At 42.0% G+C, this 288358-nt stretch overlaps 5 protein-coding genes and 1 long non-coding RNA gene across 21 annotated transcripts; 4 read left to right on the top strand and 2 right to left on the bottom strand.

Moving 5' to 3' along the window:
• Window positions 1–10855: 10855 nt before the first annotated feature.
• Window positions 10856–89653, bottom strand: LOC124179796 (insulin-like growth factor 2 mRNA-binding protein 1). Of its 9 annotated transcripts, none has more exons than XM_046564542.1 (10): window positions 89518–89653; window positions 88080–88349; window positions 69762–69825; window positions 64526–64582; window positions 17086–17262; window positions 15154–15534; window positions 14721–14973; window positions 13113–13472; window positions 12524–12775; window positions 10856–11797 (listed from the first exon to the last, which is right to left on the bottom strand). In XM_046564542.1, the coding sequence occupies exons 2-10, from the start codon at window positions 88252–88254 to the stop codon at window positions 11483–11485; spliced, it is 2034 nt and encodes a 677-aa protein (XP_046420498.1). In that variant the 5' UTR covers window positions 88255–88349; window positions 89518–89653; the 3' UTR covers window positions 10856–11482. The 9 variants fall into 9 exon arrangements, with proteins under 9 accessions (XP_046420498.1, XP_046420499.1, XP_046420500.1 ...); XM_046564543.1 differs by lacking the exon at window positions 89518–89653 and adding an exon at window positions 88530–88818; XM_046564544.1 differs by lacking the exon at window positions 64526–64582.
• A 27905-nt stretch (window positions 89654–117558) lies between these two features.
• Window positions 117559–124601, top strand: LOC124179711 (venom carboxylesterase-6-like). The gene is made up of 8 exons (XM_046564395.1): window positions 117559–117994; window positions 119421–119728; window positions 120038–120237; window positions 121811–122007; window positions 123213–123378; window positions 123454–123644; window positions 123978–124264; window positions 124340–124601. The coding sequence occupies exons 1-8, from the start codon at window positions 117788–117790 to the stop codon at window positions 124551–124553; spliced, it is 1770 nt and encodes a 589-aa protein (XP_046420351.1). The 5' UTR covers window positions 117559–117787; the 3' UTR covers window positions 124554–124601.
• A 237-nt stretch (window positions 124602–124838) lies between these two features.
• Window positions 124839–127333, top strand: LOC124179712. 2 transcript variants are annotated; one of them, XM_046564397.1, is made up of 3 exons: window positions 124839–125618; window positions 126269–126481; window positions 126569–127333. In XM_046564397.1, the coding sequence occupies exons 2-3, from the start codon at window positions 126293–126295 to the stop codon at window positions 127001–127003; spliced, it is 624 nt and encodes a 207-aa protein (XP_046420353.1). In that variant the 5' UTR covers window positions 124839–125618; window positions 126269–126292; the 3' UTR covers window positions 127004–127333. The 2 variants fall into 2 exon arrangements, with proteins under 2 accessions (XP_046420353.1, XP_046420352.1); XM_046564396.1 differs by having other exon boundaries at window positions 124839–126481.
• A 370-nt stretch (window positions 127334–127703) lies between these two features.
• LOC124179542 (amyloid beta A4 precursor protein-binding family B member 1-interacting protein) lies at window positions 127704–207094 on the top strand. Of its 7 annotated transcripts, XM_046564056.1 has the most exons (10): window positions 127704–128007; window positions 155842–156049; window positions 190097–190196; window positions 198760–198930; window positions 199019–199174; window positions 199244–199477; window positions 199564–199793; window positions 199931–200518; window positions 200607–200981; window positions 202020–207094. In XM_046564056.1, exons 2-10 carry the CDS (start codon window positions 155948–155950, stop codon window positions 203373–203375), a joined length of 3312 nt encoding a protein of 1103 aa, XP_046420012.1. In that variant the 5' UTR covers window positions 127704–128007; window positions 155842–155947; the 3' UTR covers window positions 203376–207094. The 7 variants fall into 7 exon arrangements, 6 of the variants coding, with proteins under 6 accessions (XP_046420012.1, XP_046420011.1, XP_046420014.1 ...); XM_046564055.1 differs by lacking the exons at window positions 127704–128007; window positions 155842–156049 and adding an exon at window positions 172525–172846; XM_046564058.1 differs by lacking the exons at window positions 127704–128007; window positions 155842–156049 and adding an exon at window positions 187949–188058.
• Window positions 186846–189579, bottom strand: LOC124179543. The gene is made up of 3 exons (XR_006870097.1): window positions 189343–189579; window positions 187839–188099; window positions 186846–187493 (listed from the first exon to the last, which is right to left on the bottom strand). It is a non-coding gene; the product is annotated as an uncharacterized LOC124179543 (long non-coding RNA).
• Window positions 207095–229543: 22449 nt separating the features above from the next.
• LOC124180156 lies at window positions 229544–237606 on the top strand. Its single transcript, XM_046565280.1, has 3 exons — window positions 229544–230018; window positions 236237–236559; window positions 236642–237606. Exons 1-3 carry the CDS (start codon window positions 229849–229851, stop codon window positions 237085–237087), a joined length of 939 nt encoding a protein of 312 aa, XP_046421236.1. The 5' UTR covers window positions 229544–229848; the 3' UTR covers window positions 237088–237606.
• Window positions 237607–288358: the final 50752 nt, after the last annotated feature.

The raw sequence follows: 288358 nt of genomic DNA, 5'->3' as shown, positions 1-288358 counted from the left end.
GATGCACTAAATCCAAATAAAAAACCTGTTAACGTGAATCAGTTAGAAATTTACCAAAAATCGTTCAAAAAAGCATAGAAAGATAAGGTAAGGAACGAGCTTTATCGATATCAAGGGAAGTGGAATGTCAACATGATGGCATTCATTGATTTTTGCTGGATGCTGAAGAGAGAAGTAACGAAGGACAATAAAAAACGAAAGAGAAACCCGTTGCGTAGGTCATTTGAAGACAAAAGAGTTCGACGCAAACGAAGAACAGCTTGAAATCGATAAAGCTCGTTCCTTACCTTATCTTTCTATGCTTTTTTGAACGATTTTTGGTAAATTTCTGACTGATTCACGTTAAAAGATTTTTTATTTGGATTTAGTGCATCACAATATGTGAGAAATAAATTTAATCAATGTAAATACAATTTATAGCAATTTTCAGGGAGTTTTTACAATTTATTTATAGTTTTAAGGGCCTACGAGGAAAATAAACTTCAGATTTATACTCAGCGGATCGAATCACAAGTAAAACTTATATGATTAATATTTAAAATTTTTTTTTATCACCAATACTGCAGTATTTTCCATATTTCGCGTTTTTTTTTGCACTTTTCTCAAAATTTTGAGGGTGTACGGACCAAACGGACCTCAGATTCGGATTCAGCGCGTCAAAATACATAAAAGTAGGCGGGTCTGTTCAAATGTACAGAACACTTTCTTTTTTTTTGTCGGCCGGTGTTATCTAACGATATTAAGGCTATTGGAAATTTAACAAAAGAAACTCTCAGTACTTTGGTCACCCTTGTTTAGTAGCGAATTAAATTAAACGTCGCGTTAGACACTAGCTCAAGCGGTTAGATACCAAGTATTTTTTTCATACGGTACGTCAATTTGTAATTTTCGCCAACTAGTATTGGCAAACAGCAGCGTTATAGTTTCTTTATCAGAACAAAATGACGGTGGAAGTACAGGACATAATAATCCAAATGGGTAAATATGTGTCAGTTTTTTTCCCCTTGCACCATTTCTCATCTTACTTTCATTATTCACAAGTTTGTTTCTTGGATCTTATTTGTTTTCTCGTTATTATTACTATTATCATTATTTTTATTATTATTCCATGGAAAAAAGACCTTTCGAATTCACATGTGATACGTTCATTATATGGATAGCACTATTTTTCGAGTGAAAATTCAAGGAAATACGGTGAAAATTACTTATCGGTACGTTAGAGTTAAATTCGCGAATATTCTCTGAATTTGTCACACACCGCAATGTCAGTAATTTTGACTGCGATACAGCGCTGTCCTCATAATTAACGTCGGGTATACGATTCCAACAAATTTTTTCCCCGATATTGTTTTTGCTGTTGGTATTACTATTATTGTTGTTATTATTATTAATATTATCATTATATTACTGTTATTACCATCATTAACGTGATCATTATCATCATCATTATTATTATTGTTGTTGTTGGGTTCTTGTTATTATTATTTGCATATCGTAAAAAATGGTGGTTTTGTGGTAACGGATGCATTTTCAATTCAGTAATGCTTACAACGTTCAACTCAATCGGCTAGAAACCTGTGTTCAATTTTTCTCCGCGACCAAGTTACGCGGAAACTAAAGTTTACCTACCGCTGAATTGAAGCGCAGGGCTCGTCACGACAATGAATCGGGGGGGGGGGGGGGGGGGGGGGGGCGGCGACACGCGTCACAGGGCCAATGTTTCAAGTCAGGTATTAAGAGTTCATAATTAATTAACCCAAGATTCTTCGTAATTTAAACGACGACCCCGCGCTACCAAGCCGAATAAACGAACTGTCATTGTACATGATTTTGCGAATGCATTTTGGCTTTTAGTACCAACAGGGACATCGAGTCACGGACGTACATACGGAGTGGTTTGCTTTGCAAATGTAATTTCAGGAGTCGTCGCTGGATGCGACATATTTGCGATCCCAGCGAATATAATAGGGTGCAATCGACCGACTCATCGTGCACGTGGGTTATTCGAAATTCCGGCAATCCTTTAATTCGCACGCCACTCGCCTGCGTCCCTAATATGTTACCTAAGCACTAATCTTATCACTATTATCCGAAACGAATTATACATTGCGATGTAATCTCTTCGAGGTGATCCATAACTATGAATTTATTACGTTTCATTTTTATACACCTTTATTGGTTTAATGATTATTCGTTTTTTTCTCCTTTGTCGTTTTGTAAATTTTTTTTTTCCTTCATATTTTCCATTTGCTTTTTCTCTCCAGTTTTCAACTGTCTTTTTGTCTAGAATCATTTTACCCCCAGCTCGTTGCTGCCTCTTGTCACGGTTCACAAACGAATCGTGCAGCGGAATCGAGACGCCGAACCCAGTAATACCGCATCGTGTTATGCAATAACTGTTTTTTTTTTTTTTTTTTTTTTTTTTTTTGCCATCAATTCGTAGAATGCGGTATGGACGAAAGGATTTTTAACGTATATATTTTGTCCAAGTATAGGTATAGGTATAGGTATAGGTATAGGTATAGGTATATGTATATTTAACACATGTAATATGTATGTGTGGATGTATGTAAGACAAGTGTAAGAGACCCGCGTAGTTTTCATAATGCCCATGCTGGCAGCAATAGGATAATAGAATATATTAAGGCTTGCATATTATTCACACATATCGATCAACAGATCTTTTCCCCGTTAATATTCTATTTCAATTATATGTATATAGATCAGGTTTCAACAATATTTCTCGTACGTGTGATATTACTATGTACACGTATAGCTATAGTAGTATTTTTAGCGATATCACCCTCTCTCTTCGCTTAACAACAATGCCCAGCAGTGTATTAATATAGGTAATTATAAGGCCTTCGATCTCTGCCAACTATTCACCTCGACATATTATATCATCACCGTTATATTACTTATATAGACGTACTAATGTGTATATGTATAATATCAATATGCATATAGGTATGTATGTATATGCAGTGTATAACATATATTGTAGAGTATAGAGTAATTTACACATACAAGGAACGAAGGAACGAAGGAACGAACGAGGGAACGGATGTTCTATACTGCGGGGTGAATGCCCAAAATTAATAATTATATATTATTATATATTATATATTAACACATGGCGTATGTACGTCCTTTGCAAGAATCTCGTCAAGAATGCCGTCTGTACCGATCGGTGATCTCCCTCTCGTTAATACTAAAATCCAAAATGTCACGTCGTCAATTTTCATACCGGACATTACGCATAAAGTATAGTAAAGTCACAGCATTTTGATTACATATTGTATTATAGGTCGCCATATCCATATCCATATCCATATCCATATCCGTAACGTAGTTCTGGTATGTACGTGTGTACGTGTGTGTGTATGCATAGGTGTAACGAGTCGCACGTTATACGTTGAAGCGGACCATGGGTATGCGTATAACGCGTACGTACAATTATCGGAAACTCGGGACGTAAAGTGTCGAAATGATATGGTTACCTATAAGCAACTGTCTCCTCATTCTCCCCGTGGGTATTTCAATCTGCACAATTGATATCTACGTATATGTATATTAATAAGTATCTACAGAGGTATAGTGTATAATATTATTATATAAATTCTATACGAACAGCGAAGTTCTAAACGATTCTCATGCCCGGTGTGCATACATGTAATCGATTCATGTCTGGTTAATTCCGGATCTTCGCGTATTACGCGCGCTCTTAAGTCAGCGGCAATGATAAAAAGTTGCTGCCTTGCTATCGTTATCATCGTTATTACCATTTGTCGATTGTTTTTTGATTTGAAGAAATTCACTTCAGACTCGTTCGGATAATTCCGATAAATATTTTACGCAATTTGTCGGTAATGGAGCCTCGAACGGCAAAGCGGGCATTTTCCAATCTTAAAGTTATACATTCAGCCTTGTCGCGAAGCATTTGACAATGGCTGGAAGCAAATTCAAAATTCGGCGTGGCTCTGGTGGCGAAGCCAGATAATTCTTGCCAACAGAATGATAATGAGAAAAAGGATATGAAAATAGTACGTATCCGATAGCGCGTATGTGTAATACTCCGTCGTAAGGAATTACTATTTGTCAAAGCAGAGTGTGGCGATGTTTGTCGCGTCGAGAAAGAAAAAAAAAATAAAAAGACAAACAGCACGCATGTGCACGCCGATCTCCGTTGCGGTGCTTCTTGCAGTTCAGCTCTGCGGCGGTAACGGAACAGAGCTCCATTTATTCTGATTCCTATTCGGCGATAATTTCAGCGCGAAATACGTAAGTCTTATTACCCGTCGTCCAGGCGAGTAATTCCACCGGACGATCGTAAGCATGTAATAATGGTAGGCTATTGGACGTGTGGTATATTAATGAGACATGCGAGATCGCGAAGACTGGGCTTACGGTTCGATACCTTTTATGACATTCGCCTCCAACTTGTATGACCTGATAAATTTACGTCCGGTAAATTTTGCGCTAGGATGAATTTTCAGATAAGATTTCCACAAAATTATCTTATTGTTCGTTATATTCTTTTCCACGCACACTTTGCCAACTACATTATAAGTATTCCACGTTGTAAGATTTACAATTATCGCGTTTCATTTACTTTATCGGCTTGCCAAGCTCACTTTTTTTATTTGAATAAGTTAACTAACGATCGTCCTCTAAACAGTTCAACGTCAGACATGCGATTACCAAAATATGACCAACCGTTCGAGAAATATGATTGGAAAAATATAAAAATGTGAGCTAGATAAAAGTTGCACTGATTGCTAGAATCTTGTCACGTTTCGAATGAAATATAATCCGTTAAATCATTTCAAAGCTGTCCTTATCCTTCACGTTTCCAAGCCATGTTTACTTTGCGGACGTATAGGTACGACATGATAAAGTTATACTGTATGTTTCACCTGCTTTCTATACAAGCATGCAGACTTCGGATTATTTGAGTTAAGATATTTACCAGAGAAAGGAAAGCGAAAATCTGATGCAAGCTGGCATCCCCCCCTCCCCCTCGAAACCGTATACCAGCCCGGGTAATTTACCTCACAGAGTGAGCAGCCTATGTGGTATATGGTACGTTAAGATTCTCCTTTTATAGTTACGTATTTAAATATCATAGATACTAACGTTTAAATTTTTAGCAATTAAGTTTGTACATTTTCCTGGTATATATACTCAATACCACATTGTTTATTTTATTCTGTTAACTGTTAGTTTTTATGCTTATTTCTTAAATCCTTATTTGTATTTGTAGTTTATTCTCTTTAAGTATAATTTATAACTTTAAAATGTTTAAAATTATTATATATAATAATTTCTATGCTTCTTTTTCTTTTGTTTTCTTTTCTTTTTTTTTATTTGTACATTTTTATGTATCGAGTGTGTTGTTCGTGTATAAAATGCTGAGGTGAGGAGTTAGTTTTTTTTTTTCCAAGATCTGGTTTCTCCGCTTTATACGGTCTAGTTTTTGTTTCGTTTTCTTGTATTTGTGTTCGAATCGTGGTGTTTTTAATGAAATTTTGATGGTTCCTTGATGTCGCGGGTTTTCTTTCATGCATATCATTTCATTTTTATCCTTTGCTTTATGAGTTTAAGAATTAAGCTAGTAGTATGTACATTCAAAGGATTCGGAGCCTTCCTAATTCAAACGAAAGCATTGTATGGGGCAGATTTTTTTTTTAATTTCTATCACCATCATTTTGCTGTTGCTAGCGATTTTTTTTTCTTATTCTTCGAGAGATATGTCCTGAAAGAGAGTGAAATTTGAATGTAGAGTTATAGCTTTTTTTCCGTTGATTTTTCTCCTCTCATTCTCGAACGCATTACGCCACAGAGCGCAGAGACAATAATTCCACTATACGTTAACAAACCCTAATGTCACTATCCAAAGCCCACACAAGTTGTTCTCCTAGAATGGTGAAACAAAGCGATTCGGTAGTAAACTTTGCCTTGTGACATAGTGCAGAGCTTTGCTTTATAGAATTAGGCGTTGTCACACGGCTCTCGCGATATATCGTTACATCAGCGATAAGGAATTACTAACCCTGCACGTATGCCTAATACATCGTATTATTTTGTGAGTGAATTAGATTTTGCGAAACGAAGCGATCATAATAAACATAGATTTGTCGAATGTAGAATATTAAATAGTTGTAAAGTTTGGACTATAACTTGATGCAGCTAATGGTACTCATATAACTGTCAATGTTTCATTGGGATGTAAATTTTTCAATGACGTGGAAGGAGGGTTAAAAATTGTTTTTCTTCTTTTTGTCTTTTCTTTTTTTGCTTCTTACGAGGCCTAAATGTTTTTTTCATTTCTTCAAATTTAACTGTGAATCAGACCGCAGTCGGCTTGCGGGCTGTGTTTAAGTTGATAACCATACGTGCCGTTGTGTCCGGCTGGATCTTCGATGAATTTGCGAGTTGTTGATGTTATCATGCTTGTTATTTGTTCCTTGGCACTGTATTTATTTTTTAGAATTTATTTAATTATTTATTCATATTTTTTTTCGCTTTTCTCGTTTTTTTCAAACATTTTTTATATTCGCGCTTGATAAATAAACTTGGCGGCCACACCAGCTATTGCGGCGACGGCTTAGAACCGTACCGGATGAGGGGCGTCCACGTTTCCCCAAGCTATCGGATCACATAAAACTGTGAGCCCGGCTAGGTTACCACGCAGGCGCCAGCCATCGTCAATTTTCAAAACCGCCGCTACTAAAAACCGGTTTCATCACCGTATATATTATATTAAATATATTATACAATTTATCCGACTAAAAATCTCCTTTTGTTCCCACATAGTGCAAAAAGCTATGTGCCATTTCTTTCACGAATTTATCAATTCGTTTCTTTTTTTTTTTTTTGTTTTTTAATTTTTTACGTTTAAATTTATATTAAAATTTCTCCTCGCATTTTTATTTTTATTCAATTACTTTTTTCAAATTGCAACGTGTGTTCTTCTTCCATTTTTTTTTTTCTCTTAATATTTTTTAAACTTCATTAAGTTATTTGAAACATCTAGTAAGAGGAAAAAAAAAAAAAAAAAAATTGAAAATAATCAATTAAAAAGAAAAAATAATTTCTTAAATGGAAAAAGGAAAAACCATATCAATAATAGTGAAAAAAAAAAGAAAGATTCACTTGAAGATCTCCCCAACAATGTATCAAAAATAAACTTATATATTTTTTCTCCTTACTACTCTCTCTTAATTTTCATATCTCTTTTCGATAAAATTTCACTTATATTCAAATATCCCTTCCGTCTCAGACATGGTAACCGGAAGTTCCCAGGCGATGCGGAGCATGATGTAATAACTGATTAAAACACATCGCACGTAACGAAAATCAGTCTGCTGCTGCACCCACCCCGATAACCTGGTCAACTCCCGACTTCCGTTCACCCTCGTTATACTCTACCCCAAAACTTGCAGCCGTTTCCTTAAACTCGTATTTTAATCTTTGTACTAAGAGCGTACCACCGAGTCCCTTGGGCGGTTAATCGATACTCGAATAAGCCAGCGCAAAACTCTTTATTCATACATATATATGTATACTGGGGTTAATATATATGTATGTATGTATTATGCGACCGATGTAACCGCTTCTGGTGAAACGATGGATGGTACTTCAGTCCAATTTGGTACGGGAGTTTTCGGAAATCTTGTAAATCGCCAAAAAATCACCCGTTTGTATAATATGAAATCGAATGATTCATCCTCACCAGTCCCCCCTCATCGATATATAATTACGCAAATTTTTCAACATTTTTTTCGCATCCCTAACCGCTACTCTCCCATAAATCTTATACATATAATATAGTCGCTCGGGGCGCGAGGAACACAAGGTAGTTTGTAAACCTTACCCCGAATCCCGGATATCTTGGTTTAATCCGTAAATCCATTCATTTGGTTTTCTCGACTCGACATTGTTGGTAATTTTCCTGCCAATCGTTCCATTCCGACATAATACCAAATTTTTCACCGCGCAGCCGTATAAATAATATGTCGTCCAGAGGAATATTGATATTCTCATTCATCCCTCGCGCCACGCTGTATATATACAATACATTTGGCATGTACATATATTATACGTATACATATTCTTAATCGGTCATTTATTACTTATCATTAATAGTATAATTCGACACATGCTCACTCACACGTTATTACATTCATGATAAAATAAAAATCCCTGAAAGAATTGTAATGGCTGTTTCCTCCTCCCTATTCGCCTCGTGCATTAAACCGCCCATATATACACACACGTATATTATTTATACATATATTATACAGGCATAGTTGCTGATGTTCACATACATTTTTTCACGGCCGTACTTTCATATTGTACAATAGTCCTTAATTCGCATAGTGCCGACGGTACACACGTACATCTATGTGTACTAGTTATAGGCACGAAAATTTATGCCTGTATGCAAAAGGATAAAATGTACATCATTTTCGAAATCTTCCCGATTCCCGAATAACACCGCGCACTCCGAACACCATAACAATTGTGCCTTGACATTTTTGAGTGTTTTCGTCGTTTGTCGTTGATGTTGTTGTTGCCATTTCTTTGTTTCTTCGTTATATTTATTGCTTTCTTACCCATCTTGTCTTTACCCACCAATTTCACTTGATTTTTCTCCGAAAGGCTGTAGGGGCAGCTTTCTTCACGCACCGCGATAACAACATGTGTCAGTAGTGTGTAATGTTAACGGTGCGACATTTTCGTTGATCCATTCTCCGTTGCCCGCCTTGTTGGTCTTGACGATGACGTTGCTTCGGTTACTTTAACGCCAAGGTTCCACTTTGGTCCCCGGCAGCGTCTTCGCATGAGTGGAAAAATGGATATCCCAGCTGCAGCTGTTGCAAGGAACTCTCTTTGTTGGGTGATACATCAAGTCAACTTCCGCAATTTATAGGTAATGCGGTTTCATTTCGTCCTGTGAAGTCGAAGGTTTGTTTGTATAACTCTTCGTCACTTCTTTGGTATGGTGCTCCAGATGCGAAGGGCCCACGCGAAGAGTTTTCATTCTTATTGCTAAATAATCCTCGACGAATCAATCAATTAACCATCCATCCAATCAACCAACCAACCAACCAACCAACCAACCAACCAACCAACCAACCAACCAACTAACCAACCAACCAACCAACCAACCAACCAACCAACCAACCAACCAACCAACCAACCAACCAAACAACCAACCAACCAACTTACTAACCAATCCGTCCGTCCGTCCATCCATCCATCCATCCATCCATCCATTCGTCCGTCCGTCCGTCCGTCCGTCCGTCCGTCCGTCCGTCCGTCCGTCCGTCCGTCCGTCCGTCCGTCCGTCCGTCCGTCCGTCCGTCCGTCCGTCCGTCCGTCCGTCCATCCATCCATCCGTCCATCCATCCATCCATCCATCCATCCATCCATCCATCCATCCATCCATCCATCCGTCTATCCGTCCATCCATTCATCCACCCATTGATTCATTCATTCGTCCAGCCCTCCCACCCTCTCTCTCATCGTCTGTGCATTAAGCCCGGTATTTCTTCAGATCGGCTCGTTTACAGCTTGCACATGATAGATCGGATCTTTCTTAACTCATCCGACAAATTTAGGGTGGTTGGGTAGGAGGAATTAATCTGATTGTTAGAAATAGAACGTCGGTATCGATATCGGCAGACTGCAGCTGTTAGTTGGTTTAGTATATACAACGTGTATCTTTTGACATGTATGTGGGAGGGATTTCCACGGGAAATTAGCCAAATTTTCACAGCCAAGCGTATGTCGAGTACGAAATGGAAAAAAAAAATTGATTTTGAAATGATGCATCTGTTTCGGAGCCGTCCTAATTTTGGGAAGGAACGTCATGACAAAAACAGAAATGATAACAAAAAGAAAATTTCATCATGCTACGTAGTTTTTGCAATACAGAAATTTTTCCATTAACGCGAGCATTAGTAATATTGGTATATCAGCACCAGGGGATGTTTATTTTCGACGATGAAAAAACTTATATTGTGAACCCATCGAACTAACAAGTGAATGTCGTTTCTGAACGTTGCGGCTACATCATGGTAGTTTCGCGTTTCAAAACGATTTCAAAGGTCTTGGAAGAATACTTATTCTGGCATCTTGGTGCACTGTGCCTGGAAAAATAAGCTTCTAAAAACTTCGAGTGGTTGTCATTCAAGTATTTGAAACAATGGACTCACGAAAATACTTAGAGACAAGTAATATTATCAAGAACTTCGTAGAATAGTGAAATGTCATTATTTTCCGCCGTTTTTATCTGTAACGACTATTTAGGGAGATACATGCCAAGGTATGAAAAATTTGACACCCAGAGAACTTCGTATTCGAGTCCCACGTTTACTAAGAATTCTGTGTAGTAGTAACATTGAATTCTGTGGACTATTACTTGAATTAGAAACGTTGTGAAAAACAACGTGGAAACCCCTATATACGCATGTGTACTTCTAGGTATGTATATGTATAGCTTGTACAGCGTTTTTTGGTCACCATTATTATAGCTGGTGTTTCTGCTGCTGCTGTCGTCATCATCGCCGTCGTCGCCGAGTTGTTGTTTTTATTATTATTATTATTATTATTATTATTATTATTATTATTGTTATTATTAATGTTATTATTAATGTTAAAATTATGATTAATGTGAATTCTATTATTAATATTATTATTTTTGTTGTTGTAGTTTATTTTATTATTAAAAATGTAATGTTACTTAAATTTTAGTTTAAAGTTACTTTAACGTTTCTCATTTTATTTGATATTCATTTTGTTTTGTTTCCGATCATTGTGTCATATTATTCATCTTTAATCGTTTGAATGAGGTAATAAGGTTGTGTGTATTTCATCATAAGCATCATCATGATCATCATCATCATAAGCATCATCTTTTTCATCATCATCCATCCATTATCATTCATCATCATGGTCATAATAATCCTCAACGGGGTGAATGCGTTACCAGTTTGAAATTTTTTCCTCCGTGTCTCTTCACCTTCATCAGCCCGCTAGTGCGGCAGAAAGCGACGGAGAGTGGTTGGCAGAAAGGGTAGGTTTCAAGGTCGGGGTCGGGACGGGATGAGTATAAAGGTAGGTGGTAATTTAAGACAGAAAGGTAGACGTGGAAAAACGGAGATAGAATAGTGAGGACAGACACGTGTCACGTTATCCTCGTTATATGCATGTCACCTTTCTATATATTACGTAATATATATAGAGAACTGAGTTTGTAATTTCGCGGATTTTTTGAAATCTTCCAAGATACGAGTCCAACCATTCTTATTGTTAGGATACAGTTACGAAGCGTCCGTGTTGATTGTACGGACATTAAGCGTTTATCCGCGTATGCTTGTCGGGATTTCAAAATGGTAAAGATCACCCCGTGCGGGAAGAATGTTGGATACATAAATTGAGGCATTTGGTTGGCATCGGGTGATTTACTTCAACGTTACTGATTCTGTGGTGGTTGCTGTTGCTGTTGTTGCTGCTGTTGTTGCTGTTGCTGCTGCTGTTGTTGTTGTTGTTGCTGTTGCTGCTGCGGTTGCTGCGTCGGTTGCTGTTGCTGCTGGCTGGTAGGGGAGGACGATCGCTGCTGCGACGACCCACCTTGTGACGTCGCGCTACCATCACGCCGAGAACGTGAACCACCGTCCTGGCTACCGCCACGACCAGCCCGCGGTCCACCTGTGGGACCGATTCCTAGCGTTCCGGTACCTGGTGCTCCGGACTGTAGTACCATGGCGCGAATTCTCCGCTGTGCCGACTGAAATAAATAACCGATAAGTAAACGCGATGACACCTCGGTTGTACAGGTCTTGCCTCCAGATTGCTTTCTTGTTGTCGCTGACGTATTTTACGTTGCACATACTTCGTCGAGTGATCATTGCTGCTGCTAATTCATTTCGTGACTCAAAATATAAAATCAAAGACATAATATACGTCAATTTTCCAACGAACTATCGAGGGAAGTTTCGGTGACCGAGGATACTACGTATAGTTGAAATTTTTCTGCAATTTCAGCATGAAAATAACGCGGGTAAATCGAACCTTTATTTAGGAAAAAGTAATTAGATTTTTTAGTTGCAATTACGAATTATATAAGTCATAATTTTTGTCAATTTTTCAGTACTTGATAATGGGATATAAAAATATGCGGAGCAATTTCGTCGGAATCTATGAGTATAGTATACAACCGATCAGGCATGTACAGAGCTGCATATTAACAGTTTTGCTTCGACTGTAGCCATTTTTGGAAGAGATCTTGATTATTCTTGTGCTAAACAGCAAGTTGGATTGCGGTTGCATGATATGAGTGCTACAGGACATTCAAAAAGAAGCTTGCATTAAGGCACAAGCGATCTTCTTCGGACCGATTTCTTTTTCGAAACATCGACTTTGAATGTTTTTCACCGACGACTAATACACACGATAATTTATGGATTTCATGAACATGAGAATTGAGCGGTCGAAAAACGAAGCGGATCATCACCTGAACAGAGAAGAATGGTCCGATGATGTGAACCGTCGTTTCCTCGTCGGCCTGTGGTGGCGTGGCCTGCTGTTCCGAGAGTTTTATGACACTTCCGGTGACACGTTGCAACTCCCTGACGTTTTGACCACCCTTTCCAATGATTCGACCAACTTGAGCACTCGGTACAAGGATCTCGATGGTAAGCCTGACATCCTCCGTACCGGCCACGAAACCCTCTTCCCTCATCTTCTCAAAGATTAAATACTGAGCCTGGAAGAGTCATTATTTGCGTGTCATATTCATGTGTATTTTCTGTGAATTTGTAAATCAAAAATTCAATTTTAATCCAAAATCTTGTGTAAGTAAAAAAAATGATAAGAATCTAAAATACGTCCAGAAAAAAAGAACGTCACGGCGTTTGGCACCCTCCCCCCCAAAAAAATGAATGACCCCTGCGAAATGCATCGCAACATTTTATTCGACTGACATTGAATTTTTCACTCCTCATCGGCTACCACGTAACACCGTTTCACCCCCAAGACCCCAGACATGTTCGTACATCGATAATTTAGGGATTTGGTCGAATCGTTTCAACTATCGTTCTTACCTTCCACTGTGACTCTGGCGACCCAACGATTGTTACTTTCCTTTCAGTCTGCTGATCCGCGGGCTTGTCCTGTTCAAGCGGTGCAATTTTGACACTAGCACCCGAGAATCTTATGATGTTCCTTATGTGGGAACCCTTTGTTCCGATGATAGCGCCAACGCTGTTGTTGGGAATGTACAAGAAGGTCGTCTCCTGGGTGTCACCGGTCGGAACGCCGCCCTGCTGGGCTGGCATGCTCCCCTGGTATGGATACGGCGCTGGTCCGGAGCCGTAGAGACCCGGACCACGCGAACTGTACCCCATACCCGCGGTCGACATCATCGCCATCGGATGGAGTCCGGGGAACATCATGCTTTGGGGCTGTAACAACGGGTAACGGCGTCGACTGTCGGTTTTTTTCCTCATTTCACGTATCACAACGCTTCGAAAAAGATATATCAATCATATATCAGATCTCGGCAGGTGTTCTCCGAATCAAGCTCGAATTCATCATCTGCCGATGGGATCAAGGTCTCGTTTCACTATCTGTGTACGAACGTGGTTCGCATGGTTTTACAGCCTGGGCTGAGTATTTGGCATATTCTAATTTTGCGATAAGTAATTATGAATTCAATTTATTATTCAAGGAATCCACGAAGACTCTGTCTAACGATAAGAGTCAGAGTCTTTGGACGCTCAACGGTCGTTCATGGGTTGAAACCATCCGCGTCTTGTATCTCTTTTGCTTTGAATAATTGCGAAACATGAACGAAAATACCATAGAGACGAACATTGGATCGAACATAGACAATTTTATTGACTCGCAATTGAAGTGTTACATATAAGTTGCGTACGAGACAATGTGAGGATGTAACAAAAGTACATACATACATGTGAAAGAAACATAATGTGCGTACATAGTGCGCGTATTCGGCGGCTATAAAACGTACAATACGTGAGGTGCTCGTATACGAAGGCCGGTGTGGTCAAGGTGAAAAAACACAGAAAAGAAATATGAAGGACAGAAGTAAAATATAAGGATAGAAAAATTTATGCACACATTTCTTTGCCGGAATCGGATATGCAAATTGCAATGGTACTCCTTCACGTACTATTAAATACAGTGGTAATACATAGCAGTCTACCCCTAGGTAGCGACGCGGAGACGCGAATATTTTCCTAGTATCACACTAACCCCCGATGAGGACGAGGAGTTGCTACTTTTCCGAGACTTCGTACTCGATCCGGGCTGTTGGAAAGAAATGAGGTAACAAATTTCCCTGAGTTAGGTTAAAACATTTGTCTCTTGGTATACTGTTTGCTTGATGCTATTGCTGATTTTGAATTTCTGGATAACGGGCCACCTTGATATTTTTGCCCATAATGAACGATACGCCAGTTTCAACGGCTGTGCTAAGTTACGTAAATCCATGGAGTGAATTAGCGTAGTGCACCCGTTTGAATAAATGATTGAAATTTGGTTTTCGAATTTGTGTACTCGGCAACCCAGCTTTGTTTTCCGCGTACACTTTGAGACAACGCAAGTCCGAAAAATCAAAGGGGTTCAAGGATGCGGATGAGGAGAAAATATTTGAAGAAACAAGAGAGTGACGGTAAGAGTAAACTCACAGCCATAGCTTGAAGATCGTTCTCGTAACTTTGACGGAGCTTGCTGGATATCATGGACTCAGCCTTGCTCATATTCTCAATCGAACCCTTGACGGTGATGATGCGTTCCAGATTAAAGCTGTTGATATCGTTGATGCTGCTCACGGTTATCTTTGAGTCGGTATCCTGCATGATCCGTTTTATGGTGTTACCCCCTTTCCCAATAATGCGTCCGATAAGATTGTTGTGCGCAAGAATCTTCAGGGTTATCTCACTGTTTCAGGAAAATACGTACTTTTTTCAACGAAAACACCTTCAGTCATGATCGAATACAGAATTAACCATCATTAATCACACTATAATACCGAGTTCAATGGAATCGTTGGGCCAAATTCCCAACCGGAGTCTTAAGACCCCAAAAAAATTGTAACATAACGACGTGTAATCAACTTACCCCTTGTTAGTATTATTGGCTTCCTGCTGCATGACCTCGAGAATTTTTTTGCAAGCATTGGTGCAATTTTCAGGGTTTCCGTATATGGTGATGGCCTTCTCGAGGGAGCCAACGTTGTCTTTCCTGTGCACGTCGACGCGAGCGCGAGTCATCTGAGTTATCTGACGTATGGTGGAACCCTGTCGACCGATAATGGCACCTACCATGTCCGACTGAACCAGAATACGTAGAGGAAAGTCGGTCTGCCGTCCGGACCCAGGCAACCCCGAAAACGCGACTCCCCCGCGTTGGCTGCGTCCTCTCCGCCGATTCTCCGGGCTCGACATCTCCACCTTTAGCGGGTTGCCCTCGTACTCGTACCCATTCAACTGATTTACAGCCCTGAGAAGGTGAAAGAAATTCTTAGACCAAGCTTTCGACCGCTAGGTCTCACGTTACGGTGAACATTCATTTTGTCAGGTAATTTCGAAACTTGATTCGAATGCCAGGAGGTAGCTGTTTTTTTAGTCAAATATCTATCGATTCTCCAGCTACACGCTTCCTCACCGTCATTTTTAATTAATAGGCTACATGCGATTTAAAACAAACGTGTGCATATTCCGATTATTAAAGTGTGAAACGCAATATCATAACAATTGAAATCAGTCGCAATTTTGAATTGCCAGACCGTTTCACGACATTTCGATGTAAATAACCGAACAATTTTATGAGCAATGGTAAAGTGGAATATACAAGGGCCATTTCAACAGTAAGTTTTCCATTTTTTTTTCTTTTTTCATCTTCCAATTAACAACATCGCTTGGCCTCGTTGGAGGTAACAGGTAAACTTTATATTTGAGGTCCACTGACAATATTCAGAAAGTTTAGCAGGCAAGCGACCCCGCAAAGCGATGCAGTATGGTCTTTGTAAAGGTGGACGCTCGTATTGTTGCGTTTATGCGTTTTCTTAGTAGAAAAGGCGAAAGTGCGGCGAAGATTCATCGGAAATTAACGTCTTTCCATGACGGACAATGAATGAGCATTCAAATGATTCGTCAGTAGCATTTAACTTTTCAGAAAGGATGCGCAGATATGAATGACGAAAACGAGCACGAAATCCGAGCCGTAACAGGTCTGCAAATCGGATCTTCGTCGTGCACACCCGTGCGTCATTCCGGAGAAGTTGAATGCCGTTGACGAATCGTTTGGATGCTTCTGCATTGTTTGTCATAATCAGAAGTCAATCTGGAATGAATCTACGCCGTTTTTTTACCTTCTGCGGCGAAAGCAAAGATACCGATACAGATTTGTGCAGTCAGACACGCCAAACAGAAGTACATGCGTCTATCTTTACAGGGAGCCAAATTGTAAGAATATCTTTAGTAGACTTCAATATAAATCTGATATGCACACAGAGCCTGATTAAAGTTGTTTGTTGTGAAAAAATAACGAAATTTAGTGTTGAAACGACCCTCGTATCACAAGTTCAAGGGTTTCGACTATTTTCTTCACATCCCATACGATCATTTTGGGCTAATATGTTTTGTAGACTTTCTGAGTCTACGAAAAATTTGTCCAAGAAAGGAAAGGATCCTAACTGCCAGTGTGCCCAAAGAAAAAGAAAAATGTCAAGTTTTAAAAAATATGGCGAAAGACTTGTTTTGAAAGACACATAATTCAAATAAATGAGGTTTAACTTGACAGTAAAAGTTGTTACATTTTTCGGATCATTTTTTGTTGAATCTATTAATACCTCTTTAAAGCCAAAAATATTTTTTGCCACCTTACTACTGCACCAAATTTGTTGTAATCAGGAGATCCTTTATCCGTGTGCAACCGAATGAGTTTAAAGACGTTATAAATATGCAAGCTTGACGTCAGGTAATCATCTCATGCCAATTGTCCTGCAATAAGTAAGTGTTATATCATAAGCCGTAGATCTAGGTTACATACTGTTGTGCTTGTTCTTGCGTCTCATAGCTGACCAGGACTGTTTGGGTGTTTGGATCTCGCGAGGAAAGTTTTTCCACGTTTTGGACCTGCCCGTACGTCGTTAGGAGTGGTTCGATGTCCTCGAACCTTGCGTGGGCTGGTAAGTTGCTCACCACGATCTTACCTCCGGAGCTGGAGCTGGAAGATGTAAGAAGCGTTGTCACTCACACACGTCGCTATAAACAAATGCAGATAATAGATGCACCTGGAGCATGCAAGAACCGAGTTATTTGCGTGGTCAATGCTTCGTTCGTTACAGGGGTGCAGGTGGTCACTCAGAATTGAGAGTTCAACATTCTTTCCGAGCCTCTCGAATGGAGGTTTAGTGTTTTCAATACGCAATCACAGCCACACTTTGCATTGCGAAAGTAAAATTATCACGACTACCGCGTATGAGTAAAAACATAGGTATGCAGATGGAATCAAGCCTTCCTAAGCGAAAGCGAGACTGCGACTGTATTATATACAGGTAGTTGGTGAGTACTGCAGAGAACGGCGAGGGCGCCCAGGTGTATGAAGATACACAATGGATACACACAGGTCTGTACGACCCGCGTATCTACGGTGTTCCCTTTTCATTCATTCCAATCGACGCGGGCGGTGGCGTGCGTATTTACGTGCGTTACCCTCTCCTACCGGATAGGAGACCTTGCACGCGAGGAATCCTTATCGAGTCACATCGATGCACAATGCTCACGTAGGTACATGCTAGAATGCTAGGTGGTATTCAACGCACCGGGTTCAGAAAAAGGTTAGATTCATGGTTTCTCTGTTTCCTTAATTCGGTGCTCTCGTGCGGTTCGCCGATTTTGAACTGGTGTGGGGGGGGATTACAGCATAAATGCCATCCGTGCCAATTATACGTGTACCCTATCCCTGTCGCACTAACGATACAGCTGAAGCTAGCGGCCAGAGTTAACAGCCAAATGTGTCAAACTCTTTGAAAATAGAAAATTGCAGTTCAATTTTATCATAATTCTATAAAAGTATGGAGGATTCAAGGTATTTCAGAAAATTTTAATTTTCGGACTTCACAGCCATCTTCAAATGAACATTGCAACATTCGGCTGCTAATTTTCGCTGCTACTTTCAGCCTCGTGCACGAAGGCAGGGTATAATTCTGTAGACCAGAGATCCATTTTCGGCTCAATTATACTTTGTCTGTATTTTGACCGCCTGAGGCTACACTTGTGCTCGGTTGCCTTTCGGAAAGCCAGGCAGAGGACGACAGGTGGATGACCAGCGAAAAAAGTAGAGGGAGTGGGAGCCATTCTTTGTTTATTATCCGTTGTACGTGTATACAAGTATGTTCATGAAGGGGTGATGCCGTCAGCATGTACCAAAAAGGAGATAAGTTTAGGAGGTGTGAGTCGCAGGTCGGGGTGGATGAAATATTCGACCGATGCAGCCTGACAGCCTGCATGTATATCATACATGATCCCAGGCCTTTGATGCCATGTAGATAGATTTTAGGTATCGCTGACGGTGATTTTGGGTGACCCTTTGCCGGATTTCTTACTATGCAGACTTACTATACCAGTAAGTATTGCATCGGTTATTCTTGCAACCAGTTTCCAGCATCCTGTATGGATGTGCAAGAGACTGCAGGATGAAAAAAAGGCGATAGTTGCGACAGTAATGTTTTTTGCAACTAAATGTCAACTATAGTATCACTTTTTTGATCCACCATTGCTCAAATTTTATGCAGCATAAGAAATAATGCTGGTAATCTCGAGGTTCGACAGACGCGGTTTTGACTCGACGCACTGCTACCAATGGCTTCAAGAGTTTTACTGCTACTAACCTTACATATTTCTAACCGGCCGAAACTTACAGGGGTGTCACTCACAATCGACCGGACTCGCCGGGGATTTCGACGTTTCGTACGTTCGCCTTTAACCATATAGCTGGCATCTGGCTCGGGTCGTTTCACATTGCTATTCTGAAGTATAATGTATACCCATACGCGTTACGCCTACATATCTGCACATTTACCAAAACTAACCAACCTCCATCTAGTCATTATGAGTGCGACAGATAGTAAGATGACGGTGAGGTGAGGTGTGCTGAGGTGAAAATATCTGATCTCAAATTGATATTACTATTCTTAGCGAACAGTGATAAGATAAAATCGAGCGTCGTCAATTCCTCTTGACCAAACTGTAGTACGATAAATAAAAATAAAAAAACCGGGTGGTCGGTACGTTCGGTTTGACAACCAGATGACCCATTGATTATTGTGCAAAGAACAATCTCGGCATACAGACGGCGTTTAATACAATAGCGTAGTTAATGAATTCTTCCTTGCGTGGCCATACGGTAAAAATTTGTAACAGGAGTGTATGAATCGGGATACCGCAACGATTATTGGCCATTGACAGAAATATAACCAGTCTGCGAGATTCCTCTTTAAGTCTCGGCTTATACGAATAAGGTACATTGACGAAAATTTTGTTTGTTACAGTTAGTATAAAATTCAAGTTAGAGGCGTGTCGTTGCAACAACTGTTTAGTCATACGATGGCCACTAAAAATAGTCGAACAAATTTGTTGACATTTCCCTGACTTGCCCTGACCAAATAATAATTTTTCTATTACTAAAATCCGAACTTACGGTACCAATTCAAGGAACTAATTAAATAAAGCTCCGTATCAATCGGTATTTCAAACTACGTTTATGATCTATGTGTTTAATGGTTATGCAGAAACCGAGCACATGGATAAAAATTGTTCTTAGAGTTTTGCTTCTTCATAAGGGAAGCTTTATTCTTTCGCTTTTTTGATATCGCCACACAATTGATCCCTGACTTTTCCGTGCTGCTGGTTTTCCCTGCCCGTTGGCCACTATGTTAAATACGGTTGAAATTACAAGAAAATAAAGTAACACTAACTGTTTGGTTTGATTAAAGTTACCAAAAATATATACATCTTTCGGTCATTGCAACATATTATTAAAGGCAGGAACAACAACCATAATGATTGATAACAGTAACAGACACTAAACTTTCTGGTTACAGCTATGGTAATAATTTTCATTTCGTACATAGAACTATATTTTTCGATTATGGTAAAAAATTAAAACAGTCCAGAACTGTTTAGTAACCGAAATTTAAAATTTCTCTCGTTGTATACAGCTTATTTAACTGATAGGTATGCAACATCTTTGTTTGTAATACTGTCCGCGTATAAGTTTCTTATTTTTCAATATCATGACTGTCGCGTAATGTTTTCTTTCCAATCAATTCGAATCTACCATTACCAGAAGCCAGTAGTTTGGTAAATCGTAGTGCCGGCGAAATAAAAATTTTCTGTCATATCAGAAACTTTGTGCGGGAGTGTCACGTTTCCAAATGCTTTTGAAACGTCATGAAAATAAGAATGATGAGATAGTTATTTTTCTGAGATTCCGGGGTTATGGACGTCAGACACAGTTGATATTCGCCCATTTAGGATTGTGGTAAGCCACGCGGCTCAATAATTCTAAACCTATACGCACATTTGATAAGCTTCTTAATTTATATGAATTGGTCATTAGTTCCGAAGTGGTTTATTTTTCTTATTTTCTTTCTTAGCATGCAGTCAGTCCCCAATAATCGTAATCTAAGCGAGGTCGAGTGGCGGGTCAGACTAATGGAAAAATTCATAACCGATTAAATTCATTCCGCGTGCTGATTCGACTTCCATCCTCATGCCCACAAATGTTTCTGTATACTTTTTATGTTGGGTACATGAAACTGATTGAATCGGGTTTTCAACGTTTTTTCTCATTTCAAATCATAGAAACGACGTACAAGTTTTCGAACGCTTATTTTTCCCAAACTATCGGATGATTTACTTAGTAATAGAAATAGGAGTGAAAAAACAGGTCTTAAATGGATGACTGCATCGGGCAATAAAGCCATTCTGTAGTATTTCAAAATGTCCAACCTTTTTCTCAAAGCGAATAAACATATGCATCGGTTTTCCGTCTAGTGCTCCGGTGCATCGCGTGTTCGGCAACCAAACACATTGCCGTCTCGGTTCTTGCCTCGTACCGGACGTATCCCCGGCCCCTTGTTGTCGGACGAGAAACGCGCAACATCTACAGTTTCAAAAAGTGTGCCGCTGCTTGATGATCAATTGTGTAACTACCGCTGGCCCTTAGGGGATCTTTGGCTTTCAGTGTCTTAAAAAATGGAACTCTCTCCTTATCTGCCATTCCGTCTGTCCTTTCTTACTATCTTCCTTCGCGGTTTGTACAGGCGGCCGGACGCACGCGGTGCAGCTTTGCAGCGATACCGTCAGACGCTCGAACCGCGCCTGTAGCATATCAACAAGTCGATGGATGTTTGACGTTGCCTGCAAAACGTGCAGGACTGCGGTGTAGCCGCGTTACCTTTGTAGCAATGTGCGAAATCAGTCCTATCCGAAGAGCAAGAGAAATGGGTGTAGGTACATAATTAAATAGCCATTGCTTGCGGGAAAGGGTAGGAAAAAAACCTTTACCCATGTCTAATGTTCGTGAAAAATGACAATTACTATATGCATGATAAAGTAATAGAATATATACGTTAGTGAAACGGCGTCGTAGATTAATTGTACTGGCAAGAATTATTATGCAAATCAACGAGTAACTGGTTCAAAGGCTGCACCAGTTCCCTGCCGGAGCATTTCTTGACGGTATCGGTAGCCGCGTTGAATGGAAGGAAGGAAAATAGAGGAAACGGAGGGGGAACAAGTGAGAATCCAGAGGCTAACAACTCTCCTTAACTTCCCCGGCTGTTTTAAGACAGCTAATATTAGACATCGCGGTACTCGAGGCGGTGGTAGTCCGACCATTGCCTTTAATTCTCGACTCTGCGCCTCTCAGCTTCTCATTTCAATCCTTTTCCCTCTCCCGATCAGCTCTGGGGTGTAAGCCCAAGGTCCATCCACGAGAGTGACTATCCACTACCGCAATGGTGCGTAGTCAATTCTTCATTACCATTATCACTATTATTATACCGTGACCGTTATTGTTTTTGCCGTTATTCCGATTGTCGTCATCATTATGATAGTTGACGAACAATTGTCGTCATAGTCGGCAACACGATTGTCGTCATCATCGTCGTTACAACTATTATCACGATTATCAATACTCCATCTCACTGGTAGGTGAATATTTCTGGTCATGACACGTTGCGCTGTACCGCGTTCCAGCTTACTTACACCAGTATGGCGCACGCGTGTATGAGAGAATACCCTGTTCGTGCTTGCAATCAGCGCTACGCGATACTGGAGCGTGGCCGCGAGACACATAAAGTGCACGAATATCATGCTCGTGTCAGTCTTGCAAAGTTGTTCATCGCACATACGACATTGGACTCGACGACGTTGGTTATACATTTCTAAATTCCAGAGGTCTCGGCAAGTATAAGGGAAATGCCGAATTTAAGGCAACTGAGGATTCAACGATGAGCGTTAAATGAGGCTGGAACTCATATCGTCAATTTCGTAAATATACTTACTCCGAGAGCCTTTACTCTGTTTAGCAGAGGAGGTCAAGATTATTGTCCTCTAAGAATTGCGAATCGCGGCAGACACAATGTAATCTGAGCTCAGTATAAACTGAGACACGCGTCAAAATGTAGCTACACATCTTCGTACCTGCAGTACGTGCAAATGCTGAATTAGCATGATGTTTCAGAGTAAACGGAATTCTTCTGCACACTGTTCTGTAGAGTCGTTGTCTTTGATGATTTTTTTTTTCATTTCTCCGGTTTATATGGATCAGCAGGGGAGTGATGAGTTCAGGATAAAATATTGTCTTCCACTGAGTTCTGTTTTAAACTTTCCAGAGAAAGTTGAAAGAACGTTGGGCGTTTTTTGCGTAGATAGATCTATCCGCGAGACATGTGTAATGCCCTTGTTGTTTTTCCGCGAATAGGTAAGAAATTCGTCGATAGAAGGGCAACGATTGAACGAGCGAACAATTAAAAAGGTGAGTACTGTTATTTTGTCAACCGCAGGTGACTGCATGAAGAGTTGAACACGTATTTGACAGATGGCTAACATACAAACACACACCCTCGTACGCGTACGTGAGGCGACGCCGCGAAACGTGTGTATGCCAAAGTAAACATACAAGGATAACGGCTTCACCTCTATCAGGCTTCGTTGCGATTAAATCCGTCTCCCCGGTTACAAACGAGAACTGGGCGAAACGACGCTGGCGAAACGCTCTCTGCATCATATGTAACTACGAGTCGTACGTACGTGACCCATACACCCGCCGTTGCTCCTTGTTTCGCTGCTTGAAAATACTTGGGAGAGAATATTGATCAGGAGTGAGTAGCGATTAAAAGAACATATTGACGTCTAAATGATCGTTTAGATAGCCACAGGAAATATTGATCTGCAGTAACTATACGAATATACTGTACAGGACGCAGGCATAGATTGCACTTCTTGCAACCGTTCACGTATAGGAATAAGATTCTATGCCGTGTGTTGCCGCGTGTCGATTCGGCGCTTTTTAAATTATTGATAAATCGGAATGGATATCGGTTACGTCGCCACAGCGCGACGAATGCCGCACGAATCTTGCCCGATTCACGGTGTGTAATTTTATTCCGCATGCAAGGAGTAAATACCTGAGGTTCGTTGCACTACCGCACCCTACTCAATATTCCCTCGTCCGAATACTATAATGTAATCGTCGCGATGTGTGATTATTAGTTTACAACAATGCGGGCAAATATTATACTCTTTTACAAGATAAAAGGTAGACATGTAGTTCATAGAGAGAAGGAAAGAATAATACAGCGAATTAGCAGCACGTGAGGTAAGATTACACGCGCACTCGCGATATCTAGTACCTAGTATGATGTGCCGTAATCGTTGTACGGTTCTCGCATAGGAATAGAATCCTCCTATGATCATATAAGTATGTACAATGGCATTCAGTTTTTCTCACACTGTTATTGGTATGGACTAGAGAAACTATGAGTATTCATGAAACTAGAACAAAAAAAAAACAAAGACAAAAAAAAAAACACCATAATAGTAATGACAATAATGACAAGAGTGAGAAAACACAAATTGCGGGAATATCGCACGCTGCTCATGTTTGAAAAATAAGTAGTTATGTCTACTAGTCCGGTAGGTAGGCACCAGACGCGACTCGACGTTGCAGATATTTCCGGCATCCGCGTTCATACATTCTGCGGTCCGTTATTATAGTTACCACACACGTCGGCGTATTCTCTTTTATGCCCCCCTCCCCTCCTCCGCCGGCGCCGCCGCCGGTCATCACATCGCTCACACAACGCCGCCTGTGCGGCCGTTCACTCTCAACCCGTTTGGCGCAAGACACAGATCAAGAAACAGAAGGAAGCGTCCTCTTCCCGTCCTCTCTCCCCGCGGTTCCCGTATTCGAATCAACTTGTTACGAACAATTATACACAGACGGATCGCACTATAGGTACGCGAATATGTGAGGGTACGTTGCGAATGCATGTAGCTACGGTGTAGAGTCGAAGAAACGGGCAATTTCGCTTCGGCCGAGGAATCGAAGAATGAAGGCGGTAGTCAACGACTTTCGGGAGGCGTGATGTTCATCATCGCCTCAAGTATCGTGCGGCTAATGATGAGCACGTACGTTGGTGTCGTGTATTTTGATGTTAAAATTGATAGTTCTTACCGTATCCTTTCATTGTCCTTGAACGGTCCGCAGGATAAATCAACTGTGATTGGAATATGGGTATGCATGCGTCAGGGCGCAGGTAAGCGTGCACATGGCAAGACCACGTGTGTGATAACCGACAAAGAGCCGAAAGAACGTATACGATTTGGCAATCGAATGATAACTTAATTACACGAAAAGCTTTGGAAATACATCACTGTACGCGACTGGTCCACTGATACACGAGCGCATAAATTGAGGCGCTTACGAGTGTTGGTGCGAGCATATGCGTGCGCGTATGTCGGTGCGATGCGTGCAGCACGCGTGGGTGAATCTCGAGACGATGCGTGATGTTATGATACCTACGCTCACGTTTTCGCGACGATCAGGCGTTTGAATTTCGATCGGCGAGATAAATTGGCATAGAAAATCGGCGTCAATGAAAATGCAACAACACGTCACGGCACTGCATGGACAGGAAAGAGCCACCTCCCTAACTACATTGCCAAGTTAACGAGGAGTGCATACGTGCGTGTATACCTCTGCGTATACCGACGCCTGGGTGAGTTGGACGGGCACGCGAAATGACGAAGGTTCGCGAATGACTGCGAGTACCGCGAGAGGCACGGCCCACGCGAAGGCTTGCTAAGGCGGCGGCAACGACTCCTCAGTTCGTGGCTTTACGCCGCGCGGCAGCACCGGCAAAAAGCCGCTTCGCGTTGAAAAAATAATACACGCGGCGTCCCTTGCGTCCCTTGCAATGCCGAATGGGGGGAGTTTGAATGTGCGTGCCGTTGGATCACCTCGTTGCCTGCGATGATATACCTACCCAATGTACACGTAACGCGCGGACCTCGGCGACAAATGCGAATTGGCGAAGTACCGGGATTTTTCTAAAGCTATTGCGAAAACGGCCAGTCGGTGTGCAGTAATTCCCGCATCCGTATAGCAAGTAACGGGTGAACCACGACGGGGAAGAGAAACACTTGATGTAGGGACTACCGTACGGCATGGTTGGGTAAACGTCGTTTGTTGTTACGATAGCGTTGTTGCGCGTACATGTGGAAAGGATTCGCAGGATCGTGTAAACGTGAACAGTGAACCTTATGGATGTACGCGTCGGCCAGGTAGACAATCCTTTTTCCCCTGATTTGCATCTATCCAGCAAGGGCACATCCCGGACAGACCGTCTTTGAATCGAATGAATCTGTTGAGGTTCGCAAAGGGGTTCAAAATATGAAACAGATAATATGAGTACTGTATTCGCGAACCAAGATGTACAAACGACGTTTCGGTTTAAAAAATAAAACGATCAGAAAAACTTTCGACAAAAGACATAGATCTGGTATGCTTGACTGGTGAAATTTTACGACCGAAGCGATGAAGAGTGGAAAGGCATGTGTATGCCTTATTGGTAGACTGACTACATCTGTTGAATGGTACACTTTTACAATTAAAACCAATAAATGAAAATCAGCAGGTGTGCGGTGGATACTAAGAGCAGGAGGAAAAATATTATGAACAATTCAATTACGGTTATTAGATATTTTATTTTTATCGTACGGTAGCAGAGGAGAGTGGTAAAATTTAGAGGGAAATTAGGGACCAATGTTTAATGAGGTTTACTTGTTGGGTGCCCGTACGTATCGGGGCAAAACAACTGTTTTTGATCTCCGATTGATCGAAAGACACGCTTTTCTCAGACGTAATGACGGATTTGTCATTAATTAATTTTTGAACCAGGAAATTATATAATATTATTAATACGCGCAAAAGGTCGATCGTTTTCAAAATTCTGTTTACTTCCGACACAGTGTGTGGGCAAGTGCGTTAATTAAAAATATGTAGATTAACTTTAAAAGGTCTGAGATAATTAATGTAACCTACACCACCTGATTCACGTGTTTTCCAGGCGTATAATTTGGGATGTAGTTCGGGTGGTGTGCGTTACTAGCGTGTCTGATGTTGCGGAAGCGTATCTCATCCCAGTCCGTGCTTTGGCTGGTTATGGGTATTGATTAATTAGAAAAAGGGGGCAAATCGTGAAGAAAGAACAAACTGGCGGCGGTGGCAGTAGCTGGCCACCCGGAGTCGTCGACGAAAAATTTTGGGAAACGTTCGAACGAAAGTGAGAATGAGAGACCGAGTTCCATGCGGAAAGAACTGAAAGGTAGGTAAGTGCCGCCAAAATTACGCGATGAACAGATCAATGTTCTGTCTGCATTTTTCATCCGCCCCTCTTTCTTTTCAGAGGACAGTGCTTGGTGCTCTGTTATAGTAAGCTATTTATTCGTTGGTTGAAATTCACAGCCAGAAGGTGTGCGATGAAAACAAGCGCTGTAGGGATGGTGCATCTACATTTTAGTGCGAATAATAATGAAAAAGAAAAACATTAAATCGAAACAATCGGCATTTTACGGATAAAAGTTTCAGACATCAGTTTTGCGGTTACCAGAGGTACAAGATTTGGTCACTTTTAATTCATCATAGATGGCAAGAACGGAGGGAAATCGGGTGAATCATTTGTTTCATACGACGATCGGGAACCGAGTGACAAAACTGCAGTCACCAAAAGATTGCGAATTTCGAAAAATCACCCCATCCATGACGAATTCGTCAACACCAACTTTTGTCTCCCTCGAAATCATGAAATTTGTGTCAGGAACTCTTATTTGTAAAACTTGACTGGTTCGAATAATCTAGGAGACCCCGCAGTACGATTACTATTTAACGAAAGTAGGCAAATCTGAAGATAGCTGATTAACGAGCGAGTCGATGACGACGACATATATCTTGGAAAGACAACCGTATTCTCCTTTTACGATAGGCAACGATACAGTGTCCGAGAATCTAAGGTGCATTCTCATATTATATTTCATTGACATGCTATGAGAAATAACTGTGACCAATGAGTGCGGGTGAAAACTGAGACGACTCACTCTGGCGATGCCTACGGTCGTTCCCATGTAGCTTTTCCCTAGAGAAAACATTCCTCTTTTCAACCGCTGAAAATGCCGGCAGTTGGTCGGAAAAGGTTGGAAAGGTTTACTGTACCATTATTTCGTTCCACCCCTTTCCGGCTGACCCAATTCTCATTTGAAAGTTTTTTTCTTTTTATTTTTATTCGATTTTGTCATAACAGGTAACGTTGTGTAACTTGACACGATCACTTTTACACAACACCTGTTGTACTACAGATTTACGAAAACATACAAACTGCTAGAAAATTCAGCTCTATGTTTCATGTTTTTCCATAATTACGGCATAATGTTTGGATGGACAGAATCACCTAGCGATAAGGTATTGATATTGCCAGATGGTAAAGTCTGCTTGCTCCACTAGAAACGAATGATCGGAAAATTCCGATCTCATTCCATCCAACTTTAATTGGAGTAATGTAGGGACAATAGCGATGTATTGCAATCTTATCAAACTCTCAGGCTTCTATGATTGCCAATAATATATATTGAACATTGAACGTACAATATCCGTGACTATTTAGAACCTCTCAATGTTGAGAACTTCCTGGACACAAGTTCCGTAACTTTTGACATTTTCGTAGTAACGGGCACACCTGCCAGAGCAGCTGCCCGCAGTCGCTATGCTGCAGCTTACGATTAGACGTATACCTGGCTATATTTCGGCCAACTTATAGAGACCGTGACTGCAGCCGTCGTGCACCGCCCTCGTCACGAAATTATCTCTGGCTAGCCAGCCCCCCCCCCCTCCCTTCGCACGACCTTCTTGAAAAACTATTGACAAAAGGCAAGGTGGCCGATTATACTTTCATCGTTGTAATCTTTCTGTTATTTCATAAACGGGGATTGATGCAGGTGTGGGTGAACAAGGGTTACTCCATCGCTCTTCGAAGCGGGTCTCGCGCACCTACAGTGGACGCTAGTTACAGTAATGTTATGTGAGGATTGAGGAAAAATTGAGACCAAATGTTACAATCAGATAACATGCGCATTGATGTGCAAGAAGAAGCGTAGCTTCGAAACTACGGCCGGGCCCATTATGTGGCAAATACAAAAAAGTTTTCATTTAGTCGAAGAAAATTCAAAAAATGTTTCATACTTTTTGAGAGAGTCCTTTTGGAGAATAATCGATGTTTGTGCGATTTTCGTTGAAAACGGTGACTTACGATTTTCAGCAAAGTTTGAAAAAATTATTTTCGACCATTCGGAAGAACAATTTTTTTTTCAACTTTACAACTTATTCCCAAATGCACACTTCTAGAGTTACGGAAGATGAGATCTACAATGCCTACTCATAAACGGCAGGTGGAAAAAATTTGAAAAAATTTGAAAATGTATATTTGGTGGAGTACAAGTAGATGAGTCGGCGAGCAATTCGGTTGGGGTCGGGATCACACCTTGGTCAGATTTATTTGGACTACCCCGTATGTATTTATTTATTTATTCCACGAATAATGATTGTTATTATTTATATGTTCAAGATTTCGTTCTAAAGGAATTTGCAATTTAATGAGAAAAAACTTTGTTGCAAGTCTTTGCAAGCTATGCTTGACGCAACGGGAGTTAGTGGAAAGGACATTCACAGTTTCGATAAAATGTATAGCTTCAGTCATAGAGAACCCGAGAATTTGCGCCAATTTCAGAAAATTTTATACATCAGCCAAAACAACTATCGCGTTCCAAATTCAGTTTTATCCTCTACGCCGGGCAGTATATTAATCTTACACTCTTTTAGCGACTGTAGCAGGCGACGGTACGAAGGGTATGACAGAATGCGCACGTCGTGCTGCGGGGAAAAACCGGATGCGTTAGCCAGGGCAATACAGATATCGTACGAAAACTGCGAGGGCGGGTGAGGAGTTCAGCAGAGTTCTAATTCGCAATTGAAAGTAATAAATGTGGCCAATATAGTGAGATCATGGTTGATCTTTGAAATCTTGGAAGAGCAAAAGAAAAAACAGGAAAAGAGAAAATAAGTTAATGAAACCGGGAGCGGAGGCATGGCATCGACGTATGCATGGTGAAATATGATTTCTCTCGATAGAATTTCGTTTACGAAAGATGCGATTGTGAGATTTGTGTGGTCGAGGGGATGAAATGGAATATGTAGGTGGCTTATTGTTGGTAAAAGTTGGAGAATTTCACCTGCATTTATACATCGTTTACCAACTCGTTTCAGGTAAAATATTTCTAAAAAGTCTGGAGAAGATGTGACGACGATGTTCGCGCTGCAAGTCACAGGACCAACGAGTTTGTTACAAGTCCTTTTTTTATTTTTGTTCCCCTGCCCTTCCTCGGACTTCAACTATTCACTGTCAATTCAGTATTAACGTAGGCACAGATATGTAATTTTGTAGAGCGCGCCTTATCGGGTGTATTCGACCAAGTTTGCGGTTTGAGTGATCTCAAGCGGCCTTGTCCCTCTTTATAGAATCCAACATAATACGTTCCACGCCTTCAAACATCATCACCTGCATCGTGTTAACGCTGAACGTGTTTTTAGTTCCGGCTCTATAATAGAAGAATGCAAGGCATCGTCAAGGGTAGATGAACGGTCTACATGTGAATCGTGAAAGAATATCCGCCGAACGTGGGGATTCATATACGTGTCTCTGTAGTGCCAATTTCAGGGAAAATGGCACGTAACCGTAATGCAGGCTACGGAGGAAGGTGAACCGTGTAAGAAAATTGTACCCGCAGATACCTCACCGGGCGCGTAAACCATCGTATCAGATAACACCGAAGCTCTGACGAGGATGCGAACTTTCGATTTCCAGAGGTGCGTCGTTTTTTCGTGTTAACCGATTGGCGAAGGGCCTTTTAAGACGGTAATCTTTCCGAAGTAGGTAATATATTATTTCTAGCTGTGGCGATTTTCTCGACGATGGATTTTAGGGCCATGTTTTCGTATCAACCATGAGATACGACGCGGCTTGATATCGTCGTAGGGTGATAGTATTTCAGAGCACATCGGTGCACTGGCGGCAAGTGCAAGCGGGTGTGTAACCTTGGTAAAGAATGTAGCGAAGATATTCAAACCTTAGGATCGATGGTGGCTGCAGTTGGGGCGCGGGGTAACTAGAGCCGAGGGTTTTGCGGAGGGATTTACGGAGGGGGTAACCTTGACCCGGGGATGAACGACCCTCTTGGAGCGCGTGGCCTCCTCCTCGCCCTGCGCCGCCACTCCGCCGCGATGGGCGCGCACCCTCCTACAGTGTCGATGCCTACGCCGGGCACCCCCCCCCCCCCCCCCCCTCACCGCGCCCTTCACTTCAATCACGCTTCGTTGACTCGGCTCCTGCACTCTCGCTCTTCGCAACCGGCACTCGCCTCGGATCCCTCTTGCACCCTCTCTCAAATTAGGACAGAGCTATACGAATCCGTGACGGCGCGTTGCGGGGCATACCGGGGGTGAAAAAATCGGAAACAAAAAGCTACCCTTAATTTTACTCATACAAGTTTACACAATAGCAAATTACTAGCGGGTTTACGATTCATTGTAGCACATACGTAAAGAAGCTACGGTACACGTGATGTCTCCTTGCATTGGTGTAGCTTGGACTTGATATCCTCTACAGCGGCTACGTAGTCTTGTAGGTTTAATAAAGACGAGAAGAAGGTGACGAGAGCTATGATCGAACGAGTTTCGTTCTCCCAATCACGTGACTTGCGCTTACAGCGCGGTGTTCAAGCGTGTACATGCGCACCTTCCTTAACCCTTACCTGACACACTTCTCTAGAATTACGTAGATTCCAGCAGGTAAGGGCTAAATTGGAATAGTTTTTTCAAATTAATCGCGAGCTAGAACAATACGACGTTATGAAATAATTGGACTGCAGATGTGCAATGAACGCAAGCGTAGGTATTAGAAGGCCTTGTCGATGCGCGATGCATTTTCGGATTACAATGATGAAAAGGAGTAGATTGTGCATCAAGGAGTACGATTTACGCCAAGCGTGAGTTTACACAATTGGTACGAGACGACAACGAATATTGAAAAATCGCGGGGCGTGAGAATACCCATAGTCTCCATGGTGCACACGATACTTTATGTAACAAAAGTACGGTTTACAAGTTTTTGTTTTAGACTTGCATTCCAAAAACCGATGCGCATGCGCGGCAGGGATAAAAATTTGAGCACTTTCCAATACCAGGACGGTCTTATTGTTAGTGCTCTTTGTATACTGTCGCAGAAACGGGTGTTTTAAACGTGGAAAAACGTGTAAAACTTGCGTCTGTTAGATACACAAGTTAATTTTCTGCCGGTCACTTTGATCAAAGTGAAAATTTACCTGCATATCAGCAGCCCAATCATCTCGAAAATAATTTTCGCAATTCCTGTGCAGTGTCTCGATGAGCTTCGGGGTCCATTTATCGTTAGTCGTTTTCAAGAAAGTAGTTCTATGATTGATATCCTGTACTGCAAAATTCAATTATGGATCTGATGGTAAGTGACCGGTGAAGATATCTTGCGTGTCGCGCTGCAATGCATTTTTTAACTACGATACAGTCTGATTCAATCGCCTCCTTAATACGGTTCAACGTTGCAGAAATTAAATAACTGTTCGAGATGTTTTCGGCTCGAAAGAATCCCTTTTAGGTTCTAGCATTAAAAAGAAATACCTGCTATTGATTGAAGTGGTTGATTTAACCCCTCATTGTAAGTATGCGGCTTTTTTTCCGACATTTGCTCGCCAATTCGCTGTGTAAGCACGTGTCCAGGCTGCAGGGGCCGAACCAGCGAATCCCTATCCTCTACCCGCTTGAAATTCATTGAAACGTGGGTATTTTTCCGGAAAAATGATAAAAAATTCATAGAAAACTACTCATGTGTGCAGTGTGTCTATTTTCTGCGATAAGCAAGATACATAGCGGTCGGACGATCCCGAAACACGATTTCCGTAACGTCTTCCTGCTGCCTACTTGATTATATATGAATTAATTCTCACAAAATCTCCATCAATTATTATTCAAATAGGGCCGATAGCCTTTTAGAAATAAACAACTGATACGAGGTGTATATGTATACGAAGAGGCAAATATAGCAAGCGGGGAACGAAACTGAGACATTGAATATTTAAATAACCCGAGTTTCCCTCCCTCCCTCACCGCGGTTCGCAGATCTCACTCCTATTGTTATGATAACGTGATTCCTAAAGTGTGGGGACTTACTTCTCATCATTATTTAGTCCTACATTTTAGAGCTGCATCATTGCTCAAGCTCGTGAAACTCTCTTACATGCAGCAAAGAGGAAAAAAGAAAACTGAGTAAATAATGGTTGGAAAGTAATACAAGTCACGATATTGGTCAGTCACCGATTGTGTTAGGCAAACAGTTTATACTAACTAGCTTTATATATCTGATTGATACATGCTCTCGGTTGAAAGGATCGTAATTTGTTTTGGAAGGTCGAGTGACGGGTCATTTTTATCAGTTCATGGGATTTTCATGAAACTAATTCTACGCCATCGGATCGGAATTGGCACAAGTGTGGATCACGTGGCAGCCATGTTCCGTGCCCACCAACTATGGAAAAAAGCTCACCGCTTAAATTGATACTAATGCAGTTAACGTTATACTGCCTAATTTTTATTCGCAACACGAATCATTGGTATTCTATGCAAATTCCACTTTGACGCGATAATTTTGCAACATGAATCATTGGTGTTCTACGCAAATTGCACTTTGACGGGCGATAAGTGGGCGCTGAACGTGCATGAGTCTCAATTGAGAATTGATGAGCCAAACACCAAAGTCAATAAAATCGTGCTTTCGATCGTACAAAGAGAGACTTACTCCTTCTGAAACAAGAACTCTGAACAAGGTTGATCTTATTTATCGTAACCTAATTATGACTAATCGTGGAAGGTGAAATTGGGCAAGACTGAAGCTCGCAGCCAGAATTAACGGACAAACGTTCCAACGTTGATTCGAATAAGATGGTGAAGTCCGATAATTAAAATTTAGTAAATTACCCTGGCATTGAACCCCCGATACTCTTATAGAATTATGAGGATACAACTACTGCATTTTTCTATTTGAAAAAAGTTTATCACGTTCGACTGTTAACTCTAGCTGCTCTAGCTTCAGCTTCATGAAATTGGTTGGGGAGGAAGATGAATTAAATTCTCTGAGCATTGTCTGGCAAGCAATACTCTTGAAATAGTTTGGTTACCTCAAAGCTCAACGACGCTAACCGTCAATATTGTTTTTGTCGACTTTCGTATTTAAGTTACACAAGATTGCGAACAGCTCGTTATAAGAAACGAATAAATGTTTTTAAAAAATTACCACAATTTCGTTGCAAGGAAACCCAATTGATTTAAAAAAATTCGAATGTACCTAGTAAATGAGAAGAAAAGGAAAGTGAAATTGAAAAAAAGCAAACAATTATACCGACTGGCCTTTCAACCATGGAGTTGTATTGCGTTGATCGTCATTTATAAATTTCCCTGCATCGTGACCGAATGGCGTTGAAAAATCGCCTCGAATAATAGCTGAGTTAACTTTGTAGCACGTAGAACCGCCAGATCGTTGAAACTTGCATGGGGGCTAAGGGTGTGCGTTTTTACGTGTGAAATATTTACTCACAGCGTGTATATCTATACTTAAGGTAGGTGTAGCGGTTATTGACACATTTAGACCCCATTATTGACCCTTGTATTTGTCATAATTATAAATTGACGGCACAAATTGTGAATTTCTCGATCACAAAAACCAATTGCTAGACGTTTAGACGCAAAAAATGTATTTTTTGATAATTTTAAAACTGTGGATCAAACAAATACAACCAAAAAAGATCAATAATTGGAACAGCGTCAATAACTGGTACACTTACTTTACACGGCGCTACCAATGTTTGTATGACGTCGTGGCATAACGGATGAACTTATGTAAGCTGCAGCACGCATACATGCGTGCAAGCGGTAGAATTGCGCGGCGATTTGGGGGATGCGCGATGCTCAAGCTGTAATCGAGTCCTTTTCCTGTCGCCTTTCGCTCTGCGCTGCTCTTACGTCGTCGTCGTCGTCGTCGTCGTCGTCGTGGGTATACATATACAGCGGGAGTAAGGTAATCAATACTATGGAATGGTGCGTGGGCGTTGGGGATGCCGGGAAACTGCGGGACGAAGTAAGAGGAAACGGAAGAGGAAGACCGAGGCAGAGACGAAAAAGACGGGCGACGAGCGTCTCTGCGTATCGAACGATATACCTACTGTATTAAATATTCACCTGATGCGCGAAAAAGCAACCCGTAGCCCTGCAGTGATTGCTACTCACGATATTGTTATACGTTATTATGTAGGTATGTTACATCGAGAGCTAGATAACGGAAGGTTGTGATCCTAAAAAAATACCAGGTACGCCACTGCCACGAGGGCGTACCAGATGAGCCACTGCGGTGCTTTTGGGGATCAGGATGAAGTTGGTAATGTGATTCTCGCGATGCATGTTTAGCAAAAGTCGTTAATTTGCACACCTTTGGGAATGTCCGAGATTCAGTAAACCGTGATAAAGAAAATATACTCTCATTTTCAACAGCCGACTTCTTCCAAGACATTCTAAAAACGTGCAATAATTATTTATTCCTTAAGTTTCGTTACGTTAACTTTATTAACTTCAGCCTCAGTTTTCGGGCTGGTGCCGCCATAACGGCATAGGTTAAAATATTTGAAAAATTACGTTACGCGGTTGTGGCGGTGATCGTATTCCGCTCCTTCCAGTTACCAAGTTTCACTTTGACCAGAAGGGCTGGATGCAAATCTTTTATTTTTGTCACTTACGCCCTTCTGGCGGCAAGTGCTTACGGCGTATTTTTGTCTTCACAATTTCACTTCGGCCAAAATGATGCAGGTAACATTATTCAGTATTTGGAGCCCGCGCCTATCTGCAGGTACTCGTCGTTTGCAATTTTTTGCAAACCTTGTCCGTTTGCTTTCGTAAAAAAATATCGGGATTGAAAGAACATTTTAAAAACATGTTGGAAATGTGTCTTATTACCTTTTGCGACATGGTTTGCTTCCATTTTGCAAGAACGGATGGCATGTGTATATGTACTTTTTCACTAGTCGAAATAAGTGCGTTTTAAGTCAATAAAAACGGTATCCATTTATTGAAAAATTTCGCCCCATGGATAATTTCGTTTGTTTATATCTTCGTCTTCACATCTTTGCTCGAAAAGAACCTCTTTTATGCAAGGAAGTAGTTTTTTTTTTTTTTTTGCGGAATCGTTCACAGTTGTCAAATTTTCAGGTTTTTTCACTTCTGAGATGCCATATTGTTTATTTATGATAAACAATGAATATGAAATTTGCAACCTGTAAGACATTACCAGACGCATAGACAAACACAATTTTAAGCATAAAACCGTTGATTTATACTGCAGATAAAAATATTGCATTAACAAAACGGTGTCTCCATAGACCCCACCCGCTACCTGGCGCTACCAAAGCTGACGCGCTTAACGAAGGGTTAAGCGATAATCTTGTAATTATGTCAGACCCATTGCAAATCCGATTTCGAAATGGCGAATTTCGGAACTTTCGGCTTCGAGTTTTTGCAGCGGGATGAATAAACTTTTGACTGAATTTTTGGTCTTTAAGTGTATTCTACAGAATGCTCGAAAGCTTGGTGAATCGCTTCTGACTCTTTTAACGAAAATTAACAAACATGATGAAAAAAAAAAAAAAAAATTACCATTTTCTCAACGTAGCAAAGATTCGTGCGGATTAATACACACGTTCAGGTTGAAAAGATATAGTTACGGTCAATGTTTATAGTGTCTCTAACGAAATGCCTAATTACGAATTTGCGTTCTCAGACGCAAAATTTCATGAGAAAGATCCTAAACAGTTGAATATAGTCAGATTATTAATAGTTCTAGATTTTCGGGTATGAGGCATTTATGTGCGCAAAATCTAGAATTATTTATGAATGGGAGGAATCAGCTTACAGATGTGTACCCCAACGATTTGTGGATAGCCGCTTATGAATTTGAGGTGAACACGAGAACATTCTTTCAGCAAATCCTGGGAAACGGGCAAACCTGCTGAGCAGAATCGTTTTTTTAAATATCGACAATGGTGCACGATCATTTTTCAGTTTGGTCGTAAGCAAATCGACCGTTGCACCATTATCTAATATAAATCCCCTAAGAATTTCCAAGAGTCATATTTCGACACGATCGGCGCGGAGCTGTTGCAAAGTTTTTCAAATTTGAAGAAACAAAGATGAATAATAGTTCGAATTTTTACCGTAACTATAATATAACGGTATTACGTCCAGTCCGTAAGACGGTACTCCAGCTTCCTCACGTTCCTTGCTGTAACCCTATAGTTTCCCGCCTGTATTCTTATTTCATCAAGCTTCGCATATGCACATTTAGATCCCGAGTGCACATGGCACATGCAATTGTACTTACTCAGCTTCTCCCTCCTTCATCTGCCTCGAGATAATATATTTCAGAAACAACGTGCTCTTACTTCACTCCTAGAACTATGCGCTAGCTGCGTACTTTCACAGGCAAAAAAATACACTGTCAGCCAAAAGTTTGGGTACACCAGTCGAAATTTCTTGCCGCACTAAAGGTTAGAAAGCGGACTCAAAAATGGAGATAATCGAATTTGCCAAGCAGCTTTTTGAAGAGGATTTTACCTTTATTTTCCTTTTTTGGAAAATTCTCTACGTTTTTTCACGGCTCCGGTATGTATTTTTGAACATGGTCCTTTTTGGCTATTTTTTAGCCGCGGAAATTTAACCCCACAGCTTAGGAAAAAATTTTTCCTTTGTTGTAGGGTCAATTTTCTACGGCTAAAAAAAAGCCGAAAACGGCTATGTAGAAAATTACGTACCGGGGCTCAAAAAGATCGTAGATTGTTTTTTAAAAAAGAAAAATGAGAGCAAATTATTCCTCTTTAAGACGCCGCTTGGGAATTTTGAATATCTTAATTCTTTCCAGCGTATAGACGCGTCGATCTGCTCCTGCAAAGATCTCATTCCTTCCCCAACTCTCCCTTTCGTACTCAATCATTCCCGATTCGACTCAATCGCTGCATCATCTTTGTTACAATAAATATCAAGTGTCATTATCAAACAACCAGCTTGTAATAATATCTTCCTTTCTGTTTATCCTCCTTCGTGCTCCTCGTAGTCGAAGGGTAGTATATCGTATCACACTCTACGTAAGACGAGGAGAACGGACCGAAAACAGTAGCCTCCACATCTATATTGGTCGTGGGGTTCGTTTCGTTCGATAGCGGCTTGTCAAAGTGAAACGTCTACGCCGCAACAACGGCACCAAGGTCCACAACTTTGGTTGTTACATATTTTTCGAGATCATTACCGAATGAAAACACTTTACTTCGAAGTGATTGTAGAATTGCAGATTCATTTATTCTAAGAATGTACACAACGTACAGTCCAGTCAAAGGTCTGTAAAGACAGATATATCATGTATCGAAGATTTGAAAGTACAACTAAGGTTCGTCGAGTGGGATTTAGTTGCATAACGATATTCCCCTGAAACAGAAATTCTTTCAGAGTTCCAAGTTTCAGCTAAAATACGTTTATTGACGACTCTGAAAAGAACTCTCTGAACGACTCTGAACCCAGTATTGAATGATTACCACAAAGTCATATTTTCGATTTGGCTTCTCAATTGATCGAATAAATATGATTAGTGAAATTATTATGGGTGTTGAATAGTCTACGAATGCCTTAATAAAAGATACTACACCGTTATCCAGAATCTGGGTTCGTAGATTCGTAGAGAATTGAGTTACGAAAAAAATGAGCCTTGGTTCGTAGAAATCGATGAAATGGATTCGATAACGGTATCTCTTCAGAGTCATCGCAATAATTGTGCTATTGTAGCTGATATAAATGGGGTTTCCAACTTTTCGTCTGTTTTAATCGTAAGAAAATATTGTTCCAACTCTACTTCAACTCGATCAAATTCAGTTGTACTTTCGAACCTTCGGTACATCATATTTCTCTCTTTACGGCTCTTTGACGGAGCTATACGTTCGATACACACACTGAGAGAAAACTGTCATTGAATCAATCAAATGTGTCGTCATGGGCGGCGGAGTAATTATTTATTTTGTGTCAATCAAAGTTCTATCGGTTTAAAAAAAATCTTCAGTTGGTTAAACTAAATTTTGCCAGACCAACAAAAGTATTTTGTTGAATTAATAATATTGTGTTCGCCGCGTTTAGTTGAATCAAACGAATATCACTTGACTCAAATAATCCGTTCCCTCCGTGCATCCAGCATGCGTGAATCTTTACCATTGTAGGTAGAGAACGGCGATAACAGAAAAAATTTGGCTACGCCCTGCTGGCCGAAATGGAATTGTAAAAATGAAACAGCCGCCAGAAGGACGCACGCGATGACAATTAAAATGAGATGTCACGCTCTTCTGGTCAGAGTGAGGCTGATGATAACGAAAAAAAAAAAAAAAAAAAAAAAAAATAGAAAACGTGTAATGCCAGAAGGGCGTAGCATAGGCTTTAAAATAATTCGTCCTACGCCGTTGCGATCACGTTGGCTTACGCCCGCTTAATTGTGGCGGAACGCTTTTGAATATTTGCCTAATTATAATGGGTATGGAGTTTCAACGTTAAAATTGCCCATACGCTCTTATTATATATAACTACATGCCAGCAGACGCGTCTTTCGTCAAAGGAATTGCTGATTACTCCCTCTAGTCCTCATTGTTAGCCCTCGATATGTTGTTTTTATATGACGTATTCTATGCAATGAATCCGATGTGGGAAAGAACAGAAATACCCAATATTGGAGAAATTATCAGAGCCCAACATGATGCAGCATTAGAAAATGGCTGCAAACGGCAGAAAATACTTTCGAACGTGCAAAAGAACCAACATTATACGAGCTCTTATGCCATATAGGTATGCGAGTACAACTTTTCTCCGTGTGGTAAATTTGACTGTAACTCATGCAGGGCGTTTCTGCAGTCACTTGAACAGAAGACTGTTGTTAGTTCGACAAAAAAAAAAAAAAAAACTACGCCGGGGATATAGTAAGTCCACCAGTAACTTTTTTTTCTCTGATAAACTCACACTAACTACTTGTACGTACTTGCAGTCTGTATATACTTTCATTTCCCCGAGCAGTTGATCGCGTAAACTGCTTCCTCGCAGAAATTTTCGAATCGATTTACGTTAAATAAAAGAAAAGAATAGCAACAATAAGGAATGGATGAATTTATAACGAGACATGGTGGTAAGAGCAATTTAGAGGAAACAATGTTGGAATGATTTTTAAATATCATTACGGTACTTTTGACCAACTTTTAATTGACGACTTGCCACAGCAGACTGCAGATGATCGATTTTTGTAGGTAACTACTCGCAAACTTATAATATATCGACAGCGTATTTGCGTTTTATTCCGAGCGTATGCCTTAATTTGGCATGATTTGACATTTATACACGCCGTACGTGCAGCTAACAATCGTCCTAGCATTGGCGATAAGGTGAATTCACGCGCGGTAGGACGAGTGTTATTTCTCAGCGCTGCCGAGCGTGTCAACCGCGAGTTAATTTATTAATAATTGCAGTTATCACGGCATTTAGTAGGTGTACAGTCTTAGCATTTGGCAATTTACGCAAGAATCAAGAACTAGAAAAGCAGTTGCAAACTTTGACCCTGTTTGTATGCATCAGGTCCTCACGGGATGGGCATACCTTAGGTAGGTACACGCCCGTGATACGGGTATAATTGGATCAATATTACATAGACACGCGTGAACCTGCGTGCGTATTCACTATTTTCAATGATTACTGATACAAGAGTAGAGCGAGGAAACTGGAGCAAGTCGAGGGCTTATACAGGTGATAATTTCAATAACGAGCCTATTTGTAGGCGTGGCTTAGAAATTACACGTATAAGACGAATAATCGCGGACGGTGCATGCTTAGAACGCCACTCTCGAAAACAATTATGTCCATTCTAGATACCAATTGTGAATGAGAGAAGAAAAAGAAACTGTATTATAAACTAAAACATTTCGTCAACATTTTCCCTCTAATCTGAAAAGTTTTCGCTTCCGTAGTACAGACGTGTGCATTGTTTACAGTAGGCATACCTATACCATGTACATCTCTAAATCGCTCGTATGTTGTAAATTTGAGGAACGAAATACAACTTCGCGGCGCGGTGTTTAAACGTGAAGCGTATAATTACAAGAAGTATTCGGAGAACCAATAAATTTGAAAGATTTATTAATTCCTCGTCAAAATTCTTATACAATAGATATTACTTTCCATAATAATATAATACCTACATGTAATAATGTGCATTATACATAGAACTGAAATTAAAACCGTTTATCGATTCTGTATCAATAATGTATCATTTGATAAGATTCTTCAAATTTGTTCTTACTGAGAAATGCGTAGGTGCTTCGATAAAATATATAAATGATCTTAAAGAATTGTCACCGACGTGTAGGTATTAGCGATGTAACGAATATTGGCATCCGCATTTGCGAAAAGCGTACGAATATTTTGCAAATGTGACTGTCACAATTACTTCATAATTTGCGTGTAAAATTTGTGAAAATAATCTCTATATATAAAGGAACAAGTACGATCAACGCACAGCCCAAACCTCTTGACCTAGAAACTTGAAATTTAGAATGCATATTTCCTTCGGAACGTAAGCATCCACTAAAAGCGATTTTTAGAAATTCGAACCCTAAGGGGGTGAAAAGTGGTTAAACGTGATTTTTACGGATTCGACGATATCTCCGCACACAGATGAGACATCGACTTGGTTTTTGATTCAAACACTTCATAATATAAATACCTAAAAAGTACTTTCTGCGTTTTTAGAAATTTAGACAATAAGGGGTTGAAAACATCAAGGATATACTTGAGTTCACTCTGGTATGCGCATAAAAAGAACGGATAAGGATTTTCATATAAGTAGAAGAATACAGATTACTAACACAAATTTAAATAAAGATAAATGATGATTACATAAATAAAACAATCTGTGAGGCGCGAAGCGCGCAGGGGCGGAGCCCCTAGTATTAAATAAGACAAGAAACATTAATTTGGCAATGAACTCTTATTATCAAAGTTTGTCCTTACGTTTGTCTCAAACTCCAACCTCAAAATTAATTTGTTTCCTTTATCAATTTGTCGATAAATAATCAAACAAACAATCGGCTTAGTTCGGATCAGCTCAACAATTTCCAGAATATGAAGTGTACCTGTCAGTCAATCAATCGTCAACTTTTAGCCATAGAGAAATGGCGCTAGGTTTAGAAATGTATATTCGCGAATATCGATGAAAAATATTCGCATTCGCATTTGCATTCACGAATACTTAAAAATTTACATTCATTACAGCACTAGTAGGTATTTATTTGTAAGAATAGTGCATTCGTAGCTATTGAGAAATAACTCAGTTGCAGAGAACAGGCAGTCCACAATATTTAAAAGTATTTAAATTTGTATATTTTGATAGCTGCAAAAAGTTTATATAAATTTATTTCAATGGCCGCGAAGAAGAAAGAGTTGCAAAAAATTGAAATTCCAATCATAACACACTGCGAAATGCTAATGAATGTCTATGTCAGGCCGGTTAGCAAATGGTGGCTGGCGGTGGCCATCCGCCATTTTTACGCGACTCGCACTTCGCCAATTAAATTGGCATACAACCCGAAAAGAGCCCGGTATTTATTCAATTTTTTACATCATTTTGTTGCGTAAAATATTTACAAGAAGGTGGCAATCCTTGACAGTATCTCTCTTCAATTCCAATGCAGTCTGTGGTCGCTACGCAGACCAATAAATATTGCAGAGTCGACATTAGATCAACAAAAAGGATGATTAGTATACATTTGTCGGTTTTTCGATACCTACAACAATTACCAAATAAGAAATTGTGAAAAAATTACGCATGGGACGAAAATGGGTGTGCATTACATATACGTACGAGTATATTAGGGTGATCCTTATTTGGGGGTCTGAAAATTTTTCAATGCGATGCCCTCCAGACCTGTTTCAAATCATAAAAGATGCTGAACATAAAAAAAATATTTGATTGTAAATCATTTATATTTTTAAATCAACAATTGAAGTTTTATGAAAAATATAATATTCCAACAGAAGTTTTTTGACACACGCGAAAATCAACGCCGCGGGTGATTTTTTCGCATGAATGCGAAAATTGAAGCTCGTCGAAGCACGTGTTCCAATTGATGCAGCGGCTTACAACCTTACAGATTTTTTTAAATGTTTTGCAACGGGTCTGGAAGCGTCAGAATGAGGATTTTTCCGATCCCCAAATCAAGATCACCCTAATATATAGATATATGCACGAGAATTTGTTTGTCGGCAAAAAATAAAACGAAATTTGCTGTCCTATAAAATCATCACGGAGGGATGATTTTCCGTTGGGTCTTCGTCGTCGTCCGTGAAATTTGACACATGTTCGAAATAATGGACGTATATTGATAGGGAGGCCATGACAAGCTTTTGAACTTCGTCAATTTTTCACCCCAGTCGCAAAACACGTATGTCTTAGAATTTGTCATTGAATTTAATGTTTGATGTGAAAATACAAATTTTCTTGTGCATTCCGTGTGGTTGCGAAAGAGCACGAGAAAGTAAAACTATCAAAGCTGAATTGGCAATATACTGTTAGGTATTAGTATTAATACAATAGTGATTTGAACAATTTGGTCATAAAATGAATACAAACATGTTACGATTGATTCTCGAAGTTTCTTCTACCTAGTCAGAGTTTCTACCGTATAGGTTAGAAACGAATAGGTATACTTGGTGTACATTCGCATCTGCAATCCATGATACCGATTAAACCTATGATCATTCGCTAGATCCATGCATCATTTTCGCATGGTACAAAAAATTGTGTAGATAGTTTTTTTCCGGCATTGCACGTCAAATTGCGCTGATTGCGACATTTTTGCATCGGTGCCGCGTACGCGGCTTTGGTAGCAGTCGCGATAAGTGACACTTTACGAGGCCGGTAGCCGGTACCGACTAGAGAATCATAAATTACGATCCTCGTCAGAACGGTTGAAAGAATTAACGCTGCAATAGGCGAAGTTGACAAAATGTGAAAGATCCGCGCGGCAGCTAAGATAGCTGTAGCGTAAAGAAATAGTAAAGTGTAATATTGTGAATGTTGATTGTGTAACGAATGACATAAGGTGTTCTCTGCATGTAACGTAGCAAGGAATCGGTTTATGTTGATGATGCGCGAACGCGGTTAACTGGTGAAAAAATTACCGTCTTTGTTTATTTCGTTTAACTTTCTAAAGATGCGTCATTTTTTGAAAATCTTTCAGAACTTAGAGGTTACATTGTGAGTGTAAAATTTTCGGGACATTAAAGTCGAAAAGTCAGTTGAAGAGAATTCGTATTCGGGGAGGAGATCGGTAGATGGATTATAGAAAAAACGGACAGTAAAAGAACTTGCATTGGTCCAGATTTCTCGATATGGGACACAATTCCGGCGCGGGAGAGAAAGAGAGATGAATAGATAGAGATAGATAGAGAGAGGCAGCGAGAATCGAATACTGACGGAGACGAGGTACACTCTGGAAGTTACTTCTAGTGTAGTTACTGAACAGTCCTTGACTATAATAATTGGTTACAATAACCGAAAAATGCGGCAGTATTGCGCATAAAAAAATATGCATGAGTTTTGTTATAGCCGTAACCTGCAGATGATCTAGGATGCGTGCCTTGTGTGCGACGATATTTTTTTATTATAGACTCGTATTATAAATTTTTTTTGTAACTTTTGCAACAATTTGGAGCTGATTCAACAATAGACGTTGAGACCTTGTTATATAGGTATGATATTATATAGGTATATTATAGGTAATTAATTGAACCGAGAGATTCACCGTTACAATAACCAGAAAATATAGTATCTATAACTATAGCCACACCAAATAGTCGTTTCTGCCACATTTTCTTGTAACGATAGTAACATTTCAACCGTTATATTGTAACGATACGGTAGGTATTCGACTAGAATTTCAATCCGGTAACTCGAAACAAGTGAAATTTTTCACTCGGTGTAACGAGTATGCGAAACCCACTACAGGGGATGGGATATTGAAACAATGGGAATTGAAATCACGGTTGACATTATCGATGACTACGCATAAATGCCGATTGTGAGGAAAGTGCGCGGCGAGATTATGTGGATCGGAGGAAGGAGTCGGGCAAAAGCTCGTTCCCGACAAAACCTTTCGATTTCTGGTTTATGGAAAGGGCGACAGCATTACCGACAGTTGCGGGAGGATCTGCCGCGTCAACCGACCAAAAGATAGAGCTACGGACATGCGGCGCCACCGTCTGACGTACGACTCGACGTATGCCGCGGCGGGTCGCCCTCGAACGTCAGCAAGTAGGCTTGCACGCATTTTCCCGCGAGCCAACCTGCCTAATTTCGAAACAAAACACACCCAATAACGACGAGTCGACTAGTCGATGCTACGGCTCTTGCCAGCTTCCGTATCCGAGGCGATCATTTCCGCGTCCCTAACGGTTCGCCAATTATCGGCCGACCTGTTAGACGGACTCCTGAGCTCTTTCCCTGCGGATTGACGCGTTTCTACGCCAAGGTGATGACGCGCGTGTCGCTTTTTCCTGCAAGATGGCCGCATAGATTGTAATGCTAGGTGGAACCCGCGGCGGGCGTCGAGTAAATGGAATTTCAAGTTCCCTGAAGCTAATACCATACGGTGTACCTAGGGCGGGCGGTTATGCGTACATGACGCAGAGGAGGCGAACCTAGTTCGTTTACGCGATGTGCGCATTACATTGCACGCGATGCGATGATCCAGAATTTCTTCAATATTTTCGATCCAGCCGACACCGATGCCGAACCAAGCGATCGACGATGTGAATGATAGTTGTCTTCGTGCCTGGATTTCAAAGCTTTGCAGAGATTTTACCGTATGGGGATTGCATTGCAGATTGAACTGCATTGGATCGTACCTGCTACCCACGAGCTCCTCGAGCTCACTTCAATACGGTTTTAACGCCGCGGCTCCAGCGCAGGCGTAGAGGTGACCTCGCAATCGGTGCAAGTCTACGAACGGTATAATCTACAATCTAGACGAAGCTATCGAAACTTGCAACGTGCGACGGGTGGGAGGAAAGTTTTCGAAAGTAGCCGAAAATTTTTCGAAGCAGAGAGCGGGCAGCGTTTGACTCTGTTCTGTCAGGGAACTGTCGTATGTTTTTTCAAAAGTTAGTAGATTTGGGAAATAGCCGCGCGTCTTTTCATCGTCAGTAGCGTGCCGCATCCGTGCAAGTTTCTAGCTGCTATATGGGGATATCTGTACATACAGGCAGAATATACCTAACATGCGGCGCGTATAGAGTGACTTTACACGAGTTGGTCGGGACCTTGTACCGTTGTGCTCGTCTCTCCGTACGTACAGTGACCCGAAAAACTTCTTGTAGGGTTCGGGGCCTTCTGTGTCTAAGGCTAGGTCTAGTCTGTTGGATAATTCACAGGTACGTAAGTATAATATACCGTTCGCTTCGCTTGGGACACGCATAGGAGTGGAATCCCTCAAGCCCTGCGAGACTTCTTCGAGCCACTGTACATACGTCGGTACCTATGCGTACACGTGCGTGCGTGTGGCCGATATATATATATATATCGGCATATACTCGTCTAGGTACAGGTAAGAGTACAGGTATGGATATACACCGAGAAAAAAGTTTATTCACTGCTAACGAACGTATATTTGGATATGTGCAAAATAAATGTTTCGTTATTATTATAAAATTTTAGCTGAGCCAAATAACGATCGATATAGAAATTTGTTAACAGATAACAAATCATATTTGGCTCAACTAAAATTTATAATAATGACGAAAATTTTATTTCACCATGTTCAAATATACGTTTGTTAACGGTAAATAAATTCTTTTATCAGTGTACTTAGGTGTAGACCTGCGCATGTTTGTGCACCGCAACAACATTATGAATCTTTGTAGACGCCGCCCAAGAGCCAAATTCACGTACAGGTGTAATCACGATGTACTCATCAACTTCGAGATGCTGGAAATTTTCATTCAATCGAACCGAATTCCGACTTGCTTGCATAGTATCGTTCTGAGCTATTTAAGTTTTGTAATGGCGGCCATGTCACGACAGCAAAGTTTCTTTTAATAGTAGATCGACAGGACACAGGTCTACGTATTTTCCTGCAGTTGCGGCTAAAGTTGAATTGTTAATCTGACTGGTTTTACTTCCTTTGCGCTCATGTTTAATAACCTTCAACAGTATAATCCGTATTCAGATTTGAAAAAAACTAACGGGAATCATACGTTACGTGCTGACATTTCTGTGCTTGAAACGAAAGTTTTATATTGTTCACGACGCGAAGTAAAAACAAAGTGTAACCGTCACGCATGATTTTAAACATTATTCTATTCGGCGCAGCGGTTAGAAGAATTTAATAATCTTTTTCGCCGTCCACAAACCAATTCAACCCTTCGTACGCTAACGATAAGTCTACTGCTAGTTTCACAGTGAAAATTCATTTTTACACCGAAGCCTGTGACTTATCAACTTTCCCGGTTATGTGACAGAAAACGGTGATACTACAAATACGGTGTATTTTCTTAACACTATTAATAACGATGTCGACTTCGGCGCTTTATTTTTATACAATCGGAGTTCTATTTGCGCCGCTTTATACACATATGTGACCAGACATTTGTATAGGAAATTCCACGAATTGACTAAGTATGGTCGGTATCTCGGAAAAACTTGTTTCGTTCTTTGTTGCTCAGCGTCAACTTGCGTCCGTGGAGAAAATAAGAACCACAGAAATGGGGATCCCGGTAGCGATTGCCTTCTAAAATATTAACGGACATCAAAGTTTACACTTTTATCTCCAATTTATATTTGTCATTATACTCATTTACTGTTTAATCGTAATGCACACATAGAAATGACGGTTTCGGTGTAGAACTTGCGATCATTTCATATAACTTGCAAAGTTTCAGAACGTTTCGACAAGTATGAATCTAACAATAAGACTACACAACTTATTGTTATTATACATATAAATAATATTAGGTCAGAAAATTATAATGGACAAATGTCGTATATTATTTTGATATTTTAATAAACGTATAATTTCATTTTTTACACTTAGGTACTGGAAAATTCTAGTGGAATGGGTATCGTTACAACAACCATTTCAATATTTACTAAATTGCAAAGTAATGTGGTAGAAGTAAATATTTGGTATAATTGTAGTTAACAATACTACGTTCTCTGGTCATTACAACATTAAGTTTATTCGTTCGGTTCACTAAATTCTTTCAGTATATAAAATGCGGTCTTCACATCAATTTATTCTTGCAACAGCATCAAATTAGATTAATAGTTGCAAAAAAAAAAAAAAAAATATTGATAGCGGGACCAAAATCTACGGGAATAGCTACACATACTAATTTTGCCGGTTACAGTTACAAAACTAATTTTCATTTTGTAGCAAGAACAAAATCTTTCGACCATTGTAGAAAATAAAAATAGTCATGGACTGTATAGTAATCACAGCTCAAAAGGTTTCTTGGCATATACATAACTTATAAAACCGTCATACCAAAAGGCCTAGAACGAAATATGTTCAACAAGACTTGGGTGCGTTTTAAGGAAAATTCTGCTTAATTTATCCAATAACCTGATTGTTCTGCCCGAATTCAAATCTTAGAATTAGTATTCGAGTAGAAGTCGAATAAAAATTCTTCAGTTGCGTACGTACACTAGTATTCGCAAGACTTTAACTTACGATAGAAACTGCAAACTCGAAAACAAGTCATAGGGCTATCAAATTTGATGTTGTTTTGTCACGTTTATAATTAGATCATGCGCTGACGGTTACACAATTTCGATTTTCTGACATTTTTCAGATGGGCAATGACTAACCAGTATGTGATACGGTGTATTACATACGCCTACACATTATTTAGCGACGAAAAATACGTTTTCACGGAATAACAATGAATCCCTTGTAAACGATCTCTTCGTCTACATCACACCCGGGCGATATATCCGCTGCGATATTTGAATAGCGAGTTATAAGACAAGGTTATGGGAAAGAAAGGCGAAAATATATACGGTGAAAATCCAGTCAGAGGAGGAATCGTGCCTACAGCACGAGGTGAGCGTATTCGTTCGTTCGCCATGTTGGTGCGGAAAACGCTTTGCCTGGTATCCGACTCGGCCGCAAGTGCCAGGTCGATCTGGCATCCAGCACTCCTCCCGACATCGGTTCGTCGCGGGGCTCGCGGAATTCGGCGTTGTGGCCGACCCAGTGGTGGAACAACCCGACGCCATTACGGCGGCCCCTGTGACGCCAGGCCTAGGGACGCGATAACGAGAAGCGTTGTGCCACGTGTGACACGAGTGAGCGAGCGAGCGCGGGAGAGAGTCGGGGGGGGGGGGGGGGGGGGGGAGAGAGAGAGAGAGAGAGAGAGAGAGAGAGAGAGAGAGAGAGATATCAACCATACGAAGGGGAAAGAAAACGTTAGGAATATGGGAAATTATTGAGTGCATGTCATGTGGGAAAATACTGTACCTGGGATAATCTTTACTTATGTACGTACCTACATGATATTGCTATTGCAAAATGGCATTATACACAACCGTTCTTTCTGCTGCACAATTCTACATACAGTGTTCGACATTTCGCTCAAAGAACGTGTCCGTGCTTGCCTACTTCTAAGGTATCTAAAATACCTACACTGGGCTATCTGACAACTGTGAACTTCCTCACGGTCTAGTATAAGATATAGAGACCATGCACGTTGGCATACGCACGAGCACAAAAATGAAATCCGACCATATACAGATTTCTATCCTGTACATGCATATGATTCGCATCGCAATTGTAACTATGCTTTTAGCAGGGATGGTGATATCAAGTTATATTATAGGAATACAGCATCAGCATCGGCATCAGCATCACAGAAATTGAAGGTGGGTTCGCTGTTTCGCACGATTCTTGTACATGGTTAAGGAGAAGGAACAAGGATCGACATGTATATACCCGTACTCTTCGGTGACTGCGACAGATGTTTTGTAACGCGGGAACGGTCAGTGAAGCAGGATTGATCTTGGTCAGCAAAATAAACGAGTTGCTATTGTATAATTACAAGATACAAAAAAAAAAAGAAGAAAAAAAAAACAAGTCCAGCATTGAGCGCGGTTGTGGACAATACAAAAAAAATGACGACACTGAAAAATAGGAATGAAAATAGGAAATGAGAATCATTTTCTATTCAAAAGTCATTCTTCTACTTCAAAAAATTTCCAAACCTACTCCATTACGAAAGAATAATTTTTAATTTCCGTTCTTGTTGTTACTTTTTTTCCCTCTCAAATCGTGTATAAAAACGGATTACGATAGCTGCAGTACCCGTATAGAAATTAGTTAGCCACTTGTGAACTTCTGTAGCGTGCGCTGTTGGACGGAACGTACAAGTGGCCAACTTTACTCCAAAACTAGCAGGTAACGCTGACAATGAGCCCCATATGTATACCGCATACATAAGCCGTACGGAAAGAAAAGAAAAGTCATCAAAGGAATGAGAGCTAAAAGGAAAAAAAAAAAAAATTTACGCGGTCCTTCGGCCGGTCGGTCGGTCGTTTGTCGGTGATGTTACGTAAGGTATTGATGACTCTTGCGCCAGACAAGATTTGCGAGTCGCCAACACAGAATCGTGATATGCTGTGCTCCTTGAAATTGGCCGTATCTTTTTCTGTGTCACTGCTTACTGTGTAAAATTATACGTAATATTCGTACCTATAAACCTACGTATCTTCGAATATGCGGATGCGTTTGTACCTTGTAACGGTAATTGGCTTTGCACAAAACTTTATCTGGGTATCATAAGCATAGTTGCAGGAACTGGTAATTGTCTATTCACTTCACTCTCTGTCGTCTGTTTCTCGATCCTCCTAATTTTCGTCAAGAACGCCGATGGTTGATACGCGGTGTCGAACATTCGTTGAATAACACACCATGCGGCGATGTTACGTAAGAAGTAGGTAGGTACCAGTGGCGGGGGGAGGCTCGACTCTCGCGAGAAAGTGGTGCGCTGCATATTGGACAGAGGTTTGTTTTTTGTCGTCAAGAGGATGCTACAGTGAGTCCTTACCGACCGAGTAAGATTTTTACATTTTTTCATCAATATCAAACCAACGCAGCAATGGCGTGAAGATTCTCCAGTTGGCGCAATTCTACTTGCAAAGCTGAACAAAAATATCAAAAAACTCTTTGGATCCATACGAGAATAAGGCCTAAGACTAATTGTAAGAATATTCATACATCAAGTGGTAATTCGATTACAGGTAGTAGTAAAAATGAGCTGCGAGTGTGGAGATTTATACGACGGGGAAGGCCAGCAAAAATCATGCGTGATTGAAAATGACAAAAGTGCGAAATTAGTGGTACGGAGATCGTCAGAGCCAATTAAGAAATCCAACAGTATCAAGCAATATTAACAATTATTGCAAACTATTCTTTCAATGTAGGCGTCAATTATATTCGCAAAGATCCAACGCAAAAAGAGGATCATAAATGTATCGAGAATAATCGATATACCTGTTTGGAAATTTTCGTAAAATTCAACGCTTTGTACACAGAGACACGTCATACACTTGAAGCAACAGGGTGGGGTTATTTCTAAGCTTCGGCTTCAATTTTTAATCTCGCATTAAGAGCCAACCCGTTTTTTTTTCTTTTATTTTGCAATCATATACAGTGGACTGCGTGTACAAGTAATTTCCGCGCAGGATAAATTCTCCGCAATCAACAGGTATTTATCTAATTCTTAATCGGAAAAATCATGCGTTCGATAAAAATTTTTGGCTTGAAATGACATCCGACAATTTAAAATTCGCAACACCGAAATCAGAATTCCATTTTGCGATATTCGTTGGGCGGATTAGAACGTGGCGCAGAATCAAGATGGCGGCTGTCGGACACACTTGTAATTTTCTTTCGGATGCATGCCGCTTTTCGAAACCCGGTGGATATCGAATGTTATTTTAGGTCGAAGCAAATGACAGCTTGAGTAGCTGAAGTTTAATATCACCATTAACTCAACGCTCATAAGCGAGAATCCAGTCCAGAAAACTCACTTATGCGTGTGTACATGCATGTATCGCAAAAATAAACGGATTTGCCTCGCACTTGAAATTTTACTTTGTGTTGAATCTCAAAATCCCTGATTATAATTGCCGTCTATATAGAGATCGCTGTTAATATGGTAACTATCACTGCAATCATTATGATTTACTTTTTAATTCTTCAGCTCCGAATATTGCAATCTTTATGAAAAATAATCGTGATCCGTTAGGGCTTTGTTACAAGTGGTTGGAATTTTAAGGTGGCACCATCACGATCAAGGGGAAAATTCCGCGGGTGCGACGGTATAGGGCCAATGCGTTTTCCAAACTTTGGTCAAGTTTTGAACATGAGAAAAAATGATTCTTGGAAAACTCCTTTATAAACTGTCCGGGGACCTCGAAGCTTGCACTCCGTCAATTTTCATGAATATGTAATGATGTACAAACCCAACTTTATAACTTCGAAACGAAATTCGACAACTTTTTTTGGGAGTTTCGCACACACAGACATGAATATACATTTTTCAATATACATAGACTCCTATTTACTTTATTCTGCTTTTTGTCGAGCTCGTGTTAGCATTAAGTCAATATTATAGGTATATAATCTGGAATATCGCGGGCCTGATTGGGTGGGTGTAATATGGGCGAGAATTTTTTTCTGTCTGTTGTGTTTTTTTTATTTTTTTTGTGGGGGGGGGGGGGGGGGAGGGGTATTTAGTGTTGGTACGATTTTAGTTTACCTTTGGCCATCGCCGTTGCGATCCTCGATATCCAATCGTTCCATATCCTTTTGAAGCATTCCAGAGTCGCCAAATTTATCCATGGACATAGCTCTTTTGCTAATATAAGTTTACACGAAACAATATGTACAGTAATAGTAACCTTTCGATGTATAAATTTATATATATATATACATATAATGTATACACTATGTATATATATATTTGTTATATATATATACGCATATATTTATGTATATGTGTATATATATAATTTATATCTTACGTTCAATTGATTCAAGTTTTCGTTAGCTGTCGCTAACTTTGAGGTAGAATATGCACTGGCACTCACTGGATTTATTAGCAACGAACTGAAAACAAAAACACAACACAGATTTTTTTCCGTAGATAATTACAGGTACCTGAAGTAAAGTATATGTATTTTAATGTTTAACTTGGAATTAATCAGTAAATTCACGAACCAAGTCGTTTTGTATCAATATGAGTGACGTTATTACGGTTTTTTTTTTTTCTAATTATTACGCGATGTATAAAGTAAACGAGCAGTGTTAGGAGTTTTGGAGCCAAGACACTATATACTGCCTCTATTTTTCGGTATTTATATTATTCTTGATTTTCACTTCATTATGTAAAATTTCTTTCATCACTCGATCTTATCCTTTGATCTGCTATTTACTTTTATTCACCGTTCTCCCGTACTCCTTGGATTCTTTATTTCAATCTTCCTACAGTATAATATAATAATAATATTCACCCTGTGCAGTACAGTCTTTTGTTTAAAATCAAATAATACGAGGTCACAAAATCACAGGAGGAAGGAGGTAGTTACCGGTAGTTTTTGAAATCATATGTACACGCGTGTATACACATATGCACAGGCGAATGCGTGTTCCGTTGAAATTGGAATTTCGAGGGAAAGAGCAGTTGGAACACGTGACACTTTTGCGTTGCGGTGGAATCTTTGGAGACGACGACCAACAGAGTTACGTCTGCTTACGATTAGGAGGGAAACACAGAATTGGCGCGGCGACACACACGCGGTGCGTGCGAAGCTAACGTATGTGATTAACCAAGTCCTGCGTCTTGTCGGAGGAACGTGATGGAGAGGGAAGCACAGGTACACCGTTGTACAGGTACCAGCTTCAAGTATCTCTCTTTGAAATCCTTTTCACCTCACCCCTTCCTCGCTCTTTTCACCTTTCTCTCGCTCTCGCGCGTTCCTTTATTCTTCCTTCTCCGTCTCTTCCTCTCTCTCTCTCTCTCTCTCTCTTTCTGTCTGTTTCTCCCTTTATCCCTTTCTCCCCCTTATCTATCTTGCACTCTCGTACCCTCCCTTCGTTTCCCTTTCACTTCGGTAATCACGTCATACGTCCACCTTAACACAGTACTCGCGTTGGTGGCCGCGCGAGTTTCTTGTTGGAAATATCCTCGAATGATATTCGATCGAGCCTCGTCGATGTAGCCTCGTCGTAGTTTGTCAATCGGCTCTATACCTAATATTGCTGACCGTGCGGCGCGGAGCATACAGCGAGCTAAACGCGGCCCGTAGTACAACTGGTAGCGGCGACCGAGCCAAAATGGTGGATTGCCAGCGATATCGCGGGAAAGCGTACTGGTTTAACGACGATAATTTCTTCACTGGGTTCCCTCGCGATCCAGCGATCCGGCGATACACGATCGTATTATCCAAGCACCAAATTACAAATCCAAAACACCTTCGGCCAGCCTCTCTCTGAATGCGAGTGCGTGCGTGCGTGCGTGCGCGCCTCTTTGTGTGTTCGTGTGTATATGTATGCGTACGCCCGTGCGTATACGTGTAGCGTGTGAGCGGGCGCGCGCACGCGTGTGTTTCTCTTGCGTGTGTGTGTATATACGCGTGTGTGCGCGTATGTGCGAGCGCGTGCGACTGTGTGCAAGGGTGGCGTTCTCACTCGCGCGCGCGTACCGTGTCGATTCTCGTTTTGATTTCCGTCCGAAAATATTTATCACGACTCTGTGGGTACCTCTTGTGCTTCCTTTTTCCTCGAATTATCTTCTTTCTTATCCTGTTCAGCTTTTTCTTCGTCTCTTACTGCTGCTGCCGCTGCCGCTGCTGCTGCTGCTGCCGCTGCCGCTGCCGCTGCCGCTGCTGCTGCTGCTTCTACTTCTGTTACTTCTACTTCTTTTTCTTCTACTTCTTCTTCTTCTTTCTTCTTTTACCTTGATTTTTCTTTCGTCTTGTTTCCTTTTTTTCTTCGGAATGGAAGGAAATCGAGTTGAATTTTGAATCCGAATGATTTTTGCGGTAAAACGATTCCGTGGCGCAACACCGTGTGACAACGACAGCGTGTGCCTCCTCTCTCGCAGTGTAGTACTAGGGTATCTAGCGACAAGCGCGGCACACTGATATTATTTTTATAATCGTGTGCGGCAAGCGAACGGGGCGCCGTAGGCCGCGCCCAGCTACCCCCACTTTTCACTTTTCTCATCCCCCCCGTTTTTCCCCTCACTCACTTCCCCCACTCGAGGAGGGAGTCGACCGCCCCGACCGACGTCCTCCCCTGCCCGTCGCGCTCGATTTCCCCCAGCTCCCTGTGGCGCTGCCGTGGTCTGTCTTCTCTGAGGGGCAGCCAAGCGACCTGCTACCTCCCCCCTACGGCGCCGAACCGATTAGAAAATGCTCACGTCATCAGAGAGAGAAGCTGTGGTGCCGCCTAGCGGATGCCGGCAAGCATCGAACATTGCCCCTTCCACCCGAGTGCCAGGGTGAGTACGCGCAGGTTCTCCCTCGCTCGACGCCGATGCTGCTGGGTGACGCGCGCTTGAGCTACCGGAGCGCCATCGACGACGAATCCGCAACTAGCGCCGCGTCATACGACGTGACACGCGCGGCGCTGATCTTGCCGCCAAAACTGCCCGGGCGCCTGAATAAAGATGGAGGAATGAGAAGCAGGTATGGAGGGGGGGGGGGGGGGGGGGAGAAGTGGAGAAAAGTGCTCATCCTTCGTCCTAGAACCGTAAGTTCCCTGAGATGGAATTGAGGTGTACGTGTTGTTATTCGGTGTCCTTTTTCTCTACATATGCGTTACTGAAATAAATAGCTAATCGTCAAGATGTTGATTAGGATTGCGGGACGAGGGGTGGAGATCGACGTGAGTGAGGTTGGGGGGGGGGGGGCATCGAACGCGAGTCACGGCGCGCACGGCGATGCGATGCTGAGGTACGTTTGCACGCGGCGTCGCGTGTGACTACGTTTTCAAGTTCTTAGTCATCAAATGCAGCGATACTGGGCAAACCTTTTCTCACCATATTGCTAAACGACTCATTCTGTGTTGGGAGGCAGTACATCGCGTGCGTATACGTGTAGATCTCGACGCTGAAGCCTTGTAGAACCGTGCCGACGCCTTTTCCCGTTCCTCCAATTTTCCAATAAGCACATAACTAAGCGATGTACCTCTGAGATAATGTGCTTCTACAAAGAACGTAATACGCAGCTCACAATCAGCCATGGCCCAGTAATCCGGGATCGCCCGCGTTGGCCCAAATATTTCATGACTGACGACTCTTCCAAGGCTCATCGTATTTTAGAACTATGCCGGTGTTTGTACTAGAGAAAGTGCAAAGTTCGAATATTTAGGTGAATTGAAAAATTAACGACGGAGCCAAGAATTGAACCTGGTATCTAAAGATGCTTTGCCGGAGACTTACTCCACTAGACCACCTAGTCGTCCCGACTACAATGTCATTAATTTCTCTCATCACCTGTATTCGAATTTGTTTTGGTTTCGTATACCGTTCTAATGGGCTAAGTAAAGTAGTGTACTGAGTTACACTCGTAAACAAGCCACATATACAAGTCTCTAATGTGCCTCTTTCGACGAAATCTGCAACTTAAACTTATATGTGTTGTACAGGCCACCACATTTATGAATACGAACTGAGTATAACTACACTCAAATTTCGCAAGGTGTTTGTTGCAAGGATGATTTGTTACAGCAAAGCCATTGATGCGCATGCTTGGACTTTAGATAATATTCATTATGTCTTCCGCTTCCATTTACAGCAGAGGCCTAAGGCAAATGTGAACGATGGAGGGGGACGCTATAGATCCCACGACTAGAAATCGAAAGTTTTCAACCGCAGTTGAACGACTTACGGTCCAGACCGGGTATACTTGGTAGTTGATACGTGCAATGGTGAGAGAGGCTTCTTGTTCCTTCGATCTCATATAAGGCGCATCTTGAACAATTCAAGCCAAACCGTTGACCTGCATCGCGTTTGAACGGTTTCAATCAATCTTGATATTGACAATATTATTTCAGTACGATTATCGAGATCGGGATGTCGACTGGGAACGAGTAAAAAAAAAAAAATGATTTGCTTGCACTATCGGATAATCTGAGCATTGTTCTCGTTTACGAATACCATGTTGTAACGGTTCAATTTCTTGATTTTCTATAATCAGTTATGAAATAAATGGCCCCGCCGCCGTGGAGTGCAAAGATGGATGATGAGAGATTGTGGTCAACCACGGTAAGTACTTAATTGGCGCCTCGTTCAAATACAACGTACAAGAATAACGTTGTGGTTAACATTCGTCCGGTCTGTTCAACAATAAATACTTCATCAGGAAAAATGGGAAACTTTATTAATCATATTTTATGTTGCGGGCTCATTCTGTAACACATCGTAATATTCTTTTCGTTATAATGGGTGAGTCTAAGGCGTCGGAGCAATATCATTTGCACGTATTATTACATTGACAAGAAGCTTTTAAATTTTTGGCACAAATCACATTGCAGACGCCGTATCCGCTGCGCACCTACAACCCATAATGAATTGAAGTCAAGGAATTTTTTACCGGAGCAAAAATTGACACCATGATTACGTATTTCGTCATTATTTACATTTTATACCTGACAAATGAATTTTACTTTGATTTCGTGATTTCTCATGATTTCTAAGATTTCATATGATTTCTTAAGATCACAAAGAGATTCCTATAATCCTGAATGATTTCTCATTACTAGTAATGATTACTTTAATGATTACCTTAATGTTTACTAATGTAGAATTTTATTTGAATACTACCGATTCCAGTTTGGATTTGGAGATAAGGAAATGATTTCAAATGGTATTGACGCCTCAATCGCTTCAATGAAATACTCCTTGATTGAACTAAGAAATCACTACAAGGTAGTACTGTAACTAAGGTACATAGATCAAGTTTTTCGTTCATTTTTTCCCAAAGCTTAAGCAAAGCTGATGTCGATAATGCCAGTTTGATAATCGCTTTCGCTCGGAAGAATCCTGCAAAGTGGTGCGGTATTGTTATTGAGATACATAATTAATTCTGAGCTCGTATAGTACGGGAGTTTGTTGAAAACGGGCTCCATGGGACATCAAATCTTGAATCGACGTTATAGCTCGAGCAACTAAGCAAGTAGCAAATGTCATGCTTGAGATACTCTACCGAAAAGGTGAACAATATGGCCCCTGGTTATGATGTAGAATGTCCAAAGGGACCGGACTCAAAGTACTATAATTGCCCAATTCTCTGCAGTAACTGACAAAATTTGACGAAGGCCAAATTCAAAGTGCAAGTCTTTTTCTGAGGATTCTTCATCAATCGTATCGTATTTTTATAGCTTCGTGACAACCAATTGATGGTACAGATAAAAATCCACGCGGAAGCTTCGCAGAGCGAACACGTGTTTTGATCCCTGTAGGAAGCATATACCTATATGCCGTGAAAATCTCTTCAGTCAGGCTTTAGGAGCTACTCGAGGTGATTTTTTAGTTCCTGCAAAGGCTCGATTCAAGATACCCTTCCTCAGTATGCATATTTACTTCAGTATTCTGGCCAGCGGTTTTCCCTCGATTGTTGGCAAGCATTGCTGAAGGTATATACAGCGTTTGCGTGCATACGATTCCATGCGTGTATAAACGGAAAAACATTAGTCTTCTCGATCAGCTGCACATTCGATTTTTCAGCTCGACCATAAAAGCTGTAGTCGTTTGTGCAAAGCAAGCATGATGGTGTTCTGTGTTCGAGAATTTTCCTCGAAAACTGACATCTGCTTGCGCTGTTCCAACACACAATGCCCACGCCTACTACCCACCGCTTTTTGACAATATCTTACCAAGGAAAAGAAAGAGGACAGCAGGTACTCCGAATACTCTGGATATACAATGGTGTCGTCAATATCTATGACTCAGAAAAGGAAAAGAGAACAATGCTTCGATGCATGCCCGAATCGTATGGTTGAGGGAGTGGTATACATCTATTATAAATGCCATCCAATCAAAGGCGTATTCTATCGTTTTAAGAACAGGGTGAGTGGCAACAGAATCTTTCGAGTGATAAGTAAGAAAAAGTGAACCGAGAAAAAGGGAAAGAAATGCGTTACTTATACTTCACGGGAAACGGATTACGCCTATCCAGTTATGCAAAGCTGGTCACGATTTTCAACCTCTGTTCCAGGTAGGTATGAAGGTGAGGAACCTAGTCGTGAGGAACCAGGAAGCTCAGAGCTGAACGAAGGGTATATAACGATGCCTGCAGCTGAATTGAGCCCACGGAAATGCCTAGATGCGGAGCACATTTCACGTATACATGCATGCATACGCCTGAACCGTAAAATCATAGACTCTTTGTAAACCCTCGTCGTATACCTGGCTGACCTGAACTTGCCTCGCCTAACCCGGTTTGTACAAGCTTTATACAAGGTGATCAGACATTAGCATCGCCTAGCCCGGTAAATTGTTTCCTCCGAAAGAAGTGGTGAAGTACGGAAACACTTGGTTTAATCTTCTTAATTTGGAGAGTTTTCAAGTTCAAGTGAGGCAAGGCTTTGCAAGAATGATCGTCGAGTCCGCTTAAAGTGGTTCAGAGAACTTATTTTCAGAATTTCTCTTCGGATTGATTGTTGCAAACTGACGGTAAAAACAATGTGTGTGTTTATTTATTTGCATCAACAACCTGTACATGCTTGTGGTAATTTTTTTGCAAGAATATAATTCTTATAATTTTTTTCTATACACGTAGCTGTGAGGAAAATTGACCGAACTTTCGGTTTGCTATTTTTCAAACGCTCTCTAAATATTTCCGTACCCTATAAAAGTGAACGGGTATCTGAACCCAATGGAAAAATTTTCATCTACCTGGTCCAACAAAGAGTCCTAGGATCAACCGAGACAAAATCGTCCCAAAAGAACCGGGTGTCTGCCAAGTAGTGTTCCCGGGATGTTGTATTTTCTAAGATATTGTCCTACCTGAATCGCATTCCCACCACTTTGCATCTGCAAAACCTTCATGTCCTGCAAATTGTAAGCAATCGTGAAATTTTCTTGAGGACTGTAAGAAATTAACATGTCCTCTGGCCGTGGAGGTTGCGTATCTACCATTTTGACACCCGTAGCGTGCACGAAGGTACAAATTGGGCAGGTAAGATGTCGGAGAACTAAATTTTGTACTCTCATTGCGAATTATAATTCAAGTCTTTTTGTTAACAATACTTTGTATTTGTCACCTGCAGTTCGGAACTACCTCACGGTCATTTGAAACTTTTGTAAATGCTTTACGAACATCGAAAATCGCAGGTAATTTTTGGAGTTCGATAAGATCGGGAAGTACTTCTACAGTCCAGGCTTAATACGGTATTACGCACTACTGATTGAATTCATGTTTCTTAAGGTGCAAGTATGATGGAAATCAGATTCAAGAATCAGTTTTCCGTGATACATGTTACTGCTTACAGAAAATGCGAGTAGACACAATTTTTTATATCCTAAAGAAATTAGTAGGGCTAATGAATGAATTTTTCGTGATGTCCAAGGAAGGTGATAATCTTGGTTGAACTCTGAATGCATAATTCCTTCAACGTCATGTGCAAGTTGTATATACACGGCACCCAACTCAAGTATTGACACTAAATTAGAGATTTGTAAAAAACGTAATTGTTGCGGCGACACCGCGTTACGTAGAGGTGTCAGGGGCTTCAAATGTACTTCGGTTTGGAGGAATCCAATGCGGTTGGTTATCTTGATTTTTCACCGTGAAATGTTTAAACCTACCTTATTATATAATACGCTGAACCCCCATCTCTTTGGCACAGGGATTAAAATACAGGTATTTGCCAAGGCGTATGGGTGTCATTTATGCATGGTTGCCGGAAAGAGTTCGTTGTAACCTAGTTTGGCCGTTGGTTTAAACTAAAGTAGACAAGGAATGGAGCGGACGAACAAACGGGACGTCGAAGAGAGAATACGGAAGCCGCTCAAGTTTCAATGGATTCACAGACACACCGTGAACGCGGCCCTGGGATGGGGTCGAAGGGATGACGAGGGCTGATGGGAGAGAGAACAGAGGATAAGGGGAGAAGAGGTGGGAAGCTTTCAACGGGAGCTTAGAATGTGGGCACGTGTAAATAGCACCCATACGACTCCACACGCACGTATGCGTACGCGCGTTTGTACTTGAGAAGACGGGCCAAGGCCATGCTGGGGCAAGAACGAAGTACACGGTAGGCTCATACGAACGCAGGACCTACACGGATCCGCGCTCGTCCAGTTCCGTCGTATACCTATCCGATTATACATAGCGGATTAAAAATATGGTGCAAATATACAATGTCGCAGCAGCCTGCAATATTCGATGACAATTGCTGATGCAGGTCAGTGGAGTGTAACAGGGTTGACCCTTGGTGTCGCGGTCATAGTGTGAATGCTGCTTGCACCTAGTTAACTTGAATGCTACCCGATTTCCGGGATGACCAGGATCGGAATACTCAGCTGCTACCCATTACATGGATAAACGAAACAGCATCGCCGAAACCCTGAAGCGTGATAAGTGGTTATCGATGATATAGTCAATAACGTAGTTGAATCAAGAGGCTCGTGGTCATCTCGAGGGAGAGTGCCCCTTGTCAAGTGAAAGCTAGATTAGAAAACTCGCAGTTTTCTGCAATCAAATGAATTAACGAAAGGCCTGTCTCATCTTAATATTCCATATTATTCAGATGCATTGCCATAGTCTTCTTGTCAGTAACAATACTAGAGCACATTGTCGATTTGAAACGCAATATAAGCTTGCCGTGGTAATAGATCAGCCTGGTTGTAATTGAAACCTGATTTACCGTCAGATAATCGAGCAATGATTGCAGTAAATACAAACGATTGGTAGAGTCGGACGGTATTTGAATTGATATTCTACTTCCAGAAGTTTGGAAACTCGAAGTGGCCGTCGTGTCGAAAGAATTGTTTCAGTGGGCAGGGTATTTATGTCTAGGTCGGTAGGATTACGATTCATCGGGTTGTGGATCGTAATTACATACCCTACCGAAGGAAATTTTTTCTACCCATCTTCGAAGTGATCTGTCACATCCACGAAGAGAAAAGTCGAGAGAAGTTTGGTTAACACAAATAAAGTGTGTTCCAATTGAATAAATTTTGATCCAACTGAAATTGTGTTTATTTGATTGAAACACATTTGATTGGAATTAATCAATCTTTTCCCTGAGTGCAGCCCTACAAGACTTTGAGATCTTAGAAGTGTTAACTTTATGCCGATAATATAATCTGATTGGATTTTCCTCTTACAAATAAATTCATTTAGCTCTAATGAAGGTTTCTGTCTATCATTACGGTATATCTTTCATTACTTTTCCAAATTTATTTTAAATATATCATTTGGAAGTCATTGAAGATATTTACATCCCTTTGGATCCCCTTAGAATTTGCAGACGCTTTGTTAGCACATTTGGGTTTGGATTTTTCAAACTTCAGCTCCATTCGCCGCTGCACGAGGGAAGATTTAAAATTTTTATACACGAGTACGAGAAAGCTTAATGCACATGGCGGTACGCGTCAGCTGTCTCAAACATCGTTGGAACTTTTCGTAACGAAAAGAAATCCAGGAAAGCTAGAAGAACGGTCGCGCGACTTCACACTCGGCCGAGGAGATAATTGATTAATTGCTCAACAAAGTAAGCTGATCAGACAAGGCGGCTACCGGTTAAGGGTTGAGTGAAGACATAGCCGTGAACAAAGGCCGATTATGAAATGGAGTTCGGTGGGAGGCCGTAGAGGTGAAAACTGTGAATAATGCGTTACTTCAATTGCATCAGCCACAACATTTGGCCCGCACAGTTTGAAAATTAGGGTGCGGCACGAAAAAATAATTTGCAGATTTCCATCGCCGCACCCGTTGAAATGTTTGTTTTGGTTAAAAAAAAGATTCTCCCCGAAGATGAGCGTTGTACGTTACGTCTGAGATGGCGCTCATCAACTTCTTCTAAAAAAGTGAAAAATCGAATGAGCGCTCTCTTAAACGCAACGTACAACGCTCATCTTTCGAGAGAATCTTTCTTTCAACCGAAACAGACTTTTCAGAGGGTGCCACGATGGAAACTTGCCAATTATTTTTTCGTGCAACACCCTAATGAACATGTATATTTTCATATATGTATCAACATACAGCATAAACTCGTTATTGTCAACTTACCTTGGTGGACAGGGTTTCTCCGCTCCCGTAACCATTGGCAACGTGTCGTATACGATTCATTTTCAGACTTGAATACGACGTAAGCTCTCTCGTTACTTTAAACACCAGACGGAAGAAGTTGATAACAACAAGTTTCTGCTGTATAATCGTGTATGTCTTCATGTATAATATATTTATGCATGCAGACATGCAGCATATACCGAAGCCGATCATAATACACTCGGAGAAAGGATTTTTTGAATTTACCAAATTAGTTGAAGGGAACGTTTTTTGGAATCAAAGAAATGTCGTTTAATCCAACTAAACAGTGACTAGAACAACAATTTGATTGAGGTAACATTTATTCGAATCAGGAACATATTTCTTTCGCCGTATTTGATCTCTATATTTAGTACATTTTACAAATTTATTTTTGTGCGCGGATTACTAATAGGTATGGCAATAATATGCTCCTATACGAAGTGACGAATAGAAGGAAAAAAGGAAGGGAAAGTGAAAAGAAAACAAGAACGCTAACGATTAACGTTTAGAACGGTTCTGAATATTAGAACACAGCAAGAAGAGACCATTAAGAACAACGAGAGAACGTGCGTAGAGGATGACGAGTGGCGCAAAAAGGTTCGCCCAATCAATATAGTGTCCAAACGTTCTAGCTCTCGCTGGATTTCGCACTCCAAGTTTTTCGCTGGGAAAATACCCCACGTGCGGTAATCATACAAGGATTGCTGTAGAGCGGTGAGAGTAAAGGCGTAAGGCGCTACGCGGAAAGCTGCAGATTCGTTGCAAACAGAAATCATCTTGCCATGCGGTGAAGCACAAAAAGCTATAGGTATTCAGGTCGGTAGAATAATTAATGAGCGGAAACCTGGATAGACCATACATCGGGTACCACCAGTTGCGGAGGAGGTGAATGCTGTGGCGCCGGGGGTTCGCCTAGCTTTGGAAACTAGAGGAACTCACGGACGTGGCCTTGACCTTTTCACTTGGACGGAACTTCTACTTGCAAGATTTCGCGCGACGAAGCGTTTAGCTTTCTATTCCCAAAGAGTCGACGGCAATTACCGGACTCCCACCAGTCCAGTCACGATGATTACCTTTACTAGCGTCGAGACCGGGCGTTTAAGGTAGGACGCAAACGTATTATTAACGTAAGCCGATAATTCAACACCCATGATTTGCACCGGCTATGGTGAATCCGTTCACACTAGGAATGAGAATTATGAACTCTCCGGCGATGTTTGTCAATGGCATTACAGTCTGAGCACTTGTTGATACTTAAAGTTTTCAAATCTGTAGACTTCGCTTATCTTTATGCAATACAGTATATACCTAATTCGATACTAAGGGAATGAAGCAGTAGTGCGTCGGACTCACCTCCATCCATTTCCGACCTGGTCGACAGGAGATTCTGGCAGCGCGGTTCCGCTACCTCTGTAAGCAGGAATATACAATATGTAGGATATGTGAGGATATGGGATTTTATCTATGGGAGTTACAAAGCCACGTCTATATGCTACGTTGCTCATACCGTTCGAATCTTCCAACCCGATTAGTTCTGCGTGATAGTAACGGCCCTTGAAATTCAATTGTGGTCCGAAAATCGGCAGGTGAAAAGAAAAAAGTAGGTATAATAAAATTTAGCTTGTGGTTATGCTAATTCATAACCACATTTACAAATTCAAGCAATTAGTCAAACAAAATGAATCGAACCATTTTCATTTTGTAAATTCAAACATAATAATTAACGTCTCACTGATTATGAATCTGATAGAAAAAAAATGATTAATTACAAAGCGAATAATTAATCTGATTTCAATAAAAATATAACTGTTGCAATTTTCTGTAGTTGCCTTTTATGATTATACCTGCAAGAAGATTCGAAAAAAATTACCAATATCGGTGCACAGTTTAGGTTAGAAAACTGCACAATCATTAATATTGGAACTAGATTTATTATATAATATCTAGGATTCAGGGTGCAGGCTTCAGCAACCCGAAGAATTTAGAGTGTAGAATACTTCCCGCAATATGCACAATTGACCGCACCTGTAGGTGTTAGTTACTTATTTCACATATGTTTGTGTTCAACGGAACTATCAAACCTGCGAATTGTAGATTGTAATCGAGCCGGGTGAGATTCTCACGCATAATTTTGCTTTGCGTCAGGTTTGCAGGCTCTTTTGACAATTATTGTGCCACTGCGCAATACTTTGAGTAAACATTGGGTCTAAAGAAGCTTTTGAGGTTTCAAGGGGCGATCGGTTTTCGAAAGCAGCAACTCGTATCTGGAGGTAAGAAGTTGTTGCCGGTCCAGTTTCTGTTTGCATTTCGCCTTTCATTATGTAGGTACGTTAACGTTGAACCTCTTTGCTCTCGACCTCAGACATATGTATACAAAAAGAGATTTTGTGATCCTAATCTCTGCCAAACGTTTCGTATAAACAAGTACATAAGGGTGTATATTATTTGTCAAAGTAATCGAAAACCTGATCCGAATATCACTACACTTTTGTTAGGTATTATATCACGCGTTGAATGGCTGCAAGATTTGGAAACAGTTTCAGTTCACAGTTCATGAAAAACGTGCTTGAATTGCGTGTTTACGAAAAGATCTGAATTGCCTTCTCAGTTGCATCGAGGGTATAAAATTTGAAATAGATATTTAGTTTTTCATTTGCAGTAGGAAAATACAAGTGTCCGAGTGCTCATAGGTCAGATCCGAAGCGCAGGTGTGAAAAATTAGAAACGCATAGCAATTATTCACCTCTCGATGCGAGCCTCTTCTCAAAACAATCCGGATACCGAATCAAGTCTCGAGACTCAAGCAATAATCTCTGGCAAAGCTGACCGGTATTACGAAATGGCGAAGTCGATGCGGAAGAGACGCAACAAGTGTGGCCGATGCACCTCACCGTCGTACTTTCGCACTGAACAAGTAGGACAGGGCCAGCGGCGAAAGAAAGGGGGGTATAACGGGTGGGGAGGATAAAGGATAAAGCATAGGGAGGGATGGGGGAGTCAGGGGGTGGGGTGCACGCGGCTGGCACGCGCCAAATGCAACGGTAGGCAATTCATACGCCCGGTTACCGGAGAGAGATCCGAGGCTTCGCCGAGTGCGCGAGAGATGAAAGGTCACCACACACGTGAATGCGGTGCAGTTGCACGGCATGCGCTCTGCCGCGACGCGGACTGCATGCATCAGGTACCAGATGCTGCGCTCTGGCCACGGCCGTATTTACCCACGTGCACCGTAGCCACACCTACAGGCACGTACCTGCGTACCTACGTATGCATGCGTGCGCGCAGGACATGGAACGGGCGATGCAGGAGGTCGAACTAGTACAAGGGATGTGCGCGCGTCGTCTTCCGCATGTATGGCTCGCCAAGGTAAGGCAAGGTTCTACCTGTGCTGGTCATTGTGTATCAACCTGCATCTTTGAGCCAACTCATGCGCCGCTGCTTAGGGTTGCACCCTGGTGCACCGCGATGCAATCCGGTGCAGCCTCGTTGTCATTCAAATGAGACATCTACACTTCGGGCTTCATTGTGCAGTCACGACAGAAATCATAATAACCGCTCCTTATATTTCAACTGTACCTTATACGAGTTGCGGATAAATGAGCCTGTTTCTTTGAGCCGAGGTGACCACTCGTTCAGCAGCGCACACGCCCCGAGAATGATCATCGAATAACTCGTGTCACCACCCGGCAATGGGTCCCTTGCAATTCGCCAATTCAACCATCGACGAAGCTACTGATGCACTAAATGGTACCGCGGCGGCCGGTGATGGGAATGAGGCGATGTTTGCTATACGGGGGACAGTTATCGGCCGATAAACATTCCACCACCATCTTCGCTCTCGCTAAGAATACAATTTTTTCCCCATAATCCAAATACTCACTCACCGAGGGAGTATGGATGCAGTTTGCAGTGAACGAATTTGAATAACCACAAGATCTTGGTTTCAACTTGAGTCCCTGGCTAAACCGTAACACAATTCATTTAACTTCGAAACTTTCCTTTCAATAAATAAAATTTTCCTTCGAATGTCTGGGGATTAACGAAAGCACCTCGAAAGAAGGCAAATTTTTTTAATAATTCGGCAAACATCAAACGAATTTTAAATAAATGCAGATCCATTACAACAAACAACTGTGACTTTAAAGGAAAACTGGGCCAATACAAAGCTAACAGTCGTGAAGTACAACCAATGCAAAGCTGTAGAAACAGGAGTACTGCAAGTAATTATTCTTACACGAGCGAATGATTATTTGCTTGGATTTAAAAATGTTCAACATCAAACTACGCAGGTCATAATCAAGCTTGCTAACTGCTACCTGTAAGAAATCTCTATTCTAGAATATTTTTATCGATGGACCGGTAATTGTTTCAAATAAGCGTCGATGAATAGCACTACGTGCAGTTCAATGTTAATGTACTAAAGGGGAAAAAGCGAACATGCCAAAAACAGTTACATACGTTCCGTAGGCGTGCTGAAACAGAGAAATGTGAGAATTTGTTTGATCCGATTTTATTTCTGTGATTTTGCAAACGTTCATGAATCTTTATATCGTTAATTTTACTGAAATCGTCTTGTATGGTTTTGAAGCCTAAAATTCAAACTTTAAAATGATATCACACATTTGCCTTTGTATCTTTCTGATGGGAAATGGTAGGCTAGTTTACATTTTGTATGGTAAACTTCTATGGTTGGATGTAATAATTCAAAAATTTTGTTATTTGGGTCACAGATGAGTAGGATTAAAGGGTTTTTGTTTTTCGTTTGACTGTTCTAAAGAGAAGAGCCGGTACATTTGAAATTTTTTTTATGCAGTTTTTGGTCAGCTTAGATCATATTGTTTTATTTCTCGTACATGTGCGAAATTGAAAATATCTCATTTGTCTGTACGATGCTAAAGTGACAAGATTATTTTACATATAAGTGCAATTGCATACGAGTTTATTACGGTTGAGACAAACAAAAGTCAAGCGAATAATGTTTTGTTAGTATGACTATAAATTTCGGTTGACGGGACTAAATGTTTTGTTAAAATTGCTCGATCTTGGTTGATGGAACAAATGCATAGTTGGAGAAAACCTCGACAATCATTTGGAGTGGTTCTGATAAAAAATAAGATGAACATTTCCAGCTTAATTAAGGAAATTTCTATATATTTCACAGGCACCAAGTACTTATGATTGATCGCAAGTCGAAGAAAAGACATGTTTAATTTCTGATAAAACGGTGCACCCACGTGTTCTAGCTTCAAACCGGACATCGTTTGCCGTTTCCTACACTATTATAGTCTCACATCTGTAAACAATACGCCAAAGTGGCGCACAGATTTTCGAACAACTTTTTCTCACATAGGTTGAAAGCTATACCTGCTCATCTCAATGATACGAAGCGATTGTGAGGTGGCATTAAGAGATTTTGTGAAAAAACGCTGGGATTCGATCAGTATTCCAGCAATCCAGAAGTATTAAATTAGCGCATGAAATATTTCAGTTAGCGAATAAAATACGTCCAATCGAGAAAATGTTTATTCGACATAAATATTTCTTTCATGTTGTTGGGCCAAAACACGGAAAATTTGGACCTCATTAATTTTATGTTTTTCTAGCTGCTTCATGCATTGGACCTTTATGGTTTCTTTCCGCGACCAAAAAAATATTCGAATGTAGCTGAACTTGTTAGCTTATTTGTGATGTTGGCTAAATTCATTGAAACTTTGAAATGAAAACAATTTCGTTGTTATCAACCAAAGTATTCGCAGTTGGTCGAATTTTATTTACTGAGTTTGATCAACGAAACAAGTGGCACCTACAAGATGTAGATCTCTTTATGGTAAGAAACCTAATTTAATTCCCCCAATCATTAAAACTTTCTGACAAAAGGCACGTTTAGTTCGTTCAACAATACGCATTCACCAATGTGTGTAATTGCAATTCAGGGTTGATTCAAGAAGATCAAATTTGAGTCCGCCAATTACTATAACATATTCTTCAATGACATCGAAATATTTGGTGGAAGCGATGGCATGCATTCAACCACGGGTACATCTTTCTTTAACCGGGTCGTTTCAGTTGGCACAACCAGATATTGTTCGGAACTGTCAAATTTTCAATTAAATCAACCGTATAATTTAAATAACTCGTTTGGTTGATCTGAATTGACAGAACTTATTACTTTGACTACAGTATATTAATTTTCACAACATAATGATTGAATCGACAACTTTTCAACCAACTGAATGGATTCGGTTGGCTTAACAACTTTTTTTCTCACTACGTACTTATAACTTCGTTCGTTTCTTTTTCTTCCGTACATAACATTTTGTGAGTGAATATTTTTAGAAACCTCTACCAAATCTTCCGCCAGTGTAAATCCTTGTGCAATTTGCAAGAAACATGATATACCTTCATATATAAACTCTGACATACGTTATAGTTAAGGCGAGACATGCACGGATACTGAAAAACGAAACAAGTAAATTCGAGTACCGCAAAAAAAAAGAAAAAGGAAGAGAGGCATAATCATAATGGACAGTTCTCAAAGAGAAGGTAATCCACCAGAAACATCTTTTGACGGTTACTTTTTTTTCCTTACCGTTTCTTGGCACCGCTGGCTACGGACGGCTCGACGACCAGCGACGATCCGAGATACGTGTATCCTGCAACAGGTGAAGCAAAATATTTAGAATAGCACTTTGGCCGCCTGTGAAATGTTTCGGAAGTAAACTTATGCCACTTCTTACACGCGTGTACATGCACAGAGATGTTGCAGTTACCCAGTACACTCCAGTGACAAAAGCGGTGCGATCAAATGTAACGAACGCAAAGAAATACGTAAATTTCAAGAATACCTTCACGCGTACTTTCTTCAATGATAAGATTTATTCACCCTGAATACGGGGACCGTTAACGGCATGTATTGGTTAATGCGTCGAACGAAAAGGAAAGCATTCCATTTCCGAAGACTAGTCCGACAGGTTTTTATGATCTGCTTGGAATTTTTTCAGGATACGTCCATATTCTGTCGTAGGTACATGTGCACACGGAAAAGCGAAGAGCTAGCTTACGGCGCGGTGGCAGAGCGTTCAAAACGTGCATACATTATCCGCGTACGAAAAACCCACACACAGATAGATGCGTATAAGCAGTCGGGGATGAGAAACGGTATACTAGAAATCAACTTGACAATCGACAAAGTAAATTTTTTTTCATCGGGAGAGGTGAACGGACAAGTACTGTCGTTTCTCAGATAGGTACGCGTTTACGCCGCGCTTATGCCTCGTCTCTACCCAGGTTGATTACGTCCCTTGACGCTGCGTTTCCCAATCTAACCCCGCAGGAAAACTAGACGCCAGTGATGGAATAACTAACCCTCGCTAGGTCTAGCGACCGCATGCACGTACGCCACGACGACCCTTTGTCACAGGGTCTGTGTGCCGGCCTGTATCTCGCCCAGTAGCATTTGGTTTGTACCGTAAAGGATATACTGGATTTATTTCACATGAATCGCGCTCACGCGAGAGATCTCTACTTGGTAATATTCTAATCAGGATCAAGAGGTTGTGTGAACGCACCACGCTGTCGGACTTCACCCTCCATTTTGGGGTTTCCTTTCCTAGCGCCAGGTGTCTCGCCCCGAGAGGAACAGAGTGCCTGCGCCGGGTACTATATCCACTTCTGCTGCTGCTACTGGGTACTATCGCCACAACTACCCTTCTCCTCCGGCTCTTTGTCCCTTATTGTTAGATGCATCGCATTATCCGTTTCTAACAATAAGACAACCAGTTTTCCATCTCATTTTTGCCGTCCGCAGTTTTACCCGAATTCCGCATCACTCTCTGCGTCCATCGCCCCCTCGGTCGACTTCTAGTTCGCCTCTTACTTTTCGACTTTTTCTTTCTCTTCGCTAGGTTATTTACCAAAATATAGAGATTACTTTTGTCATATAATTTCACGATGAATCCTCACGCGCAGGTGGAGAGCAGGTAGGCAGACCGCTAGATATGTTTTCGCAGGTCAGCGTATGAGCGCATCTCTGTCTCATTCTTATTTTCTCTCTTCGACTGCCAAGTGCTTACCTGGCGTCGAGGAATCTGAAATATTCCGCCCTTTCTCTTTACAACTCTCCTATCCTCGCCTGACCTCGCAGCGCCGTTTCCCTTCAAACGGCTGTTTGTTAAGCGGTTGGATGGTCGAGGAGAATCGAATGAAACCGAGCCCGGCCGAACCTGACCCAGGCCAACCTAAAACAACAAGGAGAGGGAGGTGCCGAAGTGACAGCAATTCATTACCTTGGTTCTGAGAATTTTAGACAACTCGATTCGATCGCCAAGTTCCTGTAATACCTTCATTTATGCTGTATCTCTGTATAATTAAAATGCAAAACAGGGCAAGTTTTGTACAATAGTATCTGGCGAGTAGTATAATTGTCTCCGAGGAGTCCATTAAGGGGCGGACAGGGGTTCAGCGTGGCCGGTCTAAAATGATCCCTATTTTAAGGATTTCAAAAGAGAAAAAAAAGTGAGCAATTTTAGTTTGAGGGCTTTATTATTTATAATTTGAAGCACATTTCAGAATTTTTTCATTGAAATTAATAACAAAATCGGGGCATAACGCATATAAGTAGCCGACGACCACGTTTTCAATCCGACGGCGCAGATTCTTAGGTCAATTTTTATCCGATCAACTTAAAATTTTAACAAAATCTTGAAACTTGTTTATGGACTCGAGCTCGTGTCTAGGTTTTGAAATCCAAACCCTCAGCGCCAATACACGCACAACTTTCACGTCAGTCGAGTTAGCGAACAAATGCTCGAAATGAAAACTCGCGCATGTATTGGCGCTGGCGGCATGCGCGCGGCTTGCTGTGGGCGCTTTCACCAGAGACCCCCGGTATATTCCTCTACAGCCCAAACCTCGGGTATTGCGAAAGTAATATTATTAATATTTTTAAAAGAATCAAAAACTTGAAAAACAAGCCAGGAAAACAGTCTTTTCCCGATACTTTTCATCACCATGAAAAAGGTCCGTCGATCTCTCCGACTAATTTTCGCAATGATCACGAAAACGGCCAAATGAAAAATCTGAAACTGACAGGACTTGGCAGCCAAGTTGAAAAAGTATTAACCACTTAACTGCCAACACATCGTAGCGGCTTCAAGCGCGCCGTAACTGCCAAAAGTCGCGAAATGGCGTCATAAAGTAATTCATTGTTTTTGGGTGTCTCAGGTGATTATTTATTGTTGAAGACATGTGTCAAGTATTTTTGAGGTCAAGGAAGCCGATTATGACCATCAACAGTAACTTTTTCAGCGCATTTATACAGTTTTGAGTCTTCGAAGTTGTTAAATTTTTTATCATTTTCTCAAATGGTCTCACAGAACAAACTATCATTTTCATTCTTTCTCAACCTGTTCCTTTTCCGCTGCCTTATTGAGGGGCCCATAAATTTTTCAATTTAAAATTTTTTTACATCAAAATTTTATTTCACGTTCCTGAAACATCAATAAAAGACTAAAAAAATGAATGAGGAAAATATTTTTTTTATATCAAGTTCGAAAAATCGCCCGAAACGAGGTACTTCTACGTTGTTTACGTATTTATCCATTTTCCATTCACAGTGCAAAGTACCGCTCATGTGATTCAGAACCTGAATATATTTATTTCTTTTTCCACCAGCAAATACACACATACCCATCGGAGCGGTGATTCACGATTACTTTCACCGGGTCAATTTGTTATACGAGCAATCAATTACAATAAACAATATGTTGTTCAAAACCAACGAAGTGTAGAATTGCCTCGGAGTGGCGTCCATTATTTTATGGGTGATCTTGTGCCTAAGTAAACGAGCATAAATGTATACCTACATAATATATATCGTTGTAGGTATGTGTAGGAATTATGTATTCTTTGTTTTTTCTTTTTTTTTTTTTTTTCTTGAGTACAGATGTCACGCATAAGAGTTTTGATCGGTGCCGTTAGGATGATCCAAACTTGCCTTCGGGATATCTCGGAGGACATCGAGTCGGCTTCGGCTCCGTCGTCGTTAGACTCTGCCAAAGATCATGTAATATGTCTTCGCGACTGTGTAAATATATGGTATTCGTTGACTAGATATCCATCTGCGGTCCAGGCGTCCATGTACGGCTTTTTATTTTCAAAAAGCACACATTGTGCGTGATGACACTGCCTCATCACGGAGGCATTTGCCGGACTCGTCCTCGGGAGTCCTTGGGTATTGTAAATTAAAGCTTTTCATGGACTTACGGACGTAGCCTTACCCCGCGGGTGTGAAGCCAAAAGACGGAAGGAGAAACGGATTCCCAGCCATCTTGCGGAGCAATACTGATATATGATCTATGCTCGCATATTCCTAGATTCGCTACGCGTACCTAACTCTTTATTAGTGCCGGCTATGGGGAAAAACGGCAGTTTGACCGTAGTTGCAATTGTTATGTAAAATTATAAAACTGGGATAATACATAGATAGAACTCTGAAGCAATTATGAACATCTTATTACGATGAATATCAAGATATGTGACTATTCTCGATTAAAACCACGTGTATGTTTCAAGGAAACATGATATAAAAATCTTTCAGCCAATCGCGGCGCATCGATGAAAATATGATTGTTCGGTGACACTGGTTTGGACGTGGCGCGCAAACATTACTCCTCAACATGGCCGACTTTCCACCTCACGTACTCCCCCCCAGGATTCATACCCCTCGTTGAAAAACCCACTTTGCACTCCATCCATAAGTCTGTAACGCAACTCGACTGAATGGTGTATAGGGAAAGTAGCTTAACGGGTTCAAGAGCGCCACAAAGACGGGGCACGGTAGCAGGTCTAGGTTGCCGCGATATTATGACGGAAAAAGAGAAAGAAAAAAGAGAGAGAGAGAGAGAGAGAGAGAAACAGAGAACGGGAAGAGAGGAAGAGACGGAAGGTAAGAGAAGGAGAGAGAGAGAGAGAGAGAGAGAGAGATGAGGGTCGAGAATGCCTCTACAAGTCTATACTCTGCAGTAGTGGGTCACCACTAGCTATAACTCAACCGAGCGGGTAGGTTCGGTTTTCTGCCGTTCAAGGTCTTCCGTGCTCGCTCCCCTAATATAAGCAAAATCTCTCAGGTAGGTAGCGGGGTGGGTAGGTAGGTAGGTAGGTAGGTAGGTAGGTAGGTAGGTAGGTAGGAATAGGTCAATTGTTCCTACGCTGGATTTTTCGGCCCGGTATTGCAGTCTTCCTGCCTCTTGGTTCAAATTCCTTCCTACAATATTTGCTTTGTCAAGTAGGTCTTTGCGGGGCCGGAAGCTTTTTTGAATAATCGAGACACGTGGTGATTCGTGAACGGGAATCTTGTCGAAACTCCTGCAAGAACCACCGGCCATAAAAAAATCGCTTGTCAGATAGAAAGTACCAAAGTTGAATATTATAACTCATTGTCCGCATAGCCGAAACGTGTGAAAGACCATTGCACGGTTCTGCATATTCATCCGATACATATGGTTTCGACATGCAGTTTTTGGTGCAACTATCCGCAATATTGTTCCAAATCGTTTTTATCTGTGAGCTGAGGGTGTATTTTATAGGTATAAGGCAGCCCACGCGTTTTGTAATTATTGAGATGCAGGAAAAGTAAATGGTACACCCTAATTCACGTTCGCGATCGGTTCAAACATTTTCGTACAGAACTACGGCAAAAAGTAAAAATTGTTTGGCGGTCTGGATTGGCGTTGGCCTTGTGGCATATTTGGGTCTACCACCTCTCAGTCCCAGTGCTTGGCTGGCAGGCGTAGGTAAGGAGGGATTGAGAGACCCGCAGAGCTGAAAAGAAAGAGAACTAACCGCACAATGGATTACTTAGACGGGTAGGTTAGTTTAGCGGCGTTGAGCCGTCCGATTGCCCGACGAGTGCGTTAAGATAGGTCCTGGCTCGGATCTCGGTATGCTGGTAGGTATATACAGTGTAGAGTGAAGCTGAGTATGCCCAGGATGTATACTCCAGATAACGAACTGGAGTTACTACTTGGATATAAAAATTATTTCCGTCAAAACGTGATGAATCTAAATAGCGTACCTTTGTAACTTGGCCGGCTCCATTAAACGGCATAAACTGATACATGTGACGTACCCTTTTTACTCTGCAATTTGTAACAATATATTCTTGTAATTTTAAATTTGTACAGTTTCAAAAACCGTTTAAATAATTTTTTGTTGAAGAAAAATCTTTTTTCAATAATTGAGGTAGGTATATCCTATAAAGTTTCCCATAATCAAATGAGACATTACAAAGAGACATCGATTCACACCATTTTCCTCTCATGACAAAGCTAATCTCGTCAATTCCATGAATTAATCGAACTGGTGGTCGGAGTGGGAGAAAAGAATTTGGAATCGACCGTAAACTGTTTCGTTATTGTGAAGGGACATTAGGACTCTTTTATACAGATAAAATCCAACATTTCAGGTGTACATATGCGTTAACAAATACTTGTCACACGACATGCTTAACAGTTGATATTCAGTGCTAACGCGGTGACACGCTTGGGGAACTTTTGTTTCCAATAAGCCACCAAAGAAAGACTGCTAAAAAATTTCTACCATTCAATACCGGCCTTCACTTTGCCCAGAGGCATAGATCCATATTATACACACAAAGACGTATCACATTGCGTGTTTCTGCGCGCGCACCGTGTAACGGGATTCATCGGCAACTATCTAGCGATGGACTACCTTAACGATTTGCGAGTGCATTTCTCTGGTCAATTTCACAAATGTCATTGATTACATCGCGGATTACATCCTGAAAGAAAGGATAAGCTATAAGAAGAAGGGATATTCGGAAAAAAATGGAGGAAAAAAATGTTATTAATTGGGATGGCGAAAATTCGCGACATTCTTCAAAGTGAAGCTGATCATGTTCAACGATTTATATTTATGCCTAAAACCAAAAATTTGTCTTCTTGTCGATGCGCGCGATCGTTACACGAAGATCCCGACACGTCCTTATAACTTCTCGAAATCGTAAAATTATTGTAACAGGCGTAATAGGTTTCATCCTTCCATATCTACGTGTATATTGTAGATAGAACTGACGGGAGCGGGCGCCATTAATTTTCAAATAAGCCGATATTATTTTAATTCGCAAGTCTCGACGGTCGATTCTTGGAAGGTGATCCTTTGTCCGGACGGTTAGGAAAGGAAGTACATTTGCGTGTGCGTGCGTGCGTGAGCGCGTGCTGTGGGAGGGGTTCGCGAAAACAGTGATCTGGTCCTTAAGTCTGCTTTTGTCTAACAGAATTTGCTTTACGCTTTCCGGAAATGGCGACTGATTTGACTGTTGAAACGATGGGACTGTGGAATATACGATACATCGAATGGGTATCAGAAAATAAGCGAATATTCGCATACGTATCACGCGTCAAATCTACTACGAGAGTTGTTGAATGGAAGAGGATCAGCACCTCGATCGGCACTCTATTCATTCGAGACATCAAGTGAGGTGTAACCAAAGTTTTCAATAACGATTTATGTTTTTGTTTTTTCTTCACGTTATTTTTTCCATCAAGTTTTCTGTCAAAGTTTTCGCATAGATATATGAACATTATTTTGATTAATGGAATTCTCCAAATCAATTGTGAAAAATGCCTACAACTAAAAAAGTACGTCTCGGAGTTCGAAATTTAGATGTGATTGATCATCAGCAAAACTGTGAAGCAAATGAAATTCCTGTAACGCCGAATCTGCTGTCGTTCCGATTTTATACATCGTGAATATGAGACAGCAATGTGAATGATTCCAGGCCTACCAAGCAATTGAACCTCAGCCTGTATGGAGAACAATCTCTTCACCCGTATTGTTTTATCAGTATCAGTAGGTATTCGTATGAATCGCGTATGTTCGTACCGCGCGATATTGTAAGGCGATGTATTCGGGATGAGTCAGCATCTATTACAATATATGAATCAATCTTTATATTCCTGACACGGTAGGAATTATCACAACGAGAGCTTTCCGTGCACCCAGAACCGATAAACGCTGAACCTATAAAGTTCTTTGGACGGAATGCGGGGCATCGGGTACAGTTTGATCACTTTAAAAGCAGCTGCGAGGCTCTCCTTTCCCTCGTATCCGAATCGAACACTCCTCAGTATCGCCTAATTACAACGACAGAGCTCTAGGTTAGCTCGAGTTGTTTGGACGAAAGAGGAAGTCAATGGCCCCGTATCTAAAACAAACAGATGTCGGTGCCAGCACTGGAGACACACATCAGACCATCGCCATGTAAGCCGTAGCAAGCAAGCCCGTCGATGCGATGAAACACTTGAAAACTTCTAGCCAAACGAAAAACTCTGATTGCCAAGTCACCACGCGCCGATATCCACTATACCTACCACGCGGAAGAAATTCTGAACCGTATACGAATCGATGTGTATGTCTGTAACGAATGTCGATGGAACATATACCGTAATCGCAATATCATTACCGCCCGGGGGTCATCGGACGACCTCGATGGATGGTTCCCAAGTGAATTAGCTACGGTCTATGCTGTCATTGGTGGGGAAACCGTCCACAGTGATAAGGTAGGTGCAGGTGTGCGCTGCTGCCTGCCCATCTCCTTGACTATTACATTTCGTGTCAGTTTTCAACCACTTTTTGCACATTAGTTATACCTGCATCGAAACTTTCATATCCACCATTCGAAGACCAATTGACAACGACGGACTTTACGTATAGCTTCGTGATACGGCAGTTAGGATAAAACGCCGAGATAACCACAGAGTTTCAGGCGTTTTCAGAGGTTTTCAACGTTTCTGAAGGTGACCGCGTGACGCAGTAGTCTGTAAAGTTTCTCTTACCCACGCTTCATCCAATTTAGATATGGACGTGAAGTTACGGTCTTATATGCTTGTGTATGCAGATAAGTTTTTAACATCTTTAATTTCGAACAGTCAACTATAATACAAAAACAATGTAATTTTCATCGCAACATATCTCTACAGCCTACACCATGTCTCATTTGAATTCAGGTAAGCCTGCGCAAATTATCCAGTATTTGTCCTCTCTTCTCGGGTCAACTGTATATTGGTTTGGGTAGGTAACGAGGAGCAGTGTGGTAAGTTTTCTGAATTTTCTTGTGTTACGCTGACGATGAGATCGTAGAATATTCAAATTCTGCTAGAGCGTGTATCTTGTACCTGAAGTATGTAAAATCGTGCTTAACATTGAACATCGTTAAAATCAGTAACGCAAAATTTGTTTACAAATTTTTCAGTTCTGTGCTTGAGTTCAGATCAGCTGTGCGGCAGCGCCTCGTGTATTTTATCCTTTAATTGAGTTCTAATTACAACCCGAGGATACGTATCTGGATCACCCTGCATGGGAATCAGGGAACGCTTATGTATATGTATTAGTTTGGCTAGATTTGCACCCACGCCACACATCGACTCCAATTCCCCTCCGATCTAGTCTGTACATACACCATGAATAATTGGAGACGACCCGATGCGGGCGTTTGCCTGCAATTGATGTCATCTAGACTTGACGCATGACGGTCACACGATGGATTCAAAGATCTCTGCCGGAACCTCGTTTGCTTCTCTAGTGTTCAACGCAGGGCTATAGATAGGCACAGACTGGCCAGCAATAAAACATCGCACTCTGCACGTATTAGGGTGACTAGTTAAGATGCATTAAAGAATCGCGCGCCAAATCAATTCATAACGATTGAACCATCTTGACCAACCATCGTTATCATTATGGTTACGATTTTTTGATTTTTCTTTCCTGTTTTCCCGCAATCGATGACTATCTGCCTACGATACAAAGTTAGAACGCATTGTTTGGTATAAAAAGGGTGTACGAAATTGAAAAGGTGAGGAACGACGAATTCATAAAAACAGTAAAAAATGTAGTATCATTGAATGGGCACATACCAATATTAATGCTCCCTTGACATCGATACTTTTAAGATACTGCTGATCCGTATTAAACTCGAGAAACGTGTCCGTAACATTCAGCACGTTTCAAAGAATGCAGTTCGTTTCATAAGTTATGACTTGCAATCGATGACGTACGAGGAGTCCGTGTTACGTACACAGAGCATTCTGTTATCAAATTAACGGCGCGGGTAGCGATGCCTCCGATTACTACAGCGATACCTGCTCGACGACGTCACTGACCAATTCTCTGGTAAAGTCAACGTTCCCTAGTTATGACAACTGCATAATCTGTCTTATGCTTAATGACTAAGGAATCTCGGAAGTTATATTTTATTAATTCTAATTATCTATTTTGGGGTGAAACCAATATTGCATTGATATTTGACGATCGTTACCTGGCGTGTAGACCTAATTGTAAGATTATTGTAATTTCAAGAGCTGTATATTTTTGTAGATAGGACAACTTGCCTCTGAAAGTGAAACGATGACTGGAAAGACAAATATATAGAAGGTAATAAATTTTGAGCTTTGGGTGAAATTTCAAGTCCTACAACATTCGAAAAATTCTGTCAAACGACTCAAAACAAGATTAGTAGCCAATGTACTCACTGTAAATAATAGCCAATTATTTGTAGAGAGAACGGCTAGTTGTGGATAACTATACGATGAAAAAAGTTTTTGATAATACATTTTTATTACAGTAGTCGGCTCGTATTTTGAAATTTGTGTAAAGATGTAAAAATTCGCTTCTGCCTTTCCTGGTTGATGAATGATGAAATCACACGGTGAAAATTTGGCTGTGCCTCAACGAATCAGGTCATAGAAGAGTTCATTTTGAGATATTTTGATCTTTGATTCCTTGGTGAAAATTCTTTTATCGTATCTCACGCAAGTTTTTTCTTTTTATACAAGGCCTTTTTAAAAATGTAAACATGATCAATGCCGACTCGCCGTGGAATACAGCAGATTGAACTGGCAGGTACTGTACCTAAATTGATCTCAAAGAGACAGTTGCACGGAAGTTTAAATTTTTGGTGTCTATGAATGACTACTTCACATTATTCGGGTGTTTTGAACAAACACAACTCGACGGGTAAACGAATGCTACGGAAAGATAAGAAACAGTTAACTTAAGATAACGTTACGATCTCTGGGTATCGCTAGGATAAGCAGTAAAATGAAAACAACACTTATACATATAAATATATACATATAAATACATACATGTATATATATATATAATATAAAGATATCTCACCGCCGCCGCCGTCTCAGAAATTCAGGATTTAACCCTAGACCCTATATATACCCTTACACCCATACAACCCCTATACCCTTATATCTGATTCACCCCTCCCACACACACACTTACACACACACGCACACATATTCACGTACGCTCACGCATGCACGCACACACACACAAACACATCCAAAGGCACCCGAAACCTTCGAACACACACGAACACACCTGAACACATTCAAAGATACCCAAGGACACCCGATCACACCCGAACTCGCACGAATACACTCGAACACACGCGAAGACACACGAACGCACCCGAATGCACACGACGCACACACACGAGCCTGAACACACCAAAACACATCCCAACATAGGCGAATAGACTCGTGTATATATTTATATAATATACGTAATATCGTTCTATCGTATATATATATATATATATATATATATATGTATATATATATATGTTATATGGGGTGATCCACGAATCTTCGGTTAGCTTTAAAAGATAAAAAATTCGATTTGACTAAAATTTGAAATTTTTCTCGACCACGTAATTATACAAATAGTGAAACCTCAGGTTCACAGGAAAATAGCTCGCCACTGCAGAGTGCATATTAAAACGTATGCTGGGCGTTCTTAGGTGGGTAAAATAAATCCCGATATTGAAGTGAAAAATTTCTCATTCATCATTCGTCGACTTTTAACGATAATCACTGTGTATATAATGCGTCTAATCTATGGATACGCATTATGTGTAAGTCATATGTAGACGGCGCGGACTGCGCCGTTCTTTTTAGGGGCAGGTGTTCGGCAATTCAACGAAGGGAGTCGAGCACGCGACAAGATGACCAAACTACCCAAGAAAATTAATTTGGCCATGCAGGCGTGCACGATTCGGCATACGCAGGTACATTGACACCTCAGAGGCGATTACGAGCAACGCATCGATATATTGAAAATCCGTATCCTGTAACCAACTACATTCTCTACGTACCTATTTTACAGGTGGCGATATTTAAGTACCCTACAGTCTTTAATGCACGTCACTTTGTGTACCTACCAAATTTTTCCACCTGTGCATATGAGGTGATCCGTGAATAATTTTATACGATCACTGACAACAGTTATAAACAATTTTCTTACACGTCCGAATGTTCCCACATCTTGTCAGCAGATTTTACATATGTATAATTGTTAAACAATTTTTACATTGTACTGTTCCTCTTCTTCTCTATTCACCTGCAACGGACCTAGTACGTCTTGATGAAAAAATTGCTCTATTGTTTTACCTCCAGCTTTATGCCTGCGGATCCAGTGAGGTGTATTTCTGCACCTGTGTGCTACCTAGTTGTAACCTCTGAGGCCTACTACACTAACGCACACATCTGAACTGCGCATCTGCTAGTCTAGTCGAACGATCGAGCGGAAAGAAAATAAAGATCTCGAATTCATAACCAGCCGTATACGACATTGAACCACGCGAATGCCTGTAGAACAGGCCGCGTGTAGTCGAAAAGTATGCTGCATGGTGTTTTTGATTCTGGAATTGAGCTGCCCGCAAAGATATCACGACATTTTTTGTTTTCCTGCGAGTTTGTAGTCTCGAAATGATGAGCTTACGGTTAGAGCTGCTGCCGTTTCAGGAGCCTTTGTACGCAGATGTAACCAATTGTCGCGCTGAAAAATATTACACTCTGAACGAATAGAAAGAAGATCAGCTAGAAGCCGAAGAAATATCCACCTGTAGAATACTCCCTATTCGGCTACGCCGTTTTTCATTGTCGCGGTAATGAATAAAGACGTAATGAATGCAACATCGTAAGAAAATACGAAATGCAGATCTGACTTGGATCATTCTCTACGAAGACTGCGTCTGGATATCTTTGACAAGCAAAACTAAGCTCCTAACAACAAAGTGTACCTACTACGTGTCTGGAGTTATTTGAGCATCTCGGAGAGGTAGCCACACTGACGCGGCTATTTCTCTGCAACCCGTATACGTACGTGGATAAGGTGTATGTATACGCACTTACAATTCCTAAACACATGTTTGCGTATACAGTTATACATAAATGTCGGGATGTATACGTAAAGGTATGCGGTTTATTCGAGAGGTCGTCGAACGATAGATGTTTTGCCATCCTCTAGCCGCTCTCTCACCTCGCAAACGATAATTTAGGTAGTAGAGAGATTATATCCAAGGGGGAAAATATTGTAGTACGAGGGATGCGACACTTGACGGTAGCGATATACGTGTTTAATTTCATTTTACTTGGCAATTTTACAGACTTCTCCATGAAAATATTCTCTCACGACAACGATTAACTGGGTATTGGGAAACGCTAGCACTGGCTTTTCAGCTCTAACGATAAGCCAAGAGTGAACTTCTGTACTTGGACCTGCAGTGTTAGCTCAGAACATAAGTTTTCGTTTGATTGGAAATTCAATGAACGTGATGTCAGCTTTTCAATTATTTCATTGTGAAATTGATTCGCAATGTGATTTTTGGAAACTAAAACAGGCATATAATCCCTTTTATCGACACCTTTTGGATGGAAATGGTTCACTTTCTCTTTTAACGGGTTTGTAGTGTATAATAACTGCATATTGCAAAGCTATATATTTATCATATAGATGCGCTGACGTTAAGTACAGTGAATTCATGTTTCGTTAAGCTTCGCAAGATCAAATAATGCGACACAAATTGAAAAGGAGACACATTAATTATGTTTTTGAAATTTGTTACGGGAAATTCTGTTACGAGGGATAAAAAGAAAAAGATAGGAGACGTAACTAAAAACCAACGAAACGAAATAAGATGGGACCGAGACAGCCAATTATTACTCCTCCGTGCACAGGTGCAGCATAGACAAGCTTGTACGAGAAAGTGAAAAAAATTTATTATACGTACGTACGTATGCAACTATAACGTGTTTCGCAGAAATATGTATATTTTTGAAAAATTATTGGCCCGAAAAATTACAAGAACCCACGTAAGACGAAACTAGTATGCTAATTATTGTGACGGTCGTACGGCCATGCTAAACATCATCTTACAGCGGGTCAACTGTTTCCTGACGTACGTGAATACAGTATATAAGTTGCCAGGTATGTAAGACATCAACATGTTCTCGCAGCAATGGAATGCCATTCATTTCCGTGCCATGGGTCAACTTCCGTACAGTTACTCTATTATATCTATACGAGAGGAGAGAAGATTTGGCAAGGTTCAATCATTCTCACGAAACGTACATCTTTCTGAGTTAATGACGCGAGCAATTGCTCTTCCGATATCGAAGTGTCAGACGTAGACACCTGTGCAGCAGTTGACGGCGCCTCTCCGTACCCTGGTGGCGCCTTATCGGAAAGTAAATAACATTTATTAGGTCAGGCGAATTGTCTGAGAATGTATAATGACGATGAAACGTTACTCGATTACTCGATTATTATAACGATGTAACATCGAGTGCAGGGATACACATTGGAAAATGAAAATACCGACAAAGTATGATGCAGCAGATAATTAACATACAACGATCTGTACAGGTGAGGTGTAAAATAACGCAGACGCGTAGGCTTCGTAGTCGGCAATATTGCGACAGCCTAAGCAAAATCAGTCGGTAGCTTAACTCTGTGTCTTTGGGTGTTTATACGCGGTGGTAAGGTGTATCTTGCACACACGCATGATACAGATAACCGCATCACGTTCTTGATTTGCGCCTGTTATGTATCGCACGGTACAACCACATTGTTGTTATGGTTAGAGTTGTTGTTGTTGTTGTCTTTGACATCGTACGTCATTCTTCTCGTTGTACTCGGCTGTTAATCCGCGGCGCGGGGGGCTCTAGGCATCGGGCAAGTTTTGCTCAACGGGCGGTAGCGGAGGAGACGGAGCTAAGCTGTAAGCTATGTAGGAATAAGACGGAGGAAAAGACGAGCACGACACCGGAGTCTATATAGAAGAAACGTATATAATGAAAGAATGTAACAGTTTCCTGTTGTCGACTCACGTTGCCGCGGCTGCGCAGGACGGGCGGCTCTAGAGTTTAGAATATGCGGCCAACGGTCGGACGCATTGCTGTCTGCCTGCCTGCCTGCCTGCCTGCCTGCCTCAGTCTTCGAACCTTCCCAAGCCTTCTAGTCAGAGACGGAGACGTGAGTCAGTAATTCAGTGTCCTGCCGTATCGTACCCGGCCTAACCGAATCGCGAGCCACAACTTGCCTGCCTGCCTGCTTGTTTCCTGCATAGCCTCGCCTTCGTCTCCCCTCGCCAATGCAGTTGCGCCGCTCATCGAACTTAGTTCTAAGACCTAACCTACCAAACTAGTTCCATCCACTTCGGAAAACGGACGGCTAGCATTTGCGTATCGTTAACACCGGCCGAGTATATATATGTGTGTGCGTGCGTGTGTATGGGTGTAGGTAACTTTTATATATATATATATATATATATATATATATATATATATATATATATATATATATATATGTAGATATGTACGTATATACATGTGTATATGTATACACGCACACGTACGCATATGCTAGTACGATGATATGCGTGTGTGAGTGTGTGAGTTGCGTGCGCCTGCGTGTACAGATATGCACGCTAATAGAATAATGCTCCTATGTCAAGCTAGGTATAAGAGCTGTACAAGCTACTGAAGAACGAGACTCAATCCAAGACTCTACCCGCCTGGTACATACATGTTATATCGCTCATGTTTACAAACCCTACATTTTTTGCGAAGAATGTACATATATCCATGTGTTATCTGTGTACGACTGTCAGGATATTCGCTATGGGTTTTTCCTATTATCGTACGAATTTTTCCACAGTTACACCACTGCGTTATCTTCGAATGGTGGAAAAGGTAAGGGTAAGCCCCACTCGCCCTTTATTAACCGACCACCTAGCCTCTCCCTACCAGAATTCTATTTCACCCCTTTAGTGCAGGATTCCGGTTTTTTCCTTGTTGCTTAACTACACGATATTCTGCGACCTTTGACCTACTCACGTTATAGTTTCATATTATACATGTATTTTCATGTCGCGACTTTCGAATTCACGGTGAAAATATCAATCGCAAATCTTTTTGAACTACGTGTTGCGTCATATAATTTGTTTGAGGGTATGTCGACGCTACATGTAGACTACTAAAATTTTTCAAATGCAGGTGAAATTATTTCGTGATTTTGCGGGACACACTTATATGCACATAATATGAGCTCGGAAGTGAAGGGAGAGCCCGAACGCATCGAGCAGTTGATTCAAATGCAATATACACGAGTTCAGTCAGAAAATACCAAGGGTAACGTAGGTACAACGAATCATCAACGAGGGGTTTCTGTATTGTTGCAGGGAAGTTTTCATTTCAAGTATGAACCGACAACTTGGTGTTTCAATCCTATTCAAACTGAATACGAGCCCTATACTGCCTGCAATGTTTTACTATTATACATAATATGCACATTGCTGGCGTAGAAGTTCACCCAAGCGAATGGGGTGTAATATGAACAAATTATCCAAAAGGCATGTATGGCGCATATTATAGGGTTACAGATAGTTTCTAGTCAAAATGGAGAATACTTACATCAAGCTCCTTTTTCCAGTCAATATAAGCTGGCTGCAAGCAAAGTATATTGAGCAAAGCGAAGCAATGTACGTACATGGGGAAAAGCCGGATCAGTAATAGCTTTCGAAACGATAGTCACTTGTGCGTTTGCATAATTCTCGATCTTACAGTAAAACAGCATATTGAAGTAAAAGTGTGGCCAGGCCGAAGCAACCGTTGCTGCTTAGCCCTTGCGTGAAAGTCCATTGTATACAAGAGTTGGCATCGTGCAGTTTCATGATCACTAATTTAAGATGTTGATCTTGTGGATGGGAAACATGGGAAAAGATGATATGGATGATTGAAGATTGAAGCAGTAAGCAATGTGTTAGATTAAAAAACCTTTTTTGTGTTCTTAACTGTATTTATTTTTATTATTCAATCAGTTTAAATAAGCAAGGAACAATCGGTGTGTGACAATAAGGTAAGGTAGTGTGGTTTCAAGTAACGATTCTTCACAAGACGGGCTTTCCGGTTTTAATTAGCGAAAGTTACGTATTATCGTTAAGATCCTGAACACACATACATATATAGATTTAACAGATAAAGGTATGGCTTATTATATTTAAAAATGGTCATACTCTTCGAGTTGTATCAGACAAAAGATGAGCTGGGATAATTTTCACAACGGTTTACTTCTATGTCAATTCATTGGGGATTCTGGTAGAATTCTCATGTATAGGACTTGCCGTATCGCCTGCTACCATCTCCTTAAACTGCGTAGCAGATGATGCAGATGGCACGGGTGGCCTTGAATCGGACAGAATCCACCTCCGTAGGTGTACGAACCACACAAATTGAGTTCATTGTAAACGAATTGTCCGCAAAGATAAGGTGTTGATTATTCTCATTGGCTATGCAATCGTTAGGGAATTCCAAAATATTGTTTTTTCAGTGAAAATAGAATGGGGCATAGACCACCCAGATAAATATTACCCCAACCTGTCTGTCTAGGATTTAAGCAGTATTCAGATCGTTTTGATTATGCATATCATGCACAAATTTATAAATTATTAAATGTTCAAGTATAATTTACCAGAAAATATTGGTTTGGCGGTACAGAAAATGTCGTCGATCAAGTTGGTAGCACCGCTGCGATTAAACTCTGAGCCCGTGCAGACCAACTGCTACAGGTTTTTGGTGTTACATTAACCACGGATGATTTCGGCACGAACTTTCCACCCAATTCAGCAATTGCGTATAAAATTGAAACTGATTTTCGGTACGATGAATTTGGAAATAATGGAGCAGCAAAATACAACCGGGCGTGCATCATAGGCGACGAGCAAGAGAGAGAGAGAGACAGAGAAGGAGAGCGTACGCGAGTGACCTTGCTTCCGTAGACAAACGAGTCGCCATCTTGGGCAATCAACCGCGGCTGCTTAGCCGGCCGGCCGGCTCCTGGCAGCGTGCGAGACCGACTTTTTCATGCGAGAGATAGGCTCGAACATAACCTCGCCAATTGTGAGTGGCGAGTAAAACTTCATCCACACCAAGGCAGAGTTACGAGCGGACGCGGATGAAGTCGGTTGCCAGTGTGGACGGAACCTAAATGCTGAAGGCATGCTTGGCACGAAGGCGTGCTTGTATTGTTCAAGTAATAAGTATCGCTAACGACGCAAAATTGTCGAACGGCGGTTGGGCATTTATAATTCGGAGTACCTGAATATGCTGCTTCTCTTGCACTTCGGAAATTAATACAGACTTTGCGGACAATTAATGCACATTTGTCATTGACATCGAACCAATGTTTTCATATTGGCACACATCACATACCCAGGTTACGAAATGATACAACGTAATGCCAAAGTTGCAATTGGAGCGTGTGAAACGAGCAGCCTAAGAGGTACGTTGAGGTCCAACAAGCGAGGTAGTCAGTATAACGTTGACGATGTTTAAAGACTAGGGGTTTTGCTAGTAGGTAAGTACGGTCTGTGTCAAGCAGCGCAGCAGGAGAAAACAAGCGAGGTGAATGGGTATGCGGAGAGAAGGGAGCCGTCGCAGCTGCGTCGTCGTCAATGAACGGACGGGCACGAATTGACGAGTGAGGCGGTGTTGTTATCCAGAGTTTCAAATCAGAACGATTGGTTAGAGGTACTCACCGTTCAATTTGTCGATCGCTCTATCGGCGGTGGACTGGTCGGTGCAGTCGACGAACGCGTAGCCTCCGCGCTTTACGAGGATCGTGGTGCAGGACAGATTGTGGTCCTGAAATAGCTGGCGTAGCGCGTTCTCGTTGCAATCCGACGGTAAATTGCCGACGTAGAGCTTCGACATCGTGCTTTGTTCTCCTTTGGAAGTAATGGTGATGGCTTGGTAATTCAACTTTCGCGATGGCAAAATGTTTCAACGACGAGTCGCTCGCGATATAACTAGAGTGCGGGGGCAAAGGGGGAATAGGAAAAAAGAAATGTTTATACACGTACATGTGTATATATGTATATATATGTATATATGCACATACTTCTTTTATATGTATATATATATATATATATATATATATATATATAAAAATATGTAATGGCAACAATAATATTAGAAACTCCGGGTACGATCAGCCGCGTTGCCTTCGATGCGACGCTGCGGCCGACAGGGAGGCGTGAAATGGATGAGTGGGCGGGAGGGGTGAGCCGAGAACTAATTGTACACGCATACGCACGAACACGCGCACACATTCGCGTAGACACTAGGCACGCAAGGAAGGGCGCGCGCGCGCACAAACGACAAACACACCGTCACGTATACGCTTGTTCCGGAAGTGAGAAAATGGAGTGAAAAAATCAAAATTTGCCAACGCAAGAGAGATGATTTTCTCGATTCTCCCTTCTCGCGATTTCTTACACACACGTCTCTTTCGGATAGGCGGCGCGGCAACGCGGGTGACGCGGTGCTGCTGCGCGATACTACGATTTACCAAATAGTCACGTGTGTCGCCCCCGCCAAGCCAAGCAGCCGAATCCGACAGTCTCGTCTCGCCAGGACGTCGTGTGCTGGTGCGGGTATTCGTCTGGACGCCGATAATATATTCACACGCACAACTGTCGGAATTGAATACGATCCGATGATTATCGGTGATCGCCAAAGGTTTAACTTATTTCACGTATCACGGGTGAACGACGTGTCGTTATCGTTCATGTACGCGTTTCACTGTTTACAAATAATATTTATTTATATCTGTACTATTATTTTTTGTTCCTCTCTTTTTTTCTATTTTCCACGCTCCTGTGTTTTATCGTTCTTCCTCGACCGCTCTCGCTCACCACTTCACCGCTCTTTTTCACCCCCTCACTCTTCTCGCTCTTTCTCACTCGATCTGTCTTTCTCTCTCTCTCTCTCTCTCTCTCTCTCTCTCTCTCTCTCTCTCTCTCTCTCTCTCTCTCTCTCTCTCTCTCTCTCTCTCTCGCTCTCTTTTTCGCTCTCTCTTACTCTCTTTCTCTCTCTCTCTCCCCCCCCTCCCCCGCCCCGCGCTCACGCGCTCACTCTCTCTCTCTCGCTAGCCGACACCGTTTATTCTTGCGATTTCGTGCTCTTTTATGTCACCTCTCTTCTCGCCCTTCGCTGATATTCCTCGCTACGTCGTGTTTCACGGATTCCTTACGTATGGAAAATTAAATATGTAGCACTGCGGAACAGCGTTTCGACGCGGTGGTGGTTCACGGCCTGACTCCTTCTAGCTCGCGGACTCGGCGCACTCGATGCCACGGGCCTCTACTCCTCGCCCGCTTGCGACGCGCGATGCGAACTTGTTTTCTTCGTTTTGGTTTCTTTTTTTTTTCTTTTTTCTTTTCTTTCTTTTTATATTTTTTATTCTCTTCATCTTTTTCCTTCCTCCTCTTTCGCCGACGGCCGACACGCCGGGTACGGTTAAATCGAGCCGGCGCGCGAACCTTACTGGACAAGGCCTCGTCACGTGACTCCGCTGACTCCCGCCTCTGCGCGCGATTGGCGCTGCATACCTCCGATATTCGCTCGTGTATCAACGCTCGTGCTCGGGCCTCCTGTTTGCCAAATCTAACGGGTGTTTACACGCGAATAATATTCCCGCGTATTCAACATTGCCCTGTAACCCCCTTCCCCCTCTTGAAACCTGCGCCTTGTTCCCGCTACCGCATGTAAGTTTATAGGTATAATCCGTTTCGTCCAATGCCATCACAGACCCGGTTGAAACTTTTTTTTTTTTTTTTGTTCAAATTTCTGTTCCTGTTCCGCGGGAGTAATCGCAGCCTATAATTGCTATTAGGCATAATAATTAGGTTTCCGGAGCTTGATTCACTCATTTTCCCTTAGAGTTTGGATACTGCTTAATGTAATCCTGTAGCAGGGTCTTGTTTTCTACCGATAAGTCGTACGCGGCGAACTACAAATGCACGTGTGATATTCACGCGGCTTCCAGGACGTGAAATAATATTTTTTTTGCTCCTCCATACTCTCTGGAACTTCTCAATGTCCCATCATACTGCATGTGAAGCCGTGCAGTGATCATCCATTCATTGCCCAACTAGCTATTCCGTCTTTATTAAGGTCTATCGAATCGTAACGTATTTCTGTATCATCTGTATACAAATCCGTCATCATTAACTGTATAATAGTGGAGATTTCTGTTCGTATATAAGCTTATGCGATCCATCATGCGCGAAATTGATCGAAAGAACATATTTTACCAGCGTCGGTTACGCTGGAACACCATTCATGGACACGAGTGCGATACATGTCTTAATGCTCCAGTTATGTTCGCGGCCTACGATTTTGAGATGTGACGCCTATGCCCCGGTGATGCGCGCGCTTTCGCATGCGCTGACCCGTGTGTATGTAAGCGCGTGTGCATACATAAGTGTATCCTGTATGCCATAAACGAACGTACGCATGCATGTACCTGCTATTAACAGAGGCTCTGAGTTCTTACGGGCGTATTTTAATGTGCATGTATGTACAGCTACGTCGACAGAACCTGATAAACGCATACCTAGGAATGAGGAGAAATGCAGACCATTTCCCTTGAGACTTTCATCCCCGAAAACATCCCGCAAATTCCCCTTGCGATTTTGGCACGAGCAGCTATAAGCATAACACTGCTCGAGGCAACCTACGTTGTCTCAAACCTATATATTATATATTATATACCCGCACATGTACGTCGGAACTGTGTTCCGTGTTTCCTGCTACGCTCTTCGCCGGATGAAATTATTTTCCATGTGACCATCCAAAGGAGAAATGTATGAATCATGCACTTGTGATATGAATGATACAGCAATATCAATAAATGTGTATGTATAGTATGTAGAAGTGATGAAACAGACTTATGGGGGTGCCTTAATCGATTTCGACGTTGTCGTGTACATCTCCAAATATCAAGGTCCGCGAATCTCAAATGCGAAAAAAAACTCAACAGCCCCATTCTATACACAATTTTGAACCAAAACACACCACTCTATTTTCATTTGACGCCGAAATAAAGAAACGGCACGAATTCTACGAAATCGCAATAGCAAATTCGTAGAATTCATGCCACTTGTGAGCTGCGTACCACAAATTTTTCACAGGGCTCTACATGGACTCCCGCTTGGAGGGATGTGAGTAGGTATAGCACATGTATCTTCGGTATTTCAATGCTGCCATCGCCACTTCCGGTTCACTAATCACCGTTAAACTTTTTTTTCATACGGTTTTGGCTCGCAGTAAAGTTTTCCTTCACACATCTATTCGCTATGGATTTGGACCTTACGGCATCCGTGTAACTACAAGTACCTAGGTCCCGACAACTTATACTATAACCTGTGTGTGGTGTTTAACAAGAAGTTATTATCATCATTTCTGTGAGTGCTAAGCTCTTTGGTTCGGCTATCAGGTGCACGGCGTAAAGCTTAAGGGGTTATACCTAGGCAGGAGGCGGAAAGAGGCGATTTTGCCAAGAATTTTCATGACGAAACTCTTCAATTCATTAATATAAAAATTTATATACATATTGGGGTAACTTTGAACTTCATTCTAATACTTTTTATTTGTAGAAATGATGATTTTTAAAGCTGCTGTAGCCGATCTCCGGGAGCACCTCTAAAAAACAGCGTCTTGCGGTGAGCAAGATGTCTTTAAGCTCGATCATCCGCGTTGAAAAAAAAAGATTTTGTTAATATAAGGTATTATTTGGTCTTTAATCGAAGAAGCGAGCAAACTATTAATTCTCAACAAAACGTTCGCTTCTCAAAAACAAAAACTTTCGTTTTTCCATAAACAATGTTCGCCTTAGTTTGTTTATAAAACGGAAAATATTTATCGGCGAGAAAAAACCTTCGATCAAGGGCCGAAAGATATATTCATAAGGCTTGTGTAAAAAATTTGAGACTGATCGATACAGCCGTTTCGGAGTAACATCTTGCTCACCGACTTTGAAAACATAGTTTTGAGAAAAACGCGTGCAAAGTTTTAAAAGCATTGTCAAACGCTCCTGGGCGTCTGTACAAATTTACGCGTAACTTCGAGAATACTTGTCGAATCGACGTGAAATTTTCTGTACATATGCTTAAATATGTGTAAATTACGAAAACGAAATAAAAAAGAATCGATTTTTGACAAATTCTGACCAAGTATAACCCCTGAGGTGAACTCCTGATTATTCACTGGTGCCTCTTGTGTACCTACATAGGTTTTGTTTGCGGGGTGCGCGTGGCGGCCTCACTCGATCAGAAATCTTCTTACAGTACTGCTGTACGTGTGCTAACAATCATTGCATACTGTAAGTATTCAGATTGCTTGAGTATTCTCAGGTATCGTGCGCTAAGATCTTTTCGGTAACATCCGGGTCGGTTGTAGAACAACTTATTGGTAAAATATTTAATTGGGTAAAAGGGAACTTCTTTCGCGGACTGTAAGGCACTTTCTTCCCTTCGATATTTCAAATCATACGGGATTGTTATTGTTATTTCCACTGCTATTGCTATAATTATGTTTACTGTTACAGGTACAAGTACTTCACGGATTCGATGAAACGAGCTCACACTCGTGATAGGGGCCATTTGTCAACCAACGGTTTACACGAGTTGCCGAGTCATTTCGACTAACAGCCCGAGAGGTGGCCTGCCATACTGTAACGTCATCGCGTCACCACGCAAATTCGCTAACTATTGTTTCAATCAAACAGGATGGATAAATGAGAAGTGCGAAATCGTGATTGCAACGAAATGATCTCAGAACCGTTTATCAGCTTGAGTTTTTGTCGCCGCTGCACGACGGTTACTCGCAGAAGCGGTTGAAAAAAAGAAGTTTAGATGGAAGTAAATACAGATGGATGGATTGATAGATACATAAATATCGATTCATTCGACGCTAGAATTCCTGCTACATCAGAGCCGCAAAGTATTATAGAAAAAAAAATGCGCATGATTTTAATACAAGAGTATTCATGTACAAGATATGAATAATGGAAAAGTAAACAAAAGGTACATACTGAGACTCATCGATCGATAAATACAATTCTGCAATATCGCGGCGACTAGAAACGAGTGACAGAAATGGGGAAATTCCTCAAATACAGGGAGAACGAGCGAGACGGGAGACACAGCGAGAGAGAGAGAGAGAGAGTGATGGATATTTTATTGGTGCCCATAACAATATCGGACAATATCACTCATATTACATATAAGTTTATACGCATTACGTCGTCGTCAAGAGGAAAGAAAGCAATAACTAAAAATAATATAAAGCAAGACAAAATCGTAAAACTAACGATATGACTAGCCTAACGAGAGGGTGGTCGAGAAAACTCCGTATTTTATTTATTTCTTATTTTTATTTTCTTTATTAAAACCCAACAGCCCAAAGGGCCAATAAGAGGGTTACTCAATTTACATAGTTATCGACAGAGACAGAGTTAACATGTATTGTTGTTGTATGTGGATTCTATGTAAACTAAAATTTCTAATTTAAATATTTGATATAACATATTGATTACATTAGATTTGGATATTGGTTCAAACAGCTTAATTTGCGTTTATTAGTGTATTAAGTTATTTATTTATTTAACTGTTTTCGCGTAGTGAAATGAGAGTTGACGCAATAGAGTTGGCCGTGAGGGGCTGATTAAAACCAAAAAGATCTATGTTATCATTATTGACAGTGATAGCCGGGTGATAAGGATCTAGTCTGAGCAGAGGTTCATTCACATTCTCAACTGCACATTCCAACGACCCGAAGATTAAATCAAGCAATCTGTTTAATGAATTCAAAATGTTATTGTATTGTGTTACGTTAAGAAAAGACGAGAAAAAGTGTATAAACTCAGCCTTAGCGCATACATACCCATTATTAATGTGTGAGTGATAGTAGGGTGAGTTAAAATCGCCTACAATTCAAAACTCTGCTGCGTCAATAGTGCGGTGAGTTGATAAGGTATCGAACAGTTACTGTCGAAGGGAGTATTTAAAGCTCGAACACAAACGGATTTTACAAACGGTTGGGGGGAAGGTGGGAGACGCTTGAATTATAGGTATACAAGTCGTGTATGGGATAATGCAATTCCAACAATTGTTTACACGGAGCTCTTTTATATCCTATAGATGATCATGATATGGAAATCAAAAAAAAAAAAAAAAAAATTAACGTTCAAGAAAGACTCTGCAATTATACCACGACTTATGCGTTACGCAATTCAGCCTAACTTAAGTTAATAATATAATAATCTTAAAATCGATAAATGCATCGGCTACTATACTATCCTACCCGCTAACTATATAAATTCTTCAGAATTGAAAGTGGAGGAAGGGCGGGAAGAAGGTTTTTACACCACAGCAAAGCGAGTATATTGCAACAACGAGGAATGAAGAAACTGACAAGTTATATTGTTGTGGCTAGACATATTCGTAACCGTCGAGTCGGGAATTTTAACAAAGCTTCGTTGGTAAACGATGGAAAAATTTTTTCATCTCGACGATTGAGCGTGAGCCCCAGCAAATGCTTATACACACCCTGGAGTGGCCCTGAATAGGAGTTTGGATGAATATTAACGGACCGCAATAAAATAATTTCAGACCTTTAAAAGGACAATAATATCAATTCAAAAATATGGAGCAACTGAGTCTTTGAAAGAACGGTTTTCACGGTGCAAGGGGAGCTTGATATTTTATTGCTGTCCATCGTGTCGTCCAGGCAGCTTTCCCGTCACGCGTATATCAACCTTAAGAAACATCGTATAGCACACACCACGGCGGTACTTTGGCAGCAGGGAACTGTCACGTCAATACGTAAATCATTCACGCCCACATAAGACAGGCGGGGATTGCCTTTGAAGTGCAGAGTAAATCTAAGGATTCACCGCCCTTGGCGAATTTCTTTCGAGCGAATCTGCCTGAGAGAAGCATTCACATACCACATTACCATTTCTCGAGATAAGCTTTCGCTCTTACGGCCCCGCGGGTGGCGACATATCGAACTTTCACTTCTGGTGGATTTAATCACCACGACATTGAAGCTGCAGTGAGGACCGCGAAAGTAGGGTAGAGCAAAATTATTGGATAGTTGGATAGGTCTTTGCGAACTTTTATACGGTTTACTGCAAAAATTTTGCGAAGCGGGCTGTTCACATGCACTGATAGTTTTGAGGAGACTTTGATTTGAATGGCACCTAAAATAAATTAATATTCTACTCGGTGTTGTACGAGTTATTTACGAAAATTGCAAAATTTAACTGACTTATTAGCAAACAAATTTTTCAGATAACCGAATATTAAACTTTGCACGGAGAAATTTTTTGATAAGAATTCTTGTCATACTAACTGGTAATTTGTGGACACTGCGTACATTTTGAAAACAATATTACTCACTATGCGAAAATATTAGCTTTTCCTATTCTTGTTAACAAACATCGTCAAAATATACGCAGTGTCCAGAAATTATCAGTTAGTATGGAATTCTCGTTACAAAGAGTTTCTACCTATATCGGCATCGTCACCATTCGCTACACCAAAGTGTTGGAAAAAATAGAAATAGAAAGATGAGATTGGTAAAACAAGTCACGGCTGGACTGTACAATATATCGAAAAATCTGGACACGGGATCTTGGAATCAACATAACGGCTTGTTTTCCGGAAACATTGATGATATATAAAATTATTGATAGCTGTTATCAAATTGGATTTATACAGTCAGTTCGAGAAAAGCTTTTTTTTTCCAGTTCGGCAGCGATTTGAACGCAATCGATACCTACCACTGATTGTGAGCAGCGCTGTCTTAGACGTCGGGCACTTTACATTACGAATCGACGACACTTCCGATTCTTAGTCATGAGTTTTGGAACATTCAGTCGTTTCTTTTTCAAGTGTAAACTAGCCCAAAACTTATACCGTGTAGGTATAGATGTAGCTCTTATCTGTCCAATATTCGATACACGGTCATGTTTAGGACTGTTGAACAGATGATGATCCCATTGCAAATCGGATCGATTTTCTACATCTGAACGTATTGTGTCGAGGGTGGTGACTGGCGGTCTTCCTTGCCTCACTGGGGCACGCACGCACACACGGTAACTATATATGTGCAGGGACGCCAGGCGAAATGCGAGGAAAACCGTATGGGGTTTAGCCCTACGCGTTAGGGAAAATGAAAATCATTCGAGGGTTGAAAGAATTAGGATCCACAGCTGCTAACGCATACGTGGAAGTGCAGCGCTCTTCATTTTCAACACACTCTCTCTTACACGTATACGATTTTCAACTTGCCTCAGTGATCAATAGCTGTAAATCGTACACTTTATTGTTAGATACACCCAATAATTATGTATTGTGCGTCTAAAAATCTTGAGAAAAAAAAATAAAAAAAAAAAAAAAAAATACCACCAAACACCCGCATCTCTCCTCCTTGTTCAAATTACGGAATTCTGCGTCGTGAAAGACTTATATATCATTCTTCAAGGATATGTCAGAGTATTGACGAAGTGAGTCAGTCGCAATGTCCACTTTATGGAAACGAAATCGTTTCAAACTTGGGAAAGTAATAATATCAGCTGTTGTGCTAATGCGATAACTGATAGAAGTTGAGAACATTTAGGTATGTAAAACAAGATAAACACTGGATTCACGAGATATCGTAGCGTATGACCTCGCCTAACTTCTACTCTACACTGTCAGTAGACCAACAACTCTAGAAGTCAAAGTTCAGCCATGCTTGCAATTCAAATAAGGTGTCTAATCAAGATTTTCACACATTTTTGCGTATTTCTAATTGTGAGATCATAAATTTTTGCCATCATTCCATTCTACGCGTCGACTATCGGGCATCGGTAACGTAATCCCTTATATTGGCACGTAGATTCTTAGGCTCCCTTACTTACGTCAACGAAGCAGCTGAGGCTACGCCAAAGTTTCGCTATGCGAATTCTCGCTCGTAACATCTGCCACATGGCTTTGTATACATGTAGAAATGTTAAAATGTTACCTGTAATAGTCGGTAGGTTTAGGTACGCATACCGACAGTATCATGTACCTACGTGCACTCTTGTTACATAGGTAGAAGACGTAGATCGCCATTATTTCCTGTGGTACAATTTACCTTAAGGAGGGAGGGGGGGTACAGCTTGAACGGTCTAAAATCATACCCATTTTTAGGATTTTTTTAAAGAAAATGAAAATACTTGGAACAATTTGAGTTTGAGGGCTATATTATTTATAGTTTCATGAACATTTGAGAATTTTTTCAATGGAATTAATAACAAAATGACGGCATGGCGCATGTAAGTGGCGAACGACTTCGAACTCGAGGGCTTTTGCGGTAGCCCATCTTCTGACATGACTTTATATTACTGTCCAACTCGTAACGTATAGAAAATTTTTTTGAGTTGAAGATGCATTTCCGTGTTGGAGCTCGGAGCCCAAATATCGGGAAATTTTTTCTTTTAAATACGTAGGATTACGAACAAAAAATTTCAGTTTCAACCATAAAATTGCTAAAAAAAAAAATGTAATACAAAATGTTGGAATCGAAATTAAAAAATGTAGCTGCGAGGTTGAATCAATAAACAAGTTCTAAGGATTGTGTCAAAATGTCAAGTCGATGGGATAAAAATTGACCGAGTATTCTGTGCCAACGGATTGAAAGCGGGGTCGTTCGCTACTTGTACGCGCCATGCCGCAATATTCTTATCAAATTCAATGCAATCGCTCTCAAACAGTCTTTAAACTATCAATAACAAAGCCCTCAATCAAATCAAATTTCTCTAAATGTTTTCATGTTCTTAAAAAAAAAAAAAGAAATCCAAAAATGGGTATTATTCTGAACCTTCCAAGCTGTACCCCCACCCTTAACCAAAATATTTCCAAACCTATGATACCGCAGCCGATATTAAAACTCACATAGTTCGAAGCAACTATTAGGTATATCAGAGAATATCTTTCTGAATTATCATTCTACATCTAAATATTATACTTATAGTTTGTCGCCAGTTAGAGTCATTGGACGAACGAACCAACATATGATTCAATCAAATCGGTCCTAGTAATCGTTAACTTACCACCCACCCTATCAAGCTTCATCTATCGAACTCGGCGTTCTAAGGTAATCGGTCGTAAATATTTATCTAATATTTTGAAAACACTAAATAGTTCTGGAAGACGAGAAGTTTGACTGTTCTTGACACGAGTGAATTGGTAGTTTTCTTTATTCAGTCGTGTGACGAACAGTGATGGATGCAGTGTACGCGTACGAATTTTAATGTTGCGGAAACTACAATCACACCATGTATCGCACGTACTTTTTTTGGTTGGAATTTCTTCATCTCGACCGGCTGTAGTGACGGCATTAAAGTCAACGAGTACCGAATCACAAGGTCAAGGATATCGACGTCAAGTTCCATGTATCCGCTTGAGTGTAACAATAGATAGACGTATTCTGCGTAGATCTAGCCGCCGACTTTTTCGCTGGAAAGAAAACTTGAAAGAACCGTAAGCGGTATAGGCGATGCTATAGCGCAGCTGGCATCCACAGACCTCCCCCTCAATTGATCCCTGTCACCGGTTGTGCCATGATGCTTTCCCCGCTGTTTCCAGTCTCTGGCAGGATCTAGTCGAACGGCCTCCAGATCCTTCAGCTTGGAAAAATATCCTGAGGCGCGTATAGTCACTTGCAAAAGTAAGTTGCACTCTTGACTCCTCTCGATTAAGGGGTAACATCTTCTATACGCGAAATCAAGAGTCATTTTCTGCAATTTATCTAAAAAAAACGAATGAATGTTTTTCAATTCTGTTTTTCATACATGTTAATATAAGTCTTGAAGTACAGGAAGACATTTTTTTTAATCGTTTCAAAACGAAGTGGCCGTGGAGAGGCTGATGAAGGGAAACTTTTTCTCTACGGGTGACCAGCTGCGGGTCGCAATTTTTCATCTAGAACAAAAAATGAAAAAGATTTTAAAACAAGATGTCTAAAATCTAGTGAAATACGTGGGACTATGTAGAAATATTAATTTTTACAAAAATGGTCTCGATTTAAAGGAAAAAGTGATGAAAACGTGAGAAAACTTGGACTTCCTCTTATGGGCGTAGCCATTTTATTTTTCTTCTTGGAAACGCTCTACAGAGTGGTGAAACGCATAAACAATTGAATCTAACAACGTTATACTATGAGGATGTCGCACCTCTGAACATCGATTATACAAGTCGTCAATTATAATTATCGGAGTGATTGGAATAAAAATAATAATTTTCCTCGGTTACGCTCTTCTGCAATTAACGTAGTAGATGATGATTTCATTAGCACGACAAGTCGTATCTACCAGCACATACGATCTTTGGCTCTTAATTAATCGGTTATTCAATTTCGTCGTTTCTGACCATATTTTCATGTCTCAGCCTAGCTACGATAAAAAAAAGTGAACATCCCTTTGCCTTTTTGATTTCTAAATAATTCACAGTCGTTTTGTCTCCGCTTCCGCACAATTTTTCAAAGAAACGATTTTTGGGCGGAACGGAATACGGAGGAGACCCTCACCGTATGTCGCCAATTTGGTTTTTCAGACCGGTGGCGTGAATGGCGTATATCTATAATGTGGCCTATAAGACTCATGCGTTTCTATGCGAGTGATACCTACTTCAATTACGTGCAAAGTTTCGATAAGTAGAAACAATTGCTGTTCGACTAGATTCCTACTAGGAAGTGGCACAACTCGCCAAGTTCCGCGAAAAATAACGCGAAGCAGCTTCCAGACGTGTATAATATGCATTATTTAATTTCGTACCAGTCGTGCTGATCTATATTTTTCTCAGCAAAGTTTCAAACGCCAAACAAAGTCTGCTGTGGTAACGATGTATATAACGCATCTCCATTTGCAAATTTTACCGTCCATACGAACCGGTTCTTCTATTTTCATGTTCTTCCAACGTTTTGTCCATTTTAAAAGAAAACGAGAAAAAATGTCGCTGTACGTAAACGGAGAAGTTTTCTTTATGATGTAACATCAATCGCACGAGTGTCATACGTAACCCCGGTATAAAAGTTATACGGAAAATTTCCAACGTATTATTAGCTGTTTTCTTTCACGGTCATGATCAATTACCCGCCTCCGTTAGATAACGACGAACGACGCTCTCAGTTTGACTAGTTACGAGCAAGAGTTGAAACGGGATATTCGTGACTACTCATACACCTATGTATAATGTACATACGAACGATGTACCCCTCTCATATTGCCCAAGCTCCTGGATAGAGGGCATATACATATCTATATCGTAGGCGTACAGCGTCAAGGTGAATCCGGTCGTTGTATAATTGATCGTGAATTGGCAATGGCGTCGTACATCCCATGTATCCCATATTGTACCTATCAGACTCTTCGAATCCACCATATATACTTTCTTCCCACATGCAATACGTCTTTTCTTTTTTCTTTGCTCACGTAGCCGGTGACGCGAATCTCGAGGCTCTCATTTCGATCACAAACAACTTTATGCTTTTTCACCCTCCTCGGGTCCCTTTCTTCCCTATATTGTCTGGCTAAAATTGCTCGGCTCAAGCTTTTGAATCGGTTGTGTTAACTGAAGCCAATTGATCAATCGCCAAATAATTGGAAGTGCTGAGCAATTCAGCGGAATTTCAGGTACAAGCAAACAAACTCAAAAAATAAGCACCGCTCACTCGCGTCGTATTTATACGTATACGATAACGAACATGTTGCAAAAATGTGTATCGTACATTTGGCCACGGGTAAGCCACGAGCAATCCATAGCTGTGCCTGTAAAATTGTTATTAAATACATGCTCGTCGTCTTTTAATTATTTTACTTAACGTATTTGGCTCTTGATATGTACCGTCCCGCCACGCACACACCGTATGCGTTATATGCATATCCTAATATAATACGTTCACCTCAATTGCAATTGCAGATATGCGCTGTGATTCCGAGCATCGCAACGTTACGTCAGTCGCATTTAAAGGAATTTTTACGTTATAGGTGGGCTAATAATTTGCATGACTCGAAGCTTCGGGAACATTTTTCTTTTTCTTTTCGAAAAATTTTTTTTCTTCAGATACAGACATTATATGCATGAATAACACGAAGCAGCTGTAGTCGTTTCAAATAAGGGATAACGAGCGCATCGAAAGGATCACGTGGCCATTATGCTGCTGTGAAATGAAAAAGGGGGTATGGGGGAGTTTTTTTCAATGGAAGAAAAGATGGGCGAAAAAAAAAGATTAAATGAAATATTGAAACGAAAAAAGAAAGTACGGTGAAAGAAGTGGAAAAAAATAGTCGTTTTTGCGTGGCTGTACGGTCAGCCGAAAGAACAGATGTCACGGAAAATTTGAGGGTGACAAAATTCGTAGGGCGCACTCATTGTCAAGGATTTTTGACAGGAATAAGAGATAGCTAGAGACCCTGCACGCCACGGGGAAACAGCCTCCTGACTTCGGTTTATTTTCTTTTCTCCTGCTGTGATCCCGCGTCTACCTGCAGTACTTTCACGGCGACATGACTGACACTCGCGGCCCGGACAGCCAACCTTTTTTTTTCGACTTTCTGATACCGGAACGAAAGGAGAAAATTACCATATTGTCAGAGATAAGGATAAAGTGAAACAATTGTACTGTTCTTCGATTGGAGAACATGGAAAATATCACTCGATCTCAACGATATAGGTACATATACCTACCTAATATGAGCTTCGGAAATATTGTTACAAGAATCGATCGCGCGAGGGATTAATAAGATATTCGAGTAAATGTAAGCACCTGTGAAAAATTTCAATGCTCTTTCCCGATTTTGAAGTTTTTATACTGCGTATTATAATCGTTGAATATTGTCAGCGGCGCAGGTTTGATCATCGAATCAGGCGCTCGTACCTGTACCGTAAACAGCATAATTTAGTCTCGTCATTCCTCGGATATAGCGAAAAAAAATATCTCCCGATCGATGACAATCGCCCTCTTACAGATACCGAGAGAAAAAAAATGCCGCGTCATGTTGCGAATAGAATAAAATTCAAAATTTTTACAGCAAGCGGCCATAGATGCGGCCTCATACGTGCGCGTATGCATCGTGTACGTATGCCTGCATTGGATTGGTACACGGCTTACACCGTGATCACGAGCAGGTTCGAGGCCTGCTGCCGGCAAAAGCACAGCGTACAAATGGCGGCGCAGCAAACTTTGAACAGGAGGGCGCCGCAGCGCCCCGCTCCGAGCAGCCCGAGCTGCACGATGTCGGCTTTCCTACGAGTCGCTTCGAATACCTGGCTGTTCGAAATTTTTCCGCTGAGAGGCTTTCCTTCGTCTTTTCAAATTTCTCTTTCGTTATACGAGCTACGCGATGAACGCTCAAACGGGGCGCACGCAGGCCGTGCGACATATGTAGCGTATAATATTTCTATGTGATTAATGGCGCCATTCGAGTATTAGCTAACGCATGTTTGCAAATTTTTTCATCCCACCCCCTAGCGATAATGATCGGTAACGCTTGCTCGTTTTGCCCACTAAGTACTGTTTTTCACCGTTGGCTAACGCTTTTTGAAAAAGCTGATCGACAAATCGACTCATTACCTCAGAATGGCAGAAATGCCATTTATTGTCACAACCCGATCAGTTTATTCCTACTTTATTGAATATTGATTATTATTAATTATTAATACAAATTAAAATGTTGAGTAAAACGTGAGTATTAAATTATACATTGTATTGTCCGACTTCTTAAATGCATGTAATAAACATTATATTTACTAAGATATTACTATTGAGCAATTCATGCATTATCAACACCTCCTCTTGGAAAATTTTTTTTATCATTCTCAAGCAGGCGGCGTGTTGGTTTTCGGTACGCACTTCGAATTTCCTTTCTTAACTAACGCTTGCCTGGAATGCCTAATACTATAAGGTAACATTTGATAACGTTTCTCTGAAGGGCCTATCCCTGTTTTAGCATTAACTATAATACTTGAGTGACCCGTGTGTGATTTATATGAATCGGTAAATTTTTGGATGAAAAATACCCTGAAATCCATCCTTAATTTGGTAAATGATACGTTTTGAAAACAACGTTTCAACGTTTAAAAGTGCAGATGCAAAAATCTTAAGGGTCGTAATTGAAGAGCAGATTTGACTCTAAACTGCAGGAACGAAGGAACATATTAGGTTTTTTTGGGTATAATATACTTAGTAAAATGTAAAATTTACTCCACAAACAGTGCGAACCACTGTGCGCACTGCAATAAAATCTACCGCACGTGTGGTAAGAATTGTAGTTGACACGGGTATTATTCAATAAAAATCTTGACGTGTCCGTCTTTTCCTGCAGTTTTGAGGAAAATCTGCTCTCCCTCTTCTCCGTGGATATACAGCAAAAGAAAGTGAATTATCGTTTATTCATCAAAAAATGGATCGATCAGCGGAACTCTAGTTTGGCGCGAGTGTAAGCTCAATTGATAGGTTTCAATTTTTACTGAATACTTAACCCTAGCATATAGGTAGGTACATCTGGTATGGCCGGATAAATTATGTTCTTGCATGACTATTGACACGGAAATTGCATTTTGTTTTCCTGCACATTCGGAGTTTAAACTCATTTTTACACGTTCGAGATTATCAGTTCTCACACAAATAACTCTTATACAACCATGAGCTCTACAGTGAAAGTACAATACAGAATGTACGGTTAAAAATGATTGTGAATTTACTACACGTTTTCTGTACAAAAGAGATATCAATTTACGGAATTATGTTGGAAATTTAAAAACTCGGTGCAGCGAAGTAAATTGTTACGTATTTGTCTTTTTACAATAAAAATTTTTGATTTCACTAAAGTTTATATGAAAAATAGAAAACAGTGATTTGAATTCACTAAATTGTGTAGTAAATTTATTGCATTTGCAAATCGAATAAACAGTAACTGTATGACGAATCCACCGATCCGTATCCGAATAAAACTTCCAATACCGTGTAGGAAGTTCTATGCTTATAGCAATTTTTAACAGCGACAGTGAATACGAGCAGTCCGACATTGAACGTAATCGTTATCCCTTCGCGCTTATACGAGTGCATCGCAGCGATCTTTGCGCCGCGCGTTACACGCAATCGAATATCCAGCCCGGTACGGCGGCGGCATTGGGGAGTTCCGTGAAAGCGCATTTATGTCTATACCTAAATATATACAGGTATATATATGTACCCATTATACACGAGGCTAGAGGCAGGGTCCTCTTTGAATTTTCTTTTCTACGCCGACTGTACACAAAGGGCGAGCAGCAACCCCTAGGTTCTATCCTATTTTTGGAGAAGGTTTGCGGACCCGTATATTTCCCAGTGCCGCATGCACCCTCTTCCTTCTTCGCCCTTGCGTCCCGACCCTCCGCCTGTACGCATTCTGCACCGCCACACACACGCGCGCATCCAGCATCGTCGTACGTGTGACTTCGTTGCATCTTACCCCCGTTGCTGATCTCCTATTGGTTGATTCATCGAATGAATCGCTGCAGGAGGGGATAACCACCGGTCGCTGCAATTTCCCCGCCGGCCTCGCGAATGCACACCTTCGTCCCCGGTGCAACGCCGCGCGAATTGCATCGCGACGCCGTGATCTCTGGGGGGGGGGGGGGAGGGGGGGGGGCGTCGTGCGGCCCGGCGCGGCATAGAGGGGAAGGTGGGGAGGAAAGCTCGCATCAATGGAACAACGAACGGCGGAAGGGGGGAGGCAACGCGGTGCAGCGGCGCTGCACTTTAGGACGGCATCGCGTATGCCTGTGTACACCGGCAACTCCCAGCCAGGACTGTATCTCGCGTACGTGGATGTACCGTGCGTGCGTCCGACATTTGTACGCCACGTGGTGGTGCAGCCTCTTCCTAGCTTCGTCGTTGTGTGGGGCCCATCGGTCTACGCGCCACGCTATGCACGCCAGAAATTCATCAAGGAACCTCGACGCCGGCGAGGACAAGGGAGGGAACGGAAGCGGAGAATAAGAGAGAGAGAGAGAGGGAGAGAGAGAAAGAGAGAGAGACAGGAATCGCTTCGGTGACTTATGTGGAAAGTCACGAAAATTTCCACGACATATTTACGTAGATTGCGCGGGTCAAGTTCCCGCAGCACTTACCTTAACAGAAAGTTAAATATTTTTAGGCGGGTGTCAATATTTTCATTTACATATCCGACTTTGTCAAAGAAACAAAATTTTATCTTCACGGCAAAATTAGTCATCATGTTATTGTAGGTACGGTACAATGTCGTCATTACGTTCATTTCTGTAATAGAGAGTAAAAATACGTAAGGTGCATCGAAAAACCCTGATATTATGAGCCCTTGTAGATATTCGTTACAGGTTCTATCTTTTATTATACGGTTCTACCAAACTGATCAATTCTGGAGCCTGTAATACTCGGTAAAAAGTGAATCAAGAGTTCCTGCGTAAGAAATCAGTCGCTGCTTACGTACTGTTTCTAACAATAAGTCTAGGTATATAAGACTCCTACTGACCATCGTTACTGAGAATGTACATTATGATATTGAAGTAATATTCCACGGTTTTATGTAACTTTTCTCGGGATGTTCTCAATGACGCAAAATATCCATCACGAATATAAGCCCGAATCAATGTTCAACTCATTCTCTCCCGAATCATAACTTAATTTTGGAAACAATCTTTTCGAGAAGGAAAGTAATTGCTATGGAATTTAATTGTTTGAAAGACTTATGAGGCAGGTCATGATAACCGATAGGTAAAGAAAATATGCACAAATTCTTGCGTCTTCACAAGTAATGTGAATAAGAACAATTGATCAAATATCCAAAAAGGTGTTCCGTATCCATAATAGGTGTGATTTTACGAAATTGGTAGAGAACAGAAGCATTAATGGGAGAAGTTGGAACTCATGAAGCAACGGCGAGGACCTAATGCGGGAAATGTTTACAGTGTAGCACTGCTTATCGCCCTATGAAAAGCTGGATGTTTCAAGATACTGGATAATGCGAGACCCTCAACGAAACTGAAGAATTACGACACCGTAATACTCTTGATCTCTGGAAAAAAATTTTTTTACCAGCAAGAGAAACATAAAACTAAACGTGATACCTATAACTTATTTGTTAATTAAATATAACGAACAGTGTTTCAACGCACGCTACGTATTTCCGATCATTTAAATATTTAGTGGAAAATTGTACGAATTTTCTCTCATGAACAGAATCAAAAGTAATTCGGTAAAGATACGGTGACGTGATAATATGTGTATGGAAATTGATAGAATTTTAACAACGAGTCCAGTTTATTACATACAGCTAATACAATTAGCACTATTTCGTAAGAGTGGCGTAAGTGAACGACTCCGGTTGCGTAACCGATCGTAAGGTCAGCATAGACCGCCAAACCGTAGGTGGCTGAATTAGTTTTATTTATAGATAGCACTGTTGTCGAAGGTTATTTTTACGTGAACTTAGCTTACGAGGCTCGAAATCGATTTGGTTTGGTTTAAATGGATGCCAATGCACACCAACGTCCATAGATTGTAGGTATTAGGTGATTTTTTTTGCTTGCTCTGTCGTAACACCTATAGTATAGGTTGTATATTAATCCTTGAAATTTATTCGTGATAACACAAATTTAGTTGCAGAGAATAAATATTTTTTTCTGGATGAAAAATGCATCAAATGGTGACCATTAGTTCTCAAGTAGTTTCAGAGTAGTAGCTTTAGGAGTAAATGATTCGATTTTGTTAGTACAGGCAGATACTTTGCTGCTACAATATCCACCGGTATTGAGCTTCGGTGTGGTACGTGAGTGCGGAAGAATTTTTTCGCGCCACTTCCGTCAACAAATCGACTACTTTAATTTGTAGTTTTCGACAGGAGGTAGCCCAGAAAATAGAATTTGTCACATATAGAGATTTTTTGACTCGTGTGAATTTCGCACTCGTCAAACAATCCGTATTTCACGAGCACTTGCCACGAAATAACCATTTCGGCTGATGTTGCACTTGCGAGCCTTACATATTTCGCATTCTGCTTACCAACCATTCCGTTGCTTGGATTTTTATCCAGATGCAACGGGACTTTTACCAAGTTTCCTTTCGAATCCCGATCTTCGAAGATCTTCACGGTTTTAATCCAAAGCCTGCGGAAACTTGCAGCCATTATTCACGGAACGCACCCTGAACGTTGTCCCGCGGGAGCGCGTGAACTCTCATCAAGGGTCTGCCTCCGTTGTTGATCCAGGTACGTGGGTATTTAAAAGCGTAAAATAGCAGAGGAAATTGCGTAATTGTGTGATGAGAGAGAGGAAATGCATTGTTAAAGTGCGAGGAGTCGCTGCTGAAATACTAGCTCATGAGACTTGTGTTACTGTCGCAGTGAAGATTTTCGAGTCAATGGATGATTGGCAATGTCCGCTTAAAAATTTTGGCCCAAGTCTTTTCACAACACTCATAGAAACTACTCGAATTTAGTTTTGGCTGCGATGAGAGTTGACGGTTTGTAGGGTGAACCTTAGAAATAAAAATTTTCTTTCATTCTTTCAGGGATCCACATATTTTGGAAAGTATTTGCAAAGGGGGCCAATTCATATCGTCGTATACCGGATGTTTTATTAGGGATACGTTATTGTCAAATTTGCTGAGTACCTATAATGTGTAATTATGAGCTTTTGGACGAGCGTATTGTGAAAAGATTTGAAAAACCATTTTCCGAATGGCGTGCTTCCATGCCTGCCGTTCCTACCCACCGCTGCCGGGTACAAGGGGAGCTATGGGATTAGGGATCGCAGAGCTTGCGGTCTGAGGGGAGGGCGGTGCCTATATACCTACAAGTATCAGATATACCCGGCACAGGGATCATCTGTATGCTGTGTGCGTAGGACGTCGTTACGTGCGTACGCGTATCGGTACGCACACAACGGCTACGCGAGCGAGTTTCTGGTGTACAGGGTTCGTTTTGGCAGGGGTGAGTCACCCCTTGCATCAACCGGAACACGCCTCTAACAAATATGGCTGCCAGACTGACGGCCAATTGGAGACGCCGACGAAGGGCGCGGGAAAACACGGGGCGATGGCCCTGCACTCCCTTCGTCGTTTCGAGTGAAAATTTCTAAAGGGACGAATTCCCAACCCCGGTCCCTCAGCCAAGGTCCGCATCAGCCCTTGGCTCTTGAATAGTCATATTTCAAGGCGACGAATTAAGTGGATCTATTTAGTTCTTTACACGCGAGGTCCCTCCAAATATCTGTAACTCATCATACCGGAACTGGTATGAGAAAAGTGTGACAAGTTGGCCTGTGCATCAGAAAAATTGATCGAATGTCTGTCATATTTTCCGTAGATCTATGTGAAATATGGGTAGGTAGACCTGCTTATTAGCTCCTATGATTCGTACTGGTCTGTAATAATTCACCAAACTTACAACGATTCCTACAAGACATCCCTTGGTGCCTTGTGCACTGACAATGAGTATATGGTTACTTGAGATTTCACGCAGTTGGGGTCTTAGCAACCGGGTAACGCGGGCACCTCATACGTCTCACCGAAAGGAACTGTAGTATAGGATATTACCAAGATTATAGGTGATTGGAGTCGGTAAAATGTGAGATGAAATTGTTGTTCCAAATGTATTAAAATATTCGATTACGTAGATGAACTGTATCGTCTCCGACCAGTCGTCTTTCCGAAAAATAAACATCGAGCTATTGGTGGAATACTTTCACTTCAACCCCCGCGCGTCAACCCGGCCAAGATACAAAACTATATAGCGGAACAGCAGGCTCCTATCGATCCACGGATAAGGAGGCCGGTCTTCGCTCTCAGTGCCCTTGACCAACCTGCCGTTTTCTAGCAATGCACATCCTCAGACGAGGCAATTACATCATGCTGGTTAATCGGCCGTAGGTCAACGTTTGTACGCCTAGCTGATGAAAAGAGAATCGTACGTTAGGGTAGTCCATTTTTAAACTTTTTTTTTAAGGCGCCACAAGAAAAATTTGCACAAAATACTGAAAAAAATTATCGTCACGCCTCGAGGAAGTAGGAAGATATTTAGAGGTCTTTACCGATTGTTGTGATGTTATTTATTTATTTTTATGTGTACACCTTACGGACTTGTATACATATATATATATATATGTATATATATATATATATATATATATATACACACACACACATATGTATGTATATATTGGTTTATTTTTTCCGTGTCGTGGTCCAATTAATCATTGCTCATAACAATAAGTATTGAAGCGCAATAAGGGCATTAAAGTGATGCGATACTCCTATTTCGGTAACAAAAACTGTTATCCAAATTTCTCCGAACCGATTAATCTTTCGGATGAAAGACGAGAATAGCCAACTGCGGAATTGTTAGGCGCGGTATGGCATTGTTTGCCGGAGGATTGATTGGATCACCATACGAAAAAAATAAACTAATATGTATCATGTATATATGTTCGTAAGGTGTGAACATAAAAATTAATAAAAAATATTAGAATAATTTGTAGCGACCTTTGAATATTTTTCTACCCCCTCCAGGTCTTACAATAGTTTCTTTTTCCACACTTACCACAAATTTTTCGATCGGCACCGCGAAAAAAAAAATAAACAAAAAATAAAAAATGAACCACCTAATTGCAGATGTGTAGAGTGTGCGATTGGAAGTGGTTGACGTCTACCACGTTTTCAAATCCACATACGTATGTGCGCAGGCCGTGGGTGCACGTATACTTCCTACCTTTGCTTAAAGTGCGATCGATTTGACGTAATTAACCGGCGCAGTCGAAAGATGGCATCGATTTAATTCGTCTCCGCTCCGCGGCACGGCAGAGCGGGTCAGGCGTGGTGGCGTCTTCGATTTAGGTATAATGATATTCGGTTAGCGCAAGGTTGAAATTCCGGGCAGTCCGTAGGCCCGGTTCTACGCCCATGGATTCCCAGAATCGAGGCGGCTGGTCGGTCGCAGTACCTACGTCAGAGGGTGATGGGATTTACGCGGTTGTTGGTAGTTGGTCGTAGGCCGTCCGTCCCGGGGCACCCCGACCGCACGGTGCACCCTGAGAGTCCCTGACACTGGCGATACCGAGGCGAGGGCTGGCCGGATATCCTTGGCCTCCCTGGCAAACACCACAAAAATTATCGCTCTGCTCTTTCCAGCTTTCCCTATCTCTCTCCCCTCGCTTCTATCTTATTCTCCGTTGCGCAGACACATACTTACCTACACTCTTACACGGCCGGAAATTCCCGCAGTGAAGTACAGTGGTTCGAGCATCTCGAAATCGTGCTCAGTTTCGTAAACGATGGCGTTACCTGTCTACCTGTATGAGTGTGTCGGGGCAAGCCCTTTATTACCCTCCATATATTCGTGGTTCGATTCGATTTCGCGATATAGTAATCCGCGTATGCACGCAATTGTAACTTGTCGAATCGTTTCCGCAAATAACTGTATAATTGACGGGACGCACCTCTACCGGCAGACGGAATTACAGAGTCTGTACTCACAACCAGTGTACTCTGTTCCGTGCGGCTTGTGTACAGCTGGCTATTTCCAGCCTGGTGGTTAATTAACGACGGCAGTCGATTCAGGAGTTCGATGAATAATAGAGAAATGACATCGTGTCCTTCTGAGAATTTTACTTGACGAATATTGGCTCGGATCTAACTGATATGTATATACTTGGTACATTAGCCGCGCTGTTATCGTCGATTCGACAAACGGCTGTTTTCATCTGACAAACGTTACAATCAATGTAACAATGTAGGTGCTTGTGTCCGACATCGAAAATTCTTCGTCAGTGTGCGTGGTATCGCGTTACTAATGACAACCGGTATTGGTATTGGAAACGTACTGCGAAGATGCTCTACCGTCAGAGCAAAGAAGCAAAGACGGAAATCTATCGGTGACCCATCAAAGTCCGTGCAACGCGGCTGGTACCTTTCCACTTCTACCTAACAATAAGTTGAGTCTCTGCGCGCATTCCTCTTCATCGGCCTATTGCCCGCACGTGGACGTTAAATGCATTGCAGGTAAGCTCGCATACCGATGCTGGCCTAGTTTCGAAGCCATATTGCTCAAGGACTACCGCCATTTGCCAATGAAAATAAAAAACGTTCAACGAAGAAACGAGGATGGTCCCCCCCCATACCCCCTTACACTCTTACTCTCTTTCGTCCGCGATGTTCCCCTTTTAGAATCCTCCCTTTCTGCCCCTGGTCCCCGAAATTTCTCCCTTCTCACATCACAGTATCCACGAGGTCGTTACCCCCTTATGATTCGATAAACCTGTGTATAGGTGCGTTGCATACCAATTCTTAGCGACGGGAGGGTTCACGAACAAAACAAAAAAAAAAAAAAAAAATGCGAAAAATCCAGCGGCAATTAGTCGACACTACTTTTCTCTTTAGTATTCGGTTTTCAACGTTTCTACACTTCTCCATTTTCATCCACCTCGTGGACGTGAAAAGTTTTTAGCAACCGTATAGAACTCGTCGTAAGAATGCTGCTGGTTCTGTGGTGCTTTACCGAAAGAACATACAACAAATTTGACATTTTTTCCCCAGGTATACCGAAGTGGTATACCAGGCTTGCAGCTGCATCTCGAACCCTTTCTCGACGTTATTCAAATTTATCAGTTCTAGGTATTCAGGGAACGAGAACTATGACGCGGATTTATTAGTTCAGGACCTTCGTAGCTGCTTGTCAATCAAGTTTGACAGTACCGCGTCAAATATTTATACTATTTATAGTGACGTCAACGGAAATTATCTACAGATCCTGTGATTTTCGCACAACTGGATTCCTCGGTATTAACTGCAGCCCATGGATTTTAGATCTGCTTGAAATGTGGATCTACATGCAGGCTGGAAGATCTGCAGCTCGTCAGGATTGACAAGGGAAGGTGAGCGAAGAGTGGGGCGAAGGAAGGGCAGTAGGAAGGGAGGAAGGAAGGGTGGGAGGTAGGGGGGAGAGAGGGGTGTCATGCGTTCAACCGAATCTCATTCCCATTCCCCGACCCCAACCCTAATTCCAGCCCCACCCTCGCTCACTCTTTCGAACTTCTCTTTACCAAGCGACCCCGTTTTGGGGTTCCGTCGTTGGGGCGATATCGATCAGGCTGCATTTTCTCATGAGGTGGTCAACGACCTCAGGAAAATGCGACCCTCCACCGACCCTGAGCGACCCTGAACGAAAACTCGGTCGTCATTCGATAATGCAGCGTATGAACGAAATGTTTTGCCGTGACTGTTCGCAAAATTATTATCACGCAATATTCATTTGTAATACAATACGTGGGTTTATATATCCGTTTTTTAACGCAGTATTATCAAAAATTACAAGCGAATTTTCGTTTTGATACACTCTCGCGGAAATCAACCCGAAGAAATGACAATGTATAGCACTCTGCGAAGATTCTCACAGAGTTTTTGAATTTCCTGCACCCAGGCCCGCTGTGCATTGTTGGCTATTTGCTAAGGGCCTACATTCCGCTTTCCTTGGGATATCCCTGAAACCCTTGATTCCTAAAATACCTGTCTCAGGTATACTTCTATGTTGCTATTTAGGCACTTTATAACGCTCTGAAATTAGCCAAGGCGAAGGCTGAGGCGAAGGCGAAGGCGAAGAGGTGAAGTTCAAGTTAAAATTGTTCTTAGAGATATCATAAGCTTTTTTCAGATAAGATAATATAGTTGCTTGGGGAAACCAAGTCTACAGATTCAAAAGAACGATGCTGGTGTTGCGGTGAGCCGTGAATTTTTTCGAGCTATCAAGACCTAATGTGTACGCGTGAGAATTAGACTCTGTTCAACTGCTTTATTTGTGTAGGCATTTTCGAAGTTCGATAATTTTTTTCTTCGTGCAGATGGACATCACATTATATCAGCCGTGATGGATGGCTGTATCTAAAGTATGATGCACATTTTATAGACGCAGCAGGGTAATAAATAATTAGATGTTCATATTCAGTTAAGAAAAACCCTCCCATACATGATATACCCTCGAATGTAATTCAATACCCAGTGTCCTGTTTATTTGTCAATCTATTACGCATCTGTTAAAAAACGACTTCTAACCATGTCTGTTAGCAATACCGGTAACTATTTCAATGAAAACAAACGTTACAAATTGTTTAGAAACAGGAAATAAGGAAAGGCAAAATTTCATTTTGCTTAATACAGAAAGTAATCTTTCCCCAATCACGAAAGTGGGCGTTGAATGCAACGCATTGGAAAGAATTTTACTTTTAATCTGTAATTAATACTTAATGAGCTAACTTATTTGGGCCGCGAGTGTCTGCAGCTTTGTATAATTTGACTTCAACTCGAAGCGGTCACATATTAGTGTAATTGATAAAATGGTACTAAGAACTACTATCGTTTCCAGAATTTGGTGTGATTTCGACAGAACTTGGTTGTTAGTAAAAATATTGACCGACGTTGTTTTCGGCTGCATGATTGTGGTTTCCGAATTTGGAGGTTCGGTGATACAATCATTCAGGGAAAATCTCGATGTTGAAGAAAATAGTGCGCGCTACTAGAGGCAGTTGTGTAAAAATCCGAATCTTGAAGAAAACAAGACTAAAATACCGGCTGGCTAGATTTTTAAACAAAGCAACACACGTTGTGAAACTGCAAAGAAGGCAGTGGCATTGAATCGATTGAACAATTGCTTGCGACGAGAGGAATGTAAACTGAGTGATTGCAAGAACCGCGAAGGTCAAGGAAAACAGGAAGCAATTAAAATTCGACCTAGCATATTTTGCGTCGTGATCGAAAATCTGGTAGTCCACGTTTGTAATACATGTACGTCCATGCGTATACGTAGTATTGTCGATAAGACCGGTCATTAGTACTTTTACTTCTGTTCGGCTATTTCATTGGTAACAAAGCGGGAAGCGGAGGAGGAAGAGGAGAAGGCATAGTCTACAAATACATTCAAGAAACAACGCAGTGAATGCGCCCATAGTTTCTAGATATGCGCTTCATTGTAGGTACCTACTGCAGGGCGTTGTACTGCTTGGGCGAACGAAAAAATCACCCCCTCATCTTGGGCCGCCCCTGCCAAGGTTCAGGGTATAGGCTTAGTTTAATATAATTCTCAGCGGATCTATCCAAATATAACGCAATTGCACATGCTCGCGGGAGAACCGAGGCATTGCTTAATCGGAGCGGGAAATTTCGTTTTTCTCGTGACATTCGGAGGTATGATCCGCCAGACCTCTCGCAAGTCTAGTCTTATGTAATGGAAAGATGAAAGCGTGAACTTTGAATACATGCTTCTTCGTAGGGATGATGTATTGCAACCAAAAGTGAAATAATTGTTACGTAAACTCTGAAAACAAGAAAACGGGGAAATATCATCGTTACGTAATTTTCGTGCTACGGCAAGTATACTATACCATGGATAAAAGATATTTTTTATTATCGATGAAAACGTTTCATACTTTCGTATCAGCGATATGCTCGTTGTGTCTTAGAAGAAGAAAAAAATACTAGTCATGCTCCGAAATGAAAATGGCGGCAAGATACGGGATTATCACGAGTTACGTATTAGGTCCCTGTTCTTACCACAGACGGCGCCACCGATTGGAAACCTTGACTACAATAGTTTAGATCTATTTCTAGAAAGAACGGATATCTTACAGATTTTCTTCTAATTCCAATGAGTCAATTTATTTCTAATCGCGTACTTCCGTAACATTCATAATTGACTTCGGATATGATTTAGTTTCAAGGAAGACGTACGCAGCTGCTAGTGTAATTAGACACGAATATTGTTTTTATTTAACAATCTATTCGTATCTAATAAGAATACAATAACAACAACAACGACAACAACAACAACAACAACAACAATAATGATGCCAACTTAGACACCAAATATTTACTCGTAATTCTAGTAATTCAAGTAATAAACGCTAGACAATTTTGAGAAGCATACCTCGAGTGTAATGCGATAAGCTATTTATTATATAATTCTACGATGTTTCGTCCGTTCTAACACGAGTATTCATGTATGTGTATGGACGTGTACTGCGTATAAAAGTATAATGGCGGAGTGTGGAAGCAGCCGAAATTCACTGCCAGATTAGTATACAGCCTCCTTCACTATCCTTAATTTAAATCATTTCGATACAAAGTAGATGCCGACGTATTCATCGGAAATAAAATATATGCTGACGCAATTTCTTTCGTTCATGCTAGCTGAGATTATGTTGCTATCAATTGTAGGTATTATCACAATGGAAAGGATACTTACGTGCTGATTAATCTTATTATTATCCTCAACTTGTTCAAAATTATTTTCTACAGAACGTCGTGTCTCATTTGAAATTGAGTTTTTACTGGTAGTCTTGTCAGGCCCGAAATGAATTTTCTGACAGTCTTTAGCGTTCTGAACTCCCTTCGTTGTATTGTCGTTACGTGTCGCAGCTGGCGAATTGATCTTTTTCGAAATACATAGAAACGCTGGTATTGCAAACAGTTCAATGAAATAAGTAGTCGAGCACAAAATTCACCAGATAAAAATGTAAATATCCGAATGCAATTGTCCCTAAGTGCCCCAGAAATTGCGACCATTTGCATAAGGAAATATAGGTACACTTTTACTTTGGGTTTCAACTTGATCTTCTCTATTCTACGAATTGTTTAAATGGCAAAGATTTCCAATCACGCTAATTAATAAGATATCGAATTTATTGAGTGATTGCCAAGGGTTGTACATTCTTGTAGTGGAAAGATTCTCATGCTTGCAAAATGGCGGTAGAACATTGATGTTTAGGCTTCTGGCATCGGTTCTCTGAGATGATTCGCCGAGGGTTGATTCGCCCTGATCCAACCCCGGAAATACAGCGCGTCTCCCCTAGTGCCCAGAGCTGCATCCCCCTGACGCAATGAGGGGATTGATCACCGGGGAACCCCTCAGCCGTCGCGATGGTTGGATGCAGATGCATCGTGAGAAAGATTGGTCAGAAACGCAAAATGAGAATTCAAACGAACCGCCGGATAGAAATCGAGTCACATTGTGAATCATATATTACCCTAAGCTGGTAGAGTCGGGGCCGATTTTTTTTTCCAAAGCTACTTCTCTAAGAAAGCTACTTCCGCGACTCGACCGCTGCACCACTAGATCTCTGTTTGACCGGCGGATTCGATTTTCCACGTTTTCTTGCAGTATCCGAAAAGCGCTGAACCATGCATGGCGCAGGAAATTCTCGAGGGATTTTTAAAAATCTGTCACTGTTGCCACATTTTACCCTTCGAAAATAGCTGTGTGCAGCAGTCAATAGGGGTTCAATATACAAAATAGCGGTCGTCAATGGACGCGAGATGCCTAATTTTGAGGTGGCTTATTTTTTCATTGAACACTCGTAGTTGAATCGTCGGCAGTGTCAAAGGAATCAATGCGATCAAAATTTTCAACATAAAATATCTCAAAGTTTTGTTTTAAGGAAATGCTGTAATTGAAAACCATTTACTGGTGTGGGTATAGTAACCTATTGCCCGCAGGCAAACTGGACCATGAAGAATGTAGATGTGGAATTGTATTTATTCTCGAATATGGTTTAGATTTTCTATGTGAGTAGCCCACAGAGGATTGTGTACAAATCTGAGATATTTACCATTTACCTAAAGTGAAAGAGAAGCCGTTGATTAGCGTTACCGGCCACAGAACTACGTACGGTTGAAGGCAAGGCAACCGTTCTAATTTCAACGATCTTAATACGTTAGGTAATATCTGAATAATCTGTAATCCCAGATTAAACAGCATGTGAAATGAAAAGATTCTGAAAATATTAGTTTCTGCTCACTCTATATAGGATTTCACAGAAGAGTGGCTAAGCCTTCGTACTTGTACGACATATCCCCTTGCCGGCTCAAGACTAAATACCAAAAATAAGCAGTCAATTTGGCTTCTCGTATAATTTTTGATTCACCGCTGCTCACATTATCTGTATCATAAAGTTGGGAACTTTATTGGGAAGTTCTCTATGACTGTAACGGCCTGTCCTTCATACAAGTTTATTTAATAAATTCCGTTAGTAGGTTCCCTCTCTCTTTTATCGTGGTCTGGTGTTCCACCACTCCTTACTTCACCGTTCGAGAGGTGGAAAGACATAGTCTTGTATTTATCTTATCATGCGTAGCATATTGTATAAGCAAGTTGTTTGCATTCATTCGCTGAAACGGGCAGCTCACGATCAGTTGGTCGGTGAAAATACGTACTGACAAAATTCTCGATGCTGGTATTAGAATTAAATTGGTTCACGTGGGTTTAATTTTCGTTGAACTGCCGATTTGTGGTTCATAACAGCGTATTTTACCTCTGAGCGTGGGTGGTGGTCAAGGGAAACGAAGAATCAATAGAAGAATTGTAATCAAAATGAGAGGTGCATTTGCAACGTTTGGTGTAATCTGTTGTTTCGTCATCGCAGTACAAGGAAACTCTGTGAATAACGTCGACCCGTCAGTGAAGATAAAAAACGGCACACTCGTGGGTGTTTTGATGAAAACGAGAAAGGGGCGAGAATACGTTGGATTTAAGGGAATCCCTTACGCTCTTCCCCCAATCGGAGAACTTAGATTTCAGGTATATCAGAATTTCATTATATATTCCTACCGCATACGTAGGTTATAAGTGTTCGTCAACCATATAATTTAGAACTCGTCAGTTGAATTCTTCCACGTTAATGAAGTGAGTAAAATCTGTTCACAGTTTAAAGTAGGTTATACCGATTATTACTTAGTGAATAGGAAATGTGAGAACGGTGTTGAAAATTGTAAATTGCCGTGCCTTACCTCGTTGCAAGTTCTCAGGAATGATGTAAGGTATTGCTGCGAAGATATAATTTTTTTCTCGTTCATTTCAATCTCAAGTGTGGCACAAAACCGGTTATGTGAATATTTAGTTTTAGCGCATTATAAATTCACTTAATCAAGCTCTACCTATAACGGGTTGACCGCATCTTCTGAGTTTCAGACTCTACGCGTGATGTGCAGTTTACTTCGGAATAAGTAAGTTATTAAAAAATCTCGCTGGCACCAAGTTCGGATAGTTGCCAAAATTTCCCTGACTGTGATTCTAAGCACTTTTTCATCAGGCTCTGGCTGTATAAGTTAGGCACGCGATTCAAAGTTCTACACGCGGTATACGTAAATATACTATAATTTCCGCGTGCGATTATTAAGATACCTCGAGAGAACTAGTATGCTAATACGAGGAACATGACACGTTTACGTTGAAATATACTATCCGTATGATAACTGGTGAATAATACTCTCGGTTCCGCGATTTGTGTGTCTGAATCTTTTACGAATTCCACAAAATCAAGAGACGCATTTATAAAAACGCACTTCAACCCCCCGAATCGCCTATTATCATTGCCTAAACCTACTGAAAAGACAATGGAACAATAAAGAGTCTAAAACATTTGCAAATTTATTGCCCTATGAAATAAAATTATGAAGTCGAGGACATAAACGGGACATCATTATTGTCATATGACATTTTTTTATTTCAACTTTCCTCGAATGCTCCGAACACAATTCTAAATTACAGATCGACGCTTCTACTTGAAAATTCTAAGCAGTAATTTGACTCTAGTGTTCTATACTAGGATAAAAATACCTACCGATCATCATTAGCATGTGATAGAATGACGGTGGTGAAAGTTCTCAGTAATTTACCGTTACTACGCCGTTGAGCTAAAGATTCGAAGAGGCTCCGAAGCTCTTAAATATTAGCTCCATCTATAAGAACAGAAAAAGTAGTGTAACTAAAACCAAAAGGTCTACTTCGCGTTGAAAAAATGTATACCGCGTATCGTCAAGGGCAGCTGTCAACAATGATACTTGGGCTTACGAAATTTTGATGCGAATGAGTGATTTGCATTTAATTTATTTGATGTGTACGTTATTGATTTTCAGTACTGGTTTGAAAGTAATGAATAATTTATACTCTTAAGGATACAACCTTGCAAGTCCATAATTTGGATAGATCTAATTAATGTTGGTAGGCTCCAAGGTCAACAGTCGGTTGGGACGGTGTTCGGTCAGCCAAAGAAGATGCGGAAATCTGTGTACAGCGAAACATCTATGTTCATCAGGAAGAGATTGTCGGGAACGAGGACTGCCTATATTTGAATGTCTATACTCCGAAGTTACCAATTTCTGGTCCGGGTAACCTCGATAATCCGCATCCAGCTCTGCCGGTTCTTGTGTGGTTCCACGGGGGCGGCTGGATCGCGGGAGCTGGTCACTCCGAGTTTTACAACGCCAAGTTTCTCCTTGATCATGATGTCATTCTCGTCACCATGAACTTCAGGTGAGCCTTGATTCCGAATCGTAATTTCTAATTTTAAATTCAATCCCCATTTGAAAGAATCTCAATAATTCCTCTCTATCGTTGTCTTCGAAAACTTGACATTGTATGCTAGCGTGATGCTTATTATACGTGACTAAGCAGAAAAATGTTTCAAGGATCGACAACGGATGAGTACCTATTAAATCGTTACATCTACAAAATTACTCGCTGACGTACAGATTACTCAATGAATTCTCTGTCAATGCTATGAGTTGCAAAAAACTAAAATGCCTATATTATAGTAATTTGATCATTTTTTTTTTCTTGCAGACTCGGCCCATTAGGGTTCTTGAGCACGGAAGACATGGCGTCCCCTGGCAATAACGGACTGAAAGATCAGAACCAAGCACTGCGATGGATTCAAGAAAATATCGCTGCCTTCGGTGGTGATACCAACAGGGTGACCATTTTTGGTGAGAGCGCTGGCGGTGCTAGCGTAAATTTCCATATGATGAGCCCTCTCTCCAAAGGTACGTTGTATCCCGTGGATGCAAAGTGAGGGATCCCTGTTTCGGATCATTTAACTTGGTTAGAGCCTGACAGAGGTGAAATATTTTTTAAATCCTATTGAGTTTCTGTCGAAGAGATAATCCTCATGACTAACGAACACGCAGCGCAGCTTTTTTGAATATTGCATATGCATATACATATTTCCATTCCCTCCTGCGCCTACCTTCATTTCTCGGCATTCACTTGCATATCCATATACTTCTATTAGAAAATGAAGATGATAAGTGAAGTATACATATAACTGGGCGATGCGATTGACGCTAATGTCAGAAAAAGCTAGTCGGCCCGTACATATTTATTACGATCAGGTCGTTGAATCGCTTATAAGGTCGCTTACATACCCTTGGCGTCCCAAAAACAGGTCGATTTTCAATTTTTCGTTTTTAACTCGGGTGTTGGAATGATAAGGTCGAGCGTTAGCACACAATTAGTATGCATAGTCTTGACATGTTACAGATTTTTATTTATCGAAAAATATACATAAACAATGCAGTTATTGTTATTTAAACAAAGCGATGTAGCCGCCGCATGGCTCGGTCACGTACATGATTTCGCCAACTAGATTCATATGCAATTAGAAATTGAAAAATCCTCTTTTTTTTTAAATCGCCAAGTTGCAATGCTTTGAAAGCAATTTTCATTAAAAATGCGTATATAGCTTTTGCCGCCAGGTTGATGTTTCTAAGAATTGCGTCATAGAGTTTCTGTAAATAGATTTCGGCAAAACTTTTCAATTCCATCCAAACCAATTCCAAGTAATCGAAAAGCAGAAACTACTCGTCGGTTCACTTTGTAGGCTTGCTGAGCTTCGCCGGATTTCGGGCATGCCGTGACTTTTGTAGGCTTACACTTGTCACACGAAATGAATAATTGAAAATCTAGCCCAGCGATATTCATTTCTGTAAATTTCACCTTCCATTAGATCAAATTAATAATCACACTAGATATTTATTTGCGCACAATCAACAGGTACTAAGTGATTTAACGACCTGGTCGTAATTGTGTAGTGCGTATATTCTAGAAGGGGATAAAGATAGGCTATAAAATAGGCAACGAAACACCGCTTGTCTGATTGTGAGTATGAACACACATATTTCAGATGTCAAGCATGCCTGACTGTAATTGCATATAACACTGTCGTATAATTATATTAAATATAATCAGGCTTAGGAAATAGTCGTTCTACTTGACGGTAGATTCACCTCAATAATGTAATAAAATGTTATATTCGCAGCGTCAATTAGATCTACGTACTTTCACATCTCATTCAAGATCTAATCGTACACTGCAATAAGCAATTCAATTTCTTTAAGATCTGGTAAAGATATAATATTCTGCATTAATCTTTTTTTGGTATTTTCTCACCATCTGATTTCGCAAACACTTGTTAATAAGAGATTCGTATACATCGGTATGAAGGCTATGAATGTATACGCCATGCTGGCGTAGAACTCTATGTTTGAGCCTCATAAGATCTCGATAATTGATTGTTACAATTTGGAGGTACGATATAAAGCAAGGTATTCAAATCAGGTTTGTTCCATCGCGGTATCTCTGAGAGCGGTACAGCCATTTGTCCATGGGTATTGACAAGGCCAGGGCTCGCCATCAGACAGACGCGGCGCCTCGGGCAGCTTGTGGACTGCACCCAGGATGATACCGCCCAACTTATCGAATGCCTGCGTACAAAAGATGCTGTCGATATCACAGCTACGGATCGCGATTTTCAGGTAAGCACTGTAAGAGCTAATAGGATGCTATAGTCACTCTTTACCGTCTGAGTAAAATATCATTCTTCTCGACTATCATTAAAGCCTACGCAGCGGTGATGTGAAAATGCCGCCGCAGTTAGCGTAATTTTACATGCAATGCTGAACATGAATGTCCGAAGACTTTTTTTTTGCCGTTAAACGACGGCCAATGTATTCCTGTAATTTAATTACCACTGATTGTGTAAGATTTCCTGGCTTTATTCTTGCATATAACAAAAAAGTTTTTGCATACGTCTTTTCAGAATTGTATGTAGAATTGGGCTGACTGCATCGTTTTCGCTTCAGTGTTGCGTAGGCTGTGATAATGACGAAAAAAAGGAAAATTTTACCCTCTTGGTGAATACTAACTAAAGCATTCTTTTAAGTGGTGGCTGAACGGTATAAAAACAAGAATTTGAAAGGTACGATAATTAGACTGGCAACACAAATCACAAATTATTTAGAAAACAATACCTAGGGACTATAGAGTAGGCACGAAGAATAAGCAAGCATTCCGCAGTTTTATTCGACTTTTTGAATCCAGATAGGCGAAGCGAAGCAGAATGTCCCAGATTATGGTAGCTGTGGTTAAACTCTGGAGCGGATAGCAAATAAAGCAAATATGTCATTAATCTCTTTGCGGATCGATATAATCCTTTGCTAATGACGTAAGTCACAAGTCGCACTGCGTAAAAAGCATACATTTTTTCTTGCCTCATCAATCGATGAAAGGTCCAATCGGATTAAGTATAGCAGGAGAGCAATGAATGCTGGAACGCAAGTCGTCTGTAGTGGGAAAAACGCATGTGCGTTTCTTCACCGATTCTGCATATTAGAATACTTCGTGTCAGACTCACTGAGTAATTCGAAAGTGATCAAGGTATGCAGGTAATTGCTGTATATTGTGAATTAATCTGAAATGGATACATGTTGCGTAAGCTTTTTTTCTACTCCGTCGTAAATGATGCTGAGCTAATACAGTACGAAAAATCTTTACAAAATGCATTCATTTTATTTTCTATTCGTAACACCGTGCCAACGTTGAGAAATAATTTTCAATACTCGTGACTGTAGAAATGAGAGTGAATATCTATTTCTCGCCGCGCGATCTATCCACATAAGTTATGCTACATGGCTGGTGTAATGATATTCGTAACAGGTTTTTTGTTGCACTATGTCATCAGGAATTCGGATACTGTCCGATGATCCCGTTCCGTCCAGTCGTCGAACCTCTTCATCCCGGAGCATTTTTGATCGAAGATCCAGCAACAGCTTTGAAATTTGGCCACCAAGTTGACGTTCCTTGGATGACTGGCATTACGTCCCACGAAGGATCTCTCAAAGTACCCGGTGAGTACACCATTTTGATTGTTGCTAATGCAATACGTTAACGAACAAAACATAAGTTTGAATATATTTATGAAGAAATCTACGGAATAAACGATGGGGAGCAGGCGAAGTTGCTCGATGAAGATTTTGAAAAATGGGCCCCGATAACACTGATGTACCAGCATCATTGCCCAAAAGAGCATCACTCGGAAGTTGCAAAGAGAATAAGAGACTTTTATCTCGGTGATCTGCCAATTGACAACTCGACCAGGTACAACGTAATAGATGTAAGTATACTGAATTAAACAAAGAAATTAATGTTTTTGTAAAGAGCATTCAGCAGTCCTACCATTGCTGATCGAGCAAACTCCCTTTTTTCTTCCTATGTTAAATAAACAAACAAACGGAAAAGGTTTAAATTTCGACGGTGCATTGCTCTTTTATAGCGAAATTTAGGAAAGTTACTTATATCCCGAAATTCGAACCCTTTCCGTTTGTTTATTGATTTCATATATAAAGAAAAAGGGTGAGTTTGGTCGGTCGGTAAAGGTAGGACTGATACATGCTATTAAGGCTGGTGTCTTAGATTGTACCTTTGCTATTGCGAAACTTTGACGCAGCTGTATTCGGACGCGTGGTTCAACGTAGCTGCGGATAATGCAGTGAGAGATTACCTTGACACTATGGCTTCGCCAGTTTTCTACTACTATTTCGCTTATCAAGGCGACGTGTCATTTAGTAGTATATTCGGGGATCCTGATCATGACTATGGTGTTAGTCACGCTGACGAACTCCAGTACTTGTTCCCCGTCGGTGAGCAGCTTTTCAAAGATGTTCCTTTGAGCGAAGAAAGCTTTAAGATCGTCGATATCATGACTACGCTGTGGGCTAATTTCGCCAAGTTCGGGTGAGCATATAGTGGACAAGTATTATAATCAGTTAAATCCAATTGATCAGATAACCTGGTTTTTGATACTTGCAGAAATCCAACACCTGAAGTAACACCAACCGTTCCCGTTAAGTGGCTGCCAGTACGGACACACAATCTTGAGTATCTGCATATTGGAGGATCCCAAGATTTGTATATGGCCTACAATCTTCTAATAGACAGAATGCAGTTCTGGGCAACTTTGCCCCTGCAAGGACTATCTTATGTTGAGCCAAACGATGCTCGTCCTTCGAAAGATGAATTGTAGGGTAAAAATATACTAAATAATACAAGTAATCACAGAGGTGCACAGAAACTTGCGTCAACAATGTTGTTAATTATATTTACATGTATGTACCGAAAGTTCTTCACGAAAAGATCAGCTCGTAGTGTGCGCGATTCAAGTTGTTCAATTTCGATTGTCTGACATCAGTGCTCGCTGTCTGAAGCAAACTTTCGCTGACAAGAACAAATTCCCTAGAATCGACCGGTTGACAAGTTACAGTCAAACTTATCTCCCTCGCTTATTGAGGGTGCGTTCTGATATTAGCTCTCAGTGCTGTCAACAAACTTTTATCTCTTTTGCGCTGCCGAGTTCGTGAGTAGCTCTGCTTATTCCTTAGGGAGCGCTGCAGGTTAATTTCGGAACGCGCACTAAGAATCGCTGGGTCACGCCGCCGCTGAGATCCACTTCGCATGGATTACTCTGAGTACCATGCTGATAACGTTTTTACGAAGTTGGTTATGTTTGAAACCTAGACGAGTGGCAATTATCGAGCAGGTCCTTTCAAGAAGGACTCTTGAGACATCTATATTTACATACATTTCCAAAAGGTTCCAAAATTATTATGTACTCTCAAAGTCTCACTGAGATTCGACTTGCGTCCATTGAATGATCAGCTTTCCCGTTGATGCGATTCCAACCAGCTTTTCACTACCTTCGTGTATTGCACATATGCATCGCATCTCTTTCATCCACACAGCAATTAGGTTAAGATAGGTCCGTACGGACGTAGTATCTCTGTTTAGTATGGTCGCTTTACACATTGGCTCTAAGAGGAAGAACTGTTTCTGGAAGAATATAAGGAAAAATATTTATTTGGTATGTGAACCAATGTCCTCTGATATTGAACTCCATGGCCTGGACAATACTTTTATAAGCCCAAGCGCCTCGTCGAACCTGTTCTTCTTCAGATCCACACATCTAACACCGATACTCATTCGCCCCCAGATGATTGCAGCACTGATATTTTTCGCCTGATGGGAGCTGACAGAAGATTCCTTCCGTTCCATATCGACGAGATAATCTGAAGAGCATTGGAACAATTCCGCGGTAGGGTTATATTTAGTTGTTTTGTCATTTGCTTGCATATTTGGAACGTTCAAATGATTTTCAGTTAGGTTATTGCCCTTTGCATAGTCGAAAAGTCTTCGTGCTTCTGCCAATTATTTGTTATACGTACATACCGTCACTTGTTGTTCAAAGCTTATTCATTTCGATGTATTGGATTGCCTGAAGACTACTTCAGTTTTGTCCCGCGTAAATGTCATGAAAGTCTGCTTCAAAAATAATCGATCCCAAACTTAAGAACTCAATTTCGTACAAAATTATTAGTAATTTTAACAAACGGTAAGGGGCATGCTAGCTAAATTTGAGTAAATTCGATCTATCAAGATGGACGATAACGAACCCTCGCAAAACGAAGCTATGATGTTGGCTCGAGCCAGGATGTTTGCGCCACTAATCTGGGATATGACGCCAGACTTTGAGATTCAGAGTCTGAAAGATACGCGTTACGAAGAAGCCATCAATCTGATAAAAGTTTGTGGTTCTGATATCGTAGCAGCTGACATTACTTGACCTCGAGGTGATTGGTGGCAGCTTTGGAATAGCGAAATCGTTATTTTATGGAACTCTTTCATACGCATTGTCCAGATATCGATACGGGCATAATAAGATTGTTCAATGATTCATACTCACAGCATCATTACATCAAAGAGGACCCAATGTGTGCGTCATGCGAATTTAACAAGGAGGTCAGCTCTGTCACGAGGTTTCTGGAAATGGCGCGTACTTGGATGAAAGATACTTTAAGCATATGCGCTTTAAGCGTACGCACTGGTCGACTAGTCGGAGTTGCCGTCATGAGAATAAACGCTTTGAGTGAGAAGGCGGAGATCTATAATCGAATCCAAGTATGTAGATTCGTGGGTTGGTGTCATTAAAATTTGATGCCGAATGTTCTCTACTCAAAATTACTGTGTTATGTACGTTTTCATCAGGTTCTAAAAGGTGAGGTGCTCCCAAAGATTATGCATTTGAAGAACACCTTGGTAAAGCAAGTCGAGATTTACAAGACACTGAACATCGAGGAGTACTTGATGATCTATATTTTGTCTATTCATCCATCTTTTGAACGAAAGGGAGTTGTAGCGGCGCTGATGCAGGCTACAATTTCCGTTGGCAGATCCTTGAAATCACCTATTATTTTTGGGATATTCACATCCAAGGTGGACCAAGATATCGCAGAGACTCTGAATTTTGAAACGTTCTCGATCGTTCAGTACAGTCGATGGATCGTTGACGATGAGGTTGTATTTGATGATCCTGGAATTGGCAATTACTCGGCGGCTCTGATGGGTTTTGTCGTACCGAAAGAACAACCCGAAGAAACCTCCATAAAGTGGAAAGATGGCTCAAAAAAGGAAAAAATATAAAAGATGTCTTGAATCTCTGCGAGTAGTGGAGAGACAGTGTTATAAATCACATGGCAATTCCCGTTGGCTTTGAAGTTCATCTCTCAGGTAACAAATCCTTCTGCATTCACTACGAAAGATGTGGAAAGCGAATAAACTATACCATGTCTTGAAATCGAAACCAAAGACATGAGATGATACTAAGAAAAGAAAAACGATAATAAATAAATATGAAGTATCAAGTATCCGGTTGAAGTAGCTGTGTAAAGTTGTGACAGTATTGCGATGGATAATTTTTTAAATACAATGAGTAACTAACAATAAGCCGACGTTCAGCTCTTATAGTATAAATGAATTGTGCGAAAGTAAACACTCGTATGTCCCTGCATAAGCCAACCCAGTCACTGTGTGACAAGTACAATTATCTAACATTGCATAAGTATTTCAAGACAAAACGTAGTATTAAGCAAGCCACGTAAATGTTGCTGCTCACCTGACAAGTATGACATGTCAAAGCGACCGTTACTCGGTACCTTACTTCACGACGATAAGCAGCATAAGGGGCCTGCTAGTGGTTGGTAAGAGGACACGATGATCTCTGCAGCCGGTATGGTTCTTCCTGACACGCTTGTCGGTATCGGAGGCCGCCTGTTCCCTCGACGATGGCGGGGCGTCAGAGGTTTCGTGTAACAGTGGCGACCATGCGCTCGATGAAAGCATGCGCGAAGATTCGACGTTGAAGGCGAGTTCACGTTCAGTGCATGGCGGCCCGGGGCCCAACTTCGTGCTCCGCACTTGACTCTTACCATCGAGTATTGAATCGCGGTACCTTCGTCAGAGTACTGGAAAGTGTGTGCTGGTGACAATTTCTTGTTGTTGTTGTTCTTTATTTCCACATTTATTTTTCTCCACTGTTATCAACGAGCTGCATCGGTTTTACTCTGCATCTCGCGTACAGTCTTTGGCTCTTCACTGGAGAGTGCTCCTAGAAAAGTGTACTTTCGGAGGAGTAAGGCGGTATTCACGTGAGTATACTTATACTATGACGTTTCATACTGAACTGGTACTGTGCCATAACTTTTGATATCGGAAAATCACTGTCACTTTGAATCATGTACAGCTCGGTTACTCCGTTATGAGGCAAGGCGTTGCTGCACATAGAATTCATAGCATGTATATCTATAGGCATTGCGCGCACCTTGCAGGTCGGCTACATGATCCATCGATATTTATACTTTTCCTGTTAAATGACGGTACAGTATCTTTGATAAACACGAGGATACACGTAACAACCTGTCAATGACATTCGATGTCGCAGCCCCGTAAGCTATAAGTATGCTAACAATAAGCCGACCAGTATTCGCAATGTAAATTGCAAAATACCTTCCCTAATTTCAGAAATATTTGCTGTGAGTAATTCTTTTTTGCCCAAAGTAGCAATGTTTATGGCCCTCAAGGTTTTCAGCACTCTAAATCATTATAAATTTGTATTTCTTTTTTTTTGTTTCACAAAGTCAAGATTTTCCAAATAATCGGCCACCTCCCACTTATAGGGTGGCGGAGTTTTTACTTATACTACTTCTCCTAATGCCGTACTTTTGTACGGATTAGACGTATCATCGAATGTACGAAATAACGAGTTTCAAATAGGCGTTTGCAAAAAAGTATGAAATATTCCAAGGCTGGCACAGATTCCCAACAATGAAAATTGAAAAAGTTTCAAAATCAGGGTCAGCCGATTTGATACGGCTACTTACAGACATACGTATACCTGTCCATCGACCCAAGGTTGTGGATTAATGTCAAATGAATCAAAATAACAGAGAACAACATCAGATCAGACGAAGGTTTATTTGGTGATTGGTAGTTCGGGTGTAACAGAATGTCACTCGATGGACGAAGAAAGAACAGTGATTCGGTAAGCTGGTTATCAATATTATCACCTACCTATCTACTTGCCTGACAACCAACCGCACAGAATTCGTCGGACTGTTAGAAACTCGCTCGCTCGTTTGCGAAGAGAACACGCAAGTGCAAGTAGTATCGGTGTTCACGATTCTGATCACGGTTGTATCAAGCGCCATTAATCTTACTCACGATCAGCTGCGGTCGGCATTGAATTGCCAAATAAAGAGGAGTAGGGTGAGGGTGATATTTTCAGACAGCTTAATACATAAAATATATTTATTTTTGAGAGTGTAATATCGTCTGGAGAGGGATGAGTACACATGCACCTCCATCCATCCACGTAATAAATGCCTGTGTATGGTATCTTTGTTCACTGGAAACTGATTTTGACCAGAAAATGAAATTATCTGGTTGTCATCCTTATCACTTCCGGTGATGGATTCTCGACTACCAATGAATTGAGAATTTGTGAAAAAAACTAGTCAAATTCGCTTTACCGACAAGCTTGCGTAATATCGTGGTTTTATTAAATATGTATGTAGCGTCATTAAACTTTGGACGAATCGCCACGAGGAAACGCTAATTATGGCTCGGCCATACAAAATCAGCGGTGAAGTCATTCAGCTTGTTAATGACAAGTGACGCGACTGACACGAGTGTCGGGATAGTACAATGTACAAAAATCGCTTGGAAGAAGGGGTAACCATTCTTGCATTAATTGTTCTTTCCTGCAGAAAGTAAGTAAGCGCCTAGAGTGATGGAACGGAATGAGGGATGAAAAATAAATTAATAAAATTAAAAGAAACAAGTATAATTTCCTGCTACCACATTGAAAATGGCCCTCGTAGCGAGAGTCCCAGAAATATCTTGTCGGGTCCTATTAATAACTCCTGGAGGCGGCTGAGACACGCAGGGAAAGGAAGCAGAGCAAAGTGTCGGGGTGCGCCGGAGCGAGATGAGGGTCGTGGGCCGCAAGAGGCAAGACGCGAGGCTTGAACGATGAGACGCGGCAGGCACACCCCTTTTTCACGCTCTTGAGGCTGCGGCGCGCAGACAGAAAAAAATATACCCAATAAAGGTAACCGCCCGAAGTGGTTTCTTTAGGGGGGCAGAACGAGCTGCAATGTGAAAACTTGTTGGAAGCAAACAGAAAATCTCTTGAAGTCACTCCAGTAACAACTGCATATTAGCTCCTCATGTCTCGAGAAAATGTTCATAGTCAGATGTCGATTTAAGGGAAGAGCGAATAAGTAGATAGACACGAATCATATGCGCTTTGGAAAATTTTACACGTAGGTTGTGCTTTCCACCTAATTTGTGGACATACGGCGTGAGGTTAAAATATGTCTTGTAATCAGATGCACGTAAAATGTAAACTTGTGTCATGAAGAACACGATATTCGAGTGCACGCTATGTATACAGTCACGCTTACCTGGCGTCAAGTTGCCTTTTCAATGCGGATCGCACTTGGTTTATAAATTTTTACGATTGTTTGATATGCTAATGTGAGGTACTATATTTTTGCTGGAAGTAGCATGTATATGACGATCTAGTGTAAGAAGGAAAGTTGATTCAACCCTTCCGTTGATGAGTAATTCGAAAACTGTGTACGGAGGGTTTAATCGGTCAATTGGAAGTATACCATCGCCTTAATCGACCACAAACAATTTTGATTTACAGGAGCAGTGGTTTAAAGATCCACTTGACGCGGGATCTTCAAGTTTGAGGGGAGAATTACAGAGCTGGTTGATGAGCGTTTGCCCGAGGTCGCGGTTATAGGGCAAATGTTTATAGCCAGGACATGCCTCTGTGCTCCCCTGCTTCCGTAAGGTGACATGCGTGCGTGCGTGCGTGGCACTGTGCGTTTCAGGCCCGTGTACGGGCATGCAGCTACGATGGATGCCCACCATCGTGACGCCTGCGTTGCCGCGCAGTTGGTATGGCACTTAAAGGGTCGCAGAAAACAATCCATGCCGTGTTATGACAGGGGCACGTGCCTTTTAATGTATCAAGGGTGTGTATCGGAGCACAGCTTTGGTGTATGTACATACCTACAATACGTACTGCTGGCTAAAACCCCTTCATAGACACTTTCCTCAGCTATTTTAATAAGCTGACTTATCCGTACCCAATCTACCCCTCTCGCATTGGTACGTATTCACTACAAACACATTTGCATTATTGTCTCTCTACAAATTCATTGGCACGTAAATATCAATTTAAAAACACTTTTTCACATAAGATTCGCCTGATTTTTTACCGTTGCTGTAACCGGTTACGTGAACTTCGTATTTCGATCCTTGCTGGTGTCGGAAGGTCTCACATCCGGTAGATTTTATCCCAAGTGAGTATCAGAAGCAGAAAAGCCCTGTATTGATGCCAAAGCTACGGAAAACGATTTCTGTCATCTCACCCTCAGCTGTCCATCTTGATACTCTTCAATCTCTGCTGATTATGCGCTCACCGTTTCGGACGTCAACGATGAGGGCAAAATCCCATCTGGCGAGTCGCTGGGGATGAATTTCGAAGGTCTATATTCACCATGTTTCACGCCATTTGGTTCCCTTAGGTACTCGCGGGGACTATGAAAGTTCACTCACTCACTTCGGGCTCTTTTGAGTTGATTATTAGAACGACGAGCCATTTGTAATGCTTAATTGACAGTTCGTTGATCGTAGTGGAGGGTGCTGTTCGATTTCAACCTCACAACTTGACGAAATTCCGTTCCTACTGCACAGCTAGTGGACCTAGCCCGAGTCTTCGTCGCCCAATTTTTCATGCCGGTACGTGAGTACATCTGATCTGATCTGATTAACTCTTGATGATCTCTTGCGGAAGTCAAGGCTATTAAATAATATGAGGGTTTGTAAGAATCGTGAAAGTAATTATTACGACACTGAGGGTTTCATTCTCTCTCTCTCAGAAAGATAGGTGGCGTGGTCGTAAAGACGTTATGTCCTTGGTCACCGACGCCGCGATAGCGTCGGTATCGCGCGCTCGCCCGCCACGATGCCGCAACGGTTCCCGAATACGAACTTCCTCAGCGACCGGAAGTCTGCCCCTTCTCCCCCACGCACCTACCACCCACAGCTTCGAACGGCACGTCTCCGTCCTCGGCGCTCGATTCCAACTCTCGAAATGCGAACGTGGGTATATACCTACTGTTACCCGTATCCACGTGGAAACACTAACCTACGCAGTGCTGTACGTAGGTACGGATTCGAGGACTGCAGCTTACAAAGCCGTTGCGTCGCACGTCGTGTGGTAACGGATAAAGATACGAACCACGGAGTGACCGAACCCAGACAGCTGCATTTACGTATAGGTAGATAGGTAGATGGGTATCCGACCCATGGATCCATGGACGCTCGAGATGACGGATTACGAGAGTCCAATGCAGGGGTGCTCAAATGCACGAGGCTGAAGTCAGTAACGTTAATGTAACCGAACATCAGGGAAAAATCATTATTGCCCAATTTCCTAGACTGACTTTCAAGGATTTGGCTTTGCAGAATATGAGTCCATGTTACCATTTATCCTCATTCGAATATATACCTACCAAAGTTTCCGGGCTCTTAGGTTTGCGGTAAGGAGTACAAACTCCCGCCCTGGAGAAACCTTTGCTGATCATAGTTTTCTCCGGACTTCCACGGTACGCTTCTTCAGGGATATTATTTGCGCAACGTGCTGCTTATCTCGCTTTAAGAACAAGGTCAACCTTTCGAAACCAAAACCCATCCGACGTAGTGTATACTCGTAAGGTCTACGGTTCTTGATATGACTCTGGAGACAAGTTCTTGAAATATTGTACGATGGAAATGTACCTTTAAGGTGGACCTTCTTTTACGTTTTACACTCATGATATAATGGATTACGCACACATTATCATCTCAGGTTGTGTATTTCATGTAATGCTACACAAGGGAAACCTGATATCGCAGCAATGTAAACTAAGCTTTTGTTCGTTTATAATTCTGTATACAGGGTTTCGAGATTCTTACCTACAGTCTGGATAATACATGTTCTGCATAACTTTACCAGTGACTAGCCGGTTGGGCACTATGCAGTGTGCATGCCTTGCGTACTTAATTAAAAATTTATATTTAATAATATAATTATTGCAATGAAAAAAGAATAGGTTATTCTTGAAGAATAGACAAATTTTTTTCATGTATCAATTACAAGTGCAAGCTGAACTATCAGTAGAAAAGTTTTATTCACGATAAATTGTACAAGTACCGAAATGAATGTACAATCAAGTCGCGAGTCCAGGCAAAAATAAACGATTGCTCGTTAGTTCTATTGGCTTCAAGTTTTCAAATTCAAAGGGCATGGATAAACCCGCGGTTGTGCCCGACGCCTTACTCTCTATATTGTAAAAAAATGATGGTTTGAAAATTGATTAATATTACACAATTATAGGCCAATTTTGTGGTCGATTCGGAAATTCAACGTCAGATACTGTTTATAGATCAGTATCAAGTAGTGTTAGTTTTAAGATATCGAATTATCGTCTGTAAGAGTTCACACCGAGTTTTTCTCACAGTGTAAGTGTCTATTTGATTTGTCGCAAACTTTTCCGTGCCTGCCAAGATGATAAGAAGGCTTTGGATTTTGGACTTCCCAGTGACTCCATTTTTTTCTGTTGTTCAGGACCGTTTAAGATGGTTGGTTTCTTAAACATTGACTTTATTGATGCATTAAACTCAACAGCATTTGGGATTCATCGATTTAACGCGGCTGCCTACATCTGACGGTCGATGTAGAAAGCATCCAGAGTCCGGAGACTGTTTTGATCTAGTTCTTCGGTTTCCTTTCCTTAAGTCACAGTGTCTGAGAAGGGTGTATCTATATATAGCCTCTCCAGTCCCCCGAGTGCACCAGCTCCCTCCACCTTTCCTAGTCGGCTACGTACGTCCATTCGTCCAATTCTTTCTCGTCCCATTACTTTTACTGTTTCAGTTTTGTAGAATCAAGCCAGCAGTCTCGTAACTTCAAGGTGAAAAATTGGAATACCTTAAATAAAATTCCAGGCGTTCTGAATTATGAAAATTTTTGGGATCTAATTATGTGAAGCAGTAAAATCGTATGAGATTATGGGTCATTAGATGCGATGCATATCGAGATTATTCCAATTTCTCAGGAATTCTTGTCTTGGTACGCTACGGATAGAATCGATATTATTCATCAGGGGGAGTCGTGCCAATGGGAAAATTTTCTCATCAGCCCAATGTGACACGTGTGCTTTCAAGTAAGCGACACTTTCTATCCGTTGATCGATTAGAAGAAAAGGAAGCAAAGTCGTTCTTCTGATCGGTATTTAGCCAGATCGACCGCCTTATATCTCGTGATTGATGAAGTGGTACTGACGTGTTAATCCGTCACTAATTATACTAACTAGTTTAGTAATGCTCCCGCGGGAGACAAACGATAAAATGAATTAACGTGGAAAGAAAAGAGAGGGTGAACGCGCTTCCAGATATCCTGCGATGCATCCGTGCCAGAGATAATCCCACACGATTAATATCAACACTGTGAATACATCATACGTACCGCAGTTCAAGGAGTAAGACTTTGTTCAAAAGACATTTTCTAATTAAATGTAGCTCAATGGCCATCATTTTGTAAACTCATCACTATATTCATCTGTGGAATAAAATACAATTTGGCTCCGGTGGATTACGGACGATGTTTTCAATCAAGGATTAGCAATGGTTTTGACTTCCTTTCTTCTTCGTAGTGCTGGAGAAAGCCAGAACAGAAAAGAGAAGAACTGACAATGAGACACGTTGGGCATTAGCTACGTTCTTAGGTCGTAGAAAATCCATAAGAAGTCGGAGATCTGTAACCTTTAATTCTGTATCGTAAGCAGAATGCGGGTTTGTACAGCGGGTTTTAAGCTGATAAAACTGTTTTTAAAAGTGTATGTCTGCATTGTTCAGCTCTGTTTGAGATGTCGTTCCGGGGTGAATACTGACTGAAATTAACCCTTTGATGCATATATTTTTTCTGATATGCGATTCACTTGAAATCTTGCATCCATGGGCTTTTGGGGTCGTTGATTACGGATCTGAATTCGACATTCGAAAATTCAAAATGGCCGATTCAATATGGTGAACGTTGATACAAAAAGTTATTTGGTTTTGATGTAACTTTATGTTGCATGGTTTTTGGGGTCACTTATTACGAATCTGAATTCGAAATAAGAAAATTCAAAATGGCGGACAGACAAAAACAACAAAAAGAAAAATTTTGAAAAACTTTGCCGAACTTTTTGGTGTCTATTAAGGTTGTGCAAAAATTGGCATTCGAATTTGTATGATAGATTAGCAGAAAATGCTTTTTTTCGTGACAAGGTACGACTTTTTGTGCTATTATTGCTATAAATGAATAAATTTTGTATTTTCTTAGATTCAGAAATATTTGTGGGACCGAGTGGAACCAAAAAATTCGGCAGTTGTTACCCAAAAAGTAGTTTAATAAATAAAAAGCTGTAAAAAAAGGTAGGACGCTGAGCGTCCCAGCTTGAATTAAAGAGTTAATTAAACTCACGAGCCTTCCTGAATGGGCAACATAGGTGAACCGGGTGCAAATCACGATCAAAATTGGTCGGTCAAACGAATAACCTTGTTCAACTTTATTCACCCTCGCCAATAAATCAAGACTTATTATTTTCACTAGTACGAACAATACGTTTTCAAAATATTTGTTCTGAAAATATATTTAGATTGCTGCCTTGATTATTCGGTCCATAAACTTGAATGGCCGCTGCAATTCAAATTCAATTCAAGAAAAATATTTGAACCTGTGCAGGAAATATGCATTATCCAGGCTCCTACCTGTCGCCTACTGAAATCACAGTTAAACCGATCAGAAGCTACAAGCCACACAGTTTTCGTTATGTTCCAAGATGTATTAACATTTCTCTGGAGACAAAAAGAACGGCCCAGCCGTGAATCTTCGTTATCATAGGAATTGTTAAAAATGGTTTTGATACACATTGGGGCATTGTATAGAACTTTCTCACTAGTCTCCCTTATATAAAGTTATACCTACGCGTCGTCTCGCTGCAGCTAGATAAGATACCCACGCCAAACGAATACAACTATTTTTTTTGTTACATGTATAGGTGAATATGAAGATTACGTTTAAATGTGTCCTCGCACGTGCATGAAATACCGATGGTGTCTGTGTTACTGGCACTGATAATAAAACCAGCCAGCGAGAGGTGTAAAAAAATGTATAAATAAGAATACATTTTCTTTTTTCAAATCAATAGATACATGTGTCACATATCGTACCATGTCGGAACTTCTCTTATCTAAAAAGAAACCCAGATCAAGTGTCTCGTGAAATCGGACGAGTCTGTAAGTTTATTTACGTTACATTGATAACTTTGGAAAGGCGAAGAAAAATCGATGGAAGCAGCAGAAATTTTTTTTTTAAAATACAAGGGCCAAATGAAATCGTAAAAATTCATAAAATTTCATCCTGTTAATCTAGCCCCGTATAGTTCATAAAGTTTTAAGGTTGTGGCGGAGAACCAATTTCTTGCTACCCACACGAGTGTTTTAATTTGCTCCTCGAGTAGCGATTATTTCCCTTGGCAGGATATGGCGAATTACCTTTTATAATCCAGCGCGAAATGCGAAACGTTGTTCAATTTAAGATCATTGCATGCTAGGCTTCGGTGTCATGACCGTTTGGCAGTAAGTTTGAAAGACGATAAAGCAGAGGAGTGAAAATATTCGCTTGATACATTCGCATCAGATGAGATGATGAATAACCAAACATAACGAAGATTATTTAACCATGATTAAAGTGATTGCGAATATTTGCATAAACTGTGTAAAATCTCTAGATTATAACATAAGATGCGATATACGTTAAATTGAGACGTGGAATCAAATTACGTCCTAGATTTTCAGCCGTTCACTGTCGAACTTTTATCGAGTCGCCTCGGTTAACAAGTCGCAAGTGGTGCTTGTCGAAACTGTTGATACGTACGCGAGAATGATTGTAATACTTTTTCATCAAAGGCTCTGGTCAGTTGCCTAATAAGCGAGTCGAAGGTCCTCACACCTAATTATTCAATTAGGCTTTGAATTCTTCGAACTCAGATACTTGCTTGCACGGAAAAATGACCTAAATTGATAGAAGCAACATTCGTGACTACACCCGACGCTTTTTCTTTTCGACAACAGCGTTCGTGTTCTGTTAACTTCGTCGAGACGCGTTGACATTAGCGGATTCGGAGCCCAGCCGTTAATTATTATAGTGCAACGTAGATGAAAAGAAGCAATAAATATAGTTGTGGCTTAATTGAAAGATTGGGAAGCGTGTGTCATTTGTGGTTCGTTGAAACGAACTGTCAATCTATTATGGGAAATATGTCACCAAACTTCAACCTAAACTAGGTTATATATGAATGACTCAATTCTCTCACGTATCTTTTAACGGGAAACTTTCAAAGTAGGATTCTCAGACAACGATTTCCATTTATACATCGTCCAAACCGTGCAGAAGTGGTTATGCAAACGACGTAAGCGCGATTCGTTAAAATAGTGTCTGAAGAAATGTTTATTTATGCAAAACTTGCTAATTTAATTCGTGAACCTGCATTCGATGTTTGCAAGAGATGCATGGAAGACGCCATTTAAATTCCCACTGGTTCGTTGACTCCACTTTGATGGGTTGTATTGGCCTAGATTTATCTTACGCGAAGTGTGTTTGTCGTCAAGTGAGCTCCCGCGTTTCTTATTCCCGGGTTTCAATTGACTAACACTTGGTTCGTGTCTTAGGTGGCCATACACTTAAGTAGTACGTACCACGCTTTGTCGGAATATGAGTAAAAGTAGTCACCGATGTTACTTTCACAAAATTACAGCAAGCATATCCGAAAAAGATCGACTGTAATCAGAGGCTGCAGTTTTTCACGTTGGGGGTTCTTGGTATAAGTGCTGGGAGAACCGAGTATTTATGATGCACACGGTGATTGGAGCGTTTAGAGTCTGGAATCTCGTGCGTTTCGCTTGCAAGCGCCCCGCGTGACTTGATTAGGAGTCGAGGTCGTATACTCGAGCCTATAATATATGTACCTACGTAAGCATACCATATACTTTTTGAGTTAGATTCACCGAACCCTCATAGATATACTTGCTTGGCTACTAATACCATCCGAACATGACATTCCGGGTGGCTTACGATCAGGAAGATATGCAATGCAACGGAGAAATGTATGGATCGGCATGGTGATCCTTCCATGTGGGTGTCCTCGACAAAGTTAAAAAAAATCCTACTACTGTCTTACCGCGAGTAAGAGTAGCAAGAGAATAGAGCGTGCCGAACGTAAGAACCGAGTACCGATCTTTTTCCTGTTAAATATTGAGTTGTGCGACTGCGTTTAGTATTTATATGTACCGTATGAAGAATGGCGATGCGTCGCGACGTAAGTGCAGTTGCATGCGACGAGGGGACATTTGATTGATGTACAAGTGGAAAGGGAAAATGATAAAAGGATGAAGAAAAAAAATATCACGCAATCCCACGCGACAAACGATCCGCTGTTCGTGAAGTAGATATGACTGAACTGCTATCTTCAGCACCCTCTGTTTTGGTACATTTTATTTCAGCAGTTTTGGGTGATTTCGATACCGCGCGTAAGTTATTCAAAAATCGAACTTCGAGTACTTCTACTTCTGTGTGCAGAACCCTCAACTTACTCATAGTAAGTTACGTCAATTTCGGTTTGTTAGCAAAAGAATTGAGCGAGGGCTCATGTGGCATTTTGCATTGAATTTTGACGGTTGAATCGAGATAGACTTCGACTAATTATAAGCAGAGCCGAAAGCTTGAAGTAACTTTCGACGGAAGTAAGTAGAGGATACAGTACATTTCCTTAATTACTCTACTAATGTACACTGTCGAAAATTTGGCGGAAAATTTTACACATTTTGGTGTAAAACCGGCGATTTGCTGTATTCAATTTGAGTCAATAAGCATCTGTGCAAAGTTTCTACCAAACCGTACAAAGTTCGCGCAAATTCTGTTATTCAGACTGAAATTAGTATAAATTTTTGTCAGCTTGAGTACAATTTGCACAAGTTCAAGTGAAATTTGTACGAGTCCGTATGGACTTGAAACTACACGAAATCTACACGAAAAATTTCTACAGTGTGTTGATCATTAATTAACTTTCTAAGTCTAATTGCATCGAGCCTGTCTTTTTTTGGCCGTTGGGAGTTACTTCGCTTTTAACTCCACCGTTCCACGGCAAAGAAATTCCGAGTTGATTATTTTGAAAAGTTGCCAGCCACACGAGTCTGTTTATAAATAAATATTCATCCACGAATTAAGGTATCCTATAAAACATCGAGAAAAGTGAGAAAATAAGCGAGGATAGGCAAAACATTTACTTGCAAATTTTCTCCATCTCATGAGTAAGAATCGAAATGTTGAATCCGTTAACCGTCAGAAAGGCTTTATATACACTTTCCTCGTTTTTCATGGTTCACAAAACCAAGCGAGGAAAAGGCCAACTATAAGCTCGTTCCCCCGCAATTTATAACGCGAACGACGTCCCTTGCGGGGTTTCATTCGATTTTAGGGCAGTCGTAACGTGCTTGATCGTTGAATACCCCCGGAACCTCTTGGGGAAGAAAAACAAAAAATACTCCCGGAATAAAGGTGCGTGACCCATGCAGCGAGGAGGGGGGGGGGGGGGATATTTATTTATCACGGTCTTGTTCGAAGGGCTGCCGCCCAACCTGCGAGAACATCGGGACCGTTTCTCGCGGCTGCGGGAGTTGGGGAAAAGGGCTGTACGACGGCGTATGCATACCTATGTGTGTAGGTACGAGCTTGTAAGGCGATTCGAAAGAGTCGGAGTACACGTGAGTAGGCCAGAAGTGGGTCAACGATCCTGTATACCTACCTCAGAATCGTGGCATCTTGAATGCAGAGGAGAAGATTTTTTGGGGACCTCCCGGGGGCCTCCGGTCGGCCGGCCACGCGCCGCCATCCCGGCGTCCCTGGAAGCGTCGTTGACGCCGCTGCTGTAAGCGTAGCCGAGGAACGTTATACCCTAGCGCTCGTTATAATACAGAGATAGCGGAATTTTACTCCCCACATTTTTTTCACTCATTTTTTTTTTTTTTTTTATATCTGCCGTATCATTCCGTCGCTTATCGGTGATGATTACGGCCGCTGGAATGTCGTCGATTCGCCGCTTGCACAATTGCGCTAATGCTTATCTCTATGCACACATTTAGGTCGGCGGTGCTAGAGTGATTTTTATTTTATTTTTTTTTTTGTTTTTCCATTGTACGAAGAAATTGTCTATTCGAAATGTGAATGAACCGAAAAATCAGAGACGATGCTAAAATACACGTAGGTTCAACGCTGTACTGTGATTGCACGAAAATATTATCGTCACGTGTGCATGGCGGACGAAAGAAGATATCGACCGTAAGACTTTCTCTTGCACTGGAAATCCGATTTGGCCAACACTTCCTATCGATAAGCACATAATTACGGCGTGGTGGGGGGTCGGTTTCAGAAGGTGTCTGGAATTTTGTCAACATTAAGTTGCGTGGGTGAAACCAGTGTCACAGTGTACATGGGGTATTCCGCGTCAAATTAATAGCCCATGTATCTCACCCCCGTCGAATTTAATCATTTTTTAGTATGATGTTCTTACCGACTCAAAAGAGTATCGGAATTTGTATCAGATTTGTTTAGCCACAGCGAGAGTTGAAATAAATCGAAAAACCAATTCCGCAAACGACATTTTTCTCACTCTGAAACAATTCACACAGATTCTATGATTTGAAATGTGATTTTTAAGCACCACACAATAATGGAATCACAATATTGCTATTTTTTCGTAAATTTTTAATTCTTCCATGTTGGAATTGGAGTTTTTTTTTTTCTTGTATTCCCCGTTCTGAATAGATCATGAACTCATGAAAATACTGTGATTGTGGAATCTATTTGAATCAAGGTGTATTAGAAGGAAAAATTCTGATACAGAAAAATTAAAAACTTACGAAAAAGATAGTAAATGTTGAGATCCGATTATCAAGTCGCGTTCAATAATTACATTTCAGATCACTGAATTAGTGTAAATTCTCTCAGATCCGCAAGAATGGCATTTGTGGAATTGGTTTTGCGAGTTTTTAAAAATTCCAACAGTGGCTAAAAAAATGTCGAAAAATTCTCGCGATCCTTTTGGGCCGGTAAGAACTTCGTACTAGAAAATGATCGAAATCGAAGATGTGGTACATGGGCTGCTAATTTGACGTGGAATGCTCCATATACATGCGACTTGCGTAAAATTTTGTTGCTTCGTACGAAAGATTGCGGTGACGATCGAAAGTTGAACGCGTCGAATTGCGTACTTGTCGGTAGTGAAATCCCACCAGTATTTAACTATAAAGAGATAATCTGGTAGGTATCTACATTGTTACTCAGGGTCTATATGAGACTATAGTGTTCTATCATAGTTCGTTAACCCTAGCTAATTACGCTTAAAGTTTTTCTAGGAGGTTAAAATATTATTATGTATGTACTAATTCCTAATTATTTACATAGTATAGTCGTCTAATTGTGAGTCTACTCACGATCACTCGGAGTTGAAATAAATTTCGACGTTGTTCTTTTTAATACAAGCGGTTCATCAGCCACGACGAGCATCTATCAACACGAGTATACTTTCGACAGGGAATTGAATGGGTCAGGATACAGGTTATATGTATTATGTTACAGGCCGAATTGTAATTAAACATTAATGTCACGCCTGATCGAGTGCGGTTCCGTTCGCACGCTCACCACCGAGCTCTCGGAGATGATCCTCGGGTGATATTTCGTTTGTCGTGAGCTATTTAAGCTTCATTTTCAGCTTCCTTCCAAGTTTCTGCTGAGAATCCCTTAATTTATCAGCGACGGATGTTATGCAATGAAGAGTAAAAGACGTACCTTCTTCTCTGCCGAGAGTTTAACGCACCAAACCAATCACCAAGGATAATATTCAGTTCCTGCGGTGCGAGCGTGGAAGAAGAATTACGTACCGTCGGTTCCACCGCGTATACATTGGCGCCTGCAGTATGTACGAGTATCGGAGGAAGACGAGGTTCGGCTTCACAGCGACGAGATCCCAGACCACATGCTCGTCGAGGCCCATATATGGCTCGGAATGCGTTGAATTACGACCGAGGGAAAAAGCCCATTCGTCCGCGTCTGTTTGCCCTTTCGTTATTTGACCGTCAGAGAAACACCCCCGAATCGATCTGCCCAAGTACGCGGCGTACGTAGACTCTGCAGCACGCTTAAGACGGCCTGGGACCTCCGATACCACGTCTAGGTACTATTTCTCCCATCCGACGCTGTATTTTCGTTTGAACCTAGCCAAACATCCCGTTCTTTACATCCGTCGTGTACGGTAAAACGACACGTTTGACGACTCCGACTCCGACTGAGTTTCCGAGCAGCTTATGGGACCAGAAAATTGTGTACGGACACGTAAGCTCGGCGGTCTGTCGCCGAACACTCGAGGGTAACGAATGCGATTCTTATTTTTAGTGCAGGTTTCATCGTACGTGCAAATTAGGTAGTATGGAATAACGTGACATCTCGACTGAGGACAAATTTTTCATTGATACGGTACTGGAATTTTGGGTGCATGAATTATACGAAGAATTTTTGTTATCCCTTTATCTCTGATAGACGGGTGGTGATTTCTGGCTCGAATTCGTAGAAAGCAGAGGGACGTTCACGATGAGCCTTCCATCCTAACCCGCACTTGGTCAACTAGGGCGTCCGACGTGTCGCACGACTGTCTCGTTTGACCGATCTTCGAGCGTAGACGTGGCTTCATCGATTTACTCCGACTAATGAGCCCTGTCACCCTGAACCCCTATGCGATTAATGAAAGTTTGGATGATCCAAGTATTCGAGTAAATTAGCCCTGAGTCTCTCGTCTTTGTATGATAATGTAATCTTTAAGCGCGCTTAATTGGCATAATTCAATTGGCTGAACGGATCTGAAAATAGACATAACATTCTTTGAAAAGGCGATCTACTTTATTTTTTCTCTTCGTTCGTTATATCGTTAGATCTGACAATGCCGGCGTATAAATGATAGAAAGTCGTATATTGTTCCCTTATCTCGTATTGTCGAGATAGGTATTTACGTAAGCAATAATATAATAATCTTACTCGTTATATCCTTCGGAGTTCTGTACTACACTGGAAATGAAAATTGTGTGGTGAGAATAGAAAGTGCGGTGGAGTAGTTCTACGTCCAGTCGACTCAAATTTCATGCATATCTTTGTACGAAATAAATCATAAAAATTAAAGTAAGACTGTAATGTAATGAAACATATTGGGCATTTCTATTGTATGTTGACCAGAACGATACGAGCTTTCAGATATCTGCAGTTACATAGTTTTGTTCTTGTTTTCGGTAGAACAGCAGTATTCGAAAAAAATGCCACAATTTCGAGATAATTGCCACAGCATAATCATTGAACGAGATGAAGAAAAGGTTATGATGCATGAATAAAATGCAATCGAAATAAATATGTAAGGTAGGTCTGCAAAGTATAACTTATAGGTTCGTACCATCCTGTGCGTTGTATGCGGGATTGTTTAATGAGTCGATCCGAAGCATTGCGTGCTACGCGCAGGCCGCAAACTCGACCCGCGTCCGTTCGTTTCATGTATCCAAATGTAGAAAGAAGCCGCCTGACATGTTCCTTGGCAACTTGTCGGGTAGAACTAGGCAAAATACTGCCCTACGTAGGATTTCACATCCATGTTAACTAATCCGTACGAACAAGATCGTGATGCAAAGTTGTACGTGAAACGCTGACACCGAAATTCCGGTCCAATACAATATAGTGTGTGCATTGGTGGGAAGAATTTTCGTTTTTCTATTTTCCATTCCAAAATAGATGGAAAATAATGGACGTAATTTCGATTAATTTTATTTTGACTCGGAGTTGAAAGGTATCTCTTAGTGATTGTTAGGGACAAGATTTTACCACTCACAAAACGTCTCCGATAAAATTATATTATCTAATAAAAGTAAAAAGAACCTTCCAAATCTGTGCTAGATAAAGTTTTTAGGTAAGTTTGTATGCCTGGTCTGAGGAGATATTGCAAGTTTTTCATGACCAATTGAACTTGAGTCAAGGTGCTTAATTGTCGTTTTTTTTTCTAAGAACAGTAAGGGTTTCAAAGAAATTTTCATACATAATTTGTTTAAATTTTCACTTGCCAATGTTAACCAATTACGTGCCCAATGTCTCGCACCAAATACTTCGGTGCATGTTCCATCGAATTAGGCATTAACAACAGTTCAGTCGTAATGAAAATGATGAGCTGAACATGAAAAGCTTTTACTGCTTAGTTCAACCGATTTCAATTACAAGACTCTAAGCTTCAGAGTTTATACATTAGGATGTATTTGTATACGTAAAGGCGAAACTTCATCCTTGAAAAGCATGAGTTGCATGCACGCCAGCTCTTGCGTGACTGTTCGGAGGGGACTGTCAGCTTTCTCAAAGTTATAGTTTTCGATTTATTGCTGTAATAACTTGACAGTATTTTATTGCACCGTCTACTTTTCTACGATAGAAATGCAGCCCTACTAATTAATTACTGCCGAAGAAGTTGTGTTAATCGTTTCAGATGGTAGTTAAAACTCGTCGCCACTCGCCTTATACTCAGAGTACAATATCCAGTTCGATTATGTTATGAATTCACCTTGCGAAAATTGAATTTCGGTTATCAATGATAATATCTTGACCCAAACTTTTGTCTGCCATTATGGAGAACCCATAACAGTGCTTGAGTTCGTGGTAGAAAGTCATATTTACGGTACGGTAATGGAAAAATGGGAGTACAGATTTTCGAACATTACGAATCTCGTGGTTCAATTTTATGTCGCGGAGATGTTACTAACACAAACACGTTTATCACACAATCCGGTTCTAGGAAATCAAAATTTTTCAATCGATCGTTGATTGATCTGCAGGGACAAGTTTGTTTACGTCACGAGTATTTCGGGACCATGCTTATGCAACGCGACATCTTTGCTTTCGCAGGTTCGCTTTTTTCGGCCTCCTGACTAGGTATAACCCCTTAATACAACTTCCTTAGGTGACTTCTGTAATTTGAGGGAAGACAGGCGATGACGAAATCGAGCTCCCGCGTCGAGACGCTTGTGACGTAGATGCAGGCGTAGTAAAAGTTAGTCGCGTGCAGTGATACGCGCGCCTCGCCGGCGGCGTGAAGCTCGCTTACGAAATCGCGTGGGGCTAAACAGTCCCTGGCATTCAGACGCGATATGCGTATAGCGTATGCCTACTCCGATCGGTGATAGAGAAGATTTATTAATAAAAACTCGAGAGCGGGAGATGCGCGTAGGAATGAAGAACCGTCGGCGTTATTGGTGGTGTTATAGCATCGATTCCGTCGCGTCACGTCGACGCGTGAGCCGGATGTAATGCTTGGCTGTAAGATCATTCTAAATTGCTGCACGCTTGCTCATCGGCGCTCCAGCTTCACGCTGAATTCCACAACGGTCTGCGTATGTGTCCAAAAGTAGAACCTGCAGCTCACTTCCGTCCACTCTATGATACGAATAATGTTTCGGCATGTAAAATGCTCCAAGGCAGACGCATTCTACGGACCACACACTGACCGGCAAAACATTGTTATCCATGAATTCCCCCGAATAATGGAACATAATTTGTGTCACTTGTTGTGTACACAGCTAAAACTCGGCAGTTGTCTCGAACACCCCATTTATTTTCAACGTACGTAGCAAATAGATATACTCAAACGTTGTATTATAAGTGCGCATACGTAGGCTCGTACATGTATAGAATTATTGAGTTATCTAAATTTCGTTAGAGGTTCGTACAACTTCGAACGAGCTCTCGGGCAATTAGCAATCAACATTAATTAGCATAATCAAATAGACACCGCGGTCTGTTCTCATACCAAAATCTACACGTCGTGAATATTACTTTGTAACAACTAGGCGGTCGATCAATCGTTAATACGCTCGCTTGTAGTGCACATTGCCAATCCGGCGTCGTAGAGTTCGCTGTCCATTCGGTGGGTGTTTATTTATGTATTCCGCCAGCCGCGCGACTTGGTGCGGTTTGGTGTGCGGAGGAATATTATACGTCCATGTCGGGTGGAGGGAGGCCGATAGTTTTGCGTGGGCTGTGGGCATGCGGTGCCTGGTTGGCCGCCATGCGGTCGGGTCGCTGACTTCAGCCGCTGCGGAGCTTATGAATGAAAATATGGTTTGTCTCCAAACTTAGCGCAGCAGAAACGATTTTGTTTCATCGAGGCGCCCGCAGCTTCGTTCAAGTCACCCGAGATTTCATATCGACAACGAGACGCCCGCATTTGCTCTGTGCGCGTGACGTGCGCGTCCCTTCGGGGATGAACGAATCTTCGAGAGGCCCTGTCCTATTGGTTGTAAAGTCCAGGGTACACGCTGTTTCGATTCATACGAAATTATCACTATGATCTGACGTGGGGGGGATTCCGAAGTAGTTATAATTTTTCCGTATGCAATTCAGAAGGTTGAGAATTCTCAAAAACTTGAAATACTTTCGCTGTGTACAACCATTTCGTCACAAAGTATAATTTGACTATTTCACTTCGATAAGTGCAACTCTAATACACTTGCCGAAACAAGGCGTATGCAGATGTGACATTGCAAGCAGCGGTTTGGTCGAGCTTGAGGTGATATAATGTGTATTAGGGTGGTCCTTAAATAGGTAATTTCTGAATTTCGACCTGTTTTCCCCCGCAAATTAGCTTCAAATAATTCAAAAATAATTTCCTAATTTTTTCAGATTTTTATCTCAACCCTAACCTGGGCCCCAATGAGGGTGGATTTCCCCATTTAACCCTTTCAGGGGCACATGAAATTTATCGAACGGATTCAGATGAAACTTGGTATAGGGGGGTTCCTTGGTTTACTGATTGCGAATCTGAACTCAAAATTTGAAGATTCCAAGTGGTGAATCCCACATGGTAGACCAAAATCCCAAAAGGCACTTGATACTGCCATACTGAATCCATCATTTTGAATTTTGTAATTTCGTGTTCAGATTTGTAATCAGCAACCTCGAAAACCTCCGAGTACTGATTTCTACCGAATTCAAATGACTTTTTGGATTTCACTCCACCATATTGGATCCGCTATTTTGAATTTTCAACTCTCAAGTTCAGATTCATAATCACCGACCCAAGAAACCTCCCCGTACCAAATTTCATCTAAATCCGTTCGGTAGATTTGATGTGCCCCTGAAAACGTTGAATGAAATCCACCCTCTTGGGGGGACGGGTAGAGATGAGATAAGAATGTGAAAAAATTACGGAATCATTTTTAAATTATCTAGAGCTCATTTGGGGGCGTACCGGTCTCGAAATTCAAAAATGACCATTTTAAGGACCACCCTAATGTGTGGAAGTTTCATCGGCATAAGCACGTCGCGTGTGGAGTGTGCGAATTTATCAATGCACGGAAAAAAGGTAAGCCGTCACAAGCTCGGCTCGGAGGGTAGGAACAAAGGCTTTCATTTGCCGGAGACAAAAGGATTCGCTTGGACAAGAATTGTAGACGCATATATTATGTACGTGTGGCGCGACGTCAGGGAGACTTTGGCACCGAGTTTATCGTCCGGCAATAAGTGGCCGCGTTCCCTGAACTCCGAAGATCGAACGCGAAGAAATACGCGGCTTGTACGGGTGCGAATGCATACCCTAACTAACGTCATGTTCAATGATCAAAGTTACTTATTATATCGTCGCTCGGTTCATTCGCGCTAATTATACTATCCCATTCCCCGTTAATAATCAATCTCATTCACGTTATCGTCCGTGAATCCTCAATCTTCGGTCTCCTTTGATCCGCAGTTATATCATATACGTATGTATCATTTAACTGACTCGGGTTAGAAATTCATTTCATAACCTTTTGATGTGACCTTCATTCTATCAGGCGGCAAGAATTTCCACAATAACTTCGTCATCGGTTATATGTTAGTAGTTAGCGACCGCACATGGGAAGTCTCTTGACAGATTTTACTTTGTTTGAAAATAATTCTTGAGTAAATCTAAAACCTCAACTTCCGATCTTGATTGATATCTCGTAGAGAGCCTTATTCGTTTGTAAACCAAAGTAAATTATGTGGTTCTATTGAATTCTAGCGGGTTTATTACCGCCGTTCGCTCTTACACGAGAATTCTCTTTTTGGTGTACAAGATAAAAATGCACGGTGCAGTTAACTTACGTCAACGGGAGCTATTCATTTTAACGATCACCGCCAGCAGGGTTGTGGATCGAAGATTACCGAGGGAAGTTTTGGATGAGTCACGTCGTGGCGACGAGGAGTCAGCCTCCGAGAAACTCTGGAAGATGGGGAGGAAAACCTTTTCCCAGATTACCGTTCTTGAGATTCGAGAATAATCATGATCTAGGTTCCCTCCACCACGCCTCGTCGTTGACCACCAGCGTCTGCATCTATGTATACGTATAATAATATTACAACCCTGCACGATGCCTATCCAATTCAACATTATCGCATCGTTACGACTTCCAGTAAACCGAAAAGAACCCTCCTGAAATATGAAAGAGATTCTGTGACGTCGATTCATCGTCAGACAACCCTGGCAAGGGGCGCGGTGTCGGTCAATGGCCATAGAAAGCTTAACCCCATCAGTACGAAACTTTGTGAGGACGCGATGGTCAATGACTCGCTGTACGATACATGAGAGAGAGGAGTGACCTGTGCGTTTATATCTCAACAGTTTTTGGTATACTTAAAACGATCATAATTAATTATTAGATTTTCGCCTTTATGCGGAGAAAGAGCCGTGGTGTTGGGGGAATTGGTTTGATGGCGAACAAAATCTTCCACGTCGAAATAAGAATAAATTCTTTCATTCTCAGAGCGATGAATTTGTTTCCGCTTGTTATCATGCCCGCTACTAAATACCGAGCTGTATTCGTATCAGAAAATATACACGAAATAAAAACATTAGGGCTTGTGGAGTGATTTTCGACCGAGAAACAGTTAGCAGTAGATGCATTTCTTATCCTTACGCGTATATAACTGTGCAGACGAACAAAATGTATTATTTTACACAATGGGTTCGTTATGTAAAACTCGTTTGATCGTTCGGTAATTCGTCCCAAATGAGCTAAACAGTTTTGCGGCTGTTTTATGGGAGATTTTAGTTCGGGTATTATATTCTTTAAATAAGCAAGACGTTGGCCCGAATGGCCAGGAACTTCTACCTGAACTGTTGGTAAGTGGTAACAAGATACGGGACACGGCCGTTGACTGCTTCCGTACAGAGAGGTCTCGCAGTCTCTCAGGTGTATAACCAAGAAGCCGGTGGCCAAGTAGAGTCAAGACTCGTCTCGGAGTTCCAAGTTCAGAACCGGGTCTCATCACACCATTTGCGTCATATCAAGAATCATGGTGTTGGGGAATTCTTAGAATCGTAGCTAAAGCTATTGTTGCAGGTTTATTTATAATTCGTGGTACTATAAGAACGTCAGGGGAACACATGACGAAGCCGCAGACATGAACAGTGCATATCCTGATTCAGTAATGTATTGTACTGACTTTCGGAATTAACGAAGAAAAGGTAGAGATCTGCATGAAATTCAGATTGCGTTCTAAAATACATTTCAGTTCATTGATCACGTTGTTGTGTTGAAAAGCTTGAAATAATATTAAGCTAGCTGTATTAAAGATGGTTTGAATTAATTCTATATGGTCCTGTAGGACGAATAGCACCGGAACAAAGGTTAGAGGTAGTACAGTGTATCATGCAGCATTGTTGTACGTGTAAATGGTACGTACTTTACATATACTTGCTTGGTACACGGTATTCCTTTAGGTGTATTAACGGAGCTACTATTACATCGATTTTTTACCCTGCCACTTATCTCATGGTTGGTTTGAACTGTTGCTGCTGTTCTATCAACGCATTTGCAAATCTAAATTATTTGTCGTGGGCAAGGCCACCGTGTCTCAGACTATTTTTGGCCCGTATTTCCCAGAAAATCGCCGAGCAAAGCGCACTTTTGATTTTCAATCGATGGGGCCACTCAGTCTGGCTGGATGAATTCAAGGTTGAGTATTCTCTGTAACACAGCAAAGAGCGTGGCATCGACGTGAATATATAGCTATACTGTTGTTAATATGTGAAATTAAAATCAGATAGTCAAACACAGACTCATAGTGCAGCTCGTTGTTTCCTGATAGAATGCGGGTACCAAAGGTCATGTGAATGATTCGGTCCCGACCGGTTTCTCGAATTTATATCTAATTTCTAGATCTCTCACGTAACAATGCTTAATCCGTTTGACAGTCCAGCTATACGGACTTGCACAATACGTGTCATCTCATCTGAAACGAAAAGCACTCGGATATATCTCTGTCCTATTGATATGCTAAAGATGGAGGATGATTGTACTATCGACTCCAACTAACACGAATCACGTCGGTTCACCGTTTAAAATGCTCATTAATATTGCCATTCGAAGGGGGTTTTCCCGTGGTCGGTAATTATTAGCATAAACAACGAGTAGTTGGGCTCTGGAACACGATGACCAACTATCTTCTGGCCCAATTTTTTTCCCAACCCTTTTCTCTTGTGTTCCATTTAGCTTCAACAGTGTGGGTAGGTACTATTCCACTGCCTGTAATAGCTCCTCACCGCTCTTTATATCGCACCGCGTCACTGTACCCACTATGTGCAAATGAGGGGATTGAAATGGCTTTTGGTTCATTTTTCATTTGACCTTTTTCTATTTTATACCAAAGATGCAACGAGCCGTTGTTTGCTGACTCATTTTTCTTTTCCTTGCTCAAGTGTTTTGCCGCGAAAAGTTCAATACTCTTTCGACTTATTGTTAGATCTATTATTTGTTTACAGCTGTCGTAAAACGAACATGCTTAAGCATTTTTCACGAAAAAAAAACCTGTATCATATCAGAGACTTGGCCTATTATTAAATGATGTTCTGTCGGCAAAGGTTGAGATGTTATTGAACAACTGCATCATCATTTTATGACTCAGATGGTGGTAAAACGGTCTAAATGAAAACGCTAACTCGAGGGGAACCGTTTCAATTCTTTTCGGTTCGAGGGTTGGATGAAGAACTTATTTTCGATATTTTGCCTTATATTGGAGGAACAAGAGATATTATATAGAAATACTTCGTTCAAAGTACGTATATATGAAAAACTGACTTTCAGAATCCGAATGAGTCGCAGATGACTCAGCCAGTCTGGAACAATACTTGGCGCTTAAATGAACTTTATTATACCTGCAGTATTTCAAACCGACATTGTGAATTTTTAACGTACATTCATCCTCACACCAACAGCCGAGATTTTCTGCCGAAGGCATGTTTACCACGTACCGGGTGATCGCTAAGGGGCGGTAAGCGATTTTTATGTTCTGGCCATACATTTTTGGCACATTGATCTTTTCCAAAGCATAGTTCTTATCTGGTTTTCACTACATTTATTATTTACAGTACAAATGCTGTCCCTTATATGAATACAATGCAGGAACAAACTATCCGAGGAACAATTATCGCACAGCCCACGGTTCGTTTCAGTTATCTGCGATTTGAGCTCGGCCTTCGTACCTTTTTGAGCGAACGTTGATTGTCGCGTGGGGCATGCGTGCGTGCGTGCGTGTTGTGCGTACGGACGTGTGTCCCATGCCATGGCTGACGACGTCACTCCCCTAAGCAGTAAAGAAGCTATTGCCGACTTATGCGGCTTGGACAATTCGATTTATTGATCATAAGTGTCGATATGAGTGGGTTCGTTGTTCATTTTGCCTACGCCTCAACTCTGTTCCGATAGGCCATTGCCGTTTCACGCGGTAGTCGCGGTATAATTCCGGTTGGCCAAATACGGCAGCGTGGAAAATAATCTCCCCTATGAAGATGCGGAGATCTGCCATAAATGCAGGACCAACCTTGATTACTAAAATCATGGTCACTTCACAGTATAATTAGTGTAAGAGATATGCGTAAATATGGGTATAGAAATCGTTGAGGCTATGGATATGGGTGGGAAGTGTACTTGGATATTTCGAATGTTATAGCTTATCGCAAGATAAGAGGAAGGCCTAATAGTGTTAACTGCACGTAGTATACGTAGTAGGTAGAATGGCATGTGTAGCTCACGATTAGGTGTAGATTAAAATTATTGATACGCCTTTTGCTTCACGGTGTCTTTCAATTCAACACAACGTGAAACACATATGCCAATCATTTATTCATCTTTTATTAAAAAAAAAAGAAGTGATCGATGTTTCATAGTACCTCAGAATTAAAACGATTTTTTAAAATTTGTGCACCTGCAAAAGATGCGATTTTCAGAGTAACTAAACGAGTTCATTTCACGAAGCCTCAATGGGATATCTAACAGCTATGGTATAAGAGATTCGAGTTGTAAACGCATACAGATAATGAGCTGAGTTGGAAAGCTCACTGCATGCAGGTACATACATGTATTCATATGCACGATACACGCTACTCATTACGTAACACGTTATTGGCGACGCTGACCTTTTTCATATTCCAACACTGATTATGGGTACTTGGAAGTGGGTGGTGGGTAGAACTGTACGTGTTGAGGTGGACGTCAGCCCACGCTGTGTTATATATTCCCTGCATCGTCAGTGTTACGAACATAGAAAGTGGTTATTCATTTTGATCTGTAATTTTTAAGACAGAAACGGGATCGCTTTCCAAGGAACAGTTAGGAAATACTGAACTATATTTTCAAAACTGTAAACCTAAATATACATCTTACGCTTCGAAAATCACACATAGCTAGGTTTATCGCGGACGTGTAACCGTAAAATGGACTGTAAAGTTGTTCAGTTAATTCATATCTTGAGGCTATTCAAGTATTTCCTAAGAAAGTTTGGTATCGCAAACTCCGAATAGCTGATGTTTTCATGACTCATTCGGTGAAGGTGTGATGGGTCTTGATGGAGATTCTTTTCACGCACCCACCTCATTCGTGTCATATTTCATGCACCAACACCTGAGTGAAGTTTTCGCAGTTTGCCTGTCACCCGGTATGTATGAATCGATTTGTTGAGTTCTTTTTTCTCTCACTGTATATTCCAGACGATTACCACTTCTACCGTTGGTTGAGCGATTTTTTCCAATTTTGACCGAATAAACGCATAACATCAAAATTAGAACGTTTATGACTTTTGATTCCTTTTTGATTATTGGATTAGAAGATACGGAATCACAATAAAATTTGTCACTTTTCGATTCCTCAGATCTACTGAAAATAGTATATTGTGTTACGAATTTTATGCGACAGCAATAGCACGACCACTAATGCGAACGCAGCATAAGCCAAGGCGAGCGCTGTAATCACTCGAGTAAGATACTCTAAGCAAACGAATGTAATGTAACCATTTAAAAGAAGTAGATCAGGGCAGTCAAGAGGTCTAGCGGCATAGGCCCGGCTTCATGAAACTTAATCTATACGCGCAAAATTCAGATTGAACTTACAATTAGTCCAATGACGTCACTGGCGGATGCGTCGATTCCGTGCATGGAATTGAGTAATCGAAAAGTGCTCACGCGTCAAGAAGGCCCTAGTGTGTAAAATTGTGAATTTCAGCCAACCGCGTGCGCTAGCGTTGTCTTACCGCACTGTTCAGAAATAATGCACTCTAGGCACGATCCACAGGCTGCGAAAATCCAACTTTCCAAGTGTGTGTTGGAATAAAAATATTTTTCGCGAACAACCGACCAAAATTGCGGTAAAATTCAGTGCTCCTGTAATTCCGCGACCAGCTGTCGTTAGGCTAGCCTTGAATTGTTTCAGCGGTTTTGCAGAGACCATGTAAATTTGTGACATCAGCGTAGAGACGAGGACGAATGACTGAGCGAAGGAAAAACGACTTGTAATACAAAAAACAAGTTATACGGTATAATAAGTGACACAAAAAGTACAAAAAGAAGACAGGGAGTTTTAAAAAAAGCATGACACACACAGTCCGTGAAATTAGTCACGGTTTTACGTATCGGCGAATGGTCAACTGCGTACGTGTCGCAGTCAAATTTCTGCACGGAGTTTTTCTTTTGATAATCCGTACAATCTTTTCCGTAGTTAGATCGTAGCGCTGTATTTGAAAAAAAGCGGTCTCAATTTTTCTGCAGATTCTTTTTTAGAGCATAGGATTGCTTTCTTCGTCGTTGAAAATATACACACGGGATGATAGAACTCGGGTTCCCATTATACCTGCGAGAATGTTTATGCTGGCATGGAAACAATTTGAAATGAGTCAAAGATAAACAATGTTAGTAGCAGTAGAATATGGTTAACATATTTATCTAGATATTGTAGTAATAAAGTATGCTATATCGAACGCTGGGTTTTTTCATTTTTCTAAAGTCCTGCAACACAAACTGTTCGGCAATTAAACGGGTAAAGGGATTCTTTCCTAAAGAGCTTAAAGCACCGATAACAGTCAAGATTATTTTGTTATTAGATCGATTAATATTCGTTTGTTTTCAATACGGTTAATAGCGAAAAAAGGGTAGTTTTCCTTCAAACCTGGCGCACCTTGCATCGCCGGAGTCGTGGCCCATTAAGCATTACGCCATTAGGGCAACTATTACCACCGTGTCAAATAGGCGTGCAGTGTGGGTGATATGCCTTTGTCTTTTCATTGACAATAAAACGCTTGATGTACCGTTCTTCCTCTCCTCTCTTTTTCACTCTTCTATTCACACTTGCAGCGTACATTGCCGCAGGCACAGCTAACGCGGTGCCGGGGCGTGGTGCTACGACCCTATGCTATTTAATGTGCTGTATGGGCCTATAAGGCCGTGCCATATTGGAGCGATGCGAACCGATATTCACTCTACCGATCACGGTATTCACGCATACTTGAATGCATAAGCGTATTTCCTGCTTCCTGCCACCTTTAATTGCTGATCCCACCGTGTATACGATAATGGTTAATATCCCGATATCGAGCGGCTCGGCATAGTGATGGACAAAGGAAATTGACACTGACGCTAGATTGCAGTTTCCGAAGAGTGCAGTTGGCGGTTAAACGGCGACTGGCAGGCCAACGGCTTCAGCGAGTCCGCAGTCGTCGTTGCTCTGGACGTGTGTAAAGTACGACTTGAATAATCCAACGTCGCGGACGTGTTTGCAGGGGTAGCTTCGCACGATTCACCGACCGACTATGCTTGGCGCCAACCGGCAATTATTTGCTTCACCGATCCTGTCACCGTGTGTATTTATACAAGTTCATTGCCGTGGTATTTAGATACACGTATGTATGACACTAAGCCACGATATCGCTGCTCCGCTCCTCTACCACAAAGCCTTCGTAAACACTTCTATCGATGAAACCGAGGATGAGGTATTTCAGATTGTATCGAAAAAAAAGTAGGATAATAATAATGACTCAATGAGACAATATCTTTGTGGTTACTATGAATGCATTTCTGCACTCTGCAGGTTTTCGATCCATGTTCAACATAATTATTTTTGTCAATATATAAATACCTCATTTTTGCATCGACAAGAAGTCCACCAAACTTGACACGTAAGATTTATAAACTGACAACTCTCCACAATACTATCACATATATAATAATATAGTATACATAACTGACATATTATGCTGGCGATAGATGAATATGTTCACAGCGTTATTTCCTGTAGCTGGGTGCAAATCGTCGTGTGAGTATACAACGGAAGTTGTTCTACGTTGATAAATTTTTAATCACCTTCTATTTGATTGGCATGATCCGAAAACCGTTTTCACTCACTCAAACCATAACGTGTTTGCATTAATTAACAAGGTCTTGTATGATTTAAAATTATTGTTACAGAAATACGGTAGCTGAAACGAGTGACACAGCTGCAGTGATTGTTCTTGGTGTTTCGGAATAAGATAAAAGAACAGGGTGACGATACATAGAATATAAAAAAGAAAAAATGGAACGATACGAAGAGGAAGGCGGCGAGGACAGTGACAACGAAACAGATCCGGAACAACTGCTCAACGAATGGCTTGGCGAATTGGACAGTCTCACTGTGGTGAGTTTTATTTGTTTTTTATAATTACAGTTTTAGACACTGTTGGAAAAATTTAACTAAATATAATGTCCCAGCAGGTCAACTTCATATTTGTATCATCTGTTACATCTTTGTTAATGAGTATGGCAGAAATTTTTGTAATTTCAACGTTTCAATTGTCATATGAACGTTTAATTTGTGATTTTTATTTTTTTTTTCACTTAAGTACACACTAAAAAATATTTAAATCAACCCAAAAGTTTCAGCAGACGTGCTGGAACATTTTTTTTCGAGCTGTGTATGAACTAGTTTTTCCCATATTCAGTCGTTGCTCTGTTCCGAACGTTCTTGAATAAATTTGAAAGTTGACTAACAATGAGTCTTCTACGGGTAGAGTCCACTGTAGATGAGGGTAGTAAAGACTGTATAATGATTATCTGCTTATTGACTATAGTGGACGCTACTGAAAATGAAGTAGTATATTCTATATTGGACAAACAGGGTGTATATTAGAGCGGCAGACTTGAAGACGAATGTCCAGTAGCAGGCAGATGCTTACAATTTTCCAGTACTGCATTGTGAAACGCTGTTCAATTGGTGTCAACTGAATAGGGGGCTAAATATTTGACTATCTGTAATTTGGCCTCTTCATGAAGCAATTAAATGACGTTGACGTCAACACCCGCACGTGACATGACAGCCATACCCGTGAGGTCTGCAGTACTTGAAACATTTATCGAAAGGCTTGACGATACGATCAAATCGGAATTGACGTTTCTCATTGAATTTACTCTGAATCTTGTATTTGAATCGCATAGAAATGAAAAATTCTATGGACAATTTGAATAGATTTATACAAAATAAACAGTCCAACTACGTCTGTTATCGTATAGCGATATAACGACACTCTCTATAGCTAAATGTTTTATAACGCTAACAACAAACTTTGACCTCTGGCGCGTAGCTCATGACTCGGCATTTTCGATTCCCGCCCGCATTTCCCCCAAGGATTAACACCGTACGATGAATGATGCGTTGATTGCCTGAATAAGACTTTCGGATTTTATGTTTTCAAAAACTCCAGGCCTTGTACATTTAACGGCACTGAAACGATATCTTTACACACCTTAAGGGGGGTGTTGCACTTTCGATTTTCTTTCGTGGGCGGTCCGGATCAGTTGGAAAAAATTCGGAACTTGTTGGAGATATACAATACTTTCTCTAAAATACCTTTCGAATAATAATTATTATCGAAATGTATGATTGTGCCCTGCGCCTTGAGAGATATTGATAATCGAATTTTGATTATCAATAAAAAATATGATTCCCCCAATGAACGAACTTATTGCCACTGACGAGAGATTTTGAATCGCACGAGCGAATCGCTGTGATTGAAAGTTGGAAGGAAAAAGGACGAGATTAGTGAAGAAATAAATTCGTGCTAACAAATAAAGCATAAAAATATAATTTTTAAATTTATTCACTCAAGTTCACAAGTCTATGCGTAGTGGCCGTTCTGGGATATAAATGAAATCTTGAAACGAACATATAGTCTGGATTGTTTCCAGCCAACCGATAAGGAATCTGTGATTATATTTGCTATTTTTGTACGCCAGTTGGAAGCCGAAAGGCGGAAGTACGGGCAACGCCTGCACTTGCACTTGCATCGGAGGTCGGTCAAGGCGTATAGCGTAGTATGGATCGATAGCGCTTTAGTCGGAGATGGGAAACTCGTGCTATTGCTGTACACAGCAATCCTCGTCGTCGTCGTCTTCATCTTACGTCGTAATCGTCGTACCGTTGACCCCGCTTCGAGAACCGCGTCCGTATTTTCCCTTCGTTAGTGAATCGTGAAGTTATTTCTAGAATTCACAGACTGCCGGCTCCAATTCATGCTCACGAACGTTTACCCGCAACGTGCAGCCAAGCTGAGATGAATAAACAAATTGCCTGTAACGCGCTCACGAGCTTTTAACCAGTGTGTGGAAAAGGCTGTGAAAATATACGCTTCTTGCGGTAAATGGTTGGAAAATGGTCGCCAAGCTTTTGCTCTGCTTAGCTGTTGGTACAGCTCCGAACTCACCGGAGCTTTCTACAGGTTTCTGCCTTACCTTATGCAGCTATCGGTTACCCTTCAAGCTTTGGGATTGCAGTTACTGGGTGAGCATCTAGTGCTTTCTCCTCGGGACAGATACTCGTCATTCGATTAAATTCATACGAAAAAATTAAGGATTCGGTTTATTTCCATGTACACAATCATCCAGGTAGAAAAAAGTAATATTTGGGTCACAGAATTATGTGAAGCAAGGTCGGAATCCATGGACAGAGATAATATTTTAAATTCGCGAATAACGCTGCGTTCAATTTAGAATAAACTTACTCGTGGGGAATGAGCGGCCATGTTAAAAACAGTCATATGGGTATCATAGGTGTACTGAAATCGAGCAATGTACGGATTTGCCCCATTTGATCTCATTTGTTTTGAACAAGAAAATATGCTTGGACCTCTATACCGTCGATTTTTGTGAAATCATCCAGCATGGTCTTCATAGCCAGGACTCATTCTTTAATATATCAGACATTTTTTGTGTCTTCCCACTTCCTACGAAAGAGTGCGATGAATGCGCCACTAATTTTTTTGGTAAATTTTGTTTATTTGATCATTTATTATCTTGAAAGTTGCCAAAACAATCATTTTATAGAGATTCATTCGTAGTTTACGCACAATTACATTGAGAAAAACATTTAACTTATTTTTATTTGGTTGAGGATGAAGAGCTCTTTTTCATTTTCGTAAAATTTTGAAATTTTCATGTGACGTATTCGATCTATAATGGTTGAAACGAAACGAACAGACAAATATGAGAAGTATATCTGCACTGTTCGGAAATGGGGCACTTCACACACGCACCACAGGCTTCGGAAAACAAAGTTTCCAAAAAGGTGTTGCGAAAAAACATTTATCTAGGTTTTCATCAGTGTGTATATGAGATAATATAATTTATTGTTCGTAGATGTGTAAAATAAAAATATTTTATTAATTTTTTTGTCTGCGATGGTTACAGATAGACGATTAGGCACGTCCATAAAGATTATCATTTGCTTCTTGTTGGCATAACATCAAACAGATTATTTTGTTTTTCACCGACACGTGAAATTGAAAACACAAAGTATTTTAGTTGTCTGTAATAGTTTTAGTGATCAGATTACCTTGCATATCAACATAAGTACAATTCTATACGAGTATATAATTTTTTAGTCAAAAAATGTACTTAGGTACTCCCCACCAATTTGTTACTTGTACCAGTGTAAACGCAGGTGACCAAATCGTCCATTCACGGAACAGCCATGAACGGACAGAATGTAAAAAAATGTAGAATCGGTTTTGCCGAATAGAAGGATAATGTTTTTCACACGTTAATGTTTTATAGAATACGTTTCTATGAGAACATTCACTATTAGTTTTTCATCTTTGACTAAAAATATCACTTTTATTAACAATTTTGCTCGGGTAGTCCATCGATAGCAACCTTAACCTACATTTTGAAGACCGTTTAGAACAAAGTTGGTCTATGTGTATATCTGCGGTAGAAAAGTTTCTGGATGGTCCGTAATTAAAAATCATCCCTCCTGCGGCAAGTTATATATATAATATGGCTAATGTTTAATTCGTGTACTCCCGCACACTTTTGATAAGCGTAATAAACTCCTGAGGATTTCCGGCCCGAATTAGTATGCTGCGTCTACTATATCCGCCTTCGAAGACCAACGCTCCGTTGTTAGCATCCTAATTGTGCCCACTTGATAAGCTACTAGTTTTCGTTTTTTTTCGACCATTTCCTTTCCTTTTCACTTACGGTTATCGCTGGCAGGTAGTAGAAATTTAATTTTGATTCGGAGATCTTGTTACAAAAAGTCTAAACGGAACATAATGAATGTTAGATTTTACATCGATAATTGGAATAACTGTTGTGGCAGCAATATTTTTTATTAGATTCTACAGTAACTTTTGACTGGAATTTTCAACTCAGTAATCAGATTTCACCGCGATTGCTGCAGATTCAACTGCAAAATACTGCTGGCACAACAGTTCAATACTTTTTTTGCGTGCTGCTCTGTTGAACAGAAGTTTTTGATTTCAGATCCGCACAGAATATAGAAATATTAATATAAACCTGTTTGTAGTAGATTCGTAGAATCGTCCGTCATTGGCGATGAATAATAGTATAAACAAATAATTGTCTTGAACAATTAAAATAGGTCACACCACATGCATACCATGTAATATCAAATTCTATCGAGTTAATTAGCTTCATGTGTCGAAACCTTTCAGTACTTTAGTAGAGCTAATTAGCTTGTCGTATGTCCACTCGGAAATATGAAACCCTTGGGGTAGAGCACTCGTATGATGCAGGGTGATTCAAACTTCAACTGCTATCCCTGCAAGGATGACGTGGATCATACTGCATGTCGATGGCCCCTAATAAAATTCACTCAACTTCAGAAAGGTTGATTATAAAAGACCTGACTTTGCAATGCAATGGCGTGATAATTGTAATCCAAGTAACTCTGCGAACCCCGATGATGTAACAATTATCTTCAATCTTCAATTATCACTGGAATTAATTGATTTAGAATTGGGGTTCGTAGAGTTACTTGGATTATAATCGTCACGCCAGAGTTAGGTTATCTATAATTAGTGTGAATTTTAGTAGGGGCCATCGATATCATGTACAATTCTCATTAACTATGAACGAAAAATTTTCAGTTTTCAATTTGCCTTCATCGGAACATCTCTCGAGTTTTTTAATAAAGCATTGAAAATACTTCGAAATATTTAGACGATATTTTCTTCTATGTTTGGTGTACTCCGATCTGTTGAACAAATTTTTGTCTTATCATTTTTGAGCTATTCCTTATAGACAATCATTATTTTCTTTTTAACGCTGGTTCGTAATTGCTATATAGAAAGAAGCCAGTTAGGGATTTTTTTTTTTGTGAAATCAAACAAGATTATCGTATCGAATTTTGAATTTACTTTAGTTTTTAGATTTATTTCAGCCTATTGAACGGAGCATTGATAATTTTTCCGAATTACTCATTTTAATTTGTTCTTCAGTTAAAAACTTTAAAAAAAATTTCCCATTCAACTTTTTTAATGAATGTATAACGTCAAAACGAATATAAATACTGAGAAAAGTCAAGACATGTGTTTGTTCGTCTTGAATCATGGATTATTTTCTTGTGTAGCAATTGTTTTTTGTGTAAAATTGAAAAACGGTGTTGACTTTGTGCAGATATACTTTCCTTGTACATTTATTCATACGTTTTGATTCAAGACGAAAACACCCATAAAAATTTTCTCAATATCTCTCTTTGTTTTTGAGTTATATGTACCCAAAAAGTTGAATCCGGGAATGTTTTGAAAATTCATGACTGACAAAAAAAAAAAGAAAACGGAGATACAAATTCAAGTACTTGTATCACATGGTTTGCAGAAATCACCCGTAAAAGTTGTTTCTCCGCTTTCAAATTTATATTGAAGAGAATTTTAGATAAACCTCGAATGAAATTGGAAGGGGATTCGGATCGGTCAGTCCTATTCGGCGCACGGGTCTCTGCTGCACACGCGCCAGAGGACAGCTGCGTCTTGGCAACGGCTGTCTCACCGCCCTCGTCCCTCCGGCACCCTCATCACGTCGCTTGTCACCCTTGTAAAACGATACTCGCTTCCGCGTGTTTTTTTATTCAGAGTCCTTATTATATCCACCGTCGAGTTGCGTTCCGTTTCTTTCTTATACCTACTCGATGCGCATAATTCATCCGATTCAATTCCGATCACTGTACAAACCCGTTTTGGAACAGGCACTCGAAATAACTCTTTCCCTACCTTCTATCTTAGTGAAGTTGAAGTGCTGAATCGATTTGGTTGGATCTAGAAAACATTGGTGCGACAAGAAGTCTGTATCCTGCTGCACAACACACGCATTCTGCACTTCCGTCCTGCAAACGGAGAACGAGCTGAACTTACGTCGTAACGGAATACTTTCAGCCAGACAAAATGCCCTCAATTCATTGCTGAATTTGCTGATTTCCTAATCTTTGATCACACAAACGTGATGCTGGCTGTTAGGGCTCATCCCTCCGGGAGCACGCAAATCGTTCCCAAAAGGCGAGAGTCCTTCTTGAAAAGGACACGCGCTACGCTCACCATCTGTTGCGCCCCTTAGAATTCGAGGGAAGGTTTCACCCTCCACGAGTCTGAACCTACCTCAACTTAAAATAAAACGCATCTCCGAGGAGGCTGTAGTCCTTGCGAAGCGGAGCGGCGATTCACCTCATACGTATGTAGGTACATTAATTGTTGTGTCTTGATCATGCGCGTATCTTTATAGATATCTTCGGATGCAAAGTACCTTACGGCAGAATTAAGCAGTTATACGGTCGTCAGATGAAAGGTATCCATCTATCGGGTTCGCGCCACCTGAAAGAATAATTACCGATTCTCGCATACTATGTACAGTGCATTATCAACAGCCAAAAGTTGAGCAGCGGATTCGGAGTTTTTTTTTTGCCGCTTAAGAAATCTGAAAATTATTTCTGGTATACGGAACTGTAGAGAAGATCGAAATCGGCCTGCTGCAGCTGCTCCTCCAATGCTCCTTGCCGGCCGCACGTGTTCCTTTGGGGCAGGTGGTCGCCGTCCCGGTGATGAGGTTCACGAAAGGATCCGCGGGGCGCGAAGGGGAGGGGTGAGCACTGATTTGAACGGCACTCAAAAGAGAGGCTGCTGCGTTACAGGCCTGCCAGAAAGACGGGGGTCTCTGCCTCCTACGAGCGCTTCACGGTACGAGAAGAACGAGGGCAGGTGGTGCAGGTTTACTTTGTGCGCACGAGGACCATTTACGATTGATCACTGATTCTGAGGTGTCTTGGCACAGATGTAGATTTCATACTTTCTTCTGTCTACCACGCTGCTGACCCGTGACCAGCATTTTTAAAGTAGGTGTAGGCTGGAAAACTTCAAGAAAAAATTCGTGGACCATTTTCTAAAACAGCAATGCAAGATTTGGAAAAGAGAAAACACGTCTGAGGTGGTGAGGAATGAAAGATAGTTCGATTGAGGTAGACAGCCCAACGCGTATTCTATAACTACCTCGGATACGTGTACCAGGACGATCGAGTTGGCAGGTGCGAACTGATGAGCCAATTTATTCATCCTTCAACCGCAGGCCGATCATATTATACGTCAAACATCCCGTCGTTCAAAGTTGAGGTGAATTTAGCTGAACGTATTACGTATTGCTGAATTGTACATGTATTCAAGGAGCTGAAGCTGAACGTCACGCTATTCTACAATTAACCACGCGGTTTGGAAGACTGTTATTGTCTGTAATCCGTTGGCGAAAGTGTGATTTGGTTCTTTCACTGCGAGTCGCAATAAATGATTCTCAGGCGAGTCACGCTACATGACATAAGTAATTCAGCATTAGGGCAGAAATTAGTTTACATACATTGTTACTTACAAGCTTACTTAAGAATTACAATTCCGGTCGCAATAAGGAAGTTTATAACTGGTCAGAAATTTCATCGATTACCAATGAAATTCACTTATTTTTCTCAGGGGGATCAGTGTATTAATTTGGCTTTTAGTTTATTCGGTGCATTCACACCAAACCGGTCATAACGTCAGCTTGCACGCAGGTTGATGCAAAACTAAATCAATTCTTTAATATACCACCGCTTCATAGCGAGAATCATTTTTGTGGAAAAAAAATTAAAAGGAAGAGAAGAGCGAGGCTGAGAGCGAGACCAAGAAAGTTTTTTTTTCTTCCTTCTCTCATCTTTCGTAAATCAGGATGCTGCTCGGGTAGCAGCAACAGTTGGTGCGAAGGAAACATCTGCCGCGTTTACGTCTCATACATAGACTGTATAACGCATACAACTGTACATTGGTGCATTTATACGGCTTACCTGTTTGGTACGTTCACTCAGAGATTCTCAACTCAAATCTTCGAAAAACGTCGATAAAGTATATTTCCGACCACTGCAACGTACACCAGCTGATTAACAATATAAACCGATTATCCTCCCTCTTCGTTTTCACTCTCATTCTCTTTTTATTACGAGCTTCATTCGATTATAGTATTTATCAAGCCCCCAATTATAGATTGATATAAAGCATTCTCACAGGTGAGTCGACTAGTTAGTGGACCGAATGTTTACAGGGTCCATGATTAGTAAATGCACAAAAAAAAAAAGAAACGAACAATACCGGAAACTAACAATGCAGCATTGTAGGGCAAAGGTTTCCGTTACATGTATTTACACGCAAGTGTATACCCATGTATTTATCAAACTCCTCCTCTGGCAACTACGTCCGCTTATCTGGAGATAAGTCTGAGGAGTTCGGTAATATAAAAACTATAGTCTACGCCGTCAAACCAGTGCATTCGAGTAACTGCACCGTATTTGTAACTGGAACATGATGGCACATGGCCTCTACCAATTCTCAATAAATCGTGAGTCAAAAGGGTTGATTCCCCTCACCTGACTCCTGTAATCGTAGATATTACGTATTTCATGGGTTGAATCATCGACTTGGACTTCGACACGATATATTCACGACACATGACTCACTTTAAATTGTAACATTTGTTCTATCGTGGCTGTAGGGTCGCGCCCCTATAGTAGTTTCGTTTTACCATATCTAACCGTGTAACCCATTCTGTCCACCTCCAATGATTCTGATGCAAATTAATCCCTCGTCGGTCGGTACTGATCTTGCGGTGATCAACCTTCAACTATTCTATTTTTTTAACATTACATGCAAAACTGGAGGACTGTTTAGAATTCGGAATTCCAATAAGCTATCAAGTAATCTGTTTGGCACGTGATTACCTCATTAGCCGAATAGAGTCACTCAGATAGAAACCTGAACAAACAAGTGTCGTCTGCAAAATCGAAGCAGATGTAATTACAGCAATTCTTATGGATTCACTGTTCAAATTTGGCACCAAAACCTTATCACACGAGGTCCATATTTACGACAATCATTCTTATACAATTCTGTTTGCGAAGGTTCTTGGTATTTGTGACAATTCTTGGAGTGAACTATTTTTCCCCTCACCCGAGAGTAGTGAACTTAGTGAAGAAAAAAATTCTTTACTCAGGAAATCATCCGCAGTATGTCGACCCGACATGACGTATAAAGTGGTAAAGTGATCTAATTATACCGATGATACGTGACAGACGGTGGAAATGTTGTTTACCAATGCCTTCTTAGCCATCCCGCAAACCACAGAAGTCCTTGTTTTGCGGTGGTGAGGACGTGACCCAATTTCAGAGCCTTTTAAGTCACGAATTCTTGTTTATTGTAAGAGCTAAGCCGCAAGCGCCTGTGTGTTGAACATATGGATCATACACACGGACGGAATGCAAATGTGAAATTCCCCAAGAAAGTTGAATGAACCCAATTACATCGCTGCAAGCATCGGTTCAAACTTCGTTTCTTCTACTTAATACACATACATCGGAATATTCTTATGGTCGCAGTACCATGAAGAAGGAAAGAAGTCCTTGTAGAAATTCTATGATCATAGCATTGGAACTATTCTTAGAAGTTTTATCTGCAAACAAGGTAGTTGATGGTGTGCTTATGATTTGTATTACGAACCCATCACATCACGGAGTAGGAGACGAGGTGTCATAACCCATTACCGGAAGTACTGGCTATCGTCGAAAGTATAGCGTTATTACGACTTTGAATTTGTGCCCGTATTTCTTAATTTACTTGAAAATCCAACGCCGATCGTATTAGGATAACGGAAAAGTGTGCCCCGCTAAGTTCATACGTGTCATATTCATCATGCAATAGCAAGAAGTACAAAGTAACACCTTGAGAAACACTGCGAGCTGCAAGTCTATCTTTCGTCGGCGCCACGCGACCAGGTCGTTCGCAGGCTGCCGGGTGCTGTTGAAATCAACTACGGTGGTGGGGCTGGGGAACCTCTCTATATCGATGCTCTTATGCCCTCAGTCGACTCCCGGCTCTCACTGAGTTAAGGCTGAGATTTTATTAATTAGCACTATCTGGCAGTATCTGCAAGAGCTGGAAGGCGAGTTAAACTAATAACCGAAAAATCCTAATTGCGAGTCAATTTGATAAACAGTGGTCAGTGTGAAATCTATGGAGTGTTTGGTTTGTGTTTTTTTTTTTTCACATCAGCATGCCGTTGTGCAGTGACCACGTAACGCTTCGGTGAGATTTGACTTTCGTCTATTTTGGCGGATTAGCCTGCGAAAAGTGGACGTTGATAAACAAAACGTTAAAGTAACATTGGAAGAACGATACCTGTTGTGATTTGATGAGGATAAAGACTTCGGCATCCATCGTTACATGATCGTAGCGGATACGTTCGTTAAGGACTACGTGGGACACGTTGATAAGTCGATTTACTAAGGCAGGAACAAAAAGTATTTTGACATCCGATGGATCCGTCGATGATATCTTCTAGCTTAAAAAGTTGAACAGCCCCTTATACCACTACACTTTTATTTTTCCTTACACATTCAGTCCTGTCGCCTGCTTCACTCTTCTGTCTCAACTTCCATCCCCTACAGACACCATTGAGACCGTTCAAGTATTTGACGGATTATGAGAGACTCTTTATTATTCAATCCTTTAATCAAACTTTCATCTTTTCATTCGTCAATCGTTGATATACCTACAATACCAATACATGCACTGCCGTGGCGTTGAATAAATTCCTATTGCTCAATCTCACGAATGATAATAACGATTGGAGTAGGGAACAGCTGATTGAATTTTAACCATTAATTAATGTAAAACGTCCAACGTCCTATTCAAATAATCTGAGAGGATGAACCTGGCGTTTGAAGAACCAAGTTGCCGAGGTGGGTGAGAAAAGTTAAGATATTCACGAAGCAATCTCGCAAGGCGGCGAACAGAATAAAAGAAGACAACGAAGCGTCAGTGGGAAAGAAGAAAAGGATAAAGACAGCTCACAAAGGAATCTCTGCCCGGCGCCAGGGTCAAATGGGATAAAGGGAGGAAAAAGAGCGGAGACTGCACGCTTGAAAAATACCGCCGCCATTATTATACATACGATAAGCTGACTGTCGGGCTACATCTACCAAGAATAGAAAGAAATTTTCTGTGTACAGTAAATCGATCGCTTCGGTCTGCGTCATCGAGAGACCATGTTGTGCGGAACATTTAATAAAAACAAACGTAGACACACCGGAGAAGAGTATCGACTGGTCAAGACGTTATCCTTGCATCAGCCAAAAATCGCTCCATTGAAAGAAATCGCGGGAAACGGCGCTCGCAGGAACAGGGCGAAGACCGTTGTCATCAAAGATCTCTTGCAATCGGTAAGCAAATTGGATATCATCTGCCGAATTATTTACATTCGTTCAAAAGTGAATATTTACTTTCCGGTAAATTGTTCATTCTTGACGAGCAAAATTGATGCTGAAAATTCAACTTGTCGAACCTATATTTCTACTGCCACAAAGTTGATGCCCATTTCTGAGAGGTTTCGTGTCATTGTCATTGCCATTGTCGTATAATATGTTAAATCAAGGTACGGACACATAATCAATACTTCAAATTTCACGTCTATAACCGAAAATAATGTGAGGTATGGCAGAAGCACGAAGTGTTATATTTATACAGCACTGCATACATTCACCCAGAGAATACTAAGTACGTCTCTCTTCTTTTCGCGCACAAACGTCAGCGTGCACCGATGCGGTAGATTGGGCGGAGGACGCTGAACGGCTGCGGCGAAGAAGCAGCCCGATGGTTGTATCTGCACCTTATAAGGCGTCGTCCGTGATGTTCCGCTGCACCATCTATTAGAAACTCTTTGTTGAGCTGGTCCCGGTGGTTCTTTTTTCTTTTTCTGTTTTTATTTCCTTTTTTTTCTTAACCACAAAAACGGCATACCCTTTTACCTTGAACGTGCATACCGTAAACTATGGTGCCCCTTCTTTCGCCTTTCTTATCGTTGTCCTTATAAGATCGTTCAACTCTCGGCTAACTAAGTGTATGTATAGGAAATTCTTCCAGTGCTGTGTTTACAGTTATACAAATAGAAAATTTTCTTCAACCATCACGCGGTACATGCACGTGTACTTCGGTAATTACGATTATGCTAAATTTACGCAATATCATCTTCTCCGGAAATTATCGAAACTGAGTTCCGATTCGTTATCAATAACACATATGGTACAATAAAGTTTCAGGAAATAGAAAACACATTCGATCAATTTCCAAAACCAGTTACGTGTTATAGGACGCTGGAGAAGGATTGTCATGTTAAATTCAAACGCATTTAGATTCTATATAATGTAATTCGTTCTATTTTATCTCTCCGAATCCCTGCTTTCTATGCCTTTCGACAATTTTATCGCTGCAGGATAAATTTCGACGGCCGATTTCGGTGGTAATTTGGAAGAGCTATTATTTCAGTATCTATCTGGAGGCGTGTAAGTGATTAGTTCTTCTAAACCATATAATTAACACATTATCGCCCTCTTGAGAAATACCTTTGCCCCGATAATAATTAGGGCTTAGGAATTTGGTCTTTGATCGTCTCCTGCAGCCTCTGTAAAAGCCCAAGGGGAATTCGTGAAACCTCGTGCAAAAAAAACGACTCGCAAGCGTGCTTTTATCTTTGCCAGTTTGCGCAGGTATCCTGTATACAATTGCATTACGTACCTACACATATACACACACAAAGAGGTTGAACGACATATGTATATACCTATACATATATACATATATCTGCCCCCCCCCCCCCCCTCTTTAGTTCCCCTCAGTGCCTCTTTGTTCAGAGTTTCGCTCGAGGCAATCCCTTCAGCTCGGCGTCTGGACTGGAGTCCAGTTATTCCAGGCGCATAAAAATCCCGACGAATTATTTAGCAAGAGCGGAATTCACTCTGGAGGCGCATTAGTGCACGCAAAGAAAAACGCCGCACGGGACCGGCGCGAAATATTCGTTGAGGACGGAGGTTTCGTAAACTGACCAGTCGACATTCCGACTCAGAGCAATTCGTTTCAATCAAACAATCGGCGCCGCTTTGTCCGATCTCATACAACCGCGTGGCGCCCCTTTAACAGTAGTATGGTTCTTCTAGTTACAGTTAATTGAAGCTAATCGTTGGTCCTCCTACTTCTCTGAGCGGATTGAGTCGCGCCAAAGTGAGAAAATAAATAAAAAGGAATAAAAATATACCACGTGATCGTGAAATTTGTCATTACCGCGAATTTTTACATTTTCTACAAGTCGAAGTGCTGAGTCATTAGTCGACACTCGGAAGGAGGTGTTATATTATGGCAACGAATCTCATACTGCGGGGTGTCCGAGTTTAATTTCATCCATGCTCAGTTAGATTTGTATCTTTGAAACGTTGCCAGTGTTGCCAGGAGGAGATTCGTTGAACCAGAGCGAATGGATATCGCACAGCTGCATAGTAAAGAAAAGTACTCGAATACTCATCATTCGTTGCTAAATTGCCCATTGTCACAAAATTCTTGTTATTGCTTTCGTTCATCAATGTTCCGGAGCTGATTCACAGAGCGAATTTCGAATGCATAATTTCCTCAGTACTCACAAAGACACGTGAATAATATTATTAGACTGATCACTGCAGCGCTTCCCACTTGAGAATCATTGTACCACGGTAAGTTTTAACGAATCCTGAGAGAAGCTGAATTATTTGAAGCCTGAATCCATGCTCGCGTTCTGCAACTGAAATTAGAACGACTATAAGGATACGCATTCCGCGGGAGAATCGGGAGCTGAATAACTTAACCCAACCCAACTTATTCTAACCTAACCCTAACCAAACCTATCCCAAAATTACTTCGCCGCCTTGATGTATATACTTACCCAGAGAAAAGTTCGCTCCTTTACCGGACATTGCTGAAGTTTTTTGCCAACCGCTGCACCGTCGATTCCGGCTCCTATACACTGCTGCGTAGACCTGAGGGTGTGTTTTTTTTTTAAACCAGTCAGGTATCGGTCACCTGACCATGGCCCTAACCTGATGTTGATGCGCGCATGCATACTATAGACAATGTGTGTAGAATATTTCCCACAGGTCTTAAAAGTACCTGAATTGATAAACGATATCTCGGGAAAGGATGTAAAGTAGATGGGGGAGTTGAGATGTTGGCAACTAATTGCCGTGATGTCAGACCTACGACTTGCATCCCAGTAATAGGATGCGCTTATTGGCACCTGAGTATAAGTTGACACTTGTTGAGCTGATCGGGCAGAGGCTGCCATTGCGGTGAACATACGATTAAGCAGGAAAGATTTGATCATCGCGTACGATTTTTTATTAATCTCGCAAATTAAAAAAAAGATCTTGAGCCTGAGAAGTACTCTGATTTTGTGAATTTTGATTTGTGGGACCATTTTATCGATGTCGAATCTCTTACATTGGCGTTGGCATCACATATGGTATCAAGGGAGATCCTGACGTCAAAACAACGCCATCCAATAAATTCACGCTTATGAATTTCAGTTTGTGCTGCTCACAAATTTAGCAATTGTTGACAAAAACTATTCTAGGTGCAATTCATGAGGATAAAAAAACGCAGCAGGCCGGAGTAAAAAACTGAAAAATCATGATGTAATTGCGAAATCATTTCACTTCATTCGCACTTATGAATACGCGTTCCTGATCAACAGATTTGAAGTTGGGAAAACTTACGTAAGCTTACCTGTATGCACAGGGTAGAATGCATAGCTATTACGCTGTCATAGGACGGCAACAGTGACAAAGGCAAGAGAATGGCCCTGCATTGATGATATCGGAGGAGGAAGGGATGGGAAGCTTTGATCGACTCGCAACATTTTGTCCGTGGCAGTAAAATCAATTATATCCCACGTACTCGTGGGCGGGATACACTACGTACCTACTACACATGGGTATACGTGTATGTAGACCATCCACATGCATATTTGAACGTATACGAGCCCCCTGCGGCGCCTTTTCCCGTGCACCCCGGCCCCCCTTGCACCCGTGTACGGTGCTGCGTCGTTGCTAGGGGCAACCCCAGCACCGACATCACTGCCGCAACCAGCCAGGCCCGCACGCTTATGGGGGTCTATTCTGTGCTTTTTGGGTTTTCGAATTTTCACGTGTAGAATTCTCCGTGTCAAGATTGAAATGAAAGAAATATTTCATATCATAAATTGACGTTTCGGCTCTGAGGGGGGGCGTTTCAGAAAAAATTAAATATTCTTAAGCCTCGAGTCTGAGGTGAAACTTTGAATGTGAAAGAATTCCAAAAAAAAAAAAAAAAACACTAAATCGGTGGACATTAAGTTACAACCTATATCGTCGGTATCATCCATTTATCATCCCTCATCCGAGTGGTACCTAAAGCCATCAAACCCAGTTGACAGTTTCTAATTTTCACTCTTCCACCGCGTTTATAGCTCTCTGAATGATCAAAGACTGATTTTGATTGGCTGAACGGTAGTAAAAGTGTGGAAACTTGGAGGGCTGAAATTACGGTACAGCTGAACCCGTGTTTCTCCGCCGTTTTATTGACCCCCCGACACATTCTGCAGCTACCTCCTTCTCACGGAAAAACCTCACTCACCGGTCCCGGCATCGTACCTAACGTACTTGAAATCTGTCGAACTCGTTCCCGGTGTACGGAATTAATGGTATGAACAAGTATTTTTTCGATCAGCGATTCCTTAGAAACGGAAACTCGAAAATTTTGCTACCGTAGCAGGGTTTGACGTGATTTCTCACATCTCCAGCAGTCCTCGGCAATTGCGCACATTTTGTGCATCTATCAAATTCAATACTCAGTCGATGTGCAATTTATCTTTACGAATAGTCCAACACCAATCCTCTAACCTCGGTCGGCATGTGCACCCACGTTTCCTCGGGTGGTTCGTACCGTGGTTCAGGGCACCCTAGTACCAGCCGATCCGCAGTAAGGATCGTCCCTGAACCCGAGAGAGAGAAGGAAGGAGAAAGAGAGGACGGATCTGAGGGAGAGAAATGGGGATGGCTGGATGGGGCGAGGGTGATGGCGAGGCGGAGGGGGAAGGAGAGAAGTCCGCCCCCGCCAATCTCCGCGCGGTCGGGACTCTCGGGAGCTTAGCAAGCCGGCTCTCTGCCAGACGAACGCGCGTACAGACGGTCAGAGTATTATTAAGCGCCGCGCCACAAGTTACCCACGACGACGACTGGTGATCGCTTCGCTTCCTGTCATTTCTTTCCGCTTCCCTCCCTGGCTGCTTTTTTTAAAAAAGCGTCATCGATTCCTTCGGTGTTCGGGGTGAAATTGTGTCGCGAAGGAATGTCATTTTAATCTCTTTTTGGAGTCGATTCTGTGTAGTGATCTGATTCTTTGATTAAGTTCCTAAGGTTCCTTCATTGCTTTAGTTTTCTTGTGGGATATTCGACGTTTTTTTTTTTTTTGTTAAATAGCAACCCAATGCCGGGCAGATTGGAAAGTCAAATGAGTCGTAGAGATAATTTATCGAGTACGACAAGCTTCTTGACACTTATAGTAACAACTTGGGATTGAACGAAGGGTGAGGGTGAAACAGTGGCCGTTCAATATTTCCCAAGAAGTATCGCAGAGTATTATCTCACGATATGGATTGGCTTAGGAGGCATGAAAATTGCAGCGAGGAAGTGGAATTGAACAACTCAGTGGTAGATGCAGCTAAAGATTCCACCGTGATAACATGTAACGAGGGGAATGACGATTGTCAGTTTGAAGAGGACGCGTCCATCGACGAAGGAATGGTATGTTGAGCGTTCCCTTATTCTATCATGTTAATTCTCACAAGCTTTGAAACGTTGCTTGAATGCGAGTAGAAATTAATCGTCAAAAATGCTTTCGAATAACTTTATTTCGTCTGCGGCGTATTGAGGTTTCACGAAATAAAGTACAAACTCGTTATGTATTTATCCCCCGAGTCCTTACAATACAGGCCACCTTTTTGTGTTCGATCGAAACATAAACACTCCGCTTTACTTAACCGGTAATTACCAATCGAAACTCGAGGCTCCGCTCGGGAGCCTCTACTTAAAACCCAACGCGAATAAGAATTGGAGGGAACACGTGTTCGCCCCACGGGGTGATGGATGCATGCATGGGGTACGTATATGTACACACAATACGGTGCACACCTTCCTACTGGAAGGTAAGAGGGGTCGAGGGTCATGAGGGAGATGAGGGGGAGGGTCTTTTACTCAACTTACCTTCTAATACGTGCCACCTCGTTTATTCCACTACATTTGCGGGCTTTGTCACATGTTGTACCAGGAGAGTTGGTATGTATGCCGATGTGTAAGGTTGGTGAGCGCTCGAAGACACAGGTCTATGGCATAGACGTTAAGTGTCATCCGAAGAAAATGTGATGAAAACACTTTATGACCGTAGGGGATGGTGGAATTCCATTAAAAATTGGATTTGGTTCAAAAGTGGTTCTGTTTCCAACTTTCCAAAAATTTTTGTGGACAGGACTTGAGGGTATTCCTTTGCCCGCTTGGAATGATTTTCGGCGAATAATCATGGTCCGTGTCGTTGTGACCTCTAGATTACCCACTATCCGGGTGAGGACCAAGGGGTCGGTACGAAAAGTTTCATGCAGCGCGGACGCGGCAAGAAGAAAACTTGACAACGTTGCAGTACCAGCGGCACGCCTTGGCCCTCTGGAGGATGAATCACCGTTGTCTCTCCCATCGTAAGCATAGTCACAGCCACAGTCACGTCTCTGGATTCATTTTCCTAAATATTCTAATATTCTTATGGTAACCGTTTGTGTCCTCCATTTTGATTCTCTGGTTACGACCTATGTACACCGCGTTTTCGCTTTGATTGGAAAACTCACGTTGACATGTTCTATCGATATCGGCGAATGAAACGGCTGATGAACAAAAAATTCCAATTTTGATCAGAGTGTCCTCGGGGTGTGCGCACTGAACGTGTAAGAGAGAAAACTCAGCCGGGCAGCCAGCCATCCACCCATCGAGTCATCCAGCTTTGCCAGCTCACCCCCTGCGGGGGATGAAACATGATTCATCGTCCGAAAGCCTTCCGCTCCACCCTCTTTTAGTCCCCGCATCTCTTTTCCCTCATTTTCTCTACCCGGCGACTCATTTCACTCCGCGCACTAGCCAGAAGACTTATCATCGTTCTTCGTGATAACTGGCTTTGGATAGGTTCGAACGGTTCTACTTCTCGGTGTAAGATTTTTACGTATGTAGGAGATTGTGGTACGTGCTTGAACAAATTTTTCTTCTTCAAGCCATTTTCTACTTTATTTGAAAATCGATGACATTAATTTCTGGTTCTTAGGCAGAGGTGATGTTGTCGTATATGATACGGATTCCTTGTTGTTATATAACGATTGAATATTTCCTTACTTTGGTTCGCCTAGTGCGCATTAATTTCTTATAAATCTATCGAATTATCTGTTGAAATTTATTTCCAACGGGATATTTAACTATTATTATGGAGGCCAGAAACTCACTAGCATTTCAACTAAACTTTGACCATGATATGTTGTATCTCTACTCACAAATTCTATACATATCTGCAGCCATGAGATGTTATCACTTCTCGACCAAGAGGATTAATCGGATGGTCGAAAATGCTGCGTATACATCGCAGGCAGTAATTGATTAAAAGTTGAACGCAGCTAACATCACTTTGACAAATTTGTGCTTAAAGTGGAGTAATATCGAAGAAGGAGAGCTCTTCTTTTCCGCAGAATAATTCATTTTTGGTCATATGCGTACTTGTGAATATAAGGAGCAGTGTAGCGGATGGTAAACAAATTAGTTCCATTATTTATCATTATTATTACGATATTACTTTTGATGCTTCTTTTTCGCACAATGAGTAGAATTACATCTGGAATTGTATACATAATGCACATTAGCTACATGGTTTATGAGTTTGGAGATGAGAAGACTGATGGAAAAATTAGATTACCATGCGCGGTGTATCACTTCAGACTTCATGGATCGGATGTATACACACTTTATAACTTATAGGTCGGAGTAGATGAACACACGATGTGAACAGTGAACGAGGATGCTCAGGCTAGTTTGGCGAATCCACTCGGTATGTACGATATGAATAGATGTCTTCCGTGGGTCGAGCCTTATATATGTATATCAAATGAGTTGAGGCAACCAAAGCGGGCTAGAGAGCGACTTTCTTGCTATTCATATGCCTACCAATTTTGTGTTATTTCCATTATTTTGTCATCTCGTCAGGTTCTTTGCTCCGTCATGTGTTTTCTGTTTTCTGTATCCGTTTCTAATTCCTTTCGTTCCATCGCATTCTTTCGTAGTACAAGTATCACCTTTCTTATGTGTATATCTCTCAGGAAATTTAATTCAAATATCGTCAAAATACAATACACAATTATACGCGGTTTCATTTCATGCGAGGGATTGCCGCGAGAATCTAGGAATTACAATAAATCATGCGCTTATATCAGTTTCTCCCTTCGGAAGCGCACCGTCCAGGCGTGCGTTGCAGGCCTTTGGTCGTAGTCATGGCGTAAACGCGTTACGGCGTACATATCTATAGGAATTTATCAGCATCGGGAGTGAGAAGGGCCCCGTGGCCAAGGGTCCCGATGCCGGCAACACGCTACAGCTTGGATATTTTTAGAACGACGTCTGGAAGATTCGATATCGTTGCCGTCACGACGCCTCGCCTTGTAATTCACCGTCCCGTCTAGTTGCCGGTGTCTTTGTATTCGTATTTCACTAGCGGGCATATACATATAATGCATGGATGCATACGTATATACGCGGCGGTCGCATAGAGAGAAAGAACGGAGTGGGAGAGAAAGGTTCTCTCGTGAAACGACGCTGTCGTGGGTTGTGCTGTGAGGCCCAGAGCTTACACGGACCTTACAGGCCCTTAAGTCTCCTGATTAGGGCGCTGTGTACCGTAGAATGCCATTTATCAACCGCCTTTCCTCCGACACTAGTGCGTGTAACTCGGAAACGAAAGAAGCGATGGACCGACGCGAGACCGTGGAAACTCAGCATCCACTTAAAGGATTGTTTACAGGCCGGTGTACGTAGAAAAAGAATTTTTTTTAATAACTAACAACCTAGCTCAACGGGTTTACCGTGTCTTGGAAACTCGCCAATTACAATTTCGGCGTGATTAAATTTTTTCCTCCAGTTCTAGTGGATTATTTGAGATTTTGACGAACGATATAAATCGTAATTAATTTTTGTTCGGCTGATATTTAAGGATATAACAAATATTTCAGAACTCATTAAAATTGTTCGAATAATCTTTACGGCACGTTACACAATGTGTCACTTTTTGAAACATCTCGCTGGAAATTAACTCACCAAGGCGTGACGTTTTACCGCCCATCTGGCAAATAGATATTTTTAATTAACTTGTTTGTACATTGGGGCCTTGCGGCATCGAGATAGCAGATTCGAGACCCGCATCTTCAGGGTTTGTTGTAATTTGAACACGTGTACGCATTACCACGATGACGTCACGTTTTGCGGTTAGGCGATTCCAGCTGTAAACAGTAGCTATTCATCCAAAGCGTTTACTGTCATCAGAGTAATGAGAAACGTGCTGGAAAAGTTCACTAAAAGTATTGCGCATTCAAATTGGTATAAAAAGAGTACCGATTGAAAAAATAATGTTGTGTACCACAGTGGTAGAAATAAAAACACGACTTCAATTTTGTTGAATATCGTGCTTGCCATATTAGTTTGCTGTTGTCTTCAGGGTCCATGATTTGTCATAATATCGAGCACGAAAGCGAACATGATTTGAGTGACGTACGGTTTATGAGTTACCAATCAGTCTTCGATCAAAGTATATGTTGTTGAATGATGATGAACTAATCGTTTCTCGGTAGTGTAGCATGATTTACGACAACGTTAAGTAAGTTGCCAAATATTTTTTGCTCTGTTTAATTGTTGCGCATAATTCAGTTTCTTCTTCGAATTGGTTATTCCCCTTTCCAGTCGCTTTCACCCACCCCCAAAGGCTACACTTTTTTCCAGGCTCTAATCCTTACTTTAGTTGCCCTTTGTGGAAGGGAAAACCTCGTTGATGGACGCCCACACCCACTTATCGCAACTTCTGTTCTCTGCTCTTTTTCACGCCTACGTACGCACTGTGTTTAATCCTTTTCAAGGCATCCTCTTCTGCCATGTCGTCAATGATCACCCGTGTGAGCGTCCTTTAAAGAGGGTTGATCACCCCGATGAAAGCCATTAGGTTCGTTTTACTTTTATTCAAGACAATTCCCGTGATATAAGAAATAGCCACGTTGAGTATAGTCATGATGCCCCAAAAATGTCTGTTTCTGTACATTTGATGTGGTTCTCTTACTGCAGCTCGAGAATCATCACTTCTGTTACATACGCAATGCAAAGTTCAATGTCTCGCACGTATAGCATTCCTGACATGACCGCAGACTATTTTTAAAGCATCAATCTTTGAGAAAGATGGTGCGATAATTTGTCAATTATCATTCTCATATACCTGGATAAGGGTGGAGAAAGATGGAATTTAGATAAGGAGTTTACCGTTCAGTTAATTAAATTCTTCAGTCCTTCAAGCAACACGTTGCCAGTTAAGGAAGCCACAGAATCAGGGACGCGGGACGTTCCAAGCTTGCAGTTCCTGACTCTCTGGATGGTATAGGGTCAGGTCACCGCCATCGACCCACGACGGCGTTTTCTATTACGTTGCTACCCCTAGGGCTATTCGCGTCCTTCACTCTGCCTACAGCGGCATTCTATTCGTGATACTTGCTTCCTGTGCTTGGACTTGTTCGAATTATAGCTCTTTGGCGAATAATGCGGTGTGTTGAGTCACCGCGATATTTTCGATGTATCGGCATACTGCTTGGCTTCAAATTATTATATTGAGGACAGCCTCGTTCGGAAGAAACAAGTTTTTGCGGACAGGAACACAACCGGTTTAGAATATGCTGCTTGAGATTGCGCTTCTCGGTTTATTTTGGAGTAAGGTTCCGCTTTCGAATGATTCGGAAGTAGATCATATCATGTTGAAAAATTTCAAAAGATGTATAATTGTTTTCATTTTTCTCAATTCAAACATCTTCTGCACCACTCAATATGGGAATATATAACGCTAGTCTAATTGTTGGGAGTCAACAAAAAGCCAATATCTTGAATTGTTTCAAAATTTTAGATTCATTATACCCAGGATAATGCCCTCCTCAAGTGAGATCATCTCTTGCGAATTGACAAAAGCAAAAAATCAAGCGGGTCAAGAAAATCTGAGAAAACATTGTAATGTTATCTTTACGAAAATTCTGACTTTTTTAATGCAGCATTTTACGGCTATTCCGTGCGTGATGGAAATGGAGTTAGGGGCTGCATTTGGTGTGGAGGTTATTGCGTACCGAAAAATCTTCTTAGACCAGACCCTTTCTTAACGTTATCGTTCGAAAGTTCTGCAGTCTTCTATTTTTGTAGGCATGCGTAAGGCTTAAAAATATTGGGGTGGTTATTTTTAGTTCACCATGACTTCGGTGATGCGTCTCGCTCACTTATCAGGCACACGAGGTACAGATTCCATTAGTACCGCTGTGTAGGAAAATAATTTAACTCACCGTTTGAAATACTGTAGATATAGAGGAAAGCATTGCAAACGCGAAAACATTTATTTTCCAGCATTGCCTGCGGACCATTTGTAGTTCAATGTGATCGATTCCGTTCTTCGTAACAAATACGTAATTCTGTACACTTTCACTGCTTTATGTACAAAGCAGCAATGCAACCGAAATAAAGCACGGAGCTGCTGTTGGTGAGCTGCGTCACCCGCAGATGTCTGACAGCTGTTTCTTAAGCATGGTCAATTTTATTCGTGTTTCGGCGGCTTATCCATGCGTCTGGACGCCATTTTGATTGTCTTTGCTAATCCAGTCGATAGTGGTGCTCATTTATTTCACCATCAATTCGCAGGTCCCACTGATCTCTATATTAACATACTCTGTATGTTATTAACACAAAATCATTGGGTTCATTCTGAACTGTGGTTTTATATTCACTGCATTTATTCCCATCCAGAATTTGTCAGCTTCATGTTTGGTCAATTTATCATTAGATTCGACGAACTAATGAGGCGAGTCTGAATTGTTAAATTTATACGAAATAAAGCGAATGACAAATGAATTCAAAATATCAAATAGCATTCCTTTAATAGTACGTAGTTGAAGAAGTAAGTTATCAACGAATACGGCAGTGTTTCGTAATATGAATGATTTCGCCAGATCAACACCTAATCACACTCCCGGTAGATAGAGTCTAGCCAAAGAGATTCTTGTGGCCTAGAGTAGACCCTTGGCTAAGGAGCCTTGCGGCAGGAAGGGAAATTATGCGTGCCCACGTAGTGTAGTACCGTGATGCATGAGCTGTGAAAGATATCGAAATTCTTAAGCGAACCGGTCATTCTTTAACCTTCGCAACTTAAAGTTGAAATTTTTGAAACGGACGCTGTTTCACATTCTTGCTACGAGGTTGTTGACATGTTTGCGAAGCTGGATTTCACCATGCCGTACCACCTCGAGGAAGGATTTGCCACGAAAATTGCACAACACTTTCACAGTACATGTTCCAAAACTGCCGGGAAGCTTGAAACGGTAATGGGCTTAGTGTGGTTTAAGGTTTGGAAAGAGGCGAGGAAAGGAGTCCACCATCCGACTAAAATTTGACTCTATTACACAGTCAAAAAACGGACTGACAAAACATGAAGACATGCATAAAATCATAGTGGAGGCAAGTAAGTGGTGAACCAGAAATATTCTGGAGTTTTGACTGAACGCCACCGAGCAGAGAACTCTTTGTTAATTTTGAAAAATTGAAAATTTTTAATTGAGCGTCTAGCGTTTGTACGCTCGCACGTATTCTTGTGTTACAGTTGCGCACTTCGCGCCGATCCTCGTCTTTACGCAACGCGAGTAAAGGACCATTCATGCTCCGTACGGGGATGTGTTTTTAATTTTTCAAGGCGTGGTTCTTCTATGGATGGTTGCTGCTCTTTGTGGGTCGAGTTGCATTCTGAATACAAAACCTTCCCATTTGTATAACTCGTTGTTGCAGGATGCCTGCTGCAGACGAGTTGTGCGTTAACCCGTGCCCACGCCTTCTCCACCCTCTTCCTCAGCTTCGGTTTCTACCGCGGTGAAAAAAACGCAGGCATGAGTTGCCACCGACCCCTCGATTTTACTTTCGGCTATTTTCCGCTGTACTACTCAGACATTGTCACGTTTCCCTTTGTCGCGTTCTCGAGGTATATTCATGACATTAATTGCGCGTACAGATTTAGGGTTTACTAAAATCCATTTAGAATTAATGGAAAAATAGAAAAAAAAAATAGAATTAAAGCTTCCAGCTACTGGAAATACATACTTTTGGATAGCCATACACGCTCAGGTGTCAAAAAAAAAGAAACAGTTTTTGACAACGTGCTGCACCTTGATACCTTCGTCATACCGTAAAAAAATATCTGTACGTCAACATCGGCGAAAGTCACCTATAAAGAACTGCTGTCATGTGAAGTCTTCCCAATGGCACCCCTAGCGACGGAATGAAGCATGGTAAATTCCTGTTACTGTAACTTTGTCTACCCAAGTAATGGATCATTAAGCAACCAGACACTTTTTGTGATAATTTATGTCAATGTAATTTTCTACCCAATTACAGACGCGGTAAAAAGTTTGCAAAGGGGTTCATGCAGATATTAATGTCCATCATCAATTATATACAAAAATTCGGAAATAAAAAATGAAGATCGACATGAGTATTTATACTACAAATCGTATGATACATAAAGTTCTCCAGGCAAGATACCAAGAGTATTATTCTGACCGTTGGTTTTAGAGACCCTCAGTTGGCTTAGACTCCAAGACACCTTTCTCATGCTTTTGAGTATTCCTTGAGGGCAAGAGCAGGTAGTTTCCGAAGCCCGCCTAGCCGAGGGTCTAATCGGAGCCGGTCAGCCCACCCGCACTTTCGTTAACAAGGCTTTGTTGCATGGCCCACGGCGGCCATTTTGGTACGTGGCTATATGTTTGACGACTCACTCGACGTTATTTAGTTAACCTTTTTATTACACGATTCCTCGGGGTGACCGCGGAGGTCCTATACCTACTCCTTTTTTCACGAAGAATAGCATTTACATGAGTCCACAATCCCTTGAACCAGGTTGATAAAAAGTCGTGAACGTTGTAAAGATAATGAATATTCTTATTTGCCACTCTTGAGTGACTATTGATATCAGCACATGTAGCACCATTTGTTCCACTAACGATATAGCAGACTTTACAACAAAGTCAAAAGCAGGTGAACACATATTCTTCTCACATTTTATTTGCATCCATTATTTATTATTCTGAAATATCGACTTTCACTCCTTGCCGCGATCGCTGATTCAGATTCAGCCTTGCGATATGAAGTGAAGCGAATGGGCGAGGCAAAAGATATCGGGAATCAGCAAAAAGGTATATCAGTGCAGATGAGGTCAAGTCATATCAACCATTCCTTCTCTGACCGATCCGGCATCTTTCCTCACAAGAATAAAGACCCATTTATCCTTATAATGTTTTGATGTTATCGGACCAACCGGGATCAGACGGATTCCAGTATCACTATAGCTTCATATCCAAACCGTGCGAGGCTGGTATTTCAGAAATAACACCGGATGTCCGTTTGTTCCCTTACTAATATGTTTCATCGGCTGCGTACGTATTTGCAAAACTAAACTCGGATCTACAATGTTATAATACATGGATCAATAAAAAAATATTGATCATCGTTTTAAGCTTCTATTTTCTTTCATTGACTGCTCTAACCGACCCAAACAAGACTCTGTAAACAAAACTATCCTGGGCGAATGGCTACGTCCCATTGCATCAGCAGCGTTCGTATTCGGGCCGGTGTTTGAATATTCGTAAGGCGATGAATAATAGTAGATAAATGATCTTGGCGCGACGTTAGCTGCTGGCGCCTGTCTCCGGTCTGAATGGTCGACCACGTACTTGAATCACGTTGCCAAAAATACCTCCAGTGCCGACAGTGTAATGCACCGGAGGGACGAACGAGAGAACCTGGGTAAATATAGCCATGCGAGCATGTGCTAGCTGTCCATGGGTAGGTATTTGTGTGAAATTTTCGTTATTCGTTTAGGCATGGACGTATGGATGTGTACAGGGGTGTCATTGATATTACCTTTGGCCTTCGATTGAACGTAAAACTTTCCCAAAAGCCGTGGGATGTTCGGAGAATTCTCGGAGTACACATCATAGGCAAAACCGCTACCTCGTATAAGCACTTATAAGAATAGAAAACTGTGCCTAGTGACTACAGATAGATGAAGATAAATATACCAACGGGATATTTATCTCCAGGCCAAGAAGTGAGTCGTCGTGATTCTTCACGATGTCAATTCGTACGCAATGCTAGCTAACGCGTGTCGATGCTTTCACCAATGTACCCCGAGAATCTGGTAACAAAAGGATTAAGCACCATTAATCAAGAAATTTCTGAAGGTGATTTCAAAATTGCATTACTTTCTCGAAAGGAAAGTTTTTTCTTAATTTTCAATGTCGTAAAACTAATTAGTAATTGTAAGTTGGTGAGAGAAATGGTGCGAATACCATGGATTGTGTGATTGACAAGTATTGCTACACTCTCTACCACTAGGGCGGAAAATTATCAAAAAGTTAATACAAAAATCAGGAGTGATTATGTTGACATATATACACTGCACATACGACAGGTAAGTATCTTTGTGTACGCCACAGTGCACGGCTCTGATTGAGATGCAAGAGGCAGTGAATGGCAAAAGATTAGGATCCAGTGTTTGAAGGGAAAATGCGTGTGTGGTTAGATCAACGACCGGAAGTAGCGCGCAGCTGGACACAGAGAAATTATTAATATTCACGGCGCAGTAGAAAACGGAAACGATACGGAAATTCGGCGTTTTGAAAAAGTAACTTCTTTTTCTTACGTAACGATTATATGTTCAAAGAATCTGCCTAATTTTTTTACAGATTCTTTTGAACGAATGTAATTAATGTGCGGTTGAAATCTATTTAAAATACTCCAGAGTAAGGCCGGTTCACCGAAGTGGGCATCACGTTTTTCTTCAACCAACTGTTTAGCTCCCTTCTCCAGGTATGAACACACGCCCAGATGTACGCGGCAGCATAAAAACAACCCATTACTTACCTTGCATTCCTTGAGCCGATATGTAATCACCTACACTATACCCATATTATATAATAACGTGAATTTGTTTCGGTAGCTTGTTGTTAAGTATTGATTCACCAAAAGAATGCGGTCACCTGCAAGAGATTTTTACAGTTGGTAAGTCAATCACAGTCGAGAAACCGGGTGAAATTCGTGAGGGGAAGTTCTCAAATCTTCATTAAATTGAATGCATATGTTATGATGTGCAGATGTCATATTGGAAATGGATGGCTCTTGGAAATCGTTTAACCATTAAATTCATATTAATTTACATAAACTCATTTACTAATAACTTGAAACCGTCTTCTATCCTATGAGTCTAAGTCTCATAGAGGGTGTTATTGCCTATTTATTATTTACCGTTTTATTATTTTAGGCGGTACGATTTTGCTACTATGGATTCAAAATTGAAACAAGGGACACCTTGGCATCGGTAGAGATATAAGAATAAGGGATGCGGTCAATTCAAAACAGTTCTAAAGGCAATTCTGATATTCACTTCCCGCAAATCTGTTGGGTCAGTCGTATATATACCTTTACACGTATCGAAAGGATCTGCACCTTCATACAACTCCTAGAACCGCGCGATCTGCTTTTAAAATAAGTGTTCTTGAAACTCTCCGCTACGTTTTTCTACAGATATAATATATTCTATTGCAGCCGCAAGTAAATGAGAGTTTGGGGTATGTGAAAAATACTCAAGTAGCTACTTACTGAATTTTTCATAGTCATGAGAAAGTTCAGAGTAAAAGTGTTGTCTTTGCAACGGAATTGAAACACTTCGTTAAAACGAATAGAATTGTTGCTCTGAATCATATACAAATGCTCTAGATTCGAACGAATAATTGTAACGATGACTGACTAAGTATAGAAATCTACAACCTGAGTGTTCTGGAATTTTCACAGGATATTTTCCAAAATATCGCATTGCTCGGCCTCCACTGATTACGATGCCTAGTCACGTTCTGTCCATATGCAAACGTTTCCTTTGTTAATAAATTCGTGTTTATGGTAGATAAAGTATGTGGAAGATCCACACGTCTGATAACTCGCATATTTGACACAAATAAGTATTCAGTTTGCAGCAGATCGTAATATTTGAACAAACATTGTGCAATTTTCAAGGATCTACGTGATATAAAGTTGTGAACAAATAAGTGTAGGATTAATTAGTGATTAACAAAAATGTAAATTCGTTGTTTCTCTCAATAATCAGAAGATATTATATACGGAATGCTCGTGGCAATAAATAGCGGACTGGTATACGATTTTGCCGATTAAATCGTGTGATATTTCATTTTAAAGTGTAACATCATAGAAGTTTGGTCGTTGACCTACCGTTAATTAGCAACTCCAATGGCGTGTCGTAGTTCGATCAACGATCGGGAACCGAGTGAGGTTGAAAAGAGCCGGATCTACTCGTCACACTGACATTATCCACCTGTGGGATTTCCAGTCATCTGATTTTTTACATTTTGATATTATTTTTTGTAATATCTTGATTGTGACGTTCCAGGCGATAAAGACCAAGCCCTGCAAAGACAATTTTGAAAACGTGTACGGCGATACTGCGTGATAACCAAGTAAAGTCGACCAGGACAACGAGTAATCTGTGACGACGTCGAGACTTGATAAATGATTGAAAAATTATAAATCACGATAGAATCGCGCAAACACAAGCAAGTCTCAAGAAGTGAACGGCCATTGTACCCATGCACGCTCGTTCCTCATGCGAAGAGGTTTGCAAGATACGCGTCAGGTATGCCGGCGGCGAAGCAAGATACCCTGTCTTATCTCATTTCGAGTTCCTTCGCGGAACCCGTTCTAGATCGTGGTATATGGTATTGGAATTCGTTGAACGCAAAGAATTAGCGGCTAATGAAGAGCCAACAATCAAACATCATTCGCCGACGAGTAGTGCGTGCATATGGTAATGAAACGTATTTTTGCACTTTTGGGATGACGTGTACCATTTGACAGACGTTCGCCAATAACGACATGAAAGTTTGTAGCCACTTTACAGAAAAAGTGTCAAAGTACCGGACTACAAATGAAAGTGTAGGAGTGTGTGAAACACTATTTACTACTCCACTATCACATTACAGTAAACCCCAGAAATATTAGTGTCTGTCATGTGTTCTAAGAAATAATTAATCCATGCTCTCAGTCTAAGGTAGCATGGGAAATAAGAATGCACGAATGACCGCTGATGAAAACTGAAAACAAGTCACAGATATCAGACAAAAGCTAAAAACAATGTTTTTCACTGCTTCAGTCTGGTACAGTAATTAGGTATGTAGGTACCTGCTATAGTGGGATGACTCTTGAATGGCGCACACTCCTCTGTGCACACAAATGGTTTCATCAATTTCTTCGGCAAACCTTATGCCACGCGATGCTTCGTAATATATCTACTTTTATTTTTTCGTTGATCATATACGTGCAATCTTCATCGTACAGATCTCGTAAAATCGTTTAGGTATCCTTGATAGCAGACTTGCCGTTTTTGACTATTACCCTTTCGCGAGACCTAGTATTAGCGACGCGTGCAGGATGACAAACAAGTGAGCTTGAGCTCACGCAGCTTCAAGGGTTCCCTTTTTGCCCGGGATTCCGCATTCGATCGTGTCCCGTTTTCCCTGGATGTTTTACAACGAGTCCTTGCGAAGTACGTATAGAGACCTTCCTCCGGTACGCAGGCCTCAATCTTGACAAATAGTAGCTACATGTTATAGAATAGCGGTGAAAAGTGGAATGTGTATAACTACCAATTATGCATTCTAAATTCTTGTTTTTAGCGAAAATGCGAAACTCCAATTTGTAATTCAATAACGTGTTAATCGAGATAATCGATTCTCCGTTGGTATGTTTTGTTTATTAATTTCAATTCCGGCTCATTAAAAACCGTTCGTGGATGCCTTTTCACCAACAATTAATCTCTCGGATGATGCGATATGGGGCGACTGTTTTTGTTACGCATAAAGTAGCCGAGGTGTCGGAATTAGTGTTTGAAGAAAGCCTTTGTCAGACTTGATGAATGGCGGAAAAAAGGGGGTACTTTACTTTCATCAACTTGAGCCAACACCGCGTGGCAATCTGGCAATTTTAGACAGCTAACCCCCCTTTCACCGAGTCATCTTCCGTCGTTACTCTCCCGTGATGGTAAAGTGAAATTTCATAACTTCCATGAAAATCGCTGTTGTGCTTCAGATTATGCAAATTCTGACGATTAACAATTTTACAGAAGGTCTATGTATAATAGGGTAAAACAAACAATGGACGTTTGCGTTCATACACGTCTGTGAATTATGGCTCGTCTCAGAGTTAGATATAAAAGGAAATGTGATTCAAGAACTAAAATTGCGCGTTGTGTCAAGGGATCAATCGACTATCTCGATTCGTTGCAAACATTCGCATATTCTTACATTACGAGAAAAACGTAAATATTGAGAAAAAAAAAATTACAATTTCTGAAACATGTCCAAAACATCTCAAAATCGTCCGAAAAGTGTTTATTTACTCAGATAAAGGTATTTTGAGTTGATACTTTCATTTCGAAGTGAACAGGTTAACCTACTGAAAATGTTACGAGAGTCTGGATTTTCGACGCCCGTAACTTTAGCAAGGGTTGACCCGGTTGACGATGATAATCCTTCGCTTCCTACAGCAAGAACGTCCGGGCATCGGCGTATAGCACGCGGACGAGAGTTCCCGTTCTCATCCTCCAGGAGCAAAGGGAATCGATAGCGGCACATGCGCTCTGTCCGCTTCGGACCGGCGGGGTAGAGTACCTTGGTGTGTGCGTAGGCGGGTGCGTTTGCGTTTGCGTGTGCTGGCTCCACGCTGCATCCTCGATTCTCGCCTAAGCTAGTCTCGTCGCCTCCGACAGTCGAGTAAGTCGTCCCTACCGGAAGTCCGTCTTGTGCGCGGAGTCGGACCGGTATATAAGGGATAAGGGAAAGCTAGTTAATTTCGAGGCAAAGCCGTGTCCTGCAGGTCTCGGTTTGGTCCAGCTACTTCGACAGTGGTGGGTGCGAGTCCGAAATACATCTACTGAACCATGAACAGTAATATGACATACCGGGGTTGGCAGTGTTGTCCAGAGATATTTCGGTGCTTGTAAAAATAATTGCCTTCCGTTGAGCTGAGAAGGCCTCCACTTGAAAATTTATAACAATTAGTAATGTCATTACCGTGTTTTACGTACCTGTTTTAGACAACAGGTTACGATTGTTTTTCGAATAAAATTTTCCTCACTTGGCAGCATAGATGGTATAATTAATTACGCTGGTTAATTTTCGCATCATTTAAAAACTTGAGCTTCCTTTGCCTCTGTTTTTTTTTTTTTTTATCATGGGATCGCTTCCATTTTTAGTCCAAGGTCAATTACGTTCAAAATTTTATAAACTGTTGTCAATTTTCATTATCGACCATCGACGACACAATCAGAAAGTATTAGACAAATTGTAATATAACATTAGATAAGCTAACATGCATTACCTACGTTTGGCTTAAATACCGTATCAGCAGTACACGTTTCTGTTAATTCGGTTGTGAGATGGCAGCTCTCGTCGAGAATCAAAGATCACCGAGAATAAGACGTTACGAGATGACCTGACAAGAAAGTTGTTGAAAAACCATTGATTTTTGCTACTTCCGGAGCCATTCAAGCTCACCAAATGGATAAGTTATTCCGTTGGAAAAGCCATAAGATCCACGAAAATGTGAGTATAATCCGTCAGATGGGTTGAGGAATATATCACGTCTAAGGGTGAAGATTTCCATTCGATTATGCATGCAACAAAACATGTTCAACGAGGAGCAATTAGCAATTCATAAACTGAGGCGGTGAGGCCTAATCTGCCCTATCACTGAGTAGATATTAAGGTAAAGCGAAAGCTTCGTGAAGAATTGATGAGTCAGCGAATGAAACAATTGCGCTATCACCGGTCGTGCTGGTATAGAAATGTTATTGCATGCTATTTTGGATTGGATAAATTATTCATTTGATCCTTCTCATGAAGTTAAATTTCCATCGGTCGCAGTAGGCTTCGACAAAAATACCCCCCAAGATCCATCCGAATAAACATAAATCAAACTTCATCTACGAGGGACTGTCACCCTGACGCTGCGGCTAAGGAGGCATTTCTCAATCGATCTCGAGGAACGCAGAGTGGTCTTATTTCTCATTCAAAGTAACGAGCAATCGATGGAGGTTAGCGCATTTACATCATCCTTATTTTTATTTATTTTAAATGAGATAGTGTAACATCAACCATATCTTCTTCGTTGTCAACGTCCCTCAACTGAGAAATGCGTTACGGGATCAGTGGCCCTCACAAAGGATCTTGGCGTTTATTGTGCTTGTCTTAAGATCTAGCAAAATTCTGAATCATGATCTCTGCAGAAATTGGCGAGACGCTTTTGTAGTGATTATTGCGCTTAAGCTACCAATATCATGGATGTAAGACTTGTCTACGTTAGTACTGAAACAAGTTGACTCATTGACTTGTGCACCTGGAATCCTTCATCAGAGAACATTCTGGAGTCCCTTGAGTTATGAATCTTTCGTGTGTTATACTCTGCTAAGAAAACGAGCACGGGAAAAAGCTGAAATGAGAATAGAAATTATTTTATGTGAAATTTGTAACTCTTCAAGTATTGTGTGTACCTTTTTCTATCAAACGCGGTACGAATTATCATCACACCAAAAGTGACCATTGATTGGTGAAAAAAAAAACAGACTTCAAACAGTAAAAACGCAAATATCTACTCCGTACTCCACTCTTGATGATAGACTTCAGTTGTTGAGCTGCTTTTTGAATAATCGCTCTCACGCAACTGAGTATATTTACGTTTACCGTAGTCGTCGCCCAGCGCGACTTAGCGCAGGGTGCGCAAGTGTGCGCGACACTTGTGTGTACGAACGCACACAACGCACAGTTCATACAAATATACATAAGTATACATATACCATAGGTATACGGTATAGGTATAGTTATGTGTACCTTCGAGAAACGTTGCTCCATAAAGAGAACAAGGAGACCGACGCGACCGCATCGTCGTGTCGTCGTCGTCGTCGTCATGGCGAACGAGGAGGTAGCTGGCGAAGGGCGAGGAGCGAAGAATGAAGTTGAACGTTGAACGGTGAACGGTGAACGGTGAACACAACACTGAACACTGCCCGATTAACTGCTCGGCTTTGCGCTCCGGTGCCTCCTCCGTGTGCGAGTGAACGCGTCGTGTCTGAGGGCGTCCGAGCGCATCTATGATGATCCTCGTGTTTCATGTATACTGGTCTGGTATGAGCGCACGCTCGTGTTATCCATGGCTGGTAACTTCGGAAACGCGGAAGCTCGTCTTCGGAGAAGAGAATTGGAGTCTGCCGATATCATGGCAACCAATGCTGTAGCAGCTTAGCACGCAGAAACGGATATCAGCAATAGTTTTACCTTCTCTTTTAACCTGTGTTCCTTCCTTTCATTTATTTTTCGCACTTACCATTTTCTTCCGTTAAGTAATGATTTGAAAAAATGTGACTGACACAGGGTGCATCTTGTTAGAAGGAACTGCAAATGCGTCGGATTCATAAATGATACTTCCATCTAATACGCATACTCACCACATACGTCTACATTTTTATGGAATGCCGTGGGTCATCTGCAGCGCATTGGAAATTTAAGCTTTCTTCGGTGAATGAAATATCTCGGAAATCTTCTGCTTTTTGTTCCTTATTTCAAATTTTTCTGCTCTCTGTTTCAGGGCCTCGAGAACGTCAGCTCGGCAACGCTAAGACCATTCAACTCGGACATCAACACTCCGAGAATCGATAGCTACAGATTTTCCATGGCCAATCTGGAAGGTGAGCTTACAAAAAGTACTAAAGGCTTGTGAATTGTCCAATTCTGGCAGTTGTTAATGGGTCGATTTCCGTTCCGGAAAGGGGAGACATTTTTCAATGTTATCGTCGTAGTAACCGGTTTCCGTTACACGGTAAAGATGGATAATACGTACGCATAGATGAACAAAAAATTTGCAGGAAAGATGAAAAACTCTCCCAACGCACTCTGGACGTGGACATATCGACGCCATCAAACTTCCCCCGTCTTCTTGTAATCCCATGGCAAAAAATTTATAAATCCTTGATGTTCTCGCTATGAATTCTTATACTCTGCTTCGTTTGTTAGTTTTTCTTTCCTCTTCTGTGTCCACGGAAATTGACTGCAAGGCGGGCTGAAAGGAGTTTGCGACTTTTTGCACGTACAAAGGTAGTCAGTGTATCATTTCCTCGGCAAAGTGCACAAAGTCTATGGGAGCTTTGAAATGATTGCTTTATCATTCATATTACGTCTTGATTATCCCCATCTATTTAAATTTAACCGTTTACCACTGACGACTAAATATCGGCAATCGTGCTTACCTGAATCTAAACCAAATCAGATCCTCCGTCAAATTTTCAGGAGCGGGATTATACTTATTCAAGTGATACCGACACAGCGCAGTTTTGATCGTTGTCAAAAATTGCTAAGTCGATTATTCAGAATTAAAAATGGCTTGTAGTCAGGTCTAATATTTTACCTCCAGCCTATACCCGGCGACTCGCGGGCTTCTTTGCAACCTTTTGATATCTGAAAAGGGTCCCAAACATTTTGCGATCAGTGCAGTAATTCTGCTGTGTGTAGCACTGGCCGAGCGCCAAACTTTAGTCCTCCTCGTCGCGATTTCGCTGTGCACTTTAAAGGATCGTCGCGGCGTTGGGCGGTCGGGGGATGCGACGGGACGCGACGTTGGAAATTCTTTACTTTCCATTCCGCAATGGATAAAAATATATTTTTCGGCTCTGCTGGCAGCTGCAGGGATATTGCTGCAGTGATTCCTGCAGCCACGTGTCGCCGTTGTATGTGTATGTACCATCTTTGCAACAACTAGTCGATGCGGGGGATAAAACTCCATGTTACTTTCACAAGTATGGCTGACTATTAAAGTGTACCAGATTTAACACACCGTGCAAATTTATTGATATTCAACCATGTACAGTGTATTGAACATGTCCAGAAATACGCTCTCCGACTTCTTTATTCGACAGCAAAATTCGCGGTTGGTTGAGTACAAAAAATTGCGGCATTTCTATTAGTTGTGACCAGTACATTGTTGCACAGCAGATTACGTAGGTGTAATTTTCGGATTTACTATTCTATATGTTTTTGTCGATCTGCCCGAATAGTTGCAAGATGTTTGTATATATTGGTTACTTATAAACGTATTAACGCTTCGGATTTTTACCATTTTCGTTCAAAATTGAACTTGAACGTAAATTCTTGTATTCCCAAACCACAATGGTATGTACGCTTATGAATAAAGTCACATTTTTTTTGTTCGTTTTTTCATCAAGAATTCCACCGCAAAAGATGGAACCCCCCAGGCTAGGCAACTCACGCTATATATTTAGGTCAACGAAAACCACGACCAAGATATTGGTACTAAATTGGATAACGTCTTTGTTTACTCAATCTTGCAAAAGTTCCCTCCCCCCCCCCCCCCCCCCCCCCCCGCCTAGAAAAATTTTTTAGCTGTTGAATGCCTCTTCTCATTCCGCAGCACCCCAAAGAAACGACCTAATTATTCTTGAGAAAATACTTTTCATTTCAGAGGGGGATGAATGGTGAGAACATTCCACCCGGCTTAACTGTTCCCCGAGGAAGTTTCGTTCTAACAATTTCAGCCCCATTTTTCATTCGTATAAGTTTGAAGAACGGTGACCTGGTTTCATTACAGGCAATGCAGGGACTTGCTAAACCAGCAACCAGCTATCTTTACCCGTACCGATTGCGAACGACAGAAGTTGCGATTACCGCCGCGTCCGGGCTGTTTAAGTGTGGCTTAAGGTTACACGAGCGCTTAACGGGCTCTGTCGCCGCGGGCGCTACTTCATCGTAATTACTAAATTCTCTTCTCCCTAATGGTTTATTACTAACCGCCTGTGCAACTGTCACAGGTCCTGACTCGAGTCTCTTTCATATTATCACTTTGCTCAGTTTTTGTGTTCCGACACATGCAGCCTCGTGGGCGCCTATATCGGTATTAGGTAACTATTATACGGACAGCGAAAGTACGGCCGTGGTTGCGTGCGTGGATACTTATGAACGCTTACTTCTGATGCATACGCACGACGTATATTTGTAATTATAATACCTTTGCGAATAACCGTTATCCGTAGATACGCGCGTTTTCTTTCAAATCAGGATTACGGTGCAACTTTGTAGTCGATACCGACAGTAGAGATTAGTTTGTACCTACGTCGCATGATATCTCGTTAACTTGAACAAGTAGCTACGATCCATACACAGAACCAAATAATAACTGTAATTACACTGATATTGCTTGGATGTAACGGCCCGTCTACCGCTTGTGGATCCACGGTGAATTAGCTTTCGCATCTGTGACCAAAATATCCGTGTCAGAATGTCGGATGAAAAAGAATATACTAATACAAATTCTGCGCGTTCAAGTTTTATCTATGTTTGTATTGGATGACATAGTTTTACTGAAAATTTTTCTAGGCCAATTTCGTTAAAACTGCGCTAGAAATGTTGCTGAATGCTGTAACAGGATATTGGATAGCGTTCACCTCATCCAATACGCTCGTCCCGAAGCGCCGACACCGGGAGTGCTTTCCAAATTGTAGAATTTATTTACTCTCTAGTGAGAAATTTTTTCCCCAGCGAAAAGAATGTGCACTGCAGACGAGGATTTACGGAAATAAAGGCTGGTGGCTATACGGAGTATAAACACTCGGGAAGGAGATCCTATTGTGCGAAGGCATTACTTCTTGTTATGAGTCGCTACAGTATTCCGCAGGACGGTGTTGCTTGACGATTTGAACTGAAAAATCATCGAGTGAATCTCAATGCCGCGATTGAAGTGCGGGCCATACATTTTAAGTAAACGCATAACATAAGGTGAGAAAAACGAATGTCTGAATAAGGATTGAAACAACATAGCGACAGGAATTACGAATGTATCGATGCTGCACTTGCGATGACATTTTACCAAAGTTGCAAGTATAGGGATGTGACCATAAAAACGCGCAATTAAATCAGCAGACAGTTACTGCAGCGGATATATGTATAGGTATACCGTAACACGATACGTGGAACGATGGCACATCGGGGTTGATTCGGATAGCGTGCATGTAATGCAGTATTACACGTATGAACGTAAGGGTCACCGCGTGACCAAGGGCGGGGCTCGTTAGTTAATTAAACGAACTGACTGGCCGTGGGACACGCGTGTATATCGCCTCACGGAATTGTTACTACAGATGGTCTATGCGTGTGCCGCAAGGCACGTATGTGAAAGCATACCTATGCAAAGGACTCGCGACAGGGATGCCTTTGGAGTCGTGTAAATTCGATACTTTGTTGCCGAAGAACGACGACTATAGTATATGCGTAATTGCTTCGGCAATTATAGTAAACAAGTATATCGTTGCCACTTAGAATTTCATTCCAATTATCAATCGTTAATTGGGATTATAATTATCCGATCTACTTTGACTTAAAGCTGGAATCAACTCAAGTTGGTTTGACGATATACTATTTTTGAAACATATTGATAAAATGGTGAAAGAGGTGACTCAATATTTTTTAACGAGATATTTGAAACACGTTAAAATTGACATGTTTTTTCCAGCAGCCGTGTATCCTAAAAGGTAGGACGAGTCATTGACTCGGCTTTCTGACATTCAAATACGCCGAGAGCTCAATTATTATTGTTTTTTATTTTTTATTTTTTATTTTGTTCCAATTACACCGATGGTCTGATCACGCTGCGCTGTTTTCCTCGAGTTTTTCTTCTAACAACAGACGTAATACCACAGCGAAGGAAATTGGCTGGCAATTCAGCGCAACAACTTCAATTACTGCAGCAACATCGTACAGCTACGACAGGAGTTTGAGTAGCCTAATTGACCGCGCTGCACAAACGTATAAATTATACGCACACGTTTGCATGGAGCAAACAGCTTGTCGCTGAGGTGATCGTCCTCGTGAGAAGGGATAAATTCTCTGCAAATATATTATGATGGTCAGCGGATATCGATAAAGTATTCGCGAATAATATTATAGTTTCACTATATTGCAGTCTCCGTACAACGCATATTATCGTACACGTCCAAGGTGAAATTACCGTTACTGCGGTATAACCAGTGCGATCGTAAGCTTATATTATTTGAAAATTATTTCTAACAACAACGGACAGATATGCAACATCCTGTAAGATTTCGGAGGACTTTATAGTACACTGTACGTTCAACGGCAATGGTATACATTGTATTCGAGAACAAAGGTCTGAGATTTAAATCTAGCCCTGATAAAAAGTTTAATCACACCAATCGCTCATCATTTCCGAAAGCTTGAACAGGTGCTTGGACTATATCAACCAGCAGATCATCAGGCTGGTGTAATATACAAAATTGAACTCTCAACAGTTTAGTCACCCAAGTATAGCTACGCCGACAGCGACGGATACTAATGGATTCTCTCGAGGCCCAGCCGAGGTCCGAGACGGCGAGACTGATCACTAACCGTTTTGGCACAGAATGCCAAAAGTAGCCACAAGTACACCTTGGTGAATTAGTACAGGTCCGGCTCGCCGTCATGTCCCGCATGCGAGTCTTCTGTTTGATAATCACATACCGCTAATGAAAACGAAAACGGAATGAAGGAGAAGAAGAAAGCGCGAGAAGAAAGAGAAAAAGAGGGTAACGCTAGAGGTTGATGCGGTGCTTGGCGTGTGGTGCGTGACGAAGCATCGAACTGAGCAGTCTCATGCTAGGAGTAGATGTGCGTTAGAGAGGCACCGGTAACAATGGTTGGATCGTGTACGTATATGACAGGGCACTCGGTACACCCGCACACGTGAACACCGTAGATCACATGACCGGTCGCGGCGAGCGAAGTAGGGGCAAAGTGAACCGCTACTCGCGCCGCTAGTTACTCGCCGTCGCATGCGCGTGTCGCACGGGCTACAACAAGGCGAATCGTGTTCCTTCGCTTGACCATTCGCGTTTCTGATATCACCAATTTTCGCGTGGGAGAGAAATGCGTCTGATCCGCACCTTTTTTTTCTACGTTGTACCGTCACCGCGTGACAAAGTTCCTCTCCGCCTCCTCTCCTTCTACCACTGACATGCGAAGCCTCGCGCCAAGCTAGCAAAATATTTGTCGGCTCTGCAGTTTTATCTCTTCGTTGTTCCGTGATACCTGTGTACCTACTTTAGCCATTTCGTAAGTTAATGTTGTGCTCCGGGTGAAAGTGAACATTAATTTTTTTGCTGACGGTAATATTGTAATTGTTACGTGACGTTGTGTAGGCACGGGAATTTTCACGTAATTCCAAAACTGCAAGAGGTGAATTTTAACTCTTTGGATTACTTGTGTGCATCAGATGTTTGTCCCCTGAGAGTTGCCTGTGCATAGAATCATCGCCTGCATTTATTCACCTTACTTTCAAGGTAAAGGCTATTGTTATTTTGCGTCCAAGTGAATGTGGTTTGAATCTTCATCGATGTGGAGTGTGCGATGATACTTGATGAGTAATCGAAAATGAGGTGGAACGGAGTGTTTCAGTGTACCGTAACCGCGACAACCGCTTCACTGTCGAAAAATTTCCGACAAGTGAAAGAAACGTTGCACGGTAACCTTTTTTTGGAGTTCACGCTGCTAGGTGGTGCAATGATACTTTGACATTCACTTTTTAAACCAGTGTAGATTACACTCTTTATAATTTTCGGTCTAGTACTCGTTGGTTGGTAAATTAACAAACTACCTACCATTGCGGGCAAGCTTTGGAGTTTGACTATTTCACTGAAAATGCTCGTTTATCCTGGCGGCAACGAGAGCATACTCGGATACTTCACCATCAAAGGTAATTTCCCCTCGAGACAAAGCCTTTTCCCTCTCTTTTTCTCTTTCCTACCTCTCAGCCACTCACCTATACGCGCCACTAAATGGCGACCATACTAGCTACCTGCACGAGTTATTCGCACAAGTAGTTCGGATAGCGTAATTGTTTATTGCGTGCTCCAGATAATCTATCGCATTCAAAGTTTTCAATGTTCAGAGACGTATCTCGTATGCATGACATATTTTCGTTCTACCTGCTACCTGTAACATGCCAACCTGATGCTCTATCTGTGGATTGGCGACTTGTTTGTTAAATTCAAGTTCATTTTGGGTACACTACTCCAATTACTAGTTGTATTTAGTCAATATACATTAGCTCATCGCATATTTCTTTTTTTTTCCTGCTATCAAGAGTAAAGATGACCCAATGGTATAATAAAAGAATTTTGACCCTAATCTCCCTTCTCCTCTCTCGCTTCCCTGTCATGCATGTTTGAACACTTACGCCTGCATCACTCGCCTATGGTACATTATGGTGCAAATGGCTGCTTTATGTGGTGAATGCAAGTATCGTGCAGAAAAAACTCCAATCGAATCGCCTCATTTTTCATCGCTCGTCACTCTTTGCGTTCTTTTTGTTTTTAGTAAGACAGGGAGGAAGACAGAAAGAAAGAGAGAGAGAGAAAGAGACAAAAAGTCTTTCTTTGTTTAAAATGCCACATACCTATTTGAAAAGACTCCGTTACGTGTAGCAAGAACAGTACCTATTCATTTCGAGCGTACAGACTACCGTACCTCTAATTTCTTATGGGTGAATAATGGTGACTCAGAGCGAACGTTGAATCGTAAGAAAACGCATTTATCGAACGAATGGTTTATTACTCGATGTGGATGACGTACGCTGAAGATAGGCAAATTACAAGAATTTCTTAAAGGATGCATTTACAATAAGCCGAAAAGCAGCGGTTCCCATATGATGGGCAAGAAGGTTGAAGAATATCTCTTGTTTTGATCAAAACTGTTATCGAGCTTGTGCTTGAAAAATATGATATACTGGATATCTATATGTATATTTAGTGACGTACACCTACGTTCCAGGGTAAAACGAAGAGTCAGAAATCCCACGCGAGTGACGCTCGGGCGCAACGAGTTACGCGATGGAATGTTACGCCTTCGTGCCTGCTTAAATAATACTTAAATCACCCGAATTACCCTCAACTAGTTTTACTAGTCTGTTAGAAAAAAGCATAATTTTGTTATCCTTGGGCTTCAAGGCCTTTTTACATACTGTACGGTCTCCTTTGCTTCTTTGCACGGATGCATACATGTACTGTGTGCGTTTATATGAAAAGCTGTGCTTTATTTCAATGTTATCGAATCACGTTATCACCGTGAAACAATGCCAGTTCATATTCTGTTCAGATAAGATAGCGTATTTATGTGTTGTGATTGGATCTAATTACGCATTTCCTGGCTGATTGAGCTTCCTTGTGCATATTCCATCCGGCGCTTCGCTCATATCGCGTTATATGCTTTCAAGGCTTTATGCTCGGAATGGAAAAAATTAATAAAATCGGTGTCGAAAAGTTTGATCTCACATGTCGAATATTCCTACTTGCGCGTAGAGCTTCAAAGTAATGATCCGATAGGGATGCAATAATTGGAATTATTGGAATATAACATCGACAGCGAAGGACATCTTGCTTTTAACCCTTTACCTATTCTAAAAGTGTTTTTAATTCTTTTCTAATTTTCCAGATATACAACGTGAACGGGGCAAATAGAGTAAAAGCGTTGCAGTTTTTAAAAACTGAGTACTAGATAATCTCTAAGTGAAATGAAAGAGAAGTAGGAATTGAAATACTGTTTTGCATAAAGACCTAATCTAGTTTGAGATATGTCACGAAATTGATAATCCAAGTGAACTTCCATGTAGTATTTACGCTAGTTTTGTATTCAACAAACCATTTCAAGTAGAGATTAACAATGGTCATAGTGCAAAATACAGAAATTGTCTTTGCAATGGATATTTATTGTCTTTATTTTATTTCGTTCGTGTAAATATGAAAAACACAGACCACTAGTCTGCTGATACACACCTTTATTGTTAGTGCGTAAAATTCTTTCTACTTAAACGTTCATTATCCTGTCGTGTAGACATTTTTCTTCAGTGAACAAAAGTAGACAATCTTCTGATGTTCGGAGTGAAAAGATTTACCGTACCGTCCTTAGAAGCGCGGGTACAGGCGTGGTAAGGTGTGGAGTAGAGAAAGAAATATCCAAGCAATTAGCGTAAAACTGGTTTTCTCAGGAAATTAGCCAGCCATAGGTTGCGCCATTCGGCTCGGGGAGAATAAACTGCATAGTCTTACGATCGGCAGGGTATATTCGAGCGCAAATATAGTTGAATAAGGAATGGTTGAGTAAACGTACATGTGTAATTGCCGAGATGTTTGCTGCGGATAATCTCCTTTACAATCTTGAGACCACCACCGTCATGACCGTGCTATATTTTTCCAGATTCTCAAGATGTTGATCTGGATGCCATCCTTGGTGAGTTGTGTGCTTTGGAGCGACGCTGTGACGGTGATATCGCGGCAACTCCAGCCCCGGACTCTCAGAGGCAAGGAAGACCGAACAATACGAGAATCAACCCTACAGACAGCACGGATATTAGTAAAAATGATGGAGGTAAGTTCTCTCGCGAGGTTTTTAGAGTTGAGTATATAAATGGATATATTCCCGTACTTGAATAATACTCGTCAACTCTGCACATCAGGAATGCGCACGGACAGTCCTGACAATGACAGCGCCTTCTCAGACACGGTATCGATGCTGTCCAGCGAGAGTTCGGCCAGCAGCAGTGGCTCCGGACACAAACCACCTCAGAACAATATGCACACCGTTCCGCAACAGCAACCGCATCACCTTATGGGTAAGTTGATTGTCCTCTCACTTTGATTTTCGCGTATAGCACGTAGCTAATCGATGCCTTTGTTTCCAGACGCCGCAGGCAGGGCAAAGGCTGAAAAAATTCGTCTCGCACTGGAAAAGATCCGAGAGGCAAGCGTGCAGAAACTTTTCATCAAAGCCTTCACGCTCGACGGCAGTGGTAAGAGCCTTTTGGTCGATGAGGGAATGAGCGTTGCACATGTATGCAGGCTCTTGGCAGACAAAAATCACGTACCGATGGACCCCAAATGGGCAGTGGTGGAGCATCTCCCTGATCTTTTCATGGGTAAGTCACTTTCGGTTACGAGGACAAATTTGTTAACACTGTTTTAAAACATCAGTATTAACGATTGTTGTTCTTGCATTTTCTAGAAAGGGTATACGAAGACCACGAGCTATTGGTAGAAAACCTGCTCCTATGGACGAGGGATTCCAAAAATAAGTTACTCTTCGTGGAACGTCCCGACAAAACGCAGTTGTTTCTCTCAGCAGAGAAATTCCTTCTTGGGCCATCAGACAGAAGTAACGCAGAATACGACGATCACTCGCGAAATATTCTATTGGAGGAGTTCTTCTCCAGCAGTAACGCGGGAGTGCCTGAGGTAGAACTACTAATTCTTAAAAATTAAGATATTGATGTTCCACATCTAAATTGAACTGACGTTACGCACTTTTATGTAGAGTTTGACAACTGTGATATAATAGTTATAATATAGTATGTATTACTTTACTTTCTCAGATCGAAGGTCCACTGTATTTGAAATCGGACAGTAAAAAGGGCTGGAAAAGGTATCACTTTATCTTGCGAGCATCTGGTCTTTATTATTGGCCGAAGGAGAAGGCGAGAAGCGCTCGGGACCTTGTGTGCCTGGCAACGTTTGACGTCAACCAAGTGTATTACGGTATTAGTTGGAAGAAGAAATACAAAGCCCCGACTGACTTCTGCTTTGCCGTGAAACACCCGAGGCTTCAGCAGCCAAAATCTACCAAGTACATAAAGTTCTTGTGCGCGGAAGACAGTGCGGCTCTGGAGAGGTGGATGGTCGGCATACGGATAGCAAAATATGGCAGACAACTTATGGAGAACTACAGAACTCTCGTAGACGAATTGGCACAGGAAGATCTCGACCTGTTGGCCCACGCCAGGTCTTGCTCGGTCAGTTCGATAGCAACACCCCCAAATCAAACTCAGTACAATACGACAAACGACAACGCAAGGCAGTTCACAGAGAATTCAAGAAACGTGGTAAGCGAAGGTAGGCTCAGTAGAGCCAGCAGCTCTAGTTCCTCTGGTTGTATGTCCGACGGAGCTTCAAGCAGTTGTGAGGTAAGTTGAGACGTTTGAATCATGGGTATAATCGTGATGATCTAATTAAGACAAACTCCTTGTAATGACACCGCTTTATCGCTGTCAGGTGGCTTTTGAGTGCGGGGAATTCCCAACGGGCACGATTAAACGGAAACCTTCAATGAATCCGAAGCTACCGCTTACCTCGATAACGCGCCAACTCAAGGAAGTCGGAGAAACGGTACGCGATGAACCGGATAGCTGTCCAAGCCCTACCAGTTCGGGGTCAGGCACTTTAACAAGAAGGCATAGCAGGCGGAGAAGCGGGACTGACTCCGATGGGTCTGGGACTCTGAAAAGACATCACAGATCGGGAAATGCGACTCCCGTCAGTCCCGTACCTCCGGGGACTCCGGTCAGAGAAAGAGCTAGTCCTATTACCTACTCTAGGACGGAAAGCATCGAATCTAAGACTCCGACTAGCCCAATACAACAATGCATGGTAAATGTCAAGCAAGAATTCCTCGCTTTTTTCAAGACCTCCCACGAAACTTAGGGTTTAATTTATAAATTGGGTCTCTGATTGTTATCGCTACTGTTTTCATTCTTCTTGTCAAATGATAAATCATACCTATTTGAAATTTTGTTTCGCAACTCGTTTGTTACTGAATGGCTGATTATGTTTGGTGGGCAGTCCAGTGAAAGTAACGAGGTTCTCGGAAATGATTTTTGTCTTATTACTTTTTCACTCAATGACGCTTACATAAAATGTCCAAAGAATAAAAATTGTTGGAGTTTTTACACTCTTTGTACACTTTCGTACTTTCGGAAGGATGAGAAACAAAAGAAAGGCCAAAAAAATCAAAGCCCAGTCATCTCCCAAGCCTGTAACCATGTAGTACAAGTTTGAGAAAGTCATCGATACTTGATTGCATGACAGACTTTATCCAAAAACCCGAGTAGAGATTTTATAAGGCTAGCCCAATGTGTCATCAAGGTCTGATCAGGTGAACTTCAGGCATGTCTGACTAAGATATGCAAACTTGGAATAACAAACTCTACTACAGCATACCTGAGATCAGCGTCTAATTATGTGCTAGTCAGGCAAACTCTATTACGACGTGCCTGATTTGACCCTGACTTAACCTGATATATTGCAAGTACCGTGCCCAATAAGAAGGCTTCATGGGAATCCTTGGCGCTCCTGCTATGAAATGGATGTTTACTTACTGGTATCAGCTACTTATTTATAGTATTTTCTTTGCATCTATGCAATAAAAATCATATTTTATAGAATTTCAGAAACTGATATGTCCAATAAATCATTTTCCAAAGTCTGATCAGGCAGTTCCTTGACTGATTCTGATAAAAACCTCATGGAGCCCTGATCCCAATCGGATTGAAATTTTTGCTCAGGAAAAACATTATTCGAAATTTCTTTGTAGAATTGAGCTCCCTTCACCCCCGTGACAAAATTTGTAGAATCCCACTGGTTGCGACAGACTTATTGAACACTCATTTTTTCGCTCCCTTTTTTTAGATGGATTCGATAACGTCTCTGCCACCGCCACCCTCACCGTCCAGAGGAACTGACGAGGCGGAATCTGACGGTGAACCCCTGCCTCCTCCACCCCCGGAGATGTTCCGGTCAAACCTCTCTCTGGATAGTCTCCCGCCACCTCCCGCCCCTGGAGAACTTCCAACTTGCCATAGCCCGGACCTGACCGGCTCTTCCTTGAGCCTCGCGTCTCTTCCGCCACCACCGAGCCCCCTGGTCGGTGAAACTGGGACCATAAGACGGGCAAGGCCGAAGCAGTCAACGCCTACGAACTCACTATCACCGGATGGAACACCGACACGCTCGCTCGAAGTGGTAAACCAGATTTACGCGACGGCGATCAATAATGGGCAGATTTACTCCGAGAGCCTGACATCCCATGGTGGCAATGGGACGAGTAGTTCGAACGGTTCCAACTGCTCAACGCCCACCAACTCCTACCCGTCGAGCATTACTCCCATGTCGCCTGCCACCTCGGGGATGTCCGGTAGCCCATGCTTCGCGGCGGTCCCACCACCCTTTGTTCCACCCCCGGCATATGGCACTCAGCACAACTCTCTGCCGGGTAGACAAAACTCTAAAACGGAGTCGATATACGGCGGATCTCTTCAGCACGGCAGCCAGCCCATAAGGCCCAACCCTAACATGGACACGGTGCGGCGTAGCGCGTTGAAGCAGGGCAGCAGCCACTACGCAGCGCCTCCGTACCTCGCCGAGCTCAAGGCAGCTGCTAGCCCCCAACCACAGAGGAGGGTAACCATACAGGAGCCCCCAACATCGCCAAAGGCTAAGACCGGTACCGGGAAAAAGATCACGTTCAATTTACCACCGCAACAGGATCAAGGAAGTCCGGCGTTGCCGCAGAGGAAACCCATGCCTCCCAGGAGGTCGAACAGCACGAAGCTCACGTCACCGAAAAAGTTAGCCGCCTCCGACCAGGCGCCGCCCAGAGATTTCTTGAAGGATTTGCAGAGGGTGATGCGTAAGAAGTGGCAGGTTGCCCAAAAGTGCAAACTCGACACGACGACGACTCCTCACGAGGTACTTGGCTTCCGGGATCCTCCGCCAGCCATCGCCGACTACAGGGAAACCAACGTCTCTAATTGGGTTCAGGAGCACTACGGTGCTTACAATCTTTACGAAAACGTTTATGCTACGGATCCCAACGCCCCCGTAGAATACGCGAGCAGTCCGACGAAAACTACAGCGAGCGTTAGGTTTGCGGACGAGAACCGCACGAACAACATCGCCAACGCCATTGCTGGGAAACGAAGGCCACCACCCCCACCCCCGAAGAGGGCCGACACAACTCACCTCACTACGAGAGCCATGCACTGACAATAGCCTACGATCAAATCTCGCTTCGAGGAAAACGTCGCACCGGAGAGACGCCGATGCGGGTGGACCTGCTGCCTCTGCACCTGGTGGAAGCATTGAATAGATAACCCCAAGTGGGAATGCCGCGGTAGGGGAAGGGTAACAATAGGGATGAACCTTAAGAACGTGCTGATATAGTTCGTTGAAATGTTAGGTGCCCTGGTTATTGAGGTAGTGGGTAGATATCATCTTTTATATGTGACTACACCTCGGGATGTGATTACGTATCCTCTGAAGGTGTTGGCTAGAATTTATTATTGAAACCATGAACTATTTTGTGATGGTTTCGTGTTCGATCTACGAAATTCCCTCCGTAAAATGAATTTCCGGCAATGTTGTTTTCAAGAAGCGAGACGATAGATCGATGGAAAGATAACGGTGAGACAGACACGGCGTCAGATACTTTTTTTTATTACACTTTCTAACACGTCGAAGAAGGAAGAGAAGGAGGTGCGAATAGAATGAAATAGGAGATAGACCACAGATTTTTTTAATCAAGGTGCTTTATATATATATATATATGTGTGTGTGTGTGTGTGCGCGCGCGTACGTGTGTGTGTAATATATATAATATATTATATAACATGTAACACACGGTGAGTTAATGTAATAATATTCGTAATGTTAATAATAACAATATGTTAATTGATACTGCGCAAGCGTCTAAACAGTAATAAAGTGTTCTTGGATTGACTCTTGAGCGTTCCACGGAAAGGCAACGTGATAATGTCGCTGACAGTTCATTATGGGTACATTCTAGACACGGAAGAAAAATTTTTCTCAATTATCTGGTATCCTGTAGACTATTGCCCGTTTATAAACGTATTGAAAATATGAAAATTGTAAGTTTTCCAATCTTTTGCAGGTGCCAAAACAGTTTATTATTGCCTCACTATTTTAAACTCTTCATTATTACTCATTAATATGTAGTTAAAGTTCACGTAGTTGTGACAAAAAAAAAAATGAATCTATCTACTGAAAATATAATCTTCGTATTACAGGTTTGCTGAGCCGTAGTCTTCTTCTGAGATCCAGGGTAAAGGAGAAAAATTATGGTTTTAACATTGTCACGAGTTTAAGAGTGAAATTAGGCTGGTGAGCTTATTATGGAGTAGGATATATGTTATTTCATAGAGGAATGAACGCGCTACACATGCAAGCACATACATGCGAGTATGTACAATATCTTTTACAATCCACTATCTTATAGCCCATAGGCTACAATTAACACACAACGTGAACATAAGATTGTATAAAATTAGGTGATTATTCTTGACGTGTGATCTAAGTTTCTACAAGTATACACACTGTATGTAACATCATGCAGATTTGCTGTTGCATTCGATGTTTAAAAACGTGACAACATACCGGAATAAGTGCAGCATTTGGTCACGGAACCTTTTCTTATAACCACAGAGATCTCGTTTATGCCATTTTTTGATAAGTATCTACACACGCACGCACAATATACATTTATACATATACGTACGCATACTCGTGCATCAAAACTGAAATGAGTCACTTGTTCATACGTAAGCTGCTGTAATGCTGATAAACAAATATGATATAAGTCCCACCGTAAATACCTACCTGTCCATACATTGCAGACTTTTTAGGGTACCCATGATGGATAAACCAGGTGGCTTTTCTTTATCTGTTCACGCCGAACCAAATATGGAATGAGATGAAAAATGATACTTTCTCCTAATAGATTCGCGTGGTTAAAAGCGGAAAAGGGAAAGACCGATGTTTTTTATTCAATGTAATGTATCGTAAGGGAGAGGGGGATAATGAAAATTGCCATGCAGACGATGTTATTCATTTGAATAGAATTTTCCAGTATCGCAAAGGAAGGGAATAATTTATAACAATGTTTCATTCGATTCCGTTATTCAATTTCGAATTAATAATTTGGCTGATTCTTTGCATACGAACACTGGACAATTAAAATAAATGCCAAAAACTAACCCTGCCTTGCACAGCGATTATGCCTCCGTTCTCCCTTAACTTTATATTATACACATATTTCATATGCATATTGTGTAATACGCGCATCCTATGAATATGAATTTATACATGCGTGTTTTATTGACATTGAAGATTTTTTATGATTAGTTTATACATTTGTAATTCTAACATTGTAAGTACGTATGTTCTGTTAAATGTGTCCCGAATTTTGTTGGGCAATAATCATAATATCTGACTATAAAGTTTCAACGATCTCGTACCGAGCTATTGCATCTATATTGCGATAAAAAAGGAATGAACTAAAATCGTTGGAATATTTCTCTGGATGAATACATAATTGTAAACAACGATATTGATCGTAATTCAGAGTGTATCGAAATGATGTATAGCAAGATAAATTCTTCCAAGGTTGACGAAATTTAATTTACTCTTGTTATTTTTAATTCTCGCGTTCTCTTATTAAAACTACCGAGACGGCTTGCAAAAGCCTAAATAAATACCTACTTTACGGCTAAAGTACTTTTCGCGCCTTGATCCAACTGAGATTGAATACGATTGCGTATTAGATTGCTTAGAGTTTGGCGAGGATGGTGGCAATCATACGAATTTATTATTTCTCAATTTTCGGAATAAACTCCATAGTAATCTAATAATAAAGGTTTGATAATCGTTACTCTGCGCAGCCGCACAAGAAGACGCATGCCTTTGGCATGGCGTAGAGAAATAATTACTTCAACCATCAAGTAACACGACGACACCAAAATAATTAGGAATATGCAAAAAACGAGAGCACCTAAAATCATAAAAATGATAATAATATTATAAATAGTGGAAAAGTAAAAATTAACTTTATTTACTAATGACTACGCTGTAATGTCATATTATTATATCCCTGCGGAGATCTTTTCATTAATTCACTGAACTCCCGGTACTTTGATAATACAATTTTCTATCAAGATCATTTGTGCATATTGCAATTTCCTAACTTGTAATTAGCGAATGTCGTAATGAGCCACGGATTGAATTATACTCTGAGTTATCTTGGAATAAATTGGTGAAAAGTTTCCGCTAGGCAGAACTTTAAGCCAATTTTAATCCCGTTTTTCTTTGATTGAATTTACTTGAGTGATTGTCAGCAGCTGTCTTAAGATTTACTTCGGATATGGAGTATTTTTTTATATGTAATTTTTTTGACTACGTTCAGGTGATCGGCTTTGTAGGGTGGAACTCGCGATTGCCGTCATGCGTGTTTAAGGAATAAAATCGTTTTCATACCGCCTAGAAAAAATGTTTCCTAACGTTTAGATAAATTATTGAAATATTGAAAATGAATAGTGAATTAAGAATTTAAATCAATTGTTCTTCGACGAGCATATATATATAGTGCAATTGGCAAAATTATATTCAATTTTGAATTATGGTATAGTTATAGTGAAATATTTTAATGTGTCACGTATATTTCAACCATTAATTTTTAAGTTGTACGTATGGTTTTTGTAAATATTGTAACGAATGGTACTATGAAAAAAGTTATAATTGAAGATATTACGATTAATTAATATAAACGTATGCTATTTATGAATGGGAAACGTGGGTATATTTTCAAAAATACCGTTTGTCACAATTTAAATATGTTTTGTGATCTCTTATCATTCGATGACTATATTATGTGAATTGATTTTATACCTTATTAAAATGAATGAACAACGGAATGCGCCTTTACTTTCAATCCCAACAACTTTTAGACTCTTCAATTCCTGTTAAGAAGAGTACCTACTGAACCCTGTGCTGAGTAAGTTATTAGAGTTTCAAAAGTGAGATGTTTGAGGAATTTCGACTAATGTTTTATTTCTCGAGATTCAATGTCACTTATGTATGTAGGTAAAATGAACAAAAATGAAATGCACAACAGTTTCAATATCATCAGTGTTACATTGATATTTTATATAAATAAATCTTTCGTGTATTTGTACGATTTACGGAACGGTCGTTTTTACCATATCCGGCGGTTATTGAAACTCACGAACACGAAAAGAACATCGTTGGAGCAACAGTTGAGGATATAGCTCAAAAATTTGGATAAAGTTGTCGTTTTTTGGCTGTTGCTTTTGAACTGCATGTCGCAACAACTTCAGACTATACGCAAGAGTTTTTTCACGCTCAATTGCATCAATATAGGATTAGCATAATTTGAGTTCAGCGTTCTTTAAAATCCGCTGAAATAATCCTGACAAATTAACTGTTTTTTATTTTTGAACCTCAAAATTGATTGGTAGTATTTAGTTTGTAGTTCTCTTATAATTGGGCAAATTGTTAATTCGTGCGAGTCTTATACGTGGCCTATATTTTCAATAAATGCGTATAAAGAAGAAATGATTTCATTATTTATCCTAAGCACAAGCTTATGGCCAGATCTTATTTAACCTGTAACTTGGAGGCCTTTGAGGATGCTGCGGTCAGTCTCTACCGACCAACTTAAATTTTATGGTCTCTTGTTTCGGCTAATAATATCAGAACTCGTATCGTTGATAAAAAAAACGTCGCAGCTGACACAATTCTGCATGCGATGCCAAACATGGATATTGCGAAAAACAATATTGTGTCTCGTAGTTGCAGAACTGCAGTTTCCGGCGTTATTTTCGTATGAAACGAAAATGCGTTAGGATATTTTTGTTTGGTAGTCAACGGCATTGAGTGATGTTGTACTCGGTTGGTAATACTTCACTACAGCATCCTCATAACGTATTACCAACATATTTTTCAAGTGAACATGTCATCGCTCTCTATCCCGTGGTATTTCTCAATCGTCACATGGAATTTTTGCTATCCAGTCAATTTTATGTTTTCTCCTCTCACTATTTAAAGCCCAGGATAATTATTGGTCATTCAAAAAATCGGGAAGTAGTAAAAATTTACCCATAATTCACAGGGTGAGAGACATAGTCCGAGATCGGCGAAAGCATCACAGATTCGAAATCTCTGTCAGGCTGAAATTTCACGGGCGTTGAATAGAAGCGGCGGCACGCCGTTGGTGGTGGTAGTCGCTCATGAAAATGGGTACAGACGCAACGGAAAAATGCCGTCCGTTAGAACCCACGTGGTTAGAACAATAGGTCTCAATTATATTCTGATTCGAAGAATTTGAAAATCTAGGATTGTTAGTTGGAAGTGTAAAAGAAATGAAGATAACGAAAAAGCTGATGGCGTATTCGGGTTGCGCGTAATTGATTCCTCTCGCAAAAGCACGTCGATATAATGCATCAAAGAATTAATTCGACCATTTTTCAAAATCAGCAAAATTTTCCCTGGAAAAATCCAAAGGGGTTAGCCTAGCTGTTTTGTGATTTTTAGAGCTGAGAAACTTTTCGTCTCAGAATCGTTTTGTAGGACTCACGTTACTGAAATATACTTGGTATGGACTATGTGGTAATAAACATATGAAAAGGCGTCTTAATGATGCACGATTCTGGTACAATTAGAATGAATTAGATTCATTTTGTACCTCGAAAAACTACTACCGCTTTGTTCGATTTCTTTCTCGTTTCTTCATTTCTCCGTTTCTTCACACTCGCCATTCAAAGATTTTTCAATTCTTAGAGTAAAACCGCAACCGTGAACCACCAACTCAACTGTGTGGTTCAGACTCGCGACATTTTGCCGTTGCGTCGGTACTGTCGGTACCTATCCATTTTTGTGAGCGACTTACGATAGTTCCACCGACGGCGTGGAGCTGCTGTGACAATTTTACGTCGCTTCGATTTGACGTCTGTGAAAATCCAGCCTCACAAGACAATCAGCATCCGTCGATATCATTTTGTAAAACGTTTCGCCATCTTACCAGCAGTCGACAAAAATAATTACCACTAACCGTCTTGCAGAGGATAACAGCATCTTCGTATGCTATTGGAGCAATCATCTTCTGACAGCTGATAAGTTAGACGTTATCATTCGTTCAGGGATACGCTTCGCAGTCACTGCTCCGGATCATAGATGCTCGATGCAACACCACGCATCGGGATCTTGCAGTTTCAATCAATTTTATTAGACAAAAATTACAACTATGAATGACAATCAATCAATAAATCAGTCCACATTCTCATAACTCATAAATTTTCCAATAATGAAGTACTGTTGAGCTTTAACTCGTGTTCAAGATGTTGAAAGCATTTGTGTAATCGAATCGCATCTAAAAGTTTGCAGTTATGCGTGATATGATCAGGAGAAGCAAGAATTAGCGGAATCAATAACGATCTGTCGTCGGATGGCTTCTGTGATTACGCGGAACAGTATATGACCATCATTTCCCAATCAACCGTCCGGAATAATAAAGTTTCCGCCTTGTAAGAAGGATTGGCGTTGCCTTCTGAAACTTTGAAAACGCTTAAAAGTGAAAGCATTTACCTCATGCACCATTTACTTCTCTCGATTCACGGCGAAGCCTGCTTTCACCATCCTTGCAGCATATACGTATAGTCGATTGAAGAAGAAGATCGAAGGAGGAAAAATGAATAAGGGGGTGGAAAAAATGTCCGTAATTATGCAAAGCCGTATTACGAATCAGCACGAGATTACTTTCATTTATTACCTCATCGCATTTCACCTTTTACATATTACCTCTGAACGGAAGACGCTTTTTTCCCATCGCACGTGTACTCGCACGGGTATAGGTACAATATCCACCATATATATGTGCATGTGACGTATATATGTACCAAGCAAGTCTACGTAGGTTGGCCCGTATATGGGTACGCATAAGACGTGAACGGGTATGCCCTTGGTCATAAACCGCCTTAATAAAATGCCTTGGTTTCTAATACCACCCCCAACCAGTCCTCCGCACCCTCTTTCGACACCCTTCTTCGAGGCCCGTTCATCCCCCATACGTCTCATATGGGAGCTAGCTGCCGCACATAAAGTTTTACTAGATTGAATTTTCTAGCAGCAGCCAAAAGCGCTACGCGGATATAACATGCCTGTATACCTATATATCTGCACGAGGCGAGATACAATACACCGCCGTTTTTCACATAGCTGCTTGTGTACCCCGGACCGTGTAAAAAAAGGCAAGGGTGGTCCCCTCCGTCTGCAGGCTTACGTCGCAGAACCGCAAATTTTTGCGGCTAGATTGCAAACTCTCACCGATAGCGTCGTGTTTCGTTCGCTGTTACTGCAATGTACTTCGGATACAGAATTTTTACCTGTCGCATCGGCGAAGTTGATTGGGAATAAAGAAAACGGTAATTTAAAAACCCTTTAACGGCTTTTGCGAACGTTACATGCGTACGCATGTATATCCGACGTGACCACGAAACGCGCGTTACGACGTGGCTTGTCACGTGACAAGAAATTTACAGTAATATGGCAATAAAATGCTTCCAAGTCTTCGACGAGCCTCGTCAAATCATCCATAACGTGCACGTTTCGCATATCCTCGACATAAGTTTATAGTTTGTTTTTTATCCCTCCGAATTAATATTATAGCTTCAATTCGTAGGTGAAAACAACCGTTGGCAAGGCGTCCTAGGCTGATAAACGTAACGAATCGGCAATCTGAAGAATGTAAAATATTAGAGAGTATTAGAAAAAATTTGTTCAAAAGCAAAACGAGGCAATTGCAATATTACTCAAATCAAAATAATCTACAGTTATTCAATGATTGGCTGTGCTGATATTCGATCACTATAAGCTTAAAATATTTCATGTGTCACACTTTGGTTAGGGTAAATTCTAAATCCCTTACACACACGGGTAGATATGCGCGGAATGACATTTGCCAACGTCTACAAGTGTAACTTTTCAAAGGACAAATTAAAACCCTCTTCGGAAGGTAGATTTTAATGCAGCATAGCAGAACCGGAACCTGGTATTCAGACTCCCTCGAGAAAAACCTTGTGTGTGCTGCCCGCCGCAAAGACAAAAGGCGAAAGACTTGCACGTCCAAGTAGTGGGGTATAACCTGCCTACAAAGAATGGAAAGCTAGAGAAAGAGAGCGATCAACGCCGCGGGGTGGAGGGGGGGGGGGAGGCTGGGGGGTGCGAGAGAGCACAGAGGCAGAGCCAAAGGCAGAGCCAGAGGCAAAGCCAGAGGCAGAGCCGGAGCCCTGCAGAGAGTAAAGAGGGTAATTTGGAATTTGGACGTCGACCACCGAGGCTCGGTCGATTGCGTCGAGTTTAGCGTCGTTGGACCAATGGGGACTCGGGTTCCAAGGGAATCGAAACTGCTCCGAACCCCTCGTCCCGCCCGCGCCCTCCTTCATCCCTGGCTCTTCCGTCTCTCCTGCGTAGATGCGGAGTCTTAGGACGAACTGGTTAGCGTGGCCCTGGCGGAGGAGAGGCAACCGACAGGAGTGGAGATGAGAGGAGAGCGAGGCCGATGCCGGGCGAAATTGGTACGCAGGGCGGCAATGGTGGGCCGCGAGACGAACGAACGGGGGGAGAGGGAGGACGGGCCCCTAGTTTTACAGTTTCGTTTTATGACTCGCGGGTGTCGTGTGCTCGCCATAGGGTTTACTCTCTTCTCGTGGATGTCTGGGTGCCTCTACGTCAGCCTGCACCCACACTAGATACTCTGTATCACCGGCTCTATACATCAGCGCCTGTGCCTACAGCCGGGCCTCTCTGTCGTTTCTTACGGCTCGCGAGGTTCGTTGGCTCTCGCTTTTTCCTCAAACTGCAAAGGCGCCAGGAAACGTCGGGGCTCTACATAAATCGAACGCCGGCTCTCCCTGCTAGCATAGCGTTGGATTAAGCATTGATTGGGCATACGCCGACTTGTAACTCAAAGCGTGTTAAGCGCCCGCAGGATACGGCTGGGCCATAACCGAGCGTTATTTTTGTTTTACTTTTTTCAAATTTTATTTCAACGAATCGCTTACATGTATACAGATTGGGCGAAAACGAGCGAGATTCGGGAAGGGAAAAGGAAACAATCGAATCAGCGTCGCGGAGATCTGGGTCGTGTTGCTACAGCGGTAATAATGGGTCTCCAAGGAATGATCAGGGTCCCTGTCATGCTTCGGGATGGAGTCGACGTCCGTGACGTAAGCCGCGAGGTCATTCGATCGTTTATCCACTGCATATAATTTTCATCAGATTCGATCCGATTATCCCGAAAGTTTGGTAACTTTTTTTATCGAGTGGTCGATTCTGCAAGTATAATATCCCATGGGGATATAAACTTGCCAGCGGTGGATTCGAAAAATGTTGTTGCTCGTTCCGATTTTCATTTCGTGGGTATAAGTGTCGTTTAATCCGTGCTGTGTTAATACACCGTAAGAAAAATTCGGTGCGGACTGCTATACGGACGATAATTTGGTGACTACGTTGAATGTGTAAATTGACCACAACAAATTTTCCGAGGTACAGGGGTATCAAATATTTGACAGTGCAGAGGTGCCAGTTTCGCAGCGAAGAATTGGACCTCTGCCATTGATCTCCGCGAACTGGAATTCAATATTTTACTCCGCGGATCTCGATCCGAAATTGGTATAATCATTTCCTTTCTTACAGCTTGTGTGCTAATGTATTGAAAATTGTAATATTTTCTATACTTCAATAACAAATTTTGTATTTTCGTATACCGCTGAAAAAAGTCACAATTTATTATTCCTGAATACAAAATAGTAAAGTGTGTTACTGTAATTATATATGTCCATTAATTTTTGAAATTTCCACCAGCCGGCCCGAACCATTTTTTACGTAACGTGTAGCGAAGAATATTGAGCTGAATTTAAAAACTATTAATGAAGCCCATGTTCAACTGATTATGTATAAAGAAGTAAAGCCTGATAATTTGGGGTGTGGATCGATGGTTGTATTATAATTGGTACAGACATATCCTACTTATGGATGTGAATGTATGAATTCTTGGGAACTGGTCAGCTAATAAAGAACGCTCGAAGAATGTATCATTTCATCAGGGTACGAACGACGTACCCCACTCTCCCCCCCCCTCATCATGTGCGTGCGCTGTGGGAATCTTTTCGCGTTCAAACAAAGAATTATCGCGATGATCTCAGAATCTCGCGTTCGACAAGTTTCGCGAAAATAATAATTACCTAAAGGTCAGTCGACGACCAACCGCGAGCTCCGCGGCGTCGCGCGAGTTCCCTGGTCCATATACTGTTTACCGTCGAGTTGGTCTGCTTTCCAGGAACACGTGCGTAAATCACAATTTTATTACGGATAATTTTACGAGGTGAACGCCGCGGCCGGTGCGTCTGATGGCGGCTACCTTAAACCGAGTTAAACCATCTTAAACCAAGCTAAACCACCTTTAAACCATCTTGGAATACACGAACTAAACCATGTCGAGAGTCAAGCTTGCAATCGAAGGCCGTCTCGCGAATTTACGGGCTTCCATCATCCTTGATCGCTCGTTAGCAACTTAGCAACTGACTCGGTCTCGACGCTCGGAATTTACCCAAATACACGCGATGCATTGCATCGAATCAGTTGCATCCCAAACTTCTTTACACGTAAAATCGCTGTATCGTCGATTTACTCTGCAGTAAGAAATGTAGCATACGACAAAACCAGAGGTCAAAGTCTGCAGGATTGCAGCTAATTTTTTCTTACTCTCCTTCTTCGTATATTAACATTCTTGATCAATGAGATTAAAGGTACTTAAAACTAATCATTATTTTTCCATCCGAGTCTGCTTACGCGAGTTGGATTCTTTTTTTTTTTGCCATTTTTTTTCACATTGCTGAATTGCTTGATACAAAATTTTAAACAAAAGAGAACGGAAATTGAAAGTTGTTTCGGACATGGTGAAATCGCTTACTACTAGTAGGCCGACCTTAAAACGTCGAAAAGAATTTACAGCCTACAAGCTTATCGTTCCTATGTACCTCCTTTTCGCGTTAGAATTATTTTTCTCACGGGCTACCGATGACTTGAAGAAAAAAACTGATCTAGCTTTAAATTCCGTGGTTGTTACACAACTGGAAGAAATATTCTGAAAAGAAAGTAATTCCCGATTACAATTAGCGCGAGTCCTTCCTGCGAGGTGCAGGATCGGAGTTCGTTACTCCCGAACGATAGCGATGATAGTGGTAAAATAGGATTCGATTTAACAAGACCGACCGCAAATGTGAGATAATAACAATCGAGCGGTCGTCGTCGGCAGAGGCGACCGCATCGTCTGCGGTTTTCGGAGGAAGAAGCTGTTAGAAAAAGGATCTGACGTGGCCCGACAGCGACTATTAATTACGCCCGGTCCAGTTTTCTCCTCGCCGCGGTAAGCCCTATACGTATATCCCGAGGCGCAGGAACGCGTCGAGATATAGGTGCGGGTAAACTCTTCCCTTCGGAATTAGGTGCACACCCACACGCGGACACACACCCATGCCGCGCAGTAATTTCCGCGAAGTTCCGAGCTCCCGCCGCCGCTTTGTTGCCGCGACTAGAATATAAAGATTATTTCACACAGCGGGAGACACCGTGACTGTAAAGATGTCCGCAGCGCAGGGAGGAGGAGGAGCGGCGTAAAACAAACACTTTCTCTGCTAGGCGCCCCTGTCTCCTTCTCCCTCGCTCATCTCTCAGCCCTGCCATTCTCACCTTCTTCCTCGCTGCGAGGTCCACCTCGGTGATTTTTAATCTCACGTCAGAAGGGCGGCGGCGGTGAGCAAACGGGCATTCCTCGACACCACAAAAATGTCGGTCAGTGTGCGAGATTCTCTATCCCATTCTTCCCTCTCCGGGATCCTCGGCACGGTGGTCCGCATTGCGCGCCAAGCCGGCTTCCCTGGATAATTATCAATCTCCTTTCGCTCTCAATTCCCTCGTCTCTGTACCCACGCTCCAGGGTCAAGGCTGTTCCGTTTAGTTTCGAGAACATTGACACCGGTTCATCGGAACAATCGCTCTCGAGACAATATCTTCGTCATTTCCGTTTCCACTCATGACTTCAAATAATTCTTCTGTGGCTTGATACAGCCGCCGCGTATCGGAATGTATTATGCTCGTTCGAAGACCGATTACTCACAGTTTCTTTCACACCTGCCATTGGAATTGGACAAAAAGAATTAAAGCTGGATAGGCGGACAGTATAATACGCTTTATTATGACGCAGGGAAAGTTTGCTTCGGAAACACAATACGCATTCCGTTAAATGCTTCGCCGCAGAGCAACAAAGTTCCATGAATAGAGAACAAAAAATAATTCATAGCTGCAGAAACACGTTTAATTGGCTGAATAGTGACTAACTCTATAGCGGTAGCTTTCGATCAATGGGTGGAAATTATGCTCGGGATATTACGGCTAGATATGCAACCACAACAATGTTTTCTTCCGATATCAGTTAAAAAAATTATCGTAGGTTAAGCCGTTACAGCTTTTCATAACTTAGGTCTGGTACCAATTGCACACATATCGGTTGAACTCGTTCGGCCACCGCAAATTCGACTACTTATCACGAAAATTTTCATCCAGGGACTGCATGTCACATCATTACAGTAAAATGTTGGACGAAACTGATATTTTCGGCAAAAAATTCGACACTGTTTTGGCGGTTTCTATACCCAGTGTCATGCTACGCGGTGTTGCGTATTCTAATATAGAAAGGTCCCGATTACAGTGACTTGTAATAACCGTCGACGAAATTCCGCGGCAGGGCCGAAGTTCTCACGAGTAGTCGGCGACTTTGTTGTCAAGAAACGAAATGCTAATTCGATTTGCATAATTTATTTAATATATTCCGAATAAGATTCTTTCGGAAGACGGAGGCGAATTCATTTCGCTTGCGCAACTCGTCGTTGAAACTTCTGCACACGGCAGGCCGGGACCGCTTGTATTCTCGGAATTACCGTCTACCTACTTTTTCTCAACAAAATGTAAAATTAATTGACCACCAGGTTGAGATTTGATTTTACGATTGTTTTACACACCGGCGGCGGCGGCGAGACCACCCGTGTAAGACCGAGCGGAGAGGCGACGGGCGATTTATTATTGAGGAACGATCACTGCTCCTCTTTTGCGTTGGCAAATATTTGACTCGTCCCCGGCACGCGAGTCGAAAAGGGATGAGGAAAATGCGAAAGACGTAATTCGTAACGGGTTGGGACTCGTGGCGAGAGGACGGGCAAGAGACGCGGTTAAGAGAGTCTTAAAGCAGATGTATGGGATTAAGATAATAGCCTCGGTGTACGGTAGCTGTTCTGCTATAAATTGCTCTAGTCTGCGAAATAGGTACAGACACACACAAGCGTCCCGGTATAAAGAAGCGAACAGATCGCGCGCCTATACCTACGTATAGGGTAGCAAAAACGACTGATATGATGTGGGTCAAAGTCTTGAAGACTAGGGCACCAAGTCGGTCGAGTTCGACGAGCGGTTTCCTCGGACGAAGACGGCTGGATGGTGCGAGAGAGTCGAGAACCCGTTGGGGGATGGAAGATTCGTTTTTCGATTCGGGTTATACTAATAATAACGCGCGTCAAAGTCTTCATTCACCGCAGACGTGTCGGATTAAAATTTTTAATTCTACGACGATTCGTGTAAAAGTTTAACTACACACAAAATGTCGAGGCGTTTGATTTGCATACCAGCTGAGACATCGGGGAGAAATCGGATGAAAAAATGGCACAATTTTGAGACGGAAAAGTAGGCGTGCCAAAGCTGATCCGGTCGAATACGTAAGAGACGGTGAAATTGAACGATGCGAGGATGCGAAACAATTGTGTACAAATCGTGAGGTTAACCGAGAGCGGAATGTGGATGCCGTTTGACGTTGATAATAAATGCGCGAGCCCTGGCAGCAATCGAAGCGACAATTTCCAGATTGAAAACTTGATTCCTTATCTCCAGACGCGCGATGTTCGGCCGTTTTAGCCGAGAAAGGGGGCCAGCTGAGTTCGAAGCTTGAGAGTCGAGGAGTTAAACGAAGAGCAAGGTGGAAGAAGAAGAGCCGGGCGAAAGATCGCTTTATATGATGACTGATGGGCCGTGGGGTAGGTTCTTGGCTTTCTTTCATTTTTCTTCCATGCTACCCTTCGCCTTCTCAGTCCCGGCACTCCGGCTCCTCGGCCCATCGGACAGCCACCCCTCTGCTTTCGGGGACCCCGACTACCCTAATAAGATAACGATAAGGACGAGAGCGGCCGCCTTATCGCTACGGATCTTAATCTCGCGTACCGCCGACGCCGAGGACTAGACCGCGGCGTTCTCTCTTCCTTTCCCTTTCCTCTCCCTCTTGCGCTTCCCTTTCCGTTCCTCTCTTTCTCCCTCTCGCTGCTCCTCTCCTTCGCTTTCGTGGTCCGTGGACGCTGGCCCGGAAAATTGAGATGTAGATCTAATTACGCCAGTGGAAATGGAAAATGTTCCGACGTTGCGACGCTCTGCCTCTGGTGCGCGGGTCCAAGATTTTCTTTGACGTAACTGACCCGGATTCTCCTCGGTGCAGTGTAATGATCAGTCCGAGGTGTACCTATCTCTCGATCCGGCTTAAACCTCAACGAGTCGCACCTCCCCGATCTTGGATAATTGATGAAAGTCGCGATCTTCGCGGACACTTTCAGTCAACGGTTGAGAAATGTAAGTATGCGCTTTACAGTCTCCTGAAACCTTCATCCGGTTGTACAGAATTGAGATGAAGCTGCTTCTTTCACATGACTGTGTAAGCGAATTGATAAGAACTTGACCAAAATGAATTCGATTCCAACGCCGCGACATACAGGTTGGAATAAATCAAGTACCCAGTGTGACCCGACCTCTGCAGCGAGGACGTAGAAACATATTTCTGCGTTGAACCGTTACCCGAGAAATCCAGCTCATTCTCAGGGCAGAATCAATCCCCGCGCTTGTCGCGCGAGCGGGAAATTCCTCAACGGAAAAGAAGGAGAGAATCCGCCGAACGAAGGTCGACCCCGAAACTCGCCGGGTGATTTTCACCACGGAGTTGACAGCCCCTGGCTCTCTACGTTTCCTACGAGGTGGTTTGGGGCGCGGGTGGCGCGCGCTGCAAGAGTGAACGGAACAGCGCGTCGGTGCCTATACGTATACTTCCTTGCCTGCTTGCGAGTTTGCAAGCTTGGGGCAGCTTTGCCGACCGGACCTCGTGCCTCTCTCGCCCCGCAACGCACGTATATACATACATGTATGTATATGTATACAGGTATATATGTATACGGAGCGCCCTCTTGGCCCCCGGTAACACGTAGGGGTTGTTCGCAAAAGGTGGAGGCGAAGGTGGAGCTCAGGGGAGAAGCTGGCGGAGGCCAAGGGGAAAGGAAAGGAGGAATGGGCAGAGACGGGGGAGGAAGTCGGCCGGAGGAAGGCTAGATCAATACTGGCATCTCCGCTAGCTGGACCAGGCTGGACATTCGCGGCGTGCCTGAAGCCGAGGTGTGGCGAGGCAATCTCTACGAAATTTACATGCGCGCGCGCTGTCGCGAACCCCGCCAAGACGTTTTAATCATATTGTTTCGCGCGTCTAGCTCTTCGTCGCGTCTATCTATGCTTCTGCCCACCTGCGAAGAAAAGTTCTCAGAGAGATCCGCCCCCGGAGATGACTTGAACGGTAATAGGTTGCAGACTAGAATCGGAATGGAGCTATTGTCCAAAACCGGAAACACGTCCTATCCGAATGCAAGCGACGAATTTCAAACATTTTTCTGCAATTTCGCGGGTCCCTCGGCTTCAGGGAGTTGTTAATTTAATTGTCTTTCGTGATGAGGAAACGAGCAAGTGTTTCGCTTTTCAAGTTCAATGTTTGTCCCGCAATCATATCGACGGAATTATTCTCATTAGACCAGATTTCTCAATTTAAATCTTGAAGTTTAACTTGGCTTGTTTGGTGGCTGCTCGAATGAAACAGCTAGGCTTGCAGTCATGCCGTGCACGAACGTGAACTATGCACTGGTTAGAAACGAAGGAACCAGTGATTCATCTTTCCTTCTAAGTTTGATGGAATGAACATTCAGGAATGCAAGAGATTCATCACGGTTCCTCCCGGGCTGCCTTTAATGAACGTTAATGAAGTTCGATATTTCGTTCACGAATTGAATGCAGACAACATGTTGTGAGATATAACACTACGCGTTAAGCTCTACCTTGTTTGACGTTTCACCTCGACGTATCAGCATGGAACAAATAAGAAATCTTGCCAATGACCATGGCTCTATTTGCTTGCGGGTGTATCTTGTTTCACCGTGATTAATTTCACGAAAATCAGAGGCTACCAAATCTTAACTTGTAAGGACAAAGCTAATGGTCTCTTGTTCTGAGATCGCTGGAGGTTCTCGGATAGCCTGTTCAACCAAGCAGAAAACCTTTCTCGTCTGTGTGACTCTATTCGTCACTTACTGGGACCGGGCTGAAGTATACATATATATATGTATAATACTTACTTATCTGACCAGCAACGGTTTTAGGAGGAGCACAAAGTTCTTTCCCGGTGGCTTCTCGCAAGACTCGTCTATGGAGAAGCCGGTTTTCGAAAGAGCTTTGTTCTTTGATAAGCGATGAGCACCACTGACCTGTGGCCACCGGGGTACTGGTCAATTTCCCCTTAGACTCTGCGAGGGTCCACGACGACGGGCGCCTCCGCGAATACGCAGCTTCTATATACGATAACGCGTTATCGAAAATACAGGAACGCCTCGGTGCTCGCATAAGGTGTAGCACCGCCACACATGCGCACCGTTGGGAAAACTGGACTCGACTCGACTCGAACTGAACGCCCCCATTTGCACACCTTTCCTTTTTTCACTCTCTCACCCTATCTCCCTTGGCTCGTATACCGATTCTTTTTCTCTCTCTTTCTGTCTCCCCACTTCTCACTCTCTCCCGTACACTTTCTCTTTCTTCCCGCTATCCGGCATCCTGAGGCCCTTGGCGCCGCTCTTCGATCAACGATAGACTACATCCGCAGCCGGGACTACAATTTTCCTGAAGGTCATATTCCATCGCCATGGAACGGTTGGAGATGCCGCGACGTAACCGATCTAGATCACTAACGAGGACCAGTTTCTGTTTTCTCAGTCACTTTGGTTAGACGTTGCATGTGTGTGTATCTGTACTTCCGTTCTGGCCGGCGTCCCAATTTCTTTTTCTCGCCCGCAGTAAGGCTACCTCTCATGTAGCTTACAACATGTATTGAAAAATCGAAAGCGATTTTCATTCGTTCCTGTCCGGTATGGTATTTTTTTAGTGTCTTCATCTATCATACCACTGTAGAACGCGACCTTTCAGAAACTTGAAACTATGCCTCCAGGTATGGTTAATCATTGTTCGAAGAGCGGTGTCAAAAGTCAGAGCATATACGTGTATCTATTGTACCCACATATACACATGTATTTGTGACCCGGTGATGAGACGGCCTTAATATCGCGATACGGGGGTCAAACACGAGGTCAAAGACAGTCAGTCCACGCGCACACTTCCTGGCGAGTTCCTTAAAGGAGATCTCCTCCTTCCACACCCCGAAGTTTCTCCGTCATTTTTCTTTGAGCTCTAATAGGGTCGTCTTATTGTCTTCTCCCTTTCTTGTTTTCTGACGTCGCCGGCCTGATTCTAGAATTTTGCCGTTGCCGCGCGGTATGCCGTGGGGTTGACTCGAAAGGATTTATCGAGGGGCATTTCTCTTTATCAGTTTTTTTCCTGTTTCTCGTTTTTCTATTTTCTTCCTCTCTACTCTCTGCCTCTCGCGTTTTCTTTCGATTCGATACGTGGCGTCCGGTTGTCGAAACCGCTGGCTGTCATGGCCCGCATCGGAGTGCTCCCTTCATTCCTGCCACCAGCGTGTATCTGGTGCATTAATCAACTCTACCCACTGTAATAATAGTCTTTGCGCACCTTTTCACACAAACCGAGACGTGAAAGACTTGTACATTGCAGTAAAACTTATCAGTTTTTCCACCATAATGAATCTTATTTTCGTACTTGGCCACAGAAACTGTGCGATACTTTAATTTTTAGTTCTTTCGTGTGTCTTCATCACCTAGCCGAATCTCTCTACCGTCCTTCTCATCCCACCTTTCATAGACAAAGCATAACGATTACAGCACAGTTTTTACATACGAGTATCCATCGATCTTTACATCAGAATGATTGCAATCGTGCCTGAAAGAAATGGATAGAAGATATAGGAGAAGCGACACCCGACATTTCCTTTCCTTCTTCTCTTTCTAGGTAAATATGCGAGGTTGTTGGCGTGGGTACGTGGAAATGCGTGCGGTTGCTAGGTTTGAAAAAAAGAAAAGCAGAATAAGATAGAGGGAAGCAGGAATAAAGAGAGAAAATAGGAAAGAGGGTTGGTGGATGCGTAGGTAAAAGAGAGAGAGAGAGAAAGAGAGAGAGCGAGTGAGGAGGGGGGGGGGGGGGAGGCATGGCATCGCATGGTCGCGATATTACTAATCAATATCCAAGCATGCAAGGTTGGCTCTCGCGTCTCTTCCTTCTCTCTCTCTCTCTCGCTCTCTCTCTCTCTTTCCCCCGCTCACCCATACCTTGACTCGCTCAGCATACACTCTCACTTTCGTTCTCCCGGCATCGCTTTCTCGCGCTCTCTCGCATCCCTTTCACTGGTCAACCCCCTCGCGGTCTGTAAGCAGCCGACCGTCGTTCGCGTAGTACTGACGCAGTACACGCGTGCATGTATGTACTTTCCACCACGTGTCACCGGGAGGACCGGTACCGTCGTCATCGTCTTCGTTGTCGTCGTTCAGATAGCGTCAGAGGAGGGTGTCGAAGGGCGCCAAGGGGAAACCCTCGCTCACAGGATGTGTAGCCCCAGCTCTCTGCACTTGATTCTTTGACAAACATGTTTGCCAAAGGAAATCCAAAACTTTAATCCACCGGTTTACTCTCGCGGGCTGGACTGGGCTCCCTCCACCACCGTCAAGGGCCGTGCAGGGAGGATTAGTATATCTTACTCCCGAGTGTATTTCTATTGAAAGTAAAGTCGAGGCTCCGAATAGTTTTATCTTCGACCTTGACAAACATGGAACCTGTTAATGAATAAAGGAACTTGAACTCTGTAATATCTGCGAAACAATAATTATACACATTGGTTGGCAATCGATTCGCCTTTTCCAACTCTTTCCCGGAACTTTCGCGTTTTGCAATGATTGAGGATTCGTAGAAAAGTATATGTACCCCAAATGTGGATGCTCCTGATAAATTCCACTTTCAACTTATTTTCAAACTTGTATGTATATACATATACACTACTATTTGTGATCGCGATATTGGGTAGTCTTCAGATGTAGATCAGTGACTGCGTGTATTATAGTAACTGATAGTGATGTGGCAATAACGAAATGTTAAGAAGGAGAAGACGAAGTAGAAGGAGAAGAAAAAAAAAGAAGAAGAGTGTATGTAAATTTTGGATTAGCGGATCTGTGCTCAAATAGAACAATATAAGAAGAAGAGAAATCATAATAAGACGAAGAAGAAGATGAAGAAGCAGAAGGTATGCAAGTTGTGTATTGGAGGATCTGTGCACAAACAGGACAATATCGAAGCATATAAGGTGTAAAGAGGTGCCCGGGGTTGGCTACCACTGTCCACTTTCTCTTTCGACGCGGAGGAGAACCCTTTTGGCGTCTCACCCCCTCCTCGCGCAGTTACCCCCGGGCACCCCCCTGACCCGTCCACCCCTAAGGCCACGATGGTCCACGCAGGCCTTCCCTCCGCTCCTTCCTCTCGCCCTGCACGCCACCTTAGCTCTCCGAGCGTCCCTCACCCTCCGCTGCTTTCGCTCTCAGCATCCCCCCTCCGCCCTCGACGCTCTCTTCCGTTGCTCGCCAGCCTCCCGGCTTTCCACCCACGCACGTATACCAAGTGAGAGTGGACCTTGGGTCCAGCGCTGCTGCATCGACCTGTCCTTTCCCCGACGTCTTCGCCTCCCTTGCCTACAACACCCTTCATCGCCGCACCCTAATCCTCATCTCCGAATACGTCTACTCTCACACATCGTATCGATTGGTGAACCGACCGTTAGAGTGCGCCACCCAGCGACGACCTGACCGAACATCACCGCGTGGTAATGAGTATGCATCTACCTTTATTTTTATGCATATGTTTCACGTATTATAACTCCGTAGATTGGTACGGGTAACACAATTTCAAAGCGAACGCTGATCCTCTTTCTCGTTACTGCCCGCAAAAACGGGACCATGGGAAGGTTTGCTCGCCTCGGCTCCGCACCACCGGATCGAGATAGAAGACTAATGAAGAGGAAAGCGTGAATGATCATTATTAGCTGCCGATATCTCTCACCAGCTCGACAATAAATTGTAATTGTGACATTCAACGATGTAAGAATAAAGAGTGCAGTTAAAGAGAACTTGTACGATTTGCTTATTGTACCTACATAATAGGTTCTTTTCTCAAATACTTTCGCTATTCGAAATCATACCTTTTGGAGTGCGGTGCTGTAGGTGTTTGAGCAGAGCTTCAACCGAAAATCATAAGAGAAAGCGTAACTTTTTGAACAAACTATGACAACTTTATTAAACTGGTGTGTAATATTATATCACGCCTTTTGACGTTGACGTATTCCGTCGGCGATGAGCACGGGACGTGATGGGCGCGACGATAAAGCGTCATCGTTGTGTACGGAAGAGGATTAAAAATTTCAAACAAGCGGAATCAGCTTGGCAAAGTGGGAGGACTATAAAAAAGTAATTAGCGGCAAACATGTATAATCGGGGAGAGGTCGTGACTGGTTGTCACGGACGTGACGAAGAACAGTGGGCTCTGGCCTCCCCCGATACGGCCTTCTCATGCTGATCCTCACCGACCTCCTCCTCTTCCTTTTCCGCCACCGCCAGTCTAACGGCTTTCCAATTTAACACGCAATAAAGTTTATCCGACGGCACCGTCGCCCGTGGGGATTTTCAGAATTAGCGGCCCATTGACGGGAAACAAAAACGTTATGACAAATTAGGCCACCCGTCCTCACCGACAACCAAGTAAGCGTCGGCAGTGAGAACCCTCGCGAACGACGCCCCGTTGACGTCGCCACCCTCCGCGGGGAGGCCTCACCCTCGTCAGCAGAAAAACGCGCGGAACCTACCCCAACCATAAATATGTTTAGCGGTCGTTAGCCCCCTTCCTCCTGTCTCCTCTGCGTTCCTCTCTATCTACCACGCTCCTTACTCTCATTCTACCAATCCCCCTGATCAGTCAAAGGCAGGAGGCGATACAGCGTGCAACTCTTCGATTTTCCATATTCTTCCCTCGCACTTCTCCCCGCCATCCCCCTCTTCGCCCCAACTTGCTAACCTCGTTAATTCGCTTCTCTTTCCTTCCTCCTCGAAGTAAATGAAACGTCTCTCTTGTCATAATCGTCGAGCCCTGAATTTCTGACCCCCGTCCCAACCCAGGAATTACTTACCGCGGTCTGTCTCGATTCCCAATTCCCAGCCCCGCTTTCCGCTAACATCTTAATCTCTCGTACTCATTAGACAAGTATGACAATGTCCCGGTATTAGATGATCTTTCGAGGGTCTAGACGGAAGCTCGATTCCATTATCTATATCTCCGTTAGTACAATAACCACTATTTCTATATGACGATCAGCTCAAATAAGGATAATCGGTATGATTGGCGGTGATTACGATTCGCCGATCGTCGGGTCACTGGGGATGAGCTTTTTCCGAAATCTGACCCAGAAATGAGACTTAGGTTTTACCTCGCTTCCACAATATTTTGCAAGTAATTCTTGGCTACTTTTTTTGGGAGCGTGTCATTGGGTTGACACAAATCTCATAATTAAGAGCATCAACGGCAACAGCCGATCCTTAATTATATAACTGCAATACTGTGAAGATAATGAATCTTACATTTCGACAATTGATAACGGACACCATCCGTCCAGTCCCTCCAATCAGCTGTTAATCTAATTCGAATTTTTAAATTCAACGAATCAATCGAATCCCGAGGACGGTTGAAATTCTTCTCACAATTCTCTGCGAGTTGAGGATCGAAGGGGATTCAGTGGAAATTCACCCCGTCAATAACAGAAATGAGCTTATACTCTTTTTGCCACTTAATTTTTGTCTTTTCCCGAGAACCTTGTAAAGAGATCAAAGCAGAGCTACGTCGGCCTTTGAAGCACCAATCGGTACCGATGACATCATGTGATCGTTTTTGTTCGCTACTGATTCCACTTCAGACTCGAAAAAACTGGATTATAAGTAATGGACCGAGTCGCTGATTTAATATCTTCCGGGAATAAAATCATGGTGTTTTGAACTTGGCGCCTTCCTAGATAATTTTCTTTAACGGACATACAAATTTTGATACTACGGACGCAAAAGAAAAAAAAAAAAAAAAAAACATTATAAGTCTATAAAGTTAAACAGTCATATTTTGGTTCGGTTTTGGAATTATTATGGCTACGGTCTGGAGTGAAAGATTTTTCGGAACAAACGGAGAACTGGACAACCCTCATCAAGTTTGGAGTAAAAGTAAACATTGCACTGTTCAAATACCTACCGAGTTTCTCGTTATTCTCTCATTTCTGTTTATTTTCAGGTCCGCTTCCACAGATTTCATTGTATTTGTAAAGAAATGATGAGTGAATGTTGATTTCAGACTCACACTCGAGTGAACGATAAGTAATTTACTTCCACCTAATTTTGGCAGCCTTGGTCTTCCAAGGCATCAAAGCCTTGTACCAAATCGGGGCACGACTGGCATGGTCCAGTTACTAGAGGACAAACGCACGGCTTTGAGAATAAAGCCCCTCGGAGCTGCCTGGGCCGTTTGTTGTCTCTTCCTCCAATTTCTCATCCTCATTCTCATCCTCATCCACATGTTCGTCCTCGTCGCCGTCTCCTCCACACACGCACACGCACAGGCGACACGGGGGAGATAGGACCAAAGGCAGAGGCGTGTGGGTTATTGGCGAACCGGGAGAGTCACAGGGGTGGCTCTCCGCGATAACAAGACACGGCCGATCACGTGACTCCAATACGGAGTAGCCAGCCATCAGAGCGAAGCCGGGAAACGCCGTTGGGGGGAGAAGAAAAAAAAAGAGGATCAGAGGGATGAGGACGATAGTGTATCAATACACAGGACAGGACACACTTTTCAATTGGGGCGAAATAGTAGTACGCCGGTTGGATACGAGAACTGCTTTTCGGCCCCTGTTTCGCTTCTCCACAAGGGTGGAGAGTATTAATAGCTCAAAGAACGCCAGATACGCTTCACGACAGAGCCCGAGATGCTCAGTCACTAGGTTAGTAATACCGCTTCCTCAAAGGCCCCGTTTCCCTCTACATTATAACATGCCCGCTGTTAGTCAGTGGATCAGAAAACTTATCTCAGTCCATCCATTCGTTTATCCGTCTATCGATTTCTCAGTTTCACTAGCTCATTGAATGCTGCGTGAATTTGAATGAGCTTTGACCTCGTTGTAACAGAGTAGAAAAACCGGTTGCAAAATTTTTGCCGAACGGACAAGTAAGCAAACAGACAGACAAGAAAGCGAGTTAATAAAATATGTGGTAAAAACTGAATGAGTTTTGCCAGCTTGATCTCATGAAATGTAGTGTTTTCATGTCTCACGCGCACCGCCGGAGTCAAAGTCATGTGTTATGGGACACGTATGTATACGTATATAAGACGTAAATCGGTATCAAACATTTATGTAATGTTGTGCAAGTAACGCAACCTTCTAGAGTAGTACTGTGCTATGCGTATAGTCGGGCAGCCATTTTTTAACCATTTTAAAAATTTCTTCTAAATTTCGGTTTTTCTACTCTAGAACAATTCATGTCATAAAGCTCGTCTAAATCTACGCTAAACTCGGCGCGGTGCCTCCTTTAAAGAAAAACTGTTTAACTAAATCAAGTATTTGAAAAACTAATGAAAAGTATCAAGTACTCGAATCCTCGATAGATATTGTTCTTTTTAGTCTAATTTTCATTCCGGGAAGGTAGCTTGTCTGTGGACTCATAGTTCAACAATGGGAAAATATTTCGTAAAGAAGCTCTTCACCCTTGACTCTGACTAGGTCGATCAGCTAACCAGTTTCGTGCCAGGCTCGGCGTTAACAATGAAATGAATAACCTTTTGAACGGAGAAGTCAATGGTGTTCAAACGAAACATAATGGCACAACAACCAGTTAACAATAATTGTCATCAGCTCTAAACGTGGAAGCGATTCGTTTGAAACGTTAACACATACAACGCCAACGCACGCATTGTGTCAAAGTAGGTAATTTACAATTGCGCGGAAAAAATCAACATAAAACTGCTGGAAACGTAGCTGAAACTATAAATCTTGTTCACGTGTATTATCAAAGATTGCAACTATCATAACACTCTTGGAATAAGTCAGGGCAAGATTTCACAATGAGGTATCGATAAGTGCACCAATGGACCGGATTTTCCAAGACTGTCCTTATTCTCTGTCATATTCTATCGAGTACAATTTTAGTATAGATCGAACACCCGAATATTGCAGGAACTTGTTGAAAAGATTGAACTACCCTGTCAGGAGTATCATTGATTGCAACGAAGTTTTTACCCGGTATTTTAAAATGAATCATTTACTAAAAATTTTAGACATTGCATCTTTACCCGAAATTATGTTATTCAGCTAATAATAGGGTGGGCAACGTGCGTAGCTCTAAACGTATCACTCAACGACTCCAGGAAGGGGGTTTGAGAGAACTTAGTAAGAAGTTGGTTGTGTACCAAAGCGATATAATAGTGCTACCGGATGATGTGCGAACAATGTTCGAAAGCGATTCAGTTGAGGATGGAACTGTTATACCCAGTTGTTCCGAGGAATTATATGGTAGTGTGTTTCATTTTCTGAGAACAGTTACCGTGGCAGGCTCCTACTCAAGTTAGTTGAGACTCATGCATGGCATTTTGTGGCGAGCTTCCTGACACTCGTCGTCAGCTTTGCGCAACCCTTTTCCCTCTCTTGCCCGAAAACGTCGACGAGGAGCTGACTCAAGACGAAGAGGATGAGGAAGAGAATGAGGTTGGGGATGGAGATGGAGATGGGGGCGAGGACCCTTAAGCATCACGGTCCGCGATGAAGTCCTCTGGTAGTACGGAGACAAACAAAACTCACTTAACAAATGATACCGTTTGTAGTCGTCATAGAACGAGCGAAAGTAAGGTTTGTTATACCATGACAGCAGCCAAGTTTTCCCGGAAATGATGAGGTCAGAGTTGAAAGCAGTAGCTCAAACTCTTCCAGTCAACGTGACCGGAGCCTTGATCAGGGTGAATCAAGCTGCAACTGTTAGGAAGAGAGCGCATCATCCACTCTTCTGGCTTAGTTCTACTGTTCATTAGAAAAATATCCCGATTTCTCAACGCACGGCTCACCGTCCGCCAAATCGGCGTTGCATGTAACTGAATACATGAACTTACGCCTCGGTAAATTCATAGTCTGGAATATCACCTCCAACGTTCACAACAGAACACGGTTATAGTATCGTAAATTACTGGCATAAAGTTTTGGCGACATTTAGAGGCACGCAGGTCGCCAAGCTCGTCATTTTACGACCACTAATTGTTGTCTTGACGAAACAGAGTTGTATCAAAAAGTTTGTGTAAAGTTTTTGGTTGACTATGTAGGGAGGATTGTATAATGACTTGAGACACGCGTTCCAATTTCAAAATACATTTGTCAATGCTCACAATAGTAATACCTGTCAAAAGCGGACTGCAAAGAAATTATATCTGAAGAATCACTGATGGTGTGCGCTTTCTGAAAACGACAAGATTCCCATTATCATGACTGCTGTTGAAGGTAATCATGTTTCCAGCATTGCGTGTAGGTGACTATACATATACATATATCGATTCGGTTAGGTGAGATCAAATTCCAAGTTGAAAGTCGATCAGAATAACCCATTTGATAGCTATAAACGACGGTCAAGTAAATAAAAGTTGTGTAAATAGGGAGAAATATCCATAAAAATTCGATATAGCGGTCGTGGGGTGTAGCAGGGGGGTCATTGAACACTAGGGGAAGCTTGCCAACGCACAGGTGAGTATTTCGGAACGCAAGACACCGCGTGTCGTTGCCTCGCGAACGCAGATATTTATGACAGGAGTTGCAGGTCGCGGTGAGGTGCCAGTGGAGCTTCCGAAGCGAGCATGCGATAATATTCCCGTTCGCGAGGGCTGTGAGGGTTGCCGAGGGTTCGACTGCACGCCAGTCCGTGCTGAGACGTGACTCGTGATAGTACGCCGATATTTTTTTCATCTTCTTCTGCCCGGTTATTTCCTGGGCTCGAGCCTGCCATGTGAACGATTATGTTTACCTCGGGTTGCACGTAAACGTCAAAAATATTGTTGGAATTGAATTTATAGGATCGCCGTGCTGAATGGTGATAAGACTATCACTTGACGAATACGACACGGCGCGGAAGGACTTTAAGTTTAAGAAGACTTAACTCGAGACACGGAATTGGCCATGTTGCAGAACGATTTGAATCTCTTATTCAAATCGTAACACTTCCAGTTTATCACTTCATACACGATGCATTTCAGAAATTTGAAATCTGAACATCGGGATTTATGGTCCATTGGTATCTCTGCGAACCATGAAGGAGTCCTGGAATCAATGACTCTATTGAAGCAAGATAAACGTGACCCGAATTGTTTTCGCATAAATATCACACTGCGGGAGATTCTTCAATCTTTAACTCGGTGAGCAAAGCAAGAAACATCTTCAACACCATTATTCGTACATTATTGTGCACTTTGTAATAGTAGATCGATTATTCACTTCCTTGTTGAGAGGTTGTGCACTGTATCCAATGAAGAAAAAAACAGGTCGAAACGTCGGCAGTTGTTGAAATTCAACTTCATTGAGGCTTTATGTGTGAAATTTGAATTAATTCAGGTAATTTTAGGTATTTTGCAGACTTTGCCTATTTTTGCACGCTGATCTCTTTGGTATCAGAATTTAGTTGAAGGTGAAATTTTACTTCAGCTGTTTTAGCTGTCACTTTGTTTGGCGTGAAAGAACATTCAATACTACGAATGAACTTCGATAATCAGTGAACAGGCGAAATAAAATTGCAAGGGTGTTAACAGCGGCCAGTTTGTTTTTGTAACAAATATTTTTAGTGAAGAACTAATTTTTTAGTCTAATTTCTTAAACATACTTTTTACTTTCAAGAATCGAGCCCTCGGAAACCATTTATACATGTGTTCAATTTCTTGTAAGAATAAACAGTTACGGCTTACTCTTCATGCTCAGACTGCATGATAAAACTGTCAATAGCAACGACTATGTGTTGCACGACACGAACCGCTGTCATACCTATATGTATATCGTGCCTACGTAAAATACCTCAAATCCTTCTTGTGCAGAGGGGAACAAAGAGCGGGTGAATCGAATGGCTCATTTGTTAGATGAGAGGTTAACGGGTCCCTTTTTGTACGTGTGTACATAAGTATGACGGCATGACTAGCTGGGTTGCACAATGCTGGGACTTCTGGAATCTCGCGTGGGCCAGAATCGCGGATTGTTTTCGTATTTTTTCCGTCGGACTCTGGTAAATTTATTGGCCGGAGATTTGGACCGCGGGAATTTCAATGAAAGTATGTAAAGTTGATTGGGGAAGAGGACCGGGGACAAAAAACGCGAAGTGGCGAGGAAGAAAAAAATAAAAATAAAAAGGTTAAAGGACGTCCGTCTCGAAGATTGTAAATCGAAAAGACGTGAAAGGTTAACGTGTAGTACATGCCCTTGATATTTGCCGATTGATTGGCAGGCAATTACAGATCTTTTGCCGTTTCGCGAAATATCCAGTTTTAAATTATATACCGCAAACGATGAAGTTTTCGGCGGAAGTGCCGGGTCAAAATACGTCTGGTTGATTTTCGGTTTCGCGCTTCTGCATTATATCTACCTTATACGGCGACGCGGTCTTTCTATTCTCTGGCAGCGTAATGCTGCGGACCTTTTCTGCGGAGGGAAAGGCTATAAAACTGGAGAGGTGCGTCGCAGCTATTGATTCCTCGTGTTTCCTTTCGGAAATTACGCATTTTTTTTTCTTTCTTCTTTCCCTCCTTTTTCCTCTCTTTCCGACTTCGTTCGAGGTCGATAGGTCGCCGGCACAAGGCACTACGCTCTACACACAGCGCGGTAACGCAACGATATACGAGCCTACATACCACGAACATACAGTAACACGTACAGTCACGGTAATATTGCGGCAAATAGGGGGTGGGAATCGTGCCTTCAAATGCGCATCGATAACACATGATTTACCGCGCCTGGTTAATCTTTCGTGATGAAGTTTCGCTGATTGTGAGAACCAAATCGTAAATTCGCGAGTGCACGCCATCTCGGAACCATTATACCGGGAATTTAATGTAAATCTCGTAGCCTAACGCCAGCAGATAGGCAACCGAAGCTACGTTTTGCATATGCGGGAATACAAAAAAATGCGTAGGTTGCCTATCTGCTGGCGTTAGGTGGTGGATTTCATATTGAATTTCTGCCATGATCGATCGGGGATGACGTGAACTTGCGAATGGAGCCCAGCGTCTGAAAATAGGCAACCAAAGTTACATTTTGGATGTGCAGGAATACAAAATGTAGCTTCGGTTACCTATCTGCTGGCGTTAGGCGGTGGGTTCCATATTGAATTCCTGCTATGATCGATCGGAGATGGCCGTAGACTTGCGAATTGAGCCCAACGCCTGCAAATAGGCAGCCGAAGTTACGTTTTGGATGTGCAGGAATACAAAATGTAGCTTCGGTTGTCTATCTGCTGATGCTGAGCGACAAGTTTTGCAGACAATTCTTGGTCATTTCACTAAAAAAGCACACTTAATATGAGACTGGCGTGAAAAATAAATTTGCTTTAACTGGCGATTTCTTGATAAAACTGTCTCGTATTCTTGTGGAACCTGTTTAGTAGTAATTTCTGGTAGTCAAGCTTTTGGGGTTGTTGTTGATGGGGAAGAATGCCGTTGCGTTCGTCGTCTCCCCCTCTACACCGAAATTCCGCGTAAGCTAATTAATCCCCGCGGCTCATAATCTCGGCGTAATCCTGCAGACAGACGAGACGTGCTAACAGGCGCGGATAATTTGAAAGAGATTTAATAATCCACGACAATTGCAACGATGCCAAAACGCGTCTCTCTGTCGGTACATAGCGGTGGAGGTATTCCGGCGGGCAGTCGTAATGTTTTTCCATTTCCATGAAACGGCGAGCGAACGGCGAGAAAACTCATCAGATGTAATAAAAAAGAATTTGCCCGCGGCGATAAAACATACGGCGAAACCTCGTCGGATATCAGGCTTCAGGAACACGGTTTAGGAAAGGCGTGTGCAAGCGTTCGTTCGTGTGCTCGCTGACGTGTGGGAACGCGTGAGAGCGCGGGTGCACGCGAGTGTGAGGTGCAGTTGGTCACGCATAGAGCGGGGGGGCTAAAAAGAGGAGTTGAGAACGAAGGAAATGAGAAGAACGAAAGCCAAACTCGTTAAGCGGTTCGCGTATTTTATTTTTACGCTTTTTCGCTCTCGGTTAATGTAAACATATTCCTCGAAGAGCCGACTATATACGACGACGTCTCGCACGGATCAGCCCGCGGTCTACTTTGACCAAGAATTAAGGCATTCCAACACATGTGAACGAATTTTTGACCGAATATGTGCAGCCAAACTTGGCACGGATTTTTTTCTTCCCACCCTGTTTCTTTTTTCTTAAATCTCGCTAATAGCTTTCATGAAGCAGCTATATTTGATTGATTAAGACATTGATTAATGAAGATATTATGATGTGCACACAATTTTATCATTCTCATGCGTAACAAATTGCTGCAATAGGTACCCACATGAAATGTGAAATTTCGACGTTTTTTTCAATCCATCTCGACAACATCGTCAATGCCTGTTGAAAACGACCAATGAACATGTTTTTCCGTGCCATTCTTTTCGTTGGTAATTTTTCCTGAAAGGCAACCACCACGTTAGATCAATTCGTTCGCCAATTCACCGTCGCGGGGTTACATGCCGAATTTACACAGCATGCAGGGGAACGCGGCGCGTAACCGCGATACCCAAATCCGTTTATCTTCGATCGGCAGGTCTACATTACATATTTATCCTGGCTGAACCGACACCCCGGTGGTCCAGCGAAGCTCTGTGACTCAGACGTCGTCGTCGTCGTCGTCGTCGTCGTTGTCGGCGGCAGCAGCAATGGCTACGGGCGGTTCGGCTCACCGCCCGCGGCAACTAGCTGACAGCTACATAAGAGACGTAACTAATCTATCCCACACCTTGGCAGCGGCCAACCGAAAATACTAAAATTCAAAATAGTTCGCTAAACAAGGTTTAAACTCGGTTTCTCCCAGAGGATCAAGCGGCCGGAATCCTCCGGCATACGCAAGCCTTCTCGCGACAGGTCTTGTTGCGTTGAAGCAAAGAAATAAATCATCAGTTGTGGTCTTCAACATATATTGAACATATTTTAAGAAGAAGGTGTCTGTGGGAAATCGGCTAATATCAACCCGAGTCTTGCTTTCAGTACGATTGGTTCGCCCCGGCATTAGTCATGACGAAGCGAGGTTCTTACAGTTGAGGAAACAACCGGGTAACCGCCGTATAGTTGCAAGGATATCACGACGCTGTTTCGGAGGTGAAAATGGGTGTTTCAGCCTTTCGTGAATTGACGTTACCCACATTTTAGGTATAAACACACACGTGCATGGAGTGTGTAAACTTGTGACGGAGAAAATCATCGCAACTGACGCAACGCGGAGGAATCGTGAGGTTGGAAGTTTGTGTTTTGCAAGCAGCATGCTGGTGTGTCAGTCCGGTTGCACGCCACAGGCGCAGTGCGGCATAGCACGTGAACCAGACTTCAAAACTGACCTAAAACTTCACTTATAACCCCTCCAAGTTACGCCGAGTTACCGTGCCTAGCTGTCTGTATATGGACGTGTGGGTCTGCTTTGGTTGTTCCCTCTGTTATTAAATTAAAGATCCTGCAAGTTAACTTTATTGGCAATCAAACATCTTTTCAAACGGTATTTGTAATGATTTGATTTCATGTTATTGCTCATCCGCGATTGACGATAATCACTTGAAGATGAACAGATGCAGATTATTCGTTAGTACAACAAGATGATTATTCTCAACTTGCATGTCCATTGAAGGTCCGATTCTTCAGTTGAAAATGTGTCCGGCTACCCCCACAAGACTTCGTTTAGTTGATGAACGGACGACTTATACATCAAAGCAACACCCAGGCAATTGGCATTAATCCAACGACCAAGTGTCATTGATGGGTCATTATAAATAATAGGCTTATAGCTTAAAGTTTCCTCTAACACTTGAATCAATAATCCATTGACGTATTGTCGATAGACAATGTTTCAAAATGCTCAATCCTTTGAACCTGTATTTTATTTCACAGGGCATGGCGAGGGCCAAGGAAGTCTTGAGCTGAATGAATGATCTATAACAGTGCCGCAAGCCAGATATCCGACCAACTGTTAGCGGAGTTCGCGTAATGTTAGTGGTGAACTCGGTAGGAATAAAGGGAACGAAGGTAGACCACGTAGGAGTTGGTGGTCAGTGATCACTGTGGCTTCGTACGGAGGGAGACAACTTCTTGCGGAGGAGGTCCCGGGCCTCTACATTCGACGGCTGACCCTTGAGGATCCAAGAGACGCGAAAGACCGGTCTCGGTCATCGCCAGCGCGTCACGTCTGCTATCCGCGGCGCAGGCCTTCCCCGCCGCTGATTGGACCAGCGCGGAAAACGTCAAGGTAACACGCGGTGAATTTTAAACAAGCGGGCGAACCGAATTCTCACTTCTCCCACACTCTTTTTCACTTCCCTTTATTATATGTATATCTTTTCATTCTCTGGTTAATATACCGATGTCGAATATACAGGCAGTTAATTACTGTGATGCAAATAATAATCCTTGTCGACGGCTTTGATCTGTTCAAGCCTCGTTGAGCCCAGAATTTATTTTTGCTATGTGTAAAAGAAACTGTATTTTTTTTTTTTGTCAATAAATTATGCAGTACGAATCTCAAGAATTATATCAGGTTTCGCTCTGTGGATTTATATGCTGGCAACTTGTTTCGCTGACTCGGCAATCGTACGAGTCGCTTCAAGTCTATAATTAAGTGTAGTAAAATTTAATGGTTTCGTAACTCGTGTAAACTGATCAGGCCAGATCATGCAGATGCCCTTTGTCTGTAAAAGTTTCTACGTAACAATATATGAGGTGATCATTAGCCTACGTTACAGGTACCTTCGGTCTTATCACAGCTAGGATGCCTTGAATTTCGAATCGCATAGACAACTTCGTGGCTGTGATGTTTGAGAATGCAAAATCGGACCGCTTGGAAAATTGAGTTGCAGCTCACCAAAGTAACGCCTTGTGTATAACAGACATCAATAATGGCTACCCCAGTTGGTATTTGTACTTAATCTCGATTGCCGATCCCCTCCACACAGTCCCGACTAGCCTGTTATAATATTTCGAAGCTGACCATAACAGCAGTGGCTGTACAAGGCTAGCAGCTTCGATGCAATTTTTTAACGTTTCGCAGGTGCGATAAAAATATACACTCCAATTTCTTGCCTTTGGTGAAGAAGACAAAAAAATATAAGGTCCTCGACGACGAATATCGCGTGGGGTATAAGCTTTACATATTATATCGATGTTCCATTTTCACTCGCATTTCTTTCCCTCTTGAACCGTCAAACACTTATCTCGAGCAATTTGTCAACCTTGCTTCTAATTTTTTGTCTACGACCGGTATCGGATCGGTGCTTGACCAGGCGAAAAGTCGCCATGTAAATTAGGTAAACCGATCTGTTGCAGGCAGGGAACCTCGACGATTTTATTGCCCTCGATAATTATATAGGATTTTTACTTCAATAGCTATCGTAGCGTGACGCAGTGGCTCGACCGTATGAAAGATGACGCTCCGGCATTTCTTACCATCACCTCGCTACAGCTTCCCGATTCTCCGATACCCCTGATCGACTCCCAGGCGATCTCTCGATGCCAATCTCAAGAGTCGGCCAGAACACTCGACGGCAATAGCTATGACAAGGACGACATCATGGATGAGCTTCTGAGAAAGGTTGTCGCCGTCAGAGGTCAGACGGAAACTCAAAGATCAAAGCGAAACAAAGGATCCTCATCAAAGTGTTCGAGAGAGTTCACGGATCTCGAGGAATCTACCCGGAGGATAATTGAAGGTCCGTAAATTCTCCTTTCTCCGTGATTCTTTTCTCCTATATATCCCACCATCTGGATTGTCACTGTATTGTCTCCGAACAGGGCCCGGTTATTCAACAGGAAGGTCAAGAAGGTCGACCCGAAAAGCCAACGGGAACCAACGCAAGGACTGCACTTGTTCAGAGGTTTCGAACAATCTGCGAATAAATATTCGCAAGAAGACGGAAATCCGGCGATCGTCACGAAGCCCGAGTCCGGAGGTAACGCATGTAATAAGGATTGCGATGAGGTACCACGGCCAGGAGGAAGGCGAGGAAGGAAGATCCGCAGCGAAGCCGAAGGATGTCGCTAAGGACAAGAAGGACCGACCCGCGACGGTAGGGCAGGAGGGTCGCGGCTGCTGCCCCGGGGTTAGCGTCGCTCTGGACTTCACTTTGAATTGTTCAAGCCTCCATTTGACATCTCGAGATGTGCCCGTGAAGCCAAGCGGGAACACAGGCTCCTTGACACGCCTGGATCAATCCGACGAAAATTCGGGGCCTGATTAACCCGCGAATTCACTAGTTCGATGCCGATCCCATTATGTGAATGAAGATCATCGAGATCATATGATTATATATATGGCACCGGGTGAAATCTTCTGACTAGTGATTATTTCACTAGTCGCGAAATAGCACCTCGAAAAAAATGACTAGTTCATCAGCGTAGCTCTGATAATTGCTGGAAATTCTTTGAGTATTCGCTACGCATATTGTCCTTCTTTTTTGATTGGCTACTATTTTCAGATTTTATGTAATGCAAGCTGATCAAGTGATCGTGCACAACCAAAGATCAAGCGTCTGCACGGAACAAGATTCACGGTTTAGCACAGCTGGACGGATTTTTTTAAAGGTAGAATAGATTGGCTATTTTTTGAGTCGAAAACCAGTGTATCAACCGTTATTGTAATATCTGATATAAATATATAATTTAAGGTTTGTTGGCTCGTGGTTTGCAGTTATTAGTTAAAGAGAAATTCCATCTACTTGTTATTACAGTATCGAGTTACTGAAAGGTAATATTTCGTACAATCCACACTACACAAACAGTTGATACTGCCATGTGGGATTGCGTTATTAAATTTGAAGTACTCTTCGGCTATCGGGTTTCCTGTGGCATTATCCTTTTATCATTTCCTTTGTCTTTTAGACGTAATCGCCGCACTTTCCCAGGCTCATCCGCGATGATCAACGAAGTCCGAAGAGATTATAAAAAGGTCCACGATACTAAGTGCAGGTGAAGCGTCAGAGGTTGTTATTGTTATCGAATGTTTCACAACATGATCGTCCTGGAGCAAATAGTCGTTAATCGAATAAAAGAAAACCCGCAGGGTCAGGTCTGGCGTATCACGGCACGGGATTCGCGGTGGCTGCAGAACCTCGGCGTGCATGGCTGTGAGAAAAAGAGAAAGAAGAACAAGAAGAAGAAGAAGAAGAAGGAATAAGGAGAAGGAGAAGAAGTAGAAGTAGCGGAGAGGCTTGTGCGGGGAACGGCCATGAACCATTTTCGCCCTTAGAGCAGCAGCAGCGCCGCGAGCTCGGGCAAGCACCGTACAGCACAGACAAAATAAAAGTAAGTCGAAAACCAGCGAAGAGTGTGCGTTCGCGAACTCCCAGCTTGCACGCCGGGGAACAGATTTCGCGGGCCCAAACGGACCCCGGGAGAGCGTCATCTCTCTCACCTCCGCTCCGTATGTCGTGTGTGTGAGCTGCCGCGGCGCGGACGCCTTATTTTTACAATTTATTAAAGGACTTAATTAATCGAGGACCGGTGCCGATCCATATTACGCGCTCGGTATGCGGGTACGCCTACACGCGCGTGGCACGCTTGCACGGCTATACAACGGTGTGCGCTTTGTGGAAACTGGTTCGTTAAGGTCCCGCAAGTTGTTCAATCTGGCTGATAGGGCCTAACAATATCCGTGCAGGTCGGGTCTCACCGAACTTCGTAATCAGGTGGGACTTGCAAATTCATGCATGACGTATGTACTGAAAATTAATAGTAGACATGGAGCAATCTTCATGCACTTACTGCGGTTTCTATCCCAAGTACGCTCGGCCTGCGACAACCGCTTACCTGATCGGCTAAAGTGACAGATTTTTGAAAGACCTTTTAAGCGCCAAGCGTTTTCGAAAATTAGGGGACACTACTTTTCATACCTACGTGTATTGAAAATTTCAGCAGTTGTCGAGCGAGAAACCTGAAACTAAAAAACTCCTTTGCTGCAGCCCAATTTTCGTAGAATGATAAATATCGAGTACGATCGATGTGGCGTGAGGCTGAAGTTCGGAGAAAATTAGGAACAGTCAAGGCGACAATTGTGCCCCAATTTGACAGGAACCAGTCGAGTGATGGAAACGGCTTTGACTAGGTGGAAACGTTCGTTGCTCGAATACCGACTCGAGTTACATCGTGGGCCTCTGATTCTCTCCAGTCTCTGGTCTTCGTGATTCCCTCTCTCTCATATTTCGTATAACGGTGGCAGGCTACGTTCTATCGCCACCGGTGTGTCTGCTTTGGGCCCGATTACATGACGTCGCGTTACGGAACCGCGCATGCGTGCACTATACAAACACGTGATTCTTTATTTCCAAGAATAATTTTACTATACATGAAACTCGCGAGGAATTTACCGGCATTCTTCCCACAGCACGAAATCGTCGTATCTCGTTAGTAGAGCATATCATTATTTCTGGCATAGGGTTCTTGCGGCGCTGGCGTTCGCGCAAATATATTTGCTGAAATGATCAGATCGAAGAACTTCACGGGCTCTACGGGTTTGCTAACCCGTAGAAATCGAAACTGCCGATAATTATTATTTTATCTTTATTTATTGTATCGAAGCCAGATTTCATGCCAAGACTTGGCAAAGGAAAGATTCAGCGTCTACCGAAAGGTTCGAAGATCTGTGAGACGTAATTCTTGAATTTCGTTTTTCGCCACTGCTCAACGATTTAAATGAATCATGTCGAATTAGTCGACATTACGAGACTCGATTTAACGAACCTTCGTGCTGGTCTCTTCGACTGGTTCGACGTCAATGGCGTGACTCTAAGGTGCTCAGATTTTTATAAAAATGTTAAAATATTCCCGTTACTTTTCCACTCCACCCCAGGAACGAAAACTTTCTTGCCTGCCGTAGTTGAACGACGGTGACTACGGAGATAATTGTGCGCACGAGTAGAAAAGGGATCCCGAAAACAGAGTGGTCAGAGAAAAGTTGCCTCGACGGGAACAAACGACGTTTTAGGCGGCCAATAAAGCAATCGTTAATCTTTGTCAGACGCCGAGTGCTTCGGAGCTGCTGGTGATTCAACGAGATGCCGATTCAGACTCAACGATTCAACGACTCGGCGGCTCGTTGACTCGTTGTCGCTTCCTAGCGTACGGGTTTCTGATAAACCGATTACGATCCATGCGGCGATACCCCGTAAAAGTAGGGGAAAATGTTATACCTCGGGACGCTTTTTCGATTTTCCACTGTAAAATTTGGGGTTTATAAAATTTTGATACGAAATTGATATCATCTGGAAGAGCAATCTTTTCGTAATAAAACGTATCTCCATTTATTTGTTCAAACAGCTTGATTCTTTTGTGACGAAATTTGAAAACAAGGAAATGAAATGTGCACAGAGTTATAATACCCTCGTGTACCTTGAAATACGATGCGTCAAGTGAGATTTATTGCAAACTAATTATTGTAAATTTAGCGGTTAATCATTATTTTTGTCTTTAACTTGATTCGGGGCTAGAAAGGTGACGATTTTTCTTGTCTGAGTTACTGCATGAATGTTCTTTATTTAGATATACCAAGATTTTTATCAAGTATCTGTATCGTATTATTTGAAGGATCGGTGTACCGAGTTATTCCAACCCTATATTTTTTTGGCACACTGATAAATAATCTAAAAAAAAAAAAACGACAAAAAAGATTAGTTTACGTGGAAATAACGTTCCAAGGTTCAAGAGGGTATGATCTGTCAACAAGCAATGTGTGCATTTAAGGAGGTTATTAATATCGTTCGTATCTGACATGAATTGTACACTATACTCACTAAGTGTATATGTGTCTCGTCGGGTAAATAGATCTCCGAAAATGTAATTCATTAGACCGTTGAAAATATACAACTGAGTCACAAAACAGTTGGTTTTTGATGCTCAAATCTTTAAATCACGTTACACGTCAAGATGACGAAGTATGTAATCAACGTTCAGGTAAGAAGTTCATGGTATCTGACTATTGATAGCAAAGTATCGCGTTTTCTTTAATCAACATCCACTACACGTCGAAATCGACGACATGTTTCAAGGCACACTATGATCAAGGTACAGCACGGCCATTTATTTTCGTTCACTCGTTCCTTTTCCAGAACTTTTTTTTTTCAAAAATTAATCTCTCCCAGGATGATCAAGTTAATGAGAATATAATCTGAGATGTGCGTGGGCTCACTCGTTCGCGTGGATAATCTTCGCCATTCTCTCCCCTTTAGTGATCGTTCCTCTCACGTTCCATCACTCTCCCTCCTCCCTCCTCCTCGCTTACAACGCCCTACTCTATCTGTAGCTGCATCTCGTGCCATACCAATTCCGCTGCACAATTTAATGCAGGTATAAGGTACGCGTCTTCATTCCTGGTGGCCGGACAACGAGAATCAGCCAGGCAGTGCGGAGTTAGATGTCAAGTTTATCTATCGTCAAGTATAGCTTCGAATCATGGATGTAGATAATACCCGGACAGCCGAAACGTTGGATATAATAAGTAAGCGGAAATGTTGCATGCGGTACGCGTGATGTACCCTGTACTTTATACTTTTCACTTGGAGTTTACAATATTATAATTATCAACAGCTTGTTTTAACAGTAACTGTGGCTACTAATTGCGCGTGTGTTGGTATAAGATATGCCCAGTATGTTCATTGTATATTTTTCTCGTAGGTCGGTTGGAAAGTTTGACAAGAAGATCGACTCGCGTCTAAATCGTTGTATGCGACCGGAATAACAGAATGATGCAATGTCAAGATACACACAAATGCGATACATGCATGCGTCCGGAATATCTAATTGCTTAAAATTAAATAAATTTCAAATAATCGACTAAATTGCCTACCAAGGCGCTGTACGACGAATTGCGCCAATTGACATACGATTTAAAGACTCAAAGACGCAATGATTAACGTCACAATGGGATGCCTCACAGGAAGGCTTCCATCACCGTTGATTTAGCTTCATTAGTATTCTTATTATTAATTTCACTAATTGCCGTTTGGGGAGTTAATTGCCTTCTTCGTCTGGGAACAAGAGGATCACGACAACCCCGTCTTTTCTACGGGAGAATACCCCCAAGGCTTCCGGAATTTACACTAAGGGTTGCAGGCTGCAACCTTTATCGGAGATACCGCCGTGGCTTGCAGTTTTCGTAAGTGCACAGCTTGGCATGGATGGTTGACCAAAGTGACGTGAATTAATTGCCAGGGTGATATTACGGATTATGAACGGAATTAGTAGAAAAATCGAACGGAATCGGTACTGATTACGTCATAATATTTTTGTTGTGAATTGGATATGAGTTTATCGACCCCATGAACTCTAACATACTCGCAAACCTGAGATACTTAAAACCCAGTTTTTTGAATAAACGTCGACCCTTGAAATATAGTCTCACCAAAATCTTGTGCCTTGCACGAGTGTCTTATCGGCTTCTTTTTTTTTCGTCAAATATTCGTCTCTCTCACTCTCCACTGAAGGGGAAGTTCAAGGTTGGGCATCGTTGTTTAATAGCGTCTGATTTACGTGGCACCACTACGGCATGAACGCGAAATGTACAATCAAGCACGCCATGCTTCTAAAGCTTTCATTATCCACGGCTTCTTTCGGCAAGAGAGCTTAGTCCCGAGTTAAACGAAACTGACTGTCGATTGGCTGTTATACGAGAAATGCGAGGAATGCAGTTTGCAAGGCTACACGCTCCTAACCAGTGGGGAGAGCAAAGGTGGCGGGCGATCGTTTCTTGATAACGCTTATGCCTACCAGACAGGGGGAACTTTTCACAGGTAGTGCGATTCGGTAGGTGGTGCAATTTCCAACGCTGGTCATGTTTACTCGTTACACATTTATCACTTTGCCGATTGTTCCCTTCCTCGACTTTGGGAAAGTTGCGATCTAGTTATACTTCCTCACATCGTTTCAACTCCATAACTCGGACTTTTCACAAACGTTGGCATATGTGCCGTTTGACCGGGACAGCGGGTGATCAACGCGGCACAGTGTCACGATTCTTCCGACGCCCTGACGATCTTCATCCCCGCAAGTTGTATACATATTATCTGACCCAGATCCCCGAGTCTGACTGAGTAAGTGAGGTCTAACACGGACTCGGAAGGGACGGGGTCGGGGACAGGGACGAGTAAGGAGGTCTCGGAAGCACACAAACAAAATATAACAGCGCCAGTTACAAGGAAGGTTGCCCCGACGAGATGAGAGGAGGGCTCGCGGAAAGAGGATGGGAGGAGAGCGTACCCTCTTGAAGCATGAATGAATTACGGAGGGTAAGAGACGGCCGTGTTCATTCATTCCCTTCTTAGCGGCCCAGAAACCCACAAAAAGTGTATCTCTCAAGCCAGCGGCGTAGCAGCCAACGGAAGCCGAGAGCCAACTCTCGAGACCCTAATTCCTCATATCTCGTTTCTACTCGGTGTTTTCGACTGTCCGCCTTCTGAACCAATTCGACTGCACCTTCATCGAGGCTCATCGCTGTTTCTTCGGAAGTGAAAAAAACTGCACGACTCATCACAATCACCGTGTGGAATTCTCCTCCAGAGATCCCGGTGACGCGAATGTGAAAACGACAATTTCGTAGATTATACTACTGTTCTCACTGACCGTGTTGTGCATTAACATTTCATTCGCTTAAAAGAGTAGAATTTATCAGACGTGTTCACTGATTTCAATGAAAAACACTTCTGGTAATTCGAGAGGTAGGAATTTCTGGCATTCCGACAGTTGTCCGACATTACCACGCGTGAAATTGAGGAAATGGTCAGCCCATTGAGATATCTCAGCTTCCACGAATGTCGCCGGATTCAGTCTGATAGATTAAAATGATACAATTTCCTTCTGGAGCGTGAAAATTAAAAACAGCGTGACCCAGTCTTTGTAAATAACCTCGTACGTTCAGATTAACCATTTCAAACACATAAATGTTCTGGTGTTGAGCATTGGTCAGGTATACTCACCTCATCTCTTCGCGACTCGTTATAAATCTATTCAACTTCATCGTCTTCTTTGTATTCCTATCCTAGTGGCGAAACGACGATCGGAAAACTTAGATCACCTGACCATGAAACGGGCCGGTAGGCGGCAAGCAACACAAACGTCAAGGAAACGATGATAAAGAATCGGCTACAGGTTGAGACCGCGCGGTTGAACCGTTGACCTAGGTCAGTTATCGTCCGGCACGACCCACTTAGGATTAACTTGGGATCTTTTCAGGGAACCCTCGGCCGTCGTCTTCGATTCGATTAGGTGTGGATTTGTTACGGTACGATGAAAAAATGAATTGGTATTAAACGGATTCTCTTGTATTAGGGCTTTCCTCCAGGGTTCCTTGAAGGGATCTCGTGTAAGGACGTTACCGGAACCTGTTACGTCATAATCCACTTATCCTTCTCATCGATCGATCGCTCGTGGTGGTGGCACACTTGTTCCACCCACAGATATGGCTCTACATGCCTACACTCTTTCACCGCAAGCCTGTATCTCGAAATATTTTCCCTCCAACCTTTATCCCAGGACCTCTTCGACGCTCTGGCACACAAGAATTGACCTGCGGGAGGTTTATCAGTCCGTAAAACAAAACCGGTAACGTCTTCATACCCAAGCTCGAGGGGGATTCTCCTGTTCATTCTCGCGTTGTAAAGTAGATGACTATACACGCAAGCCGTTCAACGGACTATAAAGGAAGAGGCTCGTTATACCGTGTTATTATAGTGGATCAGAAATGGTATACATCCATCAGTGGTTACCGATGATTGGTAAGCACTTCTTTTTTCTTTTTTCATCGCTCTATCTTTGAATTGCTTTTTTGGTCGTGCTCTTCCACCTTCATGTATACAGCACCGTCCCTGATACATATACGTTTTATCTAATATTACGTTCGTCAGGTGCTCGACACAATGTCGTGGCATCGTATCGTTTTAGGTTGTGGAACTAATAATATACTAAAAGTGGGGGCATACGGTTTGGAGCAGGAGAGAAGATTCCGAATAGAATTTCCGAAGGGGATGAGATGGTAGAAAAGGTCGAAGGGAAAAGTGAAGCGAATAGAAAACACGAATCGATGCGGGTTTATAGGTCAAACACCAATACAACGCGGTCGGTATCGTGCAACGGCTTAGCAGACGATCATCCCAGGATCCCAGTAATGACAAAAATATGATCCTGCGGGGTCGGGATGATACGGGATACGCGACTCAAGTAAGTCTCTGGGGCCAGAAAGTGCGCCTCTACTTCCCTAGCCTTTCCTCTTCCTCTTCCTGTTGCTCTTTCGCGGCCTCTTTCTCTTTCTCTTTCTCTCTCACTCACGACCTCTCGCTTCTTCCTACCAACCCTCAGCGACTCGGATGAAAGATGGTGTCGGGGATTCACACCGCAAAATATTAGGAGAACGACCTGAGAAGTGAAGGCCGACGGAAGAGGAGGACAACGTCGACTAAAAATGCGGGGGGTATGAGGATGTGGAAAAGGAGAAGGAAAGGGAAAAGGAAAAGGAAGGGCGTAAAAGGATCCGGAGGAGAAACTCCGTCACAACTTCTTGCGCCTGAGACTTCGCAACCCAAACAACACCACGTGTTCCGGTAGGATCTTACCAAAGAGGTCGTCCCTACCCGATGCCCTTTCCTCGCACGTGTCAAAGGAACCAGTTGATGAGTTGACTGCCGTGGATCCATGATTAATGCGACTGTGAGGATAAGAACCGCGCAGGAAAATTTCCTTGTATAAGATCTGCACAAGGATTCAGTCAGACGAATTTCAAGCTCGGATGATTTGTACAGAGATCACATGGACGTTGGACTGGGAATATTATACACACAGCTGTTCCAGATCTGGGTAACCGCGTAACCTTTAATTTCGGGTATCACATGGCATTCTCGGATTTAGGTCTCAACTAGCATCTCACATCATTGACAAAAAGAAGCATGGGAAAAAAAATTTTAAAACCAACTGAAATAAAATAAAAGAGGTCCAGATGGTAACGATGGGGGTTTTTGCACGTCTGAGATACCGCAGCCGGACCAAATGTACGAATCTTTTTGCTATTTAGCTTGTAATCGAAAAAACGAATGTACCGTTGGTATTTCACGTCGTGTTTTAATAGAAGACAGAAGCGGTCTTTGTCGGTGAATGCGATAAACTTTCTCGCCGACGCATCATCGTCCGACATTGCGCGATATGTTCACTTTACCTTATTCTTAGTGATGTACAGGGTTCGGAAGATACCTAATTACTGGCTTTGTTTTATTTTAGTGATATTTCTCGATGTTTACTACATGCGCGCCGGCGAATGATGTCTTCGTGATGTAAACAAGATAATAGGTTCCTTTTTCTACTCACGACGTGGGTAATGACGATGATCTCGGCATTATAGTTGGAGGAAACGGTTCTCAACCTGATCTCCCATCGAGAATCGATTCCGTCCCCGTCGTCAAATGATGCTGACTCCCATTGCCAGTCGAAAAAAACGAACTGTTTTCATATCAAGGCGAATTGGGGTAAAGTGATCCTTGAATGTACAGGTGTTGCCCTTCCTCACCCCGCTGATATTCCCTCTCTCGTCCTTATTATCATTAAAGAACATTGGAGCAATTTTAACGTCTTCTTGGACAGCAAAAAATGCGAGCCGCTGCCCTAGACTGAAGAATGATCGGCCAGGCGCCGACCGCCATCATTCTCTCTCCTCCCCCTCCCCCTGCCCCTCTGCCCGTCGTCTCTTTCTCCTCTCCGCCGTTCCCTTGGCCGTGACTCTCTTCGTCTCCCCTTTACCCTCTCACTCTCTCATTCTCTCGTTCTGGTACTCTCCTGGACTCGTTAGATTCACCCCCAGATTAGGGCTTGTGCTATTATAGCTCCAGCAGCGGCCTGATGCACCTCGGTGATTCTACTCGTTTTCGTATGCATGTGTATGTGTATACACTTATATCAGACATTATCATGTATTGGTATGAGTATGTGGATGCATGCATGCGGTATATTCACGGTGGACCATCGTGTCTAGAGTTAAGAGAGGAATTTGTTCACGGAAAAGATGAGGTTGGGAAGGGAAATTGCTTTGGCGGTTATTATACCTACTTGAGACACGGTGATGAAATAGACGTTGACGTGGCGTTTGAAATCAATACTATAAAATATAAATACTTATACTTTTCACCACGCCACTGCAAGGATTTCAATGTTTCTTCAATCCTGATAAACTTTTGTAAAGCGTTTGCAATTTATCGTTATAGCTGTCACAGCGTTTTTCCATCACCACTTTCTAAAGTATTGAATTTCGTTCAATCTATTCCACAAAATTCTTTGGCAAAATTGAAATTCATGAACTATTAAAACGAGGTCATGACGAAGACTCTGAAGCTGAGAACGATCGGTGCAATCTACATTCCACAAGTACGATCGAAAGCAAACCCTGAATATTGACTCGAAGATTGAACGATACAGGCAAACTCCCGATCGTCGTAGGAAAGACTTTGCGAGTGACTCAATACGCGAGCACAAACGCCGTTGGGCTGAAATCATGAAGTCAAAACCCAGGTTACTGTATTAAGCTTCAGGGAAACGCCACGGCTAAGCTACGGTGTGAAGTGAAAGAACCGAGCAAAGCCTGTTCAGAGATGTTAGAAGATATATTATACTCGGGCGTCGAGGGCGGTAACACTTGTTTGATTCAATTCCAGGAACCCTGGGAACAATGCTCAGCTATACCACATTTTGCTCAATTTTTCTCTCTCAAAAGACCGACTATTCGCGGCGCGATTCATGGGTCCGCTGCTACATTCCCGTTCCGACTACCGTACACCAAGGATCCTTGGCATCATGACCGTGCTTCTTGAGTGGTCTGCGGACGATCGTCTGTCAGCCCTACAACCGGCGCCAGGGCGTCCTCACCCTCAACTTCTTGAATCTGCAAACATCCCTCACTGGGCAAAGGGCATTGCGCCGGAGGTATGTTGCAATAAAATTTTCATCTACCTGCTACCTGGCCAGAAAAGATCAGGAACCATTTTGTGGCATAATCAAGTGCTACCTGAGCTTGGGATACCTGGACGTCTCAGGGTAACTGAGTGACTAAAAGGTGTCGTAGAACTGGGACGATGGTGTCGAGAAGGCTTCTTCCGGGACTGCAGAGCCACGCGACCGAGTCCATTCCTCCCAGAAGCTGTTCGATTGTGTCCCGAAAAAGGTAAAGAAGAAAATCCCGCCGTGTTTTTGTGACCTCAGGACCAAAAATTTTTCTCCTAATCCTCCTTCATGAAAGAATCAACGACAAAAAGGTTAGATGGTGAGGAGGCGGTGACTCGATTTACTTATCTTGACTCTCCCTTGGATAACACGCGTCTGAATGCGTTATAGTACCCACCTTGTAAATCAAAGCGTTTGATCGTTGATGGTATTAGTTGAAAACTGGAAAATTTTTTTACCGACTGACGGAGTCTTGTAGGTTAAAATCAGGATGAAACATACTTTTGATCAGATTTTTGAATCAAACTTGATATCTAAATGACTTACCTGGAGCGTAATCTATCAATAAGTATTTATTGGAAAGCGGAGCCCAACAGCAGTCTGCACCAGCTGGACATACCATCGTACTCAACTAAAACGTCGTTAGGTTGGTGCGATTGGTGAGGCAAACTATTGTTACTGTAGTCCATATTCTAGTGCTTGTTTTAGCTAATGACTAAAACTACTTCATTGCTCTGCATGTGGAGTATAAGAATTACAAGAGTTCAATACTAAGAAAATACAAAACCGGCGGATTGTTCGGAGAATCTAGACGGAAGGCTGATAACCGTTCAAAGGAGAAAGTAGAAGAGAAGAGGTCAATTATGGAAAACGACTGGGTATTGGCTAGGGCCAGATTAATCTGTAACACAACGATTCTATTTCAGCCCACCAAGTCCGAGTAAATATACCGCACAGTGTGTCTGAGCAGCAGCCTGAAGTCCGGTGAAAAGACACTCACACGATACTATAACCAACTTTCCCATTGTTGCATTACTCGATCCAGATTTCCTAAAATATTTCGAACCACTTTGTGAATTCACTATTATCTTAGACTGTTTATAATTTCATTCTGAAACTGTAATTAGTGCTGAAATTGAAACGGTTTTATGGTTCTTCCGCTGAAGATGAATAAGAACACAAACACCGATTCGCAGTATTCCGATTTACATTCATTAGAGTTGGTTTTGGCCAAATATTTACACGATTATGAAAAGCGTTGTTTGCTGTCTACATTCTCGGTGTCGATAGTGAACAAAGATAAAAGGAAAACCTCTATCTACGCTACAAATATTGGGTGGGTACTCGAAAACTCAAGAGTAGAGAGAATTAGGAAATGTTTTTACTTGGGTCCCGTTTGAATTTCGTGTTAGCTTCGCGCCCATCGAAGATATCGTTATCAAAGTGCTACGTTGCGTGCGGAGCGATAAGGATTATAACTATACACGCCACGTATTCGAACCCAAGAAGAAAGAGAAGGTAATCGGATGCCGTCGAGTAATAAACAAGAGACCGATACCATAGGAAGATTTTTGCTTTGTGCTCTTAGAGTACGATTTCCGTAGTGCCAAAATTTTATGGTGAATTTTGGGGCTTTGAGTTGAAATAAAAAAAATGCTAAAGAGTGGTAAAAGTTGATACCTCGATTATTTTACGAGACATTTATTACCAAACAAACATTGTCATGCGGAGGCCGAACTTATGCTAACCCTTGGGCTACGACACTCACCTACTGCTTTTTTCTTGTTGTACACAGTGGTGTGTTGTGGTGTCGGTTATGCCCCTGTCACACGAAGGCCAAACTCATAAAAAATCGTTCAATTTTAGCGTATTTCCAATTATCGTTAAAAGCACATATCTCCTTAATTTAAAAGGAAGCCGAAACAGCAAAGTTTTTATTCATCAAGTTCTCATTATTTTGGTCACAATATCAAGAATCAATGGTCGAAAATTGGGGCCACGGATATCGTACCATTCCCGGAGCCTGCGTGCAATTAATATTCCGAATTATTAGTTTTTTGGCCATCATCTTGTGATACAGCATATAAGGTATTGCGTTTTCCATACAGTGAAGCGGAAGCGGGGTTGAGTATTCGAGGTTTTAAATATTCAGGTGAAAACGTGCCTCGGTAATTACCGATAAACACCGGATAATGGCATGATAATATTAGTGCTATAACCGGCATACGTGGTGTAGTAATTCGTGAGACATTAGCGCCTTGTAAACCTGAATGTCAGAACACCCATCTGCCGTGTTGGCGTCTCGTTACGTACCGCGAGCGAGCGAGTGAACCTTCGTTCAACTTCACACCCGAGTGAAACGAACCTCCGGAACAGATAGATTGTATGTAACAGGCTCGTGTAACACGCTCGTATACGTACGTGCAACAAGGTAGGGCTGTATCTTCACGAGCGAACATAAACTGTACATGAATTTCACGCAAGGAAAGAAAACTTTAAGTTGGTTTTACGGAGCGATCCTGCTTCAAAGTTTTCTTCCACCATTCGTACATCTGCAGAGGAGAATATGAGAATTTGATTTTAAAAAATTGCCATATTTTTCTCTAGCCGGACAAGAGATTGAACTTTAATTTAATCTAAATTCTTGCATTTTCTTGTTACAGTTGCAGTTACTCGTACTACTCCTCCAAACTCAACCGATCGCGTATTCAAAGCGTTCACAGTACTCATCTGGAGGCGCGGAGATGCATACGTATGCCCCTGAAAGCGGCCGTCGGTTTCTAGCTGCAGGTGGTGCATTCGTAGGGCTTAGCTCAAGCCTGCAGTCTTGCGTCTCCCGTGGGCTCGAATGGTGGAACTGAAAAAAGATGGAAAACGGGGGTCGGTTTTGCGAGAGAGACGCAAGGGTTGAGGATATAACGGGATTTTCTACCCGGCCTTGGCCTCACTCCCACGACTCTTGCTGCGGGAGGAAGACGATATTCATCGCAAACGTAGGCACGCTGCACACAATGCTCACAGCCTGCTGGATCCTCGTACCATGGAGAGCCGCAGCGAGGCCGCTTACGCCATGGGAAAATAGAACAGATGCAGATTGACTCGCGGCTTTTCTCTGTGCACATAACCGAGAATTGACAAATAACGTCGATCCCTTCATCCGCTGGCTTCCGGTTTTCAACCAGACCTGCAGGTCTTTACAGCAATCGGGGCGTGTGATCGATGATCGATATCGGTGATCATCGGCATACGTAGAGCAAGACTCGCCTGTGAGTAGAGCTGCTGCATCGTGTCGATAATAGAAGAATTTACGAATTGTTATCGATCACTTCGCGAGCCGGACGATATTCAACAACCGGACATTGTCGTCATTCTTCATCGCTTTTATTTCCTGAGATACTCGCGTCTCGATATTTCGGATCGCTCGCTCGACGAAGGAATCGGGGAGCCGGAGGCCCGGGGAACAGAGCCGAAGGAATACGTTCACAGGCTTCGTCATTACAGACGGTGACTCAGAGCAAAACCAGTTTGGTAATCCTCTTATTTTACCACTGAGTATATAATATTAGACCGTATGTACCTATGTAGTTGTCACTGATTATAGCTACGGAGCTGCGAAAGAATTTGATACTCTCTCGCCGCGAAATTATCGCTATGCGCAACCGCCAGCGGACTTGGAATAAAATCGTTTTATTCATTTATTATACGTATTTCTCCTCGCTTTTCACGACTCCGCGGTATACGTGCCATAACGCGAAGCGGCAAAGTATACAGTAGAATTTCAATCGACGCTGATTGCCGTTTCTTCATGATTCATGGTGTTTGCTTTCCGAGTTGAAAATTCGTCAGGGATGAATAGACGTTCCTAGAAAATTGTGCATCGTACAATCCCCGTAACCTTGGCCAACGACGCGTCGGTGAGCTCGGAGGGGCGGGGAGCCGGAGGGGTGGGGAGCCGGAGGGAAAGGCATTGATCCGTGAAACTAGCAAATCTCCGGGGGTGAGTTTCAAAACTTTCCACAAATTTACGAATCCGTGGAAGAAACTGAGATCAATGGAGGAATTATTGCATTTCTCGTGGGGATGGGAAACTCTTCGAAATCCTCGCATAACAACGTGTTCTTACGATGATACGCAGTTGTGTACTTTTCATTTAAGCTTATTGTTAAATAGACGTGTTTCTTCCAAGAACTTTTCCGACTACACAGGTCTGCAAAAAATTTTTTTCTCCGGTTGCACGGGATGTTTTTGGTAAATGTTAAGTTTTCGAGTGTGCTGAAGCCAAAAATGACCTCCATTTCCCTCCATTGCGTACAGTATTCTTGCGAAATATGAGGTGTTTGCATAAAAAAAGCATAAAAATAATTAAAAACCATCATTTCATTACAATAATGAACTGAACAATATTTCTCATAAAATGAAACAAACAATTCCTTCATGAAATATACCACACAATTCGTGTTCATTCTTATTCTCTATGAAACCGTTTCTTCTTTTCTTCGATACTTCTCCGAAGACGCTTCCGCTTTCCATTTTCTGTTTCCCTGTTTGTGTTTGTTTTTGAGTCTCACTCTGATACACATTAAATGAAAGTGAAAAATCACTTTTGCATATGATTTTCATAATAAAGAATTGAACACCGGATTTCGAGTTGAACGAAAGTTTCACTTTAAATGAAACTACAAACACGAGTTCAAGAAAAAACTTGACGGGATGGAATTTTTTGAATTTTTTTCCCGGTTTCAGTGAGTGTAAATCTATAAGAAACAGTATCAAAAACGTGTACAGATTTTAGGTTGCACACCTGTGGTATCAGTCCCAAAGCCTGATATTTCATAACACACGAATTATAGAATAAAATTGCCCAAATTTTGCGACGACGATTAGCCTCGGTGTAAGGTTTCAATTTATTCTTCCAGCTTCAAAACAAATTGCGGAGAAGTTACGCGAGTCTCGCCGCGCGTTTGCAGAAGCATGATTGAGATGACGCTCGAGTTCTTTGAACTGTGAAATTCCAGAGGTGCAGAATCATCGTATTCGCGACCGCGTGGAGGGCTTGCGAACGAACGCGAGTTTTCCTTCGCCTCCTTTATTCGCCGTACCTTCCAAGGTGAGAATTAGAACTAGCACCGCGTGGTCGTCGCGATATAGTAATGCCATTACGAAGTTTGGTTTACTAGCTCATTGTCGGTATTCGCGAAGAGAGGAGAGGAGAGGAGAGGAGAGAACGAGACTAGCTGGCTGCGGTAGCTCGCGTCTAAAACAAGTCGATGCGGAGGTCGAGATGCAATTTGATCCTTTCGGTTTGCCGCTGGTTGAACTTGGTAGTCGTTCAGTATTTGACGTGAATGAGGTGACAGGTATTGTCCCGCGTGTCCTCCCGCAGAAACGTACCTACCTGCATGAATATACCTCACGGTAGTGTACCTACGTTTCTTTGATCGTCACCGTGCCTGTGTGCGCGGTGTCTCATACAGGTATGTATGTATATTTGTGACGTGCCGAAGCGCGTGCGGCGCCTTTAACATCGTACTTATGTACGATAAACCTACTGCAGATCCTCCCGTCTCTCATCATCTTCCCTACTTACCTATGCGTGACCGAATATGTGCGCTAGTCAACCGTTGCGCGTGTTTCTATGACCTGTATTTTCCAACCGATAACGTCTTAACGAAGGGGCGGATTTGAAGTTTCGAATTTGAAAAGTTCCGAAAACGTCTAATTCCGACTTATTTGGTGATGAAACTTGGAATAAAAAGATCAAACTTTTACGACACAACAAAGTTTCGAATGGTCGAAGATCCGACGGCTGAGCGTTCCGATATATATGCAAGATTCCGAAAATTCAAATTACAATAGAGCGAAGTTTCGAAAAGTAAAATTCCGATAAATAAACTTTCGTAGACTAAAATTTCGAAAATTAAAATACACACACAGAGCGTAGTTTACTCAACGAGTGGGTGTAAAAAATTATGAAAACTGAAAATCAGAATGACCAGGTTTCAGAGCGTAAAACCGTGGAAAATCCAAAACATAGAAGGATCAAAATGATGAAATTTCACCAAGCCAGAAATTCACAGCACTGAAAATCTTCAATCATTCGGAATTTTAATTTTCTCGTTTTCGCACTTTTGGAACTTTGACTTGTCGGAGTTACGCTCTTTCGGCATCTCGCCCTTTCGGTACTTTGGCCGTCGGACTTTGGTGGATTCGAAACTTTGATGTTTCGTCAAAGTTTCATTTTTTCACTTTAAATTTCGCCACCAAAAAATTCGGAATTTGGCGGTTTCGGGACTTTTCAAATTCGAAATTTCAACCTCGCACCTCCACAAACTATTCCCAACCCGGTCAGTTACAGCAATTCGTTGTTGTCTGCGGAGAGATCGGAAGATGCTAAACGCAGCTGTACAGGGACGTAGGAGCGGGGCGAGTGGGATTCTTCGCCGTCTGCAGGAGGTCTGGTTTACTAATAAGGTAAGGAATTATTCGCGGACAAACGAGGCGGCGCGATGCGGTCGTTGAAACTCGGGGCGAGAACCGAGGTGTTTCACCTTATCCGCAAGTAGGTGGCGGAATATGAATTTGGTGGAAAGTTGGCAAGCTGACTCCCGGCCTATCTTTGCGGGTCAAAGGCTTTGTCAAGAACGCTGCGGGTTAATCACACCTAAGCTACCGACCGAATTAATTATCTCTAGACGAGTAAGCCTGTAATTTTATCGCCTTCAAATCACCGGCCGCGTAATGAATATTCTAGTCCTAATCAAACCTCGGCGCATTCCTCACGCAATTAAATTCAATCTGACTCCCGTATCGTCCTCGATCTTTTCTTATCGTCTTTATTACACGCGTTTCTGCTTATACGTTCACACCAAGCAGCCTGCTGCTGTAAATCTAATATACATCCAATGTATCGAAATGTACACCTGACAGTCATCACCTTCATTCATCAAGTTTTTTAAATTTTATATTGTGATGTAAAAACGTCTTTTGGCATTACCAACTTATCGTGATCCCAATTTTTACGATCAATTTTTACGTGTATCTCGCAGTCAATGACACGATCACTCGAAACATCAATCGTGCCTCAATCTCCGTTTATTTGGTGATGAGGAAATAGTATATTCACTACCTTCCATCTTGCCGTTTAAATAACATCTTAGCTGAAAAGGTTGTCACTTATTTCCTGAAGATGGTCGGCAGGGCCCGACCTAAACCTCGATTTTACATACTGTTAATAAGTTTTAAATTGTTTGACCTTCACTCGACGAATTTTTTCTTACTACAAGACGACCCGGTCACGAATAATTTCTCAACCAGAAATAGTATATTGTGAAACGAGTGCGCGAAGTTGGCGATTTCTGACGGGTGCGAAGTTTGCTGCATTCACACGAGTCAGGAATGCTAACGCGTACGAGTTACACATTCTATGTTTTGTAAAACTTGATGGGAAGTTTGACTCTAGAAAATGAAAAGCAAAGTAAATAAGAACACCCAGTAGCAAACTAACTCAATTGCCGTTAAGGGATCGTCTCAGTGTGACCCTCCGAAAAATCACTGATTTTCGCGAATTTTTTTTTTTAATGTTCAAATAAACTAATCGGTCCGGTTTTTTTTTTATAAATAAATACGTTTATGAAGAATACAAAATGATTTTTTTAAAGATCATTCATTGAGTGAATCATTGTTGTATAAATTGTTGTAATTTCACGTGAAAAAAAAAGGTACTGCACTGTTTCCACGATGACGGCCGCAATTTTGATCTGGAAAAAAAATTTCAAAAAGATTATTGATCTGTAGGAAAGTCGCTATCGCGCTATGGAGGGGTTTTTTTTTCAACTTTGACAGAATGGCGGTGGTTTGAACAAAAAGTGTCGAATGTGGCCCTTTTTTTCGACAGTTTTTCGTAAAAAAAATAGGAAGTTTTCAAAAAAAAAAAAAAAAGCTTCCATAGCGCGATAAAGAATGACGTTTGAAATGTTCTCCCGAAATTGGAACTAGATATCTTTAAAACTCTTCCTTTGAGAGTGGAAACCGTTTTGAAAAACACCATTCTGAGAAAAACGCGTTTGAAGATTGAAGTTGGAAAAGTTTATATAAATCGTTTACTTACGATCAATCGGCGATGCCAGGTCTTGATTTTTTTCTTGGGGGTTTCTCTCGTACGTCTATCCGTGGTGGATGTCAAAAACGAACTGAAATGCTTGGACCGTTTATTCTGCAAGGTTATAGAACCTAAGCACCTTAGTACACGCGCAGGTAGAAAAACCGTTCCCTTTCTACAAGAAACGCTGTAGCGACCGTAATAATTTGAATTTCGATTTAAAAATTTGAGAGAATGTTTAGAACAGTGTATACTATACGATAATGCAAAAAAAAAAAACAATTTTTTGAAAATTTCACACTGAGACGATCCCTTAACCCGAAACTGTGACGGGGCTTCAGAAGCGAAGCCCCCCAATGAAAATAATTCCTTTTTGAGGTTTTTTTTATTTATCAAATTTGTATCGAGGTATGACGGTTTATTTGTACCAAAATTTGAAACGCATCCGTGAGAAAATAATAATAATAATAATAATAATAATAATAATAATAATAATAATAAAATAGATAATCCACACAATTATATAAACTTTCTTATGCTATATGTATCAGAATTTTCAACACAAGATAATAGTCTCCACTTCTTTCGTCCGATGACGCTATTTATGCCTGATTTTCTCAGATTCGGTGTGGTAATAAACATTATTTAACAGTGACGGAACACCATGCAGGTATTGGAAAAAAAAGGAATAAGAAAACAATCTGTAACCCTGGTTCATTCCGAATGAACTATCACAAAATAAACTAAGTTTGAGGTACGGTTGATGTTTCAAGTGATCACTCAGTTTGTCCGATGATGAATGGAATCGAAATTTCACGTATATGTATAATATATAATCAACCGTTGAATAACTAGCGCGCATTTTTTTTTTTTGATATTGATACATCTGCAGTTTTCATGGCAAAAATGAATTGTTCATTACACACATGTTTGTTAACGCAATATGGACACCACGCGGGCCATTCAACCGTAAGGTTTACGTCGAATTTCATACACAGTTATAGTTTTCTTATTTAAAAGTAGTTTCTGAAAAATCTGAATATATTATAGTTATTTTATCGATGCAAGAGTGTATTTATTAATGAGTTTCGATAGATCCACTAAGCCACGGATTGCTTTGAACTTGCGTAAAGAAGTGGATGCAAGAATATTTCCTGGCAAAAGTCCCGGATTTCGGTGCAAGACTTGTTGCTTTGAGAAACTATTGTGCTAGCATATCTACCTTCTTTTTTTGCTCCTTCTTTTGTATACCTTCCTTGTTGCTCCACGTCCTTCTTCGTCTTCCCTACTCCTCCGAAGATTTTGGTAGAATTCTGGCGCCGCAACGCGGGTGGTGAGCTTTCTCGTCGGTTCGATTCAGCCTACTGCGGACCCTCTTTTGTTGACGTTTCCGAGTAGCCCTGCATTCAGCCATTGTTGAGCCTACGTAACACACTGCAGAAAGTAACGCGGCGTCACTTGCATGGATAACATGCATCCGTTAAAAAATCGAAGAAAACATTTGCAGGATCGTTTGATTTCGAGGAATGGAGGCTTTGTTTCACAGCAACGTCCAGGGCGATGTACATGATCGGAGAATAAGAGAAGAAGTAGTGAGAGTTTTTCGAAAAATGTTGTTATTGTTGTATTTTCAGAACATCGACGTCTGCCGCTGGTTTTTCGAGACTTGGAAGCAAAAACATTACTTTAGATAAAATGAGTTTTTCTTTTCCCTTTCGCACGCCTACAGCAATCAGTCATTTAGGTTGGGTTCTATTAACGTTCTGAATTCCTGCATCACAATAAAATATTTGCTTTTCAGCCCGGCTGTTTGTATAGGTGCAGGGGCTCAAGGTCTTCTATCTTTTTTTCCCCCCTTCTTTCCTCCGTTACGCTCTCCGTCCCTCTCGTACCCATCTTCTCCATCCTTCTCGCTCTTCTCTTTTCTCATGCCGCGGATCTTTCATCTCCCAGTCAGCGTATACTAGCGTTTCTGAAAATATCGGGCCAAAACAACACGTGGTTGTTATATGCCGTACCGTTGCCGCGCGTTATTCCCTCAAGGCGTTTGGTCTTCATGTGTTCGAAACTTCTTTGGCACACGTGCTAACCAGGGCATCATAACCTTGTGCAACCAAGCTCTCGCTGTCGTGACCAGAGACTCAAGCTGTCCAACGAAGAATATTCCTTCTTCGATATTTCGTACTTTCCTACACCGCAACGTATCGCGGTATAGTAAAGGATTGAATTGCCCGGCTGAGTTTATAGTCAAGAATCATTCTTTTTCGATGGTCGGAACGATAATTGAACGGTTTCACAAATTCTGCTTCTTCCTTATTTTTTACACTGACGATCTTGGCATTCAACCGAATTCACGAGTAATAACAGTTATCGTGTGCAGGTGTCAAGCGATAATCATACCCACATAGCTTGAAGCGTTCTCATGCCAGTTGCTAGACGAAACGAAACACGAGTTTAGTTACTGTTGGAAATGAAAGTGAATTTCAAATTTCATTGTGCAACATTAACGATAGTTCGAACAAAATTTTTGAAAGCCACAAGATGACACGCAGTAAATTTTCTGGTCGCACCCTCAGCAAAGCAAACATCATTTTATTGAATCGGTTCGACCATTTGAAAGAACACGTTAGGAAATTTATAAGCAATTCGAATCTGTGAATCTGTGTTTATACAACTGCTCGTACGCGTGTCTGTGGTTTTTGCGTCTGATACTAGTACAATGTTTGCGAACGAGAATTGCTTAAGCGTTGATAAAAGTTTCTACGGAGGACAAAAGGCATTATCCAAATTCGGAATTAAATTTATTGCAGTCGATGTAATTCAAACTGCTGACGAAACTTGACACGGGGGTGGGTTTTTCCTGCACTGCGGGATCCTACGGGAGTTATGTTCATCGTTAAAGGGGTTGAAATAGCAACACTGTTGCCTGCACCCTACTCAACCAATCGAAGCTCGCCCACTGTGAGGGCGCCCAAAGAAATGCCAGGTGCGGCGGTAATGCACTGGCTATAATTTGCGGTTGCGTCACGCGTACACGAGAAGGAGGTGCAGTGACACCCTGCGTGGTTAGGAAACTTTTGAATTCTCGTAAATCGGATCAAAGGGAACACGCAATTTTCTTTGATTTGACTTGAATTCTTTCTACACCCCTTGGCTCCTTTTTTTACCCTCTCCACCTATCTCGCCTTCATTGAACGTCACATTATGGGAAAAAGTATAATTTTTTTTCCCCCGACCTGCAACCTTAGACATTTTCAACGGTACGCACGTACAGTTTGTTGTAACATACATCGAAGTGCTGTAATTATCCGCACAATATTTCATGCTCAGGACCTCACGGTCTTTCGCGTCACCCGCAGTAGGTTACAAAAAAGTTTTCGCGCGCCCGTCAGACATATTTTATGCAACTGACGTGAGGGGGCGTTGCGAACTTGAATGACAGAATATCTGGTTACGAGGGGGGAGAGGAGCGGGAAGGCGGGGGTAGGCAAAGAAGCGGAAAAAAAAGAAAACTGTAAAATTACAAAAACCGGATACAGTTTGCCACCGGAAGTAAATATTATTCCCTACGTTTCTCGGCGGTCTCTCACATAGTCGTCTCCCATGACTCGACAATGCCGCAATTGTCCCCTCAGCCAGCGTCTCCGGGGCTCTGTGTACTGCATGCAACATTTACTGACAAATTTTTCACATGGTCGAGCCAAATGCTCCAACCAACCAGGCTCGCATCCGAGCTCGCAACCGGCGATATGTGAAAAACTGTGTCACATTGTTTGGACTTAAATTGTTTTAAGACCGATAATATAATTGCATTCACTTTAGCCGTTTTTCATTAAATACTGCATATTAGAAATTGTTGCATTCCGATCAATTCCGCTTTGTAACGGCTGCAGTAAGGATCAAATAAGGTGAACAAATTTTCAATAAATTATGAAGTCATATTATTTGTTCATTTAGATCGGAGGCCCAAAACTTTTTTTCATCTATAACTTGCCGAGTGATGATTATTTTTTTTTCAGTTTCCAACGTAGCGATAGCAGCGTAAGTCTTCTAATCATCGGTGGGAATAAGAGTTGTTGAAAAAACGTCTACGAAACTTGGAAAAGTGATGCAGCGTTCACCTGTGAACTAGGAGACTGAGGAGAAAGATCAAGTATAATAGTAAAATGGACATGGTGGAAAGCTTACGAAAAGAAATGTTTTTCAAGCGATCCCTCTCCCTTTCTCTCGTTCTGTTCAGGAAGGTTGGATAGAAGATGGGATGTACTAGGCTCGTCTATGATCCCCGAAACCCCCCCGAATCCCACCGAACCTCTCCGAAGCTCCCCGACTACCCTGACCACCCTGACCACCTTCAACTCCTCCCCCATTCCATGTCAGCCTCAGGGCAAGTCGATTCTGGAAATGCTCAAGGGGAGTAGGGTATAGGTGTACAGCGTTGGCCGAGTTCAACTTGTTTTTCGAGAACGTAAAATTCCGGGAATTGAAGATTTATTTTTTTGAAAAGACTCTAATGGCGAGCTCAACTAGCGTGTCGCGTCTTCCTAAACTAGCTGAGTTACTGCCTTGTATGCATGACTTCCCCTTTCCCCCTTTGCCTCTTCTCCCCCACCCTCCCGCTGCCTCTGACGCTACTCTTCGACCATTCTTTCACCCTCTCCCTGCTTCACCATCCACCTTTGCCATATCCTGCCTCCGTGTAGACTCGGCTATGGGTACGGTGTACACATTCGGAGAAGCCGGGAGGATGAATCATTCTACTTGTACAATGTCTTACAGCGTTTCCCAGATCAACCCTCCCCCCTACCCCCCTCAACGAATAACCCGGACTCAGTCGCTGCTTCCCCATGACTCCGTAATGGAAGTACGATGCAGAATTCCATGATTGAATCCTTGTTTTTTGCCTCTTGGACCAAAGTATTATTCGTCCACTTATCACCACCTATCGCTCCAGGACTTGATCCTGGATATGGAAAGGAAGGATAATCAGGGTTGGTATAGGAACGTTGATAGTTTGGAGGAAACGTTTAGATTGGAAATACGGTGGTGCACATGCAGTGGGAGTAGAATTCCAATGTTGCTTGTGTGTATACCGCACACATTTGCGGTGTGAGTATACGTGCAGGCATACCTGTGGCGTCGATGTGCGGTGTGTCGTGTATCCTCCTTTCGAACGGAGCGAGGCCCATGTTTTTAGAAAAGTTTGTACCAAGGGTGGCTAGAACAGCTTCCGAGGGGTGAAACCTGTTGCCAAACCTCCCCTTCGCCCGTCCCATTCCAACGCTCCGTCGACAGCCTCCCCCGAGAGTTGGAAAGAAACTTTTATCTTCCTTTTAGTTTGAGAAATAAAATCATCCCTGAGGAATGTAAATTGAGCCTGGTAGATAATTACCCCTCAAACGTGAGATCAACGTGTGTATCCGTAGTGCGTTCTATATTCGTACGAAATGCACTCACACCTTTTCTCACTCATCTTTTTTCACCTTCGGGTACACAGGTGCATATTAAATTGACCCGTGTAATAGTTCAGAACAATGGAATATTATACCTTGCCAATAATGCTTAGATTTTATTTATCTCCGTTATTTAGAGAGGTCGACCTTTACTTCTGATAGACTAGATGCTTATCCGAGAGACGTGATACTACGATTATCAACGATTGCCCGTAAAACTCTCCTTTAATGAACTCCAGGTACATGAATCCTCCGACGAATTGATAGATCAGCAATCGCCTGTCCCAAGTGTTAATAAAAACGTAATATCGTTATCTGGCGTCGAAGAGCAGTAGTATGTAGTAAGTAAACACGCGTCAACGGTTCTCTTAAATACAATTTTGGTAGCGGGATTACGTGTGTACTCGAATGGGAAGTGATTAATCAACGAAAGATGTACAAATTATGCGGAATATTTTCTAATTAGCCTGACGGTTGGGTGGATTACGAAGTTACGTCGTACAAGCCAGTTCGTATCTTTACACCGTTTACGATGCGCTGTGCGTACATGTAATATGTATACACAGAATATATACAATATATACATATATACGTATGTATATAATTGAATAAAATTACCATTATCATCTTTGGCAAGCAATTAACGTTTCACGTGATTTATATTACGGACATAAATAATTTCGAGATGCACTAATTATTGCCGGTGCTCTCGATGCCCGTGTATCCATTGCACAGGTATACACGCATACGAAGATCTCAACCGTCGGTGGGTACCTATATACATCCATCTCCTCTTCGTACCAAGATGAAAGACTCCCGCTCTCTGGTATACCTACCGAGAGTGGCCAAACTTCCCGTGAAGCGATAAATTCTAAAAACAATAGAAAACACCATCCCCGGACAATGGAAAAAATATTTGGGATATATATGGTCGGAGGCCGGTATGACGCGGTAGGCGGAAGCGTTATTTCTGTTTATTAAAAACCACAACACTTCTTTACATCGTTTCGACCCATAGGCACGAACGTGTATCATCTGCAAAGCCTACACGTCGAACGCGCATCGTCATACCTTTTTCCCTCCCCTTATCTTATTTTCCCTCCACGGCCACCTTTCTATCCGTTCGCTTCTTCGTTTTCATTATTTTTCTTCTCAGAGATGCGACGCTACGATCGTAGCCATCTGCGAATGACGAGAGGTCCCTCAACGTCTTTAAACTGAGCGTGACGTCTTCTTTTTCAGCGACGTATACACCGTTCGAGGGACGTATCGAGAGACAAGGAGTGGTAAAAGTGCATTAACCTGAGATATAATTTCCAAAAAGATGATGACCTAGATGTGCGAAACGGCTATAACCCTTTTTGGGGTAAAGAACAGTTCGCGTAAACAGTTGTCATTTTCAAAATTCCGAGGCTTCGTCCTCAGAAAGCATCAGTCACGTGCCGCTGAAGCATTTTTCTTCAACCCCATAGCCAATGTGAAAATTTTTGGTCACACCGCAACGGAGCAGCTTCCAAGGACACTTAATTGTGTGGAGGCATTTCCCGCCTCTTCTTCGCCTTTCACAATCAGACGCAGCGAGGAGGGGCGATAGGGGAGGTGGTGGAGGGGAAGCTATCTGTGAACATTGGAGCCCCACCAAAGGCACGCCTGGTGTCCGCATTATAAAAGACAAGGCGAACGAGGAGGACCGGAGTGAATTTTCTTTCAGGGTCCGAGCAGACATTGGCGGCCAACGTTCCGCGCAGTTTTACCAAATTATTTCTAAACCGATTCCACCGCCGTTGCCGCGGTCGCCCGACGAGCTGACGAGCTGACGAGACGGACAGGTAGGTAGATGAAAATTGTGCTCCAGCGAACCGGCGAACCTGCTTCGTTTAGATCAGGAACATATACCGTGCGACTCCCCGGGGAGAGGAGGAGGCACGAGTCGACGAGGTTTTCCTCTCCTCGATTTTCCCCTTGATGCGGACGCATCAAAGTTGACGGTTCGACGGAGCGTGGCTTGTCTGCTCTGCCTCTAAGTCGAAGTCGTCGGGACGCGTCTAGATCAAACGGACGGATGGAAAGCTAGATGTACAGATAGGTGGATGGACCGACAAATGAATGCCGCAAGAATATCGTCGGTCTGTTCGTCGGTACGAATAAAGGATACGACCATTTTCGGCGGAACGTAGTTGGAGCATTAACACCGGGACACGGCACTCGGGCGGGGAAGAGTGTAGTTTTAAAGGGTTGATGACAATCGGAGCAATATTTTGAACGATTGTTTTTACATTTTCACGCAACTTTTCCCATGTACGTTCTGGTTATGGGTACAGTGAAACTGGAATCAGTCTTTGATCTCGCTGTGTTTATTTTCAGGAAACTTAATGTGCGCCTGGAATTCGTTACCCAAGCAGTAGATTACTCCGTCAAACATGTCAACTTATTTCTGATCTCTCACATGTACCGATGTTATGTCTTAGAAACTGGAATTAGACGAAAACAATAATGCTAGTCAGTGGAAAGTCTTACCCAAGCGTGCCGTTGCTGAAATAAAAATATGGAATTCAACTCTGAAAAACTTGAGTAAATCAATTACACAAAAATCGAGTTTCCTTTCAAGGAAAAAACATTTCGATCACTAAGCTATATAAAACAATCGAGACAAATGATAAAATATATTTATATATATAAATATGAGTCTTGATTAGATAAGATTGTAGAAAAGCAATTTTTTTCATCACTGTCGAATGGGCGATATGAATACGTGAATAATGGGGATCCTTTCGGCCTGGCTCCAGCTTGAGCGTTTTTCATCTCACCGACGGGACACTCACTCAGAGCCACGAATTAAATGGAGAAGCGAGTGACGTCGACATCTTTGAAGAGACGCACGGGCGAATATCCTCCTACACGTCATTCGTACTTTTCTTTTCGTATCCACACACGTATGTAATCAGGGTAACTCGCTGGAAATCGGAAACTATCACAAATACATCTACAATGGTTGAATACCTCGGAAAATTCCATTGGCTGATACCTTAAGAATATTTTTCGAAATTAAAATCATGCAAAGTAATCGGAAGTTCTAGAGAATCCAATACAAACTTGACGAATCTGATTTGAAATAAACGACTTGACGAGTCACAAGAAGTTTTACGGTATTGGCTAATTTTTTCGTACAATGTTCCATTTGAATACGCCGAAAAATACTTCAGCGGCTGGTTTTCATTACTCTATCATTTGGGTAGTTTATTATATTTTTTTTTGTCAAATACGGGCGTATACAGGTACATATGTGTACGGCATGCATCTGGAGTGAACAGAGGCGAAGAATATACGTAGGCTATCATCGTGAATACGCGGGTGTCCGTGTAGATCGTGAAGGTGTTCGCGGCAGGCGTCAGAATCCCATCAGACCTCGGCGTGGCCGGAGGGTCAACGTTGCCAAAGAGTGGTCGAGCCCCTCCAATTGATATTTCAAAACTAGGGTCAACTGTTATTCTACCGCAGGACAAATTGAATGCCGATATTTTCACAACAGCGAAAGCTATCTTTATTTTAAAGGAAACAAAAGAATAACATTAAAAGTGGGAGAAGAAAAATCGGATGTAAAAAATACACTTTTTCCTACAGATCGACGAAATTTCTTCGCCCGGAAAACAGCCTTCAAGGTCATTTGAGATGCTTGAGAAATGTAAACGAAAATGAAAATAATTCACAGGTAGCTAGGCTTACCGACCATTAAGAGAGACCCGGTTTTGTTGAGAAGCTACGTACCTCGAACTGTCCTGATAAATCCTAGATAAGGATGACGAGAAAAAACTAGGCGTATCTTTTGACCTGACGAAGGCTGTGAGTAAAACTACTGCCGGTAAATAAATCATGCGTGAAAGCACAAGGACTGAAACAAGTACAGTTATCCTGTGGAACGATAGATCTCGAACGTCTTAAATCTTGGTCAAGTTTTTTTTGTTCACGTCGTTTGCAGATAGGTCCGCGCTGACGATTTAATTTTGATTAATTTCTTAGCATCTTGGTAAGAACCTGACACCAATCCCACCTTGCTGCTCTGAAATGTGTTCCTGATCTGTTTTTGTGGCCCGAAAGTTGCAGATAGAAACACGAGAACGATCGTTTCGAGCTTGCATACTTTATCACGCTCTCGTTTAAACTCGCAGGAAATCGTCGCCATGAAATTTCTGTGGCCCAAAAGCTTGCAGGCAAAGGTCTGAACGACGAAGTCAGAGAGGCGTCACTTCGAGGTGAGCTTGATTTTCCAGTAACTTTCGCTCCGGGCCAATCCGCTAATTGCGTCTCTCTTGGCTGTTTTAATATTGCAGACTCTACTCAGTGTGTCAGTATGCCGAAGAGTGGTTTGACTTGCCTGACAGCTCCAGAGTGTACTATCCGATGGGTTATAAAAATTTCATAGTATAAAGTATTCACGAAATGGCAGGTGGGCGAGCGGACGGGCGGAGTGGGCTGGGGTGCAGGGCTTCTATCTATTTTCAATACACGAGAATTCGATACCTCTGGCAAGATTTCCTTAAATAATTCAAAATCGGTAATGATTCTGACACCACGGCTTCCTATCATAAAAACAGCGCCGAAAAAAGTCGCATTGGAAATTAACTATAACTACAAGCTTTTGACGATGAGCATCTACTACGGTCCGAGCTAGAGAGACAACGAACCGAGAGCGTGGAGTAGATACCCTCTCATTTCGCTGTCTCTCCAGCTCGGACGGTCAGGAAATTTTGTTCTATACTACACTGCAGGGTGCCAGATGTGGATAGTACGTGACACGTGTCCATCTAGATACCCATTCAATAATTCACGACTAGTAATGATTCGGGTAACGGTTGACGATGTGCAAAGTGCCGGGATAGTAGGAAGGCGCAAGCTCTTCCCGTTATACGGAAAGCAAGGGTAAACGGTCAAGCTCTTGTTGCCGGGCGTTTGCAGCTTGTGAAATACATTTCACCTCCATTTTCACACCTCTTCCATTTCGGCACCTGCACCCCGATGGACTGGACTCACCAAAACGTGAAATCCATCTTCCTACCTCTCATCCTATCGCGGAGAGGAAAACCATCGCGCAGAGAGCAAAGCCGAGGTGTGGTATGGTATGTCCAGTCCAACCAGGATATCGTGTGTGTGTGTGCGCGTGTGTGTGTTTGCATGTCTATGTGTGTGTAGAGCGGCTCCCGTCTTAGGTCCCCACGGTTACGACACCCGAATTCTGTGCAGTATTGACGTATTTTGAATACAGGGGGTCGGAGGGAGGCGGAAGGGAGTGAGAGAGATAAAGATAGCTAGAGAGAGAGAGAGAGGGCCGAGCGGATAGCTCTGCCAAGGGCCATCAGCAGAGTCCACGCGCTCTGTTCGGGGTGTACGTGGGTGAATCTCGCGTCTTCGTCTCGCACTCTTGCCGTCCGGGCACGTACTCCGTCTCCCTCTCTCTCCCTCTAGTTCTCCCTTCTGTATACTTATACATATGTACACAGATGTATAGGTACATACACATAGATGCATCGCGCTTTCTCCGTCTCTCTCCAGCTTCTAACACCCTCGCACCACCGACCACCCCAACAACCACCCAGGCCATCCAAGCCGCGCTAGATATCTCCATACGCCACTTACCGAGCTCAGGGTGTTCTCTGCTTACCATCTCGCTTTACACTGGCCCCTCACTCAAAATCCTTACCGTAGAAATTTTTAAATAAATAAATCGCCTCGGACAACAGAACTGTTCTTGCAGGTCTCGGGAATTCTTGCATTGACAAAAATTCCACCACCATGAATTTGAAATCAATGCTTCACCTTCGACCATTAGATGATATCCAAGTCTATGTTATCTTCGAAGAGTACCAACCGCACTGTCTATCAGCAACCCAATATGATATTTCGCACCGGTGGTTCAAATAACCAAGCCCGTTCCATTCGTGCGAATGATATTACGACAATTTTTAACCTCATCAAACATCAGCTGATGAAGCAGTATCATATTTATCGTCGATGGTAACAATTTTTTTTTTCATCAGATACACCTAGCTGAAGATTCCAAATCTCACACGGTATGACTCTCATCTCGTGATTGATGAATAAATCGTCTTCTATTGATATGCAATGATTTTGAGCGTCACTGGATCTGGTTTTCGCGTGGCAAGGACCACGAGCCGGTGCCAGGGGTGATGTAGGAGGAGGTTGATGGTGTCAGAGGCGGAGGTGGGGCTGGAAGCAGGAAACGACGACGGTGGTGGTAGCGACCACCCTCGCTGGTCTGCAGAATGTTGTCGTTGGAGGCAGCGGTCGTGGGGTGGCCCAAGGGTGGTCCAAGGGTGGCCGAGGGTGGACTCTAAAGTCCACCGAAGGGGAGCCCTATAGCTACCGAGAGCAAGGGAGAATTTACGCCTGGCAGCGAATTCCTACCGGGCCTCATATCACGAACACGCACACACTTCAGCTTCCAAAATTCTCGTACACCATCTACGCTACAGGTCCGTACACTTTCAGCCTACTCTTGTCATCTTTTAGTAAATAAGGTTTCTGAAGCTGAAAAACAAATTCTCAAACGATGTCAATGACCCTGGAAACAAACCTTGACTACCTACCATTTGATGAAAATTACTCTGGGTCATGTCCTCTATATTCGCATAACCTGTTCAGATTCAACCCTTGGCTGGTACACCGGGGTACCAGATAACCCCAACTAATTCGTTCTGATTTTAGCCAATTTAAGTTTTGAAAATAAGGCATTTTACGCCGTCAACTCTTAGTGTGAGGCAAAAGTCCATTATGACTATTTACTCAAATACATCACTTCAACTCTGAAAATAAATACCTTTTTTTCAGCAACTACTACGGAACGATTTTTGTGTCTGAAGAGGTATATCGCGAGTATATTCAGTAAAAGTTTAAGATTTTTTAATTGAAAATTTGAAAAGTTACGAATTTTTGTTGTGAAAATAGTAACTTTTCCGATTCTTTTGAAATTGCAAATTTTTCGTCTCAACAATTCCTTTTTTTCTCAAAATCATTCTCTGGTAAATTTTGCAAATTAAAATAACCAGCAGTTTTACACTCGTGATATGGGTTTTAGTGGTTGGGGTCTCCAAACGTCCCAGTGTGCCAGCAATGTTATTCTGGTGATGTGTACCACCTAAGGGTTAATGCCATCGTTTGTTGTAAAGAAAAATCTACCACGTTATGATCCAGCTGTAGTAAATTGTCACGCATACTCTACGGGGTTGTAAACCGTCCCAGAACCCCATGATTCGTTGTTGTCAGGCGAGGATCCCCTAGCCCGCTAAATGGTAACATCGCGGCTTGTTACGAAACGGGGGCCTAGAAAGATTTGGGGTACGAAGTCAAAGCTCGTTCAAAATCATATGAAATCTGCTTCCGCTCGTTAAACGGCCGCTAGGAAGGTTGAACCTTGCCACGCAACGTCAGGACCGACGATTCCTCTTTGCGATCGAGGACGCGCAACCGGGATCGGGAGTCGATGTAACCCCCTGTAGGCTGCGAAGACCCACGCGTGGTTTCTCTTCCGCGCGTTTCACGCACACAGAGATATTGACGAGTACGTGACCGTGGATGGGCCATCGCGCGTCATAGGAGCGCCAACACCAGCCGGGCAATCACGCGCAAAGACAAACAGAAGCTGCGGACCGCTGATTGCTGAAGAAGAAGTCCTCCTCGCCGGCGTCGCTGGTTCTCTCATCACTCCCGATGCCGCCTGTGGCACCCTCCGCACACAGGAGTTTTCGGGAGGCGAAGGAAAACCGTCAGGGCAAGTCGAGATGCTGACGAACGCGGAATACGAAATCGAAGACGTGTTCCCCGACGTCGAACGAAACGGGCAGCTTATTCGATAAGGTCAGCAAAACGAGGCCCTCATTCCTCAACCGTCGGATCCTGCCTGTTTCTCTGCCTTCGTGTTGGTGTCAAGTTTATGTATGGAGTGAACCGGTGATTCGGATTATTGGCTCGGTGGATTATCGTCTTATCTTTGGTTTCCTCGACGTATTCCATGCTCTGCGTGGTGGACTACAATCTACAACAAGTTGGCCACACTGTCTGGAGGGACAATGATTTTATTGGCATGAAAAATCATTGCTCATAACTAACGGCATCACTGATTATCGATCTGACGTCAATGTTCCGAAATTGAAAATACGCAAACCGTGACGATGGAACTTTACCAAACAATTCACATGAAATTGCTTACGAGATTTTAGCTTACTTTTGCCTCAAATATCTTATGGCAGGTGTAGAAATTCGGACCACGGTTGAGTGGAGTTCTTCACTTCTAGGTATAAGTATAAATGTCTATTGACTTCCAGTCAGATTCTTTGCGTTCCACCGCCTTCGAAGGGTTCTGCTTCACTTTGTACCGTAATAACAAAGCTGGATGGAGAATTAAAAGGAAGAAGCAGCAGAGATTATTCTACAAATCAAAGACGCGGTTGAAATCTCAATTTGAATTTTCGTCCAAAAGAATGAAAAATGATTGCAAACCAACCATAAACTTTTGACCTTGCTGTAAAACACTTGCATTTAGCCTAACAATGTAATGATTCCTACACTGATGGCATTGATTTTAAGACGCTTCAACTTGAATCTTGTACTTGATCCAGATTTAGAATAAAATGTGAGTGCTCTACGAGAGCGGTGTGTTTTTAGATTTTTTTTCCATTTCCCCGCACTTCGATATCCAGACCCGCTCGTCGTATGTGGTGTGGATTTTTTGCGAAAGCCGTAACGTTGGATGTCAAAAGAGCAGAAATCGAGGTACAAGGCGGGGGATCTGTTTCGCTTGTCCAGGACCTCGCCTCCTGAATATTCTAAGCTCTAAAAGCTTCCCTCCCGTTCAGAGCCCGGCGCCGTTCGCCCTCACGTTAGGTACGGAGGGTCCATCAGGTCCATAACAAGCTCTCTCTATCCTAGGCCTCGCTCTTCGTTTCGCTTTCGCTGGCGGCTGCGGCGAGGTGAGGCGAGAGAGCGAGAGTGAGAGTTAGACTATAAACGAGATCGAGAGTGAGAGTGTGAGCGAGAGTGACAGTAAGTGTAGGAGCGAGAGACGGAGAGACGAAGAGAGAGAGAGAGGGAGGGAGTGAGAGAGATGGACATGGTACAACTCCCACAGAGCCACCTCTCGCCACCCCCGGCCATTCGCCCAGCCATCTCCTGGTAGCTCGCGCGCTCGCTCTACGTCTACGTTAGGTAAATTCGGTGTAACGTTGAGGGTGTTCGGGGCCGGTGGGGACCAAAGGGGAGAAGAGATGCTTGGGGGGAATCCTACCCCGGGGGTGGACCTCCCGGTGATCGATAGCCACACACACGCGTCCATCTCCCCTCCCTCGGTATCCCCCCCTTGCTCCCCCCTTCACCCCTTAAACTCCCCCCGTGGCCCTTCCTCTTCCTCGCCTCTTCCATGCCCCTTGTCGACCCCCGGCCAGCGTCTCGACCCCGAGAAATCGAACTAGTCTACTGGATTCGCGAAGACTACCGTCAACTCTGTCCACCAGTTCCCCCTCAATTAAAAACTATTCTAGAAGGAGGTTTCTCTTGCCTGCCCTAGTACTTTGAAGAACAATTTCGTTCCAGTCTGTGTGAAAATGTGGTTTATAAAAATAACACAAAACCGTTCAAAATAATCTCGCCACCTCAGTTTTCCAGTCGCGAACTTAACGTTCTTTTATTTGCAAAACAGCCACATCTCTGCTGAAACTATAAGAAGGATATAATATCTGTAGAAAGATCCTTTGAACTGAATTGGACTATCTATACTTCTGTCAGAAGCACGGTGATAGATCTTGCGGATGAAAACTTTAGAAATTCTTAAATGGTCCGAATTACGAACGACGATCAAAAGCATTAGACGGACATTCCCTCCATAGCCTGATGAAAACTTTTTCCACGTGAGATCATCAATTACTCGTGTATACTCCCTCCCTATGCCCGCCAGCGAGAGTGTGGATCGGGAGTGTTGGGGACTCCCAGGTGCCGTAGCCGGTGCTCTGGTAATAGTTGTTCAGGTGCCAGGGAGGCTTAGGGACTCATCCGTTGGGTGGATTTGGGCTGGATCGAGATATTCCTAAGCGTACGCTTCGGTTTTCGTACTTACGCGTACTCTCGGTGTTCTATCGGGCTATGGTTTCAAAATTCAGCTAAGGTAATCAGGCCTTTCCACAGCTATTGGCACGCCCCTTCATCGTTGTTTCCAGGAGCACCGCCCGCTAAGTTGTTTCAACTGAAGCTTGAAGGATTGTATGTTTGAAGCATAAAATTCCTGTCTACCGGATGAGGATGCCGGGCTTAAACATTTCGCAGTCGAAGGCCTAGCCAATAATCCAAGCGTGCAAGTCCAGTCGGAGAGTCCTCGTCTGGGATAGGATTATCGGTGGAAATGAGGGTTGGACCACCTCTGGCTTCACGATGAGGTATGCCGCTTGGTCACGCGTAACTAATTACAAGATCGCAAACATATTTCAAAATGGAGAGAGGGTGGAAAGTATCCACCACCCTAACTTTCCAAACAACGTGCCGTGTAAGCCTCGTAAAAAATATACGACTGGGTTTGTATGTGTGCACCCTGGCAGGCAGCTACTGTTTGAGTGGCATTTGGAGACATGTGTTGTCGGCATGTTTTACGGCTGACAGCATACTGCCACCAAACGAATGTATCCTTTTGTTCTTTCCAGCGCCTTTTGATGCTGACGAAAATTCTCGTAACAGACTACTTTTCCGAAGGAAAAGTTTTCGCCAGCAACGTGGTTGATTTGAGAGCAGATTAGTAGAAGTGTACAATGATCTGAGTAAAGTGGAATTCCTGCCCAGGAAAATGGGCGAAGAATAATTTCGAAATTGATTTTCGGAATTCCCTGTAGGTCCAACCGCCTTTCCACGTGAATCTCGAATCGTATTCGGAATCTCAAAGTGGTTTGAACCGTGGTGCTCACGGGCGATGGAGGTGTTTGCGTAACGCAACACAGACGGAGAGTCGAGGAAAACGGTGTCGAGTTCCTTATGGTCGTAGGCCTATTTGGAACAGGCGCCCAAACAAATCCCGTTTCGGTTCTTCCTCCCCCGAGACGAGTGTAGGCTCCGCTTCACCGCCATCTTCGAAAGACGAAGAGGAGAGCTGCCTTTGCGTATCTGCGGAGAACATGAATAATTTCATCTACTTTGCTACGCCGAAGATCATGGTCTAGCAACGTCATACGGTAAAAGCGACTGAACGTTGAGGGTCATTTTTACTCCGAACCATCCCTTTGTTACCCTTGTCCATCGCACAAACACCATCTTGCAAAATTCCTATCGCAGCTATTTATCCCAAGCGATGGAGGGAGCCGCTCTTCTTTTCATCTTTACTTCCGATTCAGCCTTGAAAAACTACTTACCTTTTTTTCTGTTCTATCTTCAAGTTTACTTCTCCTTCGTGACGTTGTTGAAACTGTAGGACTTATTTCGCTACAATCTATATCAGAAACTTTCGTGTATAGAACATTATGTTATCATATTAATAAGAAATAATAGAAAAATCACGACATCAATCACAGCACAATTTTCCCTTCATGTTTTTGATATGACAAATAATTACTGTAATACGAAACCTTTGCGGTTTCGTTGTGTTAGATTGTATTAATTTTTATAAATAAGATGTGATATGGATCATGCGAGAAAAAAACAAAGATTTATCTATGCCAGAACGTGGCGGAATTAATGATTGTTCGAAAAACAGGTGGAGGATAAACAAATCTGAACCTTCAAGCTGCTCAGTCCGGTTGTATCAATTGATATTATTTCGTTGTAGGTCTTAAACGCGAAGCAATCGCTCGAGCAGAGCCTCGAAGCCTCGCATTCCCTAATCGCAGAACGCATTAGCTATCCCACCTCGAGAAAAGAGAGGAATGCCGCCCGATTCGAGCCGAGCCTGTGTTTAACTTTCGAAAATGACAGGCGCCCTGTGGGTGTAATGGGGAAAATAAATTTGAAAAATAGACGAAAAGACGAAGTATAAAAATGAGCCGGCGCTGAGGATAATCGCGGCATCCTGCAGGACGTGCAATTTTCATCCGCTTCTGCCATTTTTGCAATACGACCGGTGCACGAAGAAGAGAACATTGACAAACTGGCCAAGACTCCCACCTTGCCGTCTCCGATGCTATGCCCAGTACCTGGAAGTGCTTAGGTTTCCCCTTTTCTCCCTTGCTCCTCTCCGCCTCTCCGCGCCGCTTGTCGATCCTTGCCGATCCTCGGCGAGCCAAAGTCGCCGGTTCCTAAACACCCCCTGGTTCGGGTCCAACCACCCGCTGTGCGCTCCGTTGTCAAAGGGACAATGGTGTCCAACGGCTCAACGACAATCGCTCGGAAATCCTGACGGTTTTACTGTCACTGGAAATCCATGCAAAATATACGGCTCCTGCGAATGAGGGGGGAACATTTTCCTATGCCCAACAAAATGTTCCACGAAATATGGCTGGGTGTTATACAGTCGAAGCGGAACTGCTTATTTCCGGAATTCATTTCCACTACCCAATGTGGAAAGGTTTTTTTTCACATTTGGTAAAACCGTAATTCCTGGGATGAGGCACCTCTCGTTGTCGTTTTCAAAACACATGCGAATGTCCCTTTTGTGTCGTAAAATAAGATGCAACCTTGTCCAAATGACGCGAAGGCGTCGTTTTTATTCAATGTGAATGATTTGATTTACCGCAATATGTGTCTCGTGTGAGCGATACCAAGAAGAAAAAAGGCTCGAATATGTTCAATTATTTGAGGCAAGAAGGTTTAACAAGCATGTATATTATACCTGTGTAAAAATATCTGAAGGTATAATAATATCAAAAACATACTCGCTCAGGAAGCTATTGGGCTTCACACCTGACCTGGTTACGGTATATATATATATATATAAAAACACGTATATATATATTCATGCGCATATGCCGAGGATTTATTAAGCCTATTGCTCTCGCGCGACAAATTGTTATACGACATATGTACATACGTATACGGTTTCAGTACGGAGTGATTTTATATATACGAGGGGTTTCCTTGAACGTGAAAGTATCGAAAACGATACCTTTGTTCGGCGCGAGTAACACGAGATTTGCGAAACCCCCATTTTCAACCTCATCGAACCCAGTCGACGAGTTACGCAACCAACACAACTCATCGCAGACGTAATATCTCCGGCTCGTTTTCTCTTTGTGAAACGCCAGAAAGAAAAACAGCACGGAATCGAATAAAGAATAAAGTACGAACGATCGATCGTAATAAGAATCTGAAAAATCTGTTTGTCAAATGAAAATTATAATAATAACAATGAGAAGAAATAACTCAACCGTGAGTCGGGCAAGACCCTAACGATTTTCCAAAACAATTGTGCATCGGTAGATGGAAAAATTTTCGAAACAACCTGTTTAAGCGGCGAATGTTTTGAGGGCCTGCAAAATCAATCACGGCTATCTTAAGATCTTGAAGCGACTTAGCAAGGATTCATTAGGACGATATTCATTAGCGTTGCAAACTAACTGTTCTCAGAAGGCTGGAATTTTGTGTTCGCATAGAATAAGCTACCCTGCAATGCTTCGCGCTAACGTAACCGTCTTCTAAGCTCTGATTATCTAGCCTTGCCACTGATTGGACAGAGCTCGGCTTAGGTCATAAATATAACCGAGAAAATGGACAGTTCTTCTATTGTCTTGACGCATCAGGCGGTCCCCGCTATGTCGTCACGGTTCTGTACCAGACGGCGAGCATTGGAGTCTGTAGGGTGGTAACAGTGCAATTCGAGGAAACTCTGCAGGTGAGGCAACCCCCCGACTTTTACCGATACAAACGCGTTGGCTGCACTGACAACAATACCACCGCAAATTTCTCATCACTGTCATAAATTTTGTCATATATAAGATCTATTTTACGCCATGGAGATAAATTAATAGATAGTCGAATGGACACCGATTTCTCGAATCATACGTTATTCACCACTTGATAATACCTTTGTTTGGCTCAGATTGTATCGCAGGCTGTACCTGGCTGGAACGTACGTATTCAAGTCTCCAATGAACATCGGACGGACCATATTCACGGGTTATAATTTTCCGTAAGTTACAGGCACCGTGTAGTAAGAATTTTACTTCTGAATTGATCAGCTTCGCTTACAGGCAACTGCAAGAAAATAAACACCAACGTTCACTTTAACGGGTTATACCTAGTTACGATTTTACAAAAATCGAGCTTTTTTTTCTAAATTTTATTTTCGTATCGTAAGTACATTCAAGTATATGCACAGGAAATTTCATCTCGGTCCGACAAATATTCTGGAAGTTACGCGCACATTTGCAAAGGTACCTCGGAGCGTTTGAAAGTGCTTTTGAAACTTTGAACGCGTTTTTCTAAAAACTATGTTTTCAAAGTCGGCGAGCAAGACTTCTCGAAAACGGTTGAACCGATCAATCCCAATTTTTTACACATGCTTTATGTATAGTATATCTGTCGGTCCTTGACAGAAGGTCTTTTTTCTTCGATAAATATTATCCACCTTATAAACGAACTTAGGAGAAAATTTACATGGAAAGTCGATTTTTTTTTTAGCATCCACCGATTTGTTAAAAATTAATATTTTGCTCATTGCTTTCATTAAAGACCAGATAACAGTTTATATTAACTAAATCTTTTTTTTTTTTTATTTCGGATGATCCAATACGGAGATATCTCACCGCAAGACGCCTTTTTTTAGAAGAAGAAAATAATTATTTTTACAAATAAAAAATATCAGAATAAAGTTCAATGCTACCCCAATATATATATATATATATATTTATATCAACAAGTTGAAATATATCGTCATGAAAAGTCTTTGAAAAATCGCTTTTTTCGGCCTCCTGACACGGTCTAATCCCTGAACCAGATAGAGATATTGAGCACACGTTATTCACTCGGAAGACAAAATGTAAAAAATACAACAACACTTCGGACTACCAGTGCTCTGTAGACTGGTTCGAATTACCGAGCAATTACGATGCTGAAACAAAAAACGACTGTTACATTTCCAAATTAAAATAACTATCTGTGAAGAGTTTACGAACGTTTGTTGTTCTCAGACAGACAGTAAAACAACGAGCTTCGATTTGCAGAAATGAGAAACGTGTGCGTACCTATAATAAGCTACGTTCTGAAACAGACGGTTCTTGGTAACGAGTTAATTTAAGCAATCGTTGAAATTGGCATGTGTATTTAAGTTTTTACAACTAATCGCATTACTTCATTCGTGGAAGCATAAGGAACAAATGACGCGTCGGAGTATCGAGAGGCAAGCCATCCATCTCGAACTACAGGCTGTTTTTAGTTTTATTGCTTTAAGCCACAATATTATTTTACACTTTGAAAGCGTCGACCTCCAGCGTTCCCTGGTTTAGGAAGTACAAAAAATACCCGATATTATTTCTTTTTAACAATACTGTAGGCATTGTATTCACTCTCGGTTCACATCGTTCCGGTTAATTGAATTAATACCGACAATTTTGATTTTCAGTTAAAGAATGGGAAAAAGGCAGCTCCGGTCAGACTGTAATTATTTTCGTTTATTTTATTTTCTTGGGCATTTTCGGACTAATGAACAAAATCCACGATTACAGGAACCAAGGTTCAGAGTATCTGACACTCGTTTTAGTTTAATCCTGTTCGGTGTTATTTTAAAATAATCACATAGGGTCAACAGTTCAGAAATGACCAAATGGCTTTTATTCATCGACTTGATTTAACTTCTGCAAGATACCGTATTCATTGTTGGTCTAATACTGAGGATCAGTGGGTTAAAATTAATCTCCGAATACCTGTTTTACATTAATCTGTGAAATTAGGTTCTCCGGTAAAAATTTATATCACGATTAAATACCGTACGTTCTCCATCATTGGTCAAATATAACTCTCGCTGTTTCCTTCCGGAGTTTATGATGTTACTTTCATTATTCAGCGAATATTCCTGGGATATCACCCTGAAATTTCTCCCTATATTTGCCGTTTCAAGCACTGCGGTCTTCGTGGGTGAAAAAAAATTAAAGTAAAGATGTAATTCGGTGTTTGAGAATCACTGGCTATAGACTAACAAGAGAAGTTTGAACGAGTCGTGCCCTCGTTCCACGACGGCCTTCAGGGTCTCTTATGGTGATGGCGGATGATCTCCATTATTCTCGCCCTATCTCTCCCTTCGAAAAATCTAGATCACGGGCGAAAATAACTCGGATAAAAGTTTGGACGCCCCCTTCTCCCGTGCAACAATGCGCAATCCGCACGGCGGTGTCAAATAAAAGATTCCGCCGAGGAATCGTCAGCGACAGAGCAGAGAAGAGACTTGTTCGCATCCCTTTGAGCTGAGGATCAAAGACAAGAAGCCAGAAGCATATTCGCTCAAAATGACACCGAAAAAAAATGTAACGTAAATTTTAAATTGGAGATTTTTACATCTTTGGCGGTGATTATGTGAGTAGCACTTTTTTTTAGTCTAATCTACGTATGAATTGTGGTAGATCTACCTAAACGCATTGCAACTTTTAACATTGGTTTTACGACTCTTATTACCGCATTTGTAAATCTTGCCACAACTGCTCGAGATCTGATTCAAAAAATGTGCTGTCCATACGTTCACAACAGGAGGTGTACAATAGTTGGGCGATATACGTGCGCAAGGATGAAGAGCCGAAGTTACCGGTGAAAAATCCGAACATACGGAAGGACGCGGAGCAAAGGAGCAAAGGAGCAAAGGCCTCGGGCGGCGAGCCTCGAGGACCTCTTCGACAGACTCGCGCTCGGCTCTGCCTCGTGCCCCATAATCCTCTGCGAGGATTCGCGATCAGACAAAACACACAGCGAAGCCTTCGAGGCACGCTCTCTGAATAGAACCCATGTGATGTTTCTAATGTGCAGCTTAGATTCACTTCGGGTCCGCGTACAGCCGAATGTGTCAGCCGGTCGACGAGCCGGGCCTACATTCGTGACGTTTCTTAAGTCTATAAGGAAACGATCTGATCGTATTCTTTGCCTTCCCCTGAGTGGTCGACAACGTGACGCGTTTTCGGAATATCCGTTCCGTGTGCTATTTACTCGGCTGCAATCTGAGCATCTTCAAATCTGAGTCAATCGGTTGTTTGTCAAATTAATGGAGTCACGCTGCATGTCAGAAATCGAAAATCCGCTTGCCTTTTCAAATCTGCACCTAATATTTCGAATGATAATTTATATTGAATTGCAACCGAAAAGTTTTCAATCTATTGGCAAGAAATGGACGATTTTTCACCGATATTTCAATCGCCTAACAGGATATACCTGGAAAATCTAGAAAACCTGGAATTGTCAGAGGATTTTCAATTTGATAATGAAAAAAACTGAATATATCTGTTTTCTATCATGGGAATTAGAAATGATTCTTTTGAGATAGGACATGTTTACTTTTTTTCGTCGAAAAAAGAAATTGGCTTAAACTGACCTTATTGTACGTTGCATTTTTCTTCAATTCAAATTGAATTTGAACCGAATATAAAGCTAATAAGCTGAACGATTTAGGTGTTCGAAACTTACTAGAACTGGGAAAATGTCAGGGAAAACTAAGTTTTAGGTCTTAAAAATCGCGGAAATAACATGTAATTGTTTGCTGAAAATTTTTTGCCACTCTGGTCTAAGTTTACGCGTTTCACACTTGAAGGGGGATTGAAAATTGAGAAACTCATGCAGGTTGCCACCATTTGAAGGCACGCTGCTGCACTTTATCGAGTGGCATGCATGCAGTTGGATATAATTTATTCCTCCGAAAGTATTCGTATGCCAACCGAACGAGGCTCAGTGTTATTTTGATAAATGCTCTCTCGCCCCTTCCGGTTGACAAGCCTTTCTCATTTCCCCCACCCCCCCTCCCCCTTCTCCCTCGAAATCACCGTTCGTCTCCAGTTTCGCCCATCGCCCTTCCCCTTTGCATGCCGACGTTACGAAATAACGCGAGACGCAGGGTGTACCGCTGAAATTTGTCTAATCCGACGATCGTTTCCCATGAATATGCATCTGCGAGGCTAATGCGATTTGATTCACGAATGCAGGGACACCCCTGTCGAAAGGGAGAAACTCTTGGCGATGGAAAGTGTAACGAAGTTCCAACGAATATATACATATATAGATTGATTTATCGGTGCTCTGTCAAACTGATCGTATACCGCAATCTTCAACAGTCATCAATAATTACGTCATTCATTGCTTATTATAGAGTCCTTTCCTTTGTTCGTTTTAATCACAATTACGGTGGAGGCTGATTTCGAGAGAAAATTTGTATTTCATACGAAAAATTTCTTGGCCAACGTTGCATAACACGCAGTTTTCATTTCCTTTTAGACTCCAATGTTTTTATACGATATTGAATATTATAAATCGATTGAAATAATCCGAGCTTAAGGCTTTTATGTTTATATGGTCAAGTAGGCAGAAACACAAACCTAATGTTTACGAGAAGCACGTAAATCCGTTTTATGGCCACTGAGCCTAAACTCTAGTGCTTATAATTATCCTGGCAGACAGCGATGGTAATAAAGCAATTAAAATTTTGCCCAAGCAAACACAACCCCGCCGTCAGTTTCCGCTTGGCGTACCTACTAACGGTAATTCGGAATTTCAAAGGGAACAATTTCGAAAAATCGTAAAATCCTACGCAAGGATATTGCAACGGTACGTTTATTGATACATTGTACATACATATATATATATATATATCTATATATATATAAAAATATATACACATATACATATATATACATAGTTATCTCGACGTTCTCGAAGCCGATATTAATTATTGCAGAATGTCCGTCCGTAATTTTAAAAATTAAATGCCATCACATGTATACGAGCCCTTTGAAGCGACCGCCTTCTCATAGATACGCCTAGTCCTTCTTTAATCATAGTATTTTCCACGCCGACTCCTGCGGGCCGTCCTCTCTCGAGTCTTCCAGCCTCCGCACTCCTTGTATCTATTACACCGTGTGGCTATGTATAACAGAATTTTCTAAATAGATGGCAGACAGACATTGCATCAATGCGATCGTTGCAATCGACAATACCTACAATCAATTACAGGGTGGCCACTAAATCTTTTCCAGGTTTTCCAGACAAAATTCTTATAATTTTCCCTGACCAAGTCGGATAAATTGGCTATAGCAAATTGAAAGAAATATACGCATTTTCCACGTGATTTCACAAAAAATTTTTTCACGAAAGTATGAACGGTCACTCGGGTTACACCGTCCTGTCTAGCCGGTGCGGACAATCGTTTGTAAAATAGTATTTATAAATATTCAAAGGTTGAAGAGAAACTTCCGACGATATGATAAAAAAAATCGCATCAGATCTAATTAATATAGAGCATAAAAAAAAATGGGGTACGTATTTCTATGAGAAAAATATAGTAAACGACCCCTGACAGTTCCCTGACTATTCCAAAATTTCAGAATTCCGTGACATTTCCAGGTTTTTCCAGAATTCCCTGACCAGCGGCTAACCTGGTTAACTGTTAACGATAATTTCTCTTCGTTTCTGGTCCCTCTGATTCGTCATTCGGCACCCTAGTTAATTCCGCGTGAAACGAGACGAGTTCAACATCAGCACCCGTGCCGGAGAAGAGAGAGAGCGCGGCGTTGCTCCATTGAGGGAAACCGGAAGGCACCTGTTCACCGGCCACTTCCTGTATCGAGGGTAACCAGGTTAATCTGGACTGACCTCCACGTGCAAGTCGGTCCGTGTGCAACCTGCCCACAAAAAAGATTCCGGTCCGGCACGCGACCGCACCAGCGGCGCCGCACCGAGTGACAAAAAGGTCCTCCTCTCCTCTCCCCCTCGGGTCCGACCCGTATCCTACACTGGGACTTACCCACCAGTTCACACACACGTCCGATCAACCAGCGGGCTTAAGGTTATAACATCCATTCGCCCGAGGAGTCGGCGAGGGGCGATCATGATAGGTACCTGGGTGCCTACATCCTCGTCACGCCGACGGAATTAACGCCGTCGAAAAGCTCGCGCACGGCAATCAGCGGTTCATTAATGGAGAATCGCAAGTACAGTTGTTCAAACGGTGCGACGCCCGGATTCAGGGTGTTTAGCCTAAAACCACACGCTGCAAGGTGATAATTTGACTACGCGTGTGATTTCATAAGTGTGCGCGTGTGAGAGAGACTGAGGTAGGTAATAATTTCATTCCCATTCTGGGACGTTCACCCATTTTACGCGGCATAACTCGTTGTCCGTTTTTTTTCGAACGTTCGAACGAACTCCGAGCAGGTATTTGTGCCTACCTCCTTGGAGAACACGAGGTTGGCATTGGGAACATTTAACGCGACGGAAGACCGAAACGAAAACCAATATTTCGTTATTTTCGTATGACTTTGAAGCAATTGAGTTCTTGTGGAACTATTCAATCTTCTCGTAATTCAATGAAATTCAGACAATCCTAATAAGACGTGCGAAATATCGTCGTTGCAATATCGGGACGAACTTAACTCGCATCTGAGAATTATTTCACGTCAGATCGCCCCTGCTGTTCTCCAAATTAACCTGAATTTATGTCGTCCCGCTCAAGTTTCGCATCGATTGTCCGATGTCGATTCCCATAATGTACCTACCGGGAGATCCAGGTATAACAAAACTACACCCACCTGCATGCAGGTTGAACGCGTAGCGGCAGCCGCATAATGCATGTTGCACACGTGTGCCTGTACACTTGAATTCTTGAATTCTGGGATGTAGGTCGTTTTATTCAGAATCACGAGGATATCCTGTCCATAGACTCCGAGAACATACGCGTGAAACTCATGAATGAGAGGCAAAGCCCTCCCGGCCAAGGTAGGCAACGCACTTGCTTCGGCCGCCCGGGGCTCTGGAGACTCCCACTTCCGGTCTCCTTCAGGGTTTCACCGCTCCACCTATTGGCCCACCTACTTCGGACCACAACTGTCATTCTTCTCAGACCTGCTGCTAGTTGGCTGTGACAAAAAAGGGATAATGTTTTCCGAGTAGTTTCGCCGTTTTCACCTCAGAACAATTGATGGAATTAAAAGGGCGCCCGCGGGGGGGGGGGGGGGGGGGGGCACAGCTTGGATGGTCAAAAATCATAATTATTTTTAGGAGTTGGAAGTAGCGCGCTACGATAGTTTCACTTGAACTGTCGAGTTCGCTACTTCGCCGGAACGTTAGGTTTAATGAAAAAATTCTGAAATGTTCTTCAAACTATAAATAATAAAGCTCCCTAGTTCAAATTGCTCCGAGTGTTTTCATTATCGTAGAGAAAAAAAAAAAAAATAATAAACTCGTGAAAACAGGTATGATTTTAGCTAGGTTTTACAGTGAAGTTCATTTCAACGAAACCTTGAGATTTCATACTAGGTGTATGTATATAATTATATATGTATATACATGGTGTGAAGGAAACCATAATTTCTCCGTTACATCGAGGAGCCTGGTTTCGATGTGAGCAGGTGTAGTCGGTACAAGCCGTAATTCATACTCTATAGAGAAGCACGATTCCGCTGAGAAACGTGTTTGAAAAATCAAAGGATATCGAGCGGGTTCGAAAGGCTGGTATATGAGTGGGTAATTTTTGGTGTAAGCAGAAGAGCCGAGTGTAGAATCCGAGACCCCGGCAAAGTGACAGGCGTTTCCCCTCTTTTCTTTCGACGGGTTTCGCTTTTTTCCTTCCTCTTTTTTCTTTAGCTTTTTTCGAAATTTGTGAAATCCAACTCTCGCCAGTCGCTCCCCTGTATGCTTATCCACGTTCCCACGAATCCTTTTGCTTTTACCGCTTTAAAGAAGTACGACTACGCGGCCTGCTCCCTCCGCGCACCCCTTTCCGAAAAGATTCGTTTCACCAAAACTGAGAAAACTACATGCCTAGACGATTTTAGGTTAACGCAAACACACGCATTTCATACATACACCGTACAGCCATTGTGAGCGGGGTATAAAACTTATCATGGCGACAAAACTACGTGACATATAGCAAGGAATATATATATATATGTAAGAGAAACGGGACGGATGGTGAAGTGAAAATAGGGGAAAAGGATTCTCGGTCAAAATCTTGATGGACGTACGAAATGTGTATACAGCTACTCATACGTACGGAATGATGAGCTCTCGTATACCTCGAACAGATGTTCGCTGCCTTCGCGATTTTACGACTTACGCTCGACGTTTCACTGTTGGAAAAGGAAAAATTGAGGGAAGGAGAGAAGGAAAAGGACAGCGAAGGATCCAACAACAATCCGGCACACCAGCCTTCGGCTGAAGTGAAAAATGAGTAGTACATTTATGTATGTGTTTATGGGAACTCCTGAACAGCGGAGAATTATTTCCCATTTTTCGATAATCTTGGGGTAAAGGTCGCCGCTGCTGCATCGGCAGTTTATTTTTATTATTTCGGTAAAATGCATTACTTCGGTCACCTTTGTTGGTAGGGCACGAGCTTCCTTTGGAGAGTTTAAAAAATAAAAGAGATTCATTCCTTGTGATCGATAAACTGGAACGATTCAACGATCGACCAATTACATACAGCAAGTGTACAGAGTGTTTTTCAGCCTGTGATGTTGTAGTAAGATTTAACGACGGAAAGAAAGAAGATGCAGAGAATCTCCGGGACACATGGATCATGCACACGTGTTTTTATTGGCCTCTTCGCTCCTCTACACACATGCGTAAAACACGGTACGTACACAATACCGAAATTGTAGAGTTAGGAACTACCGCGTTGTTTGCCCAAATATCTGGCTAGCAGCTGATTACAGGGATTTCCTGCCTCAAGGATTACAGTGCACGCAGAATATCCTCGGGCCCCTTTGCACGGGATTATTCTCAGTGATAACTTTACTTCCTATCAGCTAAATTTATTTTTGTAGGCTTGCAGATGATATTTGTTTTTTGTGTGTGTTTATTTTTTGAGGGGGGGGATTTTCCCTACTTTCAAGAACGTTTTAAATTAATACTTGGCGAACATGTCGTACTAGCAATGTTAAAAGAAAGGCTTTTTGCGGAAAAATGAAAAGATATTACAGAAGTGTAAACAATTGTAACACAAACCTAAACAATAAATCGAGTAGGTCTTGTAGTCGTCCGGTAAATACGCATGAAAATTCGGTAGTACTTATTAGTTATGAGTCCGGAAAATTGATCTATGGGTGATTCTGTGAGGCTAAATGGAATGGTAATAATAATTTTGCAACGAACCGCCGAGATCATTATAAAACAAGGGATAAACCGTTTAATTCCGAACCTAATAACTTTATCGAAAAATATGTCAAACAATAGTTGTTGGGGACGATGAAAAAAAAAAAAACGTATCCCATGCTCATTTTCGTATCTTCAAAAATAACGGAGAAGAAAGGTAAAAATCATTTGAAGGGGCGGGACGAAGACCTCAAAGTTTGAAGTGGTAAAAAAAAAAAAACATTAAATTCGTATAGATATCGGTTTTTTTTTTTGTTACATAGAGCTTTACAGTAAGAAGTAATCTAACTTTGTTTGAAAATAAATTTTCATTGCTCTCTTTCTCACTTGTTTTTGTAGACACGAATATGAACACAGCATACGTTTTTGCAATTTTTTTTTTCTTCTTTCTGTCCCAAGTGACGAAACTTTTGCTTGACATATTTTTTGATAAAGTTATTACTTTCCGAGATAAACGGTTTAACCCACTTTTCATAATGATCTCGGGGGTTGATTGTAAAATTATTATCACCATTCGATTCAGTGTCATCGAACTACTCTTAGATCAAATTCCCGACTTCGTACCTAAAAATTACTACCATTCGATTTTTCTCTTGGCCCATTGTTCATTCCGTATGTGTACATAGGGTATAACTGAGATGCCTCGTACGCGTTTTGGTAAATGAAGAGAGAGGAAAAAAAACCGGAAGAAATAGCGTCGGAATTAGAAGAGAGAAAAGAAATCACTCGCTCTACCGACAAAAGTATTTGAGGGATCCAATTTGAGGCACGCAGGCCGAGCGATTCTCTCCACGGGCGTTGACTTCGCCCCATTAAACCGCATCGCCCTGTGGATAAAAATGCAAATCTCTACCCTGGGTATGACGCGGCGGTGGCGGCGGCGGCACGCTCGAGGAAGAATCGATTAGGTGCTCGATGAGTTACAACCCCTGAAACACCCTCCCCCACCCCCACCTCACCAACAAAGGGAGAGAAATCACCCCATCATCAGGTTTATTTAATACAGCGGTGGCTCATGAAGACCGGCGTTGGATGCGGAGGCCGGTGGGTGGGCGGCGTGAGGGGCCCGGGGGGGGGGGGGGGGAGAAGCCGGCAACCTGTTGAGTCCGACAATATCGCGTTTTTACTAATGCCCCTCTCACCACAGCGGCGGCTGTGCGGCTGGAAGGGCGGAGGGCGCCGAGGGATGAGGGATGAGGAATTGGGGGGGTGGGGGACGGGGATGCCGGGGGAGGCTACATTTTTAGCGGATGGGTTAGCTCTCCTCCCCCCTAACCTCACCCTCCGCCGCCTTCGCGATGCGGCCTTTGAGCGGCTGACGAGCAGTTTTACCGCTTCGGCGACAGAGAGAGAAAGAGAGAGAGAGAGAGAGAGAGACGCCGGCACGAGGGAGAGAGAACGGAGATTTTTATGGATAATGAGTCGCATGCTGCCGGGCTATTCATTGGCCGAGGGTAATTCGTTGTCTTCTTTTCTCTCTACGCTCTCAACGCTCTGGGTCAATTCCACTTCTTCATCCGCTTACCGCTACTCTTATTTATCGCATTTACGAGTAGCATTTGTTTGATGAAAAGGTACCCAGAAGAATCCTTATGGAAATTGGCTATCGGTTGAATTCGCTAGATTTTCAGTATCTTGTAGTACCTATATATCCTCCCGATAAAACGTTCTCACAGACACAAGGCCAAAAAATCGGTAGTTTCCGAGATACAAGCTGCGGCAGGGGGGTGTATGGATTTTTTCATATCTACGGATTGCGCGCTTTACACGAATTACTAAGCTTCGAGAGGGACTTGAACTCAAATATATCGCTCAAAAACTGCACAGCCGATTCGCAGAGACTACGCAGACGCGTGAAAAACAGGAGAGGTCCGTTATTGCAAAAGTCGGAGGTTCTCGTTCTTCACGCGAAATGCGACGCTGCACCTCCTTCCGGTAAACCAGCGAGTGCATGGATGGCATCAATGCATCGATGGAATCAATCGCAGCTTCCTTCGTATCTTTGAGAATCAACCGTGCAGGCTTACCAATGATTTGTTTGGTTTCAAAACCCCTTGAAGCTTTATAATTCATGAAAATCTCGAAATTCATAAATATCAAAAAATCTGTACACCTTTTTTTCCGAAGCCTGTATCTCGGAAACTACTGTCTCTTGGGACACGTGTTCATGAGAATTTTCGATCGTGATATAAAATAAAATTCCAATTTCCATAAGAAATCTGTGTGGTCTTTTCAAGCCTCGAATTATACGAGTAAAATGCAATACTGATCACGGGCGGTGGCAAAAAAAATTTTTTTTTTTAAAATTAGAAAGCCATCATACGAATAATGAAAATCGATTCACCTACTATAGCAAATCCTCATATTTAGCAGAGTTACGAGTACTCTTATAATTTTCAGATATATTTATTCGGCCCACTTTATTCCGAAGATAAAAGTTTTAAAACAGCTCTACACACCGTTGAATTATAAAATTCAAATTGAGACAGCTGGGTGGGTGAGAGCCGTTAAGGGCGGGGTTCTTGTTTCCCCCTTTCTTTTTTGAATTTTATTGCCGGTAATTCCGGGTTTATTCTTTTTACGCTCTGGAAAATAATGCCGCCCGCAGCTCATCACCGTCGAAAGATGGTAATGGGGGCGCAGGGGGGAGGCATTTAGCGGACGGTTTTGCACCCCCGCAAACAGTTTTAGCCTGCCTCTGGAAGGGGGAAGTGATGGTAGGTTGGGGGGAGTGGAAGCGAGAGAAAAAATGACAGAGAGAGAGAGAGAGAGAGGTTCGGATTATTTAATTTCGACGGGCGCTCGGTTGTTATGACGCTTGAAATCTCGGCTTATTCGTGTTCCCCAGCCCTCGTTGTCGTTCCCTCAACCCTCGACAACGCCAAATGGGCGCGACAGATTAACTCTTTACGACGCAAAGTGGAGAAGTGAAAAAAGGATTTCACGGACCTGGTACACAGGTTGCCGATTGTGGTGATTTTTTACTCGATATCTGGAGGTGAAAATATTGCTAATTCCAGTTCAAATAACTGATAAAATATCTCGGAACAGATGGGAATATAAAATGATTCGACGCTTCAAAGTAATTTCTACAATCGGCCGAAAATTGATCATTCCGTTCTATCGACCAATCAGCGATTTTTTTTCTTTCGTAGAAAGTATTAACTAACTTCTATTTTCTTCTCGTGAACACTGATCTGCAGAAAAAACTCTTTTTTTCACCTACTCTATTTCGAAATATAGTAATAAAAAATATGTACCATGTACGCTGTTGGTTGTTTTTTTTTTTTTTTTTCATTAATGAAACGCTATTTTTTCTTACAAATTAAAATCGAAAAATAATGATAGAAGCAATGTTTATGAAAAAAAAAGTTAGAAAGTAAAAAATTTTAACCATTCAAATCGTCAGAAAATCTATCAACTGGTATAATTCTAGTCATGTTGTAGTTTTTTCGTATCGTCGATTAGAGTTTCACGGCGAATCTCTTCTCTTTCTAATTTCTCCTTCAAAATCTCTTTCTGTCATTTCGAACATGTTTCATACGTACAGATACTATTTAAATAGATTAAAGCAGTGTAAGTGCAACAACAAAACGCAACAAATTCGGAATTAAGAAAAATAAAAAAAGCCATTCACATCATACAATATATGTATATACAACGTGAGAGCAAAAAATGGAAAGCAGATATATGTAGATTCGGCACATTGAAACCCTCGTATCTGTGATATAAATTTTTATTTTTTTT

Source organism: Neodiprion fabricii, chromosome 4 (assembly GCF_021155785.1).
Source record: "Neodiprion fabricii isolate iyNeoFabr1 chromosome 4, iyNeoFabr1.1, whole genome shotgun sequence".
Classification (NCBI taxonomy): Eukaryota; Metazoa; Arthropoda; class Insecta; order Hymenoptera; family Diprionidae; genus Neodiprion; species Neodiprion fabricii.
The sequence above is the reverse complement of the archived record's forward strand: the minus strand, read 5'-3'. Positions and strand labels throughout refer to the sequence as shown.

Coding starts and splice junctions, on each gene's coding strand:
- LOC124179796 (XM_046564542.1), bottom strand. CDS start 88,254: ATGTCGAAGCTCTACGTCGGCAATTTACCGTCGGATTGCAACGAGAAC. Junction 12,776..13,112: donor CGCCAGAGTCACAGTGGAAG/GTAAGAACGATA, acceptor TGACTCTTCCAG/GCTCAGTATTTAATCTTTGA. Junction 11,798..12,523: donor GACCATTCTTCTCTGTTCAG/GTGATGATCCGC, acceptor TATTTATTTCAG/TCGGCACAGCGGAGAATTCG.
- LOC124179711 (XM_046564395.1), top strand. CDS start 117,788: ATGAGAGGTGCATTTGCAACGTTTGGTGTAATCTGTTGTTTCGTCATC. Junction 117,995..119,420: donor TCGGAGAACTTAGATTTCAG/GTATATCAGAAT, acceptor TAATGTTGGTAG/GCTCCAAGGTCAACAGTCGG. Junction 119,729..120,037: donor CTCGTCACCATGAACTTCAG/GTGAGCCTTGAT, acceptor TTTTTCTTGCAG/ACTCGGCCCATTAGGGTTCT.
- LOC124179712 (XM_046564396.1), top strand. CDS start 126,194: ATGGAACTCTTTCATACGCATTGTCCAGATATCGATACGGGCATAATA. Junction 126,482..126,568: donor AGATCTATAATCGAATCCAA/GTATGTAGATTC, acceptor CGTTTTCATCAG/GTTCTAAAAGGTGAGGTGCT.
- LOC124179542 (XM_046564055.1), top strand. CDS start 172,694: ATGGATTGGCTTAGGAGGCATGAAAATTGCAGCGAGGAAGTGGAATTG. Junction 198,931..199,018: donor TATTAGTAAAAATGATGGAG/GTAAGTTCTCTC, acceptor TCTGCACATCAG/GAATGCGCACGGACAGTCCT. Junction 200,982..202,019: donor GCCCAATACAACAATGCATG/GTAAATGTCAAG, acceptor CCCTTTTTTTAG/ATGGATTCGATAACGTCTCT.
- LOC124180156 (XM_046565280.1), top strand. CDS start 229,849: ATGCATTTCAGAAATTTGAAATCTGAACATCGGGATTTATGGTCCATT. Junction 230,019..236,236: donor ATTCTTCAATCTTTAACTCG/GTGAGCAAAGCA, acceptor TTACTTCAATAG/CTATCGTAGCGTGACGCAGT. Junction 236,560..236,641: donor TACCCGGAGGATAATTGAAG/GTCCGTAAATTC, acceptor GTCTCCGAACAG/GGCCCGGTTATTCAACAGGA.